The following is a 210,089-nucleotide window of genomic DNA, read 5'->3' as shown; positions in this document are numbered from 1 at the left end:
CCCACATGCGCATCACGCGCCAGTTCCTCACGGGCAGAGTGCCACACACACGTACGCGCGCGCACACACCAGTGCCATCTCGTAGACTTTTCATACCGACTCGATGGCACAGGTAGAATTGCCCCGGTGGGTTTCTGAAACTCTCGACCCTGCAGGAGTAGAAAGCCTCTTTTTTCTCCCACAGAGCTAGCTGCTGGTGGTTTCAAACTGCTAACTTTGACGTTAGTAATCCAAGGGGTCACCTGCCGCGCCACCAGAACTCCTACGGGGCGCTTACGACCTGCAGCACACTAAGACTTCTTCCTCTGGTTCTCCTCGGGAGATGGCGCTGGCAGCAAACAAGCTGCCAAGGGCCCTCCATAGTGTGTCAGCGCTTCCACAGCACTGCCTATATATGGACCCAGCTGTACACTAAGATATCATTCCTTTAATTCCAGCAAGTCTATAAGGGCTTTTAGTATCCCCATGTTACAGAAGAGGAAACTGAGTCACGGAAAAATGACTAAATGTGCCCTAGATCACATTGTAGTTGGAAGCGTGCACTTTCATCTTTTTCTTTGCTCTTCCTTTCTCCTTAGACCACTAAGCATCTCCGAGATAATCAGCATCACAATACCTACCACTTAGAGCACGCCTCATTATCCCATGCCGCTTTGTTCCCTATATCCCTATACCCAAATCATCAATGCACCAAGAAGGAAAGGTGGCCGAAGCTCTAGCTCTCATGTCAATATGTTGTTCTTCTCCGTATGTATCCAAGGCCCACATCTTGTCCTTACCCGACCTCTCCCAGGGAAATCTGTCACTCATACCCTTACGGTCTCACTGTAGCTACAAGAAGAGAGAAACAGAGAGAAAAGATAAAAAAGAATACAATGTCATAAATCCAGATGGATATAATTAACTTCCTCTGTCACCTCCAGCACATTCTTTACCTCTCTGGCCATCAGTTGATTCGAACTCAGCACCTCTCCAGGACAGAGTAGAATTGCCTGTGATTTTCCAAAGCTGTCAATCTTTTTGAGAGCACAAAGTCATGTCTTGTTCCTGCTGAGTGACTGGTGGGTTTGAACCTTGGACCTTCAGGTTGGCCAACCAAAACCTACCAACAGGTCATCCTTTACATTTTCTTTCTACTTGAACCCTTGGTATCAGGTTTTTTTTCTCTTCCCCTTCTACCCCTGTGAACCCTTGATAAATTATAAATTATTAATTGTTTTCATATCTTACACTGACCACTGTCTACTGTCTCCTTTCACCCACGTCTCTGTTGTTCATCCCTGGGGTGTGAGGGGTGGGGGGTGGGGAACGGGTTAAACATGTCGATCCTTGGTATCAGTCCCCCTTTTCTCCCCCTTCTACCCTCCACCTTCTCCCTACCCTCATGGTATCACTACTCCCATTACTTTTCCTGGGGTTATCTGTCCTGGATTCCCTGTGTTGAGAGCTTTTATCTGTAACAGTGTACATGCACCAGTCTTGCCGGGTTTGTGAGGTAGAACGGGGGAGGAAACATTAAAGAACTTGAAGAATGTTGTGTGTTTCATCAGTGCTATAATCTTAACACCTTGTTCTATCAACCCTCTGGTTTAGGATGAATAAAATAATCTATAAACTTTAAAAATAAAAGTCTATAAGATAAAAAATAGCTAAATACTGCATATTTCAAAGATGAAATCCCAACTGTTTAAAGGAAATTTCCATCATGATGAATTTTTAAAGTGATGTTGGCTTCCAGCTATGATGAAGTAGAGCTTATTGAACAAACTAATTCTCCTGCTGAAAACAATAAAAGCTGGGTTTTTTAAAAAGAAAAGAACAGAACTGGTTCAAGCTGTTGGAGAGCAAATCAAAGTTTGATTGTCCAAGAGCCCAGGAAGAAAAGAAATTCAATGAAGTGAATTCTATATTCTCAACTACGTTGCCTTCTTGGGGCATTATATATTTGTGTCAAGAGGTGTAGAAGCTAAACAAGTGGCATCCTGGAACTCAGGGTTGGTGAGGGCTTTCTTTTAAAAGATTTTTAAAAAATTGGCTACTAAGACCATCAATGTAGCTCGGAGTTGAGAGGGCACCAAGATCCCAGAGATTGGGCAATCAAAGACAAAGGAGCCAAAATGCCATTTACCCTCAAAACGATGCCTAACCTGGGCATGCAAGGCAAGCAGTCAAGTAAACAAGCAGAAAGTAACTGCTGAGAGAAAAGAAACCCAGCGCCCAGTCCTGTTTGGCTCTCCCGGGAGGCTGAAAAGACCTTAGTGCAAAGGAGGAACCTGGTGCGCACCCAGGTTCGCACTTGAGACCCTTGAAGAACTTCACCCTGGTAGTAAAGGCAGTGTTGGCATTCAGCAGGTTCACACCAGTTCTGCAGCACGTATACCTAATTTTTGGCTGAGTTTGGTGAACTGGTTTTTCAAATGGCCCTTGGTTCTTTCTAAGGTTGGTGACTGGAAATCACAAATTTATATTCCTTGCTTTTTTAAAATTATTTACCATTTTTAATGTTCATCTTCGAAATAGCTTATTCTAAGCACCCATAGTAATGTTCATGTCATCCATAGGTATAAAGAATTGATGGAACTATGCATTTCCTAAGACTTGTTATCCTCTTGATCACACACTACCTTTTTATTCCCTTGCATTTATTACTTCAGTAAACAAACACCTAACGTAAAGAGAAATGTGCCCGACAACCTGAGGGTGACACACTGTCAGTCAGTCATTTCACCTTTGTGTTAAAGCCCCCAATTCCCAAAGGAAATTAAGAGTGAATTCTGCAATCCCTGGAAGTGCTCAAAAAGGTCGAAATATCGTCAGAACAATCACTGTAAGTTCAGAAAAAGCAGAAAGGAGTTTTTCAAAGATGAAAATAGCATGCAGAGAAGAGAAGTCGCCTGTTTCTGATGTATCAAACACATGACTTGTCTAATTGGCCCACCTCTGAAGGAATGAGATCCCGCTCCCACTGCGGAAAGATGCTTAAGAGTCACAGAGCCAGTGATGCTCAGATAAAAGTGAAGAATTTTGCAAGTGAGGACACCAATCACGAAGCAGTATGGAAGAAAAAAAGAAGAAGCAATATGGAAGTATCTTAAATAACAGGGTTTTTTTTTGGTTAGGTATTATTTAGTATTTTTTCATTAATATTTTAAAACTCTTATAATCTGGTTTTTTGGACCTCTTTTATTGTTCTTATTTAAGTATCAACCATATTAAATAATAAACTACCTTTCAGTATATCATTTTTTTAAATACTTAAAACAGTCATTAGGGCAGCGGACCAGTTGTTAAATTATTTGACTCCCACTACTGAGTAAAGACCAATTAGCCCCTACAGTGTCTGAAACACAGCTTTGAAGTTTCTCAATCTCTGGTGAGAGCAGAGTGCTCTTCCCACATTCCAGCTGAATACCTGAAGAAAAACAAATGTAACCTTTTTGGTGGAGGAAGCTTTAGAACGTTTTATGCATAATGTCGGGCATTCCATCAACTGTTACCAACTATGTCAAAAATAAGGACAAACTTGCCAATTGTCAAGAGAAACAGAGACAATGGAAACAATTGCATCCTTGCCCCAGGTATTGTAGTTATTCGCCTTTAGAGGAGCTTTGATTGGATGGATAAGGGACCCCAGAACAGTGTGCGCAAGGCAGTGAAGACTAATCTGTTGAAGAAAATAGAAAACAGATGGAGACTGCAACTAGGGAAATAGAATCTTTAAAAATGAATCAAATAGAGCCATCAGGAAAATGCAAATCAGAACTGCAATGACATACCACCACACACCCACTCGAACAGCTGTAATTAAAAAGACGGATAATAACAAGTGTTGGGGAGGATGTGGAGACATCGAAGACTTCATGCACTGCTAATGGCATTGTAAAATAGTACAGCCACTTTGGAAAAGAGACTGGCAGTTATTCAAGAGTTTAAATATAGAGCTATCCTGCCACCCAGCAATTTTCCTTCTAGATACACACACACAAGAAAAATACAAACGTGTCCACACAAAGAGTTCCATATGAAGGTTCATACCAGCATTATGCATAACAACCAAAAAGTGGAAACGCCCAAGTGTCTTTATAGATGAGTGGAGAAACAAAGTGTGACAGGTACATACGATGGAATATTATTTCGCCATAAAAAGGAATGATGTTCTTATGCCATGATTGACCCTTGAAAAGCTTGACAGTGGGACAGTGTTATTTAAAGTAGAAAATGATACGTCGAGGTTCCTCGTGCTGCCTTTAGAATGGCCCCTAGAAAAGACAGCAGAAAGAACAGCGGAAAGATCAATGGGGGGGGGGGCGAGGGGGGTAGATAGACTGGAATGTTAAAAGGGACAGAAAAGAGGTACAAAGGTATGCAGAACGGATGGAAAGAAGATGGCCACCTCTGTCTCCCTCGGAGCATCTGCTGCTGCTTCACACGGCCGGCTGGCCGACCTTGCAGATCGCAGCCCAGCTTGTGAACCCCATCCCAGGGTCCCGTGCAAGCCGGGAGCTTTAAATCGCCGGAGAGTGGATCAGAGAGTACCACAGAGGAAAACAGCTCAAATGGATCCATGACCTCCGCATAATAATGACAAACCTACAACCCTTAGATTAAAACAGAGGGGTAAATCATCAAGGCCTATTTTTTTAGTGGTTTTAAAATTTTATTTTATTGGGGCTCTTACAGCTCTTATCACAATCCATACATATATCCGTTGTATCAAACACATGTGTACATATGTTGTCATCATCTTTTTCAAAACATTTTTTTTTCTACTTGAGCCCCTGGCATCAGTTCCTCATTCCCCCCCCTCCCTCTCCCACCCTCCCTTCCCCATGTCCCCTTGATAATTTATAAATCATTCTTTTTTTCCCCCCATGTCTTACCCCAACCACTGTCTGATTTCACCCACGTTTCTGCTCTCTGTCCCCTGGGGGGGGCCATACATTGATCATTGTGTTCCCCCTTACTCTCCCCCCTATCCTTACCCTCCTAGTATCGCTGTTTCCCTTATTGGTCCTGAGGGGTTTATCTGTCCTGGATTCCCTGTGTAGCGAGCTCTTATCTGTACCAGTGTGCATGTTCTGGTCTAGCCAGATTTGTTAGATAGAATTTGGGTCATGGTAGTTGGAGTTGTGGGGGCAAAAGCATTAAAGAACCAGAGGAAGGTTGTGTGTTTCAATGATGCTGTTCTGCACCCTTATGGCCCTTCTGACGGGGTGTTCAATTGACTACTGATAGGCTTTGAATCTCCACTCTGCCCTCCCCCTCATTCTCATTGACACATTTTTTATTTGTTTTGTTTTGTTTGGGGTCTTTGATGCCTGATACTTGATCCCATCAACACCTCATGATCACACAGGCTGGTGTGCTTCTTTCATATGGGCTTGGTTGCTTCTCAGTTAGATGGCCGCTTGTTTATCTTCACGCCTTTAAGACCCCAGACGCTATCCCTTTGGATAGGTGGGCACCATCAGCTTTCTTCACCACATTTGCTTATGCACCTGCTTTGTCTTCAGCGATTGTGTCAGGGAAGGTGAACATCACAGAGTGCCGTGCTAGTAGAACAAGTTGTTCTTGCCTGAGGGAGTGCTTGAGCGGAGACCCAATGTCCATCTGCTGGTGTAATACTTTATAAATAAATATAAGTACATAGATCTATTACCCTGTAACTAGATATGAATGCATTTACATATATCCATGCCTATATTTAGACCTCTATAAATGTCTTTTACTTCCCGGTTCTTTTACTTTCCTCCTGTGCCACTATTATGTTTGACCTTCATCAGGGTTTTGGAAATTCCTCTTGGCTACACTGCCCTTGATCAAGCCCCACCCCTACCCCCTCAAGCATCCTATGCCTTCCTCCTCGTCAATTTTAGATAATTTATTCTTCCCTTGTCCCTGGGTTTGTTGGCACAACAAGGCCTATTTTTTTAAATAATTTTGTTGGGAGTTCGTAAATCCATTGTGTCAAGCACATGTGTACATTTGTTGCAGTTATCATTCTCAAAACATTTTCTTTCTACTTGAGCCCTTGGTGTCAGCTCCTCATATTTTTGCCCCTCCCTCCCTCCCCCTTCTTTCCTCACGAACCCTTGATAATTTATAAATTATTAGTATGTCATATCTTACACTGTCCGACATCTCCCTTCACCCACTTTTCTGTTGTCCACCCCCCAGGGAAGGAGTTATATGTAGATTCTTGTAATTGGTTCCCCCTTTCTACTCTACTTTCCCTCCATCCTCCTGGATTCCGTGTATTTCCAGCTCCTATCTGTACCAGTGTACATCTTCTGGTCTAGCCAGACTTGTAAGGTAGAATTGGGATCATGACAGTGGGGGAGAGGAGGGGAACTAGAGGAAAGTTGTATGTTTCATCTGTGCTACACTGCACCCTGAATGGCTCATCTCCTCCCCACAACCCTTCTGTAAGGGGATGTCCAGTTGTCTACAGATGGGCTTTGGGTCCCCACTCCGCACTCCCCTTCATTCACAATGATATGATATTTTTGTTCTTTGATGCCTAATACCTGATCCCATTGACACTTCATGATCACATAGGCTGGTGTGCTTCTTCCATGTGGGCTTTGTTGAACAGTGCCTATTTTTAACAAAGATATGATATCAAAAACACAACAAAAGAAAGAAAATTGAACTTCATCAAAATTTTTAAAAATTGGGGGACATCAAAAAACATTGATCAAATTGTTGAAAGGACAATTTTTCTGAGTCATGTATCTGATGAGTTTCATATCCAGATTACAGAAAGAACTAGAAATCAACAACAAAAATCCAGGCAATAGAATTGAAAAGGAATAGGGAGGGCAGGGCCAAGGACTTGAAAAGGCATTTCTCCTTAGACGATATACAAATAGCAAATGTGTGACAATATGTAAAGCTATTAGTCACCAAGGAAATGCACATCAGAACCACCAGGAAATACCACTCCACACCTACTTGGGTGATTATTACCCCCAAATGGAAAATGACATGCTGGTGAGGAAGCAGAGACGTGGCACCTTTGTTCCTTACTGGTGAGACGGAAAAGTGCTCCAGCTGCTATGGGAAGCAGCCTGGCAGTTCCTCTAGAAGGTAAACATAGAATTACCATATGACCCAGTGCCTCATTTAATGCTAGCATTACAGAAATGCCACACACACAGGTGGTTTTAAAGAAGAGACATTTCTTTTCTTACAGTTTAGGACACCAGAAGTCTCAATTCAGGGTGCAGGCCCTTGGAGAGGGGCTCCCTGTCCACTCAGGGGAAAATCCTTGCCTCCTTCTCATTACCATTCTTCTTGGTGTTATGACCAACCCACGTCTCTCTCTGTGGGGCTGAGAGGCAAAGAGACCAGGTGAAAGTAAAGAGGAAGCAAGGACCCAGCCAGGACTTGAGTCACCAAGGTAAGTCCTAGAAACAGGGGATTTATAGAGTCACTCTCCGTCAGAATGGACTCAGTAACTGTGAGTTTGGGTGGGTTGTTTTGTTGCAGGTGTACACACACACACCAGCAAGCACATTGAGGGAGTATGAGTAGGTGGCCGGTCTCTGAGGGATGATCATGAGTACACAGTGGGGAAGGGGTGGTCCTTGGCCAGTGTGTTCATCTGGGTACATTAGAGAAACAAATCCACAGAAACTCATGTGTAAGAGAGTTTTATATAAAGAGTAAGTGCACATCAAGAAAACATCCCAACCCACTGCTGCCCAAGCCCACAAGTCCAACATTAACCCATATGTCAGACACCAATCCACAAAGTCCTCCTCTATCTCACAAAACACACGCAATGATGCCAACTGCAGGGGGAAAGCCGAGTCAGTGAACATGTATGCATCTCAGTGCTGGCAGGGGTCTCCACATGGCTGCTCCAGCACCCAGGGCTGCATCGGAGTAGGTCCATGTGGCTTCTCCTCAGGGATTTCTTGCAGGAAGTGAGCCTTGCCAGCTGAAGCAGGGAACTGGCTAAGGCAGCTGCTCCCTGGTCCGACCATGAGAAAGCAAGAGACCCAAGAACTAGCAAGGCGAGGCTCACCGAGTCATTTTTCCCTCCGCCCTTCAATTAACCCCACCTGTGTTTATCAGCCAGGTTGGCACAATAAACTACTCAGACCCCTCACTTCTAAATGTTGTCTGAGGTGGTCTCATGACATTTTATCCTGGCAACTTTTCGTTCCTACCAAATCTTTTGTCCCGGGCCTGCTGTGGGTTGCAAGTGTCCGTTTGTGCTCGTGTTTGCCGGGCCAGGCTCCAGAAGAAAAGGAACACAGGTTCATTATGGACGACAGGTGAGGTGTGTTTGACACCTTGTGATAGCACCTCTCACACCCTAAGGAGGAGGTCCATTGGGCAAGCTGTGGAATTGATCGTTTTAAAGAGCAGAGCTGCCCGTGGGGGTGGGCCTGACATAACCCAGTGACTGCACAGGCTTGGGGACGCCGGACAATCAATAAAAAGACTAAAAGAATTGATGCAGTTGCGTGACGGTGTTGGGGGAGAACATTGAAAGGACCCCGCCCTGCCAGAAACTCCCTGCCATCGAGTTGATTCTGACTCCCAGTAAAATTGCCTTTTTGGGTTTCCGAGGTTGTAAATCTGCACAGAAAACCGCCTCCCGCTCCCTCAGGGAAGTTGGTGGGTTTGAACAGCTGACTTCGCCATTTGCTGCCAAACGAGAAACCCATTCGGCTACCAGGACCCCTCTTGGACTGCCAGACCCACCAAATCTGTCTGCGAATGCACGACACGTCCCACCAGGCTGTTTCACCGGCTGTTTCACCCCTCGTACTTCAAAAGAGCGGCGAGAGCGGGCTCTGAAACAGACACCACGCCTGTTCAAGTAGAGGGTTGGCCAACAAGAGGCACAGTTCCAAGAGCTGGCTGGGCACCGTGGCTGCCTTGGCAGGCTCCACGACAACCCCAATGGGGAGCAGGGTGTGGGCCCAGCAAGGGTTAGTTGTTCTTAGGTGCCTCTGAGGTGGAGCCGCCTCTCTGGCCTCTAACAAGTGAGACCTTGACAAGCACATTTGGATAGCAAACACCCTCGGAAGGCACAGGGTCTCCTTCCAGAGGAGCATCCCGTGGGGGTCGCTGTCAGTGGCAAAAAGATACTCTCTTCCTCTGAGACAGTGGCTGAGTACGTCTGCAGCCCACTAGAGAGCACAGGGGTTTCCCCAATTCAAAGTCCCTCAGCCGTGAGACATTCTCTGTCTGCAGTCTCCCACTAGACCTGCCTGCCCAGCATGCCCTGAGCACCTCAGGGAGTACCCAGAAAGGGCAGCTCCGCGGAAAGCACGTCTGTACATTCTTTGCCCTAACCATTTCCTTTTTTTACATTTTATTAGGGGCTCATACAACTCTTATCATAATCCACACATATACATACATCAATTGTGTAAAGCACATCCGCGTACATTCTTTGCCCTAATCACTCTCAAAGCATTTGGTCTCCACTTAAGCCCTTTGCATCAGGTCCTCTTTTTTTTTCCTTCCCTCCTCGCTACCCCCTCCCTCATGAGCCCTTGATAATCCACAGATTGTTATTTTGTCATATCTTGCCCTATCCGGAGTCTCCCTTCCCCCCCTTCTCTGCCGTCCCTCTCCCTGGGAGGAGGTCACATGTGGATCCTTGTAGTCAGTTCCCCCTTTCCAACCCACCCGCCCTCCACTCTCCCAGCATTTCCGCCAGTTTTAAAAAACAATTACATGAGTCACAATGAGTACAAGGAAGAAGAAAATGTTCTAGAATGGACTGTGGTGATTGTGCAACTCTTCTTGATGAAAATGTCATAGGATTCTAGGGGTGATTGTACAACTTCTTGATAGGATTGAATTATTGAGTTGTATGGCATGTGGATGAAGTGCCAATAAAAATGTTAAAAAAAAAAAAAAAAAAAGCTAGGCCTTTTGCAGCTTGTGGTAATCCCTCCACAGAGGGATTGAGGAAGGTCCAATGTTAGAGATAGGACTCACCCAACATCCCGATACAGTGTCACTAATACCATTTCTCTTTCTACCCAGTATTCCAGGGTCAGAACTTCAGAAAGCTCCTTAGGTCTTTTTGTCATGTCGCAATTCTCCAGGCAGCAGCACCCAGAGCCCCTCGCGTGGGAATTTATTTGAAATGCCCCCCAGACATACTGAACTGGAAGCTGCAGTTAATAGGTGTGCCAGATGATTAAGAAGCACTGTTTTCAATCCCTAACCTTGGAATAAGAATGAGTACAGTCCAGAGCGGTGATAGTGACCTCAAGTAAGTGGCCAAAACGGCAGTTCAAACTCATTAGCCTCCCTGCTGGAGAATGATTTCATAAAGATTAACCACCAGATGCAAACCCAGTGGGATCGTCAATTCCAACCCAGAGGACAGCATCGAACCGCCCGAGTATTTCCAAGGCTGTCAATCATCACTCAAGCGCTTTGCCGGGCCTGTCTTCCAAAGAGCCACTGAGTGGCTTTGATTGGCTACCTTCAAGGGAGTAGATTGCAAACCACGTATGACTCCGACTTCTCTGAGCTCAACCAAGGGCGTGTGTTGAGCTAAGGTGTGATACGATCTGATTTACACGTTGAAGAGATCACTATGACAGCTGTGTGGAACCGAGTGCAGAGGGACAGGAGTGGAAGGCCCACTTTCTCCACTAGGTCTTCCTACTGACCACATCCTCTCCTCACAACTCACCCTGCACTGACCTTTAATAGCTGTACGCGGCTACTGACATTTAAATGAATTAAAATATCACAATTTGATATCAATTAGTTCCTCATTGATCCAGTCCCGTTTAAAGTGCTCAAGAGCCACATGTGGTGGCTAGTTAGTGGCTCGCATACTGGGCGGTAGAAATTCCCACGATCACTCAAAGTGCCACTGAACAGCAGCGAACTGGGATATCCCATCTGCCCCTTGGCTTTTTAGGTTAGGGAACAGTTTGTATAAACTCGACAGGGCATGGATAATCAGTGGTTTGACAAGGAAGATCTAGTATCCCCCATGATGAAATCTCTCTGAAATGTGGCCTGCTCAGAAGATATGCGGAATACCACCTTTTATGATGCGCACACACTTTCAGTGGTGACTCACAGGGAAGATGAGTAAGAGTCAGGAATTTCTAGGTCTCCTGGTTACTTATCACAAGTGACAGGCTCCCAGACGGAGCGTTGTTATACTGTTTGCCCTTTCTTACAACTGATTTGCAGTAATTGTAATCCAAGAACTTCACTCTCAGGCTGAATTGTATTTGTCCTCTTCTTTTAAAAAGAAAACAAAGATATAGGGGAAGACGAAAATCTTTCTCAGGTTTAGCCCATAGGTTACAGCTGGGATATGTAGTGAACTTATATAGATATTATCATAACTAGCATTCCAAACAATAAAGTTATGCTGAAAGATTTGCATCGTAAGACAAGAGAAAGCTGCAAGTGACAGTGTTTTTCCAGTGAAAATTCTTTATGGAATGAAAGAGGTTTTTGGAGCAATGAAGAGGATGGCCACACAAAAACTGGTCGTAATCAATGCTGTTTCACCGGACTTAAAGATGGTTACAATGGTGAATTTTAGTTTCCACATATTACCAGGAGCCCTGGTGGCATAGTGCTTAGGTGTTGGGCTGAGGTCAGCAGTTCTAAACCATGGAACAAAGAAACATGGAGACTTCCTATTCCCATGAAGAACTGCCATCTCTGAACCCCACAGGGCCAGTTCTATCCTGCCTTATAGGTCACCATGAGTCAGCATTGACACGATAGCAGTGAGCTTTTTTGTTACCCAAAAAAAGTTTTTATGTCACAAACAAGCATTATTTAAGAGGATTTGATGATACATAGGATTATTAGCAATGAGACATGTTAAGAAGTTTACTTAACTTTACTAAATAATTAAAAAGCATAGTTTCTTTCCATACCCCTCCATACAAGACTGATTCAGCTACTGTATAACATAACAAATGCCCATTTAAGGTTGCTGGGAAGCTCAATGAACAGACATCCCAAACATGGAAAGTAACACAGTGAATTATGTTAGATGGATGTGTGGCACAAGGCGTTTCAGCACTGTAGGTTGGGCCATTCTCTTATAAATTCTACTGCTCCATCAAATATGTGCTTCATTTCTGACAGAAGAGCGCCGGTAGATGGCATTTCTGAATGAGCACAAAGGGCTGCGGATGCCTGCACCCAACTCCCTCAGTTGCTGATGTGAAAACTAGGGTCCCAATTATCTTAGAGCCTTTTAGTATCACCTTCACATTTCAGAATCCAGAACCCAGAATTCCTGCCTCAAGAGATTTTCTTTTTGTTGCATAAACCCCGAGACTCTGAGACGATAGCTGAGGAAGAAGTTTTCAGAAAAGCTTCAGCAGAACATGTCCCAGCAGTATCCGATCAGGCTTCTGTCAGCCATTCAGGTGGCTAGAAAGGACTTCGAGCTACCAATGGTGTTTGGAGGCTGCCAGCCCCAAATCACGCTAGCTAGGCATAATGGAGGTGGGGTAGTATATGAAGTCTCCAAGCACCAATCAAGGTCAATTTGGAGATTTTTAGTAGCTGTTGTGATCGAGTTGACCCCAACCAGAGGCAATCCCATGTATGGAGAACAGCTCCACAGGATTTTCAAGCCTGTACTCAGACCCATATCTTCGCTCCTGTCATCTGAGGCTCTCCTGGGTGGATTCGAACTGCCAATCTTTCAGCTAATAGTTGAGTGCTTGGCTGCTTCTGCTGCCCAGGGGCTCTTTTGTTGGCTATTGTTCTTGTTAAGTGCTCCCAAGGTATTTTGACTTAGCAACTACATGGGATAATCTTTATGAGAACAGACTGCCAGATCTTTCTTCTGCAGAGTTCCCAGGTGATCTGAACCAATCACCTTTTAGTTTACAGGAGAGTGCTAACCATTACACCACCACTAGTTCTTCTAGTTGGTTAACATTGACTAATTTTGTTCTTAGGATGGTCCCTTCCCATTTCTGACTCTAAGATGCTCGGAACATTATAATTCTCAAAAATGTCAGAATTAGCTACATCATTCGATACCAATACTCTTAGGAGAAGATGATGACAAAAGAATGACACAGAGCAATTGTTTTTAAATGATTAAAACTAAAGGTGATGTTTTTTTTAGTTTAAAAGCAAACATTATACTGTTCTCATTTCAAAATACTATGACCAAGTGCCTGCTCCTGCAGATAAAATTTTAAATATTTTGTTACATAATAGGGGTACCCCCTCCCCCAAAAGCTTCACTTCACAGAACTTTTTAGTACACATTTTTTCCCACTAGGTGAGTATCAAAAAACTCACTTGAGTTAGTGCACCCAGTGGCATCGCCTGGGAAGGTTCTCTGGTCACAGTGAATTTTTTCCTAAAACAGTTTTGCTCAATTCTCGTTGTTTGTGATGGCCAATTTAAGAGAACTGCTTGTGGCTGGGAGGCCAATTTAAGAGAACTGCTTGTGGCTGGGAGATTTTGTTTACTAGGGACAATGTCGCAGAAACTTGTAATGTTGAACACAGCTTACAAGAACAGAGCTATGGGGGGAAAAATCAGTGTACGAGTGGCTTCATCATTTCAAAAAAGGTGATATGTTGATGAATGACAAACCTCATTCTGGATGTCCATCATCTTCCTGAATGGATGAAAATGTTGACAAAACTCACGCACTTGTGCTTGAAGACCAACAATGGATGACTGAAGAGATGGGAAGTTATTTGGAGTTCAGTTCAGCAGATTTTAACAGAAGATCAGGGAATGAAAAGGGTTGCCTGTAAAATCTGTGCCTCTGGTTCTGACTGACCAGTAAATAAGAGCATTGAGTGGAAGTATGCTATTCTTTGAAAGAACAGTTTCGAAGCGACCCAGACTTTTTTCCCAAGGTCTTTACTGATGAGATATGGTGATATTCTTATGACCTCAAAAGCAAACATCAATCAAAACAGTGGAAGATGCCATCATCACTCCACCCCCCCAAAAAACCCAAAAAAACTTGTCAAGTGAAGTCAAAGATTAAGATGATGCTCGTTTGGTTTTTTGATGTGAGGCGGGATAGTACATTTGGAATTTGTTCCACCAGGTCATGAGAATTAATCAGGTTTTCTACTTAGAGGTTCTGAAAAATTGCCTAACAGTGTGTGACAAAAAAGGCCTGATTTGTGGCAGAAGGGGGACTGGTTTTGCCACCACAACAATGCACCTGCTCATGCAGTCATCTCAGTGTGGCAGTTTTTTGCAAAAAATAGCATGCCTCTTGCTTTACACACCTTACTCACCAGAACTCACTCTGTGGGATTTCTTTTTGTTTCTGTGAATGAAGAGGGACATGAAAGGACAGTAATTTTTGGGGGGGGGTACCCCCTTGTACTTGTGAGTAAAAATGCATACTACGATGAGCTGAATCATATTAATGGCTGAGTGATTAGAAGGAACGGGTGCCTGGAGGAGGACATCGTGCCTGGTACATCAAGGGTCAAGGAATCAGAGGGAGACCTTACACGGGACAGCTCAACCAGAGGAAGCACCGAGAAGGCCCACACGACTGGGCCAGGTTTGGTTCTGCTGTGCACAGGTGACCAGGACTCGGCCGAACTCATGGCAACCAACACACACAAGGACAGCATGCACCTGGAAAATACTTAACAAAATGAAGCTCAGTGTTGTTGTTTTATTTTAGTATCCACAAGTAAAATTTATTAAGTAGTTTATTAGGTGGTATCTCTGTGAAAATACACTGCAGAATATTTTCTTCAAAAATAATCATATAAAAATCCAAAACAGCATAAAGAGTCTCATTAATATATAATCTCAAACTAAAATTTTTAAACAGATTAGTCTCATTTTACATGGGAAAAACTATGAAAAGAGATCACTGTATTGCTTCGACCCAGGATGATTTGCTTATTATATTCTCTAAGGAAACAATGATTAGGCTCTGAGAGCAAACTCACAAAATGTAAAAATTCATATTCCTTATAAGTCTACTTAATGAAGGCTATGTTTTATTAGCTGCATGTTTTAATTACAATTTCAAGTCTTACAGATATAGGAATTCCATTTTTTCAAGATAAACATGCATACATCCTTAAAATTCAATAGGAAAGAAAACAAGCTTTAGATTTTGAACAGTTGAGCATTTTTACTGGGTGAACTCAGTGGTCAGCTTGTCCTTCCCCCTTTTTCTTTCACAGTTTGGCATTCATTTGATTCATTAGCCTCTCCAGTTTGATCGCTAGGGCCATGTTACCTTTAATCTTCAGTTTTCCTAACATGAATGCCATTGTGGGTTTCAGTTTCCCTACATGGAGAAAGGAGAGAGAACACATCTATTAGTCCCCTTGAGGGTGTACTGCTTCAAGGAGAATGCATCATAAAAAGGTTCTGCTTGACTTGTATAAACCTCAGAAGCACAGACATTTCTATTACAAATCTTATATCAATGTCCTGGGAGTCCCAATTCCAAGACTTCAGTGTTAACAATAACCTAGAATATAAGACAGAATGTAAAAACAGCAACCAACAAAAGATGGTAGCAAAAAGCTTGAGATGCAACATTTAGTTACATTACACTAAAGGATGCACAGTCTTCAAATGAAATGATAAAAAATATTATCTAGTGCCCTTAATTTTCTAGCCTATTATAGTTCATTAAAATGTTAATACTTCCAAGTTTAACGTCTTAAAAATCAAACAGAGCAAACGTATTATTTATAAAATGTTTTCAAATCTGTCTCATTGTAATATTCAATGGGGATTCAAACGTTGGTGGGAAGTTCCTTTCCTTTCCCACTATTTTTAAGATTCCCATTCGCCTACAAACACTCTGAAGCCCCGCTGAGTGGACGCAGGAAGGAGCCCTGATGGCACAGTGATTTATGCACTGGGCGGCAAACTGCGGGTCAGCACACCAAAGCGCCAGCTGCCTGTAGGAGAAAGATGCAGCTCTCCGCTGCCGTAATCACCGAGTCTCAGAGACCCACAGAGGCCGATCCACCCTCCCTTCTAGGGCGGCTGTGAGTTGGAACTGCCTCCGTGGTGGTGAGTTTGTTTTTGTTCCTAGGGGCTCATTATTCTAACCACAAAAAGGCCAGCATATGAAATAGAAGCAATACAATAGAATTATAGCAAATAACAATATGCGAATAACGTAAGCTCCGTGGAATGAGAGAGCTTCTCGTTTCCAGTGGCAGCACGCTGTGTCACACTGTGGAACGGACGAGGGAGCTGGGCTCAGAGGAGTCTATGACTTGCCCACAGTCACACCACTTGTACAGCAGTCCGACAATGCAAAGCTAGGCCCATCTAATTCTGATTTAAGATTTCTGACTTCTATTATGACAATTTACCTATAGAAAGGTGATATTTACATGTAAAAAGGAGAATATGTGCTTGGTGTACTAGTAAGCCTTTGTCGTTCTCTTTGTAGACGGAATAGGTAGGTCAATTTATTTTATATCTTATAAAGCAAAACCCTTGAAAGTCAGAACCACTGGTGTAAGGTGGAAACCTGTCAGAGCCAACGAGACCTGAAGGAAATTTTAGGGGAGATGGAAATGTTCTAAAACCATATTGTAGCGATGATCGCACAACTTTTATAAACCAACTGAAAATTATGTGGGCTTACAATGAGCGAACTGTATGATGTAATTAACCTAAATTGTACTGTTAAAAAATTTTAAAATAGCTACTAAGCACAATATACTACAAATACCTGTCTTCTCCATATATTAATAAAATGATGCAATCTTTTATAATTTATTTCTATCATATTGCTTTACCATGCAGTGGCCTCTACTGGCCAAAAGAAGAGATTGCTATTATTTGATCAATTGATTACGTTAAAGTTTAAACGTTGATAACATATCCATTATATAAAATCCTACTAGCATAGATTTGATTCCGACTCTACTCGGACATGGTGACCGCAATGTCAGGTTTCTGAGGCTTTGCAACTCTTTCCTGTGCAGAGCAGCCAGTGGGTTTAAACAGGGAAATCCGCACGGTAGGGACAGCTCACACTTGCCCTTCAGTGTTAGGTAAATTTGCCTTCACTTTGAAACCACAGAACTACTTGCAACAAATCCTTCATCACAATGACCTTCACTTGCTGCACATGTAGCTTTTAAATCACTGAAAATTCTTGAAGTCTTTTGAACTAAAAAGTAAGAACTGTGTGCATCTGCTCAATTCCTCTGTAAATTTGACTGAAAGACACACTTAGGAAGGAGTCTCATTTGTCACTGGGGACTGCCTACACTCAAATAGCTGATGGATCGCTCTCCCAGTTGATCCAGGGGTACATTCATAAAAAGATAGAAATGAGAAACATAGTATTAGAAAAATAAAATCTAAATTAAAAATTAAAATAATAACAACAAAAATCATAATCACTTGGTTCTTTCATCATTGGACAGAATAACAATGATTAAAAACATGAGTTTTGGGAATCCAGGACAGATGAGCCCCTCAGGACCAGTGGTAAGAGTGGCGATACCAGAGGGTGGAGGTAAGGTGGGGTAGAAAGGGGGAACCGATTCTAAGGATCTACATATAACCTCCTCCCTGGGGGACGGACAACAGAAAAGGTGAAGGAGATGTCGTACAGTGTAAGATATAACAAAATAGTAATAATTTATAAAATATCAAGGGTTTATGAGGGAGGTGGAGGGGAGTGAGAGGGAAAATAAGGAGCTGATACCTAGGACTCAAGTAGAAAGCAAATGTTTTGAGAACGACGAGGGAAACAATTGTACAAATGTGCTTTACACAATGGATGCATATATGGACTGTGATAAGAGTTGTGTGAAAAAAATTTTTTTTTAATTGTATGAGTCCCCAATAAAATGATTGAAAATAAATAAAACAGGTCTGGACTCAGCTCAGATTTAAATCCTGGCTCCACCACTGACTAAATCACTGTGCGGCCTTGGGCTTATTGTTCAATGTAACAAAGCGTCAGTTTACATTTCTGTAAAATGGGCAAAGTAATTGATCTCAAAGGATTGTTGAGAGGATTGCTTAACCCATCCTTATTACATAATAAATATTAGCTATAGTTATAATCATTTCAACATTGAAGCTGATAATACATTGGAAAATCTAAAAAATATATTTGTAAGAGTCAGTCACTAAGTATTGATTGAGGATCTACTATGCCCAAAGCATTGTGTTTAAAATCTATAGAGAAACAGCTGCTTAAACACTAAACAAATTATTATAAACAATTAAAAGTGATATCTATTCATTAAGATCAAAATATAGTACAATATCTTAAGTGAAAAAAATTATCAAAATTAAAAGCCTGGTCTTGTTTTTTTTTTACAAGCACAAATCTATACTTAAATACACTCACCAAACGACTGCATACGATGCTAAGCCCAAACTAGCTGCAGGTAATCTTTCAGTAGTATGATCTTGTGACCACTAAATTGGTTTCAACTCATAAGGACCCTACAGGATGGAGAACTGCCCCCAGGGTCTTCAAGACTGTAACTATTTACAGAAACAGACTGCCCTAGTGTTCTCCCTCAGACTGCTTCTGGGTTCAAGTCACTAATCTTTGGGTTAGCTATGTGCCGTAACCTTTATGCCACTAGGGCTTCTTAGGTCAGAAAAAATAACCTATCATATATACTCGTGCATAAGCCGAGTTTTTCAGCACAAAAAAATGTGCTTAAAAACTGGGGTTCGGCTTATACACGGGTCAGTGGTACCCCACCCTCCCCAGGTAAAGGGAGAGCACCCATTAGTGGGTGATTGCTGTTTCTCCACTATTCATTCAGAGCCCCACTGACACTACTGCAGGGCTTTGAATGTTTGTTTACTCATGTCTAACCAATCAGAGTCGTCTTATGACGTGGATGGCTCCAATTCGCAGAAGCACCCATAGTGATTCATTTATGCCGGCAGCTGAACTGTGTCTGTGCTCTGTCTCTCCCCTCTGGTCTCTGTGTTAATTCACATCCTGCATCCCCCCACCCTCACACAGACTCCACATGGGGGGGTGGGGCACATTACCATGAAAGTTCTTTTTCAAAGTCTTGTTTTTTTATGCTATTAGAAACGGATACTCTCGAACCAAAACAAAAACACTGGTCATATGAGGTTGGTTTCAAAATGAAGGTTGTGTCAAGAGCAGAAGAGAGCAATAACAGTATTATAAGTGGGGACTTCTGGGTTGACGAAAAGCAAGTGAGGGAGTGGTGGAAAATGAAGGCTGACTTGGAACAGATTCCAAAAGCTAAAAAACCTCATCGTGGTTTAACGTCTTTTTATGGGGCTCTAGAGAGTGAATTGCATAAATGGGTTATGGAGTGTCGTCAAAATGGTTACTGAGTAACACGCATGGGAATCCGCATACAAGCTCTACAAATGGCTAAGGATGACAAATATAAAGCACCAGGCATTGAACATTTTGCTGCGTCAGCAGGATGGTGTACCCGCTTCATGAATAGGTTTGGCTTACTATGATTGAGACAAAGAACAAAGATTCCCAGAAATTGCCACAAGACCTTGATGAAAATATTATGTCATTCCAGTCATTTATTATAAAACCAAGAAGGATTTATAATTATGACCTGGCAGATATTGGGAATATGGATGAAACTGCCATGACTTTTGATCTTCCAAGCAACAGAACTGTGGCAAGTTTAGGAAAATAAAACATTTTTTTCAAAACCACAGGAAATGAAAAAAGACACTTTACAGTTGTTCTATCATGTTTGGCTAATGGAACTAAGCTGCGTGCTGCCACTATTTTTAAAAGAAAGACCTTGCCTAAAAAGATCAATTTCCCACCAAGAATTACTGTGCGTGCACATGTTAAAGGCTGGATGATGAAGACGGAACCAAAAAATGGCTGGAAGAAATTTAGAACTGATGACCAGGAGCAGCCTTAAAGAAAAAGCCATCGTTACTTGTTTGAGATATGTTCAGAGCCCACCTATCGGATGACATAAAAAAACTGGCAAAATCTAGTAAAGTTTCTTTAGCTGTTTTCCAGGTGGGCTTATATCTGTTCTGCAGCCTCTGGATGTATCTTTGAATAAGCCTTTTAAAGACCGTGTGCGAAGGATGTGGCATGAATGGATGTCATCTGGTCAAGCCCGAATAACAAAAGGAGGAACTCTCATGAAGCCTGACATAGAGTTAATAGCAAAGTGGGCTCAAGATGCATGGGAAGACATTCCAGAAGACATAGTGTGACATGTCTTCCAGAAATGTAGTATTAGTAATGCGATGGATGGCAGTGAAGAGTGTGCTTTGTATGAAAATGACAGCAGTGATGGTGATGACGGATCTCAGCAAGGACAGCGTCTATGATGACCTCACACCAGCTGAAGCTCTGCACTGGGATACAGATGGTGATAAGGAATCCAGTTTTGAAGAATTTTAACTCTTTACATTTTAGCTTGGTTGCTGATTGAGCTCAGGGAATAGTACTCTTAAGGTATCATTGTTTTTACCTTATTGTTTTTGTTGAACCTATTTTCCACTTACTGTGCTGGTTTACTAATGTTAAATGACTTGTCCTTTTTATTTATGTTTTTTATTTAAAATAAACATTTAAATACATGACCCCACTGATGTCTCAATTTTTAGTAATTTTATTTTCATTTGTTTTGATTATTGAAACTCACCAATAGCTTCTGCATTTTCCACCCTAGGCTTATACTCGAGTCAATCAGTTTTTCTGGTTTCCCTGGTAATAATTAGGTACCTCGGCTTCTACTCGGGTCGGCATATATTTGAGTATATATGGTAAAATTTTTGGTGTGTGGCACAACTAGAAACCCATGGGCAACATAAAAAAACATGTAAAAGGCTCTCTGGGTTAGGGATTCCACAGATCCAGTCCCTGGGCCATGGTGGGTGGCTGGTCCCTCCATGACCTAACGAAACCCAGAAGTCATTTTGACTTCGCTCTGTTCCCAACATTCTCTTACTGGCGTCTCCGTAACGCAGACAGGGAAACCCACTCCGTTAGCTGGATGTGGTGAAAGGGGCAGTAAGAACGGCCCTCCTCGGACTGCGTGCTCTCCAACCTCCACACCTGCTAAGATGCCGCCACTGCAAACATCGACGGGCTTGACTACATGTTAAGAGCCAAAGCAAAACTAAATTTTCCTCAAATAAGTAAGCCCATGAAACTTACCAGAAAACATTTTTACAAAATCTTCAGTAGACATACTCATCACCACATCTGCCCGCTCAGCAGGTTCTCCGAATCCAACACTGCCACCCTTGTGTTTGAGATCAAGAAACCAGGTTCCGCCATCATCACCTACACGGGAGATCAATACAGACAAGTCAATGTCAACGGAGGCCTGTTCTTCTTAAACTCAGTCATGGCTACCATTAGCCATAATGCGGTTTACCAAGTTAAAAGGCTCGGGCTTGTTTCAATCAAAGTCAGCAAATACTCATTAACAACTGATTATGTGCTGGGAGAAAGACCGGGCTTTCTACTCCTGTAGTTACAGTCTGGAAAGGCAACAGGGGCAGTTCTACCATCCTATAGGGTCCGGTGAGTGCGAATCGACTCAGTGACAGAATGTGGTTTATTATATGCCAGCCAGGGTACGAGGCGCTGACGATGCTGCAATAAACCAGAAAAACATGGTTCGGCTTACAAATGAAGACTAGGAGGAAGACATGGGAGCGTATTTATAAAGAACCAGGAAAACTCCATTGAAGCTGGGATTTAAAAACCGAGAGTTAGCTTGACAGGGAAGTGGAAACATATTTTAGGCAATGGGAATGAGATATGCAAAAAAACCAGAATCAACTGCACAACATGTTTGAGGAGTTGGACTGGAATGTAAATGTTGGAAAGGAAGCTGCAGGGTAAGTCAGTTGGGGAGCAAACTCCTTGAGACAGAGAAAATGGGATCCGGAATTCTGCTACTCAAAGTGGATCCTGATCCTTGGACCCATTATTGAGACTTTGGTTAATGGCCTTGCTTGTCCAGATGACATGTCCGTGTCTTTGTGCCGTTGTTGTCTTTTATATTCTCCTTAAAAAAATACCATGTACTCTTATATATCCTGTCCTGCAAGATCAACATGGTGATCTACAAGGAGCTGCCTGGATAAACAAATGCAGACTGAACAGGCATGGGAGGGTGTGGGAGTGTACCTATGGGGGTGGGGGGGGTTATACATATATATGTGTGTGTATGGGGGGTATCCCCCCCAAATGGAAAAAAGCTTCGCTTCATGTAGCTTTTATAGGACTCATTTTCCCTGCTAGGTGAGCATCAAGCAACTCACTCTGAGTTAGTGCACCCAGTAGCGTCTCCTAGGAGGTTCTCTCTGGTTACAGTGAATTTTTTCATGATAGCAGTTTCGCTCAAACCTTGTTGTTTGCGATGGCCGACCTGTGGGTCGTGACCCCTTTGGGCGTTGAACTACCCTTTCACAAGAGTTGCCCAATTCATAGCAGTAGCAAAATGACAGTGATGAAGTAACAATGGAAACAAAGTTATGGTTGGGGTCACCACCCCAAGAGGAACTGTATTAAAGGGTCGTGGCATGAGGAGGGTTGAGAACCGCTGCTCTAGAGGCTGGTTTGGTATTTGATGGCAGGAAGCTGAAACAATTTCTATCTGAAGATGTCTACAACCTAACAGAGGAATGAGAATGACCTACCACTAGCAATGGTGAAGCGAAAAGTTTGAGGAACACTAAGGTTTTTAAAGTAGTCATTGTGGAAAGAGGCATTAAGTTGACCACAAAGCAAATTCTGAGGGACTGCTTAGAGCCTAACTGGGAGAGCCCATGATGAACAGCTACTGTTACAGACAAACAGGTGACCTGCTTGCTCCCTCTGGCAGAACGCAACCATGAGGCAGTCAGGTAGCTGCTTTAGGACTGATTTATCAAGCGAGATCGGTCCCTGGAACAGGACATCATGCGTGGTAGAGCAGTGGGGCAGCGGGAAAGTGGAACCCTCTTGACAAGGTGGACTGGCCCAGTAGCTGCCACAGTGGGTTCAAACCTAGGAACAATGGGGAGGGCGGTGCAGGACCAGGCAGTGTTCATTCTACTGTACCTAGAATCACTGATGAGGAGATGAACCCGCGGTACCTAACAACAAACAACAGGGTTTGGATAGGCAATGGCACAAACACAAAGGGTTTAGGCAGGGAGTCTAAACAAGCAAGAGAATCACTAAGGCACTTTACCATGGATTCTAAGGAGCACTAAGAAGAAAAATATTGAGAAGTTTAAAAAGCTAGCCACACTGAGGGAATTGTTGAAGATAAATAGTTGCATTACACTACCTGCCACAATCCATATGCCCTTGAGAAGTTTTTCTCAATTACATAGGCCAAGGAGTTATTTAACATTGAAAGTACATGTAAAGAAATTTTATTGCATGACCTTAACTTTGAAACACATCCCTTAGTTTCTCTTCTGATGTGAGGGTCCTGGTTACAGCCAACTATCCAAGGGGATGATGTCCTGTGGTGCTTCACAGAAGCCCAGAGGACTGGCATGGCAATTACCTGAGAGCTCAAACTGATAGACTGCCTGAGTGGCTTTGACAACGTCATCACTGAGAGACTCCTTGACAATTCTAAACGTCTCTTCCACGGGCCCAGAGCGTTGCTTGGGTTTGGTGTCCTGCTTCCCTTCTTTGAAGGCTGGAATAGCACCTGGAAAACATTTTGCATTGAGATGTCCTTAGTGCCTAGGCTGTGAGGCCACCAACCCCCCTCCCCAAAACCCCCAAAACCAGTGTCGACTCCTATCAGAGCCACACAGACTCACTCACTAGCAGTCAATCAGACCTAGGTTTGACCAAGATAAGCTTCAGTGCATCCATGGCACCTGAAGCATACAAAGATAAGCCAGAACGTACTGCTACAAACCAAGCATGCGGGAGGGGGGAAGGGACACTGTAACGGACTGCGATGCCCATACAACTCTTCATAAATGTGATTGAACTGTGCAAGTGTATGATACGCGAATTTTATATTAATAAAACTATTTTTTAAAAGTATTGCTACAAGGGTTCTAGTTCATGAACACAAATAAAAAGGTTTATTCCAAATAAAACGTGTTTAATTTAAACATGTCTTTACATCAGACAACACAAGAAGGTCCAATCAAAACAGTGGCTTCTGAAGGAATCTGCTGGGCCAGTGACCTTCATGGCAGAGTCCAGTGTGGGAGGTTTGGGCTCTTTTTCACCCCCTGGATCCCAAAGGGAAAGGGGTGATATTGACAGATTTTCTTGAAGCACTGAAGACAACTGAAAACTATGTTGGGGAGAAAAAATCCAGAAAAGTTGTGCTCAGGCATTTTTTTATCCATCACAACAATGTCCCTGCTTGGTCTTCCAAGATAGCCAAGGCTGTCCTATAAGAAGCTCACGGGGACACCTCAGCCCATATCATCCTAGTCTTGCCCCTTCTTCCACCTCTTTGTTCCCAACATCAAAGAGGACTGAAAAGGGGTATAATGAATCGCTGGGCTAGAGAAATGGAGGCACTGCTTCCCAAAGTGTATACACCTAAAAGGAGGGTATGCTGAGAATCAACTTTTCATTTTGAGATTTTTGTTTTATAAAGGTTTCTATGATTTTTGTAGCAATATTTCTCCACTTACACTCATATCAAGCTGATGGAAGAATAGTAAAAAAAATCCCATCAGTTTTGATCTTAAAATGAGAAATGTTTATATTCTTCAAGCAAAAGGCTGACTTTTAACTAGGTAAAAACAAAGTATTACTTTACACAAGGTTATAATAAACAAATTTAAGACCAGAAGAAGGATGGCCGGAGCAGTGACCCAAAACCCATCTGTAGACAATGGAACATCCCCTCACAGAAGGGTCACAGGAAGGGATGAGTCAACCAGGGTGCATTGTAGCTCCGATGAAACACACAATATTCCTCTGGTTCCTTGAGGCTTCCTCAACCCCCATGCTCATGACCCCAGTCATGTCTTTCACTTCGGGTTAGACCTCGGCATGTACACAGGTGCAGGTAAGAGCTCACAACACGCAGAATTCAGGTCAGATAAAACCCTCAGGAACAGAAATGGTAGTAGCAATACCAGGAGGAGTAGGGGGAAGGTAAGTTACATGAACAACATATAACTGTTGGGTCAGGTACCAGTGGGGGGCATTAGGAACAGCCTGACCTGCCCTTATCAGGAGACAAAAGGGCTCCAGGACAATGAGTCCCCTTCTCACTGCCAGGTGGGCCGATCAAGACACCACCCTACCTCAGAATTTCACAGATGGAGACTACTTAAGCCCCTGCAGCTGCAGCTCCTGACCCCTCCCTTCTTGTTTACCCTTCTGAACAGCTTAAAAACCTGCTCTTCACCAGATAGGCATGACTTCTCAGGCCTCAGCTGGGGAACCATGAACCTTGTCTGGGAGTTCAAGATTCTTCTGTCGTCCCCTTCTCTGCTCTCCCCTCCCTCCGGGGCAGTGTGGCTTGGCGGCAGGGGGATTGGGGGGTGGTGAGGGACTCGTGAAGCACCCTCAGAAGCACAGAAGAAATTTCTCCTTTCTTTCCCTCTGGCCTGAGTATATCTTCGCAGCGAGCCTAATACCACCACGACACACCTCTCCCAGGGGGATGAAAAACAGAAACCTTGGGGGAAGAGAGACAGCGGTTGGTATTAAGATACGAAAATAATTATAACTTATAATTTATCAAGGGTCACGAGGGTGGGAAAGGGAGTGGGAGGGAAAAAAGAGGTCGCGATATCAAGGGCTCAAATAGAAAGTGTTTATAAAATAATGATGGCAACATATGTACATAGATGCTTGATACAAATGATGTATGGATTGTTTTAAGAGCAGTAAGAGGCCCCAACAAAATGATCTTTAAAAAATAAACTAAATCCAAAAAGACACTGGATTTGCTAAAATCAATGGAATGGTGATCAAAAGATCCTTCCAAATTATGCTAAGTTGGAGGTTGAGTTTCACTACTGGCTTCAGATGAAATTCCTAATTACTTCACCTCTAAATAAAATTTATTGCCTAGACCAGCAGTTCTCAACCTGAAGGTCGCGACCCCTGTAAAGGTCGATCGACCCTTTCACAGGAGTAGCCTGATTTATAACTGGAGCAAAATGACAGTGATGAAGCAGCAATGAAAACAACTTTGTGGTTGGGGGTCACCACAACACGAGGAACTGTATTAAAGGGTCCGCGGCATTAGGAAGGTTGAGAACCACTGGCCTGGACCCTTTAACTCTGGACTGGAACTTGCCTTCTTCCATCTAAGTAGAAAGGACTCTGTAGGGTCATGCGAAATGGAGCAAACCTGCTCAAAAAGGCCAAAACGCCCAGAAGGATTTGAGCTACAATATACTAAGTTTTTCCTTGTATTCCAGTTTAATTTCATCAGATTTGCACCTCCTACTGGATGAAGGGGAGGTCAGAAGGTCAGTCTGATGAAGACCCCGTTCCCTGGAAACACGTAAGCAATGGAACGGAGGTTACCCGTTGGCCTGACCCATTCAGCACAAAAGAGCAGTCAGGGGAGAAGATCATCGTAGGACGGGTCTCCCATATTTTGAAGTTGCTCCCCTAATACCAACCTCTGCTTTTTTATTTATCCTCCCCAAATCATGGACAGTTTAGCTGTAGTCCCCAGAAACAGGTGAGACGAATTCATTAATTAAAAGAACTCCTAGGCCAGGTGATCTCAACCTTCCTAATGTTGCAACCCTTTCATACAGTTCCTCATGGCGATGACCCCCCCACCATAAAATCATTTTTGTTGCTACTTCCTCACTGTAATTTTGCTACTGTTATGAATCAGGTGAAAGCTGTGAAGGGCTGGTTTTATACCCAAAGGGGTCGTGACCCACAGTTTGAGAACTGCTGGCCTAGGTTAACGGGTGGTCTCCACTGAACTAGCTTTCCATCTGCCAACACAAATTACATCCACCCAACATGCCGATATGCAGCAAAGGTTATTCACTGACAGCACTGAGACGGACACAACAGTATACCGTGTGCTGCATAAAATTATCCCAAATTTGCTAAAAATCAAATTGCCATCTATTATGTTTCCAGAAAGAAATCCTTCTCATAAGCTGAAACTCAAATAAATATTAAAGACGATATTCTTAAGATCCAATGATGGGGAAAAAAAATCAACCTTTTTTAGTCCTTTTTATTATTATTTTAAAATGCATTCTATAAAGTACTCCTTACCCCTTACAGGCAGCCGGGCCCACCACTCCAGTGGCCTCACCTTTGGTCTGGCCCTGCTTTTATTTAAGTCCAACCCAGAGTACAGTGATCACGGGGTGCAGCTCAGTGAATGGCAGAAAGGGAACTCCCTGTGTCATCGCCAGTGAGATGAAAATGCTCTCCCTTCGAGAGTTCTCTAAAGATAACTTTACCTTGACCCTATGCCCATGGGCTAGTCTTGCCTCTCATTTACTTTCATGTAAATGGAATCGAGCGCATCGTTTCTAATATTTTATGCTACCAATCTTCCACAACTTCTACCAAGGAGAAAGGGAACATCTTTCAACCCATTCTATGCGGCCATTATCCCTCAGATATCAACACCACACAAACACATTACCACAAAAAAATGAATCTATGAGATGAAATGCCTAGCAAAGTACTAGCAGACAAAATCCAGCAGCACACAAAACTGAATATACAGTGTGACCAAGTGGGATTGATCCCAGGAAAGCAAGGCTAGTTCAATACACAAAATCAATCAATGCAATACACCATAGTAAGAGAACAAAGGACAAACACTACAAAGTCATCTCAAGGGATATACAAAACACATAAGAAAAAAATTCAACACCATTTCATGTGTAGAAATCATAAACTAGGAATAAAGGAGAACTTCCTCAAACTGATAAAAAAAGGATCTTTAATTAAGAAAACCAAAATGAGACAAAACTCAGTGAATTTTAATAAAATTCATTAATTGGCTCATCAATTATTTAATGAGTACTAGTTATGTACACTGAGCAACAGTTCTGTTGAACAAAATCTCTACCCAAAGGGGTTATGTTCTGGAGTGCAGATAATATGCAAATATACACATAAAAGTATGTCAAGAAATGACAGGATCTTTTTTTCCCCAGTACCATCTTAGTTTTGGCTTTAAAATAAATCATTTTATTGGGGGTTCATACAACTCTTATCATAATCCATACATACATCAATTTTATAAAGCACATTTGTACATTCGTTACCCTCATCATTCTCAAAACATTTGCTCTCCACTTAAGGCCCTGGCATCAGCTCCTCACTTTTCCCCTCCCTCATGGAACCCTTGATAATTTATAAATTATTATTTTGTCATATCTTACACTGTCCGACGTCTCCCTTCACCCACTTTTCTGTTGTTTGTCCCCCAGGAAGAAGGTTTTATGTAGATCCTTGTAATCAGTTTTCACCCCACCCTCCCAGTATCACCCACTCACACCACTGGTCCTGAAGGGATCATCCTTCCTGGATTCCTTGTGTTTCCAGTTCCTATCTGTATCAGTGTACATCCTCTGGTCTAGGCAGATTTGTAAGGTAGAATTGGGATCATGATAGTGGGAGCGGGTTAGAGGGAGAAGCATTTAGGAACTAGAGGAGAGTTGTATGTTTCATGCACTCTGATTGGCTTGTCTCCTCCCCACCACCCTTCTGTAGGGGATGTCCAGTTGCCTACAGATGGGCTTTGGGTCAACATAGGACCTTAGTTGGATTTGGATTCAAACAAACTGTATTAAATAGTACACTCACTCAGAATTCCACTACTAGGTATATAACCAAAGAGAAATGAAAGTTTATGTCCATACAAAAACTTATACATGAATATGACACAACTCCATCAACTAATGAATGGACAAATAAATGCATTATTATCTATGAAATATTATTTTGACAAAAAAGGAATGAAGTACTGATTCAGGATGTAGCATGGATGAAACCTGAAAAAATATTATGCTAAAACAGAAAAGGCCAATCATCATATATTATATGATTCAATATAGGCAGCACATGTAATTAAATGTAATATAATCATCTAGTGTTATGTTTGTGGGTATACATCTTAAATTATATCTGCAGGAAAAAAACAAATTAAAAAATGACTGGAAGAAAACAAATCAAAACATATATTTTATTTAGATTTGGAAGAGAGATTAAAAAGGATTTAAGTTTTTATTTATTTAGTTTTTTTTGGATTTATGTTTTTTAAGCTTTTTTTACTTATCAAATATTCTGCCATGTTTTATTTTTTCCCTTAAAAATAAAAACAGACGAACAAAACTAGGCAGCACGTGAGCTTCAGAAAGTTCGTAGAAAAATGGGATGCAAAGATAATGAAAATGTTCCACAAACTGTTTAAAGACCCTTCAAATAAGACACATACAGAATAGATCAGTATAGAGGAACAGAAAGTAGATGTGTTTGCGGAGGGCTGGCAGGTAGGGGGCAGGGTGGAGGTCGGAGTAATGAAGGACCACTGCTCTCATTTTGTGGAAATGAAAATTCTGTAATTGATTGTGATGGCGGCTGCATGACTACGAAGCAGCTACAGAAAAACTGATGAGTCGGTTGCACAACCCAGACTATTCTGAAAGTCATTCATCTCTACATTGTAAGCGTCGGTACTTAAAAGTTATATTTCACTAAAGCTATTAAAAACAACAAATCAAAAGAGAGAAAAGCGGTGAAAACCAAAACAGAGTAAGGTTAAGAAAGAGAGGATATATAGAAACTTTTTAAAATTATAAATCAACAAACACCACATGCAAACTCTTAACAAATAAAATAAAAAATTTCAATTGGGTGATTTTTTTAAAGCCCATTATTGAATCATAAAATAAAGTGTTTTCAAGGAGCTAACTTCAGAAAAGGCTCATGACGTAGTAGGTGAGATATTTTAAACCTTGAAGAGAAGATCATAGAAAAATATAAAAAGTTAATTGTTTCATTTACCATATTCAAAATATCACATATATTATATTAAAACTGTACAAACAAATCTAATGTATCTGGTGGGGGAAAAATGAAAAAAGCATTTTACACCAATGTTTGGCATCTTCTTATAGGTGAAATATAAAACTATCCCTATTAAAATTAAGAATAAAATAACTCACTGCCATTGAGTTGATTCCAACTCAGCAACCCTCTAGGACAGGGTAGAACTGTCCCTGTGGATTTCCAAGACTGTATCTGTTTATGGGAGTAGAAAACTGAATCTTTCTTCCTGGGAAAATAGGAGCATCTAAAACAAACAATTTTAATTAACCTTTTAGAAACTCAAATCAGTCATAGTAAGACCTTTGCCAGAAATAATCCAGGAAGAAACCCATTTATTAAATATAGAACATTGTCCCCTTAGAAAATACAAGATAATTAACTCAATGAAAATTACAAAACTATCATATAAAGAGGAGACATTGTAGGAAAACTGGTTCAGAGGACTCAAATGACTTCCAAAGCCAGAGATAAAAGTTACCAGAGCCCAGATTTCAATCCAGAATTCTCTCACTTACTCCAAAATCTGTTTTTAATAGCAACTGTTTCATACTCCCAAACGATGAAAATTAAAATAAAAAGTTCCTGAGAATGGCCAGATATAAAATAAATACACGTTACCTTTCCCATTTACATGTATAACTTGTTCTACACCACATTTTGTTTATTTATTAAAATAAGGACTAAAGCAATTAAAGTAAAAAGAATCGAGTGAGGTTATAAAATGACAACTGAAAGTTCAAAAACTCATGGTAATAAGTAGCACGGCAAGAATTCAAACCCAGGCAGTCTGACTCCAGAGCCTGAAATTTTTGTACACTGAGTAGTACTTCTTCACGTTTTCTCTCATCTCTAATTATTTATTATGTCGCCAACATAAAGGTTGAGCATATTACCAAGATTAGAACTCACCAGAAATGGACCAAGAAGAGGTTGCTAAAACAAGGCAAGCCACGATATAAGCTTTCATGTTGAAGGTGGCAGGCAACATCTAAGAATGCATTTGATTTTAATAATCATGTCACGGAGAACAGAGCTTGACATCCATCTAATTGCTGGCACCCCTCCCTTACAGTATATGACAACTTCGGATAATTTGCATGTTAATCAAGATATATCATCTCTTATTATCTCCTGTGCCAAGGAGATTGCAGCAAGAATTTTAGTTTAGCCTTGAAAGACATCTGCCAAAAGATGAATTGCATAATCTATCAGCCGGATCATTTACATATAAGACTAATGACGTTGCACAGAGTGAAACTCTCATATCTCTGAAAGGCTCTGTCAGGAAACTGCAAAGTAAACTCTAATGGAAAAGAGACACCGGGAGCCTTCCAATACCCTAAACAAAGACATACGTCTAGCAACCCGTGACACAGCCTCTTCTCAACTTTACACCGATACAAAAATGCGAGAGAAAAAAAGGCTAGTACTAAACATCACCTAGTCTGACACAGAACCACTGTCAGACTCTAGGAAGAAATATTAGTAACTAAAGCCCGTGCCCCAGACACACAGGATGGAGGAGCACCCCCTGAAAGGTCTCAGGAAGAACTCTGCCCACCTTAACACTGGAGAAAGGCATTCACATTTATATCCTCTGCATCAGACTTCAGGCTTCTTCCAACAAGTCCAGGAGCTGTGTGTGAATCACAGATGCTGCTTCTTTCTCACGAAAGCCTCAATGCGATCCCTCGTTTCCATCTTTCAAATCAAATCCTTGGATTTCAAATTCCGCACCTCCAAACAGAGGAGCAGTCAGGAGGTGGTGGAGTCCTAGTGCTGGTGCACGTTGGAAACAACGCCCCAAAGTATGGTTGCAAAAGACTGGAGGGACTTTAAAGTACACACCCCAAAGTACAGTTATTAGAGACTTGGCAGCAGCGCATACTGGGAGAGTAGTTTTTAAGCTGAAGAAATGAAAGGAGGTCTCATGTCAGCCTTAAATACGGGTATGAGCTACAGGTCCTACAGATGCCGCACCAGAAACTCTGAGACAGGATGCCCACCACACGCATCCACAGGGAGCACAGTCAAAGCATCCTCAACATCTCCATCACCTGGTCTCAGACATCCTCTAATACAAAATACACTGAACTAGGAAAAACTGATCCTAGTGAAAAACTAATGTAATGAGAGGCTATTCTGAATATCAGTCAATCTCTAAAACTAATCTGCTATGAAAAATCATAAAATCGCTCTACTAAAGAAATTTCTCCAAACCATAAATTCAGAGAATTCATCAAATGTTTCTACTACATGAAATAGGGACAGAAAGTAAATAAGCAATGTAATTGGCTGAGATAAAAAGACAATGAGATGAAAATGAAAAAGACAACAGGTAACTTGAGAACCAAAAAAGAATTGACATGCACATTTGAAGCAACACAGAGAATCTAGTCACTAATATAGAGGACAAATCTGATTTGTCCCAGATTTCTCCCTAGAATGCAAAAGAACAAAATGATCCAAATAAGAGAAGGTGATAATTTATGAGGCAAAGAGATAAATGTCTATGAGGACAGTACAGAACTAGAACAGAATCACAATGACAGAGAAGTTAAAAATAAACTGGAGTTATAAAAAAGACTGAGTGGGTTTTCTAGGCTCCAGTGAGGGATGGGAGGTAAAATCAATGAACAAGTAATAGCTATGCACATCTAGCAAAAAAGTCACTTGTAATATTCTGGCATAAAAAAGACCGTCAAGACAGGCAGACACAAAATTGTTTTCCTAATTCCCCTCTCTCAAGTGTGAGCGTGCACACCCATGCACACACGAGGGGCTTTTCACGTTTCCATGAACTTTTTGAAGCCTCCCTGTATGCACATACCGTATATACTCGTGCATAAGCCTAGTTTTTCAGCACAAAAAATGTCAGTGGTACCCCAGCGAGGTGTAACATCTCACGGGTGATTGCCGTTCCTCCGCTGTTCATTTAAAGCCCCGCTGACACTGCAGGACTTTGAATGTTTGTGTGTTTACTCACATCTAACCAATCAGAGCCGTCCTGTGATGTGGATGGCTCCAATTCGCAGAAGCACCCGTAGTGATTCACTTATGCCGGCAGCTGAACTGGTAAGGATGTGTCTGTGGCTGTACTCCGTCTCTCCACTCTGGTCTCTGTGTTAATTCACATCCTGCATTTCCCACCCTAGGCTTATACTTAAACCAATCAGGTTTTCTGGTTTCCCAGGTATTAATTAGGTACCTTGGCTTATACTCGGGTCGGCTTGTATTCGAGTATATACGGTACATAGTTTTCTGTATCACTCCAGTATATTCTTCCTAAAAGTTGATTTGAAAGAATATGATAGCCAACTAACATGGGACTCAGAAGTAAAAATCCCCCAAATGAGTATCTGTGGCCTCTTAATGAATTAACCAATCTGGACACGGGAATTCCAGGGAATTCCTGTCCAGGTCATTTCTCTGAAACAAGAAGATCGAGGAAGAGTCTATGCATCTGGATTGCGGGATTGGCAAAGAATAGTGAATAAACCATAGATTGCAAGAAGATGCACAGGCAGAAAGCTCTCCTCAGAAGCAAGCACGGTGAGAATCCACCTTACTTCCCTTAGGACGTGCTTTTCGCAGAGGCCCATCCTTGGAGAAGGACATCATGCTTTGTAAAGTAGTGTCCGTGAAAAAAGAAGACCCTTCACAAACACAGCACCAAATGTGAGGCTGGTACAGGACAGGACAAGGTTTCTTTCTGTCACACCTCAGGTCCCTGGGTCAGAGCTGACTCTCCGGCCCTTGAAGGTCAACTCTAAAATCCAGGGCAGTGAACCTTGACTCAGCACTGCTTTCCCTCAGCTACTCTCCCCCCCCCCCCCCTCCTCGTGTGCCAGCACCTAGAAATGCACAATGCATTCCTTAAGACAGACCCTCTCCCCCAGAGTTGAGAAGTGTGGTAACAGCCTACAATAGCAAGCGGTGATCTTCCGGTCTGATGCTTCAAGGGGATACCAGACAGGACACACAGTAGCATCGTGCTTCCCAAGAGCTGATTACAACCCCAACTCCCAGCGGCCCTAGAGTACAGACTAGAACTGTTCCTCAGGGTTTCCGAGCCGCAAATCTTTACAGGAACCAACAGCCTCATCTTTCTCCCTCGGAGAGGCGGTGGACTCGCGCCTGACTTTGCAGGTAGCAGTCTAACGTTAAGGTACTGCACACGGGGGTTTCCAAAGGTTAGAGCAATATCATGGGCATTTACTTTGCTAATGAATTTTACATTACCACTGGAAAGTTTACTGAGTAACCTGAGATTCTGAGACATCTTTATTTTAGAGAGAGTGACAACTGACCCAAGCACCACACCATTAAGGCTTAAGCCTAAATTCATTCTTATACTCTTGCTAACTATGATTAAAGTAGTATATAAATGAGATTTCCAACTATGTTTTCAAGTTTGCAAAAGATGCTACCTGGCAATAAACATATGAACATGTTAATGGTGTAGCTACAATGCTGGCGCCGCGGCTGCAGCAACGGGCTCAGGCACAGGGACAATGGTGAGGATGGTGCAGGACCAGGCAGGGTTTCCTTTCGTTGTGCAGACAGAGGGATCCCTGTGGCTCTGAACCGACTCAATGCAATGACACCTAACAAAACAACACGATGCTGCTGTACTGTACTTATGCAAGTTGTTACTACCAGGAAAGACTGGGTGAAGGCTACATAGGAGGATCTCTGAATCATGTTTTACAAATGCATATAAATTTATAACACCTCACAATAAAAAGTGAGGGGGAAAATGAGTCGGGATGTTTTCCTTTTTATTTTTCGAATAAAAAGTATTATACACAAATTTTATTTTTATAATGAGAAAATTAACTTAAAATTATGTGGTTATATAATACATTATTATAATTATTAGCATAAATAGTAAGTACAGAGAAAGGTGCGCCATTTGGAAATGAGGGGCACATATTGTTCTCTGAGAACATGGATCTGGATGTGGACATGAAAAAATCCCCTGGACGACACAGGTTAGCTCCAAGTCCAGACAAACTGGACTAGTACCTACATGCGTACATTAATATAGCTACATAAAAAGTACCAGATACAATTGCTCTTGGCTCAGTCAGGAAGGATAAGAAAAACTTACACTATTTAGGAAATCTTCTTTCTCATGGTGAGGGGAAAAAAAGCTTTGGTCAAAGTAATTTAGAATATCTGGCCGAAAGGGTGCCAGCACTTCTGGAGAGACACGGCAGCCGTAGTCAATATACTTGGCATATTACGGTCCTACAGGAAAATCAATCCTACCAGAGCCTGATGCCAGTAAGCACATGACTTACCTACATCCCACTTATCTAACCTCTCATTCTGATCTCATGATCGTCAATCTTCTGAGTTTGACACGGTTTCCTATGTAACTAGACCTAATGGAGAGAATATGTTGATGATTAACAACTACCAATAGTGTAGTCTAGTCCATGAGATGGGAACTCATTATAAATTAATAAGCTGGATTACTAATGGAAAGAATATACTAATTTAAAGGACTTTATGTCGACCTGATGCAAGGGGCTTAAGTGGAGAGCAAATGCCTTGAGAATGATTGGGGCAGGGAATGTATGGATGTGCTTTATACAATGTAAAAGAAGAAAAGAGAAAAAAAATGATTAGGGCAAAGACTGTACAGATGTGCTTTATACAATTGATGTATGTATATGTATGAACTGTGAAAAGAATTGTTATCAGCCCCAATAAATTGTTAAAAAACCAAAAAACAAACAAAAATATATATATAAATAAATAAAATCATAAATGAAACAAACAAAAAATAAATAAATAAAGGACTTTATGTCCTTAGGAATTAGGAAAGCAGTTGTTTACTAGAATTACTAATTAAGGACATGGATTTTGAAATTAAGAGAAACAAAAGTTCAATTCTGTCTCTGCTACCTGCCTGCCAACTATGTGATGTCAACTGTAAAATGAATTGTTTGGTTTGTAGGATCCTCAAGATTCAATGAAAGAGTACATGCAAAGTACTTAGCACACTGGCACACAGAGTAGGTGCCTAATATGTAATTAATAGATGCGATAACAGGTGGTTGTTAATGTTTAATTGAAAAGAGCTAGGCTCATCTATCTAGTCCTCTAAAACAGCATTCTCAACCTGAGGCTCGTGACCCCTTTGGGGGTCGAATGACCTTTCACAGGGGTCACCCGATTTATAACAGCAACAAAATGACAGTTATGAAGTAGCAATGGAGATAATTTTGTGGTTGGGGGGTGAATCACCACAACATGAGGAACGGTATGAAAGGGTCGTGGCATGAGGAGGGTTGAGAACCACTGCTCTAAAAGGTAGATATAATTGGAGGGTGTTGGCAAAAATCAGGATTTGGGCTTTACTTAACTTAAAGACCGGAACCTTCTAGACTTTGATAACACTCTGGGTAGTTTCTGAGACTCTGTACGGACCCTGTGGGGAAAGCCTGCCAGTCTTGTCTTTTCTAAAGGTTTTCATAATCTGATGCAGCCATGTGGCAATCAAATCCAAGATCTAATTTCTAAAAGAGCTTCTCTTCAGATGAAAGGACTATAAATGTAATATTTTTCTTTTCAATTTTTCTACAGTACAAAAGAATGTTTCGTTTATATTTTGTAATCATTTAGAAATCATTTTTAAAATTTGGAGAAAGTAAAAACTAAAGATAGAAAATGTAAGATTAAGCCTGGATTAAGGTTTGGCACTAAAATATTACAGGAAGACTCTATGGATTTGCTCAAGGTATGAAGGAAATTTGTGCCCACACTTTACAGCAACCTCTCAACAACCTCCGATCTTATAGGGCTATTCACACAGCGTCTATAAGATCGAAACACGGCAAGGGCCCAGAAGCAGCACAGTCATTATGTTGGTAAGATATGAGAAAAATTACTCCCTGACGACCTGTTAAAAAATTATTTCTTCTGGCATCTTTCACTCTTCCAATAGCAAAAAGCCAGAATACAGACTAAATGTAAACTCTGGACCAATTCAAAGGGGATAATTTTTCTGTGAGTTATTAAAAAAAAGACTAAGTAAAAACAAAATCTCCCTAGAAGTTACTGCTTCTATAAAATATTGCTTCTATAATAGTCCTAGTTGTACTCTGATGTGACCGGTTTTCCCACAATGTAACATATCAATCAGAAATACCTAAAGACAATAAATAAGTAAAACATTATTTTCAAGGAGAAAAAAATGATTAGGGCAAAGACTGTACAGATGTGCTTTATACAATTGATGTATGTATATGTATGAACTGTGATAAGAATTGTATGAGCCCCTAATAAATTGTTAAAATTAAAAAAAAAACATTATTTTCAGACTGTTCTCTTTAATCAAAGGCAAGTTTATATTAAGAATATAAAATCAATGGTAGCAATTGTACAATACTGCTTGATGTGACTGAATTATGGAAATGAAGTATGTATTTACTCCCAATAAAATGGTTTTGAAATTTAAAATAATAAAAACAACCTTAATACAAGTAAAAGGAAAAGACAACCTTGATTACCAGAACTAAGAACTCAGGTCACTTGTCTAGCTTAAATTTAAAACCGACTTAAAAGCAGCAGCAGAAATGCCACTGTTCCAGGATCAATTCTTTCTTTTGGAAGAAATATATAAATCACTATCTTTATTTTCCTATATAGATTATGGGCTAAATCTTACCATGAGATTCCATTTTCTTGGTAACTTCATCAGGGAGGTCATCTAAGAAGAAATCTGGTAACAAAGGATGGCCTGAAAAATTAACCCCAAATCATCAGGTTAATGTAATACTGGAAGGTTTAAGATACACTGTATCTGTTTACAAAATAAAAGTGTATCTTTTGATCTTCGTGATCAGTTGAGTCACTAGAAAACTCTCAGGAGAACTGTCAAACTACCTGGTCTTCATTACGCCAAAATACTGTTCCTGCAAACCAGTTACTCTCAGGTATACATTTCAACTTCAAGATCCAATCCAATCAGAGCTGCTTGACGCAGCGCCTTAACTGCTCTCCCAGGAGTGTTTGCCCGCCTGTCATCTTTCCTTGCCACCTCTGCCCTACATCCCTCCAAATGAGTGCTCAGGACTCCTTTCTTACCTTGGCTCCTGCAAGAAGAGGCTAGTCAATAAGAAAGACCAATGCAGCTGGCTCTTCTCCCCTTTCCCCTCACTCCATCACCTTAAAAACAAAACCACCCTATATTTGGGGCTTATTTTTAACAGTTGTGATTAGAAAATGAGTTAACTAGTATTGTAGCATCACCTAGACACCTACAAGACCTTCAGGAGTACAGTAGGGTTGGTAGAGGTACATTATCGATCTCTTTCTTGTCTCTCTCAAAGATTAAAAAAATTCTGGAGGGCAAGAAGACGTTGATCTTTGTTATACCCTAACACGTACCAACTAGTGCCTAACGATATTCTCAATGTTCTATAGGATTTTTAATTTAGATCAAATTTTAAATACTATGCACACTGACACGGTACCTTTTAGACACAAGGTGACAATTTTCATTATACCAGGACCCGGAAGACCTGGGTCTGGTTCAGGTTTAGTCTGCAGTCTCCTCCTAGGCATGTTTTATTTTTCCCACTTATAAATACTAACTAGTGAATATTGTGAGTGTAATACAGACTAGGGACTGTGTCAAGCACATTACACAAACTACTGTACTTTATTTACTTCATCCTGAATGAAAGGTATCACTCTCTTAATTTTATCACTAAGGAAAACAAGGCTCAGACAAAGTGAGTGACGTGCCCAAAGCCAAAGGCACCTGAGTAGCAGAGTCAGCATCTGAAATGACATAGTCTTCAGGGAAGTCCCATGTTCTTAATCAATAAACAATATTACTTTCCTCACAAGACTGTTTTGAAGGTTAAATAATTGAGGTACATAAAAGTGCTTTGTAGAATTGTAAAAAGTTAGTCAGTTCACTTCACTTCAAATTGCAGCAAGAATGTCACAAATGGGAGCGGGGAGGGAGGGAAAAAAAAAAAGAGGACCTGATGCAAAGGGCTTAAGTGGAGAGCGAATGCTTTGAGAATGATTGGGGCGGGGAATGTATGGATGTGCTTTATACAATTGATGTATGTATATGTATGGATTGTGATAAGAATTGTATGAGCCCCTAATAAAATGTAAAAAAAAAAAAGAATGTCACAAATATAAATGTGGTTCCTGTCACCTACACATGAACTTCATTAAGATGTAAATATACACTAGTTCAAATAAATCCATCCCCATTTATGGCTACATTGTCTATTACGTATTATCAAATATTTTACACATAAAGCCCAAATCTCTTAGCACCATTATGACCTGTTATTTCAGAGAGGAAGATAACTTTTGGGATTGCAGGCTCTTCTAGGAGCATCTCAAATGACCCTATAAGACAGACCCTGCACACCTTTACCATTTGTTATTAAGGTACTTTAGGATATTAGACTCATGAAAAGCATTTGAAAAGGGTCTAAAATTTTAAAAGGGATTGTTTCTTTTAACCAGTTTTTGAAATAAATTCCTCATTCTGTGATTTTTTTTTTAAGACAAACTTTAAAAACGAATTTTTATTTTCTATTTCCAAATTTGGAAGTGGCCAGTAGTTGATGTGACCTTCTGTATCTATCTGTACAGCAATGATGAAAGGCCCTCACTCAGTTCCATCGTGGTTCACACACATACACGCACGTGCACACACGCAGATGTGTTCACTGCAGAAATGCTGGAAAAAAAACAAATAAATCAAAAAACGTCACTACTAAAAATGCATGTAAATAAGCATTACCTGGTTTAATTGCATAGACATCAAAATTTTTTATTCCTTCTTCTTTTAAGATATTTTCATCAATGACAAAGTTGCCAGTAAAATTTTTTGGCTTTCTGAAAATGGAGTATGCAGCATCCGCAATGATGTCAACTTTTCTACACTGGCTTTCAATTCCAGATCCTCCCAACATGTCCATAGCAGCAGTGTGGATGGCTGTAAAGAAAACACACATACACAACTCCAAATCAAGTAGCAGGATCCTAGAGGGAACAAGAAAGCGTGCCCCACCACAATGATTAACCTGAATATCATCTCTCCGGTGATGAAACCAAGATCCAGGACACTTAAGTGCTTTGTCCAATGTACTCTAAGCAGAACTATGTGGTTGTTGTGAGTCGGTTCGGACTTACAGCAACACTATGAAGAGAACACATATCCCTTACTCTACACAATGCCTTCATTAGCTGCATGGAAAATTGCAACTAGACTTTTAATGGAGAATTTGCAATCTAACATCTTTGGGCCTCTGTTTAAAATACGGAGCTCCATTTCCTATGTTTATTGTCTCTTTCGCCACCCCCCCTACTTAAAAACACAGTCCGAGAAAATAAGACTCTGGAACAATGTTATTCAGTCATCAAGAGAAGTCCCAGCACATGCTGCAAGAGCGAACCATGACGTGTTGAGCAAAATCAGACACCAAAAGGACAAATACGGCATCACCCTATTCACACATAACATACAAAAGCACAGCACCAGACACGCAGGAATGCCTCCCAGGGGCTGGGAGAAGGGGGGGGGTACGAAGCAGCAGTGAGTTTGGTCTGGTGACGCAAAGATCTTTGGAAATGAGTAATGGCGACGGCTGCACACGCAGTTCCTGTGATTCATGCCGTCGGGTCAAGACAGTTAGAAAAGCTTGTTACCCACGTTTTACAATGTAATTTTAAAAAAGAGATTATCTTTTTTATTCATCATTGTATCCCTAATGCCTAAATCTGTATCAAATGTACTATAAAAATAACAAAACCTAAAATAATATTTATAATTTATCAAGGAGTCACAGGATAGGAGAGACGATTGTGGTAGCTACATAATCTGGTGTCAATTTGGGGCTTGAGAGAGGATTAAGAATGACGGGGTGAAGTCTAGTCTGTCAATTGGGTCAGAGCCAATGAGGCCTTTGTGGGCATGGCCTTCTTCAGAGGATTCTGGGAACTGTATTTTCCTCTTTGGAGGCGGGAGACTCTCTCTTGGATCACTCCCTGAGAGACACTCTATTGACAAGACACAGGGCACTATGCTGATAGACCCCATGCCCTGGGAACTGGAGAAGCCATGTGGAGACCACTGACAGTGCAGAGATGCTTATAATGCCACTAGATTAAGGTGGCCAGACGTCCAGATTTTTAACAATTTTTCCTGTGTCCCGTGGCATTTTAAAAAAGTCTCGATTTTTGGAAAGAATTCACGACAAGTTAGGGTATGCGGTTTTCGGCTGCCATGTGGCTATTTCACCAGGAAATGAGTTTTATCATTGGGGTCTCGCTGGTGTCCCGTTTTACCAATGTTAAAATCAGGTCACCTTACACTAGACCCACAAGACTTCCCACCCACTGACCTGTGATCTTCCTGCATTCGGCATCATTGCCTGTGTTTTGTGAGTCTGAAGAGGACTTTATAGATTGGACATATGGGCTAATATCGGACCTAGGGACTTGATCTAGACTGGGTTGGGATGTTTTCATAATATACAATTACTCTTTATATAAAACTCCTTCTTATGCACATATGAATCTCCCTGGATTTGTTTCTCTAGTCTACCCGGACTAATACAGAGAGGGAGGGTAAAAAGAAGAGCTGATACCAAAGGCTCAAATAGAATGTAATGTTTAGAAAATAATGATGGCAAAGATGTACAAATATGCTAGATACAATTGATGTGTGGATTGTTATAAAAGCTGTAAGAGGCCCCAATAGAATGATCTTTAACAAAAATAAAAGTAACAAAATAACAAAACCAAACTCACTGCCATCAAGTCATTTCCAACTCAGGATACAGTAGAAGTGGCCCTGTGAATTTCCCAGGCTCTTTACAGAAGTAGAAAAGCCTAATCTTTTTCGTGCGGAGCCGCTGGTGGTTTCAGATGGCTGATCTTGCAGATGGCAGCCCAGGGCATCAACCAAGTCACCAGGGCTCCATCAATCCGCTGCCATGGAAACACAAACACGGCCATCCTGACCACCATTCTATACTGAGCTCACACATACTTCTGATGTCACGTGTTAAGTTTATACCTCTGAAAAGCCATTTAAAAAAATTAACTTGGCTTTCATTCATTTAACAAGTATTTACTGATCACTCTAAGTCAGACACTATTCTAGGTATTAGGGACAAAGGCATGAACACCAGAGAGACAAAAGCTGTATCTTCAGAGAGCTTCCCAAGCTAGTGAACAGCACTCTGCTAAAGAAGGCTCACTTAACTTAGAGAATTTCCTCAGAGAACTCACAACAAAGATCATTTTCTACTCATAACAATGAACTTCCTGTGCTGGGAATCATTTTTACTTAACTCAACCAAATAGTTCAAGAGCTTGGATCTCACTCTTAAAGAGAAAACTCACTCGGCGCGGTAGTTACCTAATTTCATGTCAACTTGAAGACACATCAAAGTGTCAGGGTGGTATTGAGCCTGTAAGCGCATCACAGCCTGATGGTGTCTCCTCATGGGCCTGGCCCACCAGGATCGGCCGGATGGACCTGAGTTGGACCAGGCTGGTATAGTTTCTCGATAGCTAATTACTCCTTGATATAATGCTCTAGTCAACCCAGCTTAACCCACTGAGAAAATATTTTTATTACCTTAGTTAAATTACTAGGATTCTACGAAATAGGTACTATTACTATTTCCATTTGATGGATTAAAGCGCTTAGGCATGGACAGGTCAAGTCACTTGTCAAGGGACAAGACTAAAGCCACTGCCATCAGGTCAATTCTGACTCAGTGACTTGGTAGGGCAGAGTGGAACTGGCACCACAGCTTCTGAGACTGAATCTTTACGGAAGCAGCAAGCCTCATCTTCCTCCTGAGTTTCAGACTCCTGTCCAATGTTTAACTCACTGTGCCGCAGGCGCCTGGAATCCGGAGACAGACTGCCAGCCACCATGTAGCCAATGATTCATACTATGTCAGCCAAAGGCCTCAGGGCTTAATCAAGTACCCTACCTTTTCTACAACTGCAGAATTTTTCTATAAATATTTCATTATAGTCTACCTTGATACTTTCTGCATACATACATAGATACAAATATCTCAATATAGGCTTGATTAATCATATGAGGATTCTTAAAATGTCTAAGTTAGAAGTGTAATAAGCTCCTGTTACAAACATGATAGAATAAGAAATGGTTCTCCCAAGTAATCTATCACCACATTAAAAGCATTTCTAGAAAAGATAAAAAGAAGGCTAAAGTGTTCAATAAAAATAAAATCAGGGACTGGGCCACAGAGCTATCCTCAAAAAAGATTTTACATGGCCAGAGCTAACCCAACAGGTTATAAAATGACAAGAAAAACACATGAACATTGGAATCAATCAAGTAAAATATATCGATGATTTTGGGGAAAGAATGTAAATTAGTAGGATTTGAAATGAAAGCAGATATTCCTTATGTCACAAAAATAAAAAAGGTGACCCTAAAATTTAAATCTTTCTATGGAATAATTGGAGAGCTATTGAATAGCTTGATTGTTGCTCTTGTTACAGCTTGCTCCAAACAAGACTGGAACAAGAGTCTTAAAATCAACTGAAGACTTCCTTCCTTTCACTCGTGACCGTGGAGTTCATGTCCAGGCTAAACATATCAGTTACCTTTCAGTCTGCCTTTTTCTGGAGGGAGACCTCGTCTCACCTCTTTAACACTTGCCAGCCCCTACCGAACACATGCAAATACTCAACCCGTATTTCAATGAACTCAAGAAATCATCGATCATAAAGTGCATCGTTAGTTTATGTATCCACCCCAATGCTGCTGCATTGGTTCCAACTCTATATAGTTTCCAAGGATGTCCATTTCTGTGGAAGCACAGCCTCCTCTGGCTCCCACAGAGAAGCTGGTGGATTTGAACTGCTGCAAGGTAGCAGTTCAACACTTACTTTTTCGTGACAGCAAAAAAAAAAAAAATTAATGTATCACTGAGAAAAAATTAAACTATAATATGCCATAGTTTAAGTATACATCATTAATAATTATAAGATACATCTTATTTTCAGAGATAGGAAATAAGAAATAGGTATCTCATAATCATTGAATTATGGGACATGCTGCTCTTTAAACGTAGTATAAGACCCCTCAAAAACAGCGAAACTAGTTTTGGTTTCTAGCATCTACGAGGAATAGGAAGCCGGCTTTTACCTTTCCCCCTTTTCCTCCAGGGCTAGCTGTTTCTATTTGAAATGGGGCTCATCTGTGTACTGGTGCTACCTCCTCTCTGCTCCCATCACTAAGACTAGCAGCTGCTATTCCCAGACTCCCCCGCTAGCCCACCCGAAAGCCACCCCAAAGTGAACTCTCCTACGTCTTCCACACTTGCGCAGCCAATGAAGCAACAAGCCACAGTCTGTCTTCTGAATAACAACCCTCGGTCCTCTTCCCTTTCAACAGGTCTGGGCAAGAGCCATGCAGCTGGTCTTATACAAACAAAAATGATCATCCTGTGGACATTGGGCCTCCACTCAAGCACTTACTCAATGCAAGAACACTTTGTTCTATTAAACTGGCATTCCAGGATGCACACCTTCCAGACACAATTGATGAAGAAAAATGTGTGCATCAGCAAATGTGGTCAAGAAAGCTGACGGTGCCCAGCTATCAAAAGATATAGCATCTGGGGTCTTAAAGGTTTGAAGATAAACAAGTGGCCACCTAGCTGAGAAGCATCAAAGCCCACATGGAAGAAGCACACCAGCTTGGCTGACAACTAGGTGTAGAAGGGACCAGTTATTAGACATCAAAGAACTAAAAATCGTATCAGTGGGTGCCCACCTTCCTGATACGATCACTGAAGACAAAACATGTGTGTGTGCATAAGCAAATGTAGTGAAGAAAGCTGATGGTGCCTGACTATCTAAAGATACTGCATCTGGGGTCTTAAAGGTTCGATAATAAACAAGTGGCCATCTAGTTCAGAAGCACCAAAGCCCACATGAAGAAACACACCAGCCTGTGTGACCACGAGCTGTTGAAGGGATCAGGTATCAAGCATCAAGGAACAAAAAATCATATCATTGAAAATGTAGGTGAGTGCAGAGTGGAGACTCAAAGCCCACTGAAGGCCAACCGGACACCCCTTACTGAATGGTTGTGGGGAGGAGATGAACCAGTCAGGGTGCAGGGTAGCAACAATGAAACATATAACTTTCCTGTAGTTCCTACATGCTTCCCCCCCCCACCCACTATCATGAGCCCAATTCTACCTTACAAATCTGGCTAGAACAGAGGATGTACATAGGTACAGACAGCAACTGGAAACACAGGGAATCCAGGACAGATAACTCCCTCAGGACCAGTGGTGAGAGTGGTGATGCCTGGAGGGTGGAGAGAATGTGGGGTAGAAGGGGGGAACTGATTACAAGAATCTATGTATAGTCTCCTCCCTGGGGGAGGGACAGCAGAGAAGAAGGTGGGGGGAGACGTTGGACAGTGTAATATGTGACAAAATAATAATAATTTATGAATGATGAAGGGTTCATGAGGTAGGGGGGAGTGGGGAGGGAGGGGGAAAATGAGCAACAGATATTAAGGGCTCAAGTAGAAGGCAAATGTTTTGAGAATGATGATGGCAACAAATATACATATGTTCTTGACACAATGGATGTATGTATGGATTGTGATAAGAATGGTATGAGCCCCCAATAAAATGATTAAAAAAATAAATTAAAAAAAAAAAAGATCATCCTGGAGGTGACCTGGTTGGGGGCAGCTAAGATTCTCATGCAGAGGTTACTGGATGGCTGCCCTCGGTTCTCTTCCTTGGCTGTGTGTGAGCAGGGTGAGCATTCTGGACCAAGGAAGGGCACTGTAACTAGGCTATAGAGAAGGAACACCCAGACGGGAAAATCAGTAGGCCAGGATATTGCTTGGACTGTTGATAATTGTTATACTATAAAATTTCTCTTCCTCTGAACAGCAGTAATAATGTTGGGAGATCATCCAGCAGATGGAAAGCGAGAGCCATTCCACACAGTCGAGGGAAAAGCAAGGGGGGTTTTTCAAAGAAAGGCCCTAAAATAGGCAAGAGCCTGAACACCCTCTCAAATCCACGTTCCCTGCTTTGATCATGAATAATGCAGCGTTCTAGCTAGCGTTCCATTTCTGTTCTCTGCAGTCTTACAAGCTAGTCTATGTGTACCTGCCAGATAAAAGTTCCCAAACCTCAGTTCCAACCGTATCATTTCATTGCTATTAACCTTCTGCTTATTAATCTCCTGTGGTAAAAATACTTCAACGACTCTCCATGGAATTTAGGTTGAAACCACAGTTCCTCAGCTAGATAAACAAGACAGGGGGCTGGACTCATCAATCTCTTGCCACACCCTGACACCCAACCACCCTTCCTAACAGTCAATCAGAACGACCTGTACTTGCTCAAAATCAATGGCAAATAATAACCCCGCACCCTAATAAGCACGGTGGTGTGGGGTGTCAGTTCCAACCAGAGCAACCCTTTGTACAACAGAAAGACTGCCCACCCCCGTGCCATCCCCACCATGGCTCTGTCTGCACCCACTGCATCACAGAGGCACGCCAGTCTTCTTGCAGGGCCACCAAACTCAGTACGTTCCCAGAGTCCTTAGAAGAAAAGGAAGACAGTGACTAAAGAGCTGGCTTAACCTCCAAGTGTTCCTCACTTAAACAAGGTAGACAAACCCATTGCCTTCGAGTCAATCCTGACTCACAATGACCCTTTCTCTAGAGGGTTTCTGAAGCTACGAGTTTTACTAGAACAGGTAACTTCAACTTCCTGTTAAACCTGAATATCTCCACATATTCTACACACACACACACACATACCCTTATAACATCAATAAGGCACACATACATACAAAATTGTACCTGATCCAAGCATTCATTGTTACCCCCATACATGTAATAACTGAACTAAAACTAAAACAGAAGATAAAAGAGCAGGTGTAATGTAATAGAGAGTTTGACTAATTTCCCAGAGAGACAGATTCTGGTTACTGATCAATCTACTCACCACTACCCCGGGCCACCCACAACACATCTCAAGAGTGTCAAGGGCAGTAAGAGTCCAGAGATTAATTTTTTAAGTACATACCTGTTCTAGGCCATAATGCATTGACTGCAATTTCACCTCTAAATTCTTCTGCCATTCCAAGTACACACATTGACATACCATACTTAGCAATGGTATATGCTGAAAGAAATCACAAATAATTTTAAAATAAGTTTGTGAATCTAAATAACCAAGTCTTTCTTAGTAATTCCCTCATGGTACATATTTTTCAAATTTTTCTTTAATAATATCAAGTATATAAGATATAATTTTAAAAACATATCCTTTCTTTATGGAAATAGCTGAATGGAGATACCGTAAACTAATTTTCTATATTTCCACCGTAAGAAAAATAGTCAATAATAAACTTTCAGATTTTTAAAGATGAGTGTAAGTTACATTATTATTTCCAACCCTATTCTTTTCCTTTAAAAGACTGAAAGTGATCATTTAAAGTTATTGCTAATAACAACTGAAAAATGGTTGTAAATCTGTTGCACCTCATAATTGAGAGCTTTTTTTGTTTTATTCTGTGGGTTCCTATTCTAAGTGCCTTTCCAAATCTTAGTGAATTAAGATGAAATAAAGACAGTGTCTTACACCATTATTTCAATGGGTATTTACTTAAGAGCACTCCTTGGAGGCAAGGATAGCGAGCTTCGTCTTAGATACTAAGGATATGTTTTCAGGAGACTAGACCCTGGAAGAGGACGTGCAGCTTGATAAAGCAGAGGGGCAGCGTAAAGGAAGACCCTCAGGGAGATGGACTGACAGGTGGCCATACCGTGGCCTCAAGCATAGAGACAGTGGGAAGGATGGTACAGAGTTGGGCAGCGTTTCCTTCTGCTGTGCATAAGGTCGCTATGGGTCGGAACCGACTCAATGGCACCTAACAACAACGACACAAATATCGTACTACCTCGCTTTTCTTGTGTCATCAAGTCGATTCCAACTTATAGTGACACTTTAACAAAGAATAAAACTGCCTGTATCAGTCTGGGTACTTTAGAGAACCAAATCTACAGAAACTCAGGTATGAGAGAGTTTTATACATAAAAGGTAAGTGTGCATCAAGAAAACAACCCAACCCAGTGCTGCCCAAGCCCACAAGTCCAACATTAACCTATATGTCCGACACCAACCCACAAAGTCCTTCTCCATCTCACAAAACACACACAACGACAACGACTCCAGGAGGAAAGCCGAGTCAGTGAACATGTAAACAGCTCAGCTCTGGCAGGGGTCTCCACGCAGCTGCTCCAGCACCCACGGCTGCATCAGGGTAGGCCCATGCGGCTTCTCCTCAGGAATGTCTTGCAGGAAGTGAGTCTTGCCAGCTGAAACAGGGAACTGGCTAAGGCAGCTGCACCCTGATCTGACCATCAGAGAGCAAGAGACCTAAGAACTAGAATGGTGAGGCTCACTGCACCATATAGCTCTCTGCCCTTCAATTAACCCCACATCTGTTTATCCACCAGGTTGGCACAATAAAAGTTAACTATCTCACTGCCCCATCATGTTTCCCAGGCTGAAACCTGTATGGGAACAGATCTCTAACACTCTGACTCTCAATGACCTTGTCTTGATAGGGTTTCTGTAGGCTGATCAAGGTGTTTACCAATGGGTGACCAATTAATCCCTGTGCTTGTGTCTTTGCAAACAAAAGCATTGCAAAATGACTGTTATTTGTGACCTTGCTGCTAAAAGCATTGAGAGATAACTCAGTTATTTACTACCTCTTTTAAGATTATTTTGAATCTTGCATATCCGTGTGATTGTCTTAGAATTCGTGCTTTTATTATTCTAAGTTTAAGAAAGTGTGACTAGTTAAGTAACATTTGCATAGATAAAGAGTTTAGGAATGTTTTTTAAGTTCTTTGATGTTTGTTTTGTGACCAATCCTATGTAAGAAGAGTATAAAAACCAAGCTTCAAATATACTCGGGACTTCAGTCCATCAGATTGTCGTCCTCCGGATCCCATGCTTTGTACATATTTCTTTCTTTTCCTTTCATCCGCACACCTCATTTCGGACCCAGCTTGATGCGGGATAGCTGGTCTAATCCCTCGCATTAGGTTTCTGAGGCTCACTGAACGCCATAGAGTTGGTTCCCACGCAGAGACACACTAGGACGGGGACGAACTGCTCCTGTAAATTTCCAAGACAGTAACTCTTTACAGGAGAAGACAGCCCTGTCTTTCCCCAGAGAAGCTCCTGCTGCTTTCAAACTGCTGACCAGGTAGCTGGCAGGCCAACACGTAACCACTCACCAGAGCATGGGGCTCCAGCAAAGGCTGGTGGGTCCTGATTGCTGGGCTTTTGGTCTGATGCTGTGTTTGCTTGAACATTCTGCCACCAGGGCTCCTCAGCTCACTCACCTGAAGTCACAGGCTTGCTTGAATGGTAAGGTATTTAATGGATATTTTTAACCAACTTTTTAAAATATAAATAACATACACCCATTTTATTGACAGAAAGGGATATTAGGGAGCTTTCTAGGGTGATGGAAACCTTTATCTTAATTTGGGTGTTAGTTATACAAATTTGTACATTCGTCAAACTCAATAAACTGAAACATTTTATTAAATACAATGCATATCTTAGTTTTTAAAATTATAGGCAAAAGTTTACTTTCTAAAATACTACTAATTTTACAGAGAAAATGCCATGTTGAATGCTATGTATGGGTTATATTATACCAAAGATATACTGATTTAATGCAAAATAAATTAGTCCTCTCAATGCAAGAACACTTTGTTCTATTAAACTGGCATTCCATGATGCTCACCTTCCTGACATGATCGCTGAAGACAAATGTGTACATAAGCAAATGTGATGAAGAAAGCTGATGGTGCCCGGCTATCAAAAGATATAGCATCTGGGGTCTTAAAAGCTTGAAGGTAAACAAGCGGCCATCTAGCTCAGAAGCAACAAAGCCCACCAGCCTGAGTGAACATGAGGTGTCAAAGGGATCAGGCATCAAAGAACAAAAAATCATATCATTTTAAATGAGGGTGGGTGCAGATTGGGAACCCAAAGCCCATCTAGATGTAGGCAACAGGGTCCTGGGAAGGAGACAAGTCAGTCCAGGTGCAGTGTAGCAACGATGAAACATACAACTTTCCTCTAGTTCGAAAATGATTCCTACCCCCCACTATCATGATCCAAATTCTACCTTACAAATCAGGCTAGACCAGAGGATGTACACTGGTACAGATAGGAACCAGAAAGTACAGATAGGAACCAGAAACACAGGGAATCCAGGGCAGATGATCCCTTCTGAAGAAGGGTGGAGGGAAGGTGAGATAGAAAGGGGGAACTGATTATAAGGATCTACATATGACCTCTTCCCTGGGGGACAGACAACAGGGAAATGGGTGAAGGGAGATGTTAGTGTAAGATATGACAAAATAATAATTTATAAATTATCAAAGATTCATGAGGAAGGGGGGAGTGGTATGGAAGGGGGTAAAGCGAGGAGCTGATACCAAGGACTCAAGTAGAAAGCAAATGTTTTCAGAATGATGATGGCAACAAATGTACAAATGTGCTTGATATAATGGATGGATGTATGGATTGTGATAAGAGTTGTACAAGCCCCCAATAAAATGATTAAAAATGATAATTTCAAAATAAATAAATCAGTCTAATAAGCCATCCCTTACCCTACCAACCTACCGCAGTGCTGTTTGAACCACAATGGATTTAGATTCAGTGGAGGGCTGAGATTGAGGATATGAGCAATTTTACTCTTTTTTAAGAAAGGAATACATGCTTTAGACCTGAAAGAAAAAAACGAAAACAAAAAAACATAAGTTAACAGCTTTCTAACAGCTTCTCCACTTTCAAAGTTGTATTTTAACTACTCCTGTGGGGCAACTCTGGGGTGTACTGGGTATGTCTGTCTGTATTGACTTTTCTAGAATGAAGATAGAAAAGGCAACCAATTTACAGGTCTTGAAGCTCTGCTTAACAGTCGCACACTGTGTTCTGGTTGGTGAAAGCAATTTGATTCTGACATGCTAGCCTGAAACTCAATCAAGGTTACCCTTAAACCATCACCTTCTCTAACTTTCCTGCCCCGAGATACAGGTACACTTTTCAGGAGTATTTAACATGCGTGTCGGCCAGCACTGTAATAATGAACATGAGTGTTCAAGCTACAAAGACGTGGCTAAACTCCTGTTCCTGCCCTGTGAGTAGTAGAGGCAAGTTATAAAGCAACCTAATTTTCAAGTTTGTCATCTGTAAATGTTAGCACTACCAGCTACCATATAAAATTACCCAGAGAATTACAAGAGATATTATATATATATTATCTCTTATATATATATTATAGATACTTAGAACAATACCAGCTACCATATAAAATTACCCAGAGAATTCAACAGATAATATATATATATGATGCTTAGAACAATACATATGCTAGCCATGAGATAAACAATGGCTAGAAATAGTATCACAAAAGCTTCTTTCTTTCACTTCAGTCAGCAAGGTTCAGGGCTCCCACTACACTAGAGCTGTGGTTTAGAAACAGAATTTGCCGGATGTTTTCAAGTTAAAGTCACAAAGAGGAAGGCAATTTATTTTACAAAAGATTCAGGTCCAGCATCTAAAAATTCTTAATTATTAAGCTAAACAATACCATAACTTAATTATACTATACTATAAATTCAAAGCCAATGACTTCTAAGATTTTCAATTAGACCATTTTTTAAAAGTTCATTTCTTATTACCAAATGTACAGAATTCTTGCTACCCCTGCAACCTCTTCTCAAGTTTACAAACCAAACTCAGTCATTATCACTAAAGAGTTTTTTGTGTATACTGGTTTTCATTTCCTCATTTTCAGGGAATGTGACAGGGAATGGGGAAACAACATTACAACCGAGCATCTTTTTTTAAAAAATCATTTTATTGGGGGCTCATACAACTCTTATCACAATCCATACATACACCCATTGTGTAAAGCCCATTTGTACATTCATTGCCTTCAAAACACTTGCTCTCCCTGAGTGTCATTACAGCAGCGAAAATGCCCCCCCGCGCCCCCATCATGATCCGAATTCTCCCTTGCAAGTCTGGCTAGACCAGAGGATGGACACTGGTGCGGATAGGAACTGGAAACACAGGGAATCCAGGGCAGATGATCCCTTCAGGACCAGGGATATGAGTGGTGATACTGGGAAGGTGGAGAGAGGGTGGGTTGGAAAGAGGGAACCGATGATCAGGATCTACATGTGACCTCCTCCCTGGGGGACGGACACCAGAAAAGTGGGTGATGGGAGACATCGGACAGGGCAAGATATGACAAAATAATAATTTATAAATTATCAAGGGCTCATGAGGGAGGGGGGCGCGGGGAGGGAGGGGGAAAAATAAGGAGCTGATGCCAGGGGCTTAAGTGGAGAGCAAATGTTTTGAGGGCAATGAATGTACAAATGTGCTTTACACAATTGATGTATGGATGGATTGTGGTAAGAGTTGTATGAGCCCCTAATAAAATGATTAAAAGAAAAACAGCGAAAATGCATCTCAAATCAACAGAAAATAAACCAAATCTATTCCAGGCAATAAATCCCTATTTTAGACTAAAAAAGATAAGACTTGCTGGCTTGAGCAATAAGAAGACAAAAGAAGACATGGTATGTGTATACAAGGGAGTTTCCTAATATGTGTGGAAAATGGCATGAAAAAATTATTTTTTTCCAGTAAGTTTTTGAGGCCCCCCTCATATGTAATTATTCACGCAAACATTTAAAAAATGTTCAAGCTGCATGTTAGCCTTTAGTATATTCGTACAGAAAAGGAACGCTGAAAGAAAAAAATACAACAACGATTTACTTAAAGTACCATTACTGACTTGGAACACTGTAGTGACTTCACAGGGACTGCCTGGACTGTAAACCGTGCTGCCAAGCTGGTCAACTCCTGCTACCATCAGGCTCTCTAAGAACGCGGTGCGGCACGGGAGTGCTCTCCTAACTTACGTCAGGTAGGTGCCTCTGGTGTTGACGCTCATCATCAAATCCACCCTCTTCGTGGGTGTTTCCAAAGTGTTCGTCAGGCTAATGGCGCTGGCATTATTCACCAAAATATCAATTCCTGTTTTCAAAACAATAATTTCATTCTAACTTACTTTTATCACAAAAGGGCATTAAACACATCTATTCTATATGAGGGAGCTTCTAAAGTACACGGAAAAATTCCATGACCCTTTATTTCCATTTTTGCACAAACGTTTTGAAGCCTCCTCATGGAGTTGAGCCCTCAGCATGTCAACTAGACTGATGCACAAATACTTCTTTTCCACTATTTGACTGAAGAGTATGTCAGTGTAGAGCAAACAAATGATTCTCCTGGGGCGGTCACACACCAGAACTCCCTGTGAAACACTAAGGGTGCTTGGTCTTCAGCTGCAGTTTCCACCCTCTTCTGTCCTCCTCTCGCCTCCTACTCCCCCTCCCTGTCTTCAGCCTTTTGGAAAGTCTTCCCTTCTCTCTAGCATTACTCCCAATGCCTACCCTCCGCCCAAGAAGGCCATGACCCCTCTCTTAGAAAAGGATTCTTACCTAAAGCCCCTCTGTGGACAATTGGACACCCCTGTGGACAATTGGACACCCCCTTACAGAAGGGTCACAAGGAAGGGATGAGCCAGTCACGGTGTAGTATAGCACCGATGAAACAACCAACTTTCCTCTAGTTCTTAAATGCTTCCTCCCCTATTATCATGACCCCAGTTCTACTTTACAAATCCGGCTAGACCAGAGCATGGACACTGGGTACAGATCAGGAAATCCAGGCCAGATAAACCAATCAAGACCAATATTGACAGTAGCGATACCAGGAGGGCAAAAGGTAAGGTTGGGGAGAAAAGAGGAACAGATGACAATGATCTACATATTACCCCCTCTCTGGGGGATGGACAACAGAAAAGTGGGTGGGTGAAGGGAGACAGCAGTCGTTTATAAGGCATGAAAACAAATTAATAAATTATCAAGGATTCATGAGGGAGGGAGGGTGGGTGGGGGCAGGGGAAAATGAGCTGAGACCAAGGCTCAAGTAGAAAGAAAATGTTTTGAAAATGATGATGACGATATATGTACAGATGCGCTTGAGCCCGCGATAAAATGGTTAATGAAACTGTCTCTTCTGGCTCTGGGAACTGAGGAAGAGAACACACCTAGAGTTTCAATTCCAGGCAAATCATTCAAGCAAATTGAGTTGGTTTTGGTGACCCAGAACTATGACCATTTCTATCTATTTTTTTAAATTTCATCTAATTTTTATCTTTCTTTTTAAAAAATCATTTCTACCTAATGAACCCAGTCTCTCTCCATATGCAACCAATTTCATTTACAGTTCATATGCTGAGCGAAAGGATGTGAAATAAAAACAGTAAAACCAAAAAACATGTGAAACATTTCTCTGTGTTTCTGCATGGCCTTGATATTCTTTTGACAGGCATTTAATATTGCATCAAGTAGAACTGTCCCAATTTACATGCTTTTCTAATGCTGGGATTAGACCTTTGAAACGAACTCTTTCTCAATTCTCTTATCTATGCTCACTTATAATTTATGGGTGGTGGTTTAAAGAATGTTATTGAATTCACTAAACTGTTCTAAAGATAAGGACTCTTTCTGCTAAGCCCTCGCTCCTCAATTCCCATGATCTCACAGCCTATACTTGTCTTAAACCGTGTCCCATTCAACCACGTGTCACTGTACAGCTTCACTGAGTGAACACATTACATTCGGAATAAACGTGCAGGTTGCCCAACTTACAATGGGGTTCCGCTCTGATGTTTCCAGGGAAAGGGTGCTGACAAAAGTTGAAAGTCTCAGTTTTTGTTGTTGTTTAGGTTTAATTACTGTTGCCTTTTTTAAAAAAAAATTATTTTATTGGGGGCTCATACAACTCTTATCACAATCCATACACACATCCATTGTGTAAAGTACATTTGTTGCCCTCATCATTCTCAAAACATTTGCTCTCCACTTAAGCCCCTACTATTGCCTTTTTAAAATAAATATTTTTATAGATCTAATTTCTGTTTTTAGAGATTGGAATCCTGTGAACTTACAGATACATCTAAATATACACATGCATACATTAAACATTATAAAAAGACGCAGACAGTCTTAAGTGTTCATTGTAACTTGAAGATATCCTAAGTCAGGGACTACCTGTAAAGAATCCGATGATGAAAAAGAAAAGAACTTGATGATGATTGCCTTCACAGGTGGCAAAGACTAGTTAAAAACTTCTTTTTTAAATCCATGGTTTAAAGAAAAAAATCTCAATCCACAAAGCTCAGCCCAATACTACAAGACAATCACTAAAAGGTTCTTCTGCACCCGGCACCCACCCGGCTGAAGACTGAAAGAAGAAGGAAGGCACTGTTCGTTCTAACGCAGCCAGGTGGGGGCAGAGCATGCTGAGTGCCCGTGTGGTGGAGATGCTAGACTGACGAGTGTACACACCAGGCACACAGAAGGAATGACACAGAACAACCCGACTCAAGGAAACAGCTAGTGACAACGAGACCATCAATGGGTCTTTTGGCAAACGCAGGATGAACTGATTTCCCTTTCATTACGGGATGGTGGGTGATAAGAATGTTAGCAAAGCCAATATATGGGGCTGAGGAATGAGTAATGAGCATGTGTTGAATTTGGCACACTTGCTGTATTTGGCTTACCTGTGATAAGGGAAAACAAAAGCAATCTAATTGAAGAGGCAGATTAAAAGGTATTGGGGAATACTGTAGAAATTGATTATACAGAAAGCTGACAGGTGCCTGCTGAAAGGGAAACACCGAGCACAGGGGAAACATGTTTCTGTGTCCAAGTCTGCGATTCTGGAAGGCAAAGCAGTGGAGAAGACAGTGCGGCAGAGGGCCTGAACGGACAGGCTGGAAAGATCAGCCCCCAGGACGTGGTTAGGAAAGGCAAACACCAACAACGGCAGAGTCTCCCTTACAAGGCAGAATTTAAAGGTCTAAAGAACTCCAGAACAGTGGGCTCTAACATTAGCAGCCATGGTAAGGAGATAAAAGCACACAGACGAGAAAATCTTAGACATCTCCAAGGGAAAAGAATGTAAACATACCAAAAGAGAGGCTACGAGGTTTGTTAAAATTAGGGTCTCTTCCCTGATTAGGAGAGAGGAGTCACGACACTCAGCTACCCTCAAGTTCTCAACAGTATGGCAGGAAAGCAAAAATTAACGGGGAAATCATGGAAAAGCAGTTTAAATACACCAGAGGCAACACTAAGAATTGAAGGAACCCTTAGGAAAGACTCTACATAAAGATAGCTCCACTACAAATCTGCAATTTGGTCAAGCTGCTAGGGGTGTTCCAGATGCTCCTCTCAAGAACAGGTAGAAAAATAGACAAGGAATATTTTTCTCTCAGATATGGGAAATATACCCTCTTCATTAGTGCGTTCGACCGAGTCTAAATTCCCCGGTCATAAATACCAGCTCAATGACATGGATCAACCAAAGCAGCACATGCCGAAACTGTCTTTTCTCTTCCACCTTCTCTATTCCTGGAAACTCGGTCACACACTAGACAAAGTGGGTTAATGCAAGTTTGAAGATGCTCAAGGAACCATACCAGGTCCAATGGAGGATGACCTAAGCTACGATGGCGAACAGAGGAATCCAGATCATGGACTGGAAACTCCTTTGTCTAGGACCACTAGGATAGGAACACTCGGAGCAAAACATTTCTCGGCTTTAGTTTTTCCAAGAAAGCGGACATTTCAATTTTGGCTTAATATTATCTGTGGCAACAAGGAGAAAAACTAATTCATGAAACTTTAATGCTTCTGTAGGAGCCTAATACTGGAAGCACAGGTGCGACACAATTTCACACTCAGGCAGCATATATGAAAGTGCTTCAAAACGTTAGTGGACAAACACAAGCACAACGGCAACAGAGGTAAATACTGTTTTACACGCATTTCGGCAATAATGGCATTCTCAGGTAGATGCCTGGATAGGCACGCAGGCTGGAGGAGGTCCAGGAGGGAGGAGAGGGAGTAGACCCGTGTATGTATGTATGTGGATGTGCGTGTGTCTCACAGAGGATATTTGGATATTTATCTTTGCTGCCACTATAGCCACGCATGTGGTGGAGCACACAGGAGTCAAAAGTTATGAAAACTTCTTGGAAATAGCCAGGCACCTTTGAGGAATGAGTTGCTGGGCCTTAGGGCTCAGCAAGCACCAAGGTCAACTGGCACAACAATGTCTACAAAGTCTACATCCTACTTTACTGAGCAGCAACTGGGGTCTTAAACAGCTCACGAGCAGCAGTGGCCATCTAGATGTAATGACTGTCTCTCCCTGTCCAGAGCAAAGAATAATGAAACCTGAAGATGCATGTAAACAATTAGTCTAGCAGACCACGCGGCAAAATAAGCACCCGTCTCCATAACCCTGGAACTGGAAGAACTACATGGTGCCAGCTACCCTACCAACAGTTCTGAACAGAATCACATGAAACAGCCCCAGGTCGAGTGGGAGAAAAACATGGTACAAAACTCAAAATCATGAAGGAGACCAGGCCTGTTGGAAAGAGAGGAGAGTTTGGCCCCTTGGTCACTCTTCAGATCAGAAACTGAGCTCTCTCCAGGGCTCACTTGCCAGCCAACTAATGGGCAGGACTATGAAAGGATTAACAGCACCATCAATGTGCGCACACCCCAGAGTAACTGCCCATTTGAAGTCAGGGTGTGGCGTTCACTCCAGGGCAGTTCAGAAGAGTCAGGACAGAGAGGAGCAGACAGGAGATGGAGAGAGGGCTTGAACGGGGGCTGCTGCTGCCTTGAGGGGACTGTAAGGAATGGGAAGAAACAAAACGTGCATGACTTGTTGAATGCAATACTGATTATCTGCTATGGAAACCTTGTGGACTGTGGGGGACGCCAGCCCCCACAACTAATCATGTGTTCATTAAGCGCAATTGTATGGTTGAGATATGTAAAGATTACAATGAAGTCATAGAGAATGAGAGCAATAAGAGAGTAAAATAAAGGAGTCAGACACATTTGATGGTAACAGGCTCACTTCCTGGATGGCCATGATCTCAACAGCCAGGGCCGCGCACAGCACAGGCTGGGCCGAGGGCAGGGGAGAGAGCACAGGAGAAAGAGATTTAGTGCTAACCAAGGCTTATGTATCTTTAGGGGTGTATATGCCTCCTATTACAGGTGAAGACATACGTCACAGGAAGGGGTTGTACAACAGGCAATACAAGCAATAGGAGGGGGCTATACCATGGGCATAGCGTAACAGGAAGGGGATCAGCTAGGGGTGAACACATGATAGGAAGGGGAAGGACTAAGTACATATGCGGCAAGAAGGGCGGACCCTAGATTCATGATGGTGGCCTAACCTTGGTCACCCTTGAGTGGGCTTGACCTCCCTGGGCTCTCCTTCAGGGAAACTACTACTATCCTTATCAGAAGGCAGTGGGCCCTACTTATTGTGGGATACACAGTGGTGTATGCTTGCTCTGGATGGCTGATAACTCTTAGGGAGAATAACCCCTGACCTATTTCTGTTGACCTCCAAGTGTATAGTCATTCACCATGTGTGGCAAGCAGCTAGGTTTGGCATATATTTGAGGGGGACAACTTGGGAGAAACCTTTGTTTCCCACAGTGGCCAAATGGAACTAAAGGATAAGGAATTTTTCCACAAAGAAACATTTCAAAGCTCCCTTATATGATTGGAGCTATCCTGTTGCTATGAGTAATAATTGACTTAAGGGCAATGAATTTAGTTTTTTCCTTTGGACTGTCATATAATGCATTATGTACAAATATCAGATAAATCAGATGAACAAAACATTTAGAAGTGGGGAAATTAAACAGGGGGTGAATTCTGGGCCTATAGAACATGGTTTACGAGAGTGTGTTTTGGAGAACATTTACTGTCCTTTTGACCCGCCTTAGAGGTTTCTTGGTCAAACAACAGTTGATACTGGTGCAGTCATACAAAATCAATACAATCCGAGGAAGGGGTTGGACAAAGATGGCAGAACTTATCGTCTCATTCTTCAGGGTAATACAGTTTATCACTTGATCAACAGAAAGAACTTAAACTGGAAGAATAGAGAAACCCCGTCTTGCTTCTCCCCTCAAAAGAAAGGGCTGTCCTCATCAGGTTAGATTCCAGGCTATTAATTTGGCTATTTTCCCCCATTATATGGTAATTTTTTTTTACTGTGAATTGGGTGAAGGTTTACACAGTTGATCATCAGTCTTACATGTAACAATTCACTGTTACATGTTAAAGCCCATGCACATGTGTCTGATTCTTTGTGTTTTTGACAAATTTATTTTTGCAATCTCACTCTGTCCTTCTCAAATAAGCATTCACATTAGTTTGAGAAAGGTTTGTTGCCAAAAATAAGATTGAGGAGTTAAAGGTGAGGCTACACTTAAGCCAAAGTCCTGGTCTCTCTGCCTTCGGGCACAATAGCAGTACAAGGCGATCAACAATAAAGCACTAGCTTGTCTTGCATGTGCCAATGTCCCCACGAAGACATGTGGTTCCCCACAACCTTGTGGAAGGAGAGTGGTGATGGTGTGGGCAAGATTTGGGCATGCCTAAGTGTTTGGCCATAAAACATCATCAACGACTTACCTAGGCTCTAACAACTGCCTTCTGGGAGGATATGAATCAATTGTGAGACCAATGGAAGATTGAGGTCTAAAGTTATAAAATAAGAAAGAGGGGGAGAATATAAAGATAGTGAAATCCTCACTAGACCAATGGATAACATCATTAGTTGTCAAGATTTCATTTTGCTTGGTTCCGCAATCAATGCTCATGGAAGCAGCAGGCAAGAAATCAAATGGTCTGCTTGCACTGGGCAAATCTGCTGAACAAGACCTTTTTGAAGAGTTGAAGGGCAAGGATGTCACTCTGAGGACTAACATGAGCCTAACCCAAGCCATGGTATTTCCAATCACCTGAAGATGTGATTACCTAAACTAGGAAGAGCTAAGGAGAGAGGACCTGGGGAAACACTGGGTTAGGGATATGTCATATCAAGGCACTAACTGTCCCGCTCCCTCCCTTGTGGCACAGTGGATTAAGCTTTGGGCTGCTAACTGCAAGGTCAGTGATTCAGACCTAGGAGTCACTGTGCAAGAAACAGAAGGCTGTCTGCTCCCATAGAAGCATCAGAAACTATGTGGAAAAGTTCTCTCTGTTGACGGCAGTGAATTGGGTTAGATTCACTTTCTATTACTTGGGTAATTTTTATATCATTTAGGATTTGCGGATACTTATTAGAATCTTCAAAAATGTTTAAGAATCAATAAGAAAAGATGCCATATAGGCTGCGTCTGTAGGAGCAAATAATTAGTTCTGGTTAAACTCATCGTGACACTAAACAAGATTTCTAAGCCTAAATTTATAGGGGAGTAGTCAGTCTCAACTTTCTGCAGCAAAGTGGCTGCTGGGTTCAAACCAAGAACCTTGTTGTTAGCAGTCCATTACTTCTGTGATGTGACAGCACAAACCGGATTCCTTGGTTTTTCTTGTTTATTTGGTTGCTTTTTTTCTTTTGTCATACTCTAACGACTCAAGAAATTATTTTTTCATTTTAAAAAATTTCAATTAAAACCTAGTTCTGCTTACACGTATAGCTTACCCAATACGCAATAATGATTTCAGAATTAAGGCACTACCTCCAAATTTTTCAACTGCTTTCTCCACTGCATTACTGATTTGCTGTTCATCCCTCACGTCAACGATGCACGGCAAGGCCTTTCCTCCAGCTGCTTCAACTAGGAAGGAACACAGCCCAAAGGGTCACTGAAGCATTTAAACGCTACGCCTTTCGTTCGATAAAACAGTTAAAGGGGCAAGGAGTGAGTGGTTCCCTGTCTGGACAAGATCAATGTAAGTAAGGTATGTCTGACACACCTGAGTGACTCTGCCCTTAAAGTAGGACAGATGGACTAACTCATCCAACTTCAGTCTGGACAATCCAACTCTACCAAAACATAACCCCCAAAATTGACATTAATTTTTTAAAGTTAAGTCTACTGAAAGGCAAATAAGGGTAATTAAAAAAAAAAAGCCTTTTTACTGTGAAAATTACCAAAAATTTTTAGAATAGTACAGTAAACCAAGAATAGTATAATAAACTACCATGAATCCATTGCTTACCTCAAAGGACTGATAATATTTTGCCAATTTTTTAAATGATTTTTCCTTAGTGCATTTCAAAACAAATTCCAGGAATTATTTCAATCATAAGTACTTCATATGCCTTTTTCTACTCTAACCACCACACTGATCCTAACAAAACTGGCAATATCAGCTGAGCTGAACTTTTAAACCATAAAGTCACTGTCTTGATGTCTTCCCCCTGGCACATGGCCTTAAATATAAGCACCCAATGAATGTTTCTGAGCTTAAAGTATTAAAATGAGGACTTACAAGTTATACAGAGACTAATAAAAGACATGAAAAGCTTTTCCAAAGTGTTTACACCATTCACCCTTCAGGTTCTACCCTCCCCGCTTCCACCTTCATCCCCCACTCCCATCCAAGAACCACTGCTCTAGAGAGACATTATTTTTAATGGAGATTTCTCATATCGCTCAAAAGTGCTGAAGAAGTGTCTGCACTACAGTGACCAAAAGTAAACACTTACTTCCTTAATAAAATTATGAAAACTAATAATAATAAAATTATGCTAGGGCAGCTTTCGCAAAGCTAAGAACCTACTCAACAGCTGTGGGTTTGACTGGGGTTCACATGTCAAATCTACTGTCCTCGAGTCAATTCTGACTCTTGGGGACACAGAACAGAGTAGACCTGTCCCTTGGGCTTCTGGGGCTGTGAGCGCGTATGGGAACAGACTGCATCGTCTTTATCCCACGGGGCGGCGGGTGGTTTCAAACAGCTGACCTTGTGATGAGGAGCCCAACACCTAAAGCTACCTGCCACGCGGGCTCCGTGGGTTCATAGAGCTTTAACCCAATTCTTTAACAAGGTCTCTCCCTATTTTCACCAAGTTGAGGCTATCTTAGGAGACGCTCACTCACTTTCTTCAGCTGCAGTATAGATCGTGCCTGGAAGTTTGGGGTGGGCACTGGTCGTCTTCGCAGCAATGACGATATTTGCTCCATCCTTTGCCGCTTTCAATGCGATCGCTTTGCCGATGCCACGGCTTGCCCCTGTGATAAAAAGCGTACATCCTGCTAGCTTCCTATAATAGAACAAACGTGACTTGATTAGAACCCTCAATGTTTTAGTTACGAAGAAGTATCGCATGAGCTAGAATCGACTCAATGACAATGAGTTTGGCTTTTAGCTTTTAATAAGGAACTCTTGTTCCCTGAGCCCCACTCCAACCCATCTGAGAGCTAATAAGAGTTGACAGCTAAGCAGGGTGGTGTTTGGAGGGGGGTGATGAAAAGGTGAAGGCTGGTGGCACAAATCTGTGACTAGACTGAAAACCATTCAATTGTATGCTTTCAATGAGTGCATTGTATGGTATATGAATCATATCTCAATTAAAGCTGTAAACAGTCACAAGCCAGTTCCCTTCAAAGGCTTGTAAAGAACTCAGTATGTTACCAGAACTCCCTAATTCAATGGAATGGGAATGCTCTCTGTGCCCAGGGTTTCATTACAATCCTTCCACCTTAATTTTACTTGGTTGTCAGGTGAGACAAATTTAACATTAAATAAGACAAAGGGGAGTGGGGGAGGGGCACTTTCTTGTACCTATTCTAAAGGCAAACAAAGAGAAAGAAAGAACCCCAAGGCTGGCAGTTCAAACCCACCAGGTGAGAAGCTGGAGCTGCTGCTCCCTTAAAGCTGCATAAGCTTGGAAATCCTCTGGGAAGTGATAATCTGTCCTGTGGGATCACTGTTGGGTTGAGTAACAGGCTGCCTCACCTGGCTGCTTAGAATCCTGCTGATACAAATAGGGCACCAACCTCTGTTATACTAATCAGAGTGGCCAATGGATTTGTCTACAAAGGTGTAAATCAAAGTAGCCACGAACCTGAAGGCTGAGAGGTGAACTGTTGGGAAAGACATAGGCATACTTCTCGGGCGTAAGCCAAGCAGGCATTTAGCTGACCTGACTTGGCCTGGGAAATTGCTCAAAAATAGGTTAGCAAGGTTGCAGAAGGACATAATGTCTCCATCTAGGGAAAGAGCAGGTTTGCTTTACAAGAGGCAGACCCCACCAGTTCCTCAACTGCAATGCAAAAAGATGGCACAGCAGCTCCCCGGGACCCTCCGTGCGGCCCCAGAGCACTTGGCAGGGGGAACTGATGCAAACCAAGGTTACTATGCTGCGAGCTGTGTCAGGAGTCAGGAGTCTTGTGTCTTCTGTCAGCATCCAGCAAACAAGAACAGGCTAATTTATTATTGCGAAACAGGGCAAGTTACCAGATTCCAACAGATACATTGACTATCACATTGGATACAGGTTTTCTGCAGAAGCACTTTAATAGGCTTGAAGGAGTTTCCTCCCTTCGATCCCTAGTTTGGAACTGTTTATCATGAACGGGTACTTCATTCTGCAAAATGCCTTTGCTGTATTACATACATCAATTTTCAGATGTCAGTTCATAGCAGAATGCCTCTGCATGGTCAATTAAACACAAGTGAACTCTCCAACTGTGGGGGGAGGTCAGATGCCAGGGGCTTAAGTGGAGAGCAAGTGTTTTGAGAATAATGAGGGCAATGAATGTAAAAATGTGCTTTACACAAGGATGTATGTATGGATTGTGGTAAGAGTTGTATGAGCCCCTAATAAAATTATTTTTAAAAAGAATGCTGATTGTTTATTCTTTTAAATATATATATATTCAAACATGCATATATAATGTATTTTATGTAGCTATGAATATATGTGGATGTTTGCAACTTTCCCTTTTTGTAATGAGTTTACCTCGAATATTAAAATGATTTTACAGATAGAAGTATCTAAATGAACAAGTCCACACTATTGCTTTAAGAAAAACCTATTGCTTGTCTTTGGATATAGCTGGAAAGAGTCCCAGTAGGAAAAAGGACACGCTCAGCCTCTCAGGCATTGGCAGAAAGGCAAAAATAACTTCTCCCCTTAAACGGCGGGCACAGAGCTGGACTAAGAAATGATTCTAGCTCCAAAGCTTTAGAATCAGAGTAAAAGAGGCAACAGGCCAATTTCTCAGTACTGTTGAGAAATTGCTAAAACAGTGTTAACCTATCCTTTCTTTTAACTTGATATGGAACCCCAAACTTCAAAAGAATTTGGTACAGGAGAAATGTGAAATTTCAAAGAAAAGAGCAAAGATGATTCCACCTTCAGTACCACGGCAAGGGGACAGTGCTGGCACCCAGAGGAAGTGGTTTCCAAATTCAATTCCTATAGCAAAATAAATCTCAGGTAAGAGTTAAAAAAAACAAACAAAACTAAGCTAAATAAAATTCTGAAAGAATACTTCCCAGTTCTTAAAGTTGTGGTTTAAGGTGGTTTTACTGAGAGGCATATTACAAAAACTCAACAGCATTAAAGGAAATGAAATGCCAGTCTGGCTTCATTTAAAAAGTTTTGCCAACAACATGAAGTCAAGAGACAATTCCAAACAAAAGCTTAGAAAAGTATTTGTAACCCGAACGACACTCTAATTTCAAAAATACATACAGAGCTCCAGACAATCCATCAAAATCAAATTGTTTAAGCCAGACAAAGAAAGAGATTCACATGTATATGTATGAACTGTGAAAAGAATTGTATCAGCCCCAATAAATTGTTAAAATAAAAAAAATTTTAAAAAAAAGAAAGAGATTCACAAAGAACTTCAAGTCAGGGTTTCTCAACCTCAGAAATAACAACATTTGGTCCCAAACTCCACCCACAAGATTCCAGATCCCTTCCAACTGTGACAAATGAAACAATTCCAGATGTGGCCAAATGACCTCTAGGGGGGCAAAACTGTCCCTACTTGGGAACCACTACATTAAATATAGAAAAACATCGTCATCCTCACTCAGGAAAACAAAAATACCAAATTTAGTGAAAGGTGCCATATTTTTCTTTAATGACTTTATCATCAAACATTCTGGTATTTGCCTATATCTTGGATTAGGGAATCACATAGCTGCTCCTTTGGGGTATGCCACCTCTTGAGTCATCTGGCGATAGGGATTAGAATTTAAAGTGCATATTTTTACTCTTTAATCTGGCCATGTATTTATTTATAATCGTTTTATTAGAGGCTCATACAACGCTTATCACAATCCATACATCCATCCATTGGGTCAAGCACATTTGTACATTCATTGCCCTCATCATTCTAAAAACATTTGCTCTCCACTTTAAGCCGTGATCTGGCAATTTCATTTCGGGGAAGTTCCCGTCCAGATAAACTCACAAAGGTGCAAAGAGATAAATATAAGGTTAGTCAATGCAGAAAAGATGAACAAAAAACTGGAAAGTTACCCGGTATGCAACACTATGGGGCTGATAAAATAAATTATCCTCCTCCATATAAGATGCAACCATTAAAAAAGAGAGAGGAAGCTCTCCGTGTACACTTAAGTAGGTTCTAACGTGGATTACAACTGTAAAGACTCAGGATGGAGTTTACTAGGTTTGAGGTGTGCGTTTAGGTTAGGTACGAACGACGCCTGGAGTCCCTGCAGACCCCACAGTAACCTAACAGTGATTGGGGGCCTGTATGGAAAGGACGCAGACTCGCTTCTCTCACCGTTTTCAACTGAAAACCGCGTGTCCATCGGTTTTCAGCAAAAGCCTATCATGGGGCTGTCACTTAGCTCGAGAGACACCCGCTGGTGACGATTTCAACGCGTTCGTCTTCTCTTTTCCCGGACACCCCATTCCTTCCTCGGTGCGGAACCGAGGCTGCGGAGCAAGGGCAGCAGCGCGCCGCTCCACCTGACCTTTCACCTGGAACGGGCCGGGCGCTCGGACGCGGCGCCCAGCGAGCGGGCGAGGGCGGTCCGCGTCCCGGGGAGAGGTCCTGACTAGACTGCAGCACGTTGGGCTGCAGGCCCCCGCCACTGCCCACTCTGGGGACGGGGTCCCGGGGCGCGCCGCGCCGCTGGCTCCACTCACCTCCCGACGCCCGAGCCGGGCCCCCCCGCACCGCCTTCCCCGGCCGCCGTCTCCCCGTGGGTCCCCAGCCCCTTACCCGGTGTTGGGGAGCATGGCTATCGCAGATCAGAGGACGCGGGGGCCACCGTGGCGACGGCGGGGAAAAGTCCACGAGCCGCGGCCCAGCCCGCACCATCTAGCCCCGCCCCTAGAGCCGCCCCTCCAGGCCCCACCCCAACGCCCGCCGGAAGGGGGGGTGGTTGCTCAACAAAGATCGGGGAGGGTCGGAGTGCGCCTGCGCACCAGAAGTCTCTCAGGCCCAGTTGCTCGTTCCCGCCTCTTCCCGTTCAGCCCCGGAAGCCGGACCTCTGCGCAAGCGCTTTGAGCGGCAACACGTCCCTGCCCCCCCCCGACTCCGCCCACCGGAGACAATCGGTCGCGGCCTCCGGCAGGGGGCGCGTCGGGGCCACGTAGGCCGGCCTGAGCGTTCTTGCTGTGACTGGGCGGGCTCCTTGCCAGCCGGGACCAGGAACTGGGCCGTCGCGCTTCTCAGCGCGCCGCGAGCTGGCGTTTGCCAGGCTCCCACCACGGGCGGGCCTCGGAACCCGGTCAGGAGCGCTTTCCCTCGGCTTCAGTTCACTTTCTACCCGAGTTCGGCCCGCTTGGCATCTGGCCGTCGGCGCGGCGCACCGTCGAAGCCTGGCGGCCAGACTTGGTGCTCGCGTCCGCGTGCGGACATGGGTGGGGGGCTCACTTGTGAGGCAGCGCTCTTGGCCTTTCTGTGCCAGGCTGGCGTCGCAGCGAGCGAAGCCGAGTCTGCTCCTAACCTCCAGGTGGGAAGGAGATGAGTGGTGGGACTCAGTACTGCTTCGGGAATCACCTTGGGCCGACCTCAGCCACGTTCAGGCACTAAAGACGGGCGCGTTTGAAGGTAGCCTTGACGTGGTTTTGTATTTCGAAGGATTCGAGTAGGACATTGAGGAGCTTTATTTTTTCATCATTTTATTGGGGGCTGGAACAGCTCTTACCCATCCATTGTGTCAAGGACTGTTGTACATTTGTTGCCATCTTCATTTTCAAAATATGTTATTTCTACTTGAGCCCTTGATATCAGCTCATTTATTTCCATCATCCCTGAGCCCTTGATAATTTATAGGTTTTTATTTTTTCATCTCTTACACTTGACTGATGTCTCCCTTCACCCACTTTTCTGTTATCCATCTCTCTGGAAGGGGGTTATATGTAGATCATTGTGATCGGTTCCCCCTTTGTCCCCCAACCTTTCCCTTCCCCTTCTGTTATCGCTACTCCCATGATGGGTCCTGAGGGATTTGTTTGTCCTGGATTCCCTGTGTTTCCAGTTCTTATCTGTACCAGTGTACATGCTCTGGTCTAGCTGCATTTGTAAAGTAGAATTGGGGTCATGAAAGTGGGGGGAGGGTAGGAAGCATCAAAGGAGAGTTGGTTGTTTATTGGTGCTATACTGCACCCTGACTCATCTTTTCCTGTGGCCCTTCGGAGGGGATAACAAATGGTCTACAGATGGGCTTTGGGTCTCCACTCTGCACTCCCCCTCATTCACATTCATATGATTTTTTCTGTGTCTTTGAAGCCTGATACCTCATCCCATTGACACCTTATGAGCACATGGGCTGGTGTGCTTTTTCCATGTGAACTTTGTTGCTTCTCAGCTAGATGGCTGCTTGTTTATCTTCAAGCCTTTAAGACCCCTGATGCTATCTCTTTTGATAGTCAGGCACCATCAGCTTTCTTCACCACATTTGCTTATGCTGCACCCATTTTGTCTTCAGCAATCGTGTTGAGAAGGTGAGCAGCACAGAATGCCAGGTTATTAGAACAAAGTGTTCTTGCGTTGAGGGACTACTTGAGTAGAGGCCCAATGTCCGTCTGCTACCTTAATATTTAACATATAAGTATATGTACATAGATCTATTTCCCTATCGTGATATATAAATATATTTACATATGTACGTGCCTGTATTTAGACCTCTATAAATGCTCACTTGCCTCCTAGTTCTTTCCTGTATTTCCTTTTACTTTCCTCTTGTCCCACTATCATGTTTGGCCTTCATTTAGGTGTCAGTAATTCCTCTCAGTTACATTGCTCCTGATCAAGCCCTACCAGGCATACTACACCCTCCCTGCCATCGATTTTAGATCATTTATCCAGCCTGGAGATGGGATGTGTATTCTCCAATTTCAGTCTCACAATGACTTGACTCATACCACCTTGCCTGCCCCTGTGAGAACCCAAAAACCAAACCCATGGCCATCAACTCAATTCAGACTCATAGCGAAGCGACCCTATAGCAGAGTGGATATGAACCCACCGACCTTGTGTTAGCAGGCCAGTTCTTATCCTACTGCCCCCTCCCATCGGCATCCAAATTTTGATCTTAAGATAGGATACTTAGGGATCCAGAAAGAATTTATTTGTTCAGCTAATATGCACACCATACTCATCATGAGAAGGAATGAAAGAATGCGAGCTCTGTGTTGTGCAGAGGAACGATACAGCCAATGTGTACTTTAGACTGTTGTGTTAGTTGTTTTTAAATTGATAGGGATTTTTAGATGAAAACACGTATTCTGCTCATCCTTGGAAGTGTTAACATCTGAATCCTGCCATATACCATAAACTCCTTGAATTGACATGGCATACCTTCCATATCAACTAAAGTGTTCAGTATAAATCCAGTTTGTCAAATTTTTCTTTTTAAATTTATTATTAATTGGTAGTTAATACATAGGTCATATCTTGCCATAGTGAAATCGTGTCAAGCAGAATTATACAATTGCTACCACCATTTCTGAACATTCTTTTTCTTCCTGGACTCTTTGACATCCTCTCCCTTTTATCTCCCACTCCCCACACGTAGACACACCACCACCACCACCACCACCCCACACACACACCACCTCCGAAAACTTGTTCTACTTGCTGTACCTATAGGTTCATCAATCATGGGTTTCATATACTGAAAAACAGAAAAAACGTAACACAATTCAAGAGGGTGACCTCTAATGACATAACACTTCTGAGATACACCCTAATATAAACAAACAAAAAACCCCAAAATACAGAAAATGTTAAAAACCAAATCAGGTCCAACAAGCATCAGAGGTGGGGATCAACTGGCAAAATTTTAACTGCTCGAGTCGGATGGATGCCTTTGATCTTCTATGCACTCTGCTTAGTAACTACTTTCCTCCTTTCCCTCAAGTGTGGATAGCAGGAGCTCGTTAGAAGAGTATTTCCTATGTAGATCCCACAAATGAATTTTGGGCTTCCCCTGTCATCCATAGCCTTCTGCAAACTGGATTCTCACAATTTAGGCTCTGATATTAATCCCTCCTTCGACTTCACATTATATGATTGACAATCCTTCAGTGACTGATGATGGTGTGTTTCTCCCATGTGGACTTAATTGACATCTCACATATGTGTTGTTTGTTTGAAGACAAGCCTTTAAGACCCCAGTGGCTATTTTATCTGATAACCAGACACCATCTAATTTCTTCTACACATTTTGTGATAGCACCCGTTATCTTCTGTGTTTCTTTCCTGAGGGCGAGTATCCTGTGTTAGGTAAATGGAGGCACGAAATGAGAAGAGAGGAACCATACTCGCTGAGGACTGATTAAAAAGCAGGCTTTATTGGGAACAAGCGGACGGGTTAAACAGCCCACAGTAAAGTGAAGCTGTGGAAGCCGCCACAGGAGAGCGCTTAAGGGTTTTTTTATACTCCCGCCCCCATGTTGAAGCTTCTGGAGAGTTGACTTAAGGTGCGGTTTTGCTCAGTGGAACGTACATGACTGTTTGCTCCTTGTACAAGGTCAGTCTGTTCTGGTTCTAGAAACAATGACATGGGCAGTCTGTGCTTTTAGAGGGTACAGTTGTTCGCAGAACTAGCCTGTTTCTGGGAAACTCAGTCTGGGGGAAGGGTGTCCATGTTTTTACCAGACATCCCTGACTGTCTGATAGGGAAAGGGGGCGATGACGAGGTCGTCCGTGATTACTTCCTGCTCTACGGGGTCATAGTGGGGAAGTTTATCAGATAGAATGCAGGGACTCCGGGCTTGGCACGGATGGCAGGGGTTGGTATTGCTGACTCGATGTAATAACAGCATTCTTCTTGGAGGTAAAGGCAAGTGCCTCCTTTTTCAGCGGTGATGAGGTCTAAGGCTCGTCGATTCTGTAAGGCAACTTGGGCAACAGAGGTTTTTTGTCTTTGCAATGAAGCTAGGGATGTGGCGGAGGCATCTATGGCCAGTTGGAATTGCATGGCTAGCTTGTCCGTGGTTAGGCTGAATGTGCCAGGGCCCAGGGCCTCTCCGCTAAGTCCCAAGGCTACCGCGGAGGAGGCCAGTGATAGTCCTGCGACCAACAGAAGAAAAAAGGCTCTTTTTGTTCTTCCTGTTGGGGGAAGGTGGGCTTGGGTGTATATGCTTTGGATTTCTCCCGGTGTGTAAATAGTGAGTTGTGGAATTAGGGTGACCGGAAGGCAAAGGTAGTGAGTTGTCATGTTGAGGTACAATACTTTGGAGAAAGTGTGGTTGCACCAAAAAAAGCATCCATTTGGGGCAGCTTGAGTTTGCATGCGGGGACTGGTGGAGTTGCACAGCTGGGTAGAAGCATTCCAATAGCACAGAGGAAACTGCATGAATCCTGATAGAATTACTCTAAGCAGAAACAATTCCTTGGGACTAATCTTATCTTAACAAGGGCAGCTGTGTTCTCAGCTTACTTACTGCTTCTCGGAACTTGGGAAAACATAAAGACACAGTGTCTTAAGAGAGTCACCAATACACTTCAGTTAAAACTCAGTGATTCTCTATTTTTTTTCTCTTTTTTTCTTTTTTAAGTGATTCTCTATAACCCCCCCCCCTTTTTATTTAATAGCTAACACTGAAGAGTTAAAAGGCAGCTGTCTGCTGAAGCTCTGGTTTTGCTAAAAAGCTGCAGGGTACAGAAGCAGAACATTTGGTTAAGCTGAACTTTATGCAAGGTTGGGATCATCCCACCTTCTGTTTTTATTGCAAACCTAGAATAATTTTACCCAGAACAATCACAACTTCCTTACCACCTAGAACAATCTCAATTTCCTTATCACTCAGAACAATTTCAACTTCTTTATCACCTTCTCCATCACATCACATCCTCATCACATCCTTATCTTTCTTAGAACAATTTCAACTTCTTTATTACCTTCTCCATCACATCATTACATTTTTTAGCATTTTTATCACATTCCTTATCTCCTTCATCACATCCTCATCACATCCTTATCACATTCCTTATATTTCTTTACTGGTTTGGGGGCATACTCAGTTTTCTGACTCAGTTTGACTTGCTCTTGCACAAACTTTAACTCCTTCCTTACTTCTGCTTGGGTCTGCCCAACAATTTCAGTTTTGTTTGCAATAAAAGTAACCCTAGACCTAGTCGGTGGGTTTTTGAAATTGGAAACTGGGGGCAGTTAGGGTACACATTAGGTTTGTTTAGCTTAATTAGGACGGGCTTGTGGTGACTTGCCAATGTGGATGCACTAATATTCCAGATTTCAGGAGACGCCTTGGGTAACAACTGGCTGATTGGGGGCGGGGATGAGGTTGTGGAGGTAGCCTGACTTAAAAGGGCGTTAAAGGGGAGAGCGTTGCTGGAGAAGGAGATCAAATATTCCTTCCCAGCAACGAACAGGGCACGAGGGGATGACTAAAAAGGAATGAGAAAATGGGAGTTGATTAAATTGGCAAAAGAGAGGTTCTGTCTTCTGCGGAGTGGAGGGGGGCCCATCTATACCCATAACTGAGACCTGGGAAGGGGAAGTAGGACCGGAGTGAGGGCAAAATGGAGAAGGTAGCCAGCTACCTGGAGCATGACCCTGGGCTCGGCGAGGGTGACTGGAGTCGAGGAGCCAGGGCCACTCCAGTCGGCTGCCAATCCCAGTAGCTCAAGTACCGGAAGGTCTGGAAGATCCCGGGGCGCAGCTCCTCCGCATGAAGATGCCAAGGGTGGGGCCAAAGCCGGGTAATTCAATTTTCAGTGACCCAACTGCTTACATTGGGGGAAAGGTCGGGTTGGAGGTCTGGGGTTAGGGCAGGAATTGGTTTAGTGACCACTTTTTCCTCACTTGAAGCAGGCACCTGGTGGTGTTTGCTGACCCCCCCTTAGGGGGTCGCCATGGTGGAGCTGAGCCACCTGCCGGCCTCAGGGTGGCCACCAAGGCTTGGGTCTGGAGGCTATCCTTTTGCTGGAGTCTGGCCTGGCAGGCAACCACAGCCGTCTCCTCTCGAGCATTAAATACTTTAAAAGCCATTTTTACCAGGTCTTGGATGGGAGTTTCAGGGCTGTCCTCGGCCTTTTTTTTAAACTTTTTTTCTGATGTCGGGTGCTGATTGGGAGATGAAATGGGAAGCTAGGACTGTGGCCCCATTTCGGGATCCTGGGTCTAGCCTGGTAAAATGAACCAGGGCTTCCTGAAACCTGTTCAGGAAGAGAGCAGGGTTTTCATCTGCCTGTTGGGTAACTTCCCTGAGTTTATCATAGTTAACCACCTTATTAGAAACTGCTCCAATCCTTGGAGGAGATACCTGAGCATGAGGTTCCTGCGGGGAATGTTGGTGTCCTTCCCTATTTGATAGTTCCAGTTGGGGTCCTCCCTGGGGATGACATGCTCTCCCAAGGGGACGGTATTGTCTATAACATGGTCCTGGTCGGCCTGTTGCCTGCCTGTTACTCTGGCACGTTCATCCGGGGGTAGTGTGGAAGCTAAAATGACCTGTACGTCATGCCAGGTAAATCGTAGGTCTGGGTTAAGTATTGAAATTCTTTTATAAAGTGTGAGGATACAGGCAAGGGCTCTGGCCGAGGAGTGGGGGGAGGCTGCACAGATGCTGGGGAATGCGGGGGTGGCGCTACAGCAGGAGACAGAGCTGGAGGAGAATGAGATGGAGGAGGTGCACTGAGGAGTTCGGGCGGCTCTTCGAGAGCTGGCAGGGTGGTACTGGTTTGGAGGTCTGCGCTAAGAGGATTTGACGGGTGGAACAGTGGCTGCAGAGCTCGGGGTGGGAACACAAGTCCCAAAAATTCTGCACATAGGGGATCTCAGAATCCTTACCAGTATGCCGGCAAAAATTGTCCAGGTCCTGAAGAACGGTGAAATCGAAAGTGCCAGTCGGGGGCCAATGTGACTGGTTGTTTAATTTGTACTGAGGCCAAGCAACTTGGGAGAGAAAAACAAGTTGCTTTTTTTTGCAAGGTCTGAGTGTACCCCAGGCTAGAGAAATTTTTAAGAGACAGCCCAATAGAGTTAATGGGTCAATTTTAGACTGTCCTGCGCCCATGGTGAGGGGAGGAGAGAGGAGATGATAAAGAGATTTCGTTTACAGACACTGTATGAGTGTGAATAGGAAGCACACGGCCAGGTAAAACAGACTTAGGCTGACCCTTTGTGGGCGAGTCCAGTTTGAGGGAGCAGCTGCCGCGAGGCCTATTGCCAACAGTCCCATCAGCGGTAGGAACATCAGAAAATGAATGCCAGCGCAATAGGCAAAAGGCCACACGGAAAGAGGGAGAGGGAGTGAGCAGAGACAAAGTTTCGGTTTCCCGGTGAGTAGGACCAGGCAGGAGGCACCCAGGCATCCCCAAGTGAGTCATGGCTGGGACGGCAGTGAAGGACAGGAGGGAGGGATTGGCAAGATGTCTCAAGAACAATCACTCCCCAAGGCCCCTGGGGCCAACGGAAGGAGAATTCCCAGTGGCGTGGCCGCATCTCGGACAAGAAGACTCCGGCAGAGCTCGAGAAACCGAATCCAAGCTGGTGGGGGGGGGGTGGAGGAGGGAGAGAGAGAGTGAGTGGAACAGAGGGAGAGAGAGACTCACCAGGGAAGCTGTAGCTTGGTTTTGAACGCGCCTAAGCGCTAAAGGTAGGTGCCGCGCCAAAAGGTCCTGGAGATTTAGGGGAGAGAGGGGGGTTCTTAGGGGACCCCCAAAAGAGGGGGGAGCCACATACCCCTCCCAGGTTTTGGCACCAAAATTTTAGGTAAACGGAGGCACAAAACGAAGAAGAGACGGACCATACTCGCCAAGGACTGATTAAAAAGCTGGCTTTATTGGGGACAAGCGGACGGGTTCAACAGCCCACAGTAAAATGAAGCTGTGGAAGCCGCCACAGGGGAGCGCTTGAGGGGTTTTTAATACCCCATCCCTGTTGAAGCTTCTGGAGAGTTGACTTAAGGTGCGGTTTTGCTCAGTGGAGCGTACATGACTGTTTGCTCCTTGTACAAGGTCAGTCTGTTCTGGTTCTAGGAACAATGATATGGGCAGTCTGTGCTTTTAGAGGGTACAGTTTTTTGCAGAACTAGCCCGTTTCTGGGAAACTCAGTCTGGGGGAAGGGTGTCCATGTTTTTACCAGACATCCTGCTTTCAATAGTTTGAGTAGTGTTCATTCAAAACATGACCTGGAATTCTCCAAACTACCTTCCAGTCCATCACTTTGATTTATCTACCAGATCAACATTAGAAGTGGGGGCCAAGGAAAGAACGGGCTTATGAACATAAATTAGATATGCAGCTTAGAATATTTTTGGCTACAGTGTGAAGAAGAATATTTTGGGAAGAAATGGGCAAGGTTGACACTTAGAAATCCATGATAATGCAATATGTAAGAAAAATTGGTAACTTGATTTGAGGCAGTAATAGTGGAAAGTAAAAGGAGAATAGGAATTTACATGACTTTCAAGCAATAGAGTCCCCCATACTTAACCAAAGAATTGCAGGTGGAGGACAGGGAAGAGAAGGAATCAGTGATGACTTCCAGATTTTGTATATAGATTCCTAGGAAAATGGTGGTACCACAAACAAGTTTGGAAATATGAGAACAGGCTCTCCTGAAACCAAGTCTGGGAATATTGTCCACCAAAATCCCTTTGTACTTTGATTCAGAATAATAAAATTTTAGCTGCTCAACTTCTATTGCAGTGAAGTGTATTGGTGAGATTAAGTTCTTCCAAATGAAATTGTTAGGCAGAATAGTGCAGGGCTAAAAGGTCCATTAAAGCATGCCCAGAGAGCCAAGCACAGGAACAAGGAGTGGCGCACTGCACATGCTCAGAGGCTCAGGTTTCCTGCCTGTAGGCATGGGTGGGCGCTAAACCTGGATTGGCTTACCTGGGCCAGGTGAATTCAATTCAGCCAATGGGGTCGATCAGGGCTCGTCCACCACACCTCCCTGTAGAATCCTTGAAAAGGCAGGACTGCGTGATGCTGAGCAGCTTCCGCCAGGCTGCATGGTTGGGAGGAGTCCTATGGATCTCGTGTAAACCTGAAATATTTTGAGTAGTGTTCATTCAAAACATGACCTGGAATTCTAACTCTCATAAAACTCACTTGGATCATGAACCAGACTTTAGCGTAAATTCTTTCTCGCGTGGGGCCAAGGACTGAGGTATAACTCTAGCTCCAGAGAGATCTAACAAAATGTTAGCAATAGTGAGTTGGGTAACTTCTGCAATACTTAATTTTATATATATATATATTGCTTGCCTCCACTTTCTTTCTGTCCGAACTCTTACCTATGAGATGGAACATGGATATGGTTTTTGAGACTGTCATTCTATTTTTGTTTTCTTCGAATGAAAAATAATTTATTTACACAATGCACCTATAGATACCTAAATACAATTTGGTTTTGAAACTAAATGAGACCACATGTCTAACCATTACATTCGGAGTGCGTTATCCGAAAGTCATACAACAAAGTGAAACAGCATGGCAGATCCAACACACATACAGATGTTCTCTGAATTCACGCTTCATCGAGCACCAAACACCACCAATCTTTTAGTCCTTTTCTTGTACATTATTCTGTATCCACATTCTCTGCATCTGATTGGCTCCCTGGATTTTATTTCATTTTCCGTGTTACATTCTCCGCAGATATATATCATTGGCTGCTGTTTTGGGGGTTGCACGTCGTCCTCCTGGGAGTCCATTGTTAAGTGCCGACGAAGTCAGAGACAGGACTCCCTCCGCAAGGCCAAACAGCAGCAGGCGCACGGAGACTGTCATTCTTTAAGGGAGTAGAAAGCCTCATCGGAGTTGATCTTGACGTCGCAAATTAAGACATTTTAGGTGTGGGAAACAGAAAGATTTCTTCCAACTTGTCTACCTCAAACATGTCAAACCAAGCTGCTTGTTATACGTGGTGAATGACTGTACACTTGGAGGTGAACAGAAGTATGTCAGGGGTTATTCTCCCTAAGGGTTATCAGCCATCCAGAGCTAACACACCATTGTTTATCCCCCAATAAGTAGGACCCACTCCCTCCTGATAAGGATAGTAGTAGATTGTTTCCCTGAAGGAGAGCCCAGAGAAGTCAAGCCCACTCAAGGATGACCAAGGTTAGGCCACCATCATGAATCTAGGGTCCGCACTTCTTGTTACATGCATACCTCTAGTTCCACCCCTTCTTATCATGTGTACACTCCTAGCTCATCCCCTTCCTGTTACGCTTATGCCTGTTGTATATCCCCCTCCTATTGCTGTTATGGCCTATAGTACAACCCCTTCCTGTGACGTATGTCTTACCTGTAATTAGGAGGCATGCACACCCCAAAGATATATAACTCTTGGTTATCAACAAATCGCTCTCTCTCCTGCCCATCCATCTAGACTTAGACCACCAAGCGGAGCTGAGATGAGCATGATACTATGAAATTTGCCTGACTCCATTATTTAACTCTCTCCTCTATCTCTCCTTATTCTCTAGATTTTAATCTTTACTTATTATCGCTGTACAATTGTGCCTACCGGAACCGTGATGATCTGTTAGGGGCTGGCTGCCAGGACACTTAGGACAGTAGTTCTCACTTTAATATACATCAGACTTATCAGAGAGCTTGTTAAATCACACTGTGCTGAGTTCCACCCTTAGAATTTTGATCTTGTAGGTCTGAGTTAGCTCTGAGGTCCCAGAGGAACCCTGGTGGTATGATGGGCTACATACTGAACTGCTGACCACAAGGTCAGGGACTCGAACCCACCAGCCACTTTGCAGGATAAAGACAAGGTTATCTACTCCTATAAAGAATTACACTGTCAGAAACCCAAAGGGGTAATTGTATGCTATCTATAGGATTGCTACGAGTTGGAATCAACTTGATGGCAGTGACATGGGTTTATTTATTTGTGGTTGCTTTTTGGGTAGTCTAGAAGCCATATTTTGAAAACCACTACTTTAGGGTGTGGTGAAGAAGCAAGGTGAAAGGAACTTGAAACCCTGAATTATTGAAAAGAGAGAGTTGGTATTTCACTCTGGGTTACAAGTATATTTCTAGACTGTTATATAAGAAATAAAATGACCAATGGTTACTGTGTTAGTGCAGGTAGACTAGAGCGAGAAATCCAGGGAGACTCATATGTGTATAAGAAAGAGCATTATATACAAGATCAAGTGAATATTGAGAAAACATCCCAGTCCAGATCAAGTCCATAAGTTGAATATCAGCCCATATGTCCAATACCAATCTATAAATTCCTCTTCAGACTCAGGAAACACATGCAATGACACCGAATGCAGGAAGATCACAGGCCAGTGGGTGAAAAATCTTGGGGATCCAGTGGTGGTGGAAGCATCTCAGCCCTGGCGTGGGTCTCCACCTGGCTCCTCCAGCTCCAAGTCTCTGGCTGCCATCAGCATTGCTCCATGTGGCTTGTCAGTAGAGAATCTCTCAGGGAGTGAGCATGTGTCCCGCCTCCAGCCAGCTATTTATCTGTTTAGTGCCTCCAAGTAAAGTCATCAAGCTGCAACCTGATTGATGAGCTAAACTCTACCCCATTCACTCTTAAGTCTCAAATTGACAACAGATTATGTAACTACCATGGTTTCCATGGGTGAAAGAGAAAAAGTTGTTGCTTAGGGGCATTGAGCTTATGTTAGTAGTAGTGAAATATTTAGAAAAGGATATCATTAATGGTTGTACAATATGAAGAATAGAATCAATGGCACTGAATTACACACGTAGATGTTATGTAATTGGAGAACGTTTTGTTGTGTATATTTTTACCACCATTAGAAAAAGTAATTACATGAGTAACAATGAGTATAAGGAAGAATATTGGTAGTTTCTAGAATTGAATGTGGTGATAATTGTACAACTTTTCTTGATATGATTGAATTATTGAATTGTATGACATGTGGATGAAGTGCTAATAAAACATAAACATCTCTGAAGAACTATATTTTGGGGGTTACTTTTTTGTACTTCTTTTTTTAAACATTTTATTAGGGACTCATACAACTTTTATCACAATCCATACATACATCAATTGTATAAAGCACATCTGTACATTCTTTGCCCTAATCACTTTCAAAGCATTTGCTCTCCACTTAAGCCCTTTGCATCAAGTCCTCTTTTCCCCCTCCCTCCCTACTCCCCCCTCTCTCATGAGCCCTTGATAATTTATAAATTTTGATTTTGTCATATCTTGCCCTGTCCAGCGTCTCTCTTCACCCCCTTTTCTGTTGTCCGTCCCCCAGGGAGGAGGTCTCATGTAGATCCTTGTAATCGGTTCCCTCTTTCCAACCCACTCACCCTCTACCCTCCCAGTATCGCCCCTCACACCGCTGGTCCTGAAGGTATCATCCACCCTGAATTCCCTGTGCCTCCAGCTCCTATCTGCACCAGTGTGCATCCTCTCCTCTATCCAGACTTGCAAGGTAGAATTCAGGTCATGGTAGTTGGGTGGGGGGTGAGGGGGGAAGGAAGCATTTAGGAACTGGAGGAAAGCTGTATTCTTCATCGGTGCTACATTGCACCCTGACTGACTCATCTCCTCCCCTAGACTCCTCTGTGAGGGGATCTCCAGTGGCCGACGAATGAGCTTTGGGTCTCCACTCTGCACTTGCCCCTTCATTCACTATGGTAAGTTTTTTTTTTTCTGATAATGCCTTATACCTGATCCCTTCGACACCTCGTGATCGCACAGGCTGGTGTGCTTCTTCCATGTGGGTTTTGTTGCTTCTGAGCTAGATGGCCACTTGTTCATCTTCAAGCGTTTAAGACCCCATACACTATCTCTTTTGATAGCTGGGCACCATCAGCTTTCTTCGCCACATTTGCTTATGCACCCGTTTGTCCTAGGCGATCGTATCATGGAGGTGTGCACCCAATGATATTATTTTTTGTTCTTTGATGCCTGATAACTGATCCCTTCGGAACCACGTGATCACACAGGCTGGTGAGTTCTTCCATGTGGGCTTTGTTGCTTCTGAGTTAGATGGCCGCTTGTTTTTCTTCAAGCCTTTAAGACTCCAGACACTATCTCTTTTGATAGCCGGGCACCATCAGCTTTCTTCACCATATTTGCTTGTTCACCCGCTTTGGCTTCAATGATTGTGTCGGGAGGGTGAGCATCATAGAATGCCAATTTAATAGAAGAAAGTATTCATACATTGAGAAAGTGCTTGAATAGAGGCCCAAGGTCCTTCCGCCACCTCAATATTAAACCTATAAATATAGGCACATAGATCTATTTCCCCATCCATATATATATTTGCATATGTACATGTCTTTGTCTAGACCTCTATAAATGTCCTTTGCCTCCTAGCTCTTTCCTCTATTTCCCTTGACTTTCCTCCTGTCCCACTATGATGCTCTGTCCCCACCTGGGTTACAGCTATACCTCTTTGTTACATTACCTTACCCTTGATCATTCCCTACCAGGCCTGCCACACCTACCTCACCACCAATTTGGATCCCTTGTTGTTCCCTTGTCCCTGGGTTTGTTAACAATACTTCTTTACCCCCCACCTCCCCCTATCCCAAGTCTCCCCAGAACTGTCGGTCCCGTTGTTTTTCCTCCAGATAGTTCATCCAGCCTGTCCTATTCAGACAGACCTGTGGAGATAATAACATGCACAGAAACAAGGCAGAGGAAAACAAAGCAACAGTATACAACAAAACAACAACAACAAACCACTGACAAAGAACAAAACAAAACACATCAAGAAAGAAAAGCTTGTAGTTAGTTCAAGGATCGTTTGTTGGCCTTTAGGAGTGTTTTCCTGTCCAGTCTGTTGGGGCACCACTCCCTGGCCCCAAAGTCCACTTTCAGCATTCCCTTGGGACCGTGCTGCTCCATTCTCTTGCTGTTTTGCTGCACTCCCCCAGTGCTTTGCCTCGGTGTGGTGGATCAGGTCAGGCACAATTCCCACACTGTGTCTCCGGTGCTGTCCCCTGTAGCGCCAGGGGTCAATGAGGGGCATTGTGTCTCATAGTGGGGCCAGCCATGTTGTCCTCTCTGTGAATTGGCTGCTCTAATCAGGAACATCATCCTCACAGCCTGGTGGGCCAGGATGTGCTCCACTCTCTCCTCCTCCCCCTTAATCTGCTCCTGTGTGCTCCGATCAGATATGTCCCTTTCCTGGAGGGGGGTTACTTTTTACGGCATCTTGGCCTGTGACTTAATTAATATAAGCCCATCATAAGGAAAGATAGGCATGTCAAATGAAGATGTTGGCAAGGTAGTTGTGAAGCAAACACAAATCATAGATGGAAATAATTATTTATAGACATCTAGATAAGAATGCGCAATGTACAAACTCAAAACCAAACTACTGAAATCGAGTCAATTCTGACTCATAGAGACCCTATAGGACAGCAGTTCTCAATCTGTGTATTGTGAGCCCTTTGGAGGTCGAAAGACCCTTTCACAGGGGTTGCCTGATTCATGACAGTAGCAAAATTACAGTTATGAAATAGCAATGAAAGTAGTTTTATCGTTGGGGGTCACCACAACTTGAGGAACTATATTAAAGGGTCATGGCATTAGGAAGGATGAAAACCATGCTATAAGAAAAGGCAGATATCTCCACAGGGAAAGTGGGACCAGACTTCAACCCAGTGCCGCAAGGTGAGAATGCAATATCCCGGCGTGGAGGAGGGAACCGGTGGAGAGGTCTGGGAGGCTGGCCCCAGCACCATAAATTAAGTGGAATCCTGCCCCTCCCCCGAAAAGAATTTGTTCCAAGGGACGACATTGGCTCTGCAGCTCTGGGAGATGGACATATTTGATCAGAGCACACGGGAGCAGATGAAGGGGCAGGAGGAGAGAGTGGAGCACAGCCTGGCCCACCAGGCCGTGATGATGATGTTCCTGAGTAGAGCAGCCAGTCCACAGAGAGAACAACATGGCTGGCCCTACTATGAGACATGATGCCCCTCAGTGACTAAGGGCGATACAGGGGACAGCACCGGAGACACAGTGTGGAAATTGCACCTGACCTGATCCCACCACACCGAGGCAAATCACTGGGGGAGTGCAGCGGAACAGCAAGGGAATGGAGTGGCAAGGTCCCCAGGGAATGCTGAAAGTGGACTTTGGGGCCAGGGCGTGGTGCCCCAACAGACTGGACTGGAAAACGCTCCTAAGGGCCAGCAAACGATCCCTGAACTAACTACAAGCTTTTCTCTTGTGAACTGTTTTGTTCTGTTCTTTGTCAGTGGTTTGTTTTTGTTGTTTTGTTGTCTGGTTGTATACTGTTGCTTTGTTTTCCTCTGTCTAGTTTTCGTGCATGTTAGTGACTCCACAGGTCTGTCTGAATAGGACAGGCTTGATGAACTATCTGGAGGAAAAACAACGGGACCGACAGTTCCGGGGGGACTTGGGGTGGGGGGGTGGGGGGTAAGGAAGTGGTGTTAACAAACCCAGGGACAAGGGAAAAACATGGGACCCCAAATGGTAGAGAAGGGGGAGTGGCATGCCTGGTGGGAAATGATCAAGGGTAAGGTTGCTTAGAGAAGAGGTATACTCTAGCCCAGGTGGCGATGAAGCATGGTAGTAGGGCAGGAGGAAAGTCAAGGGAGATGGAGGAAAGAGCTAGGAGTCAAAGGGCATTCATGGAGGTCTAGACAAAGACATGTACATGCAAATATATATAGGAGGATGGGGAAATAGATATATGTGTCTATATTTATAGGTCAAGTATTAAGGTGGCAGAAGGACCTTGGGCCTCTACTCAAACACTCCCTCAATGCATGAATACCTTCTTTTATTAAATTGGAACTCTACGATGCTCACTTTCCCGACACAACGGCTGGAGCCAAAGTGGGTGAACAAGTAAATGTGGTGAAGAAAGCTGATGGTGTCCGGCTATCAAAAGAGATAGTGACTGGGGTCTTAAAGGCTTGAAGATAAACAAGCGGCCATCTAGCTCAGAAGCAACAAAGTCCACATGGAAGAACACACCAGCCTGTGTGATTGAGTGGTCCCAAAGGGATCAGTTACCAGGCATCAAAGAACAAAAAATCCTATCATTGACTGCACACCTCCATGATAGGATCGCTGAAGACAAATGGGTGCATAAGCAAATGTGGTGAAGAAAGCTGATGGTGCCCGGCTATCAAAAGAGATAGTGTCTGGGGTCTTAAAGGCTTGAAGGTGAACAAGCGGCCATCTAGCTCAGAAGCAAATAAGCCCACATGGAAGAAGCACACCGGCCAGTGCGATCACGAGGTGCCCAAGGGACCAGGTATAAGGCATCATGCAAAAAAAAAAAAAGATATAAGTGTGTGTATGTATGTGTATATATGTGTATATGTATGTGTATATATGTATATATATATATCATATCAAATGAAGGGGGAAGTGCAGAGTGGAGACCCAAGGCCCAAGTGTCGGCCAATGGAGATCCCCTCATAGAGGGGTTTAGGAGAGGAGATGGGTTAATTAGGGTGTGAGGTAGTATCGATGAAGAACACAGCTTTCCCCCAGATCCTGGATGCTTCCTCCCCCCAATTACCATGATCCGAATTCTACCTTGCAGGGCTGGATAGGACAGAGGCTGTACACTGGTACATATGAGGGTTGGAGGTACAGGGAATCCAGGGTGGATGATACCTTCAGGACCAAGGGTGTGAGGGACGATGCTGGAAGAGTGGAGGGTGAGTGGGTTGGAAAGGGGGAACTGATTACAAGGATCCACATGTGACCTCTTCCCTGGGAGAGGGACAGCAGAGAAGGGGGGAAGGGAGACTCCGGATAGGGCAAGATATGACAAAATAACGATGTATAAATTACCAAGGGCATATGAGGGAGGGGGGAATGGGGAGGGAGGGGGGAAAAAAAGAGGACCTGATGCAAGGGGCTTAAGTGGAGAGCAAATGCCTTGAGAATGATTGGGGCAGGGAATGTATGGATGTGCTTTATACAATTGATGTATGTATATGTATGGATTGTGGTAAGAGTTGTATGAGTCCCTAATAAAATGTAAAAGAAGAAAAGAGGAAAAAAAATGATTAGGGCAAAGACTGTACAGATGTGCTTTATACAATTGATGTATGTATATGTATGAACTGTGAAAAGAATTGTATCAGCCCCAATAAATTGTTAAACTACATAAATAAATAAATTTTTTTAAAAAGGCAGAAATAAAAAAAAAAGAAAAAAAAAAAAAAGAAAAGGCAGAACTACCTCTGAATTTCTGAGACTATAATTTTTACAGGAGTAGAAAGCCTCATTTTTCTCACGAGGATTGTCTGGTGATTTTGAACTTCTAACCTTGCAGTTAGCAGCCCAATGCATAACTCACTATGCCACCAGGGCTCCTTCCCTAGTGATGCCATTTTAAAATTCAGATAAACTTTGAAGCCACAGTTCCTACCTTTATGGATACGCTTACCTTCCTGACTTGGCCTACTGACTAAAAAGTAATGTGTGCCCCGGAATTCAGGTTGAAGAAAATCTCAACACTCACTGCCTAGTGTGAGTACAGTGATTAATACGAATACTTTACCAGATGTTAAGTAGAGCCAGCTGTCTGCGTCATTCATAAGTAATATTCTTGAATTAGTATAAGAGAAGTTTGGTGAGATAATGAAAGGTTTCCCAAGCTGCTAGCATGCATGTTATCTAATAGTCTTTATTGTATCCAAAGTACAGCATCATTGAAAAAGTTTTTAGCAAGTGTGTAAAATAAATCCACACATATGATAGAGCCAAGCAGTGTATCTGGAAGACCTCAGCAATCTAATTATTAGAGAAATGATTTTAAATCAACGATTTCAGAAGTCTCCCCTTGTCCTGGAAGTGCCTACCAGCATAGTTATATACATTGCTTTGTTCTGATTTCATGCTTCTAATGAAACATCTTGTGTTAGACAGGGTTCTCTAGAGAGACAAAACCAAATTGCTAATAAATACAGACAGATAAATATATAACACAAGAAATAAACAGTTAAATTATAAGGCAGTGCAAATGGCTCAGTGCAAGTCACTCCCGTGAGACAGTTGTGAGACACTGGCAGTCCTTCAAGTCTTGAGGGCCGCCAGGTAGTCCTCTGTAGAGCGATTCAGGCTATTTGTGCACAGGCAGCAAATAGCAAGGCAGGTCACCAACAGTCAGCCAGGTCACCAACAGCCAGTCAGTCACCAACAGTCAGGCCCCAGCTCAAGAGATGTAAATTCCAATTGTGTGGTGAGGCAGGTCTTGAAGGAACCTCAAATTACAGTGACACAGTCCAGGGGTAGGTGTCCCACAGGTAGTGTAGCTTGCAAATTGAGGCACAGAACAAGCAAGGCAGCCACACACTGGTCCGATGATCAAAGAGCCAGAGACAAGAAAGGTGAGGCTCCAGGAGCCATTTATCTCTCTGCCCTTCAATTAATCCCACATGTGTTTATTGGCCAGGCTGGCACAATAAACTAACTACCTCAATCTGTTACCTCATATATTGGGTCTGATTACCTGGTACAATCAAGCCAACTAATAACCACTCCTAGTAGAACAGAGAAAGAGAAAAAACTGTTAGGAAGCCAGGCTGATGGAGGATCCAATAGCAACAGAGGCAGTTTAGGGGGTGTTCAGCTCAGTTATTTTATCAGGCATCATCTGTACTGTTTCTCTAATAATACTAATCGACTACATGCAGGCAAGCTATAGTTTTTAGATTACACGACAGGCCACAAGAATGACATATAAGAGTGAATTCACAAAAAGAACTCTATAATTTATCATCTACTTTCAGATAACTACCTCTTATACAATAACCTCTTATACAAAAACTGGAAGGCCAAATAAGTTACCATCCCAAGTCCCTGATTGAACCCCAGGGAAAGAGCTAAAGTATGTATTTAAAAAACACAATGGCAAGATAGATGAAGCACTAAGCAAAACGATTATACTCACACAGGCTGATTCCAAATCGACATAGCTATAGCTATGCTTGCACCATGACTCTAGACGATAGAATCTAGAAATACTGTGGTATTAAGAAAGGGTGTGTTTTGCTGTTAGAATGAAGCATTTCAACCACTTTAAAGGACCTTCCACTGTCAATTATATTGAAGGTTCTGAACCTCAGAAGACTTGATATGCCCACAATTATGCAATTAACATAGCGTAAAGCAGTGGTTTTCAACCTTCCTAATGCTGCGACCCTTTAATAAAGTTCCTCATGTTGTGGTGACCCCCCAACCGTAAAATTATTTCTGTTGTTAATTCATCACTGCAATTTTGTTACTATTATGAATTGGGCGAACCCTTTGAAAGGGTTGTTTGACCCCCAAAGGGGTTGCAACCGACAGGTTGAGAACTGCTGGTCTAAAGCAATCCCTGTGATTCAATGAGCCCAATCTCTTGGTACTTACGGTAACTAGACTAAAGATCAACAAGAAACTCATAAGAAGCCAATTTATTAACAGCCTAAAGGAAGACTGTGATAGGTTTATTGTGCTAACTAGGTCTTTATTGTGCTAACTAGGTCTGGAGCTCAAGTGATGTATGCACCAACAGCAATGGGAAGCGGATCTTAAAGGTGCCTCAAGCTCTATTTATAGGATCTCAGGGTTGGCTTGGCCCACAGGTAGTGCAGCACTCAGTTGAGGCAAAGAACTAGCTCAAGCAGCAGCACACTGGTCCAATTATCAGGGAGGAAGGCAGACACGAAGCCGACCATGAAAAGTATTTCTCTCATTTGCACTCCAATCAAGCTGCAATTGGATTAAACTTTGCCCACATGTTCCTATGGAGACCTAGGTGGCACCATAAACCCAAGTATCACAATGACGTAGTATACAAACTCATCAAAGTTTTACATGATACTACCTTTTTTTTCTTTATGTTGTTATAATCTGTATTGAAATCTGAAAACCTTGATCTATCAGCAAATGTTTCGAGTCCTCCTCGCTTTCAATAAGCAAGGTTGTGTCCTCTTTAACACGTACAACAACTTAATGTAAAGAAAAAAAATCCTCACAACTGAACTACTAGGTGACTTCATGATACTAAGAGAAAAAAATTGAAGTTGTCAAGGGTTTCATCCTGCTGAAATCCACAACTGATGCTCACAGAAGCAGTAGTCAAGAGACCATAGAACTCATTGCATCAGGTAAATCTGCTGCCTAAGACCTTTTTAACTAGTTGAAAAGCAAGAGTGTTACCTTGAGGACTAAGGTGTACTTGACCCAAGACATGGTATTTTCTATTGCCTCCTGTGCATGTGAAAGTTGAACATTGAGTAGGGAAGATTGAAGAAGACTGGTGTATTTATATATGGTGCAAGTAAAGAATATTGAAAGTGTCATGTACTACCAAAAAGAACAAATCAATCTGTCTTGAAAGAAGTACAGTCAGAATGCTCCTTGGAAGCAAGGTGATGAGACCTTGTACTCATAGTACTTTGGGCATGTTATCAGAAGGGACCCTTCCCTAGGAAAGGATATCATGTTCCTGGACTAGATGTATTTATACAGTGGCTGCAACAATGGGCTCAAACATAAGATCTGGGGTCCTCAAACTTTTAAACAGAGGGCCAGTTCACTCTCCCTCAGACTCTCCCTGTTGGAGTGCCAGACTATAGTTTAAAAGAAAACTATGAACAAATTCCTATGCACACTGCACATATCTTATTTTGAAGTAAAAAAACAAATGGGGCAAAAACACCCAGTGGATCGGATAAATGTCCTCAGTGGGCCGCATGTGGCCCACGGCCGTAGTTTGAGGACCCCTGCATAAGATCAATTGTGAATATTACAGAGAACTGGGTGATATTTCATTCTGTTGTACATAGGGTCAGTATGAGTCAGAACTTGTGGGAAACAAAGATTTCTCTCAAGTTGTCTCCCCCCAGATCAATGTCAAACTTAGCTGCTTGCTACGCATGGCAAATGACTATACACTTGGTCCTGGAGGTTAACAAAAGTAGGTCAGGGGTTATTCTCTCTAAGGGTTATCAGCCATCCAAAGCAAGCAGACTGTATATTCTATCATACCCTAAGTATGGGCCATTCCCTTCTGATAAGGATAGTAGTAAACTGTTTCCCTGAAGGAGAACCCAGGGAGGTCAAGGCCACCCAAAGGTGTCCAAAGTAAGGCCGCCATCATGAATCTAGGGTCCGCCCATCTTGTCTCATGTATACCTCTAGTCCCTCCCCTTCCTATCATGTGTACAGCCCCAGCTCATCCCCTTCCTGTTACCCTTATGCCTATTGTATATCCCCTCCTATTGCTTATATTGCCTATTGTACAACTCCTTCCTGTGACGTATGTCTTTACCTGTAATTAGGGGGCTTGTATGTCCCTAAAAGATGTATACACCTTGGTTAGCAATAAATTGCTCTCTCCTGCCCTCTTGTGTCCCATCTCCATACAATTGCACTTACTGAACCTGCAATTAGTTGTGGGGGGCTGACATCAAGAACTGACTTGATGGCATCTAACAACAAGGTCAATTTCATATGTGTCATATAATATAACAGCATCATGAAGATAGTATCTCTTCATTTTACAGTTTCTGGGGATTAGAGTGTGTGGAATCTTAAGGACCATTCTTAAATATTTTCCTATGAAGCATAGGACACAAGGGAAGGGCAAAGGGAATTCCGAAAGGGAAGTTGTGCTGTGGATTTAGAGGACAGCCCTTGTACAAAAGGAAGAAAGAGCTGTGAAGAGGGTATCTGGTTCACAATTATGTAGAAAATTGGACTCTGAGAAACCACTCAGACATATTTGAAGGTGTGCTTAGGAGGGGGCAAAAGATTTTTAAAAGTTAGGGAAGGAAAAAAAAAGAAAAAAACAATTTATGGAATTTTTTTTAAAGGAAAGGGATTGTACTATGTAAGAGCACACCAAATTTGGGTGCATTTGGCTTGACTGAGAAGACAGACACTGTTACAGGTTGAACTCCACATTGTTTTTAAACCCCCGTTTCTGCCGGCTTTACTTCTGCTTATCATTAGCTTTGAGAGAAGTGGTTCATAGCTATTATTTTCAGAAGTGTTTGCAGAGGGGCTTGAGAAATGGCATAGTGCAAATACACAAAGGGAAAAACTTGTTTTCTTTGCAGGCTGTAACAGAGAAGCTTGCAATAATGATTGTTTAGGGAATAGTTCAGGAAAAAGTTCTTGCAAACAGTTGAAAAACTGAGGCATGTTAGAAAATATTTAGTAAATCCTTTACTTAAGAGGTCAGACGGTGTGGAGGCACCCTAAAACCAATTAACCCAAGGTTTGCTGGACACATTTTTTTGGACACATTTCAATTTCCTTAACGAAAATTACAGAAACCATTTACATTCATCTCCTAACATTTATGTGGACTTTTATCCATGTAATGAGACAAATATATATCCAAATTAATTTTCTTCTAATCTCAAAATTCTCAGTGTGTTATACCCACCTCTGTGAATGTGAACGTCAGTTGAGTATTAACCCAGTAAATCAGTTTCATTCATGAAAACATTACTTCAGTCATAAGTATAAATGTAATAAAAATGTTTAGAAAGTAGACAGCAAATGGAAAGATAAACTAGGCTGCAGCGATGGTCAGACAGACCCACTCAAGCGACCTTTATGATTTTACAAAAGTATTTATGAGAGGCAGAACGGAGGCACAGAACAGAGTTTAGCCAGGAATGTGAAGTTGAGAATGAGTTTATTGGAGCAGAGAAAGAACTTCTGGGAGGGAAGGGAGAGCAGAGAAAGGGACAGGACCAATTTGAGCTTTGTGGCCCAATGCGTTAGGTCAGGGAAGTCATGCCTGGCGCTAGGGTGGCAGGATATGTATATGCTATTGACTTAAAGGCATACTGGCCGGTAAGGGGAAGGGAGGTTCTTTGTGCTGCAGCTGCAAGTTTCGGGTCAGGAGGTGACCTGTCAGTAAATCATCCTGTTCTCAGCAGACTTGCTTCCTGGAACACTGGGGAGAGGGGGCTGTGTTCTGCCTGGGAGGCAAGCTTTGTGAACTGCTGGAGGCAGGTGCTTTGAAGCTCAGCAGGTCATGTGTCTTCTTGAGAGGCTGGTGCAAGGAGCTGCCTGGTCCGGACCAGGCCAAAACAATGTAGTATCACAGTTTCATTTATAAGTTAGTAATGTATTATTATATTGTTTGTAAATTAAAAAGTTGTTTTTAAAAGAAAATGTGAGGTTTCGTTCACCTGTCAATTCGACACGTGTCTATAGATAGGTATGTAAGAAATGTCTGTCAGCCTAGTGTTAAGCATGCCTGTCCTTGCTCTAAATCAAAGTTCTGATGTTGAATTAAACTTGTCTGAAGTCCTTGTTTCTGCCGTCTTAAGAAGAAAACCTATGATTTAGAGCAATAACTTCTTGTGAAAGTTTAACCACCTCAGCAAATGGTAGGGAAGAAATAATATACTTTGTGAAAAAAGGTTTCTCAGTAAATGTTTTTCAAGATAGTTTCAGAAGAAAAAAAGATAAAATCTAGCAAAAATAGTAACATCAAGTAGGAAGAGAAGCTTTAAAAATGAAATGTTTAAATATTACAGAGAATGCTTAATCCTGTAGACAAAATTTGTTATTAATTCTGTTGATTAATTTTTATTAATAGCCAATCTTTTCTAACAATGTTTTCTTTTTCTTTTCTTTAAAGGGGAAAGTGTGAATGCAGTCCCCCACTACCACAAATTATGCAGTCGAGTTTCCCACATTTGGGGAAATCGCAGGGGTCAGCACTTCTGGAGTGCAATGGATCAGCCTCTCCCTGGGAAAACCACCTTCCGGGTCATGGTATCTCTCCTGCCAGGTAACTATCTCTAACAATGTTTTCATATCAAAATAAAATATGTAATATTCTCTGCTGCCATGATGCTAACCCAAAACATGACTGAATTAAAAACAGATTCAGGTACAAAACAGTGATTCAGCTCATTCTAATGGTATTGTTTCTGTCCTTGTCATGCCTTTAAGTTTGCATTTGCTTGATGTGCTGTAAGGAGTTGTATTATTTTATTTGAATTTTAACATGAGCATGTAAGCAATAAAACATTACAAACTTTGATAAAAGAAAAAAAAGACAGTTTCCGAAGAATGCCTACCCAGTAGGCCTCAGGAATAATGTATATATAGCTTTATGCGTTCACTGTAAGAAATCTGTTTGAGAAAAAAAACATCAGCTGTGTATAATTTCAATTTATAATTGTCTGTAACCATGTGTAATCCCAAGCCTCAATAATTGTAGTCACATACTCCTTCCCTGTGGGAAACATAAAGGTTTCTCCCAAGTTGTCTCCCCCAAATATATGCCAAACTTAACTGCTTGGTACACATGGCAAATGACTATACACTTGGAGGTCAACAGAAATAGGTCAGGGGTTATTCTCCCTAAAGGTTATCAGCCATCCAGAGCAAGCACACACCACTGTGTATCCCACAATAAGTAGGGCCCACTGCCTTCTGATAAGGATAGTAGTAGATTGTTTCCCTGAAGGAGAGCCCAGGGAGGTCAAGCCCACTCAAGGGTGACCAAGGTTAGACCTCCATCATGAATCTAGGGTCCACCCTTCTTGCCGCATATGTACTTAGTCCTTCCCCTTCCTATCATGTGTTCACCCCTAGCTGATCCCCTTCCTGTTACGCTATGCCCATGGTATAGCCCCCTCCTATTGCTTGTATTGCCTGTTGTACAACCCCTTCCTGTGACGTATGTCTTCACCTGTAATTAGGAGGCATATACACCCCTAAAGATACATAAGCCTTGGTTAGCACTAAATCTCTCTCTCTCCTCCCCTCTCAGCCTGTGCTGTGCGCGGACCTGCCTGTTGAGATCATGGCCGTCCAGGAGGTGAGCCTGCTACTATGAAATGTGTCTGACTCCTTTATTTTACTCTCCTATCGCTCTCATTCTCTATGACTTCATTATGATCTTTACGTATCTCAACCGTACAATTGTGCTTACTGAACACACGATTAGTTGTGGGGGGCTGGCTTCCCCGACACTTCCCCAACTTTTCTATATGAGAAGCATGCTTGTCATCCCTTCAGAATGTTGAAGCATATTGGTGAAACCTAACGCAATGCTACCTCCATTTGAATCTCTAATCCTTCAAGAAAGCTCTCTGCTTCCATTTTAACAGAGATTCCAGTTGTACTCATTGACTTTGGTGTTGTTAGCCTTGCAGTACCACGAACTGTAGTTTACAGATTACTTTGATTAAAAGTTTAAGTGAATAGTAAAGAACATTCAGGAAAGAAATCCCAGTGCATGCTTAACCAGTCACCTAACAATTTGTGCTCTGGAAATAAAGAGATGCTGGAAGGTTTAGAGAAAAGTTGGATAACAACTGTAAAACATCTTCAAATACTTATAATTCAGAAACAAGGAATTATTTCTTGGTATTATTTTGGAATCTCTGCTTTTAGGCGGGGTGGTGGGGAAAGAAAGATGGAAATGTACTAAATTCAGAATAACCACCGGATGGCACTGTTATTTTAAATTTGACATTTTTATACTCGCATAAAATATTAATTATTAAAAATACTGTCTTATAATAAGGAGGCCTGGTGGTGTAGTGGTTACTCATTGGGCTGCGATCTGCAAGGTCTGAAGTAACCAGGGACTCCTCAGGAGAAAGACGTGCCTTTCTACTCCCATAAACAATTAGAGTCTTGGAAACTCACAGGGGCAGGTCTACCCTCTTTACATAGGGTTGCTATGTGTCCGCATTGACTCAGTGGAAGTCAGTTCGGTTTGGGGGAGCCTCGGTTTGGGGAGCCATGTAATATTATAATCTGATATGGTTAAAGGGATAAATAACATGAGCTTCTCCACAGGACTCCTATAAAAGTAAAATATAGAGATGTGTACATTTTAAATTCTTTAAAGTAACACTTATATAGATAGGATGTGATACTCTCTAATTACATTTATATAATTGAGTCCTTAAAGATTATTATAGTCAAACTTGTTCTTGCCTGTTTTAAGACCACAAAGCCTACATGGTTTAGTTCACCAATATTAAAATGAATTTGCCAATGTGCTGTTGTATGCCATCAAGTCAAATACATAGGCGATTAAAAATAATTAAGATATCAAGGAATACAGAAACTTTTCTTGAATACAACTTTAAACTTAATTTATCAAATAGAACTCTTAAACCAGAACTTGCATCAGAATCTTAGTACATCCTATGTAGTAAAAGGGCGGGTCAATGGCCATTCAGTGGCTACAGCAATGGGCTAAAGCATACCATTGTAAGAATAGTGCAGGATCAGGCAGTGTTCCATTCTGCTGTACACAGCATCACTATGAGTCAGAGACTCCTCATCACATCACAATACATTATTAAGAGGTCTGTTGATGCAGTGGTTAAGTGATCAACTGTTAACCAAAAGGTCAGTGTTTCAAGCATACCAACCATGATGCTGGAGAAAAAGATGAGAATTGACTTCCATAAATATTTCCAGTCTTGGAAAGCCTAAGGGTCATTTATACCCTGTTCTCATTGCTTTGAGTCAGAATCAATTCGATGGCAATGTACTTAGTTTGGCTTAATACAATATCATGTCAAATTTGTTGGCCACAATCCACATAAAGAAATAAATTCTTTCCAGTCCTATTACACATATGTGTAGGATGATGGCTGAAATAAAGCAGTGCTTCTTTTACAATCTCCCCTATACACTGTGCCCTGGTGTCCGCAGTTCAAAGTCACCAGCCCCTCTTGGGGAGAAACATGGGGTTCTCGACCAAGAGTTCACTTTCAGAAACCCAAGGGACAGAACTACCTTGTCCTATCGGGCACTGTGAGTCGGTTTCAGGTTTTTTTCTTTTCCATATGCACTAACATTTTCACTTAGGTTTTAATTTAATAGGCCCTAGCCTGTTTTTTATTTTTAGTGATCATTAACTGTGGTAGTCATATAATCCTTTGTCATTCTGAGAGGATTGAGTAAAGCAGTGGAGTCTAGCCTGTCAAGCAGGTCATAGCCAACGAGACCTCTGTGTGGGCATGACCTTCTCCTGAGGATTCTGGGAACTCTGAATTCCTCCTTGGAGGTGGGAGATACTCTCTCTAACTGTTCACTCCCCAGGAACATTGCAGCTGACAAGACACATGGAACTACGATAGTGCCCTAAGCTGGAGAAACCACGTGGAGATCCCTGCCAGCGCTGAGATGCTTACAATGACTCAAGACTTACCACCCACTGGCCTGTGATCCTCCTGCTTTTGGCATCATTGCATGTGTTTTGTGAGTCTGAAGAGGATTTTATAGATTGGTATCAGAAAAAAAAGATTGGTATCAGACATATGGGCTATTATCAGACTTATGGACTTGATCTGAACTGGGCTGGAATGTTTTCTCAATATTCAATTGGTCTCGTATATAAGCCTCTTCCTCATACACATATGGGTGTCTATATGAATTTGTTTCTCTAGTCAACCCAGACTAACATATTAACTTATAAATTATTTTAATTACTCATTAACGTAGAATTTGAGAAATACTAATTTAGTGGTTTTAATGTACCATTGTGATTTTTAAAACAACCATTCCAAAGGACTGAGGTAGTTAGTTTATCGTGCCAACCTGGCCGATAAACACATGTGGGATTAATTGAAGAGTGGAGAGATAAATGGCTCAGTGAGCTTTGCCTTTCTTGTCTCTTGATCTTTGATCATCAGACCAGTGTGCGGCTGCCTTGCTTGTTCTGTGCCTCCATTTGCAAGCTACACTACCTGTGGGACACCTAACCCGTGGACTGTGTCGCTGTAATTTGAGGTTCCTTCAAGACCTGCTTTGCCACATAATTGAAATTTATATCTCATGAGCTGGGGACTGTCAGACCCTGTCATCTGGCTGACTGTTGGTGACCTGCCTTGCTGTTTGCTGCCTGTGCCCAGATACCCTGAATCCTCTACAGAGGACTACCCAGTGACCCTCAAGACTTGAAGGACTGCCAGTGTCTCACAACTGTCTCACGGGAGTGAGTTGCCCTGAGTCATTTGTACTGCCTTATAATTTAACTATTTTTTCTTGTGTTATATATCTATGTGTATAAATATATGTATATAATTATTAGCAATCTGACTTTTTTCTCTAGAGAACCCTGTCTAACACAATGACTTATGGACCCTAGAATCCTACCCTCCAAGAACTCTGAGGTCAGAAAAAGATGGTGTCCAGCACCCATTGCAGACTACTCTGAAATAGACCCCACTAAAAGGCCCTAAATTGAATGGGAGAAAAATGTGGAACAAAACTCACAATCATAAAGAAAAGAAAATAAAAGACCAGATTTGCCAGTTGGTGGAATCCTCCAGACCCACAGTCAACCCTCAGGCCTGGAATAGAACTTCCCCCAAGGGCCAACGTTCGTCAAATGAGACACGCCTATTACGTGAACAATAACACGACTAGAGACGGATACACACCTTTGCACAATCAACTGTATGAGATCAAAAGGGCAGCATTAGCCTGTGGATTAAGTTCAGAGGCAGAAAAACAGGAAAGGAGGTAAAATGGACATGGTAAACAGAAAAGAATTGGGTGGAAATGTTACATCGTAGGAATTACAATAATTTTCACAAATCAAAATATTTATGAATAACTGAATGGAAAACAAGTTTGCTCTGTAAACTTTTATACAAATTACAATATATATTTTTAAGTCATCAGGTTTAAGACACACTACATGAATATGCTGATCTATCAGTTTGTTGTACTGGGGTGGTTCTGTGTCACTCTGATGCTGGAAGCCTCCAGCATGTTAGACACCAGCTGGGTCACTTAGGGTGAACAGGTTTCAGCGTAGCTTCCAGACTAACAGAAGCTAGATAAGAGAAGAGGTGGACCCCATCTGAAAAGTTAGCCACTAGAAACCTTATGAAAAGCAGCAAGACACTGATCGCGTGCCAGAAGATGTGTCCTGTAGGGTGGAAGGCACTCAGCAATATGACGGAGGCTTCTTCCAAGTGGAGAGGACCTTTCTTACACATATGGGGCTAAGCTTTTGGGACCTTTTGTTTACTCACAGGGTACAACGCAAAATGAGGCATTGAATGTACAAAGTATGAGTTTAGGAAAACAGGAAGTTGTCAAAAATGAAATGGAATGCATGGAGATGGATTTCCTGTGCATTAATGAGCTAAATTGGATTGGTATTGACCATTTTAAATCGAACATATGGCTTACAGGGAATTTAAGAGAATGACATATGCCTTGCAGGGAATGACAAATTCAAGAGGAATGGTGTCACTTTCATCGTCAAAAAGAACATTTCAACATCGATCTTAAAGTGTAATGCTGAATGTGATAGTATAATACCTGTATGCCTTGAAGGAAGTCCAGGTAAGACAGCCGTCATTCCAACTTACATACCAACCACTAAAGCCAATGAGAAAGAAACTGAACAACTCTGACAACCTCTTCAGTCTGATATTAATCAAATGTGCAATCAAGAGCCCCCACTCACTGATAATTACTAGTGATTGTAATGTAAACACTGGAAACAGGGAGAGGGCATCCCTGTTTGGGATCCTTTGGTGATAGAAAGGAAGCTGCAGGTCACATGATATAATTTTGCAAATCTAATGACTTCTTCATTACAAATAGCTTTTTCCAACAAAATAAATGGTAACTATGCATGTGGATCTCACCAGATGAAATACACAGGAATCAAATTGACTAGATTTGTGGGAAAAACTGCTGGAGAACTTCATTATCATCAGCCAAAACAAGGCCAGGGGCCAACTATGAGGCAGACTATTGGTTGCTCATCTGCAAGTTCAAGCTGAAATCCACGAGAACCCAAATATGACTTTGCTTATCTTCCACCTGATTTAAGAGCGGATGTGGCGCCTTGAACACCAATGACCGAAGATCACTGAGTTGTGGGATGATATCAAGAACATCACACATGAAGAAAGCAAAACTCAAACGAGAGGGAAGAAATCAAAGACCAAAATAGATGCTAGAAGAGACTCTGAATTTAACATAGAAAAGCTAAAGCCACTGGAAGAAATGAGTGAAAGAGTTGAAAAGAAAGCTTCAAAGGGAAGCTAGAGAAGGCAGTCTTTTCATGAACCATGTAAGAGCTGGAGCTTGCACACCCAAAGGTGGGGGGGGGGGGAGGGGAGCTCTCAGTATTTCTCAAGTTGAAAGAACAGAAGCAAAACCTTAAGATTGAAATATTGGAGTATTCGATGGGCAAAGAAAGGTTGCATGATGCAGGAAACATTACAAGTAGATGGAAGGAATGTAGCGCACAATACCAGAAAGAAAGAACAGGGTAATGCTCAACCATTTCAACCAGTAGCCTATGACCAAGGACCGACGGCACTGCAAAAAGAAGCCCCCAACGCACTGAGAGTACTGGCAAGAAACCAGGCTCCCGGAATTGAAAGATTACCAGCTGAAATGTTTCAACAAAACGGATGTAGGGCTGGAGGTGCTCGTTCACTGATCTATGAAAAAACATTTAGAAAGACGGTCAGCTGGCCAGATAGCTGGAAGAGACCCATACATGCACTCATTCAAAGGAAGGTGTACAAGTCAGGATTCCAACACCCTTCTGGCGGATGGGAGCGAGGGAGGCGATGCAGCACAATTCATATGATGATATTTTAGAGTTCCCTGGCCAAATAAAATTATTCATAAAGCTTAGAGACCCTTAATTAAGAGTCGATGCTTTGGAAGGGTCAGGGATATCTCAAAACTGTTTACTTTCTTCACCTACAATATAATCCTCTCTGGTTCAGGAAGTAAAATGAAAGACATCTCGGGGACTTCAAAGCTAGGGCAGTTGTTTCTACTAGTATTCCAAATCTTCCTCCACAGGAATCCAGCGGTACCTTTTCTTGCTCAATTGATTGTCAGCCATAGTTTAGTTAGTAACTGTTGAATATTTACTCCAGTATTGAGTGTTTATGCCTTCATTATTCTGATAAATTCAGGAATCCAACCATGAGCAAGCTAATATCACTCTTCAAAGATAACCATCACTTACAGTATGATATCTACAGATGCATTGAAAAGCTATGGGAAAATGGAATGCAAAGATAATGGATTTTTTCCACACGCTTTTTAAAACTCCCTTGTCCTAAAAAAAAATAATAATAAAATAAAATAAAACTCCCTTGTCCTACCCTTGAATATTTCAAAATGTTAACATTCCACAACACGTAGAAGATTTTACATAATGTATTGCTTTGAAGTCTGTTTTTGTTTTACTTAATATATAGATCTGCCCCCTATCGGCTTCTGAGAGTTTTAAATCTTTCTGCGAACAGCCTCCTCTTTCTTTCACGGATTGGCTGGAACCGCTCAACGAGTGGTCACCCCACTACACCATCAGGGCTCCTTCAGAGCCCACTCAGTGGCAGAGGTCTGGTTTTAATGTATGGTACACATTTTCCAAGCTTATACCTGAGTTGATATGAGTTATTTTTGAATAGCTGCAGTTTTCCTTTAGATCAATGCATTGCAAATTAATTTTACCATTCTTATTTGTTATGGGTATTTAACAATATTTGTTCTCTACTGTAAACAGTTTTATAAGGAAAGCCCTTGTACATTGCTCATTGTGATATTATATTACCCTAGTATACCTTCTTAGACGTGAGGCTTTTTATTAAGAGAATATGCACATTTAAATCTAGCAAGGTTCTACTAATTTATACCAAGGATTCTCAACCTTGATTCTTTTGACCTTTTGGGTGGGATGATCCTTTGTGTGTGGGCTACCCTTTTCCTTTTAGTTTGTTTAGCAACATTCTTTGGCTTTACTCAATAGATACTAGATGCCCTTCTTCCAGTTTTGACAACTAAAAATATGACATTGACAAATGTTTTCTGAAAGCAAATCATTCCTAGTGGGGAATTATACACTTACCTCGTCACAGAGGTGATGGAAAAATTGAAATTGTCAATGTCCTAAAAGACAAAGTAAAGTTAAGGAACTCAGCTGATGAAGACTGAGGAGACATGGTAATGAAATGCAAAATGTGATTCTGGATTGGATTCTGTATAGTAAAGTGTGTGTGTGTGTGTGTGTGTGTGTGTGTGTGTGTGTGTGTAGTGGCATAATGGGTTATGTGTTGGACTGCTGCAAGGTCAGCAGTCTGAAAGAACCAGCTACTCCCAGGAGAAAAATGAGGCTTTCCACTCCTATAATTCTGTACAGGCTCAGAAACTCACAGAGGAAGTTTTACCCTGTCTTCTAGGGTCACTGTGAGATGGAATTGGCTCAATGGAGTACACAAAAAACAGTACTAGGCCAATTGACATTGGAATATGGCATGTGGATGAGATAAAATGATTATTTCAATGATAAAATTACTGAATTGAATTTTCATTATGTAAAAGAATATGTATTTTTTTTCATTTGCAGATCACCAAACCTTTCTTCTGAGACACTTTTGAGTGGAGGGATTCAACACGTGGGTCTTTCAGTGGGCAGCTGAATCCAGCTCTCCCCCTGGTTCCAAGTACGCTGTTTCTTTCCTTCAGGCTACCTCTGGCCATCTCTCCAGTTCCAGGAGACAATGTCCCCAGTCCACAACTGCTGCCTTGAATGAGAGCATAGAGCCAAGTGGATGTGTGGATCCTGCCATATTTCTCTCTCTCTCTTTTTACTCTGTTTACTCTTCATTTACTATATCACCATCAAATGAGGATAGGTAGATGTGCAAAAGCTTGCTCTGAGTTGTAGCTATTTAAGAATTACTATGTCCTCCCACAAAAATAAAATGTTTGTACTTAGGTGACAGCTGATAAACCCTTTTCTCTTTTATCAATAGTGCCCTCTTTCTTTTTCTCTTTAAAAATATTTTCTTGTGTTTGCAGATTAGGTTCCCACTTAACAATTTCTATACAAATTGTTCTGGGAAATTAGTTTCATTTTCCCCCAAATCTTGACATTCTCATTATTGTCACTCGGGTAGGTTCCTTCCCAGTAATCTGGTTCCCCTGCCTCATTACCTTCTCATCTTTATTTTAAAATAACTGTTGGCTGTTTGGGCTTCTTCAGATGATTCTTTAAAGTCCTCACGGCTGATATTCTTTGATTTATGTTGTGTTATTTACCTCAAAGGTGGTTTTCAGAAGATAGTTTCCACTCAGGATTTAAAGAGTATCTTAGAGCACTAGCCTCAGGGAGCCTGCTTGTTTCAACTGGTCCAGTTAGTCTGGACCTTTTAAGAATTTGAATTCCATTCTGCATTTTGTCTCCAATTCTGTGAGGCTCCATCGATTTCAGCCATGATCAGAACCATTGTAGCTGGGTGCCATCTCGCTCTTCTGAGCTTGGTCCTGTTTCCTATAGACTGCTAGTCCTCTGAGTCTGTTGTTTCCTTCTTTCTCTTTGGCTCTTGGTGAGTAGAGATTTAGGGATGCATGTTAGATGGGCTCTCACAAACTTTTAAGACCTTAGACACTACTTAATTTACTAGGATGTGGAAAAAAAACTGTATGAACTATATTATGCCAGTTGATTTGTTTGTCTTGAGACTATGGTCTTAAGTCTTCAAACTACAGAACTAATCTCATGAGGTGTTTGGTGATGTCTAAGAAACGTCTGTAATTGTGCCTTCTATCACCACTACTATATGTATTAATATACATGCATGCACACACATATAAGTATATTATGGACACATAAAAATACCTATACACAATATGTGTATATGTATATATGTATGTGTATATATGTATATATATCATATTAAATAAAGGGGGAAGTGCAGAGTGGAGACCCAAGGCCCAAGTGTCGGCCAATGGAGATCCCCTCATAGAGGGGTTTAGGAGAGGAGATGGGTTAATTAGGGTGTGAGGTAGTATCGATGAAGAACACAGCTTTCCCCCAGATCCTGGATGCTTCCTCCCCCCAACTACCATGATCCGAATTCTACCTTGCAGGGCTGGATAGGACAGAGGCTGTACACTGGTACATATGAGGGCTGGAGGCACAGGGAATCCAGGGTGGATGATACCTTCAGGACCAAGGGTGTGAGGGGCGATGCTGGGAGAGTGGAGGGTGAGTGGGTTGGAAAGGGGGAACTGAGTACAAGGATCCACATGTGACCTCTTCCCTGGGAGAGGGACAGCAGAGAAGGGGGGAAGGGAGACTCCGGATAGGGCAAGTTATGACAAAATAACGAGGTATAAATTACCAAGGGCACATGAGGGAGGGGGGAATGGGGAGGGAGGGGGGGAAAAAAAAAAGGACCTGATGCAAGGGGCTTAAGTGGAGAGCAAATGCCTTGAGAATGATTGGGGCAGGGAATGTATGGATGTGCTTTATATAATTGATGTATGTATATGTATGGATTGTGGTAAGAGTTGTTTGAGTCCCTAATAAAATGTAAAAGAAGAAAAGAGAAAAAAATGATTAGGGCAAAGACTGTACAGATGTGCTTTATACAATTGATGTATGTATATGTATGAACTGTGGAAAGAATTGTATCAGCCCCAATAAATTGTTAAAATAAAAAAAATTAAAAAAAATACCTATACACATATAGTGAAATGTTCAAAGACCTGGGGTGAATTCAGAAAGCCAGAAGGAAAGGACACATTAAACATTTTTAAAGCTAAAATAACTGACAAAAATAAATTAAGTCTCAAGTTGTAACACAGAACTATTTTATGAACAAAATATTGATGTTGCATGAAGCACTGAAGGAAGATAGAGGAATATAGACTCACTCTACGCAAGAGAACTGATGAACGTTCAGTTATTTCAGGAGGCATCGAAGGCAGGGAAGGCACTGGTGAAAAGCCAGGCTCTGGGAACTTAGGGATGCTTCCTCAAACCGAGGCGATGCTGGCGGTACTCACTTGTCTATGCCAACACAGTTGGATGATCGCTATCCAATCAACTAACTGGAAGAAATCCATGTTTGTGCCCATTCCAAAGAAAATTGATCCAACAGAAATGGCAAACTAGCAAACAAATCATTAATGTCATGCAACAATAAAATTTGCTGACCTCATTTAAAAATAGTTGCAGCAATATATATACAGGAAATAGAAATTTAGCTGGATTCCAAAGCGGACATGGAACAAGGGTTAGTACTGCTGATGTCAAATGGAGCTTGCCTGAAAACAGAAAATACCAGAAAGATGTTTGCCCATGCTTTATTGACTATGCAAAGGCATGTAACTGGTTGATTAAATCATGTTATGGAAGACATTGTGAAGAAACGAATTCCAGACCATGAAGCATGCTCATGTAGAACACACACTGCATGGTTTAAAATAAGTCCAACATTAAACCATATGTCCGACACCAATCCACAAAGTCCTCCTCCTTCTCACAAAACACACACAATGATACCAACTGCAGGAGGAAAGCCAAATCAGTGAACGTGTAAGCATCTCAGCACTGGCAGGGGTCTCCACACTGGTTCTCCAGCACCCAGGGCTGCATCAGGGTAGGTCCTTGTGGCTTCTCCTTGGGGATGTCTTGCAGGAAGTGAGCCTTGCAAGCTGAAGCAGGGAACTGGCTAAGGCAGCTGCACCCTGGTCCGACCATCATCAGCAAGAGACTTGAGAATTAGAAAGGCAAGGCTCACTGAGCCATTTATCCCTCCGCCCTTCAATTAACCCCACATGTGTTTATTGGCTGGGTAGGCACAATAAACTAACTACCTCAGGGGTGTGGCAGGGTTGTATCCTTTTACTATACTCACTTTAAGTATGCTGAGCAAATCATCTGAAAAGCATGTGGCATTAGACTGGAGAAAGACTAAATAGCAGCCTGCAAGATGCAGTCGACACAATCATACTTGGTGAAAGCAAAAACAGACTTGAAACACATACTTGTGAAGATCAGCGATTACCACCTTCAATATATATTACACCCCAATGGAAAGAAAACAGAAAACTTCGTAATTGGACCAATAAGCACTGTCATGATCAATGGAGAAAATAGTCAAGGATTTCATTTTACTTGAATCCACAAACCCTTGATAATTTATACTTTTTTCACCATGTCTTATACTGACTGCTCTCTCCCTTCACCCACTTTTCTGTTGTCTGTCCCCCTGAGAGGGGGTTATATATATAGATCATTGTGGTACATTCCCCTTCTCTCCCCACACCTCTCCCTCCCCCTCCTGGTATCACTACTCTCATTATTGGTCCTGAGGGGTTTATATGTCCTAGATTCCTTGTGTTGTAAGCTCTTATCTGTACCAGTGTGCATGCTCTGGTCTAGCCAGATTTGTAAGGTAAATTGGGGTCATGATAGTGGGGGGGGAGGAGGAAGAGAAGCATTAAAGAACTAGGGGAAAGTTGGTTGCTTCATTGGTGCTATACTGCACCCTGACTGACTTGTCTCTTCCTTGTGACCCTTCTGTAAGGAGATGTCCAATTATCTACAGATGGGCTCTGGGTTTCCTCTCTGCACTCCCCCTCATTCACATTCATATGATATTTTGTTCTGGGTCTTTGATGCCTGATACCTGATCCCATCAACACCTTATGATAAACACCTTATGATCACACAGGCTGGTGTGCTTCTTCCATGTGGGCTTTGTTGCTTTTCAGCTAGATGGCCGTTTTTTTATCTTCAAGCCTTTAAGACCCCACTATCTCTTTTGATATCCAGGCACCATCAGCTTTCTTCACCACATTTGCTTATGCACCCATTTTGCCTTCAGCGATCTTGTTGGGAAGGTGAGCATCACAGAATGCCAGGTTACTAGAACAAAGTATTCTTTCATTGAGGAACTACTTGAGTAGAGGCCCAATGTCCATCTGCTACCTTAATACTTAACATATAAATATATGTACATAGATCTATTTCCCTATCATTATATATAAATATATATATATATGTACATGCTTATATTTAGACCTCTATAAATGCCCACTTGCCTTCTAGTTCTTTCCTCTATTTCTTTTTACATTCCTCTTGTCCCACTATCATGTTCGGCCTTCATTCAGGTTTTGGTAATTCCTGTGGGTTACATTCCCCTTGATCAAGCCCCACCAGGCATCCTATGCCCTCCTCACCATCGATTTTAGATCACTTGTTGTTCCCTTGTCCATGGGTTGGTTAACACCCCACTTCCTTTTGCCAGCCTCTCCCTCTCCCATGTACCCCTGGAACCGTCAGTCCTGTTGCTTTCTCCTCCAGATTGTTTATCCCACCTATCTTATATAGATAGACATTCAGAGACAATAATAAGCACAAAATAAGAAGAGCAAAACAAAGCAACAAAAGAAAACAAACAAAAAACCCAAGGACGAAAAAAGAAAAGCCTTTAAATAGACCTTTAGGAGTCTTTTCTGGTTGAGTCTGATGGGGTACCACACTCTGGCCCCAAAGTATATTTTTGGTGTTCCCGGGGGACTTCATTGCTTGGTGTTCCCGGGGGACTTCAAACCCTTGTTGCTCTTTTGCATGCCCTCAGCGTTTCACCCCAGTGTGGTGGGGTCAGATTGGGCACAATTCCTGCAGTGTCTCCAGTGTTGTCCCCATAGCACTATGGGTCGTGAGGAGCATTGTGTCTCCTGGTGGGGTCGGCCCTATGGTCCTCTCTGCACTGACTGCTCTGATCAGGGATATTGTCTTTGGGGTTTGGTGGGCCAGGATGTGCTCCACTCTCTCTCCTTCCCCCTTAATTTGCTCCTGTGTTCTCTGATCTGATGTGACCCTCTCCCTGAGCTGTAGCTTCTGTGCTGTCCTCTGAAGTAAATTCTTCTGTGTGTGTGTGTGCGTGCGCGTGTATTCCATGTAGTTGGGATGATTGGGACTGACCCGCAGACCTCTCTATTGGTTCCCTACTTCATGCCGGTATGTTGCATCCAGGTCTTGGTGCACAGGGTTGAAGTCTGGTCCCTCTCTCCCTCTCCTGTCGAGATATAAACAATACCCTCCCCTTGGCTGGGTTAGTGCCCTGCTCCTCCAAGACCTCTGTATATTTAATTTTTATGAGACCTCGGTTATCAAATGTATCTTCTGTTGTTGTTGTTTTATGTTTGATCATCTTTTCTTAAAAAAAAAAAATAGGCCCTATAGTGTTGTACCTGTTTTCTTTCAAGAACTTCATAGTTTTTGCTCTAACATTTAGGTCTTTGATCCATTTTAAATTAGTTTTGTGTATGGTGTGACTTATGGGTCCTGCGTCATTTTTCTGCCAACACCATTTGTTGAAAAGACAAAGTTCTTCCTCATCGAATTGGCATTGACTCCTTTCTGAAAATCAGTTGTCTATAGATGGAAATATTTATATCCAGGTTTTCAATCCTATTCCATTGGTCCGTGTGCCTGGTAATGAACCAGAATGAGGCTGTTGTGATTACTGTAGCTGAATAGCATGTTTTGAGATAAAGGAGTGTGAGGTCACCTACTTTGTTCTTTTTTCTTCAAATTTCTTTGGCTATGTGGGGCCTCTTTCCATTTCATAAGGAGCCCTGGTGGTGTAGCGGTTATGCATGGGGCTGTGACCCACATGGTCAGCAGTTTGAAACCACCAGCAGCATCTCGGGAGAAAGACTGGGCTTTTCATGACCCTCAGCAGTTACTGTCTCAGAGACCCACAGGGCGTTGTTACGAGACAGCACTGACTCCATGGCAGTGAGTTTGGTTGGTCCCATTTGGTATAAAATTGGTGATGCATTTTTCCACTTTGAAGAAGAACGTTGGAACTTTGACTGAGATTACATTGTATGTAAAGATCCATTTGGGTAGTATTGACAACTGACACTGTTAAGTCTTCCAGTTTATTAACATGGAATGCCTTCCATTTATGTAGATCTCTTTTAGTCTTTTTAGAAGTGTTTTGTAGTTTCATTGTATAAATCTTTCACATCCCTGGTTAGATTTACTCCGAGATATTTTATCATATTTGGAGTTGTGTACTAGACCAGAAACAGGAAAAAAGGTGAAGATGGCAGAAATCTTAACACCAAGGAAAGGGGTGAGGGGGCGGAGGAGGGGTGACAAGTTACCCCACATACCCCTCAGCACAAAGGAAGGTGAAGGGCAGATGAGAAACATTTCCTTGAAGAGATCAGAGGTAGTGAAAAAACTGGGTGGAGAAAGTAAGGGTGTTCACACCACACCAAGAGACTCCAGGGTTTAGGGTCTGGAGACCAGGTCACACACAGCCTGAAGTTGGGGGTGTAGGGACACACACAGCTGGGAAGAGGTGGTATACTACAGAGAACCAGCCAGAAAGCCACCCAATGGTCGGAGATTTTTCATTAGCCAAATAAAAGGCTCTACATTCTACCAGGCCTTTTAGTTGTAATGGGCTCAATGGCAATGAGGGTTTTATTTGCTTTTCTTTTTTGGTTTAGGGGCTCTTTGAAGTTCTTTTCCTAAGTATCTCCTTCAATAGACTCAATCTTTCTGTTCAACCTTTTTCTCAGACTTTGGTGAATTTTGCCCCTAGCCTGAGATCTTTCTGGTGAGGTGGACTAGAACCCAGGAGTGGAGAGGTTCGGAACTTTGAGCTGCTTCCCCAGAACAGGACTATTGCAAATGATATTGTTTCTTGATATCCTTTTTGGATTTCTCTCTCTTGGTATAATAATCCCAGTTAATTTTATAAATTAATTAATAGATCCAGAAGCTTTCTTGTGGACTTTTCAGGGTTTTCTATCTATAGAATTATGTTCTCCAAATAAGGATAATTTTACCACTTCTTTACCAATTTGGAGATTCCATATTTTTCTTTCTTACCTTATTGTTCTGGTTAAGCTACCAATCTAATATTGACTAGAGTAATAATTCTTCTCTCTTCCATTCTCCATGGAAAGCCTCTCAACTTCTTTCTTTGAGAATAATGTTGACTGTTGATTTTGTGTATATGCTCTTCATTATGTTGAGAAATTTCCCATCTATTTCTCTTCTGCTGAGAGTTTTTTTAATCAGGTAAGGGTGTTGGATTTTGTCAAAAGTTTCTTGCTGTATTAGTTGTGATGATCAGGGGTTTCTTTTTTAAAATAATTATGTGGTGAATTGCATTGATTGATTCCTTAATATTGAACCACTCTTGCATTCGTGGTGTGAATCCCACACGATCATGAGATCATTTTCTTAATATGTTGTTGTATTCTTACTAGAATTTTATGGAGAAATTTTTGTCTACATTCCTGAGATACATTAGTCTAATGTTCTTTATTTTTTGTGTGTGATGTTTTTATTTGGCTTTGGTATCAGGCTGGTGCTGGCTTAATGGAATGAGCCAGGGGGTATCTCTTTGCTTTAATATTTTGAAGGAGTTTGAGTAGAATTGGTGTTAACTTTCATCTGAATAAAATCCTCCAGTGAAGCCATCTTGTCCTAGGCTTTTTTTTGTTATTGTTGGGAGTTAAAAAAAACCCCAAAACATCTCTAGTCTCTTTTTCTGCTATGGGACTGTTTAGATTTCTATCTCTATTTGTGTTGATTTAAATGATCATCATATCCCTTTATTATTGAACAACAGAAAAGTAATCATTGCTGTTGAGCTGATTCTGAGTCTTAGGAACTTTGGGGATAGAGCAGAACTGCCCCATCAGGTTTCCATGCCTGTAAATCCCAACAGAAGCCGACTCCACAGCTTCTCCTATGGAGCAGCAGCGGGGTTCAAACTTCCAACTTCTCAGTTAATAGCCTAGTGCTTGGCCACTATACCACCAAGTGCTTGGCCACTATATCCTTAGCGATGGTAATAAGTCCAACAAAAACACTGCCTTTTCCAGACTTCCTTGCAACGAGGTGACCATCTGACCAAATTATAGTTTATGAGACTTAAGAGGAGTATATTGAAAAGAACATGTGGGAAAACTTCTTGAAAGAATGTCCTGCCATCTTGTGACCTTAAGAATAAAAGCCATAAATTAACATAGTAAAACAAAGACAGAGACTGGCTCCTTGATAGCATGAAACCATACAGGGCGTAGGGGTTGGAGGGGGTGGGGGGAGGAGGATAACACCTGCTTTCATTTGAATTGTGTTGTAAAATCCTAACCTCTATGCCATTGTTTATTATCTCATTTGGGACCAGGTTGTCTTTGTTATATTGAAAGACAGAATTTGTGAAGTTTCTGCTTGTTATGCCAAAGGGATTTTGAAAAGAAGTGGAGCAAGCAGAGATTGGGTAGGATAGATGCCAAGCACCCTGAGATCTCCAAAGAACTAAGAAACAGAGGCGAAGAGAAAGACCTTTGCTCTAGATCCAACACCGGAGCTGGGGCCCTACCTTTGGACTTCTAGCCTTTGAAATGGCAAGGAAAGGAATTATTATTTGTTAAAGCTAGCCATTTGTGGTGTTTCTGTTGACAGCACTAGATAACTAAGATACCACCACTTCTACACTTCATGTAGTTTTAAGACCCTTGTCTTTATTTTTTAATTACATGGAGCCGAATCTCTTTTTAAAACCGTTTTATTGGGACATAATGCAGACATCAACCATACAGCTCAATCATTCAATCATATCAAGAAGTGTACAGTCATCACCAAAATCAGCTTCAGAACATGTTCTTCCTTCTTGTGCTCTTTGTTACCAGCTCCCCATTACCCTCCAACCCCCCTTGATGTGCCCCCAAGGAACCCAAATCTAATTATTGTCTCCATCCTGGGTTTCCTATACTGAAAAATACAGAAAAATATATAACAGAGAGTGAAGAAGGCTACCAACAATGAAAAAATACAGCAGCGATAAACATCAGTTTGAACAACAAAAAGAAAATATAAAAAACCAGAGCAAGCTCAAAATGAGTCAAAAGGGAGATCAAATGATAAGGTTTTAACCAGGCATTCAAGCCAGATTTTTCATTTCAATCTACTATAATTGTCTCTAATAATTTAATCTAGTATATCGTCTCTGTCTGATAACCAGGCTATTCCCAATCCCTCTATTGTGGTCAGAGGGAAATCACCGGAGACTTATTCTATGTATATTCCTACAAATTACTTTGGGCTTCCACTGTCATGCATAGCCGTCTGCAAGCCAGGATTTCACAATTTAAGCTCTAATACCATTCTCTCTTTGGATTTGGGTAATAATATTTTAAATCCTTGGATCATGCAGGCTGGTGTGCTTCTTCCATGTGGGCTTAGTTGAAGTCTCAGTTAGATGGCTTCTTGATTGAAAACAAACCTTTAAGACCCCAGATACTATTCTTTCTGATAGCCAGCCACCATCTAGTTTTTCACACTTTGCTGTAGCCCCATATCTTCTGTGTTCCCCAGAGGAGTGCTTATCGAGCAGGGCCATGTCGTAAGAACTGAGTCCTCTTAGAGTGGAGCTAGGATTAAGTGGGAGCCCCACATCCATTCCTATTCCTATATCTGTGGTTTATAGATGCCCCTGGCTCACCTTAGAGACATCTTCCCATTTTATGTTAGATAACATTATCCGTGAGGTCTTTCTGTTTATAGTGTCCTTGTGACTCTAACTTTTAAATGATGGGAAAATATTAAAAGAATATAACTTATTGCATGGGTTTCCTCTTTGCTTTGCTCCTTGTCTTTACACCTGCTTTTCTGTTGGAGAGCATCTCCTTTGTTCAAATGACCTTCTTTAAAATCAGTCAACATCTCCACCTAAGAGACTCATTTTCTGGCTCACAGGTCTCTCCTCAGGATCTGGTCTCCTTTTCCAAGCCAAATGTTTTTCTTTTTTTTTTTTTTCTAAGCGCCACCCAGGATGCGCGTACACGCCTGCATGACCCAATGTTTTCCTAAATCGGAATTATTCCATCACTGTAGACGATAGCTTTAGGAATGGGTTCAGGGTAGATGGATGGTCTGAATGGAGAGTCCCCTGGTGATATTGCCACACAGTTCTTCCTGGTGTCCAGGAAGTCACTATGATCTCAAACACACCCACATCTCTCGGAGATAGGAATTGATTCTGAGACAGTACTGTACTCTGAGTATGTGGACTCCGTGCTGAGAGAGAGAAGCATTTGACTCCTCTATCATGGACATAGCTTCCCCCGGGGTCACTAGAAAGATAGGATTTTATTTTGCAGAGGAGTGTCTGTCCTTTTAAAATCTTCCAGTCTTCAGACTATGCCTAGTAGATAGTAAAGGAAAACAGAAAAATTTTTTTAAAGAACTTTAGAAATCGGCTTCAGAACCAGGCCCATAAATGAGCCATCTTTTTCTTAGTGGCTGCTGCTTTGCTACACAAAGAACAGCTTTGGAATTGCCGCTTGTCTTCACTCTAAGCCAAATTAAATTCCTGTAGGTGCCATTCTCCTCCTACCCTCCACAAAATTAAATCCCTGATTAAAGTCCTCTACTCCCACAGCTCCAGAAAAGAGAGACAATATGAAGAATTAGTATCCTCGGACACAAGTAACCCTCCACCCGCGGGGATGGTTGCGGGGTAGGGAGGAGGTTTTCTTTTCTATATGCTTATTACAAAGTTGTCCAGATTAGACATAACCAGTGTCTGTCATGTTTTGTGTTGTTTTAAGTCGACTGACCCCGTGCTTGTTTGCCTGTTCATCAGGGCTGAACATTTGCCTGGAGGCCCGTGGGATCATGTCCAGTGTGGACACTGTTAAAAACCATCTAGGGGAGGGAGTTGTCTGACAACCTAGGGACTTTCTACTGACCTTGTAGACTGTGATCTATTTGCACAATGCTATTATTTCAACAAAGGGCAGCTAAGGAGAAATCAAATAGATATGCTCTAATCAGTCTACTTTACTCCGTGTTAAGCAAGTATGTCAGAAAATTTAGAGGGGAGGTTAGTAGCCAGTGTAACGAGATTTTCGAGTTACAAAATAAAATTTCTGTCTTTTATTAGTGATGTTGTCTTAGAGGCCTAATTGCATTCTGGAAGTGAGAAGAAGCAGAAGTAAATGAGTTAACCACGACTTGTAAGCAGATCTGTAATTGTTGACCAAAATAAACTGAATAGTGTACATAAGCACTGGCTATACCATCAAATTATTATGCATGACTAGACTTCCTGGAATTCTCAACGAACATATCCAACACCTAGATCTCAGTTTCCAGTAACATACTTCAGCCAAAGGAACCAGAGCTCTTTGGGAGAAAGGTTGATTGGAGGACTAGGGAAGGAACCCTACAAGAGGAACCTAAAGGATCTCATAATGCCAGAAAGTACAGAAGTCCTCAGACACAGAAAGACAAAACCTGTCACCCAGATTTCATAACATCACAAAGGACGTAGGAACCAGCGGAGAGAGGTCCTAATGGCCAAAGCTAAAACAATGTTAGCAACAAAATTAAGTAGGATTGGCTTACAACCCAAAGTATAAAATAGGTCCATACCAATATAAATAACAATTGACTATATAAATAAATAAAATTGGGAAAAGAAAATTCGATACAGAAGAATTCTAAATATCTTCAATAGATACTACCCTCTCAATGAGGGTAGTAACTCCGCACTCTAGCTACACAGTGACTTCCGTTTAAATAGTAGAATATGGAACAGGACAAAAAGAGTAACTTTACATTGAAGAATACTACTTTACCGGTTGGTCAAGGTCAGCATCAACAGTGATATGTAATGTTGATAATATATCTCATATTCTTGACATGATTTCATGAAAATGGTAGTTCACTTCCTGTGAACGCAGTACCCCGGGTTCAACTTGGAAAAAAAATCCTAATAATCCCAAATTGAAGAACGTTGTACAAATTTCCTCATCAATACTCTAAAACTTTCAAGGTCATGGAAAGTAAGAAAAGTCTAAGAAAGTGTCCCAGCCAAGTGCAGCCTAAGGAGGCATGACAACTAAATGTAATGTGATCCTTAAACAGAACAATATTAAGTGAAAACTAAAGAAATCAGAAGAAAGTATTATTTAGATTGAAACACGAATAAAGGACTTTAGTCAGTATATCAACATTGCTTCATTACTTGTGAGAAATGTATTATATTAGTGTAAATCTTATAATAGGGTAAAATGGAATTACTTGCTATGGCTTTTCTATGCATAGTTTTTGTAACTTTCACCATAGCAATAAGGTGTAGAGGACTCTCAGGTGGGGATTCGGTAGTTTTACCTTTCTGCTAGGAGAGCCACTGCAGAAGCAGAAATAAAATGAGGAAACCCACAGCCATTAAGAAGAACAAACAGCAGAGTTTGTACAAGATCCCTGCCTGATGTAGCAGACAGGCTGCAGTACAGCGACCACGAGGCAGGGCAGGGGAACTGCCCCGAGACTATGAAACAGAGCAGAGGAGCCACACAAAACCGTGAGGCAGAGTGGCAGGCTACTTAGCCTACAGAATGAGTAGACCTCTGTGCCTTTGGGCAGAAAGTTGGCTTTCAGAGTGGAGCGTCCTTGGGGCATTTATTAGAGATAAGAGAACTTTGCCAAGCTCACCTTAGCAAGGCAGGGGACAAGAGACCATATGGCTGGAGAGAACTGTGGCTGCTGGCATGGCTCTGGCATGGCTGACGAGAGCTGCTAAAGACAAATGGACTATATCTTTAATAATTTCCGATTTTGACTTGTGACCCAGTTTCCCTAATAAGCCCTCATAGTTGTGAGTACTGTGTATGAATTCTGCATGGCCATTGCAATGACTTATCCAACCAAGCGGTGAAATACAGTGTTGTGGGTGGGGCTCTTGGAAAGTGGAAGCATGTCTGATTTGTGCCCCGAAGACTCATTCTTGGGAAGATATGGAATTGGATCCTTCTTCCCCCTTGTATAGCCATAGGTCTATGGGTTTTGTGTCAACTTGGTTGGACCAGGATACTCATTGGTTTGGCAGTTAAGGCCTAATTATCCTCAGCGATGTAGCCTAGCACAATGTAATCAAGTCTATAATAGGATCTGCAGTGAGCAGCCAATCAGTTATCAGATTAGGGTGGAACACAAGGATTTTGGGGGGTGGGCGGGGGCAGGGTATGTGGCCTACTTCCTATATAAATAAAAACTATGGAAAAGTTTTCTTGCTTGTTGCTGGGTCTGGATCCTGCATTTGATTCAATGACCTCTGGTTGTTTGAACATGAGCCAATGGCTTGCCATATTGCTTGCCATTCCTGTAAGCTATCAGTGGCTTGCCATCTGACATGCCATCTAGCGTACTAGCCTTGGATTTATCCTGCTCTGCAGCTACTGGTCTGTGGCATTGCTGTTGATCTTGGCTTCAACAACCCTTAAAGCTACCTATGCCAGGAGAGGCCTCCAGCTTGACATCTGATGCACAGATTTGGAACCTACCTGGACTTGGACTGGAATTGCCCACTTCTACAACCATGTGAGCCATTTTCTTGATTACATTAATTCCTATCTCTCTATTTCATTGATGTTGCTTTTCAGGACAACTCAGTCCAAGACAAGGTCAGATATAGCCTTCCCACCATTTCCTCATATGGGAAAACTGAATGTGTGATAAGCAGGAAGAGTGTTGCATTGTAGGGATTGAATCAGTGTCATAAATCAAAATGTTATGTGCATTGTTGGATGGAAAAACCAATATTTTCCCCTAGAATTTCACCCATTTCACTAGAAAATGTTTTGCTGTTATGTTTAAATGTATATTTTAAAACATAGATAAGACGATAGTATTGGTGATTCAGTAGTGGAACTCCCACCTTCCTTGCTGGAGACCTGAGTTTGATTCCAGCCCATGAACCTTAGGTATAGCCACTCCCAGGCTGTCAATGGTGAGCTGCATGTTGCTATGCTGCTGAACAGGTTTCAGTAACACTTCCAGATTAAAATGAAAGGTCCCCATGAGTCAGGGCCCACTTGATGGCAAATATGATCAACAACAAGAAGCACGAGGTGAAAGAAACCTGGCAGAATTAATGCAAGACAATAAGGAGAAAAACAATATTAAATAATTTAAAATATATTGAAAATAGCAAGAATCAAACTAATAACTTTAGAAATCTGGGTTATGGTTAGAGAGGATAGATTTAAGAAAATCATCAGAAATATTAAGGGAAAAAGGCAAAGAAAAATATTAAAGAAAAAGAATGGGAAAGGGCAGAGCAGAGAAACAATAAATAACTAGTAGTTGGTAATGCTGAGGAAGAAAACAACAACTTTAACAGAAATACAAATTTAATGCAATAAGGAATTCTAACACAACAAAGATTGTTTTTACAAAGGGATGAGTTTTACTCATTCAATACAATACTAACTGCCTATTGTGGTCTAAGCATTGTTCTAGTTGCTAAGACTATATCAGCAAAATAAAATGTATAACTAGACCTGCTATAGTTAATAAAGTCAAAAGTCAAGGCTTTCTACGCCCACCAAAGGTTAAGTCTTAGAATCCCACAGGGTGGTTCTACCCAGCCCCACAGGGTTGCTATGAATGGTTTTTGGTTTTACAGTCAATTAAACATGACCTTTTAGCCATAAGTCCTAATACTATACAATCCTGGACTTGATATGTCTGTAGCTGTAGTTCCATTTTGGAGGGCATTCTTTACTAAAAGACAGGAATAGGATGGAATTACGACCTGACTTTAGTTGAGGGTGTGAAATAGGCCACATTCTGTTTCCTTGATGACGTCTTTAAGATTCTACCTTAGAAGTTTTCATGAACCAGGTCACATTTTTGGTTTTTCATGGCTATCCAATTGGGCTGCCATACAATTGCATAATTCCATCGCCTAACCTGGAAAGCCAGACCTTTATCTTCATGATTGAGCTTTGATCAGAAGCAAGAAGACCCACTGTAGCTGGTGGACATTTTTGGCTTCCGGCTGTGGACCTTGTATTTGACTCGCCTCCCTCTCAGTGTTGGACTGAATCCTCCCACCAACATGTGAGACATTCCTCAAAGTTTCATGAGTGTCTATGGACTGTTGCGGTGCATTGCAGAACCCAGGGACGTGAAGGAAGATCTTCAAGGAGGAGTAAGGGGAAATGGAGCCAAAGAGCATCCTGGAGGAGTTGGGCATTTCAGACATCCTTATTCTCCAAATCCTTGGGTCTAATCTGGTATTAATTATTGTAAAAGAGATTACTACCACAATCCCTACCTTCTATGAAGTTTATATTTTAGGGGAGTGATGAACAATTTTTAAAACTTGCATTAGAATAAGGGGGACAATAAAGCATAAAGGAGACTGGGCAGTGGTGGGAGGACATGCCCCCCTTCGTGCTAGCTCCTGACTACCACCACTTTGTTCTACATTAGCTAATCTAGTCATTTTGCAGAGATCATGTACATGGAATCATAAAGTCCACACCTTTTGGAACTGGCTTTTTTCCTTCCATCCACTGCACATAATTTCAGAGGTTTCTACTTTAGGGAACACATGTTAGTGAATTTGTCAGGGGATAAAATGATGTTAACATTTTCACTATCTCAGCTTTACCTTATGGTTTGTAGTATTTATGAGTATATTAACATCTTTGTATTATTTTATATACGAGGCATTAGCTATAATACATAAGGTGAAAATGTAATAACGGTTAAATGTTAACTAACCACTACATGCTAGACTTTTTATTGGGGGCTCGTACAATTCTTATCACAATTCATACATCCATCCATTGTGTCGAGCACATTTGTGCATTTGTTGACATCATCATTCTTAAAACATTTGCTTTCTACTTGAGCCCTTGATATCAGCTCCTCCTTTTCCTCCCTCCCTCTAGGCTCCCCTTCCCCCTTCCCTCATGAACCCTTGATAATTTATAAATTATTATTTTGTCATATCTTTTTAAAAATCATTTTATTAGGGGATCATCCAACTCCTATCACAATCCATACTTATATCAATTGTGTAAAGCACATTTGTACATTCATTGCCCTCATCATTCTCAAAATATTTGCTCTCCACTTAAGCCCCTGGCATCAGGTCTTCATTTTTCCCCTCCCTCCCTGCTCCCCCCTCCTTTAATAATTTATAAATTATTATTTTGTCATATCTTGCCCTGCTCGACATCTCCTTTCACCCACTTTTCTGTTGTCCGTCCCCCAGCGAGGAGGTCACATGTAGATCCTTGTAATAGGTTCCCCCTTTCCAACCCACCCTCTCTCCACTATTTTGTCATATCTTACACTGTCCGACGTCTCCCTTCACCCACTTTTCTGTTGTCCATCCCCCAGGAAGGAGGTTATATGTAGATCCTTGTAATTGATTCCTCTTTTCCACCCCACCTTCCTTCCACCCTCTGGTATCGCCACTTTCACCATTTGTGCGGAAAGGATCAATGCTAGACTCAAAATCAAGTGTTCAAAGGTTACATTTTGTGAGATGTTAATGACAGTGAGGGAGGGGTTGCATCTTTTAGTAAATAAACAGAACAAAGATATACGAAGATAAAGTATTTGAAAAATAGGCTGAATTATTTCTAACTGTCCTCCTTGAACTATAGGGCAAGAAGTAAACAGAGGTATTGCTCCTGGGTTCCCCAGCAAGAAGCTACAGTACACAGAACATGAAACTCCCATGCCGAGGCAGGAGATGGCGGATAATTTCAGAAACTCAGAGACTTCTGCTGAGATCACAGAAGGCCGTGCCTCTTCCAGGCCATGCGGACTAAGGCAAGAGCTCTGACAACTCAAACTCACGGCCATCGAGTTGTTTCCATCTCACAGTCTCCAGGACCGGGTAGAACTGCTCCTGTGGGTTCCTGGGAGGCAACTCTTTATGGGAGTAGAACCCCTCGTGTTTCTCCTGCACAGCGGCTGATGGTTTCAAACTGCTAACTTTGAGGTCAGTAGCTCAACGTGCAACCCACTCTGCCATGGTCCAAGAAGAGCTAACTTCCATTCTATGCATTGTTTTTTTAATGAAAAGGACTCAAATCCCTGAGAAATCCTTTGAATTGAGGACTAAGGGGTAGGGGAAAGAAACAATTTTACTGTGTTTTCTGTTGTGAACTGTTTCCTTATATCTGAGTTTCTGCTGAAATGTTCATAAAGCTTAGGAAATACCAGGCTGTTTTGTTAATGCCAGGTGTACTATCTTTGCATTGTAGGGTTTTTATAATTAGTAGTAATATAGCTTGGGTTTCAGAGTTTGTTTTACTATTAAAATTTGCTAGCTGTCTTTAAGGGATAAGGCTAAAAGAAAGACATAGCTTTTCTTTAAAAAATAAAATACAATAAAGCCAGTGCAAATGGAAACAGCTTGTTTTGGAAGTCATTTTGACAATATTTATTATATTTGAAAATGATCATATACTTTGTCCCACATTTCTACTACTTGGAATCTGTTCCTCAGACATGGTCTTATATGTGCAAAGATGTTCATAACGATGTTCTTGGCAACAGTGTTAGTTATATTGAAAATAGAAAGAACATATATTTCTACTACTTTGGAAATAGTTTCATACATTCTGGCATGTGAAACGATAATGCGGAAGCTCTGCTGGCATGGTCGCGTAAGCCTTGGACTGTTTACCTGCGAAGTATTGAGTTCAAACTCACCAGCCACTTCGATGGAGAAAGAGGAGGCTGTCTGTTCCTATAAAGATGTACTGCTTCAGAAACTCTCTATAGGGCTACTTTCAGCCAGAACCCACTTCCTGCCATCAGTTTTTTGTAGTCTCAAAAGAATTAAGAAGATGAAAAGTATTGGCATAAAAAAAAGTCTCTAGAACTTTCAAGTAGGAGAGGCAAGTATAAAGGTCAGTCTAGAAGCATGCACATACATCCTTACAGTGGTTATTATGGACGGGCGATTTAGAACGAAAATATACACTCTTTTAATAGTTTAGGTTTACATTTCCTGAAATTAGTATATATCCTTGTTATTTGTGTAGCTAAAAAGAATTAAGGAAAGGTTATCAACAGTATACCCCAAAGACAATAATAATATGACTGTATCAGCAGCTTCTTAGTGATATTTTTAATACTCACCTGGCAATGTAGGGTGGAAATACTTAAAAACCGCTACTTAATAGTTGGACTTAACACACAAAACAAAATGTATCCGAGGTCAGAGATTTTAAAAATGACATCACTGAACTACTTGCTATTTGAAAATTGTTTTCTACCAAAAAGATGGAATAAACTGAAGGTTGGAAGCGCTAATTTTTGCGTGGAGGGCTTGGCTTATAGTAGACAATAAACAGCAACTGCATGACGGGGTGAATTCACACTTTTAAGTCTCTTTATGCGCCCAACTTACTGAGGTTCCTATTTGCTCTTCAAATGGGGATCCAAGGTGAAAAGCCCTCTTCCTTCTACTATGGTTAAAAATGTGGCCAAGGACCGGGTTTAGCGGCTCGCATTTTTAAAAAGCTACGAATTGAAAATCATTCCTTTTCAGAATTACACAGCCTATGAAAGGGTAAGACCAAGAGCGTTGTTGCAAATAATACTTTTTTGCTCAGAGGCTAACTGAAAGGTTGGTGGTTCGAATCCCTCCACAACCTTGGGAGCAAGGCCTGGGGGATGGGCTCCAGCGAAGACGATGGGTTTTAAGCCCTAGGGCAGGTCCACTCGGTCACGTGGTGTTGGTATGCGTGAAAAAACTCGACGGCACCCAACAGAGGGAAAGGATCTAGTGGGAAATGATTCCTGGCTAGGAAACTCTGAACAGAGCATCTTGGGGGAGAAAATATAAAAGGGGGTGTGTGTATTGGGAAGGGCAATCACTTCCCACCGAGGTGTTATCACAGGGGAAGAACGAAAATTCTGGAAGAGTGTCCACTGCGTACGTGTGCAGTGCGCATTTCCACGTACACTCAATCCCGAGCCGTCGGATGGAAACGCCCTCAGAGACCCAAACTTAATCGGTCTCAAGTCGCACTTCATGCATCTTCCCAGTCGCGCTGGTCCCAGGGGTCGCCTTCCAGCGCTGGCAGGCGACGGCGCGGACCTCGCAAAGCTGGGGTTCCATCTCGCCGGCCCCGAGCGCGGGCTTCCCCGGGCGGCGGGGCCCCGGGCTCCGAAGGCCGTTGCGAGCGCCCGGCCGGCAGGCGGCGCGCCTGAGTCCGTCGCGCTTCCGCCACGCTCCAACCCCAGGCCATTCCCGCGCGGCTCAGCGTCCTCGTGAACCGCCCCCTGAGCTCTGAGTCTGGTCCGCGAGACTTTTCCCAGCCGTAGAAAGAAAGGTTCAAGTCGGCCGACCAGCTCGGCCAAGGCGGAAGCCCCGCCGAGACCGCCGGAGGGCCAGGCGGGGCCGCGCAGCGGACAGCACAAGGCGCGCGCTCCCGCGCACGCAGGCGGGCGGCCCGGGGTCAGGGGGGAGGGCGGGCGGGGAGGCGGAGTCTCAGGGCGAGGGCGGAAGAGGGCGCCCTGGAGCCGAGCTTGCGGTCTGTTGGGGGCGGGGCGACGGGTGGGCGCCAGCCTAGGGGCGGCCCCGAGGGAGGGCGTCGACGCTCCCGGGGCGGGGCTAGGCGCGGCGGGGACGCGCTCGCGGGGTGGGGAAGGCGGGGGCGCGGCGGCGGCGGGAGCGTGCCCGGTCCCCGCCCCTGTTTCCCACTCTGGTTCCACCTCGGACCGGCTGGGGCTCGCAAGAAGCGCCGCGCGCCGGTCCCCGGAGCCGCCCGGCCGCCCCCGCCTCCTCCCTGCGCTCTCGGCGAGCTCGTCCGTCCCCGCACCGCGCGCTCCTCCGTCTGGGCCATGGATGGGTAAGTGCGAGGTGTCGTGGCGCTCGCGCCCCGCCGAGCGAGCTCGCCCTGCTTCCTCACGGCTCTCGGCGGAACGGCGCCCAGGCCGGGGAGCCGGGCGGGGCGCCGGCGTCCGCGGAGCCGCCCGGCCGAGCCCGACGGCGGGGCTTCCGGGCGCTCGCGGGGGCGCCCCGAGTCGCGGAGAGCTGCCCGTCGGCCCTCGGCCCGACGGCCGCCCCGCTTTCACTCGCCCGGCCCACGCCGGGAAGCGAAGAGAGCCCGCTTCGCGTGCCGGGGGCCGCCCTCCCGCCGCGAGCCGCCGGAGCCCGGCCTGCCGGCACTTCCTTTCAGAAAATGGTGCGCGGCGCCGGGGGCGGGCGGGCGGGCGTCCCCGCTCGCGGAGTCGCTGTTTACCGGTGAGGTGTCGAGGGCGGCGGAGCTTCCCCTGGCGGGGAGGCGGGCGGCCGCGTCCGCGCCCGTCTGGGCGGCGCCCTCGTCCCGGAGCCCGGGCCCCGCGCGGGATCTCGGAACTGCCAAGGGACGGCGGCCCGCGGCCCCCGGCTGGTGCGCGAGGCCGGGCTGGGGTGGTGACCCGGGGCGCTGCCCGCCGTCCACTCGGCCCCTAGGAAACTTGGCGAGTCCCCGGCCGTGTGTGCAAGGTAGCAAATGCAGTCTTTCCGAGGACTTTTTCCAGGCGATCGAATTCAGAGCGGGGGGTGGGGAAACAAGCATTCGAAGCGACCTGCTCGATCGCCTCCCTCCAAAATGTGTGTGTGTGTGTGTGTGTGTGTGTGTGTGTGTGTGTGTGTCGCGCTCTGCGGTCACTGGCCTAACTATTTCAACGAAGACCTAGTGGGTAGATACTTTAATCAAAGAAGCAGCTCCATTATGAGTTCGGGATTCATGGAAGGTTGCAGGAGATGCACATCAAGATGAAAAACAAAAACAACTCTCCAGCTTTCTGGGAGACTGTAAATCCACTTTTTTTTTCCACGCTGCATTTCGGGTTTTGTGTTGCCTGCTGCCTACTCGCTTGACGACAGATTCTCCGTGGCGTCTCCGCTGTGGACCCGAGGGGGCTTGCTCGTGCTGCCCGGTAGTTGATGAGGCTCGGGCTGCGGAAAGCGTCGACACCTTCCGTCGCTTTTACACTCACCGCGTTTCGTTTCTCTTGGCGTCGCCGGGTTACGTAAGTCTGTATAATACATTGGATTCCCTCCTTTGCGTACAGGTTGCGCTCCCGCAGACGTCAGGCCAAATACAGCTGTAGATGTTTATTGGGATGCTGTTCTTGGAAGCATTTTTGTCGATTTTGAGCTACTTGTATTGTTTAATTGAAGCTTCCCCAAGAGCTTTGTTGAAAACTCATTTTACCTTAGCCAATGACACTTTATCTTGTGTGCAAACTTCTGCTGTTTTCTTTGTGAAGTGATGCCCCTAGTGACTTGTCGTTACTTGGGTTGATTTGAGATCAGGAAGCAGTCTAGCTTTTTGTGTTAGAAAGTTGGTTAAAAAAAAACAAAAACCCTCCTGTTAGGCACTTTCGCTGTTGCTTTTGGACCCTGGCAAATTTAGTCATTTTGCAAGTGTTGAAAAAGTGAGCCTCTTCCCCCCATTAGCAATGTTACAGCTACGAGTGAGCTGATTGGTTTAAAATATGTGGGCAATGATACAGACATTGGAAGTTCAAGTAGTAACATGATTTGCACTTTGCATCAGGACCTATAACTAGTTATTGCACAATTTTATTATTTATGCAAAAAGAATACCAGAGGTATTTACACATTTAAGTTTTAGAGAAATGAACTAAGGTTCAGAAATCTACAAGAAAAACAAACCAACCAACCTACTGATGATTGCCCCAATTAAATTTACATAGTCGAAACATATATTTGTTTTTCTAGAATGATGACCTAGGTTATTAATATCATGTAGAATTTCATTGACTTTTTTTAAGGAAGTATGCATACAAACTATTAATTGAAGACAGTTTCCTCGGTGTTAAACTGATTTTTGTCTGGCGTAACTGTACAAGAGTTTTTACATCCTGGTGTGAAAAAGGGTGAGGAAGCCTGGGTGCTTTAAGGTTATGTTTGGGGTTAGTGGCTTAAGGGTTGGGTTGCTGACCACAACAAGGTCAGCAGTTCGAAACCACCGTGGCTCCTCAGGGACCGAGGCTTTCTACTCGGAAACCCGCAGGGCCGTTTTACTCTGCCCTGTATAGGGTTGCTAAGAGTCGGTGGAATCCACTGAGCAGCGGTATCGAGAAAGGAGTGTGATTTTTTGAACGCTGAAGTTTTGTCTTTAGTTAACTAGTTAAATTTATTTTCCTACCAGCTGAACAAGGTTTTTTCCTTGATAAATAAAAAGCATTTTTACTGTTGTTCCTTAAGGTGTGTGTGTGTGTGTGTGTGTGTGAGAGAGAGAGTGAGATAAGCTCATTTCTCCCAAAAGATACTTTACATTGAGTTTTAACTTGGCAGAATTTTTTTTTAACTTCTTCCACGGAAAATTTTCATGTCTGAAATTGGATGTTTTTATTTGTTTTGTCTTCACTGTATTTTGGGGTGGTCAGTGCAAGCTTGAATGATTCCTTTTATTTCTATAAAATCCAAACTCTGGCTTTAAAAAAAAAATTAAACTTCAGACCCTGCTAATTCAGACTAGTGACTTGAAAGCTAGCCCTTTTATATGATTTGGATTTGTTAATAAGAGGTCAGTGGATTTACTTCCTCACATTTAAGCACAACTTAAAAATTTTCCCCCTCTATTAATAAGAATTTGACTCATTGCTTGTTTCTTACATTGCTGCTAAGACTGCTTTTATACTCGGCACCTATCAGCCGTCCCCTCATTTTTCTTTCATATTTCACAACTCATCACATTTTTCTATTTTGTTAGTGAGATGCTTTTTCTTTTGTCTTTGATCTTAAAGCCTCTGTCTTTACAAAACTTGTTCTCTAACTTTGTTTTCCATTTTCTCTTCTTACTTTTTCCATATAGTGTTGTTACAGATCTTAATAGCAGTTGTTTAAAGGTAGGAATCGTTTACTCTCCTTTAATAGCTCAGTTTTTGGGATTTTTTTCCCCAGGCGTGAAACTATTTCACCTATTCATAAAATTGCTCATTTTACTGTGTTTAAAATTTAGCTCCAAAATAAGTAGATCTGTAGCTAATTTTGGATTTTCCAAAGAGTAGCTACAGTGTCGTGTTTATTTAAAATTGTGAGTAATAAAAGGGTTAGCCCTAAGTTTTACTTGAATTATCAGCATTTTTATTTTGCTCTGTTTTAGCAGTTAAACTCAACCTCAGCTCTGCTTTTTTCCTTTATCCTGTCCTTTCTTGTATTCTCTCTCATGGATGTGCTTATGAGTGATAAAAATAACAATAAAGCTTCAAAAAAAAAGCTTCAAGTCCTGTGACTGAGTTTACTTTACATGTATTTTCAGTAATCATTATGACGGTCCTGCAAAGATAGTATTAATAGCCCTTTTTTAGAAATTAAAAACTGTGCTTAGAAAGTTAATGTCCCTGGGAGTGTGCAGTACAGTTCAAACCCATGTCTTTCTGGTTCTAAAGCCTGACTTTTTCTTCCATCCTTCCCTCCCTTCCTCCCTCCCTTCCTTTTTTTTCCCCCCCATTACATCTAGCTGCCAGCAATGAGGGTTCTTTCTGAAAGGTGAGCAGCAAGAGTTGGATAATTTATATATCATAATAATATTTCTTTTACATTAAACATCATTTCCGTTTTAAGTGTAAATCAGCAATACTTATCAGAATGGGGTTTTCTTTCTTTTTTTTCAGAATGAGGTTTTTAAAATAAAATTTTGCTTAAGGTTTCCCTTAGCAATTTGATCGTTGAGATAGAAGAGTTGAAAGTCAAGCTCTAAGGTGACTTATAGTTCAGATTCAGATGACTGTACTGTGAATGAATAACGCATCTTACATATTCATATGGTATATATTTTAAATATCGTAGGCTGACTTATGTATAGTTGTTCCACTGCTTTCTGTTCTTCCATTGCTTTCTGTATTGTCCTCTTGTTAGCAATTTCAGCACTTCATTTACACTCTTTGGACTGGGTGTTGCTCCTGTGAGGAGTCATAAAAAGGTTTGTGGGAAAACTCCATTATCTTTTTACCCCATTTGCCCACATACTTTTTGAAGCCCTCTTGGTGTTTCTTAAATGTCCTAAAAACAAGCAAATCACAATTGAGATTAACAATCGGATTCTAAAATTAACATATTGGTTACTTAACCACTAATACTGTCTTTTGGAGTTGGGTAGAGTTGATTTGCTTTTGCAAGTTTTGATCTTATTTATGTGTAGAAAGTAATCGCAAAAGTCTCTCTTGGTGGAACTCAAAAGAATTTTTTTGGTAGAAATTAATGTCACTTTCTTATTTGAGAATGTTAACTCAGATTCATAGAAAAAGTGAAGCCTCATAGATAAGACCCAGTTGGGGTCTGGGTATGAATTGGTGGGAGGAAGAAGATAGGTAAAGTGAATGTTGTTTCGGTCTTACCGGAAATGTAATTTCTGATTCTAGAGTTTTATGTGGCAACAATGAATACATAGAGATATTTAAAATAATTTGTTGTTTTAGAGTTGAGGAATGCTGTCCCAGGACTGTCATGCTGTTCTAATGTGGGAAGTAGAGGTTATGAACAAGTAACTGTTAAAGATAGGGACCATCTCTCAATGAAGGAATTTGGATTTTGTTTACATGTTTTGCAGCAAAAACACTTAGAAAACAAAGTTGAGGTCTTAAAAGAAAAAGAACTGATTAGTTGACTGATTAGTTGAATCTGTATTTTAAAAAGTAAATTCCGGAAATGTGGTTTTAAAATATTACTTGGAGACTTTTAAATAGAAATTTTCTACTTTCTTAGTTGTAGACAGAGAAGTTTGCTTGCCAACTAATAAGGTCAATAGGGCTGGCCACTCATATTTTGTCTAAGTTGGGTGAAGGGTGAGAACCAAATTTAGTTATGTAAGTCCTTTAAAAAAACAATGAGAAATAGTTGGGGCCTTTAATTTTGAATATTTGTAATGTGGCATCAGCTATATAAATGTGTGTAATATTGGGCATTTTTTTCTAGTTTCTTTTTTTAAACAATTTATTGGGGCTCATACAATTCTTATCACAGTTCATACATATACATACATCAATTGTATAAAGCACATCTGTACAGTCTTTGCCCTAATCATTTTTTTCTCCTCTTTTCTTTTTTTACATTTTATTAGGGACTCATACAACTCTTACCACAATCCATACATATACATACATCAATTGTATAAAGCACATCCATACATTCCCTGCCCCAATCATTCTCAAAGCATTTGCTCTCCACTTAAGCCCCTTGCATCAGGTCCTCTTTTTTTTCCCCCCCTTTCCCTTTCCCCCCTCTCTCATGTGCCCTTGGTAATTTATACCTCGTTATTTGGTCATATCTTGCCCTATCCGGAGTCTCCCTTCCCCCCCTTCTCTGCTGTCCCTCTCCCAGGGAAGAGGTCACATGTGGATCCTTGTAATCAGTTCCTCCTTTCCAACCCACTCACCCTCCACTCTCCCAGCATCCTCCCTCACACCCTTGGTCCTGAAGGTATCATCTACCCTGGATTCCCTGTACCTCCAGCCCTCATATGTACCAGTGTACAGCCTCTGCCCTATCCAGCCCTGCAAGGTAGAATTCGGATCATGGTAGTTGGGGGGAGGAAGCATCCAGGATCTGGGGGAAAGCTGTGTTCTTCATCGGTACCACCTCGCACCCTAATTAACCCATCTCCTCTCCTAAACCCCTCTATGAGGAGATCTCCATTGGCCGGCACTTGGGCCTTGGTTCTCCACTCTGCACTTCCCCCTTCATTTACTATGGTAATATATATACATATATACATATACACATACATACACACACGTATATCTTTTTTTTTTTTTTGCATGATGCCTTATACCTGGTCCCTTGGGCACCTCGTGATCGCACTGGCCGGTGTGCTTCTTCCATGTGGGCTTTTTTGCTTCTGAGCTAGATGGCCGCTTGTTCACCTTCAAGCCTTTAAGACCCCAGACACTATCTCTTTTGATAGCCGGGCACCATCAGCTTTCTTCACCATATTTGCTTATGCACCCATTTGTCTTCAGCAATCCTATCATGGAGGTGTGTAGTCAATGATATGATTTTTTTGTTCTTTGATGCCTGGTAACTGATCCCTTTGGGACCACTCGATCACACAGGCTGGTGTGTTCTTCCATGTGGACTTTGTTGCTTCTGAGCTAGATGGCCGCTTGTTTATCTTCAAGCCTTTAAGACCCCAGTCACTATCTCTTTTGATAGCTGGGCACCATCAGCTTTCTTCACCACATTTACTTGTTCACCCACTTTGGCTCCAGCCGTTGTGTTGGGAGAGTGAGCATCATAGAGTTCCAATTTAATAAAAGAAGGTATTCATGCATTGAGGGAGTGTTTGAGTAGAGGCCCAAGGTCCTTCCACCACCTTAATACTTAACCTGTAAATATAGACACATAGATCTATTTCCCCATCCTCCTTTATATATTTGCATGTACATGTCTTTGTCTAGACCTCCATAAATGCCCTTTGACTCCTAGCTCTTTCCTCCATCTCCCTTGACTTTCCTCCTGCCCTACTACCATGCTTTATCGCCACCTGGGCTAGAGTATACCTCTTCTCTAAGCAACCTTACCCTTGATCATTTCCCACCAGGCCTGCCACTCCCCCCTCTCTACCATTTGGGGTCCCATGTTTTTCCCTTGTCCCTGTGTTTGTTAACACCACTTCCTTATCCCCCCTACCCCCCCACCCCAAGTCCCCCCGGAACTGTCGGTCCCGTTGTTTTTCCTCCAGATAGTTCATCCAGCCTGTCCTATTCAGACAGACCTGTGGAGACACTAACATGCACGAAAACAAGACAGGAAAACAAAGCAACAGTATACAACCAGACAACAAAACAACAAAAACAAACCACTGACAAAGAACAGAACAAAACAGTTCACAAGAGAAAAGCTTGTAGTTAGTTCAGGGATAGTTTGCTGGCCCTTAGGAGCGTTTTCCAGTCCAGTCTGTTGGTGCATCACGCCCTGGCCCCAAAGTCCACTTTCAGCATTCCCTGGGGACCTTGCCACTCTATTCCCTTGCTGTTCCGCTGCACTCCCCCAGTGATTTGCCTCGGTGTGGTGGGATCAGGTCAGGTGCAATTCCCACCCTGTGTCTCCGGTGCAGTCCCCTGTATCGAATATTGGGCATTTTTAAGAACATCATTATAACATAGAAATCTGGATGTCAGCGTAATGCATAAGTTTTTAGTGTTTCTATCTAAATTTGTGTTTAAGTTTCCAGCATGTGCTACAGTTACTACTAGCCAGTTTGCTATTGTTATTACTGACAAAATTAATTCAAGTATTTTCCCTGTTCTTGGTTATAGTTTTCAGAATCTAGCCATAGTTATTAAAATTAATGTAAAAACATTTTTCTGTGTTATCTTATTTAAAAAATTTCTTTGGGTGGGGTTATCTTATTTTAGATGAGTATCAAAAAATTCACATTAGGAGCCATAATTTAGGCTTCTAATAATTGTGTCTGTCAGTGTATGGGCACATGCAATGTATAAATTAATTTGGAAGGTGTATCTTCTATTTGCTGTGCCAGGGGTTAGCAAACTATATAGCACATGGGTCACATCTGGCTTGTCACCTGTTTTATAAACAGTTTACTGTAGGGCAGTTGTGGACATTCATTTTGTTTTGTCTATGACTGTCTTCCCATTACACTGGTGGAGTAAAATAGTTGCAACAGCAACCATATGGCTTGCAAAACCTACAATGCTTACTATGGAGCCATTTACAGGAAGTAGGCGTACGCCTGTGCTTAACTCTACAAAAGGAGGAGTTTTGCCTCAAATCCTTCTCGTTTTAAACTGAAGTCTACTTTACATAGAGCAAAAACGCTTAGATCTTAGCGATACAATCCCAATAAATCTTGGCAAATGTTTACAATCATATTTTCTAAACCCCAACCAAGATAACAGACATTATTCCAGAAAGTTCCCTGTTGCTTTTTTTCTTTAGAGACCTAGCCTAGCCAGGTCTTTTTAAAAGTCATTTCTGTCACAGTAGATTAGTGAGCCTGTGCTTAAACTCCATATAAATGGAATCTTGTACAGTATAAGCTGCTTGGTGTCTGGCTGCTTTTCTGAGCATAGCTATTTGATATTGAGTAAAGTGAGTTATTTAATATGTTTGTTCTAGGCATAATTTTTGTAACTCCCACCAACCAACCCTGTTGATTGGGAATATTCTTTTCCTGATTAGCCCAGGTAAGAGACTGTGGGGGAAGATGTGATTAAATGATTCCACTGTGAGCAATTGTTAACAGAATTAATTCTGATTATAAAAACTTGGAACGCTAATGTGGGGATTGGCCAGTTTTGCAGTCCTGCTAAGTATAAAATGAGCCATCTTAGAATCAGGAAGGGGTGGTCTTAAACTAGCATCAAGAAAGTAAAGGCAAGAGTGGAGTGCATCCTTTGTACCCTGAGATCTCTTGTGCGTTGAACCTTGATCCACTGACAGAAAGCTGTGACAGCAGAGGAGTGGCGGCAGTGGAGTCAAGAGTCAGAGGACAAGAGAGCTCGCTGGGTTTGCCAACACTCAGCACCCCCATCATCCAAATGCATCAAGGCTTCTCTGTCCTTAATCGCCCCATAAGCATATGAAGTTATTGGAAATAGCATTTCTAGGATCAGGCACACTTTAGACCTCAAAGGTGAAATCTTTGCTTTTTGATGCTTTAAATATATCTTGTATCCATTCCTCCCATGAAGAAACTCCTGTTGGTTTAGAATCGTGTACCTTTAGATTAGCAGCTTCGCATTTTATTACCTCTCTGCTGTAATAACCAACCAACCCACAGATCAAAGAAATGAAAAGGAAGGAAATGATAGTGAATAATGTAGATGAAAGATATAAATTTGATGAGAGACAAAAACGGAGATCACCCTAAGTTTTCCGTCCTCAAAGTTATTGTGTCTGTATAACACTGGTATTGTTTCTTCTCTGTTTGGTAGATTGCAGCTGTGGAACTGTTTGGGAATGGCATTTTATTTCTTAGGTTTTTGTTAGGAGCTCAGTTTCTTTAATAGATGCTGCGCAGCTCTGATTTCTTCTGTTGCTGTATCCCTCAGATAGTGATTCCATTTCCAGCTAATTAAAAAATATGTGTACTGCACCTTGAGATTTTCTTTCAATCCACTGATTATTGTGCTGCTTAGTTTTCAAATATTTGAGGTTTTGAAGTGTTGTAGGGTCCATAGAGACTCCAAATTAAAATATAATTTATAAAAACATTTATTATTAAACAGGACAAGAAAAGGCAAAGACAAATAATCTGGGTGAAGGCGACCCTCAGCATGAGGCCATTATGGTGCCTCAGGACTCCCACACAGCCACCTATATAGGCCATGGAGAACAAAGGATACTCAAAATCATTTTTATCATAGTTGCAAATGAGGTTGCCCCTTCCTGGGCTGGCTACGGGTGTGGTGGCAATTTACTTTCACAGGCACTGCCTGAGAGCAAAGGTTTTCCTTGCTTGTCAGTGGTCAGTAAGGACTCAGTGGAGACTGAATATGTGGAGAGACCCACAAAGTGGATTTAGGGCTCTCACTCAACTGTAGCCTTCTGCAAAGCAACACACACACACACACACACACACACAAAGTAGCTACATAATTTTAAACTGTTCTGTTAGGATAACCTATCCCACATTTACCAAAAATTTCCCTCAAAGGTAGACACGGATTTTCTAAGGGATTCTTGCCAATCACATGCCAGCATCTACTGCATGATTAGCGTTCTAGCCTGATCTCTATAGGTGACATCTTACCAAGAGACAACAAGTTTTTAAAACTGTGTGGGAACTGCTGCCGGTTCCCCCTCCAGATTTACTGGCACCTAAAATGAGCAGCACACTATAGCAGGATGGCCACAGTGAAGCTGTGAGTTTGCTGCACTCCTCACCAGTGTGCACAGAAGCAAAATTACCCAGAGCTCCTTGAAAATAGAATGACCTCTATTAAATGCTGAAAACAGAGCACAATTTTCCTTCTTTTAAAAAATTTTTTTCTTTTTCTCTTGAGTCACAACATCCTAGTAAATCAAACTCCCAAGCCCAGACCAGACTGTAAGAGGGCAGTCAAAAATGTTTGCAAGTTGGATGAACAGAAATGAGCTAGCTTTTAACAGTTCACAGATGAGCGAACACAAAAATCTTTAAGACTTAAATTTATTATTGGGGGGGACAGTGAATTTAATGTGACTTTTGTATCCAGTCTCTAACCCTCACCCAACAACCTTTCCCTGCATTGTTCTGGTAAGAAGGGGAAACTACTGATAGGATTTAAGGGCATAAAAGTAGGGGAACATACTGATAGGATTCACCTCTGGGTAATTGTGAACAGGAATCCCTGGAGTGACATCCTGCTGCATATAAAAAAGCCCTCTTAGAAGCAGGATGAGGGATCTCATTGCCAGGAAGAGCCAGGAATGGAGTGTGCCCTCTGGATGGGCGGTCTCTTGGGTCCCGATGACAGCTATCCCATCAGAGGAGCAGCAGCAGAACCAGGACCCAGAATATCGAAGAGTGATAGACTTCCCAACTCACAGAGCAAGTAAAGCTGAGTGATAAGGGGCAGGACGGTAGGCTGACTTGCAGAGTAGGGTCCCCTAGGCACCTAATTGGGGAAATTGGATTTGCTGACCAGTGGAAGGAGCTGAGTGCCTTCAGGCTGAGGTGGAGTGGTATGCCCTTTGGGGCATTTCTTAGCAGACAGAAAGAACCTTGGGAGGACCTGATAAAATGCCCCTGAGCATTTTCTCCCTGGGATTACAACTTGTTAACTTCCTTAATAAACCCTTTCATCATGGATTTTGTCTTTGAGGGCTGTGAAGCCCTTGCAGTGGATATTGAAACCTAGACAGGTAAATTGCTGGTAAGTGCTCTGACTCATCTCAACCCTCTGTACAACAGAATGACACCCCACCTGGTCCTGCCATCCCCACAAGTGCTCTTATGTATGAGCCCATGGTCAATCCATCTTGTCGAGGGCCTTTCTCTTTGTTGTCCCTCTAGCACGCATGATGTCTTTCTCCCAAAACTACCTTCTTCCAAGGCAGATTTGTTTGTTCTTTTTACCTCACCATGGTACTTTTAATATCCTTCGCCAGTACCATGATTCAAATGCATCAAAGTTTGTTCAGCCTTTCTTAATTGCCCGATTTCACATGCATGTGAGGTAATGGAAAACACCAGGTTTGGGTCAGGTACACCTTAGTCCTCAAAGTAACATCCTTACTTTTCAACACGCTCAAGAGGTCTTGTGCAACAGATTTACCCAGTGTAATTGTTCCTTGATCTCGCGGCTGCTGCTTCCATGATTGTGGATCCAAGCAAGATGGAATCTTGACAACTTCAAACCTTTGTTTACCATGATGTTACTTACTGATTCAGTTGTGAGGATTTTGGTCTTTTTTACATTGAGTTGTAATCTATACTGAAGGCTACAATCCTTGTTCTTCATAAGCAAGTACCAATAAAACTAAAAAAAAAAAAAGACATCAAGGTGAAGCTGAAGAAAATTAAGTCCTTGAGAGCAAAGTATTTCAGGAGATAGCATATGATCAAGAACTGACCATACTGAAGAAGAAATCCAAGCTACAAAGAAGGTATTGGTGAAAAATAAAGCTCTGGGAATTGATAGAATATCATTGAGATGTTTCAAAAGCACTAGAAGTGTATACTTGTCTATACCTAGAAATTTGGAAGACCAATACCTGACCACATTTGTGTCCATTCCAAAGAAAGATGATCCAACAGAATGCAGACTACTGCACAATGTTATTACTATCACACACAAGTAACATTTTGCTGAAGATAATTTAAAAAAAAATTACAGCAGTACTCTGACAAGGTTACTGGCTGAAATGAAGCCGTGTTCAGAAGAGGACTTGGAACAAAGATACCACTAGCTGTCAGATGGATCTTGACTGAAAGCTGAGAATCTTGGAAAGACGTTTACATACGTAGACCATCACAAGTTCCTGTGTGTAGCATGGTGTGGTCAGGAATCAGAAGGAACTCAGTGGCAACCAGTTGTTGGGTGGAGTTTTAGGCCCTTCTTCCTCTGTAAGCTAAATCTAACACCAGAGGAGGATGTTTTCGTCATTTCTTTACATTCAGGAAGATTAACGATGATTTGCACTTAGTAACTATTTCAGGCAGGAATTAATTGTTGGACCATGATGACCTGTTAGAGCAACACTAAATAAAGACAATGGTAGCTGAAGAACATCAATCCTTTGGGCTACGCTAGCACTCCTGAGATTTTAAAATTTGCCGTTTAGGGGAAGATTTCTACCTAAAACAAGATATCACCCTGACAGATTTGATAGAAGTTTTGGATGAAAGAAGAAATGCTCGAAATACTAATTAGCTGTACATTTCAGCTTAAAACAATTAGAACATCAGCATCTTGCTCACCAATGCTGTTCTCTACCCATTTTTTTTAAGTAAATCATTTTGTTGGGGGCTTTTACAGCTCTTAATCAATTGTATCAAGCACATTTGTACATAGATTGCCATCATTTTCAAAACATTCTCTTTGTACTTGAGCCTCTGCACCAGTTTTTAAGAGATGTTTATTATCTCTATTTTGCTACGTAGAAGTGTACTAGAAATTTCTATAATTAAGGTTTATTATAATAACAGCCCAATTTTGCAAAAGAGGATGTCAAAAACTTATGATATATTATAAACTAGTACTCTAGACCAAACAGATTAGTTACAGAGGCTGAATTGAAAAAAAAAAGACATTCCCAAAGCCTGTTTTTAAAACCACAGTATATCTTGGTTTTGGAATAAATAGTCCAGGTGGTATTTAATCAAAAGACCTCATTATTTTTGGAGGTTGATTGTAGAACAAATAGTACCCCATCTTGATTAGGTGGAGACAGCATAACTTTCTGCTTGTGAACATAATAAAATATATTTTCATTTTCATTAAACTGAAAAGGAGTTTGGAATACAGTCTTTTTGGTGCATGTATGTGGGAATTCCATATGTTGGGACTCATTACCAAAACTTTTAATTTCCCATTATTCTTTTTAACATGAAAACTATCCTAAGATTATATAGTGTGGCTACTTTAAATTCAGAGTACGTGCAGGTGACTAATTGTTACAGAACTGAAAAAATTTTTTTGTTAATCACATTTGGACTGATACTGTTTAGAGTACTGATCTAGTAGAATTAACCAAAACCTTGGTGAAAGGCTAAGCTTTGGAGCTTGAGACAAATGTTAGCAATAAAAAAAAAATCACTGTGAATTAGCTCAAGATTTACAGAGCAGATCATCAGTTTTGCATTCAATAGTTCATACACATTTTGTTTCAATTTCTCTATTGTCTTCTCCTTAATGTACCACTGCTTAATCGTCTTCCTTCCTGTGTTTCCTGTTTCCATTCCTCCTTTCTTAATCTTCTGATCTTAAATGGTTAATAATTCTCTTGCAGGGGTGAATTCAATTCTGGACCTGAGGGAGACTAAAGTCTTGAGGATTCTACCTGCCTCAGAAACCTTATGGCGTAGTTCAGTTCTGTCTAACTGGGCTGCTATGAGTGGAAATTAACATAATGGCAGTGAGTTGGTTGGTTGACCTTTTGATCATAGATCACCAAATATTCTTTCAAGGCACCTCTGTGTGGGTTCAAACTACCAACCTTTGGTTGGTAGTCAAGGACTTAACTTTGTTTGAACAGCTTTATTAGGATTTCACATGTCATATAATTTAGTCGTAACGAATACAATTATCACCATATTCAATTCTAGAACTTTTTGTCCTTGTATTCATTGTTCATGTAATTTTTTTCTAAGTGTGACAAAAATTTACACAACAAAACATTCTCCAAGTCCACAACATCTATATGTATAATTCAGTGCCATTGATTGTGCTGTGTTGTGTAACCCTTAGTGATCTCCTGTTGCAAATTATTCCCCACCAGTAACATAAACTCACTGCCCCTGAAGCAACAACTTTCTCTTCAGGAGCTCTTTGTGTCACCCAGGGAACCATTAGAGTTTAAGGTAGTCAAATCGTTTTTCTGAAACTTTCATAACACAATGGTCCTTTTAAATTTCACTTCTGTATAATTGAAAAATTTGCCCCATTTTCACTACCACCATCACCTACCCGCCCACCTCTTTTTGGTCATAAAATTTGAACCGTAGCAGTCTTAGAAAGAAAATGTAACAAATATGTCACTCAGTGCTTGCTTTAAAAGTAGGGACTAGGAGATGTAGTGGGTTACACATTGAGCTGCTTACTACAAGGAAGTAGTTCCACCCTACCAACCTCAGTGGGAGAACGATGGGGCGGTCTACTCCTGTAAAGAGTTAAGCAGTGTTTCCCAAAGTTGGTGATACGGTAGGTGGGGTTTGAGGGGTGCTGTTAGGATCCAGGGACGGCTGCAAAGGCAGGCAGATACCCACACTTTATCCTGAATTGTCGTCTGTAGTACAAACATTTTTTAATTGCAGGGCAGGTGTTGACTAATTTTTTTTTTTTCTGGAAAGGGGACAGTATGTCAAATAAGTGTGGGAACCTGTAATGTACAGTCTCATAAGCCCACAGGGGCAGTTCTGCTCTGTCCTTAAGGGTCACTAGGAGTTGGATTCAATCCAGTGGTAGTGAGTTTGTTTTCTTAAAATGTGTTCACAGGTGATCATACTTGTTGGGCCCACAGTGTACATGAGGATTTAATCTTCAAGATATTTATAAGGGTCATTTGACAGTTTTCAGTTGTTAGAATCTTTGGGTTTTGAAGTGTAACAGGAGAGACTGAAAAGGGTGAATATTAATGAAAGACAAAATGTTGAGACAAAACTTTGTAGTTACTGCATAATCCATTGCTTTGAAGTCTATCCCAATTCATAAAGAACCTACAGGACGACGTAGAACTGCTTCACAGGTTTCCAAGGCTGCTAGGCTCACAGAAGTCGATGCCACATCTTTTCCCTGAGGGACAGAGACTGGGTTCAAGTCTCTGAACTTCTGGTTAGCAGCCAGCACTTAAACACTGAGCCACGGGGCTCTTTTATTGCATGGCACCTCTCAGTTAATAGAAAAATCCTCAGTGAATACTCTGATTATTTCTCTTATTTCTGTAATTATTTTTAAACATAAACCCTTAGTAGGTTATATGGAGGAGTTAAAGTTAGCCATCAGTGAAGCGCCATGACTGTTGACACTACACTCTGGTCTGTTAGTGAGACATGGCTTTCATTACTGTGTAAGGAAGATAGGAACAGAGTCGTGCATAAATGAATTTACTATTCTGCAAAGTGTTCCTTCAGGGTCACTATAAGATTTGCTGGAATTTTTTTGTAACCTTTTTTTATGTTCATAGTATCTTCATAGGCGGGAAAGATCAATAACAACAACAAAATCTTGAATTTCATAACTCATTTGAGACATGGACTAAAGTTTTCTTGTAAGTTAATGATTTATTTTGTTTTCCTTTCATGTTACCCAAGTGGCTATTTCTCAGTTGGGTAGATTGCCTTTTATTATATTAATAATTGTCACTTTAGTGCTAAATAAAACCATTTCCATAAAATTTTATAGTGAAACACTTTATTTGTGTTGTGCAGTTACAATATTCCTGTACTGTGTTGGCTCTGTATTTAATTACTCTTTAGCAGGAAAGAGCTTTGATAATTGATATTTGAGGCAGTGAAGCTGATTGGTTTGTTGACTTATCCAGCGAGCTAACAAGTCCATAGAACAACTGCTTCTGCACTTAGGTAAATTTACTGTGTTTCTTAGGAGACCGTGGGTCCAGTACTGCTCAGGTTCATCTCCTCCTCCCATGATGCCCGTATTATTTGACTTGAGACCTTTTTTGTGTCATGTTAATTTATTTGCCCATAGTACAGATCCTTTTTCTGACCCTTTTAAACTGCTTCCTTCTCCGGACCATCTGCAATCACTCATCCAACCAAAGCTTTCTTTTGCCTTCTTCCCTGCCAACCACCCCCCATTCTGCTTGATTAGTTTGCATCCTCCTCTTAAATCACGTCAGGACTCTTACATAGCAGTCAGAACTTGTGGGGGAGAGATCAGTGTTACCAAGATCTTCAGTGTGACTTTACTGGAAAATTGCTTTATCAGACATTTGTGATATAAGTCAGAAACACCTTATTTTGGACTGAAGAAGTATGTGTGTAAGAGAAATGTGTATAAGGGAATGATGTCTAAGAGAAAGAGTTTTGTCAGGAAAAAGATGGAACCATATGTTTAAACTAATAACACAAAACTGATTCTCATCTACAAAGCTTTACTAAGTTTTGTCAATCGGGGATTTGAGCTTTAAAAGACATTTTTGAAAGCTCTTCCCCCCTGTAATTTGAAAGTATATTCTTGGGAGAGAAACTTGCCCAGTAGATTCTGCTTATGAGAATATTTTTTATCTTTTCTAAATTACATACAGAAATCATTAGGGGGGAATGTTGATAGTTTTTTTAGAGTGTCATAATTATAGGTGAAGAATTTCCAGATGTGACTACTGGTTCCTCTATTTCAGTTCTTATCTTGCAGTGTTAGTAAAAATAGTCCAACCAGTCCAACGGGGGATGCTTTACTTACACAGCTTAGAGATTTTGCATGCTTTCTTTATAAAGATTTTATTATTGAAAAAACTAATAGAATTTAATTGTTTATTTTGAGGGTTGTTTATAATTTTTACATTTTCTTATTATGGTAGCTTATGTTTTGTGCAGATATATTGAATGTTACAGCTAAGTTACTAGTTGCTGTCATTTAAGTAGGGTTCATTGTGACCCCAGACCTGCAGAGTAAACTGCTCCTAAGGGTTTTTTTCAAAGCTGTGCCGAGACTTGTCTTCAGAGGGGCGTCTGGTGGGTTTCAGCCAGGAGTCAAGCACTGCACTATTAAAAAGTGTCACCTTTATTTAAAGGCTTTTAAGAATCTAATAAAAATAATTATGACTAAGACTGTATCAGACCAGGGGAAAAGCTCTTTAGTGAAAGGATTGCAGAGATCTGCATAGATTCTCGTTATATGTTTATAAGTAAAACGCACATTAAGAAAATAATGACTCAAAATGGGGGAAAATCTAGCTAATTAATATCTGAAATTTTGTCTAAGGCAGTAATTGAACATGTATGTAAATACTGCCTTTAAAAAAATGGTTATTGTGAAAAGTCCTTTTCCCTCAACATAAACCTCATCTCAGTGTTCTGTAGGAAAAATCCTAATGCAGACAGATAAATCCTTTTGTTCTTTCACATTCTCAAGATTAATCATAATTGAGATCTTAATAAATCCCCTATACAAAGAAAAGGTCAACTCTAGTTAATGAAATGAATCCCTATATTAAAAATTTTTTATGAATCCATATTCTAAGAATTTGTTATAGAAAATGTGTATTACTGATAATTACATTGTATCAAAATAAAATATTTTATCAATTTATCTAAAATAAGAAACTTTTCTTTATGTTAGAATAAAAACTAAAGAAACCAAACTCACTGTCATTTAGTCAGATCTGATTCAAAGCAGTGACTCCATAAGACAGGGTAGAACTGCCCCTGTGAGTTTCTGAGACTATAACTTTGATGGGATTGGGAAGCCTCAGCTTTCTTCCTCAGAGCAACTGGTGGTTTCGAACTGTTGACCTTGCAGTCAGCAGCCCAACGCATATGTACTATGCCTCCAAGGCTCTGTGTTAGGATGAATGTTGTAGAATTTCCTTTTTAAAATGTTAGGCATATATATTAAAAGATTGATATTTCTCACATTTAAGAGACTTTGTCCAATGTTCTATTGAATGCATAAATATCGGCATATGTAGTTTTTTGGGAAAAGACTGAGCAATCAATCATTAGTATTTATTTGCCCCTGGGAATATGGTGTGGCGTGGGCATCTGACCTCTAACTTCAGGAAGAGGAGAGAGGCTGATCTCTGTGAAGCCAAGGTCAGACATATCTCCAACCTTTTATCACTTCTGGCACCAACTATCCTCCCCATGGCATGCTCTGCTTCTCTACTGGGTTCATTGTGGTGAGCACACATAATTCACAGACATACTCAGTTACGGAGTCTATTAGGGAAGTAGGAACCGGTTACAGTTCAGGATCAGAAAGGACTTGATGTAGCTCTTTGATCAGGGCATCTTGGACCCCTCAGCCTGGCCTCTGCTCTGCTTAGGCATATGTCCCAAAGGTCTTAAGCATACCAACAAGTACCTGGAGGCTGCCCACCCTGCCAGCCAGTAGAAGGTATTCTTTCCCGTACTCATTGTGTTTGTACACTCATGGTCGCTGCCTTATTTAGTTGGCCAGGAGCCTACTGCGCCATCTTGCCTGTTTTCCTGGATTTGCTGCTGCCTTTGTTCTGCAGCTACTTCCTAGCATCTTTTTCCAAGTCTGGTGGTGGAGCTCCTGAGTCTAGGAGATTCTCAGTGGTGGGGACCCTGATTGAAAGGATATGGATATGCTCCACTCCCGTCTTTTCTTGGTGGTCATGTTCTCCCATTTTCTGGAATGGCTCATTTTAAACCTATAACCATGGTCAACCCACCCCCTCACTGGGATTCCATGTACCATGTTTGCATATTCCCAAATGAATATTTGGATGTTGTGCACATTGTTTGCGTTATTAACAAGACGTCTGATTCCCTTGGTAGACCACCAGTAGCTCAGTTGTGTTCTCTCACCCCGTCATTTGGGTGAGAAAGGGCATATGAAAGCAATCCATTGCATTTCAGGTCACTCCCTGGCTTTTCTAGCCAGAATTTTTTCACATTTGCAGTATAACTTCGCCATTCCCCAGTTATTTTACCTCTTCAAAATGATCATCAACAATTAGTCCTTTAGTAGAGCAAAAAGTCTTCAGGGTGAGGTTACTCATGTACCAGCCATTCAGGTCTGCTGCAGGTATTCATATGATCTGGTCAGGTTATCCAAAAGTCTTGGTTTCACCTTGTCTGCTATCGGATAAAGTCTAACTGAGAGAAGAATATTCCTTTGCTCTGAGTTTCATGAAATATCAACATAAAACCTTTAAGGGGTTTTTTGCTTGGCCACTGACCTCTAGTCCAGCGATGTCTCTCCCTTGTCTACTCTCACACTTGAGTCTCTACAACTACAATCACAAAGGACTCTCCTAGCAGTCAATGCATACTGTTAAATTATATAACCATAATAGCATCCCCCCCCCCCGCCCCAACACACACAACACACCAATTCTCTCTTCCCCAGACGGATCAGGGAAAGAGGAAACTTCTTTGGGGAATCCTCCCTACAGAATACATTTTGGATGTAAGCACACATCTATGAAAGTGCAAGCCATCCACTTCATGCCTTTATTCCCCTACTCCCTGCCCTTTCCAGACTTGTATTAAGAATATTAATTCTTAGAGTAACACATGGTGCTGTCTACCATTATCCTTATTTTACAGACAAGCAAAGTGAGACTGAGAGGTTCATTTGCAGTATCTTACGAAGGCATTTCACAAAGTTGCCTAGCATCAATGGGAGTAGGGTGACATTCTCTTCCTGAAGAAAGTATTTTTAAGTCATGGGTGTGAGTTGGGATGAAGTTACTTCACTGAGAAAGAAGAGGGACCAAAGAACTTTTGAGCAGAACTACACGAAGGCTTCAGAAAGTTCAAGGACGAGAAGGGGGAGAAAGGTGAAATGCACGCAAGGCTGGATCTATAGCCCCCCCCCCTCCAAGGGGACGAATAACAGAAATGTGGGTGAAGGGAGACAATGGATAGTGTAAGATACGTAATAACAATAACAATATATAATTGATCAAGGGTTCACAAGGGAGGTAGGGAGGGGGGAAAAGGCACTATATATACCAAGGGCTCAAGTAGAAAATGTTTTGGAAATGATAATATACAAAAAAGCTTGATACAAGTGATGTTTGGAATGTTGTAAGAGCCCCCGATAAAATGATTAAAAATTTTTTCAAGGAAAAATCCAAAAATTTAATTCTGTTTCTTCATGAGCTTTTAAAGGCCACCCCTGGTACCGTGTACCACTGGATTTGTGAGGTACCTATTCAAGGATGATAGCATTTTCTGTTACCTTGACCTTTTTTCTTAACTGATTTCTCAGTCCCTACCCCCATAAAGTAAATTCTGGATAAGAGCCCTGGTTTAGCAGAGTGGTTTATAGGTATTGCATATATTTTCTACCATTTCATGAGTTGCCTGTTTTATTTTCTTAATTGTGTCATTTGCTTAAAATTTTTTCATTTTAATATCTAGTTTACTAATATTTTTATGGCTCTGCTTTTTGTTTCTTGTTTATGAAGTGTTTCCTTACCTCAAGAGTGAAGACATCTTCTAGAGTCCTTATGATTTTGTCTTTTACATTTTGATTTAAAACCCACCTAGAATTAATGCTTAGTTGGCATTTTAACATATTCCTACATCAAAATCAAAAGTGATTTTGATTTTAAAAATAAAATGATCTATATGTAAAGATATAAATAATACTAAATCACATGTAGAAAAAATATTTTTAAATCATTTTGTTAGGGGCTCATACAACTCTTTATCATAATCCATACATCCATTAAGTATGTAAAGCACATTTGTACATTGATTGCCCTCATCATTCTCAAAACATTTGCTCTCCACTTAAACCCCTGGCATCAACTCCTCATTTTTCCCCTCCCTTCCTGCTCCCCCACCCTGATGAACCCTTGATAATTTATAAATTATTATTTTGTCATATCTTGCACTGAACATAGATATTTTTGTGTAATACATCTTTTACTATATTTCTCATAAAACCATGCTGGGTGCATTTACATTTTTGCTACATTTAACATTCACCTTCCCGCAGCTGTGGTAGCGGTGAACGACGGCGACAAGGATGTTCTTTGTCCAGACAGTGTCTATATGGTTCAGACTTCTTAGGAAAGCCTGTTCCTTAGTAAGATCTTAATCCTAGTCTCTCAGGGAGTTGGAGTCTTCAGGATTTTTTTCATCCTTGGTGCTATTTCATTCCTCCTTCTTATGTATCTCTGTAAGAAAGTAGCAAAACAAGAAAGAGAAAGAAAGCAGCAAAATATCCACAGATAATAAATTCTGGCTGTTTCAATAAAGGAATTTTAAAAATAATTGAATTTCTATTTTCAAAATCATTGGTGGTTTGTTTTTCTATAGCAAAATCTGAAATTTCCTCCTACAAATCTCAAACTCAGACTCACTGCTATTAAATTGATTGCGACTCTTAGGGACCCTATAGAAGTGGTATTTAAACCTAAATATTAAGCATTTAATGTTATGCTCTTGTTAGCCTAATAATGGTACAGTAGTTTGGAGATTGTTTTTTATCATCTGTCCAAGATGATATTTGCTGTTTAAAATGGACCAAGTTTAACAAACAATACTATTTGGAAATAGGTTGTTTTTTAACCTTTGGACATAGTATTTATTGTACTTCTAAATGTAAACGCTTTAACCTTGGTGCTAGAGCTTATGTTAACAGTGGGAAAGGCTGGGCTGCCTTTTAGCACTGACTATTCAGATTTGCAATAGGTAAAAAGTCTTTACCTGACCAAAACAAAGCATGCTAACTCAAACAGTAGTAGCTGCGTAAGAAATCATATATATTGCAGGTAATTTTTAGGATTAACAGATAAGTAGCACTAAGAAATTTGACAAATACTGCAATAAATTGCCTCATTTCTGGATATCTCACACCATGTAAAACAACGTAAAGATGGATCAAGGACTTCAATGTAAGCCCTAAAGCTATAAAGACTGTCAGTGAAAACATAGGGGCACATTTAGTAGCCCTAATACATGGCATAAATATGCTATTAGACATAACTGAAAACACCCAAACAGAAGATAAACTAGGTAACGGTGACCTAAATTAGACAGTTAATGTGTGTAAAAGAGTTAAGAAGAGAACACACAGACTGAGAAAATATTTTTGTTTAATCACTTATCGATTTTAGGACTAATCTCTAAAACCTTTAGAAAACTTTATTACCGCAACAAGAAAAGGACAAATGCAATTAAAAAACAGGCAGAAAATGTGAACAGACACTTAGCAAAGAAGACACCCAGGCAGCCAACAAACATATGAAGAAATGCTCATTGGTAATGAAATGATCATTAGTAATTAGATGCACATAGAAACAATGAGGTATCTCATTCCTGCATTAACAGCAAAATTAAAAAATAAAACAGAACAAATGACGATAGGAGGATAGAAAACTGGAATCTTCTTACACTGCTCATGGGAATATAAACTGTAACCACTATGGGGCCAGCCCCTTCTCCCCCCAGAAGAATTTACTTCAGAGGACAGCACTGAAGCTACAACTCAGGGAGAGGGACATGTCTGATCAGAGCACAAGGGAGCAAATGAAGGGGAGAGTGGAACATATCCTGGCCCACCAAACCCTGAGGACGATATCCCCACTCAGAGCAGCCAGTGCACAGAGAGGACCATATGAAACATGGCATGACATGCCTCACGTACCCATAGCCCTATGAAGGACAACACTGGAGGCCCAGTGCCGGAATTGGGCCTGATCTGACCCCACCATGCCAAGGCTAAATACTAAGGGTGTACAACAGAACAGCAAGGGGAACAGAGCAAGGAAGTCCAGAGGGAATATCAAAATACACTTTGGGGCCAGGGCGTGGCACCCCATCAGATTCTACCAGAAAACCCTCCTGAAGGTCAGCAAACAGACCTTGAACTATTTACAGCCTCTTTTTTTGGTCATTTGTTTTTTGTTATTGGTTTGTTTCTTTTGTTGCTTTATCTTGTTTTTTTGTGTGCATATTATTATCTGCAGGTCTGTCTAGATAAAATAGGGAGGATAAACAATCTGGAGGAGGAAATAATGGGACCGATGCCTGGGGGGGGCGTGGACATAGGAGGGGGTGCGGGAGGAAGGAAGAGAGTGTTAACAAACCTAGGGACAAGGGAACAAGTGATCCAAAATCAATGGTGAGGGTGTAGGAGGCCTGGTAGGGTTTGATCAAGGGGCAGTGTAACTGAGAGGAATTACTGAGATCCAAATGAAGGCTGAAAATGATAGACAAGAGGAAAGTAAAAGGAAATAGAGGAAAGAACTCGGAGGCAAAAGGCATTTATAGAGGTCTAAATATAGGTATGTACATATGCAAATATATATGACGATGGGGAAATAAATATGTGCATATATTTATAGTTTAGTGTTAAGGTAGCAGATGAACATTGGGCCTCTACTAAAGTACTCCCTCAATGCAAGAACACTTTGTTCTTTTAAACTGGCATCCCATGATGCTTTTTCTGACATAATCTCCTAAGACAGTGGGTGCATAAGCAAATGTGGTGACGAAAGCTGATGGTGCCTGGCTATCAAAAAATACGGTGTCTGGGATCTTAAAGGCTGAAGGTAAACAACTGGTCATCTAGCTTAACACAACAAAGCCCATATGGAAGAAGCACCCTAGCCTGTGTGATCATGAGGTGTCGATGGCATCAGACATCAAAGAGCAAAAAATCATATGAATGTGAATGAGGGGCAGTGTGGAGTGGAGATCCAAAGCCCATTTGTAGGCATCTGGACATCCTCTTACAGAAGGGTGGCAGGGAGGTGATGAGCCAGTCAGAGTGCAGTGTAGCAACTATGAAACATTACTTTTGTTCTTTAATGCTTCCCTCCCCCCCACTATTATGATCCCAATTCTATCTTACAAATCCTCAGAGGATATACACTTTTACAGATTAGAGCTGGAAACAGATGGAATCCAGGATAGATAAACCCCTTGGGACCAATTATTTAGAGTAGAGATACTAGGAGGGTAAGGGAAAGGTGGGGTAGAAAGGGGAGAACTGTTTACAATGATCCACGGACAACAGAAAAGTGGGTGAAGGGAGATATCAGCCAGTGTAATTCATGACAGAATAATAATTTAGTAATTTATAAATTATGGGTTTGTGGGGGTGGCAGGGAAGGAGGGGAAAATGAGCTGCTGATACCAAGGACTCAAGTAGAAAGCAAACGTGTTGAGAATGATGATGGCACAAATGTGCTTGACTCAATGGATGGATGGATGGATTGTGAAAAGAATTGTACAAGCCCCAGTAAATTATTTTTAAAAAGAAAATTAAAATGTAACCACTATGGAAAACAGTATGCTGTTTCCTTAAAAAGTTGCAAATATAAGTACCATAAGATCTGGCAATCCTAATACTTGGTGTATCGGTATGTCCTAGAGCAGTGGTTCTCACTCAATCTTGCTAATGCCACGACCCTTTCATACAGTTCCTCATGGGGCTGTGACCCCCAACCATATTATCATTGCTATTTCATAACTAATTTTGCTACTGTTAGGAATCATCATGTAAACATCTGATATGCCGGATATGTAAATGTGATATTGTGAAATGTTTATTTCTAATGACAAATGAAATTTTGTCTTGAGGCAGGGTGTAGCATGGGTAGCAGTCTTCATGCCAGGTACTCATGTGGGCAATATCTGCATGTGGGCAGACCTGCCTGGAGACAGGTAGTGGAGTGGTGTCTTGGCTCCTAAGACCATATGTATTTTCCAATGGTCTTAGGCTACCCTTGTGAAAGGATCGTTTGACCCCCAAAGGGGTCGAGATCCACAGGTTGAGAACTGCTGTCGTAGAGGAATAAGAGCTGTGACATGAACACATATAACACAAACATATTATGTCATCTGTGTTCACTGAAACCATATTCCTAATAGCAAAAAGACGGAAACACCAAATGCTTATTAATGGGAAAATGGAGAAAAATCTATGGTATATATGTACACAATGGAGTATTTACTACACAACATTAACAGGTAATGATGAATCTGTGAACTATGTCATAACATGAAGAATCTTGAAAGGCAACATGCTGAGTGAAATTAGTCACTTAAAGATTGAATATTGGGGAGTGGGCGGGGAGTGTGTGTGAACCAGGAACTAGAGGATAGATACATATTAATTTAGGTGAAAAGAAGTTAAAAAAAAACCCCGAAGCTAGGGTCCTTTAGAAAAGGTAAGTTTCAGAAGCTCCCTAAATTCGGTGCCACCTACATTGTCCACTCTTTTAAATCATGGTTATATAGGAGCACAACACTGCCAATGCCATTAAAAAGTTAAGGGTCATCATCACATATAAATTAAAAATTTAAGAACCAACCAGAAATTCGTTGTAAACAAAATGAAAGGGGAAAAAAGTCAAGATTTTAAAGGAGACGTTCACAAGGTCTTTGCCTGTATATGCATAGATTTGCACTTATGTGATGCTTAGAGTTTCAGATACTTGAAATGTAAACACTTGGAGGCTGAAGCTTGATCAGAAATGGCTGTAGAATTATGAGTCCGTCTTTGTGATGACTCTTTTTTGTACAACTTGGGCTAGCTACCAGTCAGCTTGTTTAAAGTTTTTTCATACTTGTAAAGCTCACTTTCAACTGTTAAGTTTTGCGATTCATGATTATATTTCCCCTAACTGTCTCAATGTTTAGGTGAATATTAGTTTTTAATATTCTCAGTAGAAAATTTCCCAAACCATTATCCAAACTTTTTAAACTTGAGCATTGCTTTTGCTTTTCAGCGGGGATCTGATGAGCTTCTTTCATCTGGCATCATTAACGGACCTTTTACCATGAACAATTCTATTTCTATGACAGGTGTGTATGGTGAGTCTTAATTTTTTTTTTCAAAATCTGAAATGTTTTCTCTGTTGAGGTTTCAATTTGTTGTTAAACAGTGTTCTTACATGTCTCATTTTACAAACATGTTGAGGTGTGGCACTACAGTTCTGTGGTATAGATGTTCAGGTAGAAGAAAACATTAATAGAGATAATTTACACATTATAAGGAACCATATGATTTAAAAATAAATTCAAATCATGGAAGCCAGGTGGTGCAATGGTTATTTGCTCAACTGCTAACCAGATAGTGAGTGGTAACGAGGTTACTTCTGTGAAACTCTGTCCTGGGCTCACTATTTTAAGTCAGAATCAACTCGATGACAGTGGATTTCGGCTCTTGAAATTTGGGCGTTGGGGGGAATCCTAGACATGATCTATCCATTTACATGCTCGTACTTTATAAAGTGATAGATTGTAGAGATGCCTCTTTTATTTATTCTGTCCGCTCTTGGGGTTCTAGAAGAATATGATGTCTTGGGGTATATTTTTAAGTACGTAAAAAAAAACAATGAGGTTTGCTGATTTATCTTGTTTTGCTGATTTAGTACTGAGACTTGAGTTTCAAAAATAAATATTTATTGAATATCTTATAAGTTCTATTACAGAAAAGGGAAATAAGAGCCCCTAGCTATATTGTGTTCAAACCTACTGGGGGGAGTTGTGGCTGCTGTGGAACTGTGTGCTAACAGCTGCTGTAGCGGCAGTTCTCAACCTGTGGGTCGCGACCCCTTTGAGGGTTGAACAACCCTTTCACAGGGGTCACCCAGTTCATAACAGTAGCAAAATTACTGGAAGTAGCAATGAGGGTGCATTGTAGCACCTATGAAACATACAGCTTTCCTTTAGTTCTTTAATGCTTCCTCCCCTCCCACTATCATGATCCCAATTCTACCTTAAAAATCTGGCTAGACCAGAGGATGTACACTGGTACAGATTGGAACTGGAAATACAGGGACTCCAGGGCAGATGATCCCTTCAGAAACAGTTCTGAGAGTTGCGATACCCGGTCAATATTGGGGGTGATACTATAAAGGGTGAAGGGGATGGTGGGATGGAGAGGGAGAATGAATTATGAGGATCTACATATAACCTCCTCCTGGGGGATGGACAACAGAAAAGTGAGTGAAGGGAGTGGGTAAGATATGATAAAATATTAATAATTTATAAATTACCAAGGGTTCATGAGGGAGGGAGGAAATGAGCTGATACCAAGGGTTCAAGTAGAAAACAAATGTTTTGAGAGTGATGATGGCAACAAATGTACAAATGTGCTTGACACATGGATATATGCATGGATTGTGATAAGAATTGTATGAGCCCCCAATAAAATGATTTTTTTTAAAGTTGCGGCAATGAAAATAATTTTATGGTTGGAGGGTCACCACAACATAAGGAACTGTATTAAAGGGTTGTCGCATTAGGAAGGTTGTGAACCAGTGTGCTACAGGGAGTATAACTGATGGGTAGTCCCAGCTGTCGCCCTCTGGAGTCCCCCTGAAGTCTTACTGCACTGGTGCTTCCTCGGGCAGCTCCTGGTCAGGGATTGAAAATGGCAGGTGGTGCTCGTACAGGTGGACCCATCCTTGGAAGTCACTGAAGTTCTTTGATTGGACTTTAGTTGAGGGCTCCGCCTCAGGCTTGCTAAAATTCTCTGAGATTCTTCCTTTCTTACTCTCCCACTTGATTCTTCGTGCTCATTTTCTTTAATAAATCTCTTGTGTACAGTTAATCCATCTGTGTGTTTGCTTTTTGGAGTTGCCAAATTTCACAGTAATAGGACTTCCAAAAGTCCTTGGGAAAATGTCATTATCTTTTAATTCCATTTTTCCACAAATTTGTGGAGCATCCTTGTACAGAGCAATAAACAACCATATAGTGTTCTATATGAAGTATAAGGTGGTATGACTATCCAGGAAGTAAAGATGTCTCAGAAAAAGATGACGTATAGCCTAAAACCTGAAGAATAAGTAGGAATTATCCAGGTAAAAGATAAAGGGAATATAGATAGTTTCATGGGAAGGAAAAGATTACAGAAAAGGGGGGAGATGAAAGAGAACGCGTCCATTTAGTAAAGGTACAATATAAAATGCATCACTGTGGCGAGAGTGTGGCGATGGGGGAAGTGGTGATACAACACTTCATTGAGTTTAGTGTTTTGTGATCTAGCCTTTACAGCACTGGGGGGGACAATCTTAATAGTTCACTAATATGCTCCCTTCCAAACTATACAGGTTTGTTAAAAAACAAATAGTAACAACTCTGACCACTATCACTGAAGCAGCAGCAAATTAACCAATCAGCAGGCACTTATTTTATTGCAAGTACTGGAGTGTCCATGAAGAAGGCCTCGGCTTGAGGTTATTACAGCAAACTGTCAGGATTTTACTTTGCTACATCTTGCCCTTGGCTTCATAATTATTTTCTCTTGATTTACAGTCAAGAAAAATAGAATTTAGGTAGGAGGGTCGCCAAGGAAGGAAGGGAAAAACGGATAAGGACTCAAGTAGAAAGATAATGTTTTCAAAATTATGATGGTAACATGTACAAGTTTGCTTGATATAATTGATATATGGATTGCTATAATATCTGTAAGAGCCCCCAAAATGATTTTACAAAAAGAGTTTAGAAAAGTAGCGGCCTATACAAATTTAAAACAAACCTATAGTTACTAATCCCATAAATTTGAACAGTGTCTTAGTGAAATTTATAGTTAGTATGGAAACAAAAGTCTATCTCATTCAAAGTGTCTCCTAGATCCCCAACTCACTCATTGATGTGCCAAGGTAGTTGCTCCTTTCGCCTCTGTAATGTTAGTAAAGTGTGCCTAAGCTGCTGAATTTCAGAGGGCAAATCTAGATTGGCGTGGGTTGGGTTGCTGATGGAATTTGGCTTGGGAGCAAACAAAGTTTGGGTGTTCTTTTTATCTTCCTGGAGATAGCACCCGAAATGCTCTTCGAACTGAGAACCTGTTTTGTGAGTTAAAAAAAAGGGTGATGGTTCTCCCTTAAGCATTTGAAATGCACTGAGTAGATTTGCCTGCCCGCATGGGGATAAGCCCCGCAACCTACTAATGGTAGTAGTCAAATCATCATCATCAATGTTACCATCCTAAGAGCAGTGGAGGGCTGCTGAAGGTTGTTTTTACTTTTGTTTTTGCGTTTTTGAGGTTTTGAATCATGGAATTGCCAAGCTTAAAGGAAAGAATGGTTGGATATCAACAGTATCGAGGGGCTCAGCCTAAACTGGTAAAAGTACAGTCTGGCTTTGTGTTCATTTAATTGGAAGAATGCAATACTGGAAGGAAAGCAGTTAAGAAGTGCCTGCTGTAATAATACAAGTAAGAGGTAGTAGCTTGTACTTTGGTGGTGGATATTGTGATTTAGAGACTTGGAAGATTTAAGTACGGTAAATTGATTGTGATTGGTGAGCAATTGAATGAATAAGGAATTGCAGCAATCATTCACAGGTTTTGGACATGGACTGGAATAATTGCCTCGACTGAAGACAGAGCCTTTCATTTATATTAGAGAATAAAACACAGCAAGTTCAGATGTATATTTTGAGTTTGAGGTTCCTGGGGAACATCCAAGTGCAGAAGTCAGATAAGCAGCAGAGCCTTCTGGTCTCAGTACAATGAGGTAAATTTGGAAGTCAGTTTATTACGTAAATTAAGTTGACACATGAAACCATGGGAGTAGTGTGTCTCACAAGAGGTACGACTTTTATCTAAATGTATTTGGAATCATGGGTGTTAGCAAGGACTTAGTTGGTAAGCGGAGCTCACTTCCAGACACTTTGGTTATATTGAGAGGACCAATGGAAAGACAGCGCTAGATCAGTAGTCAGACAACCATGAGAGTAAAGCAGTGCTTGGCTCACCAGGGTGGTTTGTTACAGCTACGGCCACTTCCAGAGTTTCTAATTCAGTACATCTAGGATAAGGTAAGGTGACCAGACATCCCGCTTTTGGCAGGACAGTCCTGATTTTTAACAATTTTTCCCGCGTCCCGCGCCGTTTTAAAAAAGTCCCGATTTTTGAAAGAATGCACAACAAGCTAGGGTATACGGTTTTTGGCTGCCATGTGGCTATTTCGCCAGGATATGAGTTTTATCAATGGTGTCCCGCTTTACCAATGTTAAAATCTGGCCACCTTAATCTAGGGACTTCAAAGTTGGCGGTTTCAATCTGTGTAAGAAAGCCCTTCAATAAAGATGAGTTATTATAAAGTACCCCTGAATTGATTCTGACTCTTACTGACCCTATGTATGCAAAGCAGAATTACTCCACGGGGGTTTCAAGGTTCTGACCTTTCAGCAGCAGGCTCCCAGGCCTGTCTCCCAAGGTGCCTCTTGGTAGGTTCAGACCACAGACCACCAGCTTTCCAGCCAACAGTCAAGTGCTTCATCATTTGTGCCATCCAGGAAAAACTCCATTCAGATTAAATAGGTGTTTTTTCAGGGTTCCCTATGTGGTCATCTGATTATATCCTGGCCAGTGAGATAGAGTAAGTGTTCTGAGGGACTGAGGGGATGTCTTGGAATGGGCACACACTGCTTCCTTCTGGAGTTCCAGCTTCCTTGGATGAGGAGGATGAGGGCTGCCCCCTAACAGAGCAGAGACCTGGAGCCTGGGTCACTGGAGACTATTTACATAGTGAGAAATTAATTTTTTTTCTTAAGCAACTATGTATCAAATATATTGTTCTTATATGCAGCTAAACTTAAAACTACTGTAGACACTGTTTAGTTTTATTAACCTCAAATTTTGTAATTATTCAATGATCATCTCATATAAAGATATCAAGTATATAAGTATCTTTATTTTATTTGTTTAATATTTACTGTAATTTCTGGAAACATATAGGGAAAAAGTGGTAGTTGTGACTGTTTCTTGGTCTTTTTTAACTTTTAAATTACAGAGCTTTATTTAGGAATTATTTAAAGTAAGGAAAAATAAACAAAAACCTGTTAAGAAAGACTAGGAGGAAAATTGGACTTGAAGGACAACAAAAGCCTGAAAGATCACAAAAGAGAACAACCATATACATACACTCTTGTATAAGCCGAGTTTTTCCAGCACATTTTTTATGCTGAAAAAGCCACCCTTGGCTTATCTGTGAGTGAGGGTCCTACTTACCTGATCTCCAGTCCCTCACGCTCATCTGCGGGCGTCTGCAGCCTCTGTGGGTGGCCTGATGACTGCTGATGTTACCGCTCTTTTCTCCTGCACACAGGCAGCCTCTGTGCTGTCCGTGCCATAGTGGGCAAGAACCTGCCCCCTTCTGTGTGCTGGTACCTTGTCAGATGAATGTTGGATGCAGCCGCTCTTCTTCTCCCGCTCTTCTCCAGGGCTGTGACCAATGACAGTCGTACCTCTGCTTGGTCACGCCCCCTTGATCCGCCCAAGCATTGCTGAATTACCAGTACTGGTGTATCTCTGGTCTTGGATATACAGTACATTTATTTACAGTACTTAGTATGCTGTATTTTATTTTTTACTTTATTAGCCCCTATCTGGACCTAGTGTTGACTGTGCTTGCATAGAGTAGTCTGTTAGGGCTCATCATATACACGTTGTGTTGTGTTAGCACCTTCCATACGTATGCTGTAACGTGTGTGCAGTAACAGTGCGTACACAACGCACCGTGTATATGATGAGCCCTAACACGGGCTGCTCTATGCAAACAGTCATGTTATCACATTCTGAAATATCACCAGATTGCATCAGGCCTCAAACTGTACAAGCTGCGTTGTGTACATGTGGTAAGGCAGCCCATGTAGTAATGCAGCGCGTGCAGTCACACAGCACGTATGGTTCTTGTTGATACCACATTGTTTTTGTTGATCTTCTTTTCCACTTACAGAGCTAGTTTACGGTTTTTCTTTGAAATATTCAAAAATATTTAACCTACTGATGCCTCGATGTAATTTTATTGGTACCTGTTTTTATTTTGAAATTAAACCAGTACCCGCATTTCCCACCCTAGACTTATACTCTAGTCAGTAAGTTTCCCCAATTTTTTGGTGGTAAAATTAGGTACCTCAGCTTATATTTGGGTCGACTACTACTTGAGTATATACAATAATTGCCCTTTTTTTGCATTGTTAATCAGTGAATCTGTGGTTTTCCTCTGAATTCCACACAGGACATGCATTTTATTATAAACTGTCTGCTTTTTACACATACTTTGGGGCAAGCTACCTCCAGAATCAAATCTCAGAACTACTACACCAGGGGCTAAACAATCTTAGTGTTGTGGGTCTTGTTCCTAACTTTAACATATTGTTTTTATTAACATAATGATATTAGATTTTGATAAATAATTTTAGTAGTTTTCTGTATTATTTTACTTAGTTTTTACTAATATTTAAATCCATTGCCATTGAGTCTATTCTGACTCTTAGCAACCAACCCTATGTGGCTATTGATATTGTTAAGTATCTTTTGCATCTCTGCTCCTTTAATCAAGGGGTTTGTATCCATTACTTTGATACAATGAGATATTTGAATTTTCTACCATTAATATATTTTCTTGCCTTGGAAGTAGCCAATTTTTTTTTTTAGAAGTAGCCAAATTTGTCATCAAATGTTATTTTTATATGCCATGTCAGTTTGGATATAGACTAGATTATAGAGTTCCTCTGAGCTCTGAGTAGGTGGTGAGGGATTTATTTAGTTTTTGGATTAGGTTGGAAACCAGGCTTTTGTGTACTCCCAACCTCAACATGTGACTTCCCTTCAAGATAAAATAGGACCTGGGGTTTTTCCACCGTGCCCTCAGCCAGGGAAAAGAGGAATGTGGAGGATGGATCCATCTTACACATGAAGATAACAAATCCACCAAGGTTCACAAAGTTGAGCTCCAAAGGCTACGTGCCCTTAGAAGCAAGAGCTATGAGTTGCACTTCCTTCCTCCATCTAGTCACATCTTAGTCACATTGCTTTAAGAGACGGAAATTCAAAAAACAAATAAGTCTTCATTCTAGTGTGCCCTACTTAGTCATAATTCATGGAATGTTTTTACTCTAAGGGAGAAGGAAGATGTAGATAGTGGGACACCAATAATCTCAATTTCGTAAATACTTGGTAACTATGTATATATTCAGTATTTATTTTGTGTGTGCCTTTGAATATTTGCACATAAATTGATTAAAATTTTATATTCCAACTTCTAGATTTTAGTATTGATGGTATCCTTGCTTCTTAAAGTAAGTACACTGTGTAATCAGTGTCTGGAGTGAAGCATACAATGTCATTTACGCTTCCAGAGGTCCTTCCTTCATCCAAGTGTATTCATTGACCTGACACCCCTAGCCTGGTTCCTTTGTGGATTTTAAAAATGTGTGTCAATGGGACAATAAATAAATGTGCACCCTTGTGTATCTTCTTTCATTCAAGATTATATCTGTGAGATTTCATCTGTGTTGTCTGTTGGACCTTGTATCTTTTCTTGTTTCTTTGTAGTATTTTTATTTTATAGGTGGACATTTGAATGATTTCCACTTTATTATCTTGCTATGAATATTTTTTAACTTTAAAAGTTTATTAGTTAAAAAGAGTAAATTTTTATTGTTGAGAAAACAACACCAAATTCAATACCAGCTGGGTAGTTTCCACATCTACCATTCAGTGACATTGTTGCATTCTTGAAAGTGAGCACCCGTGCTCCTCTGCCATTAACATGCCTCCTGAGTGTTGCCCCCTAAGGTTACTACCCAGTCTTTTAGGAGCTGCTGATCCTCATCTAGGTCGTTCTTTCAAAGAGCATAATGCTAACAGCAAGGCAGACATTGTTTACTAGTTTGGCTAATTTTGTTTGATTTTAAGAAGGCTTCCGAGGGTATTCTTGTTTAAACTGTTAGTATTCTTAATATCTGCTGGAGAGAAGTATGCATTTCTCTGCTAGTGGAATTGTTTGGTCTTAGGTACACTCTTACTAGCAGTGTACCCCTAGTGTGGTCTTGGTTTGTTTATAACTTCACTGTACTTCCTATTAAGGTCCTTTGAATTTTAGTTATTGTGGAATAGAAATTGGTCTTTATTAGTGGCTTATAGTGACTTACATTTGCTCCAGTACTAAAAGAAATTGAGCACATCTTCAGGAAGGTCTGCGAAGCTTTTTGCTCACTTGTGTTTTCTTCCTGTTGTTTATTTGGAGTGGCTGTTTCATATTCTGGATATGAGTTCTTTGTCATGTGCATATTGCAGATATCCTCTCACATGCTATAACTTGATAAGTTGCCTTTGAGTGAGTTTTGATTCATGGCCAACCCATAGATTTCAGAGTAGGTTGTAAAGCCTTTGTTCCAGGGAACCCCTGGCTGGACTCCAAACTCCAATTTTTAGGTTATCAGTTGAGTATGTTTACTGTTGACACACTGAAATTCTGTGGCTTGCTAGCTTAAACTAAGTGATATTTTTAATAAACTGACATTTCTCATTTTTAATGTAACCCATATTTTTAATATAATTAGTCTTTCTAAATATTTTCAAATACTCCTTTTTAATATAATCAGTCTTTCCCCCTTTATTGCTATAGCTTTTTTATCTTGTTAAAAATAAACAGCAGTGGACAACAGGAAGTTCCACAAAAAATAAAATGTAGAATTATCATGTGACCCTGAAGTTCCTCTCTTAAGTATGTAACTAAAATGATTAAAAATAGGGACTTGAAGGAAAGAGCTAGGAGGCAAAGGGCATTTATAGAGGTCTAAATAAAGGCATGTGCATATGCAAATATATTTATATCTGAGGATGGGGAACTAGATCTATGTGCACATATTTATAGGTTTAGTAATAAAGTAGCAGAAAGACATTGGGTCTCCACTCAAGTGCTCCCTCATTGCACGAATACTTCTACTATATTGGCATTCTATGATGCTCACTTTCCCGACACAACTGCTGAAGACAAAGGGGGTGAATAAGCAAATGTGGTGAACAAAGCTGATGGTGCCCGGCTATCAAAAGATACAGCTTCTGGGGTCTTAAAAGCTTGAAGGTAAACTAGCGGCCATCTAGTTCAGAAGCAACAAAGCCCACAAGGAAAAAGCACACCAGCTTGTGTGATCACGAGGTGCTGAAGGGATCAGTTATCAGGCATCAAAGAACAAAAAATCATATCATTGTGTGCTCACCTCCCTGATACGATCGCTGAAGACAAATGGGTGCTTAAGCACATGTGGTGAAGAAAGCTGATGGTGACCGACTATCAAAAGATATAGCGTCTGGGGTCTTAAAGGCTTGAAGGTAAACAAGTGGCTATTTAGCTCAGAAGCAACAAAGCCCACATGGAAGAAGCACACCAGCCTGTGTGATCACGAGGTATTGAAGGGATCAGGCATCATCAGAACAAAAAAATCATATCATAGTGAATGAGGAGGGGGGCAGTGCAGAGTGGAGACCCAAAGTCCATTTGTAGTCCACTGAACATCCTCTTACAGAAAGGTCTTGGGAGCAGACGAGCCAGTCCGGGTGCGATATTGCAATGATGAAACATACAACTCTCCTATAGTTCCTAAATGCTTACTCCCACTATCACGATCCCAATTCTACCTTACAAATCTGGCTAGACCAGAGGATGTACACTGGTACAGATGGGAACTGGAAAGACAGGGAATCCAGGGTGGATGATCCCTTCAGGAGCAGTGGTGTGAGTGGTGATACTGGAAGGGTGGAGGGGAGAGTGGGTTGGAAAGGGGGAACCGATTACAAGGATCCACAGGAGCAACGTGTGACCTCCTTCCTGAGGGACGGACAACAGAAAAGTAAGTGAAGGGATACGTCGGACAGGGAAAGATATGACAAAATAACAATTTATAAATTATCAAGGGTTCTTGAGGGAGGGAGGGGGAAGCGGGGACGGAGGGGGAAAATGAGGAGCTGATGCCAGGGGATTAGGTAGAGAGCAAATGTTTTGAGAATGATGAGGGCAATGAATGTACACATGTGCTTTACACAATTGATGTGTGTATGGATTGCAATGAGTTGTATGAGCCCCTAATCAAACGATTTTAAAAAAAGATAATGAAATGTTTTTTTTGGTGAATTATCAAGGGTTCATGAGGGAGGGAATGAAGGACGGAGGGGAAGAACGAACTGATACCAAGGGCTCAAGTAGAAAGCAAATGTTCTGAGAATGATGGTGGCAGCAAATGTACAAATGTGCTTGACACAGTAGATGGATGTATGGATTGTGATAAGAGTTGTATGAGGCCTCAATAAAATGATTTATTTAAAAAAAACTAGACAGGGACTTGAATAGATGCTTGCACATCAATATTAATTGGAGCATTTTTTATGTTAGCCAAAAGGTAGAAACAATCCAAGTATCCCATTAGATGAATGGATTATTAAAATGTGGTGCATACTTAACAATAGACTATTACTCAACCATAGAAATAAATGACATGCTGGTAGCATGCTATGACATAGATGCTTCTTCACAACAGCCTCGAGAAATAAGGACAAATATTTTATGTTCCTATTTATATTAAATATTTAACATAAGCAAGTGCATAGAAACAAATCTTAGTGTTTATCAGGGCTGGTGGTACAGGGAGGCAGTTACTGCTTACTGGGTGCCAGGGTTCTGTTTGATGTGATGAGAAATGTTTGGAAATGGTTACTCGTAAGGGTTGTCAGCATTATGAGTCGTAGTAACATTACTAGTTAGACACTAAAATTGTTGAATTGGCATATTTTCTACAATAAAAAATGTAAATGTACTACAGATTTTTGCTAATTAATATTTAATTTTCTCAGAAATTTCTAAGTCCTCAATTTTGGGACTTATATATATCACTTATAACCTCTTTCTCTAAAGTTAAATGTTCAATTACATCTCATTTCATACATGGATTATGTAAAGTTGTCCCTAAGCTTGGTACAGCCCCTCTTTACCATTCATAACTGCTGAGAAGGATTATCTTAAACCATGGGAATGTGCTTAATATATAAACAAGTATAGGAATATTTATTTTACCTTCTTCCTGTTACTCCATGAAGACTATATATTGAATTCTCATTTTAAAGGCTGAATATTGTCAGGTAGAAAAAGTTCCCATGTCCTAATTATTTTTTAACAGTTTGTTTTGTTCCTTAGTCTCAATTTCTCCCCTTTCCTGGACTTCAAAATTTGTCTTTCCCCAGACTCTAAATATTATGTAGTTATCTCTCATCTTAACTCATTTTGACTCATATCTTCCTCTTGCTAACACTCTATATTTCTGCTTCCATTTACTGTCAAGATTTTCTCAAGATTGTTTATGTTCTACTTTTACGTTATACCTCTTGTTTACTTTATTACTTTGTGGTTTCCACCCACTCCATTGGCTTATCTCCCCTAATGTAGCTTTCTCACTAGTCTGAGACCATTTCGTCTATTTCTTAAACATTTTAGCCAGTAGTTATTTTAGTTAAGGAACAGTTGGCATATTTCATTACCAAAATACTTACAAGCTGCTAAAATGTTCTTTTGCCATGCAATACTTAATTTTTTAAAATGACTGTAAAATATTATCAAGCCAAACACTAATTGCCTGTTTTTTTTTAACAGAAAAGTTGTTAGGATAAGTTTAGCTGAAAGTGTCAATGGCCAAGACAAGACAGAAGTCCATTTCTGTTATATTCAGCACATTCTGAAGTAAGCAGTAATCCCTAGTACATGATGCCTCTTCCCAGGTTTAGCAATTGGGTCCTATATGGTTGCTAGGACCCCAGGCAACCAGAGGAAAAGAGGAAGAGAGAAGATAGAGTCCCCTTAATGGAAAAAGAGCAACATACACCATTTTTACTTTACACGGTCACACAGCCACTCCTAGCTGCCAAGGAGGCTGAGAGTGTATGTGTAGCCTTTTTTTCGCCCCCTGGCAGCCATGTGCTCAACTAAAAATTGGTGGATCTAAGAAGACTAGCTGTGGAGCAAACTTTGCCCTCTTCTACAGATACTGGGTGCTGTCTGTGATTATATAATAAGCAGTAGACTATCTGGTGAATTTGGCTTCGAGTATCAGTGGCTAAAACAAGTTCCTTTGAGCACTCGGCACTTGATAGTATGGAATTCATTGAAATTGTTTGACTAAAGCCTTATGGAACAATATAATCTTTAAACTTCATAAATAATCTTTAAGTTGGTTAAATAACACTGTAAATTAGCCTGGAGAAGGAATATGTACAAAGAAAACTAACCTGCAGCATGAATGCTTAGCCATGTGAATTTTATATTTAAATTTTGTAATTTGTCATTTTAAAACACATATAAACTTCTACTCCCAACCAAGATGGAGTAACTGGGACCAGACTTGAACTTTCTACACACTATTTAAAGCCAAAAAAAAAAAAAAAGCCAATTGTTTTTTTGGCAGGTGGACAATGGGAAGAGCCGTCCTGTTATCTCAGAGAAAAGGGAAACAAGTTAAGGGCCAGTGAGTCTTGTCCTCTCCATGACTTCCTTTCCAAACTGGGGGGTCAGGAGGGAAAGCCTAAGCAAACATGGCAGGAATTGCTGAGTGAAGACAGAGAAGTCAGAGTTGGCGAGGGCTCAGGCAGCTGGCGTGGATGTGGGTAGGGTCACGAGGAGGGGTGCTTCCTAGAAAATAGCTCCAGAAATATTTCTTAGGGTCCTTTGACTCTGCTGTGGAATGTGAAGTCAACTTGTGTAGTATGACACCACAAGGTCAGACAAAGAACAGCCGGGGGAAGCTAGAAGTTCAACAATCCCCAGGGTTTATACAGGCCTGGGAGATGTTCACATGATGGCTGGTCAGAATAGTCTTTGGACACCTAAGGCATACACAGTAGAGATGCCGCAGGGGCCAGACCTTAACCAGTAATGCTAAACTAACTCAAGTGTAAAGGTTACTTCAAACCCACCACACAGACTTTAAAATAAACCCCAAAAGGATGAAACTAGTCTGCAAGGAACTGAACTTATTTCCATTAAAAAAAAAAAAGTCTGCTCAGTATTGGGCATATAGTAAAAAAAAAAAATTGCCAACCCTGGAAAAGTATTCAGTCTTACATGTGCTATTTGGGGGAAGAAGGCGCCTCTTTTTTAAAAATTTATTTTAACTGTGCATAATTTTATTATTTCAGGCCTGTTGATTCTAGTTATTGTCAGTATTAAAACAATAGATTTAAACAAAATTTAACTGTGTCCTGGGGTGACAAACTTTGTTAGTTGATAGCGTTGGTTCTCAAACTCGAGAGTGCATCAGACTCACTCGGAAGCAGTGTTAAAACATGAAGGAAGTTCGAAGAAAGGAGGACACCTTGTTTTAAAAAAAAAACAAAAACATGAAGGAACTACTGGGTTCTGCCCCCAGAGTTTCTAATTCAGTAGGTCTGGGCAAAAGTTTGCATTTCCAATGAGATGAAGCTTCTGCTGAGATTTACTGTTACATAATTAGGGCAAGTTTAGCTTCAAAGAACACTTTAAAAATAAATTAATGAAGAATATATAACACCTAAGAAATAAACTTTGTTTTCATAAACTTAACAGCTCAAATCCACTTGGGGTAAAATTTGTATCATAGCCTTTTCTAAAATGTATTGTTTTAATTACATAAGCATTTATCTGTAGAAAATTAGAAAACATCTTAAACATATTAGTATAAATACTATTATCTAATGTACAACAAAAGTTTCATATTTAGAGCAGTGGTTCTCAACCTGTGGGTCATGACCCCTTTAGGGGTCGAAAGACCCTTTCACAGGGATCGCAAAATGACAGGAAGTAGCAACTAAATAATCTTGTGGTTGGGGGCAGTCACCACAACATGTGGAACTATATTAAAGGGTCGTGGCATTAAGAAGGTTGAGAACGAACCACTGATATATTATCTGAAATAATATAATATGGGCTACAGTAATTTTCCTTGAAGTTAAAAAAGAAGACTTCAGTTTTTAAAAGTTTAATGCTGCAACTGACCCGCCCCCGCCCCCCCCCCCAAACCCTCTTGTTGACAGGGTATTGCTTTTGTTTTCCATCCCACCCCCACCCCGTGTCCCACATTCCCTGCATTTGAAAACCTATTGGAGGATCAAACATAACGGGACAGTTAATGTCAGCAGTGTGTCAACACAAACTAATTTCAGTAATTCTTTTTAATCTTGTTTTTTAGCTAATGGGAATGACAACAAGAAATTTAGAGGAGATAGACCTTCCTGTTCACCCTCCCGTGTTCTCCATCTTCGCAAAATTCCAAATGATGTCACTGAAGCAGAGGTCGTATCATTAGGTCTACCATTTGGCAAAGTGACTAATCTTTTGATGTTGAAAGGAAAAAACCAGGTATGTAGATCTTCAAGATTGACACAAGGTGATTATCTCTGAGTGTTAATGTTGCAGATGATTTTTATTTCTTAACTTTTGTGTGTTTTCCTGATTTCATACTATGAACATAAATTGAACACAAACTGTCATTTTGCTAACTGCCAGGAAGAGGCGGCAGGTAAGGCAGTTTCCCTAGGCGGTCTACTCTTTCTTCTGCATTTATGTTTATCTGCAACACGAGGTGGGCCTGTTTTGTTAATCCTTTGTCCTTTGATCATAAGGAAGTGTTTAGAAAACATCTCTTAGTAGAACACTGCAGCAGGAGACTCTGGTGTGGGAAGCTCATACTTCACTGGCACCACTTTCCCAGAGTGCTCGGGGCTGGAGGACTAGGGCTGCTGCTAGGGGCTGTTTTCATCAGCCCTCTGACAGATGTAGTGCTTTTGGTTCTCTCTCCCCCCAGATGATGAGAATCAAACCCTTTTGCAGGATAGAGCTGGAAGATGCCCTAGCACTTCATTTTTAGCACTTACCCAACACTGTGTTCCGAAGCTCCTCCTTTGTGCGGCTCATGGTAGAAATTGAGGCATGCTGAACATCCAGCAAGGAGTTGTATAGAGTGGATATTATTAATGTTTACAAATTCTTTGTTGAAAAGAGGATTACTTTGAAAAGAACGACCGTTTAAAAGCATTACCTCCTCAGGACTAGTAATGAGAGTAGCAATACCAGGGGGGTAAGCAGAAGGTGGGGGGAGAAAGGAGGAACCGACCACAATGATCTACATATAACCCCTTCCCAGAGGGATAGACAACTGAAAAGTGGGTGAAGGGAGACAGTGGTCAGTGTAAAACAAATTTATAAATGATCAAGGGTTTATGAGGGAGGGGAGGGCGGGGGAGGGGAAAATGAGCTGATTAAGGGCTCAAGTAGAAAGAAAACGTTTTGAAAATGATGATGGCAACATACGTACAAATGTGCTTGACACAATGGATGAATGTATGGATTGTGGTAAGAGCTTTAGAGTTCCCCAATAAAATGATTTTAAATATATATATATATATATACATTACCATAGTTGGCTTTTGTTTTATTTTGATCATTTCCATGCTGTGTCTTAGAAAAAGTGTGCTGGTGCTGTGATTGAAGAGTGGCTTTAAAGTGAGTCATCTGGACATGTATACTTACAGTGTACACGACTTTAGTGCACTTTCTCTCTTTAAGATAGCCAATTTTATTTATTGTGTTTTTTGTTCATTCTTACATGATACTTGATTTGCTATTTGGCTCACATCACTACTTTATAGAATATTGCTAGTTCAATTGAAGTGTTTAATTGGTAACCCTTGATTGAGCATCATCTTTAACACTTGGCAAGTAATATCCTTTTACTGGCTGAGCATCATATTTAATGTTTGGAAAATAATATTCCTGTACTGGGCTGGCTTAATCTTAGAAACATTTGACAAGTAGAGTAAAACCTTTATGTGACCTCCAGATGGACAGGGCTTTCCATATACACTCGTGTACAAGCCGAGTTTTCCAGCATGTTTTTAATGCTGCAAAAGCCACCCTCGGCTTATACTCAAGTGAGGATCCCACTTACCTGTTCTCCTGTGCAGTGCGGTGATCTCCAGTCCCTCCCGCTCATCTGCGGGCGCCTGCAGCCTCTGTGGGTGGCCTGATGACTGCTGAGATCACCGCTCTTCTTTTCTCCTGCACACAGGCAGCCTCTGTGTTGTCCGTGCCATAGTGGGCAAGAACCTGCCCCCTTCTGTGTGCTGGTACCTTGTCAGATGAATGTCGGATGCAGCCGCTCTTCTCCAGGGCTGTGACCAATGACAGTCGTACCTGTGCTTGGTCACGCCCCCTTGATCCGCCCAAGCATAGCTGAATACAAGTACCGGTGTATCTCTGGTCTTGAATATATAGTATATTTATTTACAGCACTTAGTCTCCTATATTTTATTTTTTCTTCTTAACGCCTATCTGAACCCACTGTTGACTATGCTTTCATGGAGCAACCTGTGTTAGGCTCATCATAAACAGGGTGCGTTGTGTATGCATGGTTGCTGTATGTGTTGTGTTAGCACTTGCATTCATATGTGGTAGCGCTGCGCGTGCAGTAATGAAGCACATGCAGTAACACATATATACAGCGCAGTGTGTGTAGTGTGAGCCCTGAAACAGGCTGCTCTATGGGAACAGTCATATCACATTCTGAATATCATCAGCCGATATCAGCCCTCAAACTATACAAGCTGCGCTGTGTGCCTGTGGTAAGGCAGCCCATGTAGTAACGCAGTGTATGCAGTAACTGTGTATAGTTATTGTTGACACCACATTGTTTTTGTTGATCCTCTTTTCCATTTACAGAGCTAGTTTACTGTTTTTCTTTGAAATAAATATTCAAAAACATTTAACCTACTGATGCCTCAATTAATGTAATTTTATTGATAACTTTTTATTTTGAAATTTACCAGTAGCTTTTGCATTTCCCACCCTAGGCTTATACTCAAATCAATAAGTTTTCCCAATTTTTTGTGGTAAAATTAGGTGCCTTGGCTTATATTTGGGATGGCTAATACTCGAATATACGGTACTTCCAAGTTGCCTCTGAGTGGATTCGAACCACCAGCCTTTCAGTTAGTAGTCCAGCATGTATATAACCCTTTGTGTGCCATCCAGAGACTCTACAAATAGAAGTAAAGAAAGTTTTGGTTCATAGTTATTTTTTGTGCTCAGTAAGTTTTTTCTTTTAATCATTTTATTGGGGGCTTGTACAACTCTTATGTCAATCCGTACATCCATCCATTGTGTCCACATTTGTACATTTATTGCCATCATCATTCTCAAAACATTTGATTTCTACTTGAGCCCTTGGTGCTCAGTAACTTTTAATGCTCATAAATGTGTATTCTGTAACTGTAAGTGTTTTAAACATACTTTGAAGTGATTGCTACGTATTTGTTCACTGAATATTGTAGTGGAAATTATGTAATTGTTTTTGATGAGGGCCGGGGTATGTAGCATTTTCCTTTAGAAGCATTAAGACAAGAGTAGTGGAGGTGGATGTTGTCCACCTTTTCCGAAATGTTGCACAGCTCCATTCTTGCTGACGCTAACCACCACTCCTCCCTTTGGGGAGTGGCTTTAAAGTGAGTCACTTGGACAGTTAATACCTCGTAATAGTATGCATGACTTTAAGTGCATTTTATCTCGTATCTATTCCCTCACGTCCCTGAGTTGTGCAATTTGTTGCCCAGTCACACAGAAGTCATAAGGCTTTAAAAGGAAGTGGCTCTAGTGGTGGTGGGTGCAGATAAGACCCCATTCTGAAAGAGATTCAGAATTCTGTCAGGATCTTCCTCCTCTACAAGGCTGTGGTAGCTGGTAAAATCAGGCCAGGTGGTAGACCGCAACTTGAGAGAGGCCAGGCAGAGAGGAAAGTCATATGAAAGGCCAGAGCCAGAAGCCAAACATGTCCAAAGTCCAAGCAGATCTCACTTCTATCAGCTCTCAGTCAGGAAGCAGAGGTCACAGAAGAGAAGGCTTTGATGAAGGAGCGGGCTTTGTCTGTGAGCACATCATGCCCTCAAGGAAACAAGGGGTGGTGACTTAATCCACACCCTCTAGTAAGATGGAGACTCCAAATACACTGATGTTACTCCTATCTATTAGCATAGCAGAGAACTCCCTTCAAAACTCACTGCTGTGGATTGATTCCGACTCCGATTCCTTGACCCCTATTGGATGGAGTGGAACTGCCCCACAGATGTCTAATACTAAATCTTTACGGAATTAGAAAGCCTCGTCTTTCCCCTTTGGAGAGAGAGGTGGTTTTGAGCTGCTGACCTTGTGTTTCACAGGCCAATGTGTAACCACTATGCACCCAGGGCTCTGTGGCCAGAATTTGCAATACATCGCAAAAGGGATTATGACTAGGCAGGATCATAGTAAATAACAGCCTACATCTCTGTGTACTTAGTATAATATAGCAAAACACTTGCTATTTCAACGTGTTCAATTCACTGACATTAATTATGTTCATAATGGTGTGCATCTGTCATCACTCTAGTTCCACATTTTCCCATCACTCCTAATAGTATCTCAGGGCATGTGGTGGGTTTTTGTCGTTGAATTAAGTTTCTATATTTTAAATTTGAGATGTTCTTGCAGGTAGTTTTGAAGACAAAACGAATGGTTCGTAGATGTTTGTGTTTCAGCCGTCTAACCGCTAGGGTGTGGGGTGTGGGTAGAGCAGCCTGTCACCGTAAAGCTCTATTAAATAAGTATCCTTTTCCTGTCAGAGAACTTACAGGATTTCTGACAACTAGATGAAACCATATGCGAGTAAAGACATAAATGCCAGGGAGCTTCCTTCTGCTTTCCCTATGTTAATTTTTGGGTATTAATACTATGATTTCAGATAGTCTAAAAAATGACGAGTGATTCAAATCACTATTGACTTAGGGTAAGATGTTCTCCATTTTCCATAATTTGAGTAAGTGAACCTTTGCACCTTTAGTCTTTAAAAAGTACTCAGTGGTAACGGAGTGTGAGAAGCTGTTTCATTTTACCAGTAATGCTAAATTGTATATGAAATGTGCTATATGTGCTTACCTGTTTTAGAAAAAACAATTTTGAGAGCCTTAATACTTGCATAGAATTTGAAAATGAAACTAGACCCTAGAAGAACTGTCCAAAGCCATGCAAATCTGATTGGGGTGGGGTAGACAGTATGATGACGAGGTGCTGACAAGAGAGATTTTCTTTATAGTCTTGTCTTCCGGGTGAAGTCAGAGGGGGAGTGGGCTGGGAGAGCTCTTGGAGTTTAAGATAATGCTGTTTGCCAATGCAGCATGCAGGGTTCCCCACCATTGTCATCTGGAACTCCAAATGCTCCTTCAGGGATGCTCAATAACAAAATTCTGATATTCTGGTTTAAAGTTAGGTATTTCACATATTCATATACCTGCTTCAGGGATGCTCAATAACAAAATTCCGATATTCAGAAGCCCTTTAAACTTAGCTATTTCACATATTCATGGAGAGGGCAGAGTGTAGCTTATTTAAAGCAAAAAATGATGCTCCCATAAATCACACTGGTAAAAGTTTAGTGTGATAGCAGTTATTTATGTGTACAGTTAAAAGATCATCCCTTTCTCCTCTCCTCCCCTTTTTTTTCCAGTCAAAGTTTTACTCTTTCATACTTTGCAAACCAGAGGAGAACTGGGATGTGGTGGAAAGGCTCATGGTTTAATATTCAAGAACCTGGTTAAAATGAATCTTGGTCATTAACTCCTGTCTCTATAGTTTTCTCAACTAAAACAAATTCATAAATTTCTTTAAAGCACCTGACATGCGGTGGCTTTAAAATAAGGTGGAGCGCACTTTGAGTGCTCTGTGTAGAAATTTGTGGACTGAGGTCCTTAAATCCCAGCCTCTGAAAGCATCCATTTGATGTGGTGATGCACATACTCAATTTTGCTCTAACATTCATTCTAGATTTTAGAAAAAACAGAAATAGCGGAAAAACCAAGAAGCATATAAAATCAGTTTATCAACTTGCCGTTTCATTTCTTAAACTCAAAGTTTCTGGGGTTTTTTTTTTTCCAGTTAACATTCATGATACATTTCTTTTTTTTTTTTTTTTTTCATGATACATTTCAAAGCAAAAGTTTTTTACCCTCTGTTGAGAATGTATAAGACAGAACAACCTAAGAGTGATAAGAAGTTTTAAACTATCAGAAAGAAGAGTTTTTACATTGTCTTTTTGTATTTACTTCAGGCTTTCTTAGAAATGGCTTCTGAGGAAGCTGCTGTTACTATGGTGAATTATTACACTCCTGTTACTCCTCATCTCCGAAGCCAGCCTGTTTATATTCAGTATTCCAATCACAGAGAACTTAAGACTGACAATCTACCTAATCAAGCTGTAAGTATGAAAGGCAGTTTCAAAACTGATATAAGAACACGCTATGTAAAAATGTTCATTTTCTATGTTTTTTGGGGTGTGTGTGTAACTTTTCTTCATCTTAGAATATTTTGTTTTTAAGATTTGCACATGTAAATTCTTTTCCCAAAGGTCAAGGAAAAGAAATTTTAGAAACAAAAGTTTTGTTGTTAGAAATGATTGGTACTTTTTCCCCCTTGAAACTTTGTTTTTCTTTAAAACCACAAAATCCCAGATCTTCCGGGAACTTTAGAAATCGTTCATTTCAATCCCTTCTCTTTACAGAAGATAAAACAAAGGTATTGAGAAGTTGAGTGGCATGCTTATACTGTGATGGAACTGGACTTAGGGTGTTGTTTTAGTTATCCAGTGCTGCTGGAACAGACACACCACAGTACAGGGCTTTAACAAACAAATTTTTTCAATCACTTTAGGAGACTAGAAGTTCACATTCAGGACATTTGCTCTAGTTTATCATCTGTTGGTTCTGGAAAAAAGATTTTTGTCTCCTTTCAATATCTGTATGCCTGGCATTTCTTGAAGACATCTGTGTTGGCATCCATCTTCCTTCTCAGTGAAGGAAAGTTCAGATCCCGAGGACTGACTCCATCCACTCCTAGCTCTTCTTTCTTGGTGGTATTCCGATCACTCTGAGATCTGCTGTGTATCTCAAAAGAGATTGACTCAAGATGCAATCTAATTCTGTAAATTACTATATATTCTTGAGTATAAGTCAGTTTTGCAGCACATTTTTATTGCAGTTTTTGTGGTAAAACTAGGTGTTTCCGGAGATACTCTGCCGGCTTATAAGGTGTCCTACTTCATTAACATTATAGAGGTGATGATTTACAACCCAAAAGCTAATTAATTCGGATCATGAAAAGGGGGGGTGGCGGCACCACCTCAGTTCATAACAGATGTTAATAAGAATTTTTGTAGAATTCATCAAATGATTTTTTTTACCTTTTCAGATGAATGTGGAATATATAATATCAACATTTATTACCACATTAACCCCCCACACCTCATCTACCTGTTTTTATTTTGTTAATAGTTATGTAGAATTTTTGGTGTCTCTAGGTTCATTTTAAGTCATTAAAACATTAATTTGAAGTTAATGAAGGATAGCAAAAACTTATCCATAAAGCAAGTACAACTTAAGAAAGAGGCTTTCATTGTGTTAGACTTTAGAGCATGTTTGGCTCATATACTGCCAGTCCAGGCAAAGAGAGGATGCCTTCAGTAGTTTGATAAAGTGTTGAAAGGTATTGTAATGCAAGCAGCTGAGTGTAAATTATGGTTTTCCACATGGTTTAAAACAGGAATATTTTCTGTTTCACTCGTAACTTGTAAAAGAGATGAAAGCCATGTAATAGACTGTATACGTTTAAAGTAATTATGGGCTTTTAAAATATGATTTTTTAAAATTAAAAATTATCTTGTAAATTTTAAATAGAATACATGCCTATGGTAAAACATTCAGACTGTACAGAGAAGACAAAAGGAAAAGCAATTCAATTACCCAGCAATAAAACTAGTGGAAGTATCAATCACTAATGTTTATGTATATGCTCTTTCTATTCAAATGTAACATTGTTAATGGAACCCTGTTTTAAAATCTTTTTCCTTTATATCGGGAATGTTGTTTCATGACAACAAATACAAGTTAGTTCATTTTTTCTCTTTTAAAAATGGTTGTATTGGAATTTAATTGACATGTCCTACACTTTAGTAGTTCACTCATGGTCAGATGAGTTGTGCAACCATGCGCGCAATCAGGTTCAGACTTCATAATTTTTATGTATAATAGTCCCTTATATAAGAGAGCCTCGGCTTACCTACTTTCCTGTTGGTAGGCATTCAGGTTTTCCCTCAGTTTTGTAACTTTATTAATAGCACTGCAATAATATCTTTTATATATCTTCACACATTTACCACATTTTATTAGGCTTCATTTCTAGTAGTGAAATTGCTGGGACGAAGTATATGCATATTTTGTATTTTATTGTGCTGGCTGATTGCTTTCTGGAAAGATTATGTATCAACTTAGGCTTCCCACTGATAATGTCTGAGCAAGCAGCATTTTTTGATTTTGTTATTATGGCAGATAAAAAATTGATATCTTATTGTTTACTATTACTTGATCACATAAAGTTAAACAATTTCTGTTAGATATTTTGGTCATTTATTTCTTAACTATATTGAGAAACTGTATTATATAGTTGATATGTTTATTCCTATTTGTTGTCTCAAACTTGTTAATGAGGATCTTTGCTAGTGCAGATTTTAAAAAATATTTTCATAAATACATTAAGAAATTGTCTCTTAACTCAATTTTTCCATGAGCTTTTAAAGCCCTGTGGATAGCCACATCTTTTAAAATGATATTCTGGCTATCATCCTCAAAAGATCAACCATACCAAGATTCAAATAAACAAACAAAAATTACCCATGTTTTCAAATTTCAAATTTTGATTTTAAGTGTTTAAATTTTTGTTCTATTAAGAGTCTTTTGGATAATGGGGTGTGAGGGGAAATGCTGCTTTAAAAAAATTAAACAGGTATCTTCTGTACTGTTTATTGAATAAACCATATATTATCTACTTACATAAAGTTCATTCTTTATCATCTTCTAACCCAACATGTTCTTACCTGTCATACAACATGCCCACTGACAACCAGCATTCTACAAGTTCGGCTTACCTTCGCTTTCTGCCTATGTGCCTTCGGACCTGCCCCCATTCCTCTGTCCTCGTGCTGTGTGCTGTGCTGAGGGCAGCCAGGGTCCCATGCTGCTCCAGTGTCGGTGTGCCTTATGCGGAAAATTCTGGTTCCTTTTTCCAGATGTACATATTTTTGTTTCAACAGCTATGTCTCCAAAACCCTGATTGGGGTTGGGTTGATAACATAGATTAATTTAGGGAAGATTAATCCGTTTTCTCATTGGTGTGATTCCTAAGTATGTTAGCATATGTCTAGGAGGAAAAATACAAAATAAACTTTTAAATATTAGACTGCTCTGAAGGGAAACAGATCCCAGTTGCTTGGCAACCAAAGCAGCCCAGATGACCTAGTTTTTATCCGTATGCAGCCGTGATTTCTTCCCTGTCCCTCCCCATGTTGTTACTTGTGTGCAGTTTGTATGCACTGACGTTTGCTAAAATGAAATAAATTGTCTTTTATCCAAAGTCCTACCTAAACTTGAAGTCAAAATTGAAAGTACTTATTTGCATATATAACAGGTACCAGATAGATATCTTTGTTCTGACAGCCCTAGAGAGTAGTAAATTGTTTCATTCTCTTGTGTTCTTGGGATAGTAAAATATCCCAAAACATGCACTTATTTTTAGATCATATTCTAAAGCATAACATTTGACTAATGGTGGTGTTAATAGAAATTATTATGTAGACGGTTTTCCCTTGGCCTTGTGTGGGTGGATGTTTGTAAATGTACAAAGAGATGACCATGGAATTATTATCCTTTAAAAACTGAACTAAGTACTTAAGCTCTGTTCATTTTATTTTTTAGTTTTTTATTTGTTAATTTTTATATCGATTATAGAAATGTTGTCTTCACATTATCCATAAAACCTTTTGTAGTTTTCTGATCACACTACTGCAATTTTCTCTAGTAATGGCTAATATAACCCATTTCACAGATTTTTGCCTATTTTAAAATTCCCATAATAAGATTATTGTTAATTGCCTCATAATTTCTAGTCTCAGATTTACTCTCACATCAGGAAGACATTTCTCATTTTGTAAACTAAAATACTTTTGCCTAATTAAAAGTAGAAATGTTAGTTAGCATTACTTCTACAATAAATTTATTTCTTCAAGTTGTTATTTTCTTAGATGTTTATTAAGTAAAAATCACTTCTTGTTGACTGTACAGACAAGCTTGTAGTCAACACTGACATTCCAATGCAGAGCATGTTGAAACTATAGAGTGCTCACCACAGCTTCTGAGGTTTCTCCACCTACATTACCTCATCTCAAGCAGGAAGTAGCAAGAACAACAAACAATACTAGAAGTAGACATGGTTATAAAGAATTATTTATTACAAAGTATCGGTATAATGATCAATGGAATCATGAAGTAAAAGGTCAGTGAGGTTCAATTCCCTTTCTGTTCTGTGTGCTTAGTTTCTATAATACTTAATAATGTTTACCTGAGAGGAATAAGGACAATTACTATAATTTGAAGCTCACTATAATGATGTCTTTTCTTAGACATTCTAGAGCAATGGTGTCTGTTAAATGTAAGTTAAGTAAAATAAAAGTTTCATTTCCTCAGTTGAGCTACCCACATTTCTGGTGCTCTGCAAACACATGTGACTGATGCTTCCACGTTACACAATGCAGATAGCAAACACTTGCACTTTTGCTTCCTGGACTTGACTGTTTTATACTTCCATGTCACCACTTAAATTTCTGAATGTGTGGGATACACTTAGAATAACTTTTAATTCCTTTATCTGCTAATTCTAAGCCCCATGGCAATTCTGGGTCTTTTTCACTGGGTTGATTTCCCTTTCATCTCTTAGGGGCTAGAAGTATAAGTCTGAGTCCATTTTCAATCTCTTGAGAGCAGCAGAACCTTTTTTTTTTAATCAAATGCAGTCATATTGGGAACCCCAATATAAAGTATGTGAGGTTGATGCTGCCATGTTTGACGCAGGATTGGGAAGTTAAGAATGGCACACACACAGTTTTATAGGTGCATTACTTTGAAGACCAATAATACAAAATATTCGATATTGTACTTAAAGAAATTGAAATTTTGGCAGTTGGTATATTGTTGCTCGGGATGGGAGAGTTGGTCAGCTCTAACTTAAGAGTAGCCACATCTGTACAGTGGACGCAAAGCTGCTTAGTCCTGTACCATCCTCACAGTGGTTCGCCTGAGCCCACTGTTGCATCCCCAGTATCCGTCAGTCTGATCTTCCTCTGTTACACACGTACCTCTTTCCAGGGACTGCTCCCTCGTGACATGGCCACAGCATGTGAGACAGAGCCTCTCCCCTTCACATCTAAGGAACATTCTGATTGTAGACATTTCAAGGCAGAGTTGTTTGTTCTCGTTTGTGTATTAGCTAATACATAAAAATACTTTAAAATTTTTTCTCTATAAATATAAAAGTAAGTGTTATTCATATCTTGAGCATACAAAAGATAGCAGGCTACTAGTTTTCAGAAGAATACTGATTTTAATTTATGTATTATAGCAAAATGTTCAAACTATTCAGATATCTCATGCTAAAGAGATTGTAAAATAAAATAGTCAACAGATGTTAAAAGTAAAAAACCAAGTCATATGTCTGTAATTCAAAGCAACATTCAAAATACTGTGATCTTCAAAATCACATTTGAATATAATATGTAAAAATGAAAATAGCTATAATAAAGTGGAAATTATCATTATTACACAAACTTATTTTCCCATTTATCACCATTCTTTTTTTTAAAAACATTTTATTAGGGGCTCATACAACTCTTATCACAATCCATACATATACATACATCAATTGTATAAAGCACATCTGTACATTCTTTTCCCTAATAATTTTCTTTTTTTCCTTTTCTATTTTTACATTTTATTAGGGGTTTATCACCATTCTTAAGAATGATGAGTAAGAAATGAAATCCCTGAAGAAAGGAAGCACTTAGTTTCAATAATTATTACTGATGGGGATTTCCTCTTTAATTTTTCATATTCTTAACTATATTTTAAAAATTATCTGGGATTATGAGACAACGATAAACTTGTAGAAAACTTTCAAAGAACTTGTGACTTGTTGAGCCCTTTGGGAGAAAGCTGCCTTCTTAGCCTCTAATACTTTTAGTGTGCGTTCACCTGAGACCAAAATCAGGAACAATGTGTTTCTTCCTTTTAATTCTCAGAACCCATTAAAGTTTGCCAGTTGTCACAATATATATATTTGCTGTGGCAAAAATATCCAGTTCTCAAGCATGTAAGCACGCATTCCATTTATTGTCATGTTGTTTTGTCTGAAATAGTAGTTTCCACACGTTTTTATGACCTTGACATTTTAAAAAAAATTAAACAGTTTCCTAGTATGTTCCTACTTTGGATTTGTCTGATGGTCCCTTGTGATTACATTCATTAGGATAACTTTTTTTACAGGGCCATCTCAGATGTAATACTGTCTTCTTTTCATTGCGTCCTATCAGGTGGCACATACTCTCAATGTGTTGTATTAATATTACTTGATTACTTTGCTCCTATACTGAAACATAAATTACAAGGGAGAAATAATATTTTGTAGGATGGTCCTTTTTTTTTTTTTGGTAACTCTTCAGGCCATCAGGGTTCCATCACGGTTTATTGTGTAAAATTTGCTGTACCAAGTGACAGCGTTTTCAATCCAAATAGCGTAGTATTAGGAACCAGTATAAAGTATACATTCAAATGTATATGCATGTTTATGTGTATACATTCTATGTATATATTACACATGTACACACATACAAATAATATATACATATATAAATGCTTTTATCGGGCACTCACATCTCATCACAATCCATACATTCATCCAGTGTGTCAAGCACATGTGCACATATGCTGCCATCCTTGTTTTCAAAGCATTCTCTTCCACTTGAGCCCCTGGTATCAGCTACCCCCTTTCCCCCTCCTTCCCTACCCACCCTCTATCACAAACCCTTGATAAAGTTACAGATTATTATTCCCATATCTTACATCATCCTCCGTCACCCCTCACTCACTTTTCCATTATTTGTCCCCCTGGGAGGGGGTTCTAGGTTGATCCTTGTAATTGATTTCCCCCTTTTCCCTCCACCTGCCCCTAATCCTCCTGTTATCTCTACTCTCCTTGCTGGCCCTGAGAGGTTATCTATCATGGATTCCTTGTGATGCGGGATCCTATCTGTAGCAGTGTACATGCTCTGGTCTAATTCGATTTGTAAGGTAGAATTGAGGTCATGATAGTGGGGTGAAGGAAACACCAAAGAGTTATAGGAAAGTTGTGTGTTTCATCAGTGCTATACTACACCCTAACTAGCTCATCTCTTTCCTGTGACCCTTCTGTGAGGGGATTTCCAATAGTCTACAGATGGGCATTGGGTCTCTATTCCATGCCCACTCCCACCCCTACCCCTGCCAATTCACCTTTGGTATGGTTTTGTTCAGGGTCTTATAAGCGTGATACCTGATCCCATCAATATACCTCATGATCACACAGACTGGTGTGCTTTTTCTATGTGGGCTTTGTTGCTTCTGCGCTAGATGGCCACTTGTTTATTTTCAGGCCTTTAAGACCCCAGATGCTATCTCTTTTGATAGCCAGGCACCATCAGCTTTCTTCACCACATTTGCTTATGCACCCGTTTTGTCTTAAGCAATCCTGTCAGGAAGGTGAGCATCGCAGGATTTCGGATTGTTAGAACAAAGTGTTCTTGTGTTAAGGGAGTACTTGAGTTGAGGCCAATGTCCATCTGCAAACTTAATTCTTAATATGTGCGTACATAGTTCTATTCCCTTCTTGTTATATATGTATTTCCATATATACATGCCTGTAGTTAAGCTTCTGTAAATGTCCTTTGCCTCCTGGTTCTTTCCTCTTATTTCCTTTCACTTTATTCTTGTTCCACCATCATGTTTGCCCTTCATTCAGGTTTAGTAATCCCTCCCTGTTACATTGCCCTTGATTAAGCCCTTATAGGCATCCTATGACCTTCCTTCTATTTTAGTTCACTTGTTCCCTTGTCCCTGGGTTGGTTCCCATTCCCCTTCCTTTCTCCCACTTCCTCTTCTCCCTATCCCCCCCCCCCCACCATTGGTCCCATTCTTTTCGTCTCATCAGTCTGCTCCCCCTGCTGCTCTGCTGCGTGCCCTCAGTGCCTTGCCCAGCATGAGGGAGCCAGACCGTGCACTATTCCCGCACTGTCTCCAGTGCTGTCCCCTGCAGCACCATGGTTCAGTGAGGAATACTGTGTCTGTGGTGGGGCCGGCCCTAAGGTCCTCCCCATGCATTGTCTGCTCCGAGCAGGAACATCATCCTTGGGGATTTGTGGGCCAGGATGTCCTCTCCTTCCTTCCTTCTATTTTTGCTTCTCCCATGTGCTCTAATCCAACGTGCCCCTCCCCCCAAGCTGAAGTTGGGGGAGGTGCCCACATAGTTGGGGTTGGGGCCAGCCTCTCAGACCTCTCTGTTGGTTCCCTGGTACATGCTGGCTGGTATGTCATATTCCCATCTTTTGGCATATCAGGTTGAAGCCTGGTTTTTCTCTCCTCCTGTGGAGATATAAATAATACCCTCCCCATGGGCGGATTAGTGCCCTGCTCCCCCTCCCCTCCCATGTCTCTTATTTTTCCCTCTTTCCGCCTCTTATTTAGTTGGCTGCAATATGTATCCATGGATTGAGTTTGATCCCTGTCATAGTTGCTGGACCTCACCCCACGGATGTGTGTGTGTGTGTGTGTGTATATATATATATATATATATATAGTAGCTTTTCCCCTATGCCACCCCACCCCCCTTTTTAAGCTTACCTCCGTGCACTCATGTTGTACTTTTACTTTTGTGCTTGACTTACTTCACTAATGATTTCCTCCAGTTCTTCCCATGTGGCAATGTACTTCATGAGTTCATCGCTGCTTTTTAGGGTGCGTAGTACTCCATTGTATGTCTGTACCACAATTTTTTGATCCATTCATCTGTTGATGGAAATTTGGGTTGTTTCCAACTTCTTGCAGTTGTGAACTTTGTCACGATGAACAGTGGAGCACAGATGTCTGGCCGTGGTTTGTTTCTTGCCTCTTGGTATATGCCTAGTAGGGGCATTGCTGGGTCGTATGGAAGCTCAGGCTCCTGTTTTAGATATCACCAAATTGCTTTCCATAGTGGCTGTACATACCTATACTTCCACCAGCAGTTAGTGAGAATTCCTATCTCCCCACAGCCCCTCCAACACTAGTTACTTTCTGATTTTTTTGAATTGGGCTATCTATGAGGGTGTTAGGTGGTGTCTCAGTTGTTTTAATTTGCTTGTCATGGCTAGTGATTGGGAACATTTTCTCATATGTTTATTGACCATTCAAATGTCTGCCCCTCAGAAACTTCTGTTCAGGTCATTTACCCACCTACTTAGTGGGCAGTTAGATTTTTTTCTTATGTAAGCTTGCAAAGTATTGTAGATTTTAGTAATAAGGCCTTTGTCTGTGTCATTGCTAAAGATGTTTTCCCAGTCTGGGCTCTCTTATTACTCTCTTGGTGAATTCTTTCAATGTACACAGGTGATTTATCTTCAATATATCTGTGGGGTGGTACTTCGAGACAAACACTGTGTGTTAGGCTGAGTTGTCTAGAGAAACAAATCCAGTGACACTTACATATGTATAAATAAGAAAGAACTTTACATAAAGAAGTAATTATCATGAAGGCATTGCAGCCCAGTCCAACTCAAGTCCATAAGTCCAATGCTAGTCCCTAAGCCACTCTTCAGACTCAGGGAGATCACAGGCTGGTGGGGGCAGAGTCATGTGGATCCAGGATCAGTGGGAACAAGGCAGGACACTGGCAGCTCTCAGGGTTGGGTGGCTCACCTAGGGCCACGCCTTGAGGCAGGCAGAGCTTCAGCAGGGATGAAGGTGGAGTAGAGGAAGAGAGGCAGTTCCCAGGGTCCCTTACTCATACAAAAGGCCACCCCCTAATGGAGGTGTCATCCAGCTACCACTTAATTGACAGGTTCATATCCACCCCTTGACAGGAGTGTCTAGTTGACATAAAATCATCAAACTACTACCTGGTACTCCATGGTATGAGCCACCTCAGCTCCTCCTCTCCTCGCCAAAAAGCTTGAGAACAAAATTATTTAGGAAGTTATAGAAAGAGGAATGTGAATGACTTTTAAATGGCCTTTATGCTGCTCTAAGGAGTCCTGGTGGTGCTGTACAGTGGTTGTTGGACTCCTGCTCCATGGAAGAGAGATGAGGTTGTTTTGTTGGCTCCCATAAAGATGTATAGCTTTGCAAACTCTATGCAGGATTGCTATGGGTGTGAATCATTTCAATGACAGTCGGTTTGGGGTTTTGAATATTTCATATTGTCTTAAAATTAGGATATATATTTTTATGTATCAATATAAATAATATATTTTATATATCAATAATATCTGATCCAAATTTCACTCTTTGTCTTTGTTTACAAGTAAATTTAAGCATTAAATATTGTATCATTTTGATCACATGCAGGGCTTTTGAATCTTAACTGATTGTATAAGTTTAGGGTCCGAGTGTCCAGAAAAAGTAGAAACTATATTTTTATTTTACTATATTTTTTCTATTGCTTAGTAACAGCCATTTTTCTGGATTCATAGAATGATTCTAGATAAGAGATTCTTATTTTGGATTATTTTATAGAGAGCCCATGCTGCATTGCAGGCCATCAATGCTGCCCAATCGGGAAGTCTGGCCCTTTCTGGAGGGCCTACCAATGAAGGCACAATTATTCCTGGGCAAAGCCCAGTGCTCCGAATAATTATTGAAAACCTCTTCTATCCTGTTACTTTGGAAGTTCTTCATCAGGTAAGTTCAGTGTAACCTCTGTAATTTTGTGCTTTGTATCAGAAATATCAAGGTTGTTGCTTTGGGTTTATATATTTAATAAATAAAAGTGTTTCCACCATTCCGTTTTATGTCATTTGGAATGTGTGCCAGCAGTTATAATAGAGGAAATCAGTTACCGTTTAAAAGTGGGATCCATAAATCAAGTTGTATTTATAAAAGTGTTTTCATTTGACGTTTTCCTTAGATTTAACTTAATTTGAACTTCTCCCCCTAGATATTTTCTAAATTTGGCACAGTCTTGAAGATTATCACCTTTACAAAGAATAATCAGTTTCAAGCTTTGCTTCAGTTTGCTGACCCGGTGATTGCCCATTATGCCAGAATGGTAATTATGGTCATCTTCACTTTTCACACTTCAGTTAATTACTTAGCTCAGTGATAGCTGACGGGGTTCACCTCCATTCCCCAGATCTTCTTTTTAAAACATTACTACTGTTTCTGCATATGCCGTGGCTCCATTCTCAGGTTTCTGGAACCCGATTGTGTCGGTCATTTTAAAGGCTAACGTTCTGTGAATAGAGCTTCCTATGAAATCTGACCAATAGAGTCACATTATCTCCACTCTTGTACTTTTTTTCACTCTTAGGAAACCAGCTATAGGGTGGTTGGTTGACTTCACCTTTCACAGCCGTGTTCACTTTGGTTCATATTGCACTCTAAATTGAAGAATCTCAAATCTTAGAAAATATCCTGCTGCCAATCCTATCATGTCCCTTTTTAAAATAGTTATAGTATAGGAATACTTGATGTTCTGTTTAGTTATAGTTTACTTATTGATACCTATCCATAATCTTTTTTTTTTCTTTATTTTTTTTTTTAATTTTAACAATTTATTGGGGCTCATACAATTCTTTTCACAGTTCATATATATACATACATCAATTGTATAAAGCACATCTGTACAGTCTTTGCCCTAATAATTTTTTTCTCTTTTCTTCTTTTACATTTTATTAGGGACTCATACAACTCTTACCACAATCCATACATATACATACATCAATTGTATAAAGCACATCCATACATTCCCTGCCCCAATCATTCTCAAGGCATTTGCTCTCCACTTAAGCACCTTGCATCAGGTCTTCTTTTTTTTTCCCCTCCTCCCTCCCCTTTCCCCCCTCCCTCATATGCCCTTGGTAATTTATACATCGTTGTTTTGTCATATCTTGCCCTATCCGGAGTCTCCCTTCCCCCCTTCTCTGCTGTCCCTCTCCCAGGGAAGAGGTCACATGTGGATCCTTGTAATCAGTTCCCCCTTTCCAACCCACTCACCCTCCACTCTCCCAGCATCTTCCCTCACACCCTTGGTCCTGAAGGTATCATCCACCCTGGATTCCCTGTACCTCCATCCCTCATATGCACCAGTGTACAGCCTCTGTCCTATCCAGCCCTGCAAGGTAGAATTCAGATCATGGTAGTTGGGGGGAGGAAGCATCCGGGATCCGGGGGAAAGCTGTGTTCTTCATCGATACTACCTCACACCCTAATTAACCCATCTCCTCTCCTAAACCCCTCTATGAGGGGATCTCCATTGGTCGACACTTGGGCCTTGGGTCTCCACTCTGCACTTCCCCCTTTATTTAATATGATATATATATATACATATATACATATACACATATATACACATACATACACACACTTATATCTTTTTTTTTTTTTTGCATGATGCCTTATGCCTGGTCCCTTGGGCACCTCGTGATCGCACTGGCCGGTGTGCTTCTTCCATGTGGGCTTATTTGCTTCTGAGCTAGATGGCCGCTTGTTCACCTTCAAGCCTTTAAGACCCCAGACACTATCTCTTTTGATAGCCGGGCACCATCAGCTTTCTTCACCACATTTGCTTATGCACCCATTTGTCTTCAGCAATCCTATCATGGAGGTGTGCAGTCAATGATAGGATTTTTTGTTCTTTGATGCCTGGTAACTGATCCCTTTGGGACCACTAGCTCACTCAGGCTGGTGTGTTCTTCCATGTGGACTTTGTTGCTTCTGAGCTAGATGGCCGCTTGTTTATCTTCAAGCCTTTAAGACTCCAGTCACTATCTCTTTTGATAGCCGGGCACCATCAGCTTTCTTCACCACATTTACTTGTTCACCCACTTTGGCTCCAGCCGTTGTGTCGGGAGAGTGAGCATCATAGAGTTCCAATTTAATAAAAGAAGGTATTCATGCATTGAGGGAGTGTTTGAGTAGAGGCCCAAGGTCCTTCCGCCACCTTAATACTTGACCTATAAATATAGACACATAGATCTATTTCCCCATCCTCCTATATATATTTGCATGTACATGTCTTTGTCTAGACCTCCATGAATGCCCTTTGACTCCTAGCTCTTTCCTCCATCTCCCTTGACTTTCCTCCTGCCCTACTACCATGCTTCATCGCCACCTGGGCTAGAGTATACCTCTTCTCTAAGCAACCTTACCCTTGATCATTTCCCACCAGGCCTGCCACTCCCACTTCTCTACCATTTGGGGTCCCATGTTTTTCCCTTGTCCCTGGGTTTGTTAACACCACTTCCTTACCCCCCCTAACCCCCCCCACCCCAAGTCCCCCCAAAACTGTCGGTCCTGTTGTTTTTCCTCCAGATAGTTCCTCCAGCCTGTCCTATTCAGACAGACCTGTGGAGTCACTAACATGCACGAAAACTAGACAGAGGAAAACAAAGCAACAGTATACAACCAGACAACAAAACAACAAAAACAAACCACTGACAAAGAACAGAATAAAACAGTTCACAAGAGAAAAGCTTGTAGTTAGTTCAGGGATCATTTGCTGGCCCTTAGGAGCGTTTTCCAGTCCAGTCTGTTGGGGCACCACGCCCTGGCCCCGAAGTCCACTTTCAGCATTCCCTGGGGACCTTGCCACTCCATTCCCTTGCTGTTCCGCTGCACTCCCCCAGTGATTTGCCTCGGTGTGGTGGGATCAGGTCAGGTGCAATTCCCACACTGTGTCTCCGGTGCTGTCCCCTGTATCGCCCTTAGTCACTGAGGGGCATCATGTCTCATAGTGGGGCCAGCCATGTTGTTCTCTCTGTGGACTGGCTGCTCTACTCAGGAACATCATCATCACGGCCTGGTGGGCCAGGCTGTGCTCCACTCTCTCCTCCTGCCCCTTCATCTGCTCCCGTGTGCTCTGATCAAATATGTCCATCTCCCAGAGCTGCAGAGTCAATGTCGTCCTTTGGAAAAAATTCTTTTCGGGGGAGGGGCAGGAATCCACTTAATTTATGGTGCTTGGGCCAGCCTCCCAGACCTCTCCACCGGTTCCCTCCTCCACACCGGGATATTGCGTTCACACCTTGCGACACTGGGTTGAAGTCTGGTCCCACTTTCCCTGTGGAGATATAAACAATACCCTCCCCTTGGGTGGATTAATGCCCCATGACCCCACTACCCTTTTCTTCCTTGTATTCATCCTTTTGTTTTCCTTTCCCCACCCTATCCATAATCTTAATCCTATCTTGTATTGGTATCTGAAATATTTAAAACTTCTTGTCTAAGATATGGTACTTTTGTGCACCACATAGTACTTGCTCTTAGTTAGGAATGTAGCCTTTGCATCTTTTGTATCCTCTGCCTGTGTACAGTATTTTGTACTTCGTGGCAAAGTAGTTACGAGTTGGACTGTGATCCCCAAGGTCAGCAGTTTGAAGCCACCAACCCATCCAAGGGTAGAAAGACGGAGCTTTGTACTCCCATTAAGAGTTATAGTCTCAAAAACTCACAAGGGTAGTTCTGCCCTGCCCTATCAAGTTGCTGCGAGTCAACCTGAACTGGATGGCAGCGAGAGATGGTTAGCATACATGCTAATGACTATTCTGAAAAGTCTACCAGGGCAGGGGCTCAAGTAGAAAGCAAATGTTTTGAGAATGATGATGGCATCAAATATGCTGGACACAATGGATTGATGGATGGATTGTGATAGGAGTTGTACGACTCCCCAATAAAATGATTAAAAAGAGAGAGAGAGTGTAGAGGGGCAGAGAAAATGAGGAAGACCTATGAAATGGATGGACACAGTGGCTGCAACAGTGGGCTCAAATATAACCATGGTGAGGCCGGCGCAGGATGAGGCACTGCTGCACTCTTGCATATGAAGTCACTACGAATCCAAACCCACTTGACTGCACTTCACAGCTGCAGCAATGTTGTAGACAAACGACACACATAAAACACGTTGTACAGTTAAAAAAAAAAGTCAAAGTTTTTGTATACTTTCATGCTTTATTTTTGATGTGCTTTGGTGTCTATTTTCATTAACTTTTAGCATTTGTGAAAGTCATAGTGGCTGCCATTTGGTATATTTTTATTGTAGGAATACAGGATTATTGATTTTTGATCTGTCAGAACTGACTTCAAATTCTTTTCAGTTTACTATTCAATGTCTTACAAAATAGATTTAAAAGACAAAAATATTAAGTGGTAGATAAGATTTTATGTCTCTGACAAGTACCATTTACCAAAGACTTTGTTTCTTTCAAACTCATGTAAATATACTCCCCAGAATTAAGATGAAGTGTAAACTTTAATGGACAAAAAAATAAATAGAAATGTAAACTTTATCTTTAAACATTTACTGCAGGTAAAATAATAATAGTTGGTAATGTGAGTTTGGTTTGGTTCAGTGTTCATATAATTCCCAATGATTTTCCAAAGTTTTTAATTCCTCATATTACCACAGCATTTATAGACAAGATGGGTAGGGTAGTATTTTGTTTTACAAATGAAAAAAGTGAAGATAAGGATTTTCTTTTTCTGCTGAGCCTCAGTCGCTTCATATCAGAGGTAACAATAAGCCAGGTCTTTGACACTAGCCCATTGCCATCTGCTTTATACCTACTGCCACTTGGTGCCAGACCTGAGGCTACTTGATTGTACCCATGGTGTTGTCTTGCAAAGTGTCCCTTCTCACCTGCTTTAGGCTTTGGATGGTCAGAACATCTATAATGCATGTTGTACCCTGCGCATTGACTTCTCCAAGCTCACCAGCCTCAATGTGAAATACAATAATGATAAAAGCAGAGACTTCACTCGCTTAGACCTTCCTACTGGCGATGGCCAGCCATCCCTGGAACCCGCCCTGGCTGCTGCGTTTGGTGAGTAGGTCCTCTTTGTGTTCCTAAACATGTTCTCTGGAAACCAATGTTTCATTTCCGAGGGGGTTTCAAGCGGTTTGTGGAAAAGTGGAATGAAAAGATAATGGGAAAAGATGATGAAATCTGTCTGTGAACCTTTGAAAGCCCCTCACTTGACCTCATGCATGTCTGTCTTTTTCTTCTTGAGTTCTCTGTTTCTAAAGGAAAGCAAGAATCTTGGAACAAAGTGTATCCCTACAGTAAATCTTAATATTTCATTGTTTTGCTAGTTGGCAAAATAAGTGGATTTGGAAAATTCAGGTGCAGATTTATTGCTATTACTATTAATATTACTCATTCTATGTAAACCACAAAACCACTTGCTTCAAACTAATAGTCTTACATATTAAAATATTGGTTTAAATATGCTGATTTACAGCCTGGAGATTTTTGACATAGTTGCTCTTGAATAGAACTACTTTCAGGGAGGGGCGGGGAATGAGCTGATACGAAGGGCTCAAGTAGAAAGAAAATGTTTTGCAAATGATGATGGCAACATACGTACAAATGTGCTTGACACAGTGGATGTAGGTATGGAAGGTGATAAGAGCTGTACGAGCCCCCAATAAAATAATTTAAATTAAAAAAAAGAAGAATGCCGTATAGCAAGATAGTCTGCAAGGAAGAGGTTTGTATTTAAAATATTTTAACAGTAAATAAAGTTTATGGTATTATGTTAAAAAAACAACTTTCTTCCTTTTAAATTGTGATATTTTAAAAATGAAACTTAAGATCGGCATACATTAAATCTTTTACTCACAGAAGAGGTGAGATACCCAGCAAAATTATCTCTCACTTTGACTGATTCAGAAATCTGTATCTCTGTTAATAGTTATTCTGATTTTCCTCCCTTATTTTCCATTTGAATGTCTTCCTGCCACCTTAAACTTGGCACGATTTTTCTCTGAGAACCATCTCCTCTATTGGAGTTTTCTTTGTTGTTGTTGATGATAATGATAGCTAGCTACCAGATCTCCAATAAGAAAGAAAAGAAGTATTTGTTTAGTATGTAATACACACTAAACACTTGTTTTTTCAATCGCATAATGTTTTGTTCCAGTTCTACCTCCTGAGACTTCGTCAACCAGTCAAAACGAACCGTTTTCAGTACATTCGTATTTCTAACACTAGACCCTCGTTGAATGTCCTCAACAGTGATATACTGTTTTATAGTGCTCTGATAACCACTTTATGGAAGGTAGTCTATTTATTGTAGCTTCTCTTCTCCACTAGGTGCCCCAGGTATCATTTCCTCCCCATATGCAGGGGCTGCTGGATTTGGCCCAGCCCTTGGATTTCCTCAAGCTACAGGTGACTGTTGTATCATTGAACTTACTATAATGATTTTTAAATGAAGTTCTACATTTTCTAGAAACTTACAAGATGGAAAATGATCATATGTGAAGGATTCACAATAAAAGCGTTATGTGCATTAATCATAAAAGTGACACATTGCACAAGATCGATGTATTTTATAACACATTATCTGATTTCAGTCTTTGCTTCATTAATTTTATTACGTAGTCTTCGTCATTTATACTTGTCCTTGGTATAGTTAATTATGGGTTACTGTGACATTAAATACCCTTGGAGTTGCCTTTTTAGTTATTATATAAACTGCTCCTGTCTTTGCTGTGTTGAACTGACCTGTGTCTTACTCATCTCTGAGTCTCCAATGCCTGTGGTCAGCACTTCATTTGTAGTATGCACTCAGTAAATATTTGAATGAATACATATGTCCTATTCAACCGCAGAAACCCTTGTCATCAGTGAGTTCAGTTTATGTCATGCAAGGGTGTGTGTCTTGTTTGTTTCAAGATTGAGGAAATATAGCCATATATATTCCCTCTCAACTATAACAGACCATAATGAGTTCTCATTCCTCTTCAAATACAAAACTTATTTGATAACAAGAAAATCTTTTTGTAGCTTTATCTCTGGTGGGTAAAGACATTCTAAGGTTGGTGAATGGGGGAATGGTATAGTGTTAAACCTATTGTATATATCTTCAATTTCCAGCTGATTCAAGAATATAATTTTAAATTGCAACATAGTTACTTTCTCACAATAATCTTTATATCCTACTTTTCCAAATTGGAGAGTAGAACAACTCTTTCTTTAAAAAAGAGGATGGTATTAAATTAAAAGAGTGATATGAAGCTTGTTTAAATTTTAGCTTTTTGGCGGTTTTAAGACAACTTAGTTATGGGGGACAGACTTCAAAAAGTTAAATGGAAATATAGAATTAAAATGTAATCTAATTTTTCTGTGAAATTTTTGAAGGTTTCTGATGTGTTTGAGGAGCTGTGCGGGAACAGTGATTAAGCACTTGACTGCAAACCAAAAGGCCAACAGTTCACACCCATTAAGTGCTCCACAAGAGAAAGATGGGGCAGTTTGCTCGTGTAAAGATGCACGGCCTTGCACACCCTATGGGGCAGTTCTGATCCACCCTCTTCAGTTAGAATTAGAATCACACCATGACCACCACCATCCCCCCCAAGGATATAGCCCATAGGGTAGCTAAGCTGTATTCTGAACTCATGTGTGATTGACCTTTAAACAATAACAAAAGTTATCCACAAGTTGGAGACTAGATTGAAGTACAGGAGAAGAGGTCTTGCGGATCTCAGCCCAATGTGCAAACCATACACAACCAGGACTCACAGGAGTACATATGGCTCCTAAAATCCTGATACAAAAGAATATTGATTCCAATATGCCTGTTGTAAGTTGTAGTAGTATTTATGCAGAACTTTATGAGTTACAAAAGCATTTCTCATATAGACTGTCAGATAGCACTACACTGGGTGCATATTTGTGACTTCTTCTGAAGGGTTTATTTCCTTTGTATATCTGTGGAGTCAGTGTGAAAATTATATCCATTTACAAAGTATGCTAGCAGATACATCTCACACTAGAATGCTTGTGGTCATATACTAAAAATCTTAATGACTTCTAAGACCTGTGATTGTAGTAATTCTACAAAGTACTCTATAATAAAGTACTGAGTATGATGTCAACAAATAAGAAATTCTCCTCCCAGACAGTCTATAGCAGAAAACTCAGGGTTAATAACTTTATGGTAGCTGTGTTGTGTTTACTTCTATATTTTTGCTCTTGTGTTCATTTAGTTTACGTAAGTTACATTAAGAGTTACAATTGTGTAAATAACTAGCAGATGAACTGCTTCTCGTGTTTTTAAAAGGTCTGTCAGTCCCTGCTGTTCCTGGAGCTCTTGGTCCTCTTGCAATCACCTCTTCTGCTGTCACTGGGAGGATGGCCATTCCTGGGGCTGGTGGCATACCAGGGAATTCTGTTCTGCTTGTCACCAATCTCAATCCTGATGTGAGTTGAAAAGTGTTACATGTCAATAGATTTAGGAGGAAGTATCACAGCTTATGATCTAGTGTTATATTCAAATTAAAATATTTGTTCATGTTGTAAGGATTTTATAAAAGCTCATCACTAGCATATATCAAAGCATATAAAGCCAAGTTAAACCACCTGGTGTTATTCTACAACTAAGCTCAATTAAGATTTCTATGTTCTGTAATAACATATTTTTGTGTTATCCTTTTCAAACAGCTTATCACACCACATGGACTTTTTATCCTATTTGGTGAGTTACTTTTTGCTATCTTTAATATTATCTTTATATATGAATTGAGTGGATTTGTGCAGTGATATGTATTGATTACCAACGGTGTATCTGATAGTGAGTATATAGTGGTGACTAAAACTCAAGAAGTATTACAATAAACTTTTGTAATCAGGAAGTACAGTTTTTAATGAGAGCCTATGAGAAGGTACTCCAAAAAACCAGAATTGCACCCTTTCCCCAAGCTATATATTCAATTTTTTTTAACAAAACACCCATATCACCTTCAAACTACTCTCCATTACACTAAATACATTTGTCAAATCTGTGATTCCATTCTTGGAAACATTTTTCAAACTCATCTGTTTGGATGGCTGACAGTACCTCCCTTGTTTTTTTTTAATCTCTTCTACATATTCCTCTGCTTTCGCGGAAACAAAAAGTTGCACAAGGGGTGTCAGATGAGTAAGGTGTGTGGGATAATTGAGGCATGCTGGTTTTTGCCCCAAACTGGTGCACTGACATGGCTGCGTGAGCAGGTGCATTGTTGTGGCAGAACTAGTCCCCTATGTAGCAAATCAGTCCTGTTGTGGTCACACATTTTTACGCAATCTTTAAAGAACCTCTAAGTAGAAAGCTTGATTAATAGTCTGACTTCGCGGAACATACTACGAGTTGACATTTTCATCCATTCAGGAAGTTGATGGACATCCAGAATGAGGTTTTTATTTTCTATGTTTTTAAAAATGATTGTATTGGGGGCTCATACAACTCCCATCACAATCCATACACACATCAATAGTGTAAAGCACATTTGTACATTCATTGCCCTCATCATTCTCAAAACATTTACTCTCCATGTAAGCCCCTGGCATCCGCTCCTCACTTTTGCCCCTCCCCCCCAACCCTCCCCTCCCTTATGAACCCTTGATAATTTATAAATTATTGTAAGAATAAGGTTTTTCATCAATGCACATGTCACTTTTTTAGAAACATAACACTTGTACACTTGAGATTTTCCCATGAAACTCTTTGTAAGCTGTGTTCGTCATCACAGCAGTTCCTGTGGCATTTTTCCTGAACAGGAAACAAAATTTCACAGCCCCATGCTGTTCTTTTAATCAGCCATCACAAAAAAATGAGGTTTGAGAAAAGCTGCTTTTATGAAAACATTCACTGTGACCAGAGAGAACCTTCCCAGGTGATGCCACTGGGTGCGCTAACTCAGAGCGAGTTGCTAGCTGTTGGGGTGGGGGAGGGTGTGATGGGGGGGATGTATACTACAAAATCTTAAGCCCTTCCCAGCACATTTCCGGTATATTTTGGGGTACCCTTTCATGTACCTGAGGTGGCGGGGGGAGAGACACACAATCTGAAGGGGGGTGTAGACACACCCAATCTAAGTAAGAGTTAGCCAGGAAGAAAGGTAGGACAAATGTGTTTGCACACATGGTAGAGGAGAGTGACAGAGGACCATGTTGAAGATAGACAGCTGGATGGGGCAAAAGGTCATACAGGGCTGTGCAAGCTTTATTAAAATTTGACTTTTAGCCCAAGAACAATGGAAAGCTATTGGATCATTTGAAGCAACGTAATGCCTTAATGAGATTCGTGTTTTAAGATAGTCTATGTGCCATAAAATGTTGCATAGATCTTAATTTATACATGATTAATTTGTGAAATATGATATGATGTGATATATTATTTATAAATAATACAAACTATTGTGAGAATGATCTAGGCCATAGCAGTATTTTGTTGTTGTTATATGAGGGGGCTTTAAAAAGCTTGTTGAAAAATTCCAGTATCTTTTATTTAATTTTTCACCACACATTTAAAGCCACTTTGTATGTAAGGTCACCTTGAGTTGAAATTGGGTGATGATAGCTAGCAACAATTAATTATTAATTATATTAATCTTTTATTGTACTTACCATATATACTCGAATATAAGCCCACCTGAGTATCAGCCCAGGTACTTCATTATTACCTGGGAAACCAGAAAAACTGGTTGACTCAAGTATCAGCCTAGGGTGGGAAATGCAGGATGTGAATTAACACAGAGACCAGAGGGGAGAGACGGAGCGCAGCCACAGACACATCCTTACCAGTTCAGCTGCCGGCATAAGTGAATCACTAGGGGTGCTTCTGCGAATTGGAGCCGTCCATGTCATAGGACGGCTCTGATTGGTTAGATGTGAGTAAACAAACATTCGAAGCCCTGCAGTGTCAGCAGGGCTTTGAATGAACAGCACAGGAATGGCAATCACCAGCGAGATATTACACCTCGCTTGGGTACCACTGACCCGTGTATAAGCCGAACCCCAGTTTTATGATGAAAAACTCAGCTTATATACGAGTATATATAAGCATAATGTACCTACAGATGTAATAAATTAGATAGCAATTGAATAAGCAATATTTAGCATAAAAGATTTTTGTGATAGCTCCTATTTTTCAGAAAACATTCAGTAAGAAATAGGATTTAATATTCACAATAGTTTGATTTTTTTTCTTATCCTATGTCTTGATTTACTAAATTCACTTTTTCAAAATACTTGATTTTAATAGCTGTCATGACAAAAAAGCATGTCCATGACAATATTTAATTTTTCCTTTATTAGTTACGATTAACTGTATTACATTAATATCTGTTATACTGTCTCATTTTACTTATGTTTAATCAGTTGATCTTATAAATTGTTGCATTTGAATCTCATTGATATGCTTCCTTGTGGAGGATTTTAATGTAGGTTCTAAATTGTTTACAAGTTTCTTGAAAAGGTAGAGGTTTCTAATAAATTTCAGAACTCTGCAAACATAGTCACTCTCAAATCTTAAGATATTTCTACCATTCCAAAAACATTTCTGTTGTTTATTTATTGTCAGTGTGGAAAGTTTTTATATGTGACACATTTAATGTAATTTTTAATAATAAAATCATGAGTGGAAACATTTTCTTAGAAAGTACAATTCTTTCTAAATGTAACTGGTTTCTAATTCATTTAAAAATGGCCTCACCTCGAAGACAAATTGTGTTGTACTTTTTTCAAAAATTTCTACCTACTTGTCATTTCTGAAAAGGGCAGCAAACTTGAAATATTTGAATTTTTGTTTTGAAAATACATGTCTCTAATTGCTAATTAGTTGAGCTTAGGTTTTTTTGTGTGTGAGGAAATTTTGTATCTTGAAAATTGTCACAGGCATTATTTAAAATTTTTCTAATATTGACCGTCTCTTTAGTACACCAGAAACGATTTTTTGTATACATTAAATACAAGAAAAATGAGAAAGCTTGTCCTTCACATTGTGGAACTTCCTATCTGGAATTTCATTGATATAATAAAAATTTCTTATACTTTTATGTAAACATTTACCATATACTTTAAAAAAAATAAATCTTTTTATTGGGCCTCAAACAACTCCCATCACAATCCATACATACATCAATTGAGCAAAGCACCCTTATACATTCATTGCACTCGTCATTCTCAACATTCGCCTTCCACTTGGGTTCCTGGAATCAGCTCGGTTTCCCTTTTTTCCCACTCCCCCTACCTTCCCGCTCCCCCCTTCTCCCTGCTCCCTTAATAGTTTATAAATAATTATTTTATCTTATCTTACACTGCCCAGCGTCTCCCCTCACCCACCTTCCCATTTCCCATCTCCAAGAGAGGAGGTTACACATAGATCTCCAAGATCGGTTCTCCCTTTCAATATATACTTTTATGTAAACACATCTTAGAAGTAAGAATTTTATTTTTTTTCCAACCCATTCACTGATAACCATTTGTATGCCCTCTGGGATATAGGACTCCCTTTCCAGACGCCTGCAAATTTGGATAGAATGAGATCAATTTGGGAACTATTGTTGTGATCCAGCCCTGTATAATAACTTTGTTGGTAGGAGGAGGAGAAGTGAATAAATGGAAGCAATAATTCGGCAATACAATAAAATCCATGGGTACTGGTGAATGGCTGGATGCAGAGTTTAAAAATGGAGAGTCAAAAGATGGCTTGCAGATGCCTGTCTGGAGTAACTGTGTGGACATGGTAGGCTCCACAAACGCAGTGAAGCGTTAGAACGGAAGAGACGAGCTGGGACATGTTAAGCTCGAAGTGTTCATGGAACATCCATGTGAAAAAGATGAATTGGTCTGGAATTTAGGAGAGAGACAAAAATGGAGTGTAAATGAAATTACCCAGAGAGAGTCTATCATATGAGAGGGGAGAAAAGCCTAGTTCAAATGTATTTAACAAAAGAAATTTAAAATCACATGATCTGACCCTAAAAACTTGTTCTTTATTTAATTAGGAGTATATGGTGATGTGCATCGAGTGAAGATTATGTTTAATAAGAAAGAAAATGCCCTGGTTCAGATGGCAGATGCAAATCAAGCTCAATTAGGTACTAATGAAGAATGATAATAGTGATAATCTGCTCTGGTTAGGTTTGCGTTTTCCTTGAAAGTAAGCAGTTAAATTAGTAGTAGCAATAAAATTTTACAAGATAGAAGTTTTGTGTACTGTCTCCATTATTATTTGGATGTACTTAATATTTTAATATTTAAAACATGCTTTATTCTTTAAAGTTTGAATTTTATTTATCTACTTGAATGTAGTATTGATGCGTAGTGCTTTAACTGTAGGATTTTTTCCCATTAAGGTTAGACTAGTAAAGATGATTTATTTTGTTTCTCTTTGCATACTTACTCTACTTTCAAATTAAAATTTTAAAGTAATTGAGTTGTATTAAAGCATGGAAAAACTTCACAACAGTGCAAGAAAGTATTGTTCAAAGGTCCCCGCCTTAGAGGGGCTATTTAAAATATTACCACTGCTATATAAGAATACTTTGAGAGTAACAGGTACAATAAGCACTTACTGAACATTTACAGTGTTCTAGGCCCTTGACTGGGATGATAGATTTTGTTTGTACCTTTACGCTTGGCTGACTTCCCCCCCCCCTTTGTTTTAGTATAGTAAAATCAGATAATTTAATACATTTCCCAATATGATAATTTTTGGCTTCTAAAACCATTTCAACCCATAAACGGATAATATAACTTTAAATGGCTAAATAAAGAGGAATTTATAACTTGGGCAGATATGACTAAGTTATTTATGTTTTTCTGTTGTACTAGCAATGAACCATCTGAGTGGTCAGAGGCTGTATGGAAAAGTGCTTCGTGCTACCCTGTCCAAACATCAAGCAGTCCAGCTTCCTCGAGAGGGACAGGAGGACCAGGGGCTGACCAAGGATTTCAGTAATAGTCCTTTGCATCGCTTTAAAAAGCCTGGCTCCAAAAACTTCCAAAATATCTTCCCACCATCAGCCACTCTCCATCTTTCCAACATCCCGTATGTACTTAGCGGCTATTTACTTCAATAACTAATCTTCTAACATATATGGTCTCCCTCCCTCATTGCCACAGAGTTGATTTCAACTCAGAGCGACCCTCCAGGACAGCATAGAACTGCCTTTATGGGTTTCCAAAACTGAACATCTTGACAGGAGTAGAAAGCCTCATCTTTGTCCCACGAATGACTTGACTCTTTCAAATGGTCACCGGGTGGGTTGGCGGCCCAGCTGCAACCCACACTGCCATCAGGGTGCCACATAAAATGCATGGGTTGGGATGTGTAATCAACTGAAATTATTTGGATTTAGCAATTGTACTGGTCACCGGTTTCTGTGAGGTAATAGCTTATTTGTTGCAATGCATTTAAGTAGGTTATCACTTCAGCCATACACTCCCAAAAGGGAAAGATAGCAGCATTCTAAACATTTCTTTCCAAATATGGAATTAGCGAATATTAGGATATTCCCCAATTTATTATGGATGTCTTTTTTGTTTTGTTTTTAATCATTTTATTGGGGGCTCTTACAGCTCTTATCACAACCCATATATCCATCCATTGTGTCAAGCACATTTGTACATATGTTGCCATCATCATTTCCTTTTTTTATTTTTCTAAATCATTTTATTGGGTGCTCGTACAATACATACTTATTCATTGTGTCAAGCACATTTATACATTTGTTGCCATTACATTTTCAAAACATTTTCTACTTGAGCCCTTGGTGTATTACCTCAAATCCTCCCCCCCCCCTTCCCATGGTCCCTTGATAATTTATTTTTTTCCTATCTTACACTCTCCAACATCTCCCTTCACCCACTTTCTGTTGTCTGTCCCTCTGGGGGTTATATGTAGATCATTATGGTCGGAGCCTCCTGCCTCCCCCCACCTTCCTCTTTCTTCCCTCCTGGTATCTCCACTTTCATTATTGGTTATGAGGGCTTCATCTGTCCTGGATTCCCTGTGTTTCTAGCTCTTATCTGTACCAGTGTACATGCTCTGGTCTAGCCGGATTTGTAAGGTAGAATTGGGGTCATAATAGGGGTAGGGTGGGGTGAGCATTAAAGAACTAGAGGAGAGTTGTATGTTTCATCAGTACTGCACTGCACCCTGACTGGCTCCTCTCTTCCTTGTGGCCCTTCTGTAAGGGGATGTCCAACTGTGTACAGATGGGCTTTGGGTCTCCACTCCGAGCTCCCCATTGTTCACATTGATAAGATTGTTTGGTCTGGGTTTTGATGCCAGATACCTGTTCCCATTGACACCTCATGATCACACAGACTGGTGTACTTCTTCCATGTGGACTTTGTTGCTTTTCAGCTAGATGGTCTCTTGTTTATCTTCAAGCCTTTATGTCCCCAGACACTATATCTTTTGATAGCTGGGCACCATCAGCTTTCCACATTTGTTTTTGCATCCATTTTGTCTTCAGTGATCATGTTGGCAAGGTGAGCATCACAGAATGCCAGGTTATTAGAACAAATTGTCATTGCACTGAGGGAGTATCATGTGTACTCTAGTATAAGCCGACCCAAATATCAGCCGAAGCACCTAATTTTACCACAAAAACTGCACTTAAAATGTGCTGAAAAACTTGGTTTATACACAAATATATACGGTACTTGAGTAGAGGCCCAATGTTTGTCTGCTACCTGAATACTTAACATATAAAAATATGTACATAGATCTATTTCTCTATTGTTATATATCAATATATTTACATATGTATATGCCTGTATTTAGACCTCTGTACATGTCCTTTGCTTCCTACTTCTTTTCTCTATTTCCTTTTACTTTCCTCTTGTCCCACTATCATGTTTGGCCTTCATTTGGGTTTCAGTAATTCCTCTCAGCTATATTACCCTTGATCAAGCCCTACCAGACCTGCTACACCCTCCTTAGCATTTTTAGATCATTTGTTGTTCCCTCTTCCCTGGGTTTGTTCACATTCCACTTCCTTTTCCCTGCCTCCCCCTCTCTCCACTTGAACTGTTGGTCCCATAGTGTCCTCCTCCGGGTTGTTAATCCCACTTATCTCATGTAGATAGACATGCAGAGACAGTAATAAGCACAAAAACAAGACAAAGCAAAACAACAACCAAAAAACCAACGACAAAACAAAGAAAAGCCTGTAAATAGTTCCAGGTCTCACTGTTGACCTTTAGGAGTTTTTTCCAGTCAAGTCTGGTGAGGTGCTACGTCCTGGCCCAAAATCTATATTTGGTATTCTCCGGGGACTTCATTGCTTTGCTCTCCTTGCTGCCCTGTTGCACGCCCTTAGTGTTTAGCCCCAGCATGATGAGGTCATATCGGACACAATTCCCACACTGTGTCTCCAGCATTGTCCCCATAGCACTGTGGGTTGGTGAGGAACCTTGTGTCTCTTGGTGGGGCCTATCCTATTCCTCTCTGCATTGTCTGCCTAGAGCTTGGGGGGCCAGGATGTGTTCCACTTTTTCTTCTGCCCTCTTTGTTTGCTCTTGTGGATTCTGATCACACGTGCCGCTCTCTCTGAGCTATAGCTTCAGTGCTGTCCTCTAAAGTGCATTCTTCTGAGGGGAGTACAATGGGTATTTGGTTCTTGGACTTGGTAACAGTTCTGACATAAATAAATCTTTTTTTTTCCGTTATTACTGCCTTTTATTATCAATTAATGTTTTTTATCAATTAAGTTTTTACTGAAATATTTCATTGGTACCTACTTGCCCATCCTTGTGTAAAATACTTTTAATTAGGCAATATAGGAAAACCAAATAATTTGTTTTAAAATTCTGTACTTTAAAAAAATCTCTGAAGTATGAAATCATATAAAACAAATACTTAAAAACTAAGAATTATACCTACATGCCCATTTTGTGGATCTCTTTGTTAGCCATTGTTACAGCCAACTTGTATTTTAGTTACCTTCTGACCAGAGAGCTGGCACGCTCTAACCCATGAGCAAAATCAATATTTTTCTATGAGCTCTGAGCTAACAGCTTTATATTATAATAGTTGAAAAAATTAAGAGTATTTGTAACATGAGAAAATTCCATAAAATCAATATTTTGGCATCTATAAAAAATAGTTTCATGGAACACAAGCAGTCAATTCTTTATTTATGATCTCCAGCTGTTTGTGTTACAGCAGTAAACAGAACCAAGACCGTATGACTCACAAAGCTTAAGACATGGACTATTTGGCTCTTTTCTGGGAATATCGGCCAACCCTTATTCCAATGCGGGAAAGCATCGACCTACAAAATAAAATGAGTTTTGTATAGCTTAAACTATACACGAAGCGGGGTAAGCTTTAGAAAGGAGAGGTGAGAGATGTTGGTAGTGGGTATATAAATGTAAAGGCTGGAGAAAGGGAGATAGGTAAATTTCTGGAACATTAAGAATCAGTACCATTAAAAAAAAAGGAAAGAGAACTTAAAAAGAATCAGTATCAAAGCTGAATAGGAATAAAAATAATTACCCAGTTATTAGAAAAAGCAAAACAAAAAACTCTTCCATGAAACATAATTTTTAAGTCTGGGTAGGCTACATGGAGAGGCCTGTAAGCTGGGCGGTGAAGCAGCCTCCCTCTGGCTAGGAGACTTGGAGGAGTCACCTAAGGACAGACAGGAAAGCGCAGCAACATGGCTCTGTAAGTCTGCGTGCATGACAAGTATGTGACCATCGTCTTCAGATATTGTGGCAGGAACTTGTCTTTTTTGGTTTCTTACATACACCGTACAGTACCTTGTCTCCAGTTGCAATTTACATAGGATCTGTGGTTAGAAGAGAGAAAAAGCATAATGTTGAACCATCTATCAAGGGCTGAGTACTTCATTGGGGCTTTAAAACTGTTACTTAATTTACATAATAACTTTTGAAGTGCAATCTTTAGTTGCATTTAACCAGTGAGTGACATACCAAAAGTAAGACATAAAACATGGACTCCAGTATGTCTCCTTATAAGACCAATTGCTGTGGTCCTACACCACGCGAGCTGCCAGTCAGAAGTTAAGGTGATTTTGTCTGGCTCATGCGATAGACCGCTCTATTAGTTGTCCGTGGTTGGATACCTGATCACAGCCAAGCATGACATTTCTTTTCTCACACTGTTGCTGAGTCAGGAATCCAAGAGTGACTTAACTGGATGGTAGTTATTAAAATACTGGCAGGTTTACTGTCACCTAAATGTTTGACTGGGGCGAGAGCAGTGGTTCTCAACCTTCCTAATACCACAACCCTTTAATCCAGTTTCTCATGTGGTGATGACCCCACAACCATAAAATTATTTTCATTGCTACTTCATATTGTCATTCTGCTACTGTTATGAATCACACGACCCCCCAGGTTGAGAACTCCTGGCCTAGAGGATTCACTTCTAAGGAGGCTCATGATCCTTCTGGATTGTTGACTGAAGGGGGCTGGGGTGGGGGGGGGCTCAGTTTCTTGCCAGGAGGACCTTTCTGTGGGGGATGCTTGAGCGAGCAACTTGGTGGAATGACAGGTGACTTCTTACAAGGGAGAAGGCAAGGTGGAATTGAGGGTCTCTGAATTCTCTTGGAAGTCACCCCTTGTCAGTTTATAACAGTTTAGTGGTTCCTGACTGGTGAACTGTATTGCCCCCAGGGTGGGGCAGCTTAGCCTTTAGAGATTTGCCCTGGTGGCCCATAGGGTGCTCACCTCAAGGTCTGCCTTTGGAAATCCATCGGTGGCTCCATCAGAAAAATGAGGCTTTCTACTCCTGTAAAGAATTAGCAAAAAAAAAATTGGGGGGTGGGGAGGGGTGCCGATTATGTTATAGAGTTTAAAAAGGAAGAAAATGTTTTGAAACTGATTGTGATAGCAGTTCTAGAATACTACTTGATGTGATTGAACTGTGGAATGATAGGAAGCCTGGATTCGCTCCTAATAATGGGTGGAAAAGGAATTATATTCGGGGAATCTCACAGGGACAGTTCCCCCGGCCCTCTAGGGTCCCTGTGGCAGTGAGTTTGGAGTTCAGGTGTGAAGAAAGAAGGAACCCCATATTCATGACCGGGGTGGGACCGTCCAAGGGTGTAAATAAGTGGATACCACCATATCCCCCTGTTCAGAATTATCCTGGAAACAGTTGCATTTGTAGGACTCTAGACCATATCAGACAAGTCACAGCGAGGGAAGTACGGTAATACGAGTTACTGAAGCCAGTGGTGTGGATAACTAATCGCTGTTTTGCCCTTTATGTACATGACCTTGTCTACAAAAATTTGAAACAAAAATTTCATGGTTTAAGGACACGTGTCAACCTTGTTGAGATAATTCCAATTCATGTCTTCATTGCATGGCTTCATTATCTATCCTGTTTGAAAAGTGAAGTCCTCTAGAGATCTGATCGCCAAAGTTCATCTCTGCTTCATGTGCTATTTTGGAGCTCCGAGAGTTGACTTTATTTTTCTTTGAATTTTTCACAGTCCTTCTGTTACAGTGGATGATCTGAAGAATCTTTTCACAGAAGCGGGATGTTCAGTGAAGGCTTTTAAATTTTTTCAGTAAGTCCTGCTTTCAGGAAATACATTAACATTATTTAATATGATGTACAAAATTTAAAATGATTATTGAATCATATTCTTTGAGAGGGGGACAAGTAGGTTGGGAATCAAAAGTCTAAATATCTTTTTATATCATTTTCAGAAAAGATCGCAAAATGGCCCTCATTCAGTTGGGGTCCGTGGAAGAAGCAATCCAGGCCCTGATTGAGCTTCACAACCATGACCTTGGAGAAAATCACCACCTCAGAGTTTCCTTTTCAAAGTCGACCATCTGAGTTTTCTTTAAATTTGTCACACAAGACCGGACCATGATTTTAGTAAAACTTTCAGACATAGACTGAAACAGCTCAAGACCAATTCTGCCTCTTTCACAAAAAAATAACTAAAATCTCTTGTTGAGTTTGATATTCAAGCATACGTTAAAAAAAAAAGAGGACTGCCCCACCCACCCGGTGATATGTGATAAAAGATTTGTTTTCCCTTTACACTGTAGTTTCTTTGGAAATAGCCTTCAGAAAAAAATACTTTTTAATAATTTTAATTACTATATTAAATTGAATTTCAAGAGAACAGATTTTCTTTTAGTTTGGGTCCAAATCTGCCTTATACATTTCTAAATTCCTTTGTACTTAGAGTAATTTAAACATAGAGACTTCGTAAATTACTTGATGGATGCAATTTAATGACGTGCAACCAAGTTTTTTAGCTGTTTGATTCAGAAACTTGACCCTGTAAGAAATTATGTTCCTTTATAAATTATTTACCACATGATAATATTATTGTTATGCATAAACAATTTGAGTTTAATTGGAGGTAAATTCATAAACTTAACTGTTTTCTCTCATTAATTTCTTTTTTCACTGGATGGCACTCCTTTGGATAATGCTATCTTTAACTTTTTAAAGACTGTTTGGCGAATGAAGTATCTCCACTGCCCCTAGGATCCATTACAGAGTCAGAATAACTCATTAGGAAAACTCATGTTTTAGATTTCAAAATGATACTTATTTGTCAGGTAATATAAAATGATCTTAGAAATTTTAAAAGGGAAAAATCCTACTTATAAACTACTTTTTTACAGTTGTTTTCAGAAAAAAAGTTTACAGTCTTAAGGAAAATATTCAGGTCTATCATGGTTTGACAGATTTTTTAAAAGTTATTTTTGGTAAGGCCTTCTTTTAGGAAAAAAATCTCAAGGGTTTTTTGTACCACTATAATCGCTGATACGTATCCAGAATTGCTGTGTATTTACTTAATTTCTTATGTGCCTTACTATGTGCTTGTTACATGCTGGGTTAGTTTTATCTAAACGTCTTGAAAGGTGTGTGTGGGCTTGTTGAGCATTTTGTTTTGTTTTTCTTCTTTTGCTGTTTTGGTAGAGATTTTTAAGATTAATTTTTTTCCATTTCAGTTTTCACTGGTTTTCAGTAAGACGTTTTTATTCAGGTTTTTTGGTGCTTTGGTGCAGACATGGGGTGGGGGTGGGTGAATGGTTTTCAAACAATGCAGTGCGCACTGCAGGGCTCTCCACGTTGTACTGACAGCAGTCACTGCCGGTGACCGCTTACCAATTTGAGCTGGAAAATGTAAACTTAGAAGTCTTGTCTAATCTCTCTCACCCATAGAAGAATTTGTCTCAGGATGACTTGGTTTTTCTCAGTACTCAAGTAAGAACTTGTTAGTCTTGGTTAACGTAGCTGTATTACTGAGTACCCACACGTTCAGAGTCCGAGAATGTGAGGTACATTCTCTTCCCCACCACCCCACCGCTTCCCTTTCCTTGCTAGTTGAATGTAAGAATGCATTTGAATTGCTTCAGTGATTGGATAATACAAGATTGTTACCTTTATTAAGAAACGTTGCTTTTGTTTATTATTATTCCTTCTAAGCTTTGACCAGATCTCTTAAAAGCAGAACTTGTCAAAAAGATCATTCCTGTCAGATCTCTTTATACTTTCAGATTCTCCGAGTGGCTCATCTCACCTTTTGAAAGAATATCTCAATCTCATTACATTCCAGCAATCTATTTAGACACAGGGAAGTTCATATTAAGAGAAATTTTACACAAATAAACTGCAAGATACAGATAATGTTCGTTGTTGAAAGCAGAATTCACCCAGCACTGAGCATCACTTAATTGATGTGCTACGGAGGAACACTTGATCCAGCCCTTGCACATGGATCAGTTTAGTACTGGCTGAATAGATAAGTGTAATGATCTGGTTGGGAGTCTGGTTTGGTTTTGCCACTTGCAAAATTATAATTTTATTCAAACTTAGAGGAAGGAAGACAAACAATTTCTTTGGCAAATCCTCCAAAAATACACACACACACACACACACACCGCCACCCCAAGCACTATTATTTTCAGTGACATGTTAAATTGGACTTTAGTTTGCTCTGAGCTGGGACCTGCTGTGTAATTTATTAAGTCATGATTTTCATAGTACTCAGTGTAAGTACAGCAGAAGTGCTGATAGCAGGAAGGAGATCATAATGGTATTGAATGTAATCTTGAAGCAAGGAACAGCCTTTAAATCTGAGAGGACATTTGAATAATCTTTTTCAGGGATTTGTGTATGCTCATAGATCAGTGTATATACATGCATACACTTCTAATATTGTACATAGACATGTACATTAATTTATTGACAACATTAATCAAATTGAGATTTGGAAAGATGGGATATTTGTGTTTAAAAATAGGGTGTTTGAAACCATCAATTTCTATCAAAAATTAGCTGTAGCACATAGCCGTTGTCCATCTTTGGCTCTTTGCTGTTTGAATTTTAGAGTTCTGTAGTTTGTGTTGGCACGGTTCCTCCAGGAGGTTGAAAAATCAGAATGGTAGACAAACTGGATTTCTGCATGTATTTATTCCATATCTTCTAAGCAATGGTTTTTGTGCTGTTGGGCTGTCATAGTATCCTGTTGTTAAGTTAATTTACTTTAAGAAGTATTATCTTACCACTTTGGGAGGTGTCTTGATTTTTACTTATATATATTCAGGACTTTAAAAAAAATAGCAGTGCACATAGCAATTTATGCCAAAACCGTTTTACTTTGAGATTGAAAAAACCTGTCTATCAGAACAGTGTGTTTAAAATTTAAATAGAAGAATGAGCCAGTATCTTAACTGATCAACTTTCCAAAGAGAAGTTGCCCCATAGCTCTTAGAGAATAGATACATTCTTTGTTTAAGAGGAAACATTGTGTTCAGTTATTTGGGGTAATGCTTCAGATTTTGCTGCTGAGCCTTGTAATCTCGCGGATTTTAGAGAGACCATTTCTGCCTAATTCCTTTTGGGAGCAAAACCATCACTGCTTCTCCCTGGGGTGGTGAGAGGCGGGCGTAGGTCTGACTTCAGTTGATGACGGCTAGTTCTCAGGAAAGTCTCTGTATGCCATACAGACTTGTCAACGCCTCCCTGTCCTTAGGCAACAATGTTTATACATTGAGTATATTGTCACCTGATTCCTCTTCTGTTCCCCCTAAATATTTTTTGACAAACTTAAAAATAATGTTTTTTTTTTTAAGAAATAATGTTTTCGGGGTTCCGCCCATCCACTAAGTCACTTAGAAACAAATTTCTGAGACTCTCACCCATCTCATAGAACTTCTAATGTGTACTGCTATTTTTTAATATCAAGAAGAAGACAGCATATGTGAAAGCATTTTTCTTGGCCTTTCCTTTGTTATTAAATAGAATAAAACTGCCAGATTAAAATATTTCACTATTGTGCTAAAAGAAATACACTCTAGATTGCACAAATTTAGATTTCCTTTAAAGAGCATAGAGCTCAGCTGTGTTTTACAAGAGCTGTGTTATTACAAGACTATTTGCAGTCTTTTCTCAGAGCAAACTCACAACTAGTTGTTGCAAATGGTTTAAAATGATAGAAAATAATAAACTATTCATTTGGGTAGAGTTTTAGGGGTAAAAAATCAAAACAGGACCAAAGTTTATGTGCCTTCTTTGGTAGTCTTAATTGACTTTTGTTCAGACTAAGGTAGGATCAGTGTTCTGGCTTTCAGGAAATCTGTACTAGATAGTTTTAAAGGAATGTTGTCCCATAGAATTGTAACTGTATAATTGAGGTCTCAGTTACACTTTTGCCTTTATCTCCTACTCTTCGCTGTATAACATTGTGCAGGTATCCAAGAACAGAGCTGACCTAAATCCTTGTGGTGGTCATCTGATTTTCTGTTACCTGAGGCGTGGGTTCCAGAGAACAGGGATAGCCGTCTGGTCCAGTGAGTGACTTGGTGGTGGTTGGAAGCTGCTTCGGGCTTGCGTAAATCAGCACCATAAACAAATGTTGTGCTATTTTCAGCTCTTTGGATCGTGTAGTAGTTGCAACAACATGTTTAAATTATTGTTTTTTGGTGTCATTTGAAACAAAATTACATTCTGGCCTTTCCCCCCCCCCCCTTTCTCTCTCTCTCTCTCTCTTTTTTAAACAAACCCTTATTATTGTTACCCAGATCTTTTAAAACAAAAAAATCCTTCCCATATCCAGAAAAGGGCAATTACAAAAGTTGCTGACCAGGCAGAATTTTGCATCTAAATGTCACCTCAGTGCTCTGACCAAAGACTGACTTTTCCGACTTTTCCTCCTCTCTGTTGGGCATTTCCCCAAGCTCCTTTCTGAAAGAAGACCCAGTGCAAAGCGGCCTCTACTTTCTATTTCCTACTGGTGAATAGACTACTTGGAAGCCGGGAGTTGAAACGTGAGCAGAGTGGACTAGGGCTTGATGGGCATTCTCCGCACTGTATTCAGGAAAGAGAGCGCAGCGAGGAGCCTCCGGCATCGTCCTGTGTTTTATGTCATCTATTCATGAAATTCCCTTTTTATGTTTGTAAGAATGTTCATCTAACAGAAGAAAGTGCTGTAAATATTTGTAACAACATTTTTTTTAAACCAGGCCAAAAAAGGAAGAAAAAAAGGGTTTTGGGAACAAGTTAACATAAAGTGGTTTTATATAAAATATCAATTGTCTTGTATATTTTGATAAACAGCAGTACCAGTTTTCACTTGTAACAGTTTGTGGCATTGGAAGAAAAGGATTCTGTGATTGTTGATATGACTTATGCTATAAATGCAAAGAGAAGATTAAATATTAAAAACATATTTTCTAAATGCGTAGTGCATGGTTAATTCAAGCTTCTGTACACTACAGTATGTTCCATTTTCTCTGGGTTTGTAATATTTTGGTGACTATTGGAATCTCTAGTGTCTTTCTCCAACAGCTATAGCATTGTAGCATGCCTTTTAATAAATGTCATGACATCTGTACTCTCTTAAAATTTCTCTGTGTTCTTGTCTGTGCTTTGGGTTTTCCTTTGTCTTACCTGTAATTCTAACGATGTCATATTTCCTTTCTCTCTGTCCCTCTCTTCATAGCCATCCATCTAAGCTTACCCTACTTAGAAATTAGCCAGCACGTGCTCAAACTCCTTAAAACTGAACCCCTAAAACGACTAACTTCTTTTCTTAGTTTAGCACTTCCCATTATGAGGAACAGAGTGCTTTTCTATAGTGCAAGCAAGTCAGGGTGTTCCTTACGTGTTCTTTTCTCTCCCCCCTCCTTTCCTCCTCCCGTCCTCTCCCATCTGCTCATCCATCCACCCTCCACAGCACCAGACTAATGTTGGGCAACTTTCCAGTTAGGTTCAATTTTTTTTTACTTTTTAAAAGAATTACTAACAAATGAGGCATGCTCTTAGTAACCAAACCAGATTTGTCTTTTTTTTACCTAATGGGTAACAAAATCACCAGCTGACTGTATTGCTAAGAAAACGAGACAAGTGTCCACTCTGAGTTAGTCATTGAATTGCAGGAGTCTCAGCCGTCACAGTTATTCTGTCTTTTATTTTAGGATCTCTTAGGAGTGGGAATTTATTTTTAAGGGGATAGGAAATGGCATCACCATAACTATCATTGTTGATCTTTGCCCATCTACCTGTAAAGCTTATTGTCTCCATAAATCAAGCCTATGTTTTTTATTTTGGCATAAGGCATTTGCCAGGAAATGATCAAATAACTGGTCAAATGAGGCCTTTACAAACATGACTGACCACAGAATGACTTAAAACCTGGATTCAAAGGCATAGGGCTGGACAGGAGTATAAATAGATTGGAGAGATCACATAGGTGGAGATCAATGTGCACTTTTCCAGGAGAAATGCTCAAGGCCACATGGCCAGGTCAGTGCAAAACTGAGCTAGAAAACCCAGGTCAACTTGACTCTTCTATCCTCTCCATGAAACCCAGGTGTTGTAGGTCTGTAACTGCCAAGTGCTTCAAGGTTTGTGATCTTGAAGTTCTACACTGGGAGTTGGGGTGGTGATACAGTCTAAAAACTATTGTAGCTTAATGAGTTTATCTTTTAAAAATCATATTTTTAAACTGTTCCATTGTCTCAGTGTGGGCAGTGTGGAAGGCAGTATTTTCAAAGTCCAGTCTGCTGCCGCTTGGTTTGGATAGCCGGAGGTGCAGACCAGTCTGCTTAGCAAGCATGCATGCATGGATACTCGCAATTATATAGGTCAGCAGATAATGCTATCAAATCCGAGAAACCTTTATTACAAATACCAAAATGTAAAACTGTTTCTCATCCTATGTCAGTGCTTCTGAAGGCAAAGTTTCCATCTCATGTGTCAGAGAAGCCTGCACTCTCCGATTCACACCATGTCAAAATAGCAGTTTTGGCATTCGGGAGAAACTCTAAAATTCCTGGTCTTTTTCTCACCAGTGCTGTGTTCCACTAGAACTCCTCAGCCCCCGTGACCATCGTGTGTCCTCTGAGAAAGTCAAGGTTACCGTTTGGACTGCTATCCACAAGGTTAGCAACTCAAACCCACCAGCCCCTCAGCCTTTGGGGCCCTGAGGGGCAGTTTTGTTCAGTTCTGTGGAATCACTGAGAGTTGGAATTGACTTGATGGCAGTCGTGAATTTTTGTGTTTTATTTTTCTCAACAGGTTGTTAAGAGTTAGAATGGACTGGATGGCAGTGACTTTGTCTCTGGGTGTTTTGTTGTTGTATCAGGATTAACCCTTTGGAATTTGGGGTGTGGGGGTGGGGGAGTTGCCTTAGCATTCTCAGATGACCTCTGCCTTGAACTGGCCCAGCAGGTCTCAGAAGGCACCCTTTTTGTTTGGGAACAGTAAGGAGACTTGTGACTGAGAACTTGCCTGCAGCACGTTGCACAGACACACCAAGTGGCTACTGTGTTGACGTAACCTTCATGGCAGCACACAGAGTCCACTCACTACTTTCTCTTGTGGCAAACAATGCTTTGTGCCCCGAAGTTCCCCAACACAGTTTTCTAAGTTTCTGAAGTAATTGACTCAACACTGCTACTCAAAACTATGTTCAGCCATTTTCTGGCCAAGACCAACTATCAGAAAGGTCCTTGCCAAAACAGTGGTCTACCCCTGAGGAGGAGAAAGCTGGAGCTTCCCTGCAGCTGGCCCGGTGAAGTCTGAATTTGATTTTTCTTGTTTTTAGCACATGACCATGAGAAAGCGAAAGGCACTTAAAAATGATTTGTGTTACGAATACTTAAAGGAACAACAAAGTTAGTATTTGAACTTGATTTCGGATTTAAAATTTCAGCGTCAACTGCATATTCTTAAAAAGCCCAATTGCAAATTTGCTATTTTTTAAAAAAAATTTAGGGCTAAATGATGATTAGCAGCAATTGGCTGCAACAAGCTTCAGTATGGAACAGCGGTACGTGTATGGCTTCGGGTATTTCACAACCATAAACAAAGCCAGTGATTTTCGGTTCTGAGTTGCCATTGAGCACTCAGCTCAGGTGTGCAGTTTTAACGGCCCCCTAGACTTGAAGTGGAGACTTTGTAGAATCAGTTTACCAGCCCCCTCTGAGACACCTCCAGGTGGGTTTGACATACTGATCTTTTGTCTAGGGCAGTGGTTCTCAACCTGTGAGTTGAGACCTCTTGGGGGTCGAATGACCCTTTCACGGGTCACCTAATTCATAACAGTAAAATTACAGTGAGGAAGTAGCAATGAAAATAATTTTGTGGGTGGGGGGCCTTCACCACAATATGAGAAAGGGTCGAGACGAGAAAGGTGAGAACCACTGGTCCAGGGAACAGCTGTGCCCCTCCCCCCAAGAGGCTACTTGGTTTTCTTCCTGCCCCACCCCCACCCCCAATTGCCCTGATGACCTGCAACCCTTCATCTTCGTGCTGGGGATTCTAAAATCTACCTGTCATTCTGTCTTTCCAAACACTTTTTTAAAAAAATTGCTTTATTTTCAATTTGGTGAAGTACTACAGGCAGATCAGGTTTTTTTTGTTTCCTTTTAAAAAAAACATTGGGTGCTCATACAGCTTTTATCTCCATCCATCCATCCATTGTCAAGAATATTTGTACATTCGTTGCCATCATTTTCAAAACACTTTCTTCTACTTGAGCCCTTGGTATCAGCTCATTTTTCCCCTTCCCCCCTGCCCTCCCGCCCTCCCAAACCCTTGATAATTCATAAATTGTTATTTTTTCATATCTAGGAGAAGGGTGGGAAGGGAGAACCAATCACAGTGATCTACACATCTCCCCCCCTGGGGGAACAGGCAACAGAAAAGTGGGTAAAGGGAGACATCAGTCAGTGGAAAAAATAGTAACACTTTAAACAGATTTAAACCCCTTCCATCTTGAAGCAAATAATGTCCAAGTCCTCATTTGCCTAAATTTCTAGTTGAAATAGTCCACAATTCATCTTCCCACAATCACCAAAGCCCACCCTCACTTGTATTTTCCCAGGTCATGGTCAGTTTTAGTTGACTCAAGGCAAACTCGTGTGCATCGGCGTAGACCTCTGCTCCATAGGGTTTCTAATGGCTGGTGGTTGTGTTTGGGTTGCAGTACCAGAAGTAGGTCGCCAGACCTTTTCCCTAAGGTACTACTTCCGGGGGTAAACACACTTCCAACCTTTTGATCAACAACGGAGCACATTAACCATTTGCACCACCCAGAGATTCCATTTGCCACAACATAGCAACTCAAAATCTGCATTTGCTTTTAAATTGAAAATCTGTATTCACCTTGCCCTAGTGCTGGCAGGGAGGTGTTGGACTGCCAACTGCAAAGTCAGTGGTTGGAAACCAGCTACTCTGAAGGAGAAAGATGAGCTTGTTCTGTTCCCATAAGGATTGGCAGGCTCAGAAACACACAGGGCCGGTTCTACTCTGTCCTAGTCACCAGAATTGACTCCGTGTCAGGGAGTTGGCGTGAGCAGTAGACACTAGCACATGGGGCATCGAACACACAGTACAAACACCACTCGGGGCTGGCTGACAAATGGCGAGTACCATCCTGTTTCTGCAACGTGTTCAGAAACCCTTGCTCGTTTCAGTGTCCACTTGCCTGCCAGACGAGAAGGTCAAGCGCGAAATCTCGATGTTAGAAAAAAGCTTGACAATGAAGCTCTGGGGCATGCCTCCTCCTTCCCCTCACTCTGAAGTTCTGATTTGTACCCTTTGTACTGTGCCTCGCCCCCACCCCAGGTGAGAATCAGATTCCGAAATGATAAACATCTGAAGAAATAATTCTTCTTCACTTGTGGATGAACTCGGCCTTTTTTTGCACCAGTGGTGGTGATAGCCCCCGGATCTGGAAATGATCACAATGTCCTCAGCCTTACAGTTAGGGCCTCAATGCCAGCCGACCTTTTCTCCCACTGTGAGAATGGCATTGTCATGTTTCTCCTTCAGGATGAAGAATGAATACCACAATATCTCTCACTTCTGATTACCAGGCACATCTAACTTAACAGCCCAATGTGATTGGGTTTCCAGAGATTGCAGACCTATTTAAAGGGAGGTGATTGTTTAAGGACTAAGTAAGATAAAAACTTGGAGAGATCATAGCAAGTCTATCTCACATACCTTCAGATAGAGAAGAACTCATTGATAACGCCTGGCTTCAGGAAATCATTGGGCTTGCATCCACTCAGCACACAACTAAAGTTGTCCAAAGTCCTGTGGTCATTAAAGTCAGATAAGACAAAGCCTCTATCCTGGGCAGTAGGAGAAAGGTAGTTCAATGGGTGTTTACTAACCACTGTATTCTAAAATGCCACACAACGGAAGGGAAAGGAGCCAGAATAGTCTGGACAAAGCCTGAATGATGTATTAGGATAGTCTGGGTAATGCTGGGGTAACAGATCCCCGTTGCCACCAAGTCAGTTCTGACTCGGCGTACCCCTACGGGGCAGAGTAGACCTGCACTAAGGTTTCCAAAGCTGTCATTTTTACGTAGACCAAGTGGCAGCCGCTCAACCAGAACAAGGGGAAAGTGCGAGATTTAGAATCGGAAAAGCTGTGTCTCAGTTGCATCCTTTCACCAGACTCATTCATTCTATATGCTGAGCAGGCAATCCGAGCCTGTTCGGAGGAGCAGCCAACATTAGGAAGGGAGGAAGGTCTTTTAACCACTTGTGATGTGGATGACCCAACCCTGCTTGCTGAAAGTGAAGGCAACCTGAAGCACTGTCTAATTAAAGGTTAGAGTCTTAGTGGGGATCACACCTCAGCAAAACATCAGGGAAACAAGATTGAATTTGTTAAGGTCTCATTTTACTTGGACCTTCAATCTCTTGACTAGAGAAACAGTCAAGAAGGCACATGATGTATTTGCATTGGGCAAAACTGCTGCAAAAGACCTTTAAAATGTTAAGAAGCAAAGATGCCACTTGAAGACTGCTCCAAGCCATTGTGTTTTCAACTGTCTCATAGACATGTGAACGCTGGGCAGCGAATAAGGGAGAGTGACGAAGAATTGATGTCTTTGAACTATGGCGCCGGCAAAGAATACTGACTAGGGTCTGCCAGGAGAATGTCTTGGGTGACGTACAGCCGGACTGCGTCTTAAAACGAAGGTGGCCAACCTTCAGCTCGTGGGCTTTTGATGCATCATCAGGAGAGACTGGTCACCGGAGAACATCGTGTTTTGTAAATGAGAAGGCGAATGTAAAAGAAGACCCTCGAGATGGATGGACACAGTGGCTGCAACACTGGGCGCAAGCACGGGAACAACGGGATGGCGCAGGACCACTCAGTGTTCATACTGTTGTCCACAGGTCACTGAGTCGGTGGCACCTAACAACAAGCCAAAGTCTCCCACGTGTACAAAGCAGGACTGTGCAGGAAGGGGACCCACAAGAGGGGCTTTGACGGCAGCTACGTATCTTGGTCACATGGATCTCTGGCCAGGTACCAGTGGCGTGGTTTAGATGGTGTCTGACAACCTGCGTTTTATGTGACAGTCTAAAGTCTGTGGCTGTTTAGCCCAGAATTGTAACTGATACCGGCACGTTGCATTTCAGAAGTAGCTCCCGTGATCTGGAAGAATAATAGTGTAGAGGGGGTTATTCACAACCCGGCTAGAGAAAATCAAAGCAGAAGAAATCCTTTGAACTGGCTAACACGTACCTCCTTTTTCATTACCCACTTTGGTGGGGGTTCAAAGCTCACTCAGAGCCATTTCTAAACAAATGAGCACAAGTGTGAGAGCAAGTCGGGACAATGTGGGCCATCACCAGGCACAGCCACCTGGGGACACATCCTCTAGAAGCCGCTGAGCCTTGAGGGAACAGGCGAGCATTAGGATGAGTAATCTGAAGCCTTGGGGCATCAGCTGGCTGCCAAGGACACAGCTCAGTTGAATGTTAACACCCACCCGAAACCTAGACAGCAACAGGGACGTACTTCCTTTCCTGAGCACGAGCCAAGTCAGAAAGTACAGCTAGCAGGGTTGTGGTTCGTACATCTACAAACAAAATGTGTTTAAACATGTCTGTGATCTGTGGTTGCAGACAAGTTTCCTCAATGATACCATTTATCTTAGTCTTCTTTTGGTGCCTTTAAAAAAAAAGGCATCGCTCAAAGATCAACTAGTTCAAAGAGCTGATCTTTCCATCAGGCTTTTGAGCAAGATCAAAGCTAATGAAGGTTATTTATGGATCAGATTGTAAGCAGGGATGAGTCTTGGGTTTACCAGTAGGAGCCAGAGAGATGTCTAATCAAAACGGTGTCTTCTGGGGAGATCTGCTGGGGCAGTTAAATTTCAAGGCAGCGCGGGTCAGCCGAAAGGTTAAGGTGACTGTATTCTGAATTCTAATGGGGTGATGTTGCATGTATACTCATAGGAAGGGACTTGAAAAAGCTCATGGGGGAATTCCATTATCTTTTAATGGCATTTCCCCAGGAACCTTTGGAAGCTCCTTCATTTGCCTGGTAGTACATATAGCAGGTGTGTGGTCATGGTGGCATGGTAGTTCTGCATTGGGACTGCTAACCACAGGGTCAGCAGTTCAAGACCGCCAGCGGCTCTGCAGCAGAAAGATGAGGCTATGTACTCCAGTACAGTTGCAATTTCGGAAACTCATAGGGTCAGTTTTACCCTGCCTTATGGGGTTACTGTGAGTCAGCATCGACTCAACGGCAATGAGTGTGGTTTTATAGGGAGTATAGTTATTGAAGAATAAGGATCATGATTTTGAGGGATATTTAAGTCTATTGACAAAACAGTTCATAAAGGTAATGTCCACTTCCTAGTCTGGGGAGTGAGGGTGGGGCGTGTCTTCAGCGCTTTCCTGAAGCCTTCCATAGCAGACATTGGTCTCTGCTGGCCTGGAACAAAAGAGAATGAAGAAAACTGAAAAGTTAAGGAAGTAATTATCCAGGTGAAGCCCAGCCTGCTCTAACCAGAAGAACGAGATGGCTGGAAATAGGAGGTCCCAGTAAGAATGGGGCAGGGCTGGAGTGGGGGGAATGTAGAACAAAATTCAAACTCAAAGAAAGAAGGAAGGAGAGAAGAACCAGACTTACTGCTCTGAGAGACTGTAGGAGCCAGTGAGGCTATTGCCCTACGACAGTGGTTCTCAACCTTCCTCATGCCGTGGCCCTTTCATACAGTTCCTCATGTGGTGGTGACCCCCCCCTCCACTGCACCATAACATTATTTTCGTTGCTACTTCAGAACTGTCATTTTGCTACTGTTATGAATTAGGCGACCCCTGTGAAAGGGTCATTCAACCCTAAAAGGGGTTGAGACCTACAGGTGGAGAACCACTGCCTTTAAACAACCTTCTGTCTTGAAACTCAAGACCTCTCTGGAGGTCACCTCTTAGCCCATTAATATAAAAAAAAATAACCAAACTCAGGGCCACTGAGTTGATTCCGACTGATGGTGACCTTCCATGGCAGGGTAGAGGTGCGGCAGACTGTGGGCCATAGAGAATCACACTGGTGCAGAATGTGCACCTCAGAAAGGCTGGGAGGGGAGGGGAAACCAGATGGATGGAAAAGAGGGAGGCCAGGGGGACTCGGGGAGAGTGCTGACACATTGCAGGGGTGGGAACTGCAACCAGTTACAGCACAATTTGTGTTCGAATTATTTGTTGGAAAATTGACATCTTAGGTGAATTGTCACCTAAAGTATAAAATGTTTTAAAAACAATTCTAACAGATTCATACTCAAAAAGATAGGGAGAGGCCACCCCATGGGCTGGTGGTGACAGGGGTACAGTGCCAGCGGTTAGGGAAAAAGACTATTCAAACATACCAGTTGATCCGTGGTGACAAGGAGTCCATTTAATGCCCTAAAGACTTCCAACTATTGAACCCAGCCTATAGGACCACTATGAATCAGGAGTGGCTCGATGGCCACGAGTCTGGGTTTTGGTGGTATGTACCTATCTATATTTAAATGTTTCTTTTTATACACTTTAGGGAGACATGGTGGAAAGGGACAGGGTATCAGTTGGCTAGCATTTCTTAAGTGGATGGCATTTTTATTGAAATCGTCCAATGTTAATAATCTTGGCGAGCTGTGTTTTACTGAACAATTGCCCAAACTCTAGAAGCCAGACAGTGGACGGAGCTCCTCTGTTCCCCACAGCAGGCCCCTGTCTTGGTGGGATAAAAAATAATTCACCAGATACTCTACTACAAAAGCGCCTAGGAAGTTTATTTTTAACCACTTATTTTTAAGGCGGCAGAAGTTTAGCCCTTATATGGGTGTCTTCATGCATGGTTAGATTTACCCAGGCTCACAGAAGAGAAAGAAAGCAAGAGAGGATATGGGTGAAGTAATTGAGGGGCAGGGGCAGGAAAAGGAGGGGCAGGCAGTATCCACCACACCTACTCTGCCTGGGTATGAGGGAGAGGTATAAGCAGGAGAGAGCCGCTTGATTTTGAACTTCAAAGGCTCGCAGGGCACCTGTTCATAACTCCATGGGCACTGCAAGCTTCAAACCTTCAAACAGGAATTTATTTCTTCCACACTCTCCTCCTTCCTCCTGGGTCTGTCTCTCAGAGATCTGCCCCCACCCCCACACCCCCCTCCACCCTGATGCCAACGCCAGGAATCTGAATGCCAGCAACCAGTTTCTCTCCTAATCCCCAAATCCCACCTGTTGCAAAATCCAGCAGGTTCCACCTCTAGGTACCACTCGTCTTCCTTTTCTCTCAGTCCTCATCGCAAATGCCCTGCTTCAGACCAGGTCCTTTCTTGCCTAGAGTTTGCTGCATTTCCAGGCTGATCTCTGGCCTCTCTTGCATCAATCCCAGTCCCTCAGAGAAGACACAGGAAACTCCTTGGTCAGCTCATTCCCCTCTTAAAACCCTGCTAGGGTTTCTCAGCAACCTCCTTTCCTGGGACCCGCCTAAACCCCTCTCCCCACCCATCTGTCCCCACCCTAAGGAGGCCCCTTCCCCAATTCTAGCTTACACCGAGTCCCTGTCCTTCCTCTGCGCCTTGCTCGCTGCAGCCTTGTTGTTCAGGTGTTAGCGTCCTTCCTCCCTAACGTCCTAAATTGTGCAAGCGCCCCTCTGACCTTCCTCCATCTTCAGGCTCGGTCTCATTCCTTAGCTGGTCGCCGCCCCGCCCTCTCTCCCCTCCCCAGGCTCCTTCGGCCCC

At 41.2% G+C, this 210,089-nt stretch overlaps 2 protein-coding genes, 1 long non-coding RNA gene, 1 other non-coding gene and 1 pseudogene across 14 annotated transcripts; 2 read left to right on the top strand and 3 right to left on the bottom strand.

The window, feature by feature from the left end:
- Positions 1-14,657: 14,657 nt before the first annotated feature.
- Positions 14,658-66,364, bottom strand: HSDL2 (hydroxysteroid dehydrogenase like 2). 3 transcript variants are annotated; one of them, XM_075560324.1, is made up of 11 exons: positions 66,245-66,364; positions 62,132-62,295; positions 60,764-60,862; positions 53,037-53,151; positions 50,722-50,825; positions 47,086-47,184; positions 39,759-39,953; positions 37,650-37,721; positions 23,490-23,639; positions 21,134-21,262; positions 14,661-15,277 (listed from the first exon to the last, which is right to left on the bottom strand). In XM_075560324.1, exons 1-11 carry the CDS (start codon positions 66,259-66,261, stop codon positions 15,165-15,167), a joined length of 1,257 nt encoding a protein of 418 aa, XP_075416439.1. In that variant the 5' UTR covers positions 66,262-66,364; the 3' UTR covers positions 14,661-15,164. The 3 variants fall into 3 exon arrangements, with proteins under 3 accessions (XP_075416440.1, XP_075416441.1, XP_075416439.1); XM_075560325.1 differs by lacking the exon at positions 60,764-60,862 and having other exon boundaries at positions 14,658-15,277; XM_075560326.1 differs by lacking the exons at positions 50,722-50,825; positions 53,037-53,151 and having other exon boundaries at positions 14,659-15,277.
- A 269-nt stretch (positions 66,365-66,633) lies between these two features.
- LOC142459106 (uncharacterized) lies at positions 66,634-116,542 on the top strand. Of its 6 annotated transcripts, XR_012786446.1 has the most exons (8): positions 66,644-67,078; positions 90,062-90,214; positions 91,205-91,252; positions 93,502-93,660; positions 94,314-94,396; positions 98,801-98,897; positions 112,471-112,615; positions 115,702-116,541. It is a non-coding gene; the product is annotated as an uncharacterized LOC142459106 (long non-coding RNA). The 6 variants fall into 6 exon arrangements; XR_012786444.1 differs by having other exon boundaries at positions 66,634-66,755; positions 93,502-94,396; positions 115,702-116,542; XR_012786442.1 differs by having other exon boundaries at positions 66,644-66,980; positions 93,502-94,396; positions 115,702-116,542.
- Positions 75,845-76,225, bottom strand: LOC142457936 (DNA-directed RNA polymerases I, II, and III subunit RPABC4 pseudogene; annotated as a pseudogene).
- Positions 90,059-90,222, bottom strand: LOC142460275 (U1 spliceosomal RNA). The gene has a single exon (XR_012786518.1). It is a non-coding gene; the product is annotated as a U1 spliceosomal RNA (small nuclear RNA).
- Positions 116,543-118,731: 2,189 nt separating the features above from the next.
- On the top strand, positions 118,732-196,994 carry PTBP3 (polypyrimidine tract binding protein 3). 4 transcript variants are annotated; one of them, XM_075560323.1, is made up of 14 exons: positions 118,732-118,908; positions 144,591-144,666; positions 158,812-158,981; positions 164,755-164,901; positions 175,325-175,489; positions 175,746-175,856; positions 180,456-180,630; positions 181,903-181,980; positions 183,878-184,017; positions 184,258-184,291; positions 188,586-188,678; positions 189,415-189,631; positions 195,060-195,137; positions 195,280-196,994. In XM_075560323.1, the coding sequence occupies exons 2-14, from the start codon at positions 144,642-144,644 to the stop codon at positions 195,410-195,412; spliced, it is 1,566 nt and encodes a 521-aa protein (XP_075416438.1). In that variant the 5' UTR covers positions 118,732-118,908; positions 144,591-144,641; the 3' UTR covers positions 195,413-196,994. The 4 variants fall into 4 exon arrangements, with proteins under 4 accessions (XP_075416438.1, XP_075416437.1, XP_075416434.1 ...); XM_075560322.1 differs by having other exon boundaries at positions 144,591-144,675; XM_075560319.1 differs by having other exon boundaries at positions 118,773-118,908; positions 144,591-144,675; positions 175,346-175,489.
- Positions 196,995-210,089: the final 13,095 nt, after the last annotated feature.

The sequence above is a fragment of the Tenrec ecaudatus genome, chromosome 10 (genome assembly GCF_050624435.1).
Source record: "Tenrec ecaudatus isolate mTenEca1 chromosome 10, mTenEca1.hap1, whole genome shotgun sequence".
Lineage (NCBI taxonomy): Eukaryota > Metazoa > Chordata > Mammalia > Afrosoricida > Tenrecidae > Tenrec > Tenrec ecaudatus.
This window is presented reverse-complemented; position numbering and strand designations above follow the sequence as displayed.

Bases quoted from the DNA above. Each gene is read 5' to 3' on its own strand.
- HSDL2 (XM_075560324.1), bottom strand. The intron at 60,863-62,131 runs GTGAGTGAGCGT...GTTCCTTCCTAG, and splicing joins CTATACTGCAGCTGAAGAAA to TTGAAGCAGCTGGAGGAAAG. The intron at 15,278-21,133 runs GTAAGTTTCATG...TTCTCCATGTAG, and splicing joins TTTTGTAAAAATGTTTTCTG to GGAAACTGAAACCCACAATG.
- PTBP3 (XM_075560322.1), top strand. From the start codon at position 144,642: ATGAACAATTCTATTTCTATGACAGGTGTGTATG. The intron at 175,857-180,455 runs GTAATTATGGTC...CACCTGCTTTAG, and splicing joins TTGCCCATTATGCCAGAATG to GCTTTGGATGGTCAGAACAT. The intron at 181,981-183,877 runs GTGACTGTTGTA...TGTTTTTAAAAG, and splicing joins TGGATTTCCTCAAGCTACAG to GTCTGTCAGTCCCTGCTGTT.